Raw genomic sequence first — 241072 nt, 5'->3', positions numbered from 1 at the left:
GAAATAACCACCAACACCATCATAGCTGGGGACTTCAACACACTATTATCAGTAATAGACAGATCATCCAAACAGAAACTCAACAGGGAAGTAAGAGAGCTCAACAAAATCATAGAACAATTAGACCTAACGAACATCTACAGAACTTTCCATCCCAAATCCACAGAATACACATTCTTCTCAGCAGCCCATGGAACATTCTCTAAAATAGACCAAATACTGGGTCACAAAGACTGCCTCCACATATTTAGGAAAATCGACATAATTCCCTGCATTATATCAGATCACAATTCTATATTCATAGAAATCAACAACAAAAAACCCACCAAGAATCCCAATGGCAACTGGAAACTGAACAGCACACTCTTAAACAATAAATGGATAGTGGATGAAATAAAAAATTAAATTTCAAAATTCCTGGAATTGAATGACAATGAGAACACATCATACCAAAACTTATGGGACACAATGAAGGCAGTCCTCAGGGGAAAATTCATAGCACTCAATGCCTTTATAAAAAAGACAGAAAGATCCCAAATCAATAGCCTAACCATCCACATAAAGGCACTGGAAAAACAAGAAAAATCCAACCAAAAGATCTCCAGAATGAAAGAAATAATTAAAATCAGAGCAGAAATTAATGAAATAGAAACCAAGAAAACAATTAAGGCAATTGACAAAACAAAGAGCTGGTTCTTTGAAAAAATAAACAAGATTGACAAACCTCTGGCCAATTTGATCAAGCAAAAAAAGGAGAGGCTCCAAATTAACAAAATTCAAAATGAAAAAGGAGATATCACAACAGACATAAGTGAAATTGGGAGAATCATCAGGACTTATTTCAAAAACCTCTACTCTACAAAACTGGAAAATGTGGAGGAGATGGATAAATTCCTGGACGCATATCATCTACCAAAGCTAAACTCAGAGCAGATTAATCACCTCAATGAACCCATCACACTCATGGAGATTGAAAAAGTAATTAAAAACCTCCCCCAAAAGAAGAGTCCAGGACCAGATGGATTCCCAGCCAAATTTTATCAAACCTTCATGGAAGAACTCAAACCAATCTTTTGAAAACTGTGCCACACAATTGAAGAACAGGGAAAGCTACCCAACTCCTTCTATGAAGCTAGTATCACCCTAATCCCAAAACCAGGCAGAGATGCCACAAGAAAAGAAAACTACCAGCCTATTTCCCTAATGAACATAGATGCAAAGATCCTGAATAAAATACTCGCAAACCGAATCCAACAACACATCAAAAGCATTATCCACCTTGACCAAGTGGCATTTATCCCAGGAACACAAGGGTGGTAACATACGAAAATCTGTCAATGTAATACACCACATAAACAAGCTTAAACATAAAAATCAGATGATCATTTTGATAGATGCAGAAAAGGCCTTTGACAAGATACAACATCAATTCATGATCAAAACATTGGAGAGAATCCGCATGGCCGGTTCACATCTTAACATAATAAAGGCAATATACAAAGCCCCAAAGGCCCAAATAATACTTAATGGAGAGAGACTGGAGGAATTCCCTTTGAGATCAGGAACAAGACAGGGATGGCCTCTCTCACCTCTGCTTTTCAATACAGTTCTGGAAGTCCTAGCTCAAGCAATAAAACAGGAGAAGGAAATAAAAGGGATACAATTTGCAAAGGAAGAAGTTAAGTTAGCTCTATTCGCTGATGACATGATTGTATATGTAAGAAACCCGAGAGACTCCATCCCAAAACTGAAGATGATTAACTCCTATAGCAAAGTAACAGGATACAAAATCAATGCACAAAAATCGGTAGCATTTCTGTATGCAAATGACAAAGATACAGAAAAAGAAATAACAGACATAGTCCCATTTTCAGTAGCAACAACAACAACAACAAAAATACCTTGGAATAACGTTAACCAAGGAAGTAAAAGATCTATACAGCGAAAATATAAAACCTCTCAAAAAAGAAATTGAGGAGGACTTGAGAAGATGGAAAGACCTCCCATGCTCCTGGATTGGCAGAATTAACATTCTGAAGATGACAATCCTACCAAAGGCAATATATAGATTTAATGCAATTCCAATTAAAATCCCTACAGTGTTCTTCACAGAGATAGAAAAAATGATCTCAAATTTCTTAGGGAAAAACAGAAGGCCTCGCATATCCAAACATATCCTTAGCAAAAGAAATACCTCTGGTGGCATCACCATACCTGATCTAAAGCTATACTACAAAGCTATAGTAACAAAAACAGCATGGTACTGTCAAAAAAAACAGGAGTATAGACCAAGGGAATAGACTTGAGGGCCCAGATTTTGGGTCAAGCAACTATAGCTACTTGATATTTGACAAAGGCCTGAAGAATATAGGCTGGAAAAAAGATATCATCTTCAACAAATGGTGCTGGACAAATTGGATAACCACATGCAGGAACCTAAAACTTGATCCACACATTTCACCATGCACTACACTCAAATCCAAATGGATCAAAGACCTCAACATAAGACCAGAAACTCAAACACTACTGGAAGAAAATTTAGAAAGTACTTTCCATGATATAGGAATGGAAAAAGACTTCCTGAAAAAAAACCCAGTGGCTCAAGTTCTTAAACAGTCACTCAACCAATGGGATCATATGAAGCTGAAGAGTTTCATTACAGACAAGCATATAATAAGCAAAGCCAATAGAATACCCACAGGATGGGAGAAAATATTTGAGGGTTATCCAAATGATAGAGGCCTAATCTCTGGAATCTACAAAGAACTCAAAAGTCTAAACATTAAGAAGACAAATACCCCACTCACAAAATGGGGCGCAGAGTTGAACAGGCAATTCACAGATGAAGATATACAAATGGCAAACACACACTTAAGAAAATGTTCATCATCCCTAATCATCAGAGAAATGCAAATTAAAACAACTATGATATTCCACCTTACCCCAATAAGGATAGCTAACAAACATCAAAAAATCAAATGAAAATCAATGCTGGCAAAGATGTGGAGAAGTAGGAACACTCATTCACTGTTGTTGGGAATGTAGGATGGTACAACCACTTTGGAAAGCAATACGGAGACTCCTGAAAAAGCTAACTATAGAAATACCAACAGACCCAGTTATACCCTTACTGGGCATCTACGCTAAAACCTTCAAGCCACAGGCCAGAGAGATTTGCTCAACCATGTTTGTAGCAGCTAAAAGCTGGAATCAACCCAGATGTCAATCATTAGAAGAATGGATAATGAAGATGTGGTATATCTACACAATGGAATTCTATCCAGCAGTAAGAAAAAATGACACAAAGGAATTTGAGGAAAAAGGTTGAACCTGGAACAGACCATTCTCAGTGAACTTACCCAATCACAGAAAAAAAATTGACATAGTCTCACTCACCTACAACACCTAACCTGAATCTACCCAAGATACCTTACATACCCAGCAAGCACCTCATGGACTAGACAATAGGATGGATGGGGAGGGCAGGGAGGGCCTCGAAGGGTGGAAAACAGTAATCTGGACCCAAACGGCAATGGTACCATAAAATTCTACTTCCTAAAAGACAGACCAAATGGCTGAACCTTCACTAGACCCTTACAGGAAACACCTGAACCACAAGACACTGGAGAGGGTAGGCTCAAGACTAACCTAAATCTTCTACATCTTCCCTCCCTCCCTGTCCCCCTCTCCCCTCTATCTCTCTCTTCTCTAACTCTCGTATATTAGTTATGTTTTTCCTCAATTTCTTAGTGGGCACTGACCTGTAACCCCCACTACCAGCTTGGGGCTACCATCCACAATGAACTTTGGATCAGAGAAACCTACAACGTTTCCCAAAACAATGACAGACTTCTGTCAGAGTACCTGATGACCCACCAAAGGCCAGCGGTAAGACCCTATTGCTGAAGACTCCATACGCAGCTGACGCGTAAAATGGAATGGCATGGCTGGAAGCCAGGAGAGAGTCAGTTCCCAGACAGTCAGCCTGTCTAGTGCCAGAACGTGCTACATGGGCGACTGGGGGAAATGACCAATATCTGTCCAAGCAACTCATTATCTAACCTAATTAGCAACAAATAACCTGATGTGATGCCCACACAAGTGCAATAGTGGCACACAGCCGTGGTGGGGAACCAACTGCTCTTGATTTGGCTAACTGATCCCCTCAGTGGTACGAGACCCATAGCTGGAGCTGGGAAACAAGTCAGAACCATACCCAAACATAAGCCCACTCTCCCATATAAAGCTACCATCAATCATGGGGTACAAGAGGGCCTACACCTATCAAACTTTCTATCAAAAAAGTAATTGTTATCTCAATTTTCTGGGTGCTACCTTACTCTCCGTTGGAGAATCTGCTTCTCTTTTTCAGATAGATGCAGATCCTAAGGAGAGAGCTGCCCCAACATACCTCAAAAGGGGCCCGACTGAAAATAAGGACAATTGGCCAAACAAGCAAGGGTGATGTTTTCCTGATGAACCGGATACCAGCACAAAGGGGAAGGAGACCAACACACAGAAAAATCAACTCCTACCAAATCAGAGAGCCAGAGCCTCAGAGGCCCCCAACACCTTAGCACTGAAGCAGACCAAAAATGAACCCAACATGGCTCAGGGAAATTTTGCCAAAGAGGGGGCGGAAAGAATGTCAGAGTCACATATTGGGTCATGATATGCAGAGACATTTATCGTACCAATAAGTGTGGGCTAACTCCACAATGCACGACCCATTTACATCAACAAGGAGGGTCCAATGGGAGAGGGTAGATCATGGATGAGCCTAAACAATGGTACCAAACTACCTGTATTTGCTGAAAAGAAAACTAATAAATTAAATTTAAAAAAATAAAATTAAGTCGGGAGGTATTACCATACCTGATTTTAACCTATACTACAAAGCCATAGTAACAAAAACAGCATGGTACTGGCACAAAAGCAGATATGTAGATCAAGGCAACAGAATAGAGGACCCAGATATAAGTCAAGGTAGCTATAGCCTCCTGATATTCGATAGAAATTCCAAAAATACTCATTGGAGAAAAGACAGCCTCTTCAGACAATGGTGCTGGGAAAACTGGATATGTATCTGTAGAAGGATGAAAATAGATTTTTCTCTCTCGCCATGCACAAGAATTAAATCCAAATGGACTAAATACCTTAATATCAGACCTGAAGCTTTGAAATTTCTAGAGGAAAAAGTAGGAGAAACCCTTTAACATATTGGTCTTGGCAAGACTTTCTGAATATAACCCCAATTGCTCAGGCAATAAAACCACAGATCAACTACTGAGACCTCCTGAAATTTCAAAGATTTTGTACTGCAAAGGACATTGTGAATACAGCAAAGAGTCAACCTACAGAATGGGAAAAATTCCTTGCCAACTATATATCTTATAGAGGATTAATATCTAGGATATACAAAGAACTCAAAAAGTTAAATAATAAGTCAGACAAACCGATTAAAAAATGGGCTATGGAGCTAAATAGAGAGTTCTCAAAGGAAGAAATATGAATGGCACATAATCATCTAAAAAAATGTTCTGTCACTAGTCGTCAGGGAAATGCAGATTAAAACTACATTGAGATTCCATCTCACTCCTGTCAGATTGGCTACCATCATGAAAATAAATGATCATAAATGCTGGCAGGGATGTGGAAAAAGAGGAACTCTTCTACACTGTTGGTGGGAATGCAATCTGGTTCAGCCATTGTGGAAATCAGTGTGGAAGTTCCTAAGACAGCTAAAAATTGATCTACCATATGGCCCAGCTATAGCACTCCTAGGCATATATCCTAAGGACTCAGCCCATTTCTTTAGAAGTACATACTCAACCATGTTTATTGTCACTCAATTCATAATAGCCAGGAAATGGAACCAGCCTAGATGTCCCTCAACTGATGAGTGGATAATGAAGATGTGGCACATTTATACAATGGAATTCTATTCAGCGGTAAAGAAAAAATAGAGTTATGAAATTTGCAGGAAAATGGATGGAACTGGAAAGGATTATACTAAGTGAGGTAACCCAGGCCCCGAAAACCAAGCGCTGCATGTTCTCTCATATGTGGATCCTAGCTACAGATGATTGGGCTTCTGTGTGAGAAGGAAAAAACTCAGTAGCAGAGGCCAATAAGTTAAAAAGGAGATATAAAGGGAAGAGAAAGGAAGGGAGGAGGGCACTTAATAGGTTGGTATTGTGTATATGCAAGTAGAAGAATAGGTTAATAGGGGTGAAAAGGCCCAAAGTGAAGTCAGGGGAAGAGATTGAGTAAAGGAAAGGTGGAGGGAGGGCTAATCAAAATCTAACAGTATGCAAATAAAGCATGTGGAATCCTCCAGTTTCAGACAATGGAACACTCAGGAGCCATAGATTGTTGTTAGAAAACTTTCAGTGCCAGGGATGGGATACCTCCAGGGAGTTGTTGGCCAAGGAGGTCCCTGATGCCCCCAAAACATTATAGGCCATTGTCAAGGCCCTTGGTTTCCCTCCAGGAATAGATGGTAAGACCCTATTGCTGAAGATTTCACATGCTTGGGCTGCAAGGCCACTGAGAAATCCTATTGGAACTGAACTGATAATCTCCACCATTTACACCAGCTGACAGAAATCCATTCTCCATGTAGTTCAATGGGAGAAAGAGATACAACCAGTGAAGATACTCAATAGTGGACACTGCAAGCCTTATAATTGGCCAGCCAGGCCAAATGAGCTAAGGGTTGCAATAGTGGCACATCTGTCATGGTGGAAACCAACAGCCCTCCAATTGGACTGGAGGCCTGCTCCATCGGAGGAAACACATTCTGGATACTGAAAACTTAAAACATGGATAGTCATGAGCCCTAGGGGTGTAACATCTGCTGATATCTGGAAAAATGTATATACTATGCTTATCAAACTGCCCAGTAAGCACTTCTCTTAATATTTATACCCTTATATTAATGCTACTCTCACTTTGGGTAGAGAATCTTCTCCTTTCAGATGGCAGTGACTTTGGGATGACTCAGAAAGTATCATAGTGCTGGAATGAAGTGACTCTAGTACTGAATAACATTTCGATCACACCTTCCAAGGCTCAGGGTCTAATGTGGAAGACGTGGCAGAAAGAATGTAAGAGCCAAAGGAAGGGTAGGACTCTGTACAACGTGCTCCCTCCAGATATAAAATGGCCTGGATATCCATGACCTCATAGTGCTTGACACTACCTACACAAGACCATCATAAGAGGAGGAAAAGACCATGACATCAAAATGAAAGAGAGACTGATTGAGATATGGAGGGGATATGATGGAGAATGGAATTTCAAAGGGGAAAGTGGGTTGGGAGGTAGGGTATTACCATGGGATACTTTTTATAATCATGGAAAATGTTAATAAAAACTGAGAAAAAAAGAAAAAATGTAAGGTTTTTTAAAAATTATTTATTTATTCAGAGAAAGAGAACTTAAAAAGAGGCATGTGCCAGTGCCTCTATCCACTGCAGAGGAACTCCAGATGCATGTGCCACCATGCACATCTGACTTATGTGGGTTCTGGGTAACTGAACCTGGGCCGTTTGGCTTTGTAGCTGAGCCCCTTAAACATTAAACCATCTCTCCAGCCCGTGAAGATGGGTGTTAATGGGAGGAGAAAGATAATAGAGAGTAATTTGGTACAGTAAGGTCAGACAACATTTCATACATGTATGAAAATGTCAAATTTTAGCACCAGATAAATGGGATAATCCTTATTTTTGTTTTCTTGAGATAACGTAATATGTGTAGGCCCTCTTGTAGCCCACAATTGGTGGGAGCTTGATAGATGCAGATCCTAAGGAAAGAATCACCCCATCATATCTCAAAAGGGCCCCAGCTGAAACTAAGGATAATTGAGGAAACAAGCAAGAGTGCTGTTTTCTTGGTGAACCTGGTACCAGCACAACAGTGAAGGAGATAGACACAGAGAACAATCAACTCCTACCAAACCTCATCACTGAAGCAGACCTAAAATTAACCCAACAAGGCTCAGGGAAATTTGCAGGAGAGGGAGCAGAAAGAATGACAGAGTCACAAGTTGGGTCATGATACACAGACACATTGCCTCCTACACATAACTGAGGGCTAACCTCTCAATGCACGACCCATATTCCACAAGGAGGGTCCCTGCAGAGGGGGATAGTCAGGGAGGAGGCTAACAATGGTACCAACTTGACTGTATTCACTAAGCACAAAACTAATAATAATTAAAAAATGTCAAATGTACAAAAAAAATTAAGAAAACATAACCTTTTCAAATGATTCCTAATCCCTGCATGGGAATTTCTGCTATTCTTAAAATGTAAAAGTGGTTACCAGATCATTATTCCTAATTCACACCACTCTTTATTGCCTCCAGATTTATAACTAGAATAAGATTTCAAAATGTTTAAAAGGGTAAATATTAAAAGGTCAATCTCTGGAGGAGGCTTACAAACAAAAGATTTAATTAATTTATGTTGTCTGTGATCTGAGAAATGTATGTAGGAGTTTTGAGAAGTGAGACAAAGGAGAACTGTGTAGTTTGGAAAAATTATCTACACATGAATGTTATAAAAATTACTGGAAATAATAATTAACATAGCTCATTAACTGAGGCCAGGTCTCAGAAGATTCTCAAACTGAATGAAATTGAGACATCATAAGCTTCCTGGCAGGAAAATAACATAATTCCAAAACTTGAGCAGATAAAAATGTTGGAATAGATTTGTAGTATACAGTAGAATTACTCACTTTCCAACTGAGTTTCCAAAGTAGACCCTTGAGGTCTAAGGTCTTAAGAAATGTGTCCCAAGACCTTCATAAGATCCCTGAAAGTGAATCTGAATCTAGAGATAAAATTGGGGAAAAAAAAAAGCCCATCAGATATAAGTTTTTTGGTTTCAATTGAGATGTGAGGATATCAGAACAGGACAAAGAATAGCCTTAAACTACCAGAAACAAAATGAGAATAGTAACTGCAAGCCTCCAGGCTATACCATTTAACAGATAAGTAGGTCTAGTTCAGATGTACCTGAGGTGGTAGCTAAGTGACAAGTGTCCCACTACCTAGGCCTAAGATGACTGCCTGGAAGAATCATACTCAGTTTTCCCATAAGCAGTAGTGACCGAAAACGCTAGTTCAGGCAAAAGAACACTCAGTTGTGCAACAACACAGGCACCAACTTTGGCCACTTTCCACACTATGAAAGAGTTGGTAGGTCAGTTTAACATGGGTAAAGCCAAATCTCAGTGACATAGAGGAAATCCCTGTAATAGCATTGCAACTCATAAGCATTCAAAACAGGCTAAATATGATTCTGGTCACTGCCCAATTACTAAATAATATGTTGTTCACTTCAGTCCTGTGAGGTTCTGTGCTCTTCATTTTGTAAAAAAAAAAAAACAACAGAAAATGAGATTCAAGACTTTAGGTAAAATAATATTCAAGATTACCTAGTTAAGAAGAAGTAATGCTTAATTTCTAATACAAACAAGCACACAGTGAGTACTTTAAACTACTACACTGAATTGTATCAAGTATTTATAGTATTTTCTCTAAAAGAAATCTATATTATTATATTGACAGTGAATGAAAAAGGAAACATTTCTTTGGGGAATTATTGAAGAGTAATTCAGTCATAGCCAATTCCTAAGGATTCAGAATGCCATTCTAAATGAGTTTTCAGGTACTCACTGCCAAGATGACCATGGCTAAACCCTGTTAGCATGCACTTCTTCAGTAAGCTGCTTAGCCATGAAATGTTTATTGGGTATCAATTGTGTACCAAGAATGATATATCTTCTTACCCTAAGTGAATTTCCTCCCATCATGAGAGGACCATTAGCCACTCTAAGTACTCTTTTTGACATTATTACTTATTTCTACAGCTCCAATTATAAGCTACCTATTAAACTAAACATACTTCACAAATTTATATAAAATTTTAGGAGAAAAAGGATCCATAATTCTATGATTTCAGTAAGAACCTGTGGTGGTTGGATTCAGGTGTCCCCCCTAAATTTAGGTGTTCTGAATGCTAAGTTCCCAGCTGATGGAGATTGGGAATTACTGCCTCATGAAGGCAGTGTATTGTTGGAGCAGGCTTATGGGTATTATAGCCAGTTTCTCCTTGCTAGTGTTTGGCACACTCTTCTGTTGTTATTGTTCACCTTATGTTGGCCAGAGGGTGACATCCAGCATCTGCTCATGCCATTGTTTTCCCCTGCCATCATGAAGCTTCACCGTGTCTGTAAGCCAAAATAAAACTTTATTTTTTTCCCCACAGGCTTCTCTTGGTTGGGTGTTTTCTGCCAGCAATGTGAACATGACTGCAACACAGCCCTATCCAAGTGTTCAAATATCTGCAATAAAGTGAACAATTTGGTACTGTTTGTTTGTTATGATCTGGTTCATACTTTTAGAATATTGTTATAACTGATTTATTTATTTAAGAAAGAGGAAGAGAAACACACACACACACACACACACACATATACAGAGAGAGAGAGAGAGAAAGAGAGAGAGAGAGAGAGAGAGAGAGAGGGAGGGAGGGAGAGGGAGAGGAAGAGAGAATGGGCAATACAAGGCCTCTAGCCACTGCAAATGAACTCCAGATGCAAATACCACCTTTGTGCATTTGGCTTATGTGGGTACTGGGGAAGTGAAACTGGGCCCTTAGGCTTCACAGGCAAGTGCCTTAACTGCTAATTCATCTGTTTAGCCCCTATAGTTGATTTTTGAGACAATACTATATTCAGACTCAATTTGTGATCTATTAGTCTATTGCAATAATCTAGGTCAAGAATGGTGGTGGCTTATTTCATAGTAGTACTAATAAAAGTGACAAAAAAGAGTTGTGTTTTGTATATGTTTTAAATACAGAGCCAAGAAAAATTCATTAACATTTGAGTGTGTGGTCTAAGACAAAAAGAAAAGTAAAGCATAAATCAAATGCATTTAGCATGAGGAAGTGAAAGATAATAGTTGGAGATATCTGACTGGGTGTGGTGATGTACACCTTTAATCCTAGCACTTAGAAAGCTTAGGCAGGAGGCTTATGAGTTAGAGGTAGCCTGGTCTACATAGTGAGACCCTGTTTCTACAATATAAAAAATAATGAATCAATTCATTGACATAAAAAGTTACCATAATATAATATACTATAAAAATTCAACATTTCCGGGATGGTGTGGTGGCCCACGTTCAATCCTCCAGTAGCCATGTAAAATCCAAATGCACAAAGTGGTACTTGTGTCTGTATTTTATGTGCAGTGGCAAGTGGCCCTGGTGTGGTCACATAGTTCTCTCTCTCCTACATAATGAATAAATAAAAATAATTTTTAAAAAATGGGGGGCTGGAGAGATGGCTTAGCGGTTAAGCGCTTGCCTGTGAAGCCTAAGGACCCCGGTTCGAGGCTCGGTTCCCCAGGTCCCACGTTAGCCAGATGCACAAGGGGGCGCACGCGTCTGGAGTTCGTTTGCAGTGGCTGGAAGCCCTGGCGCGCCCATTCTCTCTCTCTCCCTCTATCTGTCTTTTTCTCTCTGTCTGTCGCTCTCAAATAAATAAATAAGTAAAAAATTTTTAAAAAATGGGTAAAGGGGGATTGGAGGATGGCTTAGTGGTTAAGGCATTTGTCTGCAAAGCCAAAGGACCCAGGTTCTATTCCCAGAGACCCACATTAGCCACATGTACAAGGGGTGCATGGAGTTCATTTGCAGTGGCTGGAGGACCTGGCATGTGCCCATTCTCTCTCTCTCTCTCACACACACACACATACACACACACTCTCTCTCTCTCTCTCCCTCTTTCTCTGTCAAATAAATAAAAATAATTTTCTTGAAAACAGCTCAACATTTCTAAGTGAATATATGATATTTTAGAGGTTTATCACCATTCTGTGGAAGTGGATGAGGTTATCAAACAATTGAGTATAGACAGAAGGGAAAAAATATATAAGGCTAAATCAAGGCTTTTCAATATTTACATATTGTCCAAAGTAGAAAGAGACAGCAGAGAATAAAACACAGGAATGGGGTGCCAAGTGAAATAAAACTTCCGTGTTCATTTTAGAAGAATGGTATACTAAAACTATAAATGATTTCATAGTTAATATATATCAATGTCACTAATTGCATATTTAAAAGAGCGAGCTCAGAGTATGTTATGTAAATATTCCTATGTCTTATACAGATGCCAGGTCATTATATAATGCGATCCTTTAATTCTCAGTCTTGTGATATCTTATTAACTTCTTCATGATAAAGGACCAAAGATAACTCTCTCTAACCGAGAACTGGCATTTTAACAAAAATTATTTCACTTTCTTGTTTTAAATCAATCATCTTATAAATTTTATTTTGATTTTGATCTTAACTGACATCAAATCTCATGTGCTGAGGCTCAATTTCCAATGAAGCTGTGTTCTGAAGTGGAGTCCTTTGAAGGTAACTGGATCATGAGAGCTCTAACTTAGTCCACTTATGGAGTCATAACAATTTGATATTATAGGGATCATAACCTTTCCTCCTAGAGAAAACTTACCTGAAAGTTTGGCAGAGAACTCCAAGGACAGAGGATTCCTGAGTCATGAGCTTTGTTAGGTGGGGTTTGTGGTGATGCAGCTGCCTTTGAGGCACTCGTGCTGTTAGAAGTATCCCCAGTAAAGTTGCTGGTTCACCAAGATAGATGAGGGAGCCCATTTCTTTTGTCTTTCATCAGTACCCTATGTAGTGAGACTAAATATTTGTTCATGCCTCCCCAGAAAATCTTTCATAACACAATCAGCATTCAAACAAGGATATACAAAATCAAAAATGAGTTGGGAAGGAGCAAGTCATATGGACTCCAAGCTAAGTGATAAGACCTGCAACTGAGGCCTATCATCTCTTGGTGGAGCAACTGCAGAGACAATCTCAGTATGGTTAGATTTTACCATGTGTTATGGGATAGTGTGCCATCTTGCTATAGTGACTGTCGTAGACTCCCTGAAATAGAGAATAAGACATGAAACTGAGGCCAAGCCACTTGGAAGTGTTCTTAGGAGGAATTCCAGGGTGGCTGTCTTCCTGTATATAGTATAGGATGGCATGTTTCTTGATGAAGGGTCTCCCATGCAAGGAGAAGAGCACTATCCAAATGGTTTCAGGGTTGTAGAACATATTACAGTCCTTGAAAGTAGAACATATGGAACACAGTTGTAAGCAGACTTGTCACCATTGCATGACCTTTGATGTGGTTAATAAGACATAAAACCAAGAGACTATGGGCGATGGGAGATGGTTCAGTTGGTCGAGGTCCTTGCTTCACAAGCATAGGGACATGGGTACAGATTCCTAAAATTCTGGACACAGTTGTGTGCATCTATAATCCCATCACTGGGAGGTGGAGATGGGCTAATCGCTAGAGTTTGTGGCTAGCTAATCTAGCTGAATCAGTGAGCTCCAGGTTCAGTGAGAGACTACATCTCAAAGAAATAAAGTACAGCGTGTTGCTGAGTGGTTAAGACAATGGTCTAGAAATACACTTGGGTCTGTGCACAGGCTTGAATCTTGCTGACTATTGGTTTTTAGCTGGGTGCAGTTGTGCATATTTTTAATCTCAGCACTTGGAGGCAAAGGTAGGTGGATCACTGTGTGATTTCAATGCTACTATGAGACTACTTAGTGAATTCCAGGTCAACCTTGACTAGAGCAAGACCCTACCTCAAAAAAAGCACAATAAATAAATAAAGTAGAGAATTATTGAGAAAGACACTTGATGTCAACTTCTTGCCTGAGAATATATGTAGACACATATTCATGAACAACTGCACGCACACACATATGACCACACATACATGCATTCCCACACCACATGTATACACTTTCCAATAAACAAATGCACCTGAAACTCATGCCCAATAGTCTTTCCCCAAAAAGTATCTGTATAAGCGAGGAATCACTGTGAGTAAAAGCCATGTGGGTTCTATTTTCTATGTAGCCTATAATTTGTCAGGAAAATTAGAACAAAGGGAGGATGAAACGAGGTATTGTCTTACTGTTTCCTATAGTTTGTCAGACAGAAGGAAGTGATTATAAGTTAGATTTGTGCAAAAAGCCCCACTCAAATTGAAAACTTTGAAACAGTGGAAAGATTTATACAGTGAAGTAGAAGGGATAGAATATACCTCTCATGTCTGTATTTTAATACAGATGGAAGGAATATGATTTAACATGTAAATTAGGGCCTGTGCAATGGTCCCATACAGAAAACTGACAAGCAGGGAATACAATATATCTGTTCTGATGGACTGGGGAAAGTCTTTTAAGCAATGAATGAAAGAGGTCCTCACAGGCTGGCTCATAAAGCTGTGGGACATGGAGGTGGACAGGATCTATCAGACTTCTGTAATATAATTGCCCTTGAATCAAAGATTACATAACTGAGGTAATCGAATGGAAATCAGTCTCTGATAGACTGGCAGGAGCCAGTAGGGACACTTGGTTATTGCCAGCTGAGGTCCCCATTGGAAGATGACAGAGGAAAGTGTGGGCATGCAAGAGGTAGTGTGTGATGAGTTCACTGGGCTGGGTAAATCTGTTTACCAGAGGTAAAGAAGGTGGACTGAGCAGAAACCTCTGAACTGGAATGGAACTTTGGTGTCTTTGCTGGGATCCATAATAGTATATGCTTTTTTCAGAGGTAGAAGAAGCTCTGGTGGCTCTAAATGAATTAGACCAACATGTAAATCAGGCTCATAAGATGCTAGAATATTTGGAAGGAGATGAAAATAAAGGGATGGGAAATGGACAATTGGACCTGTACAAGTTATTTGAGGCAAATTTGGCAAGAGTTATGTAGTCAGAGTTCCTAGAAAAAAAGCAAGAATTCTTATCATGTGCCTCTGAAAGGTGTTAAAGCCTGAATAGTGTTTCAACAAAAGGTTGAAAGAAGGAGTGAATGCAAGAACAAAAAGACTAAGTTTATGCCAGGGTGGGAAATTTTCTCCCCAAAGTATGCTGTGCACATTCTTCGGTGCAAGGAGTTACAATGGGAATCAAGTTCAAAGGGCACAGTGCTGCCCCAGAGTCTATAAGAAATAGGGAGCAGCCCCAGCAGCTGGCATAACAGACTCCACTTTACCTAAAGCCAGGCTGAGCAGTACAAGCCAGGCTCATAGAACCCATCTGTGACGGAAGAGATGTGGAGCAGCTCCAAAGGAGTGCCCTGGGGTGAGGAAGGAAGATGGAGAATGATGTGGATTAGTGTCCCTCATCCATGCCGCTGTACCCAAAGGGAAATTATTGATACAAGTTATGAGATGTTTTGTGCCATTTTTGACTTTAGTAACTATTTTTAAAGTATCCTTCTAGCTACTCAATCTCAAGAGCAATTGGTACTTGCTTGATGTGTACAGTGGTAGGACCTCAGCAATTCTGCCCAGCTTCTGTGTAAAAGAAGTATTTATATAAATTATATAATCCTTGAGTGTCTTGCAGGTTTGTAAAAGTGTCTAAAAGAATAATATCAGCAGTCATTAATGAAACAAAGGCACACTGTAGGAATGAAAAGGCAGGACCAGAACTCAGAAGGTCATTGAATATCTCAGTACCAACAGTGAGTTGCCTCACAATAACTTGGTGGCTTTCCTGAGGTCTCACAAACTATATACAGGCTATTGTTACTGTTGTTAGTTGCATGCCAGTACTAGATGGTAAGTTCCTGTTGCTGAAAACAGCATAATCAATCATTGGTTACAGGACATGGAGAAAAATCAAGTTGGTACTAAATTTTCCTTTTCCTGATGGCTGGCTTTTGCAGTGCCATCAGGCATGTTCCTAGTGGTAAACTGTCAGAGACAGTCCTGTTCAGTGAATGGGCCCTGAGTACTAATCTACTGTGATGGTTAAACTCCATTGTCAACTTGGAGCAGATTATGAATGAGATGAGAGCTGTATCTTGTAAGCAGGTCTGTGAAAGTTTCCAGGCACGATTAACTGAGGGTGGAAGACCTTCTTCCCAAATAGGCAATCTGATCACTGGTGGAATGTTTATTAGAAAGTTCCAGAAAACCAAAATTTTATTTTGTCTTGTCTTTCTACTTTTAGTACTTGCTGGTGTGTGTTTTCTTGTATGGCTTGCTCTGGTGGTTGAATATCCACATATCCTCAGGTATATTTTATTAAGATTAAGCTTCCTACTTAGTCTTTAGCACATGGAGCCCTACTGGAGGATGTGTGTCACTGGGAGCAGATCTTGAGTCCAGCCATGCTAGGTATGTGGAAAGCATTCTGAGCTCTGGCTGTTAGTTTATTTTCTCTCACTTTTCTTAGGATGTAAGCTGAAGTGAACTAGCTTCTTCCATCATGATAAAGGTTGCCCTGGAATCTGTAAACATGAAATAAACCCTTTTCCCCCACCATAAGCTGTTTCTGATGGGGTGTTTGTCCAGGAAGAAAAAGGTAACTGCAAAATGTCCATAGTTGCCAGCTAGTGCATGCTTCTGCCATACATTTGGTCTGGGGGACTGAATTGCTCTCACATCCTACAACTCTTCAGCCAGTATCTAGCCTCATGAACTGAGAACCTGCAACAATCTTTAACTTTCTCATCTGGGACAGCTGTTATTGGACTGCTTAGCCTATATCTTATGAGAAAAAGTTAATAAATCCTCCATTTTTATATGTTCATTGTATCAGTTATGTTCCTCTCTTGAACCCTGATTAATATAACTACAAATATTCCAGGTATCATGTGCCTATTAATACTATAGTGACATGAGTGCTAAGGATGCAATCCAACCAACTCCTTTCCAAATGAATTTAGTGATTGTTCTACAGAAAGGAACTTATGTCTGGTACTGTAAGCTTGGGAAATAGCTCGTGGCTGGGGAAGCCATAAGCAATAGTGATAAAGCAACTGATATTGTTCTGTTAAATTCATGTTAAATGCCTATCAAATTGTCTTCTAAATATTTATTTTTATGCCTTAGGTTATTGCTGCTGTCAGCCTATGTACAGCAAAATTTATTTTTTGCAATTGTTGGTGGTTACTGTGCAAACTCATTACACATTAAATTCCTGAAAATAAATATTTCTGTGGCACAGTGGCCCAATAATCAGATATAAATAGAAAATAATCTTGCATCTATATCACCCACTGCAATAATTTGGAAGCATTGAAAAGAAGGGAATGAAAACACTGTAAGAGCCACAGAAAGGGATCATGTGTTTTATGGCCATTTCCTGTGAATGCTGACAGACATAACAATATTCTAAGGAGACATTTGTGTCTTTCCCTTCTGATAATAGGTTATTGAGATAAAGCACCACCAAAATTGAAATTTCTTCCAAGAATGTCATAATATGAAAAGGAAAAGGCTGAAATCCAGTGCCATCCAGAAAGGGAGGGAGGGGGTACTTAATAGAACAGTATTGTATATATGTAAATAGAACAGATTAATGAGGATGAAAAGGCCTAAGTGAGGTCAGGGGAAGAAATTAAGTAAAGGAAAGGTGGAGGGAGGGCTAATCAAAATCTAACAGGATATAAATAAGTCATATGGAAACCTACTTTTTTAGACAATGTAACACACAGGAGCCATAGATTGTTACTAGAAAAATTTAAGTGCCAGGGATGGGATTCCTTCCAGTGAGTTGTTGGTCATGGAGGTCCCTGATGCCCACAAAATGTTACATGTCATTGCCAAGGCCCTTGGTTTTCCACCAAGAATAGATGATAAGACCCTATTGATGAATACTCCAGATATTTGGGTTGAAAGGCCAGTGAGAAATCCTGCTGTAGCTGAACTAAAAACATCTTCCATGTAGACCAGCTGGCAGAAAGCTGGACAAAGCCATGCTGCATGCAGTTCAATTGGAGAGAGACAAATCACCAGTGAAGATTCTCAACAGTGGACACTGCAAGCCTTCTATTTGGCCAGCCAGGCCAAACGGGCCAATGGGTACAATAGTGGCATGTCTCTTATGGGGAAACCAACCACCCTCTAGTTTGACTGGAGGCCTGCCTCATGGGAGGGAATACATTCTTGATACTGAAAACCTACAACAGAAGTAGTAATGAGCCCTAGGGGTGTAATGTCTGCTGGTTTTGTCTGGCTAAATGTATATACTATGCTCACCAAACTGCCAGTAAGCACTTCTCTTAATGTTAATACCCATATATTAATGCTATTCTCACTTTTTGTTAGAGAAACTTCTCTTTTCAGATGGCAGTGACCTTGGGATGACTCAGAAGACACCACCATGGTGCAAGAAGACATGACAGAGGAGTGCTCAGCACTGAAATTTCTCTATCACATCTTCCAAGGTTCAGGGTCCATGACGGAAGAGATGGCAAAAAGAATGTAACAGCCAAAGGAAGGGTAGGGCTCCTTACAATGTGCTCCTCCAGGCATAAAAATGGCCTGGATATCCATGCCCTTACAGTGCCTGACACTAAATACATAAGACCATCATAATAGAAAGAAATGATCATGTCATCAAAATAAAAGAGAGACTGATTGAGAGAGGGACAGGATATGATAGAGAGTGGAAGTTTCAAAGGGGAAAGTGGGGAGAGGGAAGGAATTGCCATGGGATATTGTTTACAATCATGGAAGTTGTCAATAAAAAAATTAAAAAAATAGAAAAACAGAGAGAGCAATTTCACACAGTTCGACAATTTTTCATGCTACTTTATAAGAGAAATTGGATCTAAAATAATAATGGGAAGGACCATACCTTGACTGGGAATGCTTATCCCTGGAAACCTCTGGATCTCTTCTTAAACCTAAATTTCATGCCAAGAACCTAGCAATGGACTAAGGGAAAGGGTTGAGACTGTTTATCTCTGCATACCTCTGGCTCTCTACTTAAATCTAAACCTCATGTCAGGAACCTAATGATGGAGATGGATTAAGGGAGAGGGTTGGGACTGTTTATCTGTGCATACCTCAGGCTCTCTACTTAAATATAAACCTTATGTCAGGAACCTAACGATGAACTAGGGATGAAGGGGAGTAATGGAGGGTGAGTAGTGAATGGTGGTCCCAATAAGGCCACAATGAATGCATCTGCTTTTTCTGTTTTTCACCATTAAATGTTTGTTTAATTGGCTTATTGAGGATAGCTAGCCAAACCTGCTTTGTTAGACAACTGTTAGGGCTCAGGGTTTGACCTTAATAACACCAGTAACATAGATATTCTGGTGCTTGAGACTATTCAGAATGCTAAAAATTTGTAAGGAAAGGAAAGCTTAAGCTTACAAGGAGAGGAAGCTCAGAAAGTTAAGATGCATGAGTGCCACCCCCAAATTCCAAGTAAGAAAAAAAAAACATAAAAGCCAAAACATACACAATGACTCCTGAATAAAAGCCTTTTTAGTAGAGCTTCCTTCAAGCTGTGAATGGACCTCCATGGATCCAGCTTTGATGAGCACCACCCATGCTGGGATGTACTTTTTGGTGATAGAGCAGCCTTTGAACTACTTATGGCCCTTATGTAGCTCCTCACCCATGTTCCTATACGTGACTCCAATAGATTCATTGGTTCTCATAGGAAACTTAGCACAACCATTTATTCAGACTGTTATGGGTGTCCTAGTTGAATGAGAATGCATTTGCTAACATCTCCGTATTAAAGTACCACCATAACAGTCATTATTGCCTGTTGTGACAATTCTATTGTATAAAAATGTACAAAGAAAAATTGATTATTTATGTCTCATATTGGTGGACATTTGTTTCACATCATCTAGGTATATATTAACATCACTTTAATAAAACATCTGTATGCTAAAAGTTTCATTAAGTTCATGCCATTTTATCCATGATGAAAGTATTTAATAATTGGTAAAATATACAATCATTTTTACAAAGTAATATTCTGAAGTAAATAGAAATCATGTCAAAGACATTTTACTTTTACCTAGTTTATACTAAAATCACACTTTTCTGGGTTCTATCTTAGAGGAATGTTCCTGTTTTTATAAGTGAGTCAGAAGCTATGAAAAATATTTTCCTTTCAGACATTATTCTCCCACTGAGTCATAACTCACTAGGAGAGCTTGATGCAATATTGGAGAGAACAACCTATATGACAAAGCATACATGAAAGGTTTCCCAAATCTCCTCAGCAATCCTCCATCTGCCACACCACAGGGTTTTCAGAAACCTTATGAAGAATTACTTGTTGAGTCAATGTCATTTTTTTAAAGCCTGTCATCTGTGGCCAGTGTTTTTAAAACAAATTCTTCTCTGATGATATTTTTACTCCTCCCTTTTTTTCTCATGTCTTTAAATGTTCTTCAAAACTGCATTTCTTTTAAGAAATTTTTGAATGCTTTTACTACTAAATTGTACTGAACTTCTTTGTCTTTTGACCACATTTGATGTGGTATACATTAACGAAAATAATGCTATCATTTGTATATCATAAAATTTAGAAATTAAAATTATATTTACCACCTTAAATTAGTTGTTATGTAAAAGCCATGATGTGTTTGTTAAAACCCTAAAAAAATGAGATATTCCATTATAAAGTAAGTGGGATAAAATAATATTTAAGTTCTGTAGGTTGAATTCTCTGAAAACTGACTGTAATGTAGCAAGTTGTGTACAAATTATCTAAAAATTAGTCTGCAAGAAAATTTGAAAAGCAAGATGGATGCACAAAGAAGTTTATTCACATGTAATGGTCACCGGATTAGAGGTACTACCAGAAGTTTTGGAATTGAGATGACCTTTAGAGTTGCTATAATTTACAGTAAGAACAGATATCTCTATTCCCCAATTAGACTATTTGTGGCAGAACCTGAAAAGCCTAGCATTAACTTCAGTATTGCAATTTTGACAACTGATCCCAGTTCTCAGGATGGGGCACTTCTGAGAATTCCTTATATCTCTCTGTAAATATTCTCAGAGGCTAGTAGACCAACACTTTGGTTGTGAAGAAGGAACATAGGTAAGGTACTGCAATCACTACTATGAGATCTTATTGAATACTTCATGCTATAGTCTGTTAAGCGTTCTCGGTAAATACAATGCACTGATCCTCTATAAACTTAAATGAAATGAAACAACATAACTCAAGGTGAACAATCAAGTACTTAAATTTGCTAGGCTAGCAATAGGGGATACTAGTAGTCAATTGTAGAAGGAACTGGCCAGGGATTATGGCATTGTTAGCAAAGTCTTCTTTAAAGAAAACATTAAAACCTGTATATGAATGAGGTGTGTAAGTGAGATAGAAAAGCCAATTCAGACTAAGAAACAAAAGAAGAAGGACATAGAATGAGGATTGATCATCCTAGGTTCATGGGGCAGTGTAAACTCTAAACTTAGTATGTTCATTTCAATAGCATTATTGAATAAACACTAAATGCTCAGAACAAAGTATTAAAGGCAATTCAAGCATAATGTGATACTATGAGATTTGACAAAAGCACTATGACATGAATGCAGTAACTGTGTCAGAAGATGCAGTGTAAGTTATATTGGAGAAATTTGAGGTTCTAGAAAGGAACAAGGAAAGAATAGTTCCATCTACTTTGGATACTGTTATAGTCAGCTACACATTGCTGGGATGAACTTCCAAACAAACACAGTTTATGGGAGGAAAGGACTTATTTCAGCTTACAAATCCAAGGGAAGTTCCATCAATGGTAGAAGAAGCTGTCTCCCATTCATAAATACAAGCAGGGAGAAAAAACAAACAGCCAGCACACACCAAAAACAAGCAAGCGGCATGCACTACCAGAGCTCCAACTACTATCTCTATACCTTTGGGCTGGAATTAGATCAGCCCCCAGTGATATGCCCACTCCAGCAGGCTGTTGGGGACTTCATCAAGGAGTTGAAACCTCAATCATATGTATCTATCTATCTATCTATCTATCTATCTATCTATCTATCTATCTATCGATCGATCGATCTGTCCACACTGAGGGGGCTGGAGAGATGACTTACAGTTAAAGCACTTGCCAGCAAAGCCAAAGGACCCAGGTTCAACTCCCCAGGACCCATGTAAGCCAGATACACAAGGGGGCACATGCATCTGGAGTTCATTTTCAGTGGCTGGAGGCCCTGGCATGCCCATTTTCTCTCTCTCATTCTCTCTCTCTCCCTCCCCCCCTCTCTCCCTGCCTATTTCTTTATCTCTCCATCTCTCTCAAATAAATAAATAAAAGTATTTTAAAAAATACTGAGGTTATGGGGTACATGCACCCACATTCAAACTACCATAGATACTCATTCATATAGTAGATGGTTTCTAAAGCATATTTTTAAATAGCAAAGTGATTTCAGTTAGAATGAGATATAAATAAATGGGTCTAGAGTTGTGAGGTATATTTGCAAATTTAAATAATCCCATTTTAAGGCAGAAAATGTTTTTCTTGTGGAAGTATTATGAGAGACGAAGTGAGAACTAGGGTAGAGACCAGAGAAATTAGAAGAACGGGTGATGAGTTTTTATTTAGGGACATATATCAAAGGTTTTATCTTGATTCGTAGTGCTGAGGATTGTGGCCAAAGACTTGAGCATGTCAGGCAAGTGCTTCATTGTATACACCCTATGTACTGGTTTTGACCAGCAGAAATATGTTGCTTGAGAAGAACACTAAGTAAGAGGATCAATGACTATATTTAAAGGGAATAAATGACACTGTCTTAGTATGCTTTCCATGGCTAATAACACAATACCATCAACTGTTTGTGTTATAAAGGAAAGATCATTTTGGCCAGTAGCTCTGACTCAAAGTGGAGGAGCCACAGTTGTTGACAGTCTTCTTTTTGCTTGAACTCTGCAGTGTTACATAGCAAGAAGCAGATAGCAGATCTACTCTCAACATAACTACCAACCCATCAATGGGTTAACTAGAAGGGATTAACTAGATAAGTGGCAACGATCTCTGATTTCTTTCTGATAGTCTCATTTAACTTCACTACTTAACATCCCCTATTGGGCATTCAATGAGTTTCAAATGGGACAAAACACATTTAAAGTATAGCATAAACTTACTGTGGAAGAAAGAAGCACGTATCTATATTTTAGAGAAGATGAGATAAGAATCTTAGCAAACAGTACAGTGCATTTTCTTCAAGGACTAGGCTAAGGAAAGAATCAGGATTACAGAAATACTTGCTGGGAAATGAGGTTATGAAGGGAAAATGGGGACATCTGAAGCAAGACTTCAAAAGTCATGCAAGAGATGTCTCCTTTTAATAAGGTCTAAGTGGAAAGTTACTCAACTGTAGCCTTTCTCACAGCTTCCTACGTGGCAGTTAAATACAAAAATGATTCATTTGGAAGGGTGGCTGGACATGATAGAATGTGTGACTGATTGGAGAATACTAGGTCAGGGGTGGCTAAATAGATTTGGAAATTAACCATTGTACAGATGGTCGATGAAATCATCTGGCTCCAAAAAGACATCCTTAGGGAGCAAAACTTCCCAAGGAAAGGAGAAAAGGACAGCACAGTGTATTCATGGTGGAGAGTTGGATATGGATAAAGCTTCACCCATAATTTGATTCCCCATCTGTGGAGTCTTCAATTCTTTAAGTAGGATTTAATTTTAAGGGCCATGGGGGATAGAGAGGAAACTAAACAGAAGGAAGACATCATTAGCTCTAGTGATAAAATTATTTGGGACCGATTTTCAAAAGCACTTGTCTTCAGTAAACTCAGGAAAAGCACAGTTTGAAAGACTGGAGGCCCTCACTATGCTGTCTGTAAACACCCACAATATACAGTATTATGCAAGGCAACATGCAAGATATCACAGAAGGAGGCTTGGGCTACAGCGTCCTTTGAATCTTAAAAGCTCAAATTCTGACTGCAGATGTTTTCAATTTATGCTCCATTTTTCTCATTAAACTAACAATTGTGATCATTCTGTATCTCCAGCTGCCTTTTATTATGAAACCTTCCCATAAACGTTTCAGCTGTTGGGAAAATTGTTCACATCTCCACTGCAGCTCTGCCATCTTCTATTTATGACCATTTCAGTATCCAATTTACATTTTGCATATGTGCAGACAAATTTTTTCCCACAGTAGTAGTATTTAAGCAAAATTGTATGCCTGTATTTGGTATGACCTGCTTAACTTGAGGCAAATCATATCCTTTGATGAAATTGTCACCTTTTAAAAGATTGTAACGTGATTAATAGGATTAACATGAAAAGACAATATGAATGAAATATCACTTCAGGGTTTTGATTACGTCATCAAAATAAAACAAGCAGGGCTGGAGAGATGGCTTAGTGGTTAAGCGATTGCCTTTGAAGCCTAAGGACCCTGTTCGAGGCTCGATTCCCCAGGACCCACGTTAGCCAGATGCACAAGGGGGCGCATGCATCTGGAGTTTTTCTGCAGTGGCTGGAGGCCCTGGCGGGCCCATTCTCTCTCTCTCTCTCTCTCTCTCTCTCTCTCTCTCTCTCTCTCTCTGCCTCTTTCTCTCTGTGTCTGTCACTCTCAAATAAATAAATAAAAATAATTTAAAAAATTAAGAAAATTAAACAAGCAGGCTGTGCCTTATGATTAGGAGAAATTGTGCCTGCAGGATCTCTCTCCAGGTACTACATACAGCAGGCCCTTCGCAGGTCCTTCCACACACCTCTGGTAAGAAGGAACTGCATGCAAAGTACATTCCTCATGCCCAGTGACAGAAAGCTACACTTTCACCACCTATTACTACACTCCAGATCCAGCAGGCCCTGTGTCCAGGCTACCTTTCACCATGCCTTGTATAAAGGAGGGACCAAAACTACCCAATATTAACTGTGCACTGGGACCAGGAGGCTATGCACTAAAGCAACCTCTTATCATGACCCAAGGTCCTGAAGTGCAGCACCACCCACCCCCTACCATACTTCTGTCTGGGAGGTCCTGAGCCTACATTATCTCTGCCTGAACCCTGAGTAAAGCAATATGTCACCACCAAATAGTGGAAAAGGGAGGAAGTTAAACCAGGAAAAGATGCAAAAAGATCCAAGCCTACAAGGGAACATAGTTTGAGGGAGCATCATGACACATTCCTAGCTTCCCAACTCCTGCAGAGCAGAAGCAGAAACCACTGAGGCATGGACGATATCAAAGAATTCAGAACCCTATATCTAAAAAGATCAATGACCATGTAGAAGACTCAGATGAGCAAATGAAGAAGCTAAGGAAATCCAGACAAAGTATTGGAGGAGAAAATCCAAAACATGGAGGACAAATTCAGCAAGGAAATTGAAATATTGAAACAGAACCAAACAGGAATTATGGAACTGAAAGAAACGACTCAAATAAAAACTACAAGAGAGGAGCCAGACAGATGGCTTAGTGGTTAAGGCATTTGCCTGCCAAAGTCAAAGTACCCTGGTTTGATTCTCACATAAGCCAGATGCACAAGGGGAACATGCATCTGAGTTCATTTGCAGTGGCTGGAGGCCTTGGTGTATCCATTCCCTCTCCCTCTCTCTCTCTCTGTCTCTCTCTCTCTCTCTCTCTCTCCTTCTTTCTGCCTCTCAAATAAATAAATAAATAAAATACATTGTTTTAAAAAACTACAAGAGAGCATCACCAACAGACAAGATCATTCAGAACAAGACCAAACTTCAGATATGGAAGACAAAGTTGAGATAATACTACATAAACACATATAAAGAAGAAAGTCATGAGCAACACTTCCATGAAGTTGGGGATACCTTCAAGAGACTAAGCCTTAAAAACACATGGTGTAAAATAAGGATCTGAGATAATATCAAAGTGAATTTAAGGATGATTAAATAAAGTCACAGCAGAAAATGTATCAAAGCTAAGAAAGTTAATATATAAAAATGGCAGGCATTAAATACCCCAAACACAGAAGGTCAGAACTTCTCCATGACATATCAATGCTAAAAAATTATGAGGGAAAAACCTACAAACTAGGGAAAGAACATCAAAATAACTTCAGATCTATCATAAACATTGCTAAAAACAAAAATGGGTTAAATAACACATTTCAAGCACTTAAAGTAAATAATTTCCAAACAAAAGTGCTATACCCAGAAAAATTGATGAAATAAGTAATTATATGTAAAATACAAATTAAAGCAATTTCTGACAATCAAACTAGCATCACAGAAATTTCTTAAGGAATACTACCTAGGGAAGAAGGATAAAAACATTCCCTTGTCCAAGATTGCATGCAAGCATGCCTACCAAGGGGGGGGGGGAGAAGAAGAAGATCTGGAAATGAACCAACCATGGTCAAAACACCAAGCCAGCACATCCTAACAAGAGATATGAGTAAACAAAAATAAAAACAAAAAAGTAACACAGCCAACCAGAACATCACCTAACAAATCTATAGAAAGACATTTTCTATAAGAAGTTTAAATGTAAAGGCCTTTAGCTCACCAATAATAAAGCACAAAATAACTGAATAGATTAAAAATTATGACCCTTTCAGGTCTGGTGGTACATGACTGTAATACCAGCACTCAGGAGACTGAGGTAGAATTACTGTGAATTTGAGACCAGCCAGTGCTACAGAATAGGTTTGGGGTCAGCCTGGGCTAGAGTGAGGACCTTCCTTATGTAAACAAAAATATGATCCAACTATCTGGTTTGTGTAAGAAACATGTTTTGCTAGGAAATATCCCACAAAATGAGACTCAAAGGATAGAGATCAATCAAGCAACTAGAAACCAGAAATAAGTGGGTACAACTATTCTTACTTCTGGTAAAGTAGACTTCAATCCAAGGCCAGTCAGAAGAATAACTGGGAGTAGTGAAGCACACCTTTAATCCCAGGACTTGGGAGGCAGAGGTAGGAGGATTGCCATGAGTCTAAGGACAACCTGACACTATGTGGGTCAGCTTGGGCTAGAGGGAAACCCTACCTTGAAAAACAACAACAACAACAAAAAGTAGAGAAATAAAAGGGACACTACATAGTAATAAAGGAAACAAATCATCAAGAGGACAATGACTGTAAACATTGATGCACTAAGTATTTGGGTTTCTAATTTCATAAAACAGTAAAAGTCTTAAGGATCATGTATGTACAATTATAGTGGCATGGTTTAATGACCTACTCACTTCTTTGATAGGTTCTCTAAACTAAAAATCAACCAACATACTTCAAACCTAAATTTACCATTGGACAGTGGCTTTAGTAACTATCTACAGAACATTCCATCCAAGACAGCACATATATATTCTTTTCCATGGTATATGGGGGCTTCTCCAAAACTGACTACATAGCATATTTTAACATGTATAAAAATGAGATAGTTCCTTGGATCCTAGGAGACTTCTCAAGTACTGCTGCCAAGGTGATCTCTCTAACGTGTAATTATGTGTAGTAATGAGTATCCTAGAACAATCCAATATTTTACAGTAAAATGTTGATATTTTTTAGTGGTTCAACTTGTATTTGAAGGGAGTTGCTCTGCATCCAAGATTCTGATGTGCTTGGACCATCCACAGAATTCACAACATATTCTCCAGTTCACAACCCCAATACTCAAATGTTTGTCTCTCTCAACTTTAGGGTTTCTCCAATGGGTATGGGTGCACTCAGTTAACAACCATAGTTTTATTAAAACCACCTTTGGAACTATGTTTAGCCTCTAGCTTTACACACACATCTGTGATTGCCTTCCCTGTGTCTTCGTGGTGTCTCGCATCAACTCCTTCCCTGTACTCCACTGCCACGCAGCCCACTAGAGATCCCTGGGCAAACCCGACTTTCAAGAACTTCATGCTTTTATGTTGTTTTCATGTGTGTCATACTTTCCTCATTGCTCAAACCACTGTTTCTATACTTCAATACTCATTAAGATAGTAGTCATTGTTGCTTCCTCTCCTCTTCCAACCCCAACCTATGTTGCATGGCTAGTTCCTAAGTTTTCTCTGTAGATACTCCATTAATATTAGTTCATATCATATGTTTATTCAATTTAGTTGGCAAGTGGGATAGGTTTACTGACTAAATGAAAGAAGAGTGTGGGAAGTATTTTCTTTACTATCAGCTGGTTAACCACTTCATATTCCAAAGCAAAAATATCAACATCTGACATAAAATACACAGGGAAAGCATGTGCCCACACTGTTTCTTAGGCTATAGTGTACACCAGTCTTCCGCCACTGCAGTTTTCTCTTTCAAGTTCCATTCTATTATATTTGTATTTATTTGTTTTTTGAACAAGTTATGATTTAATTTTTTTTTGTAAAATCAGGTAAAATTTGTAACCACAGAGACCTCTCTGATTTTTCCCCTATCTCCAGAATGTTTTTCACCTCCAACCTTCTCACATTTATGAAAACTCTAAATAAAACAATTTGAGATATTTTTTATTGTCTGAAATATACTGGATAAAACAGACATAAAGTAGTCTTAAGCATGTTCTTGCATCTAACATTATGTATACACTAGATTTTAAGACACATACTAAATTTTTTCATCTTTGTTTAGTTATTTGACAGAGAGAGAGAGTCAGAGAAAGAAGAGAGAATGGCCATATCAGGGACTATGGACACTACAAATGTATTCCAGATGGATCCATCACTTTGTATGCCTGGATTTATGTGGGTATTGGGGAATTGAACCCAGGCCAGTAGGCAAGCTTGCACCTTTCACTATTGAGCTATTTCTCCAGATCCCAAATTATAAAATTCTGATAGAATTCAGCATGCTATCTTCATTTGTTCTTATTTATTATATCTAGTCTCTTCCACATATTTGTAACCACAGACACATCCTGCATAGGACTCTTCAACTTTTTAAGGCCTATTTTGCTTTGTTGTCTTTACAAGTCATCTATTAAAACTATTCAGTCAAATTTGTTGCATATTTTTTCTAGTTTTTATATGCTTTGATGCCACTTTTGAGAGTTTTATAACATACATTGAAAGTGTATTTTAGAATTTGACACTTCAGCATTATACTGTATTATTACACATTTTCACTCCCACTTCAAGATTATTAAGTTACTTGGTAAATGTTATGTAAATATTCTTAGAACATTTTAAAATTAAAGAGTATGGGCATTTCAAAACTGTGTAGTTATAAAGTAAAGGAAGGAAATGGGCCTCCAAATGATAAATGGGTTACTCTAATAGCGTTTACTAGATAAATGGAAGCCAAATATACTGGCATATTAAGTTTAATTCAGACATACAGATTCATTTCTAAAGATCCATTTTCCTCATAACGAGTAGCTCTTTTTACTGTTTGAACATGTAGTTGAGCTAAATTATCAAATTTATTCACCATTTCTGTTTGAGGAAAAGATTTTTTATTACTTTTTTGGCTCTAAGTAGCCTTAGAATGATTTTGTTACATTTCATGTATTGAAGTTCTGATTGTGATTTTGAGTGGGATTATGTTTATCTATTAATTAAGGAAAAGGAACTCTACTTTCCATGTGTTGATCTTTCATATTGGAGATGAAAGCAAGTTTATCCATAATTTGATTTTCCAAATCTCAGTCTAACATTATAGTTTTGTTCAATTTCAAAAAAATCAGCTGTATATTATTACTATGGTTAGATAAAATAATTTCCTATTATTTTTCTGTCTGATAATACTCATAGAAATACTAATAATAATCATATGTACTCCACAAAAGTACATAAGTTAAATATGAATAATCTCTGAATGTACATGAAGTTATACAGTAGAAAATTTTTCAGCATCATTCAAAAATGCATGGTGAACTTAAAAAAAAACTATCAAGTCATCATACATCATACATTCATCAACATACCTCATAGTTGATTTATAAAGGAATGGAAGAGTGCTAAGAAATTCCTACAAAGGAACTTTATATAATTGGGGTTTAGTGTGGATGGAGGAACTTCAAGAGAGCCTTGTGAGAATTGGCTGAGAAAGATAATGCAAATTGGATAAAGGAAATAGAATAATAGAAAAAGGATAAAGGTACTTTGACAGGGTTGTGGATATAGTTGTTTTAAGAAATGGATAAAAATTTTCTATGAGTGTCCCAAAGACTACTGCAGGCAGTGGCATAATGAAGCTCAGAAAGTAATCAGCTCATGCAGAGCCTTCTAATCAGAAGATTTTGTCTTCAAATGTCACTGAGGTTTTTCAAAGGGTGTGTGTGTGTGTGTGTGTGTGTGTGTGTTTATTTGAAAGATTAGGAAAGTCATAGATAACATGCATATACTTGTCCTACCATGGAAAGGAATGGTCAGAAGAGACCAGGAGCAACGTTTGGCAATATAATGGAAGGCTATAAAAATACCTTAAGGAGAAAACGTAATAGTGAGGACTATGATAGTGACAATGGAAACTGAGAGGAACCTACCTTAAAAAGTGCTTTGGGAAGAGGGTTGAAAATGCTTAACAGTGTCCCATCTGTAATGGTGAGAGACTAGTAACAAGAGTGACACTTGGGCTTCTAGCCTCTCCAAAGAGATGGATGATGGGGCTATTGCCTAGCACACCGAAAAGAGAACACAAAGCTTTGAGACAGAAATACCAGGGGGCTGGAGAGATCGATCAGTTTGCATCTAGCTCAAGCATTAGGACCTGAGCAGGGAAAACATATGGCTGGGTGGCCCAACTCTGTCACTCCAGTCCTACAGAGGGGCAGAGAGACCTCTCAGGAAAAAACAACAAGCTCCAGGATCAGTAGAGACTCAAGTGGAAGAGTGATGGAGCAGGATACCTGATGTTCTGCCCTAGTCACCTTAGGTGAGTGCACCCTGAAGCAAGCAACCCTTGGGGAGAGTGCACAGATAAGTGCATTGGGCACCACAAGGGAACACACACCACACATGCAAGCATCATATCACACACACAAGCAAAGACATTAAAAAATAATACAAAGAAATACCATTCATTTGGTTTTGAGCATGCAAAGCTACACATATTTCTGAAACTGAAATGAAATGGACTGTTAAACATTTATCTTTGCATTTCTCAAGATTCACGGGGATATATAGGATGGGGATTTGCATCTGAGAGTCTAACATTATGAATGGTAATTAAAGATGTGAGCATAGATAAGGGCAGATGAAAATATTATGCGTGAAAGTAAAAATAGGAATGCCAATACTTAAGTAACTGAAGAAAATTATTAATGGACAAAGGAGGCTGAACAGGAAAATTGCTTTTAATGGAGGCAGTCATTTGAATCTAAGTTTATTTTGTTTTTTTGAAAAAAAAAAACTTGTTCTGCCCCCAAATTGACTTTTTTGTTTGTTTGTTTTTGTTTTTGTTTTTGTTTTTCGAGGTAGGGTCTCACTCTAGTTCAGGCAGATCTGGAATTCACTATGTAGCCTCAGGGTGGCCTCAAACTCGTGATGATCTTCCTACCTCTACCTCCCAAGTGCTGGGATTAAAGGTGGGCGCCACTAAGCCTGGCACCCAAATTCTTTTAAGGATAGTCTATCCTTAAAATTCATAACATTTTTAAAAAGTGTCTTGAGTTACTTTCTCTCAATAATGGTGGGATAGGGTATAGCAAATATGATAGAACTTGCTTTATCCAAATTTTTCCTTTGCACTTGCAAAATTATTTTTTTAATATTTGCAAGCAGAGTGACTGACAGAGACAGACATAGAGAGAGAATGCCAGGGCCTCCAGCCACTGAAAATGAACTCCAGATGCATGTATCACTTTGTGCATCTGGTTTTATGTGGGTATAGGGAAATTTAACCCAGGACAATAGGCTTTGCAGGCTTGTGCCTTATCCACTTAGTCATCTCTCATGCACTTAGAAGGATTTTTTTTTTTTTTTTATAGGTAGGGTCTCTTTCTCTCTCTAGTCTCTAAATTGACCTGGAATTCACTATGTATTCTTAGGGTGGCCTCAAACTCACAGCAATCCTCCTACCTCTGCCTCCCAGGCAGCTGGGATTAAAGGCATGTGCAATCATGCCCAGCCAGGATTCTTTTAATAACATTCTTAAATTTCATTTAAATTTGAAACAAATTACAATGAAGTCAGCCAGAAAATTTGTTGTTGAGTTTGGGACTTTTTCCACTCTCTTTATACTTTCTTTGATATTTTCTTTCCCTTTTCTTCAATCATGCTAATTTATGAGAAATCTTATTTGAATTTTTAATGAGTTAGCAGTAACATAATGCCACCTTCCTCCCATTTCACTTGTGATCCTACAGAATCTGATGATCCTCTGAGACATGAAATTCAAAAACTTCATTCCTCCCATGAGACCTCTCTCTAAAGAACAGGCAAGACATATAGGCCTTGGATGGATCTGGACATATTTCTACTTGCAGCATTGCTGAACTTGAAATCAAAATTGGTATTTCTATTCTTGGAAACTGTTAGAGGTTTCACTAAATAGTCACCACATATGTATAACTTACCCATCTGAAGTTGAACCACTTACATAGGCTGAACTTAGAGAGAAACTAAGAAAACCTAAGAGGATCTTAAGCTTTATAAATAGCGAAATTCAATTAATAACTTAATTTGGAAAAATTATGTTGTAAAATAAACATGAAAAATAAAACTTTGAAACTTTTTAGGCTAACTTCACTCATTTTATACTTTGAGACATTATATTAATTTATTCAAAATGGAAATTTCATTGTTTTCACTTTCATCAATACCTACCCTGAGTTTAAAAATCATATTTGGTGATTATTAATATTCTTAATCCTTTTTGTATAGTGTCAGATATTCTTTGTAAGCCTGTGCATACATGATGTAAAATATTCTTTGGGTCCTTCAAATATAATAAACAAAAAGTACCACATTCCTTTAGCTTTCATGATTAGAAACTAAGTAAAGCTAATATTTTCAAAGGAATTCCACAAAATGAAAACGACTGACATGACAAAAGCGTGCATTTAATTGTATGCTTTGCAGAGATACATGACCAAAGTTGTGTATGTGGCTTGTCCTTTGGGATGGCCCAAGCTGTTTAGTTTTGAGTAAGAAATAACAATGGAGCCAACAAAAGCAATTAGGGGGAAAAGAAAAAAAACTCTTTAAACACAAGGGGACCTACATGTTCTTGATTCAGAAGCATGCAAGTATTACAAGGTATTCCAAATACAGTATGGCAGAGGGGTAGTGGAAAGACACTGGGACAGTGCTTTCTTTCAGAAACTAGAAGTTCAACAGGTCTGTTTTCACAAATGGTATTGATGAAACAACTTTTATTTAAAAAAAATAGAAAGAATTTTAGCACCATCATTAAAGGAAAAACAATAATAATAGTTTGTAGCCCTGCTTATCTCAAGTCTTGGAATAATAACAGAAGCATAGCACCTTTTAATATCTAAAGTATAAACAATAGTAAGTCCATCCCAGCTTTGAGAGATGAGGTAGCTCATGCTAAGAAATGTTGGGTCATATTTTCCTATAAAAATTCTAAGATCAAATGGCTTAAATCCAATCATCACATTTGATTTGGGATAGCTCCACCACTCTGGATTTCTAGATCATTTCTTTATTACAGGCTTCAGGATGTTGACATTATACATGTGGGGGAGTCTCAACTCTGGATCCTGGATGTAAGTTTATAAAGTTGTATGTAAAAATTTTTTGTTACTCAATAACTTCTTAAATAAGAAAGAGCAAATGTATTAAATGGCATACCTAAGTAACTGACATATGATGCCAAATGGTAAAGATACTCTTACATTTGAATGAGAGATATGTTTAAACATAAAAGCTCTTAAAAATTTATGAAATTGATATTTCAATTCTATTTCTTCTGATATTTCACTATTTTAAAAGTTTAATTTAAAACAGTGTGAACTGGGTATACTATAAAAATTATCTTTAAAGAATCTCTATAATGGTACTACAATATGAAGATATACATGTGGGTTTCAGTTGTAAGGCAAAAGATTTTCAGTCAGTTTTTACTGATCATCCAGGGGTGAGAGGTAACAGAAGGGCATGGCTTTCTACTTTTCAAGCTGCAGACAAGCAAAATACACATGTGTTGTGGTTTCCTATAACCTACTCTTTAAGCTACCTGCTACAAAGAAGAATGTCCTCATAAATAATTTATTCATTACATGGAAATGAATTGAAGAGCACGAATTTATTTTTTAATCAGTTTACTTTTTTAAGGTGGTCATGGTCATTGATCAATTTTAGCCTAAACTGTTGTATTGAAAAAATAGTTTAAGTCAATTAAAAATTGAGGAATGTAAGTAAAATAAATATTCTGAAGGATAAGGAGGCCAGGCACTTCAGACCATATGTACAGTGCTGGTGTGGGACCAGCCATTACTTCAAGAGTCTCAGGATCAACTTCAAACAGTCAGAGTTCTTGTGAACAGTGGTGGTCATTGATGGTGGTGCTCATCGCCAATGTTTCTGGGCTCAGGTTACATAAAACAAACTGGCCCAATTTCGACACCAAATTCCTGGTCAGTGCTGCCGATATCCACAGGGGCAAGATCTATGATGGGCAAGCGAGCCACATTCTGTGTTCTATATTCAAAAACAGTCTTGCCAACAATTCCATTTCGCTTCTGGAATGCAATGAGGCAAAGGGTTAATAGTATATACAAATATTTTGACACAAAAATATTACACAGAAACCCTCCAAGTTTATATAATTTTATAATATATATAGAAACAGTAATTTTTAGAGCATTAGTACATAAAGTAAAACTCTAGCAGACATGGCACTCAGCTCTTTCTGAATAAATTATTTTTAGTTTTCCAAGTTCCAAAATAATGAGTAAAAACATAAACTGTGAAAGCTTGGATTCCACCAATGGAACTATAATTCACCACTCAATATATTCCTTTTTGTATCAAGGAGGCAAGTGGGGAGACATATAAATCATCAATTGATTATATATTTTAGACTCATGAAATTTATGATGGATCTGAGATTCTGTAGCTTAAAATAACTAGCAAAAGAACCAAAGGGAGTAGCAGGAAAAAAAAAAAAAGTAGCTCACAAAGTACTTACAGAGCAAGTATCTTGAAGGACTGTGTATCTGAATCTAATGTTTCCCTCTCCTTTGATTTCTAAGTCATTGGCCCCTTTAAGAACCACAGCTTTCTTGAGGTTTTTAGTTTGATCATCCATGTATCCTATGCTATTCTTACAGATGTAAGTAACGTTTTGTGAGGCTTCTTTTGATAAAAGTCGCAAGAAGGTCATCTGAGTAATAGCTGTATTGGGCGATTGGTAATCTCCATATGTGAACTAGGAAAGGAAAAAGAGTCTGTTAAATGTAACGGTGTATGATTTCATAATGTCTTACAAATGGATAGATGATAGACAGATAGGTAACTTGGTTTTAGATAACTCAATTTTGAAGAACATTACTTTGCTTTTATATAACTTATTTTACTTACACATGTAAAATATCTTAAGATGTATAACCCTAGTCAGAACTAAAAACCTATGTCCTCAATTCTTCAAATAATAGGTAACAAAACCTATGATTATCATAATTTGCCAGAGGAAGGCTACATATTCTAATATCTGCTTTAATCATGTATTGGGTATATTTCATTATTTTTGTTTTCAATTTGCATAAGAATTAGTAATCAATTCTTGGCATAAAATTATTTTAACCATTTTCCCAAGTTATGTATTTGTAGGAAATATAAATTAATGTTTTCCATTAATCAATAAAAACAAGCTATCAAAATTAATGTCCCACCAAGCTCTTGTCTTCACCTTTAGCTCTGAGATTTTTTTCAACACCTCTCATTTGGATTTTCCATACCATACCATATTGATTAAAGTATGTTTCAACTATACATTTAAAATGTTATGTCTATCATCTAATGGGCAGACTCTAGCTTATCTTCATGCTCCCATATCAACTTTATTCTCCATATGAGTTCTGACAAAAGGTTAGGAGATGAAGAGAGGAAACTCTTTCAGCAGTAAGCAGGGAAGAAATGTTCACATTGTGATAGGGAGCCTGACAAGACTCTGAATGCTGGACCATGATGGAAAGAGTACAGTGGAAATCAGAAAAATGTTAATAAAAATCTTACAATTAGAAAAATGCCTCCAGCATAATCCTACAAAGGTTATAAAATGAGATATTACTTAAACAATCATCTGATACATATCATTGATCATCTATTAGATTCTACACTAAAACATTAAAAGAGGCTATAGGGTCAGCATTATCACCCTTACTTTATAATGGCAAAATGTAGGCTCTTAAAGGTTTAGTAACTTCATCCACATCAGGAAAAGACCCAGCTGAAACTTAGGCCTTCTGCAGTTAAATATGACTGTCATTCAGCATACTCCAAGTTAGTGCCATATACTTTAAAAGAACTTTAAATCCTCTTTATTATACCAAAAGGACTATTTCAATTCAAAATTTGTGTAGTATAGCCCATGGTAACCCTTTGTTTATGTAATGATTTTGCAGCTGTTACTAATGAGAACATGTCATTTAAAAGTAAGGGTAGTAGGGCTCGGGAGATGGCTCAGTGAGTAAAAGTACTTGCTGCATAAGTGTGATGACTTGAGTTCAGATTCCCAAAGTCCATGTAAAGCTGGATTCAAAACCAGATACTGCAGCAAGCATCTGTAATCCCAGCCTCCCTACAGGAAGATGGAAGGCAGAGACTGGAGGATCCAAGGAAGCTTGTCAACCAACCAGCTAGCCTGGCATGAAGAGCAGTGAACAAGAGACCTTGCCTCAAGCAAGGTGGAAGGTGAGGACCCACATCTGAAGCATCCTCTGAATTCAATACATGTACCATGGCTCTTACAAACCCACACTCACCCATACACACATCATATATACACACATCATACTACATACATACATAAAAAGTAAACATAGTTAAAGTAAACAGAGTGAAAAATTATAGCATAGTTATAAATAAATACAGAAAAACATAAATGAAAAGTAAAGAAGGGAATTTTGAGTATAAACAGAAAATTACCTGAGATCCCCTATTCATATCAAGACCATACCAAACGGGCTTGCTGTCGGGAGCTTTGCTGGCCCACCAGGTTTTGAGGGGCACACTGGCTGGGTTTGCTGAGATGCACGTTTCTCCCGTGTCCATGTTGCAGTACACTTTGATAGCATCTTCAGCTGACCCTTGATTAGGATCAATCCAGTATTCACCTGTTTCCAGATAGAAATATTTGTCAAATGGAGAGAATCTCAGGCATGACTGAGCCTCTAAAATAATTAACAGAGGTTTAAAAACATGACCCAATTAAGAACTCTCTGAAAAGCATTCTTCATGGAAAATGTAATGGTTAGTCACTGTTCAAAGGCACTTCATTAAATCATAGATCCAAGGCTCAGAGCATCCATGTAAAAGAAACCTTTTCCTCATCTTAAAACAGCAAAGTAAACAATTTCAAAAGAGATAATCTAAAGTAAGTGGTTTTACCACACTAGACATGCTCATGTTCATTTGATTAAGCCAAGAAAATTGTAATTGGAACTTAATAGTGCACATCTATCTTATCTCTGTGTCAATCACAGATTAGTCATTCAATAATATATTTTTGGGCTGGAGAGATGGCTTATCAGTTAAGGTGCTTTCCTGCAAAGCCTAACAACCCAGGTTCTATTCACCAGTACCCACAGATAAAAAAGTTGTGCATTTGTCTGTCATTTGTTTGCAGTGGCTAGAGGTCCTAGTGTGCCCATTTCTCTTTCTCCTCTCTCAAATAAATAAGCATTTTTTAAATATATATACATATATTTAATGAAGTTAAGAACAGCATGGTTCAAAGCAGTATGTTATGTTCAACCTATCTGTCTACTCACCACTCTGCTTGGTGGAGTGGCAAAGTTTTAAGTCATCACAAGTCCGTGCTGGGTGCTTCTTGGAACCATCGGGACTGCGCATGGTTTCAATCTGACTGCTGAGGGACTTCAGGGTAGCATGGACCCCAGGGTCAGTTTTATTTGCATCATCCGGGGCTGCCTGATCTTCAGTAAACTCAGGAAGTGGATCAGGCATGTTTTCATCATAGTGGCCCATTATATCACCAAGAGCAGCTGTGAGATGGCCAGGAGGACCTGGAGGGCCAGGAGGGCCAGGCTCACCAGGAGGACCCTAATTGAAAAGAAATTATAAATATATTAAACAGCGTTTTATTTTTATTTTCCTAAATGGGTGATACACATGTATATATAGGCAGTTAGAATGTAGCACTCCAATTTGACAATAAGTGAAGATCAGTGATTCTTGTTATTTTCAAGCAGATGGAGCCTGCTTGTTAAGCAGTAGCATATCAAGAATAAAGAATGCTATATAGCTGCATATCTATAATACAGCATCTTAGATAAATGAAGATTAAAGCAGAAAACTTGCTTTGATGTCTATGGTGAGGATGCACCATCATTTATGTGGAAAATGCATCATTTATGTGAAGGGCATGCAGATATGTATGTTCACTTCAAACAATTTGGGTAAAAGTTTAACTGAAATTATTTTAAGCAGTGATGGACAGAAGTACAAGGGCTTCAAGGGGTGCTATGGAGGCTACTACCAGGAATCTACATGTTAACACCAAGGAAATACCACATGAGAATTTCCTTCCACTCTGAAAGCAAAAAAAAAAAAAAAAAAAAAAAATTACAGGAGGTCTTTACTTTGCACATAAAATAATGTGTGTTGAACAAAATAGAAGAAAATTCTAATTAGCTTTTCTTTTTCTTTTTTCTTTTCTTTCTTTTTTTTTTTTTTGAAGTAGGGTCTCACTCTAGCCCAGACTGACTTGTAATTCATTATGTAGTCTCAGGGTAGCTTCAAAACCACGGCAATTCTCTTTTCTCTGCCTCCCAAGTGCTGGGATTAAAGGCGTTTGCCACCATGCCTGGCTTCCACATAGCCTTTTTATTGTCTTAATAAAGAGCTCTTCTGCTCTTTCTGTCCCCAGGTGGGATCTACTTGAGCCTCAGTTTTCAGAAAAGTACAAAAAGTACCAGAGTATACAAAGTGAGCACTCTCCATTAATTTTCTTCTGCATTTCCCCAAGAAGAACCTGGTGACTTAGAAGAGCCAGGCCGCAAATGGGGAAAGGTGGAGTGCACTTCTCAGGAAGAAAGCACAGCCCTGAGAGTTAAAAGTTCTGTCACTCACTCTGAAACTTGTCAGATGGTTCCACACAAGATACCTTAACCTCTGTGCCAATGCTTTCCCATTCTCCAAAGAATATCACAATTTTATGTCCTGGACCTACTCTTGTGGTGAAAAGAATAGCTAAAAACCAAAAGAACCAGACAGAAGCATAACCACATATACACACATGCACACTACTACAAACACATGGGAGAACCATGAGACTTTCAAGGGTCAAAGAAGCTAGAGACTACCATGATATATGCTTTGTCTTCCTCTGCTCAATGTTATTAAAATTGTATTGAAAACTTTAAACTGAAATTCCAAACTTCACTTATATTTCCTATTTTTTTCATTGGTATTAAGTCAAGGGTGGGTATCATAACTTATGATTTTGTACATTCAAAATAATGTATCTTAAAATTTTGATATAGGGCTGGGGAAATGGTTCGGTGATTAAAAAGTGCTTGTTTGCAAAGCCTGATGACCCAGATTTAGTTCCTTAGTACCCACATAAAGACAGATGTAGGCTACAAGAAGGCCTACACCTATTATGTTCTCTCTAAAAAACAAAGGTTATCCCATTTATCTGGCACTAACTTCACTCTCCATTGGATAATTTCCTTCTCTTTTTCAGATGGATGCAGATTCTAAGGAGAGAACCAGCCCATCACACCTCAAAAGAGCTCTAGCTGAAACCAAGAATAATTTGGGAAATGAGCAAAAGTGCCACTTTCTTGGTAAACCTGGTTCCAGCACAAGGATGAAGGAGATAAACACAGAGAACACTCAGCTCCTACCAAACCAGATATCCAGAGACATAGAAGCTCACAAGACCTCATTACTGAAGAATACCTAAAATGAACCCAACAAGGCTCAGGGAAATTTATGGAAGAGGGGGCAGAAAGAATGTCAGAGCCACAAGTTGGGTCATGATACAGAGACATCGCCTCCTACCCATAACTGATGGCTAACCTCACAATGAACAGCCCATATTCCCCAACATGGAAAGTCCCTGCAAAGGAGGAAGGAGAGAGGAGGCTAAAGATGGTACCAACTTGACTGTATACACTGAGTACAAAACTAATTAAAAAGAAATCTTAGAAGAAAACATAGAATAGACTTTTATGACCTTTAAGAAAAGACAGATGCATAAAGTGATACATATGTTTGGAGTTTGTATGCTGCAGAGGAAGGAAGCCCTGGTGCTCTACTCTCTCTCTCCCTCCCTCCTTGCCTTCCTCCCTCCCTTTCTCCCTCTTTTCCTCCCTTTCCCATCTGTCTATCTCTAAACACATGCAATTTTTAAAAATTAAAGTATTTCTAAGGAAATGAGATGAGTCCTTTGGATATATGCCTAGGAGTGCTATAGCTGGGTCATATGGTAGATCAATCTTTAGCTGTTTTAGGAACCTCCACACTGATTTCCACAATGGCTGGACCAGAAGGAACCAGCCTAAATGTCCCTCAACTGATGAGTGGATAATGAAGATGTGGCACATTTATACAATGGAGTTCTACTCAGCAGTAAAGAAAAATGAAGTTATGAAATTTGCAGAAAAATGGATGGACCTGGAAAGGATTATACTAAGTGAGGTAACCCAGGCCCAGAAAGCCAAGCACTACATGTTCTCTCTCATGTGTGGATACTAGCTACAGATTATTGGGCTTCTGCGTGAGAATGAAAATACTTAGTAGCAGAGGCCAGTAAGTTAAAAAGTAGACATAAAGGGAAGAGAAAGGAAGTGAGGAGGGTACTTAATAGGTTGATATTGTATATATGTAAGTACAATGATTGTGATGGGGAGGTAATATGATGGAGAATGGAATTTCAAAGGGGAAAGTGTGGGGGGGGGGGAGGGAATTACCATGGGATTTTTTTTTATATAATCATGGAAAATGCAAATAAAAATTTAAAAAAATTAAAGTATTTAATTATACAGATAAGCTCCTATGTGACTGTTAGGTTTGAGGTTCTTGACAGCCATGCTGCACTGACATTGTTGGATTAAACCAATCTGATATCAATAGCATTTCTTTTGTGCTAACATTTGTGCCTTACCTCTGGTCCTGCTTCTCCTACACTGCCTCGCACACCAGGGGGTCCAATTGGTCCAAGTGGTCCAGGGTTTCCTTCTTTGCCTGAAGGACCAACTGGTCCAGGAGGACCCTAACAGAATACAAAGTCTGCATTTTACGGTCTGTGAATAAAATTTTATAATGCCTGTCTAATCAAATAATGATTAAACAGACAGAGCTATTACAGTGATTTGACAGATTCCCTTCTTAATGACTATAAATGGACCTTCAGCACTTTATATAATTGACAATTTTATCCCATAAAATTTTCTCATCACCCATGCATAGGAAAAGGGATAGATGAGTTAAAAACTAGTAGGCTAATCAACGACTTGTAAGTTGTAATTGTGTCATCAAATCTCAAATAAACCTGGCTGGAAGTTCAGTTAAGGTAGAAGAAAATTACATAAGTTAGAGTGTTTGTTGGACATAAAATTTTTTGTGTACTTAAACCACAGAATCTCATAGCATCATAACATAATTCTCACAACTATTCTTAATTTTGTGCATAGCAATTACATAATATATTTACATATATATTATATCTATATTATAGATAGATAGATATCCACATATATCTATATGTGTAGATATAGCTATTATATATATTTAGATAGCAAAATTCTTTTCTACTTAAATTTTATATTTTTTTTTTCTATTTTCCTGAATGTGTCTGTGAATTGTATATGACACTAATGACTTATTAAAGGAAGAATTCATATTAAAGCAGAGTTTATAAAACCCTAGTTTTCTTTTTTGATTTGTTGCTAAATTAATCTCATATAAACTACTTCTCATGATTTATCACAATTACTTAAAGAACAAAATATATCCAGCTTCAAATTGTTTTCACATCCTGAGTAGTACTAATCATATATCTCAAAGATTGCATGCTTAATGGAAATTTAATCCAAAGTGAAAATGTGAGTAGATGAATATAAACACACCCTAAGCAACAGATTCTCATGTAGGACCATATTATAGCATAAATGCCAGGCTTGGAGATATTTCTACTAAAATTAGTTTTCAGAGCTAAATAGTTTGTCTCATAAATTTTCTGCAAATTTCAGAGAACATGAATCAACCCAGCTGTAATAACATGGAAATTATTCTCAATAAATTGCATTATATCACCAAAGATATCCTTTATACCTGAAATTTACTAACTTTTGTTACTTACTCTTGGGCCAAATGGGCCAGGGATTCCAGAACTTCCTTGTTCTCCATTTGGACCCTGCATAGAAATGAAATTTATAATGATATCACAATATTTAGATCTTGCATTATGCTACATTCAGATCTTTAAGATGCTCTTGTGAACGTTAGCAGTACAAATTCCAATTCATCAACTTCTGCCATGTCTCCATGGATTGACAAACAATTTTAGGGGGAAAAAGTACATATAGCTTTTTAGTATATCCCTTCCTGACAAAATTGTAGCTAACATATAGGTAACTATACAATTACTCCTTAAGATAATGTTGATATTAAAATGAGCCTAAACATCTTTCATTTGTTTCATAAGCAAATAAATGTTCATGTGAATATATCTTCATATTCTCACATACACAGATGAACAACACTTAGAGAAATAACTTACAGGAGGGCCAGGAAGCCCTTGAAGGCCAGTGAAGCCTCTGTGGCCTTTCTGCCCTCTGTCACCTCTGTCTCCATTGTCACCTTTGTCACCACGAGGTCCTTGAGGTCCCTAGAAATATAATCACATCATGAATATTACTTCTTCAGACAATAATTTACTGTAGTGTTACTTTGTGTTATTGTATTTACTATAACTTTGAATACTGGATTGTATATGGACAGCATTTTTACTCATCAATCAGTACATCTAGTAAGTGTTATCCACTTTTCTCAAGTAATGGCAAATCTTCAGAGAAACTATGCATAATAATACCTCCATAAACATTCAGTCTTGAAATATTTACCCAGTGAGGCAGGGGAGATGATTCAGTGGTTAAAAGTGCTGCCTGAAAAGCCTGCCTGCCTCTGGGCTCAAGTTTTCAACCACACACATAAAGGCAGACAGGCATTCATTGGCAGCAGCAAGAGAACCTGGCATGCTTGTACACGTGTGTGTGTGCACACACACATATAAGTAAATGAATAAATATGTTTTAAAAATATAGAATTTTCTCTCAGATTGCTGCTTAAATAAGATGCTTTCAAGTTTGGGCTAGCAGCTAGCCTATTTAAATGGTTTTCAAAAAATTACATTTTATGTATTCAGATGGTACTGTAAAATAAAAATATTATATCATAAGTAGATTCCTCTTTAAATTGAAATCCGAAAGCATTTGTTTTTACTCATCAGGCTTCCTCTTAGAATGAACTGATTTTTTAAAAATTTTAATATGCAAATACACAAATAAGATATAACAACTAAGACTGTATGAAAACACAGAAAAAAATCATTTAGGCAAATGAAACTAGAATATTAGTAAGTTAATTTACACACACACACATATGGACTCACGCAAAACCTTATATTATCCTCATCATATCTTCAATATCAGTACCCAAACCCATAAATCTTGATAGTGAGTAACTACAAAAAAAAGTGAAGCTACTGAGTTGATGAGCTGTTCATATCATCAGACTACTCAGGCACCTAATTTCCTTGAAAACAAAGTGATATACCAGTTTGGATTTTCACCACTAAAAAGTATGACATTCAGCTTCAACTGTACCTACAAATCCTCCTGTTTGTCTTGTACTGTATCCTTCCATTATTTGTTTTTCCTATATGCCATGCTACCTTAGAATTATTTGAACAACTCACTCTTCTATCTACTTTGCCCATTCCCTTCCATGTCTCATACTACTTCCTTTGCAGTACCAATGGCTTTGTTAGATGACATAGACATAATGTAAAACATCAGAAATGACCTCCAACTTCTTATGCCCTTCTCTATGAGTACCCATACATGTAGAAATGTCACCTGTTATATTTTTAAAAGTAATATCAAACTTTATGGACTATGATATGTCATAGATTCACCAGAATATGAAATTCATACCAAGAATCTCTCTGTGTAGCATGCATACTCATGGTACATCTTAAATGGCTCACATTGACTCTATTTTATAATAAAATAAAATACTTCCAAAAACAGTCATAGTTAAGAATTTTATGTTTTGAAAAAATCTGCACCTTGCTTGATAAGTGGTAAAATTATTTGATAAATCTCAAGTGTGTTTTGCTGTTATTGTTGTGGTTAGTTCTGTTTTGGGTCCTAGAAAACAAAAAACAGCTCCAGGAGTTAAGTATTTTACTTTAAACTAACAAGTGGCCCAGGTTACCTACAATAGGATTAGCAAGTATCATCTTCAGTGTTTCCCTAAAACAGAACTGGAATCCTACTAATCTGACTTTGAAAGATGGGTAGAATCATTAATTCCACTGACTGGTTTTAGGTTAATGACCCCTGCTTTAAATCTGGATATCATAATTGTCCATATAGAAACCTTTATATAATAAAAGCAAAACTGGATATCAGTAGGTTTAGCTATTGTATGTAAAAGGGTGTAGGCATAAAAATTGCCTGACTGTTTTCATAATGCTAAGATGGTTCTTATTTTTGCGGATGGACCACGATCATGATTCTAAAGGTACTTTCTCCATGACAGCGGACATTGGTATATGAATGTTGACATACATGCTCCATTAGACTGCTCACAGGAGATACATTTAAAAGTCTGAATAATAATGATGAAACTGAGAGTGAGTGAAGTGAAACATAAGCAGAAGAGTTGAAAATTAACGTTTTTGAAAAGTGATTTGCAGAGTTCAAAAGGAATTTCAAATTCATTTTCATTTCTGAGTTTTAAACAGCTCTGAGAAAAATGCACTTTCATTTCTTAATGCTAATCACTTATAAATCCTTTCTTCTACCTTTTGGAAATACTCTATGCAAATTGTGATCAAGAGTCACCCCACTATATAATTCCCAGTAGAACCACTTGCTCCTTTCTAGTCATTAGTTAGTATCTATTGATCCAGCCTATTCTTTTCCCTGTCCTTCCTACTTAAGAATCTTAAATTATAATGCTTCTTTGGTAGTAAAATTTTCGTTTTTATTTATTTATTTATTTATTTATTTATTTGAGAGCGACAGACACAGAGAGAAAGACAGATAGAGGGAGAGAGAAAGAATGGGCGTGCCAGGGCTTCCAGCCTCTGCAAACGAACTCCAGACGCATGCGCCCCCTTGTGCATCTGGCTAACGTGGAACCTGGGGAACCAAGCCTGGAACCGGAGTCCTTAGGCTTCACAGGCAAGTGCTTAACCGCTAAGCCATCTCTCCAGCCCAGTAAAATTTTCTTAAGTGAACATATGCTTATTCAGAAAATAGAACTTACAGGTAAACCACGTTTCCCAGCTCGGCCAGGTGGTCCTACAGGACCTCGAGAACCCTAGAAAACAATTCACACAAATTAATATCAAAAAGTTATGTACACATCATAGATACATACATGCTAAGAAGCATGAGTTTACAGTGGGGTACTTACGTGTATTTTTTCATGTATGCTCTTATATCCAGTGCATTAAAATCTGGCAAATGTCTTTATATGGGCAAGAATGTACTATTTCTTTAACATTAAAATTTATCTTACTACATTGAATGATTTAGTTGATGACTTAATGAAGGTATTCACTTAACTGGTTGACACATATTACATGTTCTATACATCACAAAATTACTACATAGGGGAAGTCAAGGTCTTTGACACCATATTTAAAATCAAGTGTTTCTAAGACATTATATATATTCACATTTGGCCATTTATCATTCTTTGTTTAGTCCTTAACCAAGGGATTATGTATCCATGCATGAGGCTGATAGGCCAGTATACTTCCGTACACATACATCAGTATAAAATAGATTTCCTTCTTACCGGTTCTCCTCTTAATCCTGCATCTCCTGGAGCACCCACAGGGCCAGGAGTCCCAGGGGCACCCTGAGAGCCTGGCAGACCTGCAGGCCCAGGGTCTCCACGGTCACCCTGATAAAAGTAGACACATATTATACTTAATATTGTTTTTGACATTTAGTCTACAATCTGAATTCTTCAATTCTACATATCCCATATGTTCATTCCAATCACAATATAAAAGTATACTCTAAAACCCTTTTTATTTTTCCCTTGAATGTTTTACTGACTTGTTAATAAATCAAGTTTAAGAGAATAAGATTATTTCTCCTTAGTTTGCTTTCTTAGTCCCTGTTTAAACTTTACTCTGTTTTTCTGAAGTCAAGATGAGTAAAGTTGAGAAAAGTTAGCTACTAGAATTTGACATCCTCCACAGAACTGCTATCCAGAGCATGAGACCCAGCAAAGGTTCAAGAACTACCTTCTACATTTTCAATTCCATACATTCTTTCAGAAAATTGGTCTTGGAGCATCAATTCCTTCTTCCCATTTAAAAAGCACCATTTCCAGTGTTAGGGGGAAAAAGGAAACATTATACCACCTTCAATCATTATTATGATGCAATGCCTCAAAAAGTAAATACTTGTAGGCAGCCACCATGGATGCGTTCAGACACATATTTCATTTGGAATAAAGCCATGCAAAATGTGGATAGCAAGAGACTGCTTATGTAACCCAGACGACCCATCAAACAAGGCTTCAAATGCTATCTCCTTAAGTAAAAGGGGAGATAATTGTACCATGAGCATGTTTAAATGTAAATATTTGACTCAAAAAATATATAAAAATATAGTCATACTTTATCTTCTGCCAGAAATTAACTTCTATTTGGCTAATTAATTTTGTACCCAGAATGAGCTTGGACATCTAGCTTAAAGAACACACACAAAGAAACCATTCCAAGGTTTAAGAAACAATAAACATTTAAAACACAACCACATTCAGGATATATCTGGAATTACTTCCATTGTTAGTTAATTTTAAAACTTGTGACCAAAATATTGTACATAACTTAAAATACAAAAGGGGTTTACTTCATAAAAATAGATAGAACAGATAAAAATAGGGAGTAGATAACCAAATCTGTGAATAGTTTCAAAATTCCTATTAAAGGGAAAAACCGCAGATAAGTAGAGAGTTTACAGTCTCTGAGTTATGATGGATAAGGAGAGTCTTGTCCCAATGTTCCCTAAAACTCTTTCTCCTCTCCTTGCGTTTTTTTTTTTTTTAAATAGGGAAGTGCCCTGGAGTATCTACCCTGCCTTGGTTTATAAGCATGATATTTAGCATATAAATGCCAAACAGTATAGATGTTAATCATATTGGAAGTACTTAAAAACTGAGATCCAGAAAAGTTCCTCAGCTTCATGTGCCTCATCACTTAAGAAATCCAGGTTGCAACCAGGTCTGTGTTACTGGAAGCCCTTTTGATAATTGGAGTCCTGAAGTGGACAAGCCATCACATCATAATAAACTTTGGGTTAAGGAGTTGGTTGTCTTTGGTAGCCTTATATGGGAATCTGACACATACCACTGCCAGAAGGGACAGAGCTGCAGGTACAGTTGGCTGAGTTTCAGTTCAGCACATCTAATGCACTTTGTGATATGTAAACTGTGACAAGCCATACGGCTTAAATCCTCAGCATTCACTACTGTTAGAGAGTGAGTACAGAAATTTAGATTTACTTGGTTCTATTTCAGCTTTTATACTTTCGTGAATGATTTGAAAACTTAGAACATTCCTCCAAAGCCTCTAAGATTATATCAAACATTACAATAATTTGCTTTCATTCTTTTAAACATATGTCACCATACTTGGCCATGTATCAAAATATGATTTCACTTATATGATTTTTTGAAAGTTATGATTTTATAAAAATTTCTGTCTCTATCAGGAAAAAGTAGAGCTACATTAGAGCTATGATGGAAAGGGGAACTTTGGTTTAGGTAATGCAAAATTATAGGAACTTCAGATTTATGTTTGTCTAGATAATTTAAAATAGTGACATTGTTCTTACACGTTCACCAACTGCACCATCCCGTCCTGGAGTACCATCATTGCCAGCTGGACCCTAAAAAAAATAATATTTGAAAAACTACTTAACTGAGTAATCTATTAAACTATTATTTCAAATGCCAGGAAGGTAACATCATGCTTTAGACTTCTCTTTAAACTACAAATCATGACTTTTAGGAATCTCAGTAGAAGAGATAATACTGACATATCTTCTTGTCCATTCAATTGCTTACAAAATTAACATAAGCTTTCATAGTCTAATTCCTGTTTTGAAAAAAAGAAAAGTCCCCAAGTACCTTCAAATACACAAGAATTGTAGTGCTATTGTCTTATATTTTGTCTGAATTACTAATAAAGGAATTGTTTTCACTTTACTTCTTATAAAACAATATTTTTAAGGTTTTTTTTTAATGACAACTATGTTTATCTTATACAAAATTTCATTTTGAATTGTATAATCTTCTTGGTCCATTGTATTTCATTTTCCAGAGCTACATTTTTATTTTTTATAAAAATAGTTCTGAAAGTCATTCATTAGCTATTTCAAGAAAATCTGTTTGGTAATTCACTCATTAAATTGCTGACCAGAGGACATTCTAACCATTTAAGTTCTCAAATTGCCTGCCAAAAAATAATTTCCTCCCAAAAGAGCCTAAAGGGACATAACACCCATAATGTTACTTTATGGTGATAAGAAAAATGCTCTCTACTTACTTTCTTCTTTTTTATAGCTTGCAATAGTTACATTAATCCTATCACTATAATGCCTGGCAATTTTGATAAATATCCCACTTCAGATTGAAATAATAACAAGGGAAAAAAATGAATGGATGTGTCCTTTAACCTTCAAAACAATTTGCCAAATCTAAATCAACCAAAATGCTCACTCAAGACTAAAAGGTCAGTTCAAGGCCTTCCTTTCCTTCATGCCATTATTTACTCAGCTCCCTAGGGAAGTGGAGTCTATGAGACATCATCACTAAAATCCTTTCTCAGGTCATAGGTGCAGTCAGTTTCTCAATTTCTAACTGTATTTCTCAAGAACTGTCACTGTCACATCCAGCTAAGAAAGAAGTGATTTTCACTGCAGCACTCACTTCTGGTCCAGGTTCCCCTACAGGACCATTGGAGCCTGGGGGTCCAACAGGTCCAGGTGGGCCTTTGTCTCCTGTTGCACCAGTTGGTCCTACTTTTCCTGGTGTGCCCTGAAATTGAAGTGTAAATATGTCAACTGCTTTTGAAACAAAACAATAAAACCAGTTCCCATAAGACTGCATTCATTCAATAGTATCGCAGGCCCTCCTAGCAATATTTGTCCATTACCTTACAATACCAATGCCTATTAGAGGCATGTCCACTTCGTATTCCTTCACATTTCTCCTGACATTTAATAAGGACCCAAAACCATCCCCCAGTAGCAGCTCAGGTGTCCACTGTTTAATTAAGTCACACACAGTTAAGTCTAACTGCCCTTCTAGAATCCGTATCACTAGCAAGACACAAGCACGTCCATTATCATTCCTGACTTTATTTTATTTTTTGCTAATCTATGTATGTGAGGAATTTTATATTCCAATCCTTGGCCTGATTCTGATAACATTAAAATAAACCTTAATTCCTAATTTCTTGGCTTTGACTTTCTCAGCAGTCTCCCAGTTGTAAAACCCCAGAAGCATATCTCTGTCTACATTCCACATAAAAACAATTTTCCTTCAAGCACTGTAAACATTCAGTGGCAAAATTTAGTCTCTTCAAAGCAATATTGAATCAACCTTTTATCCACATGCCAAAGAATATGAAATTCTTAAGCCCCTCCCCCCACCAGGGCACAGCAAGTTGCCTTCAGAGTCTTAAAGTTCACCCCATAGTCACCTCTATTATATTAGTGCAACTATTTCTTCCCTTTGATGGTTTAAGGTAATGCATGGGTGTTTTGTTAAGCATGTTTATTTTAAAAGACACTATCAACTCACCAGGAGAATATACCTCCTTCTCTAGCCCCAACAATCTTCTTTAATTTTTTATGAAATATTTATTTGCCTCACCAAAACCCCAAATATGTGCGTGACTACCTCTATAGCCTCAGGGTTAAAGAAACATGTTTTTCAAACAGGTTGTAAGACAGTTAAACATTTTACATTTAAGATAAAAGGCTTTTAAGAACATCAAAATTAGTATCAGTTCAACTGCATAAATCTATTTATGAAGCAAAAAGAATCATTTTCTCTGTAAAAATGATATTGTATGTCAGACGAAATATTGGTGTTTGCACCTACTTACCGCTGGGCCTGGCAAGCCAGGCATGCCTCGCTCTCCGCGTTGTCCAGGCATGCCAACAATCCCTCTCTGCCCAGTTGTTCCGGCTGGACCAGGGGGACCATCTGGACCCTAATATTGAATATTAATATAATTACCAACTCAACACAGTGAAATCGAGTCCAAGGAATCTACAATAGAGTTTTACAGATTCGTGCTATGAAAAAGCTCTCTATTTCATAGAACCATGTTGAACAGTCTTAAACTTTAATTCACACAAAGCATCTAATGGTATTAAAAGATGAAAATAGTTTATCAATTAGAAAAGAACTCAATGAATAATGTGAATATTGACTAAAAACAGAGAGAACTTCGAATAATTATTTTTCTTCTTTTGAAAATGATAAAATTTTAAAAAGTAAAGAACATGGTAACATTTAGAGGTGTTTAGATGTTAGATATGTCTCATTTTGTCTCATTTTCTTCATATAGCAGAAATTTCACAAAGAAATTTTTTGGTTTAGTTTGGGTAAACCATGTCCATTACTGTTTTACATGTATGTATGTGTGTGTGTATATATATATATATATGTGTGTGTGTGTATATATATATATATATACATATATATATGTATATATATGTATATATATATATATGTATATATATATACATATATATATATATATATATATATATACACACACACACACTTACATACATACACACACACACACACACCTGTTTATAGCAGAGAATTGCAAATTAAACATGTATAATGTATAATATAGTATAATATATAAATAAATATATTATAAGTAAATATAATGTATAATATAGTGTAATGCTCTAAAAGGACTTGGGAATATACTCAGATTAATATTTCAACAGACACTTAGCATAGCAGTGACTATCAAGTGTCTTTCCTTACAAATATCTCATGTGAAGTTGGCCTGAAATATATAACTTACTGGTTGTCCATCTTCTCCTGGGTCCCCTTTGTCTCCAGGGCCACCAGGTGGGCCAGCTGGTCCTCTATCCCCAACTCGTCCATGAGAACCAGGGTCCCCACGAAGACCTGGAGGTCCTTCCTTCCCTGGCTCCCCTGCAGGCCCTGCAGGTCCTTGAGCACCCTGGTGTAATATAGAAGGGAATTCTGAGGAGGGCGAAGCAGAAACCACATAAAAGGGATTGACACAATGGGCTCTGCCTCTAGTGGAGATAGCAAGCCTCACAGGATCATCTTCCTGGGAAGTAACCAGTCATGGAAGGGAAGAGCAATGCCCCAGAAGAAAATCTAAATTTCATTTTTACATAATTTCTTTTGAATCATTGTTAAAAGTATTAAAATTATTTTCAATTTTCAAATTTATTTAAGGTCCTGTTCAAACTCTGGATAAATGTATATGATAGGGTTTGGTCCTAAAATGTCATCTACTAAAAACATTTCTAAAGTGCTTTCTAGCTGAAATGAATGATTAATACTCATGTAGAGTAATAACCAAACACTGGGGTTCAAAGAGGACTTGGAAATTAGTGCTTCCAAAAAGCTGTTGATCATTGAATATGAATTTACTTTGATTAATATAATATCAGAATGAAGTATTGCACTAAGACTTATCAAGCAGGAAAACAAATCAGCAAGGGATTAAATAAAAACAAAAATATATATCTGTATGTATGTGTGTGTTTATTTCATTATCAATTATTTAATTCATTAAGTTGACTTACAGTAGGGCCTGGGGGTCCAACTCTGCCAGCAGAACCAGGAAAACCTGTAGCACCCTAGGAATACAATGTTATGTAACCAGTTTTTGAACAATATTTTAATTAGGTATATCTATTTTCCTGGAATATTTTTTATACACTTAGCTTTTTGATTCCCTGCCATATTGTAACCACATTTCTTATTCTACTCATCAATTATATGCTGTTTAAAATTTGAATTAATTTGTGCACAGTATATTATTTTTATTTCTACTTTTAATTTAACAAACATACATAAGTAGAGCTAAAAACACATAAATAATTTTTTTGTAATCAATTATATATGAAGTGTTTTTGCATTATTTACTTAGCCTTCTTCATAGATAATAAATTACTTATGGCACACATGAAAGCATCTGGGTTTTCAAGATTGCAAAACTGACTTCTACCCAGACCTCCAGCTCAAGTACCCTTTGTACTTATTTATATTAAGTACAATACGACTGAGAGATATAAAACTGTTTTGTACAGTGTTGGGTGAAATCCAGAAATCAATAGCTACCTGAAACTAGCTCTATAAGATCCCTAGAATGTCAAATTGACTTACAGGTGGACCCTGGGTTCCTCGGCCACCTTTCAGTCCAGGAACACCATGAGGACCCTAAATGAAAGGAAAAAATGAGAAGCAACTGAATAAAGCAAGTAGGTTTATTTACTGTGCACTCTGCATATTGAATGCTGGTGTCAGAATATGCCGTACTTGATTTGTAAACTTACATGTGGGCCAGGTGACCCTGCTAGCCCTTGGGGTCCAGGAGACCCAGCATCTCCCTTTTGGCCTGGCTCTCCAGGTTCACCCTTGACTCCAGGTTGCCCATCAGGACCCTGCATGAAAGTATTCAAATTAGAACTGATAATAATAATAATAAGTGATAAATAATTTCATTATAGTTACTATTTATTTAGTCATATATTTTAACATGTTTGCTTTATAATCAGGTTTAAGCAGAATAGAAAAAGCTCCCATAAAATCTTTGAAGACTTCCTTAAAACAACAAATTATCCAAATATATTTCTATTACAATGCATAATTGCATTGTAGAAAAACCCTAGGGGCCTTTTAACTTCCAGAACCGACCAGAGTATGCCTTGGTCTCTGGCCAGAGGGAACTTCAACCTTCAGAAAGGCCTAGGCTTCCTCAGTAAGTTGGGTCTTCGCTGTGCTTGCACTATAGGGCTATCTATCTCCAGAGGAGCCACCCTCAAGAGCCCACTCGCCCCTAGTGGCTCTGTACTGAACTCATGTTGAAGCAAACTGCCCTGGGACGTGCCCTGGTTCTCCAGTCCCGGCAGGCTGCTCATGCCAGCTTGATAGAGGCTGGATCAGTACAGAGACAAGCCCTCGTTGTTCATTTACCCTACAACTTTCCACCACACAGAATGTCACATGTTGATCTACAGGCTTTCAAGCTTGTCACCTGGTTGTTGCAATTTTATTTTTAAATAAAGTTTCCAATAAAACAAAAAAAAAGGAAACTAATTTTTTAAATTAATAATATCCCTTCAAAAATATAACAACGATACTTAAACTCATTGCTCTCATAGGAAAAAAGTGTTACCTTGTTAATTAGGGATATTTGAAATTTTTACCTGGGGTCCAGCAAAACCAACAGCTCCAGTTGGGCCATTTTCCCCACGAGACCCCTAAGAAGAGATAGAGGTTACTGAAGGTTTCATTCATGATTCTAAACAAGATCAAACTTTAAGACAGGATTGTATAATTTGGTACAGTTAATTGTGTCTAAAGATAAATCAGATGTACAACTTGAGGCAGATTCATAATGATGAAACTATGATAAAGATCATTGAGCAAAATCTCAAGTTAATGGTCTGAAAGGGTCTTAATAGATTTTGAAGCTGATATTTTAAAAGTTTAAATTGAACACCAAGAAGTTATAAATAGCCTAATCTAAAAGGCATGGAAATTATCTTGGAGGTTTGATAGATAAATGAAATAGTTATATCAACAGATGATAGATGGCAGACAGATTATAGATAAGGTGATAGATGGATATAGATAGATGATAGTTATTGATAGATAGAAGATAAATAGATTATAGAGAGAAAGATAAATAGATGATAGAAAGAAGATGATAGCTATAGTTAGAAGATAGATAAATAGATGCTAGATATAGATAGAAGACAGATAGATAGATTATTGACTGATATGTAGCTATATAGACAGACAGATGATAGCTACATGAATATACAAGGTAAAAGATGAATTGTTTTATTGTTCAATCCTATACTGAAGTACATCATGAGATTTTTACTTACAGGATTGCCACGGGAGCCAGGAGGTCCAACTAAACCTCGAGGTCCCGGTTCACCCTAGAAAAGAGATTTTTGATGGTTATTATCCAAAGCAGTAGCCAAACAATACAATTTGTAGGTAATCAGGTACCATATGGATGGATATTAGGGGTGAAGTTTGAGGTGATCTGTCTCACCTATGGTAGTATTTTATGAAAGAGAAAAGTTTACAAAAAGAGCTAGCATGTAGGCCTGATGATTTTGAGTCCATAAAATGATAATTTGCAACTTACCTTTTCTCCAGTTGGACCAGCAGGACCTGGAGGGCCTAAGGGCCCTGGAAGACCCTGTCAATTAACAGAACATAGACATACTGAGAAAAATAATTTAGATAAATGTTCATGTTTAAACAAACAAGTAGGCAAAAATAATGGCATTTTGTTATAGCTGGTTGCTTTTGTAAATCATTATTTATAACAAATGACACTGACTGTACATTTTCAAGGTTTTTTTCCATTGGTCATATTTAAAAGCAATCAGATTTTTAAATTTTCCCTCCTTCTCTCTCCCCCTCTCCCCCCTCTTTCTCTCCTCTCTAACTCTTGTATATTAGTTATGTTTTTCCTCAATTTCTTAGTGGGCACTGACCTGTAACCCCCACTACCAGCTTGGGGCTACCATCCACAATGAGCTTTGGATCAGAGAAACCTACAAGGTTTCCCAAAACAATGACAGACTTCTGTCAGAGTACTTGATGACCCACCAAAGGCCAGCGGTAAGACCCTATTGCTGAAGACTCCATACTCAGCTGACACATAAAATGGAATGGCATGGCTGGAAGCCAGGAGAGAGTCAGTCCCCAGACAGTCACCATGTCTAGTGCCAGAAGGTGCTACATGGGTGACTGGGGGAAATGACCAATATCTGTCCAAGCAACTCATTGTCTAACCTAATTAGCAACGAATAACCTGATGTGATGTCCTTCCAATGCCCTTTACACTAGAGGCCCTTCTCCATGAGATTATGGTAACCACGATGCTATGTTTTCACACATGAACCATTTCCTCATGTTAGAGTGGTTACAATAATTCAAACACTATCAGAAATTTTTAGTGTTTGAGTTATTGTAACCACTCTAACATGAGGAAATCATTCATGTGTGAAAATATAGCATCTTTCTTGACTTAGCCTTGGAATTGCAAGAGCCTGTAGTATTGAACTAACAAGCATTAAAAGTTGGTTTCTAGCTGGGTGTGGTGGTGTACACCTTTAATTCCAGCACTCTAGAGGCAGAGGTAAGAGAATCCTTGTGAGTTCAAGGCCAACCTGAGACTACATAGTGAATTCCAGATCAGTCTTGACTAGAGTGAGATCCTACCTCAAAAAACCAAAATACTAAAATAATAACAATAACAATTCCTGACAAGAATTTAAACAATGTTTTGATATCAGCCAACCTTCTCAACATTCCATTTATTCAGCCTTCTTATTTTTTTTTTATTTTGTTTATTTTTATTTATTTATTTGAAAGTGACAGAGAAAGAGACACACAGAGAGAGAGAGAGAGAGAGAATGGGCGCATCAGGGCCTCCAGCTACTGCATGTGCCCCCCTTGTGCATCTGGCTAACGTGGGTCCTGGGGAATGGAGCCTCAAACTGGGGTCCTTAGGCTTCACAGGCAAGTGCTTAACCTCTAAGCCATCTCTCCAGCCCTCAGCCTTCTTATTGTTGAGAACAATAATGAGGACTGACTATACAGTATTTTTTTTTAACTGCTAACATCCAGATTATTAAGAAACATATCACAACTTTGGTAGCTAGAGAACTCTATTCGTCTGTGCTAGAAGGAGGTTCATTAATTAGCATTTTAACAAAAACAGACATTGTATGTGCAATTTAAAGATGATTAGCAAAGATTTGATGAATACAGTGGCATACACTTATCATCTTAGTACCTGAGAGGCTAAAACAGGAGGACTGCTATTACTTTAAGGCCAGCCAGGGCTATGTAGTCAGTTACAAGCCAGTCTAGGCTGTAGAGTAAGACCTTGTCTCAAGAAAAAAAAAAAAAAATCAGAGAGAAAAAAATAATAGAAAGAGGTGGGGAGGAAAGGGGTAAGAGAAATCCTATTACTTTCTTTATATAACCTCTTTCCACAGCAAAATTAATTTTGTTTCATTTCATTCTTTCAGTAATGACTTTATGTGTCAGACTATACTTCCAGATAAACAAAATAAGTACCCACAATTGATCCACATTAACTCTCAAATGCTACCTTTCTTCTAATCCTGACAACAAAGAAACATAACTGACTTAAATTTATAAAAAATTAAGTAAATTTCAAATGATAGAGCAATGTTGGTTTCTAGACCAAGCCAGAAAAACATCCGTGCTCACTTACTCTTGCTCCATCATTTCCAGCTGTGCCCTCAGCACCTTTCTCTCCTATGCCGCCCTGCAAAAACAAAAAATTCCATTTGTTCATTAAATTACTTGTCTGTTCTGTACCTTTATGATGAGAAACTTTATGAGGGCAAGGGCTCATAATTAATTTTCTTTGTATCTCTACCTCTCCAAGATAGAATGGCAACTGGCTGTATGTTCTCTCATTAAATATTTATTAGAAGAATAAACAAATAATTTATGATTCAATCTGATAGAAACAAAAAGTGTGTTTAAGGAATCATTATCATATAACATCTAAAAATATGTTGACAAAAATTTAAAAAATAAAAAAGACTTACTCGGTCACCCTTGGGACCAGGAGTTCCTGCAATTCCTCTTTCCCCTGGCATACCTTGAAGACCTGGTGGACCTGTGTCTCCAGTGGTACCAGTTGGACCAGGATTGCCCTAAAATGAATGATGAGACTAGATGAATATATGAACTGGAATTGTGAAGTTTCTCTTTTGATTGGTCAAAAATTGTTGGAGGTAAGCAATTTCATAAGGCTGTATGTGTATCCATTTTGCATTTCAGAAGGGTTTATCTGAATTGGTTATCTAAAAATTTAAAAAAATCAGATTTACTTTATGATTGGGGGCTTATATTTCCAATGAGAGAAGCAGGAAATTGTATATCAATTCAAATGTAAAAGAAAATCAGATGCTAATTTAGATAAAAATGATAGAATTACTCTTTGTTTGGACTTTATTGGCCATACTACAAAGATACTAATAGAGAAAGAAGACATTGTATTCAAGGAAAAAGAAATATTTCCTTCTTATTTATTTAAGATACTGTGGCATTAAAATGGTTTCCTATACAATTTTGCAATCAAGTTAAACTCAACCTTATTCATTCACTGTGGACTCTGAAGATGACATAGGCTCTCATGTTACGTGATCACGAAAAGTTTTCCTCATCTGTGTACTCTAAAGTTGCCTACATTATCTTCTACTAATCATGAAATGGCATTTGAAAGATTACTGTTTTTATCATCTGAAAAACTGTATTTTTAGAATTCAAAACCCACAGATTTTTATATAAGTAGTAAAAACATCATTAAGGAACCAAGAAAAGGAAAATGAAGTGCATGATTAGGAATATCTTCCATAACTGATGCAGTTTTCTATTTCTTTTCTGTTCCTTCATAAATGCTTCAAAATTTTACGTTAGTAAACATTAAGAATGTTTGTATGATGTATCTTCTGATTCCTTGGCCCATTATTCCCATTGCAGATCTTTTCAGTTTCTTCTTTAACAGCCAGGAAAAAGCCTAGTGGATGCTAGTTACACATTTGCTGAAGAGGAAAGTAATTTTTTCAGTTAATCTAACATAAAAAAACAAGATTAAATACACTTTACTACTAGCTGATACTTTTATAAAAACTATTTTATTATTATTTATTTATCTGACAGGGAGAACGAGGGAGAGAGAGAGAGAGAGAGAGAGGAAGAGAATGGGTGCACAAGGGCCTCAAGCAACTTCAACCAAACTCCAGAAACATGTGCCACCTTGTGCAGCTGGCTAACGCAGGTCCAGGAGAATTGAACCTGGGTCCTCTGGCCTCAGAGGCAAAGGCCTTCAATGCTAAGCCACCCCCATTCCAGCCTGTAGCTGGTACGTTTTGAGCAGTGGTAATAGAGCTTTCTAGAACACCCAGATCATGATTGTACTTACTTTGGGCCCATCAGGACCATGGCCTCCAGCCATCCCCTTTTCACCAGGAAGTCCAGTTATCCCAGGTTCTCCTCTTTCTCCAGGATTTCCTCTTTCTCCCTAGTATAACATTAACATGTCAAATAACCTCAGTCTTTGCTCTAAAACAAATTGAAATGTCTCTGGGCATTTCTACTGAAAAAGAATTTAGAGCAGAGCCACTAAAATGGCTCATTTTTTTCCCCCAATTTAGTACTGAGAAATGAATTTGAAGTAGAGATATGCTGTTTTCATAGAACACAATATTTTCCATAAAATTGTTATTTATCCAGTAGAAGAATTTAATAGAGTAAAACACATTAAAGATAAAATATTCCATTTTATGTAGGAACTGGTGGGAAAGCAAAGTGAAAATACTTACTCTAGGTCCTAACGGGCCAACTGCTCCAGGGTCTCCAGGAACACCCTATAAATATGTTATTGAAAAACACAAGAAAAGCTTTGAGCCTCTTAGACATTTATTAGAAATATTTCCAGATCATACATCAAGTTTACTTAGATGAATGATTATAAGGTTAAATAAGTTCAAAATAAATATTGAAGAATAAAAATATGTATACTTTAGAAATAAAAATATTGCATACATTAGATTGAAACATTTTTTCCAGAAAGATTTAGGTTATACGCAAATGTATGATATTTTTGGCAATGAGAAAAGACAAACTATTCTCTCACAAAGAAAGTGTATTAGGTTTTGAAAGCCAACAGAGTATATGCCAAATGTCTTTTATTTCCTAGGGTAATTAAAGATGTTTAAATAGAAATAATATAAAAAGTAATTGAGAGCTGACCTTCTAGAAGTAGAAAAAAATTGAACTCTATGTAATTTAGTGTTTCTTGAGCATATAATACATACATAACCTATTAGGAACTGTGAGTTCAAAATTGCACAGCTATATCCACATGGAAAGTGCTAGTTTGTTCTTCACTACAGGAAGCCATGTTATGTCAAAATGTCTCTGTTTGTTAGAAATGATGACATGATCCAGACATCATTGGAAGTGGATTGTCCTCACTACAACATGATCTCCAGAAACCCACATTGGATCAACAAGCATCACTCCCTCCCACAAAACCTTTCTTCAGCCTCCCAGTAAGTGTTGAAGAGCAAATCCAACCCAACTGAGGATCTCTTTAACCCAGAATCCTCCAGACTCATCTCCAGTGCTCATCTTGTACACACTCCTGATTTGCTGAGTTAATTGCTCCTTACACTGTGCTGCACTGATCACCAAGCATGTGCACCTGCTATTTGTTCTCATCTCCTTGAATGTGTACTCACCCTCTCTCCTCTTCTTTGTCATCAATCACCTCTCAGACCTCACACCAGATACTACTCTGTATTAGAGAAACTTTTCTTAAACCCTTCAGTCTGGATTTTTGCATGTTTTATGTTTCCACACATATAGTGCCTCCTTTGTTACTAGATCATGCTAGATTATTGTAACTGCCTTCCTATCTCCTCCATGTCTACTAGGACATGTCCACATCCAATTTGTTGAGCTGGAGAAGGCCAATGCTTAGTAGAGACAAGCATATAGAATGCTCACCAAATACCTGTTGAATGGCAATAAATGAATGGCTCAAAGAAACAAACATAAATCCATGTGCCTGAAAATGACGGAAATGAGTGTATCTATTCATAATTGTCAGATCTACACAGTAAAATGCTACTGTATATACAGGAATCAAATGGCTTAGGTTCAGATCATATTAGTTATATTACATCTGCATGATGTTCTTTCCTTATTTGTAAATGGTGATAATGTTATTGCACATCAAAGAGACTTGTTTGACATATTTAAGGAGATGACATACATAAAAATACAAGGTTTCGCTCACAAAAGATGATGTGATAAGACAGCAATTTATATTTTTGTGATTATTATTTAGAAACCTACCTGATCACCTGGCTTCCCACCTTCTCCAGGAGGCCCTGGCGTGCCAGGAAGCCCCTAAACAAAAGTGAAACAACACAAATTGTGATTCAACAACACTGTAATCATCTTCTAATGTTGGCAGTTCCCATTCTTTAATTCATGCAGTCATCATGACTACATATCAAGTAAAAGACACGGGGAAGGAATTTTAAGTAAAACTTCACAAAAACATGATTACTGACCATTTGTTAAGCAATAAAATTCCATGGACTGTGCCAGTAAAATTTGATAAGGATTAAAATACCTTAGCAACCCTTACCTAGCCATTTAAAAACTTTATCATTGTTACTTGCTTATCATAAGAATGTTTGGTTTTATTCAAATATCTCTCCAATCTTCTAAAAGAAATATGCCTATTTTGAAAATTGGAGAAATTTACATCATTCAACATTTCAGATTGTGTGGGTCTTTAGACAAGACCTCATTCTCACTCTATACTGTGTAATACTGCAGCCAAGTCTAGTTTGGCATTCCCTATGTAGCCTGCCTGGCTTCTTTTGGTTTTATTAAACAAATGGCATTAAAAATATTACCATTTTGTAGAAGAAATGAGAAAGCAAACTCAATGCATACCTGAAAGCCAGTGGGACCTGGAGGCCCCTGTTCCCCTCGTTCTCCAGCAAGACCCTAAATCAACAAGAAAAATATGAATCCACTCAGATTATTATGCCTATTTTTTTCTATGTGAATGCGAGCAAGTATTGAGCCCTCTCATTTCTTCCAACCACATGTTTTTTACTTTAGCCAGATAAAAAACTAGTTTAAAAATCATCAAATGTATTCTTTGAAGATTTTGCTAGTGAGAAAATATCTTCTATGGCCAGTGAGGAAACTTGTGAGTTATGTTTATTTTTTTTATCTAAACATAAAATGCTTGCAGCAACCATAAAATTATGGGGAAATCAGATAAATCGAATATGGGAAAACCCATTACTTTCGTATATCTAATCTAAAAGGATTATTTTCTATTGTAGTTTATTTCTAAGTGTCATGAGAATTATTAATTCTTACTTCAAAGCTAGAATGACTAAAGAAAGCAGAGAACATTTTAGAAGATATTTAGAATGACCCACTCCCAAATAAATATGCCAAAACATTTCAGATAAACATTAACTTTTTAAATCCTAAGATGAAACTTATGACCTCAACTGATAAGCATTTTTTTATCCCTGCAGAACAAGCCAATTTAAATAAGTTTTCATTGCTAGCCTTATCAAAAAATAAATATAATTCTTTATTTAAATATTTTAAATAAAATTCATTATAAAATATATGCCAAATACTATTTTCCCTTGTTTCTATATTCTTCAACCACAGTATATAAAGATGACAAGGTAGCTTTTTCCAAAAGATTGATTTTTAAAGGTTAAAATAAGACCAATCATCTTGTTATAAAATGCTATAAATAGATCATAAAGAATCAAATATAAAGATATAGCTGAAACTCACTGTCAATCCCTTCCATTCTCATTCCCTTTTTTCAAAATTGATTCATAAGTCAAATCATGGAGAAAAAATGAAAATGTAGTTGTTCAGTTTTGGTGTCCTTACTACCCTCACTGCAGGAAGGACAACCTACAAGACAGTCACTCTAGCCCTGCCTATTCAAGATGCTCACTACAAACCTGGGCTAGGCTCTCAGTCCTACTCACAAGAGAGGCATCCTAATCCTGCCTATTTTTGTGACATATTGGGGGACTAAAACTCCTCCCCTGGATTCCCAGGGCTCTCTATAGTCTGTATGTTGATAATCTACTATGTCACATGGAATTATATAGATAAAACCCTCCTGATACAAGAATATGCCTACAGCCTATGATGTTGAGATGGAGAGGCCTTCTGACCACATAGCACCCTAAATCAGCATCAAAACATTGAAGGATGCAAGCATGTCATACCACACCATATAAGACCTCCTCCTTTATCCCCTTTCCTATGGAATTATCCCTCTGTCATTTTATATAAATAAAAAGGCTGGGGCACTATATTTTAGAAAAAACAGTTGTATAAATATTATTATAAAAAGGTTATAAAGGATTAAATGAAGTGAGGTAACCCAGGCCCAGAAAGCCAAACATCATATGTTCTTGCTCATATATGGATCCTAGGTACAAATGTTTAGACTCTTGTGTGAATTGGAGTAAAATATCAATAGCAGAGGTCAGTAAGCTGGAAAAGACCTGTAAGTGAGGGAGGAGTGGGAAGGACTTAAGGGGATGGTATTGTGTATATATAAATAGAAGAACAGATTACTTGGAGTGCAATGGCCTAAGTGAGGTCAGTAGAAGAGATTGAGTAAAAGAAGGGTGGGGGAGAGTTAATCAAAATTCAAGATATTGTGAATAAGCCATATGAAAACTTACTTTTTCTTGGATAATGTCACATCCAGAAGCCATAGACTGTTACTAGAAAAATTTCAATACCAGGGATGGGATACTTTCTAGTGAGTTGCTGGCCAAGGATGTTATTGTTTCCCCACAAAACATTACAGGATATTGCCAAGGCTCTTGGTTTCCCACTGGAAATAGATGGTAAGACCCTATTGCTGAAGACTCAATGTGCCTGGGCTTCAAGTTCACTGAGAAATAAAGCTGGGGTTGAGCTGGAAACCTACTCCCTGTAGATGAGCTGACAGAAAGATGGACAAATCTGTACTGCATGTAGTCCTATGGGAGACAGAAGCCATCAGTGGTGAAAACAGGGGACACTGTAAGTGTCAAGTTTGGCCAATCAGGCCAAAAGACGAAATGGATGTAATAGTGGCATGTCTGTTATGGGAGGAACCAACAGCTTTCTAATTGGACTGGTGGCCTCCTCTATGGGATAGAATATATGCCTGGTACTGAAAACCTAATCAAAAACCTATGGTTGGGGAGATCATGAGCATTAGGATTATAATGCCTGCTCTTGTTTGACTAAATTCATATATTATGCTCACCAAAGTGTCCTGTAAGCACTTAACCTAATGTCTATGCCCATATATTAACACTACCCTCATTTTTGGTTACAGAAACTTCTCTTTTCATATGGTGATGACCACTGGGATGATGAAAAGGCACCATAATGCTGAGAATATGTGATGGAGGAGCATTCAGCACTGAAACATCATTATTATACCCTCCAAGACTCGAGGAACATTGTGAAAGTGGTGGCAGCAAGAATGTAAGAGTGAAAGGAATGTGCAGTGGTTTGATTCAGGTGTTTCCCCATAAGTAGGTGTTCTGAGTACTGGATTCCCAGGTGAAGAAGATTTGGGAATTAACACTTCCTGGAGGCAGCATATTGTTGGGGGTGGGTTTATGGATGTTATAACCAGTTTCCCCTTGTCAGTGTTTGGCACACTCTCCTGTTGCTATTGTCCATCTTTTGTGGGCCACAGGGTGATGACCACCCTCTGCTCATGCCATAATTTTCTCCTGCCATCGTGGAGCTTCCCCTTGAGCCTGTAAGCCAAAATAAACCTCTTTTCCCACAAGCTGCTCTTGGTTGGGTGATCTCTACCAGCAATGTGAACCTGACTGAAATAGATGGGTAAGACTGCTTACAATATAGTTGTCCCAAGAGAAACTGGCCTCGATATCCATGAGCTCACAGTGCCTAGTACTACCTTCACAAGACCCTCATAATAAGAGAAAAGGATGATGGCATTAAAATAAAAATGAAACTAATGGAGAGAGGAAGATTTGATGGAGAGTGGACTTGTGAAGGGGAAAATGGGGGAGGAGAGAAAATTATTGTCTGTAAGTATGGAAGTTTAAAAAAATGAAAAAGCCAAACAAAAATGTTTTAGGTGTAGGAAGATGGCTCAGTATTTGCTTACAAAGCCTGTTAACCCTGGTTCAATTCCCCAGCATACAGATAAAGCTGTAGCATCTGGCATACCCATGCACACACAGACACACACAGACACACACACACACACACACACACACACACACACACACGCAAATCAGTAAATAAAATTTTTAAAAAAGACTACATACCGGGGGTCCAACAGGACCAGAAGGTCCAACTTCACCATCTTTGCCAGGAGCCCCCTAGGATCACACAGAGATGATTTTTGAGGGAAGGCCATAAGAATTTGTATGGATTCTTAAACATTTTCTTCTCTTCTGGAATCAGAAACTTACCCTCTGCCCAGGTACACCAGCATTTCCTGCTTCTCCAGGCTTTCCAGGATCACCCTAAGGAATAAATTGAAGCCATACTAAAATTCCATGAATTTCTTTTTTTTTTTTTAAAAAAAATCACCTTGGCCTTCAACTGAGGAGTCTGATGAGATAGCAAACATTCACTGTACTCACACTGCTACCTTTGGGGCCTGGAAGACCCATGCTCCCAGGCTGCCCTCTAATGCCGATGGAGCCCGGAGGACCTGGCCGGCCATCTTCACCTGGAGCACCCTAAAGAATTGATGAAAGGGGGTTAAGTCAGGTATATTCACTCTCTTAAGTATTGCATTACTCACATTGTCACTTTTTTTGATGAATCATAAAGACTATTTTAATTTTTCTATGCTTTATCATAGTGAATTAGAAAAGTAAATGGATTTTTAAAAAGCAGCAGAAGCACTTTGTCTATTTACAACAGAGATTCTGGGTGTTCCTTGTTTTTACACCATGTACCTTAGTATCACCTCTCCTTACACAAGGAAATCTTTCCTTCTTTCATTTACTCTAGTTTGCATTAATGAACATTTGCAACTCATTTTATACTGTACAATAGGGGAATGTCAATGAATATTAGCTGTCAATATTTATAACAGCTTGTCTCTGAAACATGTGAATGTGTAAGGTCATCAGGAAATAGGAATACTATTAATAGACAAATTTCACCAATATTGAAATATATCATTTCAACTAATTCACTGAGACATTTTAATCTCAAACATTTATCTCAATAAATCTTAGCCTCCATATTATGAAATTTGAAAACTCAGATTCTAAGAATTTGTCATCAGAAGGCACTTAAAATATGCAAACATATTAACATTCTTATAATCAAACAAATATGATTTACATGTACACTGGTATTCATTAAGGATGATAGACTTCACTTACCAAAGGTCCAAGTTTTCCTTCAGGACCTTGAATGCCAGGATTTCCTGTCAGACCCTAAAAATGAAAAGCAACTATTATTTTTTGTTGTTGTTTTTTTTAATTTATTTATTTGAGAGCGACAGACAGAGAAAGAGACCCAGCGAGAGAAAGAATGGGCGCGTCAGGGCTTGCAGCCACTGCAAACGAACTCCAGATGCATGTGCCCCCTTGTGCATCTGGCTAACATGGGTCCTGGGGAATCGAGCCTCGAACCAGGATCCTTAGGCTTCATAGGCAAGCACTTAACCGCTAAGCCATCTCTCCATCCCGCAACTATTAATTGGCTGCTAAACTTAAAATAATGATTCTAAGCCAGGCATGGTGATGTAAACCTTTAATCCCAGCACTGGGGAGGCAAAGCGAGGAGGATCCCCATGTATTTGAGTCTACATAGTGAATCCCAGGTCAGTCTGGGCTAAAGTGAAACCCTACCTCAAAAAAAATTCATTTCAAAGAGAAAAAAATAATACTACATTGTTGACAACTAAATAGAAGGGCTATTTCATAGTCTAAATACATGTTAAATGATATTTTAAAAAATGTAACATGAATTCTTTGTCAAAGAACAAATGAGTTGTTTTTCATAAGAAATAAAAAAATTGTAAAAATGTACAAATAGCATACTATTTAATGACAATAAGTACAGCAACTAATCATGTGCCTTTAAGAAAGGAAGGCTAGGTGTCACTGTGTTTTATATACATGACAAAAAATGGTGTTTAAAAACAAGAAATCATGTAAAAACCATAAAAACAAATGCTCTGGTTTATGTTAATCACCTACATTTTAAAAAATAAATTTACAGCCTTCACCCAGTGGACAGGAGGATTTCCTTGGAGTTGAAATCGTAAGTAACTGCAGTGATCTTACCCGAGCACCAGGAAGCCCTGGTTCACCAAGACGTCCTGGGTCTCCCTGGCCTCCTTTAGGTCCTGAGGACCCCGCAGGACCCCGTTCTCCTTGAGCACCCTATTTCAAAGTAAAACAGACCATCCAAAACTTAGAAAGAACTGCAGGAAACAAAAACAAGAACAGGTAACATTCTCATTTTTTAAATATACACTAACATGCAAGTATTTTGTCAAAGAAGTTCCAATAACTTCCTTGAAAATGCCACTACACATTTTTTTCTAATATGTCTACCTTCTAAAGTAGAGGGTTTCTCATCAACAAATGATCAATGCTAGAGCCTCACTCCAAAAGTTAAAATTGAAAGAAAAATATTCAAAGTCTAAATGTCTTTCTAAAAGATCAGCTGAACTAAAGACCTAAATCTTTTCTTCTTGTAGGTATGGAAACAAGGTCTCATGTTCTCCAAGCCATCATCCATCTCTCTAAAAACTCTAATGTGAAAATATTCATAAGAGAGATTTGGGGCTAGACCTGACACGTGTATCTTTCTTTTCAGGATCTTGACTCATGACCAGGGAAATATCACCACCTTGGGAAACAGCACTTTTTGGTGTACCACCCACATACATGCCAACAGGGTAAGATCTCACCTTTGGTCCAGGTAAACCATCAGACCCTGGAAAACCACGATTGCCAGGTGCACCCTGCAGGAAATGAAAATGTGAATCTTTAATGTTGTGAATAGTTCTGGAATGTATTGAGTGAATGGTTTTATGGTGGTTTTTTTTTTTTTTTTTGGAGTGTGTGTGCTGTAAAATTTTAAGAGCTGTGATCAAGCTAACATAGAAAAAGAAAAATATTAAAAAAATTGACTAGACAAAATTAGTTTAAGATGTTAATGAATGTAAGTACTGTTCCAAATAACTAACAATTTATTGTAGAACACAGATAAAAATTAATATGATAACAAAAGGAGTAAATGCACCATGACAGAGATCAAAATACAGATGTGTCTTCACTAACCGTCTGTGTAAATGCAAAATTATTATTGCCCTTCTTGCTCAGTTTCCTTGTACTCAACTAACGGAGACCTCTTCTGTTCAAAATTGCATGTCCTTTATGTTTTTTTTTGTTTTATTCTGTTTTGTTTTTACGAGGCAGGAGCTTCTCACTCCAGCCCAGGCTGGCCTCTGACCCGAGAACTCATTCTGTAGCCCAGGCTGGCCTTGAACTCATAATAATCTTCCCATGTAGCTCAACCTCCTAAATGCTGGAATTAAAGACATGAACTACTTTACACAGCACTTAATTCTATTTTCCCTGCTAGTTCATCCTTCAAGTGTCACTCATGCTGTCTTAAAGGACTGTTTCTTAGCTATCCAGTCTTACATACCTATAGTTACTCACATCATGCTACCTGATATTTAGCAAGTATGTAGGGCACTAAATAAAATGTGTAAATATGTTATATTACCTATTTTTTAATTTATTTATTATGGACATACTTATGTTATTAATTATGGACATAATTATGGACACATCATGTGTTGGTACCATCTTTTCCCTTCTCCATGCCCCAAGTCCGCAGGGGCCCTCCTCAGTAGGATTGCAGTTATTCCCCACTGGGTTGTGGATTATGCATTGTGGGAACAGCAGTCAATTATGGGGGATATGCAACGTCTCTGGGCATGATGCCCCATTTACCACCCCCCAGGCAAAGAATGAGATCACCGGCTTCAAAGTGGCATTGAGGAGGCATCCAGTTGACATGTGACATGTGACAAGTGAATGGGGCAGGATTGGTCAGCTGGCTCTTTTACACAGATAACCCTGCTATACTCTGCAAGGCACCCACGTCCTTTCTTTGAAGTGATTTAGCTTTCTTCACTGTACCAAAAGATACTTGGACAACTGTCTTCCCCCGACACACACAGTAGAGGAATGTGTTATTTAGTTCACCCTTTCTCCCATTGGGCCTGGAGGACCAACTGCTCCTGGATCACCCCGAGGACCTCTTTTGCCCTCTTCTCCAGGTGGGCCTATTGGACCTTGAATACCGTGTGGTCCCTATTAAGACAGGAGAAAAATATTAATTATTTTTTATTCCATGCTTTTATAATTCCCAATGTTATTTAACCCCTTGAAAATTTGTAGCAAAGAAGTACTATGCAATATTATATTTTTCTTATAATTAAAAAATAATAATTCTTACTGGTTCCCCTTTGGGTCCAGCTTCTCCTTTGAAACCTGGAACTCCTGGATCACCCTAAAATAAAATACCAATATAAGTAAGAACCAGAGCATTCAGCCAATTCCACCTGTTCTTATTTATTTATATTTTTAAAAATTTTATATTGAGGGTATGTATTAGGTATATAAGTGTATATTGGGTGTGAGTTTTATGGCAAGCTTATAGAAAGTCAGAGAACAACCTCAAGGCATTTGTTTGTGACAGGGTCTCTCTTGTTTTGGTGCTGGGAAGGTCAATTGAGCTGGCTTCAGTGTAGCAGGCTTCAGAATTCTCCTGCCCCTGCCTCCTGTAGCCAAATACGTGCTGGGATTACAGACACATGCATATTTTGGATCTGCCTTTACACAAGTGCTGGGAATTTGAACTTTAGTAAGCATCATTATCCACTGAGCCATCTCCTAGCTGCCCAATCTGCTCTAATTTAATTACAGTTAATAACAATATATTTAGTCACCAGTACGATGTAATATAATCTTATTTAAACTTTAAAAAATCCTACAGAATTGCAAGATTTTGTGGACTGTATATATGAATTTTTATGCATGAATATATATAAGTTCTAAATATTCAACAAAATTTATAGGCAATTTATTTCATACTTGTCTTTGAAAGACTTATTTTTAAGTAATTTGATTGTGTAACTAGAAAAATTAGAATTATTGCTTTATTAAAATTGGTCCATTAATATTAGAACTAAAGATAACAACCTTTAAGGATAATTATTGTTTATTTTAGCAAATTGACTTAGTTAGGAGTAAAATAATTTTATATTTGTTTTCTATTTCTTGAGAATTTGGAAATTTCATTTAGCATACTTATGTTTAGAATAATCTGAGGGTTTGTGTACATGAGCTTTTAAATACTGGTTATGTTGCAGAACCAAGCAGCCAACTTCAGAACATGTTAAAATCAAATGTGACATATCAGCAATAGCCATGTTTTGATAAACTGTTACTATTGCTTTAAAAGCATTTATAAGTATATCCACATTACTGAAACAAAACATAAAATATTTATGTAAAGTAACACTAGGAAAGAGATTTTTTATTTTTACAGATCAACATAAAGGCTACATAAACAAGTTTTAAAACTTAATCCTTTGTGCAAAATACATAAAGTCATTCAACATGGACAATATGTTGGAATCACTCTTCAAGAATAATTCTCAAAACAATTTTAGCCAAATTTCCATTTTAATCTTTATTAAACCTCTGTATTTCCTCTCACAACCTTGTAAAATATTTCTATATCATTTATTTATCAACCATTCATAAAATTCTATGAAGTAAACCATGTAAGTTAGGATCTTATTATTTTAGGTTAATACAAACATTAAAATATAACATATTGCAATAATATTCAACTTAGAATTAAAATATGAAAATCCTAGATTAGCATTTGACTTTCACTTTTCAAGATTTCCAGTCTTCATTTTCCAAAGCATTGATTAAACCAGATTATCTGAGCTCATGGAATCATAAATCTGGGTGTCTTAGATTAGATTAAAAGATGACAGTTGTTTCAAAAATCATTACCGGCTGTCCTCGTATTCCCTGAGGTCCAGTGCTACCCTGAGGGCCAGGAGATCCAGGGGGGCCAGTTAACCCAGGAGGACCAGAGGTACCTGCAGAGCCCTGTCATATAGCAAGAATGACATGATGAGCAGAACCTTGGCTAGCAGGCTAAGAACACCATCCAAATGATTTCATGCTTTTGAAATCATGCAACATAAATGCATTTACTTACTGTGGGGCCTTTGGCACCAGGTGTACCGTCTGTTCCCATTGCACCCTAAAAGTACATTTTTAAAAAAGTTTGAAATGTTAAATAAATTACATATGGCATATTTGGGGTTGTATTCAGAGGTAGAAAAATTGCAACATTTATGTACTATTATTACTTTTATGAATATCTACATTTTCCAAAAAATAAGCAAAATACTCAACATTGACATGGAAAATGCTGTTTTCATAAGTTTTAACAATATAGAATTGATTAACGATAATAAAACAAATTGATTTTTTTAATGTTCAATGTCCATCTTCCAGGTTAGTTCTTTGATATGTTAGAAACTTACAGGAAGACCCTGAGAGCCAGCTGGACCAGGTGGCCCAGTTTCACCCCTCTGCCCCTGAGGACCTTCAGGGCCTCGAGCCCCAGTAGGACCTGCTTCTCCCTAAACAGATGCAAAGGAAAATGATAATTTAAGAACTACATGAATATTATGGTAGAAAGATGATAGCATTAAATTCAAATATCTAAAGATGCCAAGAACACAAAAGGGATGTGTGCCAACTTGTTTCCCATGATCTTTCTTATGTGGTTGTACTGAGAGCTCTCTACATTTGTCCTCCTCTTTCATCGAGGTCAGGTTGACTCACCTCTATCTGAACTACCACAAATATGATTTTTTAAAACCATATTTACTACTTTTGTGTGTGTGCATGCGTGCGTGCGTGTGTGTGTGTGTGTGTGTGTGTGTGTGTGTGTGTGTGCGCACATGCATTCATGTAGGCAGTTTGTATGAAGGCCAGAAATCAATGTCTGATGTGTTGCTCCATTGTGCTCCACATTACTTTTTAAGACAGACTCTTTTAATGAACCTGGAACTCATGCATTTGGCTAGACTAGTTATCCAGCAAGCCCCAGGAATCCTCCTGTCTCCACCTCCCTAGCACTGGGATTAAAGACACACATCACCACTCCTTTCTTTTTATGAGGGTGTTTGTGATCTGAACTCAGAGGTCTTCATGCTTATATAATAAGCAATTTAGCAACTGATCCATCCCTCAGCCCCCACCAGTTTTTCAACATTTTATATATTGAGCATAATATAAATTTTCAAGCACTAAGAGGATCCCAGGACTATGAAGTTATTCAAACAATGAGAATAGATTCTCTAAGCCCTGCATGGCATGCTTTGAATTTGTCCTTAGAAAGTTTTAAAGTCCTTTAAGACTTTCTATGTCTTAAGGCACAGAAACAAATTAGACTCTTAACTGAACAGTAGACAATTGACTAGAGTCATTGTGTTCGCAGGTGTTGCTTTTAGACATGAACATCTCAAGCCCAACAAATAAGCTCACAATAAAATCATCAGAGAATAAACTGAAATATTTTTTATATTTCTAAAACCAGTATCTAAAAATGAGTTGCAGAACTATGCATACACATATATATATGCATATATATATATATATATATGAATTATAGTAAGTTTTACCCATTTTGAGATTTATTGGCCAAGTATATGTATATATATATGTGTGTGTGTGTGTGTACATATATATATGTACATGTACATATGTGTATATAATATATATGTGTACATATATATGTATATGTATGTGTGTATATATGTATATGTATGTATATAGGTGTGTATATATGTATATGTATATATAAATAAGTATATATATGTATGTGTATATATATGTGTATATATATATATGTGTGTGTGTGTGTGTGTGTGTGTGTGTGTGTATGTATACACACACACACACACAGGATTTTAATCATAAAGATCCTAAGACTATGGCAGAGTCTAACGCAAAGAGTATAAAACCAAGGGATTTTATGAAGGAGGACAGAGAGGCTACATATTTGAGTTTTATTAAGGAGTGTTCAGAAGCCAAAAATCTGACTTATAAATATCTAGTGCTCATGTTAGTGTTCAGAGTGACTGTGACAGGCTGTACAAACTGTAGTTGCCAGTGATGCTGAACTAGTTTCTATCTGCCATGGGGTGAGCAGAAACCCCTTTTCTGCTAGTCCCTAGACCTAGGTTCATTGAGTATTCTCTTATGTCCCGAGACAAAGCTCAGTTTTTAGGTGGGGCAGTGGGGGTGCTCACCAAAGAGCAAAGGGATTCTGCCTGTTTTAATACGGCCATGATTCAGTTGGCACTAAAATTTGGATTTCAAAGGCTGAGGATGAAGCTCAGAGGTAAAGCTCCTGGTTACTGTTGGGGAAGCCCTGGGTTTGATCTTCAGCATCATAAGGAGGGGAGGAAGAAGAAAGGAGAAGGCAGAGGAAGGAGAAAATGATGATGTAGATCTCACGAAGCAGATTCATCCAGAGAGGAACATAAATTTCCTCTGGGAAAGTGGGAACTACTCAAGAAAGGACAAGCCACCCTCTGAATGCAGCTCCTTCCTTGTGGCATTGAGTTTAGAGACAGCATCAAGGACATCCTGTGAAATACTTTGACTAAGTAATAATGTCCAACCATTAAACACTGTCAAAGTTCACATTCTAGAACTGCTTGGCTTATTTGCACACACACACACACACACACACACACACACATACATACACACACACACACACACACACCTTCTCTCCAAAGTGTTATAATGTTTTTAAGTAAGTTAATAATTTTGTGTTGGGCTGCATCCGCAGTAATTGTGCCTGTGTGGAGCCCTCAGGGTATGGGTTGGACATACCTGGAAGATGGTTCTCATGTTTCAGAGTATGTGTAATATCAAGTCCAGCCTGAGTAGTACTACTAAGCAGAAGCATGACCTACACTGAAGGTATCCTCTGGATCAGACCCTCTGCTAAGGATACACAAGGATATCACTCAATCATTGACAGAACTGTAAGAGAAATGGAGGCAAAGAGAGCCAGAAGCCTGTCTGTACTTCAGCAGTCATTTTGAAATACCGTCTACAAGACGAAACACACACATATATATAATAGGGCTGTAGGGATGGCTTAGCACACAAAGCATTTGCCTGCAAAGCCAAAGGACCCAGGTTCAGTTCCCCAGAACCCACGTTAGCCACATGCACAAGGGGGTAGACACATCTGGAGTTCATCTGCAGTGGCTGGAGCCCCTGGTGTGCCCATTCCTTCCCCGCTCCCTTCCTCTGCCAAATAAATAAATAAATAAACATAAAATATAAAAAAGTTATTACCACTGAGGCTAAAGGAGAATCAAACATTGTTGTTTACAATTTGAAAGTAGTGTTTTGAATTTATTTATGATTTAGCTAATCCTTATATCCTCTTACTGTTGTAAACCTTGACTCTTTCCCAAAGTACTAAGAGAAAGAACAAAGTGCAACTCACTACAAAGTCCAGCAGAATACTCTAATCCATTCCCACACAGAGAGCCAAGTGTCCTCTCTGCTCACTGCCCCAAGTGCTTATAAGGTGGAAGAGCAGAGGAATGTCCAGCATTATGTGAGAGGACTGCCTCTTTTGAAAAGTTCTAATTTATTTTAACTTCCAATTGTTTAGCAAATGTTGTGGTTGATTGCTTTCCATACTTTATCCAAGAATAGCTTTCCTACTCAATCAAAGCTTTATTTCTTGTAGCCCTTTCCATTGTTCAGCTGTAGAGTCTGACCACAACTACTTATTTGATATTATACTCACAAGGTTATAAGTAACTTTTCTTCAATTAAATATTATGCAATGTATCCCATTTTATTTTTTAATTTTTGTTTTCCTCTTCCAAGGGACGATGAACATACTGCTCTAGGTTTTTTGTCTACTTAAGAAAAGCTCCTATACTTTTCAGTTATTGAAATGTCCTTTTGCACTCTGGGATTCATGGACTCAAATACAGTTCAACATACTAATACCTTACCTTCATCCCAGGATTTCCTGGGAAACCAGAAGAACCGGGTATCCCAAGAGGACCCTGTTAAGAGAAACCAGTAAAGAAATCAGACATCTATTTAATTAGTATATAGGTCATTTTTCCATTCTCTGATAACAATCTATATTTTGGCAGAGGCACAATTTGTTTTGTACTTTAAAAGCGCAAAGACAATAATTTAATTTTATTGCAAATACCTTCCAACATTGATCTAAAGCAGTGCTGAAAGATATACCCAATGGTATCTCACACAGGAATGGAGTTTCCTAATTGAACCACATTTAATCAAGTAAGCCATAATTACAAATTGTCCAAAACAGTCATCTCTCCAGAGATGGCCTTTTTTCGTGTGTGTTAACCAGGTACCAAAGGCAATTATTAAACATTTGTACTTTGTAGCAAATTCTGGCATTCATTTTATTATAGAGAAGTCCGTGAATCATCTGCAGGCAATAGTAAGTAGGTAATTATTATCATACATTTGAGAAAGTATACAAAGTTTGAAAGGACTTTACTTAATGCTGCATTTAAAGAAATGATTTTAGGATTCCTATATGATACTGTCCTTGTCCTTCTTTGAAGACTATATTTGAATTTCATCAATTAGGAACTAATAAAAGCCTTTTAAAGCAATGTATTTTTTTGTCCTGTATTTAATTTCATTCTTATGGATAACACTGAAAAAATCCTCAGGAAAATTTCAACTAATATTCTTTTTACTTTTGGCACATGGAAATATGTAAAACTTTAAAATTGGTTCATTTTGATCAAGAGTATTCTCTCTGTCTTTTCTTCTCCCTCCTCCTATCTTACTAACATAATTCATCTTGTTGCATTTGACTTAACTTTTGCTATTTCAAAAAGATAAAAATTTGTCTATAGACTATTTAGAATGCTGCTCTTTTACTACATATAGTTCTAGTAACTACCAGTCAATCATATATGGCATAATTTCTTCTACATGTCACTATTGCTTCCAACTGTAAACCAGAGCACCACTACCAATTTCATGTAATTTGATGGGACAATCATGTGCATAATTCAATTGTCCAGTGGTTCATAAAATATCTTTATATTTTAGTATATTCATAAACATTAGTTTTGTTTTGTTTGTAGCATTATACTTTGAATGTCTTTCACATAATGAATATAGAATATATAACGATCCACAGGTTAAAACTACAATCTGCCTCATTTACATAGGACTCTTAAAGCCCTATATGCCTCTGGGTACCTCAGTGGATAATGATAAGCAAGTATAGCTGTACAGTTGGGAGAACTGATGCAAGTAAGGGAAAAAGTGAATAGATGAGTAGTGTGGTAGAACTTGGTCAAATTACAAAATGGTGCCTTCGTTCATAATTTACTGATTCCAGCTAAATAGATGTTCACACTTTGTCTTGAAATGAGTACAGCACGTTGATAATTTTAAAGGGCACCTACTAAATAATAAGACTGCCTGGAATAAAATAGAGTAAAATTGTTCATAATGGACCTAGAGTGCACAGTGCCCAAAATACTGGCACTCTCTGAGACCTCATCATTTCTTATTCTGGGTTATACTTATTCTCTGTTTACTCCAAAAGTTTTGTTTCTGTCTACATGAAGACAATCTGAAAGGCTGTATTTGAAATTAACATGTCTACCCTGAGTTCTATATTTGCATGTACAATGAAGTGGAGCTAATTTCTTTCCATCTAAAATGAAATCAACCAACCAGAGTCTGTTTCACCTCTAGTATTTCTAATTTCAGATAAATTGCGTCACCTTCAAAATTCCTAAAACCAAAAATGAATAACCATAGCCACTGGATTTTATTAGCTCATTGATATACAATCTACCTTTATTGCTGCTGAAATAACATTAGTTTACATCTTTAAACTTTCCCCCTAGAACTAAATTCATCATATAACCACTTAGTTTTATCTATATTCTATCTTCCATATCACCATATTATCATACTGGTCATGGAATTTCTGTGTCCAGTATGGTCTCTAACTAACTGCTATATGAAAAAGCTCACAACTTCTTAACATAGTAATATAACCCTATATGATCTCATACCTACCTGCCAGTCCACATTTACCCTCTTTATATTTCACAGAATTCACCATGGTTTTTCACTGTAATTATATTCTTACACATTTTATATGCTAAGATATCAAGACCGGTTTCATAAAAGATTCCCTTTTCAGCTTCCCTTTATACCTACTGGAGATTTCAACACTTCCTCCTCTATGTTCATTTTCAATTTATATTCTACATTATAGCAATTAGCAAGAGTATGAAACAGCTATAGTAATTAATACATGCAGTTTTCAAGGACAAGAACAGTTTTTATTTCATGCCTAGTATATGGTAAACACTTTATAATTTTATTAATGAATAAATGAAAGAATGGATGAATCAATGAATGAATGTGAAAATAACAAAACGCACCATTGGTCCTGGTTTTCCAGGCATGCCATGGGCACCTCGCTGTCCCTAATTAAAAAAAAAAAAAAGATAAAGGGAGATTATATTTCCATAGTACTTTCTCATAATTTATTTGGTTTCTAAACAACTTATATTGTAAAAGTTAAAGAATAACTATTAATACTAACTGATAATAAATATTGTGAGCTAATGGAAATTAACAATGTATTTATACAAAGCTGATAAGGTAGTAGTGAACATATCTATCTTTGTAGCAACAAAAAATAAGACAGAAAATAAAACTGATTCAAATTATTATTTTTACTTAAATGCATCACCTGACATATAAGATCAGAGACAATGAGAACTTAATATCTTAGCTGGATTAGTTCTAAGGACATACATCCTTTCAAATAAATACCATACATACATGCATGTGTGTATGCATACATACACATGCATTCATAGAAATTAAGTTGAAATGAACTCTATGGGTTTCATGCAAAACATCTTTGGCACTGGATATTTAGAATGTATTCATGTTGTCAGCTGAAGTGATATCAGAGGGAACACAGTTGAAATTTTTCTTGATCCTTCCTTCACCTAAGCATGTCCAGTCTCCAAAAGTTCTGCTATTTCTGTGGTCAGTTTAGGAATAGAAATGATTGACTTCCATGTAAGATCAGCTTGAAGAGCTTCCAAATTCCCCTGGGACTTGTTGAGATCTCTGTTGTAATAGCAGCACTATTCAATTTCTACTTCACTCAAACCCCTGCTTCTTTTATTAATTCTATCACATGTGTACTTTATGTCCATGCTTCTCAGTAAGTTCCCTCTACTCAAGACACTGTCTAAAGCTGGTGCATAGGAAGCCTGATCTGAGGCCCTAATACTACTAGTACCAGAGGTGTTTAAATAAAGCAGACCCTACATTGGAAATGTAAGCTGGATTTCTCATTGGACAACTGCTAATAGGCAGAGTGGGCATCATCCTTGGCTGGCTGTGATACTACAATAATGTGTCTGTTAATCTCTGGTTGTCAATTTCACAAAATTGAGAATCACCATGGAAACAAATCTCATGTCTGTGAGCGATTCTCTAGATTGCATTAGTTAAGATGAGAGGACCCACCCTACCTGTGAGGAGTGCTGTCTCTGAGCTGGTCCCCTGGACTATATCAAAAGAAGAAATCTAGCTAACCATCCATCATTCATTTCTCCACTCTGCTTCTTCATGGTTGGACTGAATATGACCAGCTCTTGCCTCCATGTTTTCCTTGTCATGACGAACTATAACCTGGAACTGTAAGCTGAAATAAACCTTTCCTTTCTTTAGTAGATTTTTTTGAGGTATTTTGTCTTAGCAATGTGAAAGTAACTGTTAAAAGTGGTATTATCTTCAACATAGACACTAAGAAAGCTCAGGCATTTGAGAAGGCTTAGAAATAGTGACTATTAATGAGATGGGATTTCACTGGACAATCATTGGAAGGATGAATGATGATTCTGAAACTAAAGAGGTATATTTATTCTCTTCACAACTTTCAAAATATCAGCTATGCTGGCTAATATTTCAAACTTGCATTTTATCTCAAAATAAAAATAAACATTATTCCAAAAGGCAAAAAGAGATGACCAGCTGTTGTTGTTATTTAAGCAGCATGATGATGAAAGCAAAAGTGAAAGTGCTGAATAGACTTCTCAGTGGTTACATGGTCCAGGTACACTTACAGGAGCACCTTGTGGCCCCAGTCGTCCTCGCTCTCCTGGCATTCCCCTTGGTCCCTGTATGTGTGAGAGAGAAAAGTTTCATGAAGCATCTAATATGAAGTCTAGACTGCTTTGACTACACTCTCCATCCAATTGAGACTCAATATAACTAGACATAAGCATATTTATATAATAATATAATTCATATGTTAATGAATATTTACAGAAAAGAATTTGGGTATGAAAATCTCTCCACCAGTGGAGATACAAACCCAAATCCCCAATACAAACAGATTTTTCCTTACCCATACTTTTACAATAATAATGATCTGAAAACTGAGTATAGATAAATGAGGGCATTCAAAACATAAGTGAAACAGTGAAATGCAGGAGGGCCTTTTCCCTTAAGGAGAGGACAGTTCTCTTGGTTTAGATTATCTATCAGTTTCCACTAGGATAATTTCATTAGCTAACATGTTCCCCATGTATTTAACTTTTTCATTTAAATATTTTCTTAATGTACTCTGAAAGACAAAGAAAATAAAGAAATTGATACTTACCAGAGGACCCATGGCACCCATTGGTCCAGTAGGGCCAGCTTCACCCTAAAGCAAAATTGAAATCACATGGCTGTATGAGAAATAAATTGATATGCACAATTTTAATGGCATAGTTTCAAAAGAGACATTTGAAAGGTGTGCATTCAAGGAAAGTTCTCATTATTTTACTATTTTTTCTTAAAATTAAATTAAAATTTAATATCTAATGAAATAAATTATTAAGCTAGAGATTAAAACAAGATTGAGGAAAATTATCATACCTAGGTGATAGAGTAATTATATGTCTATGTCCAGCACATACATATGAAGTAAAAATTTACAAAGCAAAATGTAAGTATAGTTTTTTATCATAAACTATTATAGGAAACTCAGAAATAACTTTTAGAAACAATGTTTTCCACAGATGTTGACATTTCAAACTGAAAAAAAAAAAAACACTTTCTGTAGAAACAAAATCAACTTTGAGGAAAAAGTCATGGTAACTTAGTCTTAGAAATAAGAAAAGCATTAAATAACAAGACAATTTTAATTACATATTTATTTAGACCACTCTGTACTCCAAATTATTGGTTCTGGAAAATTTGTGGTACTTGCAGACTCTGAATTGCTCAAGTGAGTTTATATGTAGATGTCAAACAATTACCTTGGAGCCAGTTGCTCCAACTTCACCTTTAGGGCCTTCAAGACCTTTATGACCCTGAAAAGTAAAATATAAAATTGTAAATATTTCCTGTTTTTTCTATTGTCAAAACTATAAAAAATATTCAAAAGTAAATTCATAGGAAATGCCTTATGAGAACAAGTTGAAAATTCAGATGGAGCACATTATGTTTCCAAGATTTAAAATAAAAAAACAATTCAAACAAAATTGAAATAGTGCAATATATATATATATATATATATGTATATATATATATATATATATAAAATATTCTTGCAGTGTTAATCACTAAAATGTGTGACTTCAAATAAAAATTTTTGCCTTAGAGGATACAAGGTCTACAAATTTCATAAAACTAAAAGCATGAGTTATACCCCAAATACATTTAATCTTCTGTATCTATAGGTTTTTGCATCCATAGTTTCAACCAACTAAAATATTCAAAGAAAATAAACTTTATTGTTGATCATATGTTTTCTGTAGTTAAGTCTATGAAAATTTCATCTGTATTGAATATGTGCAGATTTTATTTAATTATCATTCTCTAAACAATGCAATATAACAACTCTCTGCATAGCATGTACATTGTATTTTGTATTTGAGCAGTTTAGCAATTTAAAATATGCATATATTATATAAAAATACAATGACACTTTATATAAGTGACTTGAATTTGTTTGGGTTTTGGTATTTTTGAAAGATCCTGTGACCAATCATTCTCCAATGAATACCAAAAAAATAACACTATCTACCCAGCAAAATAGCAGCACACATTCTTATTAGTAGTTCAGCTATTCAAAACAGAATCTAGTCAGTGTATACTCATTGAATATTGGCCTTGCTTGAGATAAATTATATAGACAGAAAGATGATGATGACAATGATGATAGATAGATAGATAGATAGATAGATAGATAGATACATACATACATACATACATACATACATACATACATACATAGAAGATAGACAGATAATAGATAGAGAGCTAGATAGATAGATGGCAGATAAAGAGATAGATGGATAGCAGAGAGACAAGCAGAAGCTATATAGATGCATTAGATGATTGATAGCTAAAAGATAAATATATGCTAGGTAGAAGATGATAGATAAACAATAGATAAACACGTAGAAGATAGATAAATAGATAATAAAGAATAGGTAGATAATTAATAGATAAATGGTAGACAGATAAGCAAAGGGTAATGGACAGGTAGTAGACAGATAATATATGTTCAATAGACATATAATGGCTTTTATTTGTATGTACTGTGTTATTTGTTACATACTAGTTATCTTGCATTATCAAAGAAGCATTTTATTACATTCCCAGTGACTGTTGAATGGGCCAGTCCTATAACCTAGTGCACTCTCTATGTAAACCATGCCATTGACTCAACTATGCAGTGATTACCTATTTTCACAATTTTATCCCCTGCTAGCTGAAGCTGCTGCAGAACACAGGTTTCCCTCACTGGAATCCTCTTTTATGGCACAGAACTGAGTAGATGATACAAGAACTCAAAGTGTATTTTCTTTGTAAAATCTCACGAAGTTCAATGGGAATGTAAAATAGCATTGTGATTCAATAACCACAAATGAAGGGTAATTGGCACACAGGATTGTAAAAATTTTGTTTGTAACACACTGTAGTCCTAAGTATGTCACAGTATATATGAGAAGAAAATGAACTTACACGGTGACCCTTTAGGCCTGGAAGACCAGGAGCACCAGGAAAGCCTCGAGCCCCCTGTGAGGAAGAAAATGAGGCATATTAGAATCATTAATGCAAGTAAAAAAATTTTAATATGTGTTTTATTCAAAAATATTTAATACACAGTTTTTTTAACCAAAACACTATAAAGAAAAGAGCAGCATAATTTTATCAGTCAACATGTATCTGAGTAGTTAAAACTTAGCAAAACAAGTGCACTATTAGAAATAGGAACATGACACCAAATTCATGGATTAAATACCAGGTAAGAAAATAATGGTGGCTTCAAATTATATCATGGAGTTCTGGTAAGTAATGAGAAAAAACAAACACACAGATATATGAACCAACATGTACTATTCCTAATTTGATTAGGCTCCAGAATGGAAAAAAAAAAAAAATTCAACAGAGGACTTTACAGGAAGCATGTTTTCACCCCTTTCCTATGAGCTTTCTTTGTGGTAGAAGAATAAATGGCATCTGTAGCAAGTCAACATTTTTATTCTTTCTAGCCTTTTGAACACTGGCAATAAAATGGCATAAATATAATAGCATTACAATGTGATTTGGAATTTAAAAAAAATAAAAGTTCAATACAAGCTTTGTGGATTTATGACTTCTTAAAGACTAAATGAGGTCTGGGCATGGTGTTGCATGCCTTTAATCCCAGCACTCAGGAGGCAGAGGTAGGAGGATCACTGTGAGTTCAAGACCACCCTAAAACTACATAGTTAACCCCAGGTCAGCCTGGGCAGAGTGAGACCCTACCTCAAAAATAAAATAAAAAAAAGTAAATGAGGATATAAAATATCCAACAGAAAGAAAAAGTGAAAACAGTTTGTTTTCTTTACATAAAAATTTACAAATTTTTGTTATTTATATGCATCTTATACCCATAAACATTAAATTAAAATTGAAATATAACCAAAAAGCACATCTAATGGGATAACTACTTAAATAAGCTTGAAACAGTCCCCATGTACTCTTAAAATTGACAATGAACCAGTAATTTAATCACTTAATTTTATCATCACCTGCATTAGTTTTGTTTGCATTGACTTTCCATCAGAAGATTTTGAACATTGGAAGCACAGATTGATCAACTATTAATAGTTTTTAATTATTACTATTGGCCATCATTTTCCGAGCATTGAGACTTATTCTTGATTAATGGGCTAGACAAATGATTGAAGAAACAGTTTAATATTTCATAGCTTTTGTAGTTTGAGTGTGAAAGGTCTCCCCATAGGCTCATGTGTTCCAACACTTTGATCCCAGCTGGTGGTGCTAATGAGGAAGTTATGAAACCTTTAGAAAGCAGAACCTTGCTAGAGGAAGTGAGAATGAACCGGCTTCCTGCTCCTGCCACCATGATTTCCTTATCGCAAAAATATCAGCCAAAAATAAACTTTCCTCATTCTTTAGTTTGGTGTTTATTCATAGCAACAAGAATGTGACTGATACAGATATTTACCTAAACCTTTCCAAAGAAACTTCTCTTGTCCTAACACAAACTTACATGTACTGCAAACCCTTCTTCTCTGCATATCATATTCTTCATTTCACTATTTACTAAATCAATGAATGAGCAAATCAATAAATGAAACTCAGATGATGGAAGCAAGCATTACTTCCTTGTGACTTCTTCCAAGGGAAAATATTTCATTACTGCTTTGAGGTTGTCACAGTAAGACTACCTCTTATCTTGCTCCCCTAACATATGAAGCCTCACTAATTCTTCTGTTTATACAACCTTGCTTAGGAATTCTACCACATCAAGAATTTCCTCCAAGTTTTTCCACTGGAATCTTCTTTTTTTTTTTTCCCCGAGATTTGTTTCCCTTCCCCCTGAGCAAGCAATTCAGTGCACACCCATCTAAGCCTATGGGGGAATTACTGAGCAATGTTATTTCAAGTAGTTAGCTTCGGTTTTTATGGTCTGTCAGGGAAATTCTGATGTGATTACGTATCCCTAGTAAGGCAAGGAAATGAACCAGATGCTCATCAAGAATCCTTATTCTGCTGACCCAGGACTGTCATCACCACACAATCACACGTGTAGCATGGAGCATGCAGAGTGCATCTGGGTTGTGCTGGCTGGATACCTTTCCTCCCCATGGAGGCCCACACTGAATCTGAGCAAGAGTGCAGCAGGCCACAGGAGGCTCAAGCCTGGGTCGGTTGAAAAGGACATCTGTGCTAATGGCTAAACCTGATGCCTTTGTCTGCATTTATACCTCAGGCTGACTGGGGAGCATAGGAAAGAGAGTGAGTAGGAAGAAGGGGGATTGGTTTAATATTTGAAACCAAATAATCCTCAGAGCCCTATAAATCCCAGTTAAGATCAACATTCCTTTGTTTAAAAAAATCATAGCAGTGAAGCTCATAAGTTTTCAGAAGGAAAACAGTCATGCAGTAGAGCATAGGTGCACTGAGTGGTAGAAACATCAGGAAATTATAGGAAATATAATCAGCTGGAGGCTGGAGCTGGGTAGCAGCTGGTGGACAAAAGTCTCTAAAATTGTAATACTTGGGGAGGATATTTGCTTATTTATAAGCAATAATTCTGTAACATTCTTTATTCCTCTCTAGAACACCCTAAAAATGGCTCAGGAAAACAACATGAGGGATGACAGGCAGGTTAGTTCAGAGAATCTTCAGGCCACTGAACTCTTGAATCCAGATTCAAGACATTGCCATGGACTTGTCCCTTTAGTGGCTTGGGGTGTGTGTGGGGTGAGGGTGGTGAGCACACAGCTGTGTCAGAAGTCCTGGCAATGATTATATCTTGTCTAACGATTTTAGACCCAGAATATTAACAGAGAATTCAAGTCAACTCAGGAATGGAAGAATAGCTAAAGAGGCATTGTGTCAACAACTTAATCTAATGTCCCTACCTTATACAAATGTTAACAAATTCTTTTAGGCTCCCAGTTGTAAGTAAGTCAGGTAGTGACTTCTAAAACTGTTTTTAAAAATTGGATAACTTGGGCTGGAGAGATGGCTTAGCGGTTAAGCGCTCGCCTGTGAAGCCTAAGGACCCCGGTTCGAGGCTCAGTTCCCCAGGTCCCACGTTAGCCAGATGCACAAGGGGCACACACGTCTGGAGTTCGTTTGCAGAGGCTGGAAGCCCTGGTGCGCCCATTCTCTCTCTCTCCCTCTATCTGTCTTTCTCTCTATGTCTGTCGCTCTCAAATAAATAAATAAAAAATGAACCAAAAAGATTAAAAAAAAAAAATTGGATAACTTTAAGAGTATCCATACATGGGTATGATATGACTCTTTGGCTTTATGAAAGTTTTAATATGGTGCCAGTACACTACAGGGAATTGGAATTAGCTATAATTTTTGTGAAATGTTCTACTAAGTTGTTGTATTTTGACAGAAAGGGATATTGCTTGGTTTTCTACATTTACTAAGTGAATAACACATGTAAACAATGAACTATATGCTACGTTTCACTCAGGTTACATTTTATTTTATTAAAGTAACTTTCACTATAAGTTACACTTGTTGGTTTTTATGTCATCCTGTTGATTAGTATCGACTTACCGGTGATCCTGCAAATCCCACTTCACCAGTATTTCCATTTCTACCAGGTTCACCCTTTACAGAAAAAAAAAAAAAAAAGTTAAGGGGAGATTAATATGTTCTGAGATAGATTACAATGAAACCGTAGATTAATTGAATTGCAGTTCCAGTAATATGTTGTAAACACTGTTTTAAAAAGTTGCTTTTGGTGAGAAAAATATAAGCATTTATCCAGACAATATATACCCCTAAGGCTCCATAACCTTCCTGCAGAAGGCTTTTGATTAGGTTTTCAGTACCAGGTATGTATTCCCTCCCATAGAATGGGCCTTCAGTCCAGTTAGAGAGCAGTTGGTTTCCTCTAGAGCAGACATACCACTATTGCACTCATTTGGTCATTTGGCCTGTCTGGCCAAACTTGAGGCTACCAGTGTCCAGTTTTAACCACTAATGACTTCTGGCTCCCATAGGGCTACAAACATTGCAGCTTTTTCCAGTTTTTGGTTGGCTGGTCCAGCACTGAAACATCTCTATTACACCCTCCAAAGCTCAGAGTCCATTGCAGAAGAAGTGGCAGAAAGAATGTAAGAGCCAAAGAAAGGGTACCACTCCTTGGAATGCAATTGTCCAGACAGAAATTGGCATCAGTATTCATGACCTCACCATGCCTAGCAATACCTACACAAGACCCTCATAATAGGAGAAAAATAATGATGACATCAAATTAAAAGAGAGACTAATGGAGAGAGCGATGGGATATGATGAAAATACAGTTGTGAGGGGAAGTGGGGAAGGTGAGGAAAATATCATGGTTTCTTGTCTGAAAGTATAGAAGTTGTCTGTGTGTGTGTGTGTGTGTGTGTGTGTGTGTGTGTGTGTAAAGTTCCATTTTGGTTAATAATTCATTTAGTAAGTCAGTTAGAGCTTGCATTTAGTTATCCAGGAAAATAAATAGATAAAAATAAGTTATTCAGGCTGGAAAGATGGCTTAGCAGTTAAGGTGCTTGACTAAAGACTCAGGTTTGATTCTCCACATCCCATGTAAGCCAGTTGTTCAAGGTGGCACATGAGTCTGGAGTTTGTTTTCAGTGGCCAGAGGCCCTAGTGCTGGCTCTCTCTCCCTCTCTCTTTCTCTCTCTCTCTCTCCTCTCTCTCTCTCTCTCTCAATACCTCTCTCTCTGTCTCAAATAAACATTTTAAAACAAATTTTAAAAATAACTTATTCATGGGCTGGAAAGATGACTTAGTGGTTAAAGTATTTGCCTGAAAAACCAAAGGTACAAGGTTTGATTGCCCAGGACCCTCATAAGCCAGATGTACAAGTTGGTGCATGCTTCTGGAATTTGCTTGCATGCCCATTCTCTGTTTCTCTCCCTCTCTCTCTCTCTCTCTCTCTCTCTCTCTCTCTCTCTCTCTCTCTCTCTCTCTTGCTCATATAAAATAATAATTCATTCTTATCTACTTGCCATTTTATGAAAATTGAAATATTCTGAGAGGTAGAAGGACTATCATTCACAAAAGTTTGATCCCTAGCACTGCAAAAAATAAATGTAGGGCTAGACAGATGGCTTAGCAGTTAAGGCACTTGACTGTGAAGACTAAGGAACCAGATTCAATTCCCCAGCACCCACATACCCACGTAAGCCAGATGCACCAAGTAGCATGGGCATCTGTAGTTCATTTGCCATGGCTGGAGGCCCGGACACACCTATTCTCTCTCTATCTCCTTCCAATAAATAAACAAATGAAGTATTTGTTCAAAAACCTTAAAAATGTATATTCCACAGTTATGATCAGCTTTATGAGCATAATGTGGTGACACACATGTGCCCCCAACATTAAGAAGGCTGAGGCAGAGGCCAGCCTTGGCTACACAGTATACTCTGCCTAACAAAGACAATCAGGCATACATAAATAGATATAGATGGCTATATGGCACTGAATTAAAACATTGCTTCTACGAAGGTTGTTCACCATATCATTTCTTGTGACAAAATTAATTCTCTATGCCCAATTATAACCTGCTTGGACTTGTATCACAACTCAAAAAGACTATTTTTACTGGGTTTAGGGTCAAAGAGCCTCTAATGACCTGCCCTAATTTTATCAACTATGCTATAGCTAATTTTAAAGAAAGAATGTAGAGAGTATAATCCACTGTAGAGCCTTTACTCATACAGTATTGCTGTTAAAATCTTTAACTGAATATTACTTCAATTAAAAATCCAGTTTGAAGAAACTACTTTTGGTGGCCTGGGGAGCCACCCTGGCAGGACACTGACACAATTTAAAAACTCCTTCAATTAAGAACTCATGATTGTGTATTGAGTGTGGACCTATGGAGTTTTCTTCCCAATCTCTTCAATGTAGCTACTGTCATAACACTTCTAGTAGCTCATGGAAAAATCTTAGTGTAACTCTTAAAGAGTTGAGAGGAGATAGTACATAATCATTTAGTATTATAAAAATTAAGAGCCTGCTAGATTTTTGTAAAATTTTATTAAGTTTAGAATAAATTCAATGAACACCGCAAGGGCGGGGGAAGTAGTACACTTTTGCTACCCTTATAGCTCCCTCTTAGCTTCCTCCAAACTTCAAAACAGCATCAAACAAAGAACTTACATCTTCGCCAGGCTTCCCAGGTGGCCCTTCTGGTCCTCGGGCACCAATTGGACCCTAGTAACAAAGCAAAAGAAAAGGGAAGAATAAAAAGGGCATTCATCCTTTCTTTCCAACAGTATCCAAAATGTCACCAAGACAATGAAAATGCATCCCAGCAAACAGCTTTATGGACTTTTTGAATTTTGCCTCAGATCACGTGCTCAATAAGAGGAAAGCTGAATTGTACAAACGGTCATTTTCTCCTACTTTCCACTGAATACATTCAAAGATTCCAGAACAAAATACTATTATGTAAGAAACAACTAGTTTAAGTAGGGTCCATTAGTACAGGGCTCCTAACCTGAGCTGTCATTTATTGCCATGTCAGTGAGACCCTGAAAGAATAAATATCTCATGGTATCAGAAGGGTGGTTGACATGCTGACTCCACACTTACCATTGGTCCAGGTTCACCAGGTTCACCAGGAGGTCCTGATGGTCCCACACCACCCTACAAACAAGAAAAAATGATAGATATGACAGAAGGATAGTAGAATACCAAACCATTCTCTCTGCAATGTGTAGTGTGGTATTCAGATAGCTCGCCCTGCCACTTCCAGCTACATGACTTTGGCACATTTCTAAACCTGTTTATGATCTACTTTCCTAATCTGAATGCAAAATACAATAATAACATGACTTAGGTCTTTATGCTGTGTGCATTAAGAACAAAGAATAGTGCTAGAGCAGGTGTCTGGTCAATGGTAGTGATCACCCTCATCGCCATCACCTTCTCATCATCGTTAGCTACCTTTCCTGATCCACCTACCTCCGCCTCTTCAGCAATTTCCTACCAGCGTGCACCACCACGACCAGCATTAGCTCCTTTCTATTCAGCAATGCCATGAAGTAAACATCCCATACAAAAGATGACAACAATGTGATAACCTTGACTGAGATAAAGATTCTTTTCTTCTTTTCTTTTTAAGAATTATTTCCTGAAGTCAATTAAATCAGCACAAAAAATGTCTCTGCAATACAATTTTCTAGAATTTGATGGGCATGGAAAATCGTACTCTACATAAGATTCCATGGAACAATCGCTTGACTTTTATTTATAATAATAGTACAGGGTGAGCTGGGCGTGGCGGCACACGCCTTTAATCCCAGCACTCGGGAGGCAGAGGTGGGAGGATTGTGAGTTCGAGGCCACCCTGAGACTCCATGGTGAATTCCAGGTCAGCCTGGGCTACAGTGAGACCCTACCTCGAAAAACCAAATAATAATAATAATAGTAATAATAATAATAATAATAGTACAGGGTGATTGTCCTTTATTCTGGATTTCAGAACCTCAGAGTTGGCATATCATCAGTTATGAGAATTTCATCATGAAATGAGATAATAACCTCCTATAGAAAAGCGAGGTCACAGTATTCCTAGTGTTGGAGGTCAGTTGATCACATAAACAAATCAGATGATAAAAATTTACAACCATTAAGAAAACTGAAAATGCTAATATATTTCTGGGTGGGTGAGAGTTATTTAGTAGAAAACCACTCCAAGTGAGGATCACAATCACATCATTAAAACATCAGCCAAAAGTGGTCATGAGGCATAGACCTTATTTGTACTCCTGGTTTATCTGTATTATATAATTCAATTATATACTTACTTGCTGCCCTTGTAAACCTTGAGGACCCCTTGGACCAACAGGACCCTTAAAAACAAATGAGTAGACAACTTGTATCATATTCATGAAAATTCACATTTTTAAAATGTTGACTTGGCTTTAGAATCCTGGTCTGTGGAAGTCGCCTGACTCCACCCTCCATGTGTACTCATCTGGATGACACACAAAGCTAGCGAGATTAAAAACTTGGATGATGGGCTGGAGAGATGGCTTAGCAGTTAAGTGCTTGCCTGTGAAGCCTAAGGACCCTGGTTCGAGGCTCGATTCCCCAGGACCCACGTTAGCCAGATGCACAAGGGGGCGCACGCGTCTGGAGTTCGTTTGCAGTGGCTGGAGGCCCTGGCGCGCCCATTCTCTCTGTTTCTCTGCCTCTTCCTCTCTCTGTCTGTCGCTCTCAAATAAATAAATAAAAATAAAAATTTAAAAAAAAAAAAACTTGGATGATGTGTAGGATGCTGATCCCCATACTCTCAGTTCTATATAGAGGAGTAAACAGTATGACCACACACACCCAGTGTTTTCAGAACAAGGACACACACATGTTTAAGGGTGGTTCTGGTAAACCAAATCGCTGGAAGAAGGGAAAATTTGGCATGCAAAAAGCAGTTATCAAATAGGCTGGGCAATGCTTCAATTTGAAAGCAGAGAAAGTTAAATGAGCCAGCAATACTGACTAGATTATTCTCAATGCCAAGTTCAGTGTAGGCATTGGGTTTTATGAAATATTTCTTTCTTTCTAGACATACAGATAACAGTAACAAAGACTTCTATTTAAGGATTACTCTGTGACACTACAAAAAGAAGTAAAGAAAAACAGAAAACTAGAATTTTTAAAATGTCAAACTTTACAAAGTAAGAGTGATTTAACTGGTATCAGATTTATTTGTATAGGAAAAAATTAAATTTTATTTTGAGATCTTCAGATAGCTATTAAGAAAACAATAACCTTTTAAAATACATATGTAAATAAACTTGAATTAATAATTATTCACATATAATAGAAAACTATTCAATACAATAATTAAATGATAACAAATTATTAGTAATGTGGCAAATATAAAAATATTAGTTAAAATATTCTAACATTGGTCTTAAGGATGGCTACAGGGGTGGTTAACTAAGAGGTCTGACTTATTTATTTATCTTAAAATGAGATACAGAGAGAAATATAGAGAGAGAGGGAGAATGGGTGCATCCAGGCCTCTAGCCACTGCAAAAGAACTCCATACGCATGCACCACCATGTGCATCTGGCTTATGTGGGTTCTGGGAAATCAAATAGGGGTCATTAGGCTTAACAAATAAGCACCATAACCATGAAGCCATCTCTCCAGCTCTGACTTTACTTCTTCTTCTTCTTTTTCTGTTTTTTGGTTTTGTTTTTTGAGGTAGGGTCTCACTCTGGCCCAGGCTGACCTGGAATTAACTATGTAGTCTCAGGTTGGCCTCGAACTCCTACCTCTGCCTCCAGAGTGCTGGGATTAAAGGTGTGCACCACCACGCCCGGCCTGACTTTATTTCTTATTCTCAGAAATTCTATTCATAAAACATGATTGTAAATTATGCTATGATTTTAAAAAATATACTTGAAATTTGATTTGCAAAAAATTCATTCATACAATGAGGTTTCATTCATGAAAATCTCCAGGTTAAAATATTTGCCTGAAAATTGGGAAATTTAATCATTCAAAGCTGATAAGAAGAAGCTCAATCAGAAAACTCCAGAGTTATTAGAACAAAGCAGGAGTCACATATTAAGGTGAAAAGAAAATCATAAAAAATGTAAATAGCAAAATACCGTTATTTCAAAATTCTGCCAAGTTCATGTTTCTAAATAGTATCATAAGACATTGTTATTTTTTCATTATAAAGGAACAAATTTTTGGGTTAATGGTAGTAGTTATACCTGAAAATATGGTATCTTCCTCAAGTACTAAAGGAAATATGTGGCAGAACTTTCTTACATTTTGCATGATCTTTTTAAATTTTTGCATGTGTACATGTGTAATGTGTGTTTCTGTGTGTATGGGCACATGTGTGTGGGGGGAGGAGTGCTCATGCACATGTGTGCTTATACTTGTGCAGGCCAGAGGGAGACATTAGGTGTCCTCATGAGTCTCTCTCCACCTTTTTTTGCGACTCTTGATATACCTGGATCTTACCAGTTCCACTAAGCTATCTAACCAGTAAGCCTTAGAGATCTTCCTGTCTCCAGACCCAAATCCTGGTATTACAGGTGTGCATTAGCGCTTCTGCAGGTCTCAATTCAGGTCCTCATGCTCGAGGACCAAGCACTTTACCTACTGAGCCATTTTGCTATCCTCAAACAGACCTTTATTAATGTCCACAAATGACTCATGTGGTTATGAATGGAACTTCACTAGACTGTTAACTGGCTTAGAATTTGCTAAATAAATTGAATGGACTTATGTGTGTGTTTTAAGATTTTTATTTCTTGACTTGCTAACTGACACTTTTCTTTTTATAAGTATTTTTTTCTAATACTTGTATTATCAGCCAAATTTATGCTTACCACAGAGCCAGGCATCAGTCCTACTTGACTTCCAAGTCCAGATTTTTCATCCAACCCAGCCATTTGAGCAGAAAAGGGCTACAAAAGCAATAGGTTGACATTATTTCCACTGTACAAGATGTACATCATCATCATTTTTAACATGAGAAATGTACACTCTGCAATTTTCATAGAATGAGTCTTTGAAGACACATTTCAAACCCTTCACTTTAGAGCATGGAAATGATTGAAGCTACACTTCACTGTGTGTGCACTTCTGAGGGCTTGTTCTTCCCCAAAGTGTTTTGAAAGTACCGTGCTCCCCAACAACTGGTGTGAGGGGACAAACGTCCAGTAATGATGAGAGCATGGGCCATACTGGTAGGTACTTACTCTGTCAATCACAGACTCTGATCTCTTTGTCTGATCTCCCCCACCCCCACACACAATTAGAACATGCCAAATCTGAATAAAGCCTAACAGATGCATTTAAACATTTGTCCTAGACATGCCAGATTCCATTTCAGACAACTTTCAATAAATGGTATTCTTTTTTTTTCATGCTAAGTAAGCTAAAAATTGCAATTATGTAAGTTGGTAGTTTTATTATCCTTTGAATAAATCTCTTACTATTCCAAGAACTGGAAACTATTTTATCTATTATATTTGACATTTAAAATACTCTAAAAATCAAAATGATCAGAATTGTACATCAACATTCTAGGAATGTTAATAAATTAGTTTCCAGACTTTGATGGGGATATATGTGTGCCATTTAGAAAAATAAATTGGCAATTCCTTTTTCAATCAGTTAGAAACAGATGTATGAACTGCTGTAAAACAAAAATAGCACTGAGACTCCATCTGGTCCCCTGTTATGCTCTGCAAGCTACTCTGAAGTGCCCTGAGCAGCCATTAAGAATTCAAAGAAACAACAAGAGAGGAATTTTGTTTTTCTTTTATGTTGCTTTATTATATGCTATTCAAGTATTAAGTTAAAATGTATAAATAATTTTAATGTTGTTTATGGTTTGGACATGAACTATCCCTACCCAAAAGCCCATGTCTGTATATTGTCTCAATCCCCTCCCTCTGACTCATCGTCACTGTGAGATAGACTATTTTCTCCATTACACTCTTCCACTATGATGCTCACTGCCTCACCCTGGGCCCCAAAGCAATGGAACCACACCATCACTAAAATTTCTCAGACTGTGAGTCACAATAAATCTTTCCTCCTCTTGAGGGTTTCTCTTGGGTATTTGTCATGGCGACAACAACATCTGAGTAAGGTGTCCACACAATAGCCTTCTCATACTCACCATAGCTATGCCATCTTCTGCTGGGGGGATGATATGGTGTTAATTTTAAGAACATTATGAGCCTAGACAACATTAGAAAGGTAATGATGGTTCTCTTTAGTTTACTAAGAGAAAGAACAGTGCTAATAATCCTTCATTATCACCAGAAAGAACAATGTTCATGGAGTTCAGAAGTGTCATTGAGAAAAACAAGTAATTTATAGTAGGACTACAGAAAATGCTATTTTGAATTTTCCAACAATTCAATTAGTCTTACTGTCATTCATGGTAGGTATGCATTCACTGAACAGTTTTTAGAGTCAAGCATACAATTCTGAACTGATACCATCTAAAATCATAACAATAAATGAATAATGCATAAGTCACCTTATTGTGACATTCTGCAGTGTACACAACTTACCCTGCTCATGCCATCAGGTCCTGGGTGAGATGGGTGTCCAGGAGGCCCTGGGGCACCAGGTTGACCAGGAACACCTGGTTCTCCATCCATTCCCTGAGGACCACGAGGACCCTGGAAAAAGCAAACAAATGAAAATTAGAACCCACTGGCAAATAGTTACTTAGTAGAAAGCCAAAAGCACAAACTTTTAGATGGCATTCATGGTCATTATTAAAAAAAAAAAAAAAAAAAAAAGATGAATGCCTGTCTTGTAGACTTTCGTCAGCTATATCAGCACTGTGAATTTCAGCACTGGTCAGAGTTTCTATCATTGGGACAGAGTCTAGGTAGGAGTTACATATGTTAAGTCCTCTCAGAATAATTTAAAAAACTTTTTCTATCCAGCAGCATTCTAGAATAAGCTTCCCTATTTTGTTAAATTTTGTTGCTTAACTGTACTTAACAAACAATATGTAAATTCACTTGCCTGTCTTAGATTAGTTAGCTATGTATACATTTGCCTCATCTGTTTCCCCACCATTTTCCCAACAACTAGAGGACTCGGTTTTCTTCTTCTAAGTGTTTGAAGTTACGCAGTTTCTAGTATAGAGCAGCTATTCCATACATGTATACTACATTTTCACATTTTACTCTCCTGCTTTAACTGTGGTGCATTTTATGTTCCTTTCCATCCTGAGAGGTAGACTAGACCAGTGAGAAATAGGAGGCAAAGGTACTGTGATTCAGCCAAGTCTGGTTCTTTGGGAAGTGAGCAATGACTTGTAGCTGCCAAGCTCCACCCTATTCCTAACCCACATTCTGAAGGCAGCTTGGGGAATAGCCACGTCCTCAAGTCTGGAAAAGCTCTGGCCCTAACTTCATCACCCCCAAAGGTCTTATTGTTGTGTCATTTGTTATGCATAATAACTGCTCTTATCACACTCTAAAGCAGAAGAAAAGGAGCAAAGAAGTCATAAGACCATTTTGCTTGTATCCTAAAAGTGGGGACTGAGAAAAAATGGTGAGTTAGTGTTTAAATAGTAAAGGAAGCTTCTCATGCTTAACAAAGAGTGTAGCTCTCTGACCCATAGTCAACAAGTCAAATATGAGCAGATAGTGTATCGAAAGCATAGGGGTAGCTAAAGTAGCTAGAGAGGCACTTAATATACAATGTTTTGTGGATGGTGGTATCAGACACTAGTAAGGCTGATCAGTGTTTCGATATATTCATACATTCATATCTTGAAATAGCAAGATAAATCACATCATAATATAGTTATTTATATAAAATACCATTTATTTATCCAAATAGATGTAGATGGATTAACTTAGGAAATTCACATTAAAATGATTTATTATAAAATACTATCATATTTTAAAAATCAAACACTTCAGGCTCTTAAACCACTGATAAGTACTACATTCTCTCTCATACAAAATAGAGGATGATTTTACTTGTTATCTAGGACTTCCGGATCATACACATGTGGGCACTCATGGGTGAATTTCTTCCATGGTGAAACAGACAAATCAGTCATCTGCTTATTCAGTCTTGTGCATAAAATTCAATGTGTTTTATATTTACAACTGCCAAATGATATCTAGGTATTGTTAGGCACAAAATGTGAACTGAAATAAATTTGGGGGGCTGGAAAGATGGCTTAGTAGTTAAGGTGCTCACCTGCAAAGCCAAAGGACCCAGGTTTGATTCCCCAGGACCCATATAAGCTGATGCACAAAGGAGCCTATGTGTCTGGAGTTCCTTTACAGTGGCTGGAACCCTGGCTTGCCCATTCATTCTTTCTTTCTCTCTCTCTCTCTCTCCCCCCCTTTCTTTCTCTCTCTTTTCCTGCTTATCTCTCTCTCTCTCTCTCTCTCTCTCTCTCTCTCTCTCTCACACACACACACACACACACACACACACACACAAATAAATAAATAAAAGTAAAATATTTTAAAAAAATTAATTTGGTCCCCCAAAACCATTAATAATAAGAAGCAAAACTAAGATTTCATTTAGTTCCCATGTTAGTAGACAAAGATTTGGGTAAAATCAATCCTCAAAATAGCTTGCATGTTTTGTGCTTAATGTTGATCATCTTTCAATGTCTGATTTGGAGTCAGCTTACATTTTCAGTATCTTCATGGTATTCCCTTTATATATCCCTGCCCCAAATAGAAATTGAAATTAATAAAACTATGAAATTTATTTAAAAATAAATGTGAATAAACAAGATTACAAATTAGAATAAGTAAAATATCATAGCCATTTAACTGGCAATTAAAGCTGAATTATAATTTTGGAATCCAAGGGAAATGTTCTATTATCTTTCCTCCTCACCCCTCAGGTTACTTTCTGTGGCAGCCGTTCGCAATAAAAAGTACTTGAGGTTGGCCACTAGGTGGCAACCTTTAAACATCCTCAAGTAGAGAAGATATCCACTCTTGCAGAACTTTATTGCTTCAAGTTCACAGCACACACAAATAAATGTACACATAAGCCCACACATATGTTATATAGTGTTAAAGCTTGTGATAAGTGGCAGATCTTCCATTTCCTAGATGAAACTCATGATGAGGAAACCGATACCTATAGAGTTTCAGTGTCATGTACAATGGGCACTCAGCATACCATTGACTATCCACCTCCTGAGAGTTTGTCATTTGCAGTGGCCTCATCAGTGCAGCTAAAACTGAGGATGTGTGAGACAGACAGCCATATGACCAGTGGCTAGCATGGACGCTTCCTGAGAGGATCTCTATCAGTAATTCTCAATCCAGAGCAATTTTACCTAGATCTGGTAACATTTTAGTTGTCAGAATGAGAAAAAGGATGGTGTTACTATTGGCAGTTAGTGGGTAGAGTTGAAGAACACCTCAAAATTCCACGATGAATTATCTCCTCCAAAATATTAATAGGGTTAAGATTGAGACACCTAATTGTGATGCTTGTGTATTGTTCGGTGGTAACGGAAGCTGGCAGAGGGTAATGGTATCTCTGATCCTAATATCACTACATATTTTGACATTAACATGTTAGTCCATATTAGGAGCTCGAGGAAAGCTTGAGATCTGAAGCAAAATACTCAACTTATGGGATTTTTGTGGTATCATAATGGTAGTTAGAAATCACTGATGGTAGTTTCAACTGAAGTGTTCATACTCAGAAAATCAATGACAGCCACAAGTCAAAAATTTAAAGGAAGCCAGTTAGACACTGGCCATCACACCACTAATAGTTAGGATCAACATGGGAACCAGTTTTCTGTTAGAGTATCTGCCAGACTTGTAAATAGCTTGTAAGCAACTGAAACAGTTTTTGTTTGAAATGTGGGGTAATGGTAACAACACACAAATTTAGTCCAGTTATTCAATTTATGAAAGATTTTTATCTTTTATAGGTGAAAAATTAGAAAAAAAACTTCCTTAAGAGGAGAATCATATATGGACTACACAGGCAGATAATAAGAGAAAATTCAGAGGTGTACAGGTGAGGGTTGTAGATTAGAGGTATCCCCTTTGTATAGTAATAGTATTTTTCTTTGATATCTCTGCAGCAGCTGCTACCCAGGAAACAAATTTGCCATGCAACCACTTGAAAGAAAAATTTATCTTGGAATGGTTTCTGGTTCCTCTGTCCAGTTTATTTACTGACAGCCATAGACCACAGGGTTTTGCTGTTTTATCTCAACAACATTGTCTTAGCATTATTTATTCATGGCTGACAATTTGTGAAATCAATATGATGTGTTAATTCTGTTTCCTTAAATTCTTCTTGATTTTAATTTGACCTTATAAAGAATAAAGAAATAGTTGTGTTATCTAGTAAGATAATAGGCAATTATTAGCATGCAATAATTTTCTCAGAGTTTGGTGAGTAACATATTTATTACTTCGCAATCTAAATTCTCTGCAACATTTCAATGCAAGCGACAGAACGCTACCTCAGACTCCTTGCTACATAGGTTGGCTTGCTTGGTATGCACTGGGGACAAAAGGAAAACCCTTAACAACTTACGGGTCTTCCTTTTGGGCCTCGCTCTCCTCTTGGTCCTTGTGATCCTGGTGGCCCCTAAAATAGGAAATGATACTTATGTCTGTAAACATTGCAGAGATTTTGCATTCACAATTGTTTGGGGCTGGCTGGAGATATGGCTCTGTGGGTTCCAAGTGCTTGCTGCATAATTATAAAGACCTGAGTTAGATCCCCATCACCCAATTCATAAATATGGCCTGGCCATCCATGCCTGTAACTCAGCAATGAGGCAGATGGGGATCACTAGGCCTCCCTGGTCAGCCAGCCAAACAAAACAGTGAGCTCCAGGTCCAGGTTGGAGACTCTGACTCATGGAAACAAGGCCAAAGAGTGACAGAGGAAGTCACCCAGCATCTTCCTCTTCCTCTGACCTCTGTCGAGTGTGCATGGGTACACATGCACCAACACATACACACAAAACAAATTACTTAGTTTGGTAAAATAGCATCAGAAGACTTGATCCTCAGCAGTTGAAGCCATACACATATGAAAGCTGTAAATACATAGGAAAGCTATTTTATCAGTGAACTATGAAAGTCTGCAAAGAATTAAGTGCCATATTTAGCACCATGGAACTCAATGGGTGAAATATATTAGTTTAAATCACAGTGACAAATTTTTAAGGATCTGTTTTTACATACTTCACCAACGTAAAGCTTTTTTTCATTAAATTCTAAACATAAGAACTCAACAGTTAAGATTTGGAAAATCACATACATGTTAAAACCCTAACGTACCAATGATATAGGGGTAAATAAGTTCAAATTGATATGAAGTCTCTCAAGCTGTTTATCCCTGATCCAGCTGCTGGTGAGAACAATGGGAAGAAACATGTTTTGCTCCCCTACTGTTGAAGCGGTATTTGCTACTTGATGAAAAATAAATCTTACATTATTTCTACTGCTTATATCTAGCCCACTGGTAATCACACTAATCTTAACTCCCATGTTTTTTTGCCTTACAATAATAGATAGATGACTACTTTATTTCTAAAATGATTATCACAATACTGCCTTAAAGTGGCTTTTACAATATTTTTATCAGAAATGGTAGTTAGTTGCCATAGGATTTTATTTCCCTTAAGAAAATTTCAGGTCTAGAGAAATGGCTCAGTAGTGAAAGACTATTAACTTGCAAAGCCTGATGAAGCAGGGTTTGATTCCTCAGTACCCAAGTATGCACAAGATGGCACATATGTCTGGAGTTCATTTGAGTGGCAAGAGGCCTGACGTGCCCATTCACATTCTCTCTCTCCTTGTAAATACATAATAAATAATTTTCTAAAAGAAAATTGTGCTATGGAGATTAGATTTCAGATTTACTCCCTTTAGCAAACAGCATTTTTTAATTGCTTTTTATTTCTTAATATTAAGGTGTGGGGTTAAATTAGCATCTTAATTCTTTCTTAAAATCTGAATTATTTCACTTAATAAGATGCTGTGCAGACTAGTCATGATCTCTAGGACTTAAACATCCTCATTTCTCGGCCTCCCCAGCACTGGAATGATGGACCTATACCCTGTGACCTTACCATGAGCCCCATTGGAAATTAAAAGCCTTTCAGTGGCTAAAACAGGATTTCTAGTTATATTACTTTTATTAAAGAGGATTTGCTATCTTTTAAGATTCAGATGATGATGTGTGTGTGTGTGTGTGTGTGTGTGTGTGTGTGTGTGTTATTCATATAGTTACCTATGCAGGGCATCAATACAGCAAACCTACACCCTTTTATGCAAAACCAGAAATATGCTATTCTAACATTGTTTCTCAAGTTCTACAGGAATGAATTACTTAAGGAAGTAAAGTGCTGCACACTTCATCACAACCAGTCAGCAGATGAATGTGCTCTGACTGCAAGGAACAAGGGCAATCTAAATTAACCATGCCTGTCACATAACCAAAAGCAAAAGTATTACCTGAGAATAAAACAAGTTTATTAATTTCAGAATGAACTGAGCCCTCAGATCCATTAATTGCTACAAAAAGGTATCTAAACCTGAAGATACTTCAAGGCAAAGTGTTTTGAGACAGCATCTTTACATCATGACCTGTTACCTTCTTGTCACCTATAAAGATTTTCAGTATTACAAAGAAGGCAATAGCACCACAAGTATTCCAAAGGAAGGTACTTACAGCAGGCCCTGGTCGCCCACGTATGCCTGTTACCTAAACAATAAGCAAGAAAATAGTAGAGGTAAAGTTTCCACCAAATTCTGGAAAAGTCAATACTCAAAATGAGTAAGAACGAAAGCACACAAACACTCAGTACATACTTTGCAAACAAATGGATGTTCTCAATCTATCTCCTGTACTCCTTGTCTTATGAGTTAAAATACTACTTAACTTAAACTCAAACGTAGGAAGACAGGGCTAGTATGAAGTTTAAGAGCACCCATGTTGGAGCCAAGAGGCCTGGGTTCAAATGCTTACACCTCTTCTGTGGTAAACTGCATGGCCTTGGGGCACTTTATCCTCTCTGGGTTTAAAGTTTCCTTGAATGGAATCTTATAGGGAAGCTTAAATACAAAAAGGTGATTATAAAATGACCTCTCTCAAAGAATTGTATAGGTAAATAAACATAAAATATTTGGAACTTAAGGCATACTAAACATGTGAATGGAAGAAGAGTAGGAATTATTACAGATATTTTAGGTAAGCTTTTGGAAAAACAAGAATAGAAGGCAAAGCAAAATAGTATATACTGCCAAATAAATCAACATGTATAATCTTTTTCTCTTAATAGATGGTAATAACTCCTTTAAAATATATGAAAAAATAGCTGAAGACATTTAATCCTATTTAACAGATTTTCAAAATGTTATACTAATCTCAGTATATCAGGTATATAGGCTAAATAACATTGAATGTATCATACTATTACATATTTATATTTTATAATATATCAATTAGTTTTCTTTTTGACCATCTATAAACCTAAAGATGGCCTAAAATTGTGAAGTAGCATGGAATTTTAACTGGAATAGAAGTATGACACATTTCCAAAACTGTGGAACATTAAACCACTACACTATTATTAGCAACCAGTATATAGTCATGTAATACATTTAATGTTGTAAAACCATCATTTGGTACTGTCCATCATTGGACTGTAAAAGTTATGATTACAGAACTTTGAATGTTGTATTTTGCCATGCATTCATTCTGTACTAAAAACTTGATTAAAAAATAACTTCTTTTTTGAGAGGAAATGATAATGTACAACTATACTATAGTAATATCTGAAAATAATGTATATACTTACAACAGGCACTAATCCTGGTTCCCCTTTTTGTCCCTAGGAATGTTAAACCAAAAACAATTGAATTAGTAAACTATCAGGGCTTGTTAGATGAGAATATGTAATAAAAATACAGAAAATTCTTAAGGAATGTTAACAAGAACAGAAAGTCAAATTTTAAGATATTTAGTCAGACATTATTCATGAAAAATATTGCTACTTATCTGAAGGAGATGAGGAAAATACACCCAATGTGTAAATCATAAAAAAATTTTCTAGCCAGGTATGGTTGTGCATACCTTTAATGCCAGCATTTAGGAGGCTGAGGTTGGAGGATCACCATGAGATTAAGACTACCCTGAGGCTACATAGTGAATTTCAGGTCAGCCTGGGATAGAGCAAGACACTACCTCAAAAAAGAAAAAAAATGAATGAGTGAATTAATGAATGAAAGAGAGAGGGAGGAAGAAAGGAAGAAAGGAAGAAAGGAAGAAAGGAAGAAAGAAAGAAAGAAAGAAAGAAAGAAAGAAAGAAAGAAAGAAAGAAAGAAAGAAAGAAGAAAGAAAGAAAGAAAGAAAGAAAGAAAAAGAAAGAAAGAAAGAAAGAAAGAAGAAAGAAAGAAAGAAAGAAAGAAAGAAAGAAAGAAAGAAAGAAAGAAAGAAAGAAAGGGAAGAGAAGGGAAGGAAGAAAGAATCAATCCCAAAGAATTTAATAGAGCATGAAATGTTGTGATGAAAAGATATAAAGACAAAGCCTTGTGAAAACACACCCAAAGACATAAAATATATAAATGAAATATCAGATGAGTATGTGTATGTGAGTTTTAATCTCTTTTATAAAATAAGTAGTTTTCATTAATGTAAGATGCCATTCCTGAGCCACTTGTCTCCCTTTTGTAGAATTCATGGAAAAAATATTAAAAAGAGCAGAGCAAGCATATATGGTTGCTATTGAGAAAAAGTGAAATAATTCTACTTGTATAATTCTGAATATCTGAAGAAAACTCTTGGAAAAGTTCAGCTGAACAGGCAGAGTTGTTCATGATGCAAAGTACAAGTGGAATCAACCTGATCTAGAATGCATGTGGAAAGTACAATAGATTAAGTAAAATTTATTTTGAATTTTAGAACGTTAGAGTTTCAAAATGTGCTAATTCCATAGTGTAACTAATATTGGATGAATTTTGCTCTTACACACTTGAATTTACAAAACATTAATTGGTGTTCTTTAAAGACTTGTCCCCAGTGATCTTGATCCCTTGAGACTATCATTGTGCTTATGAAACCCACCAAGTCTACTCAGTTCTCAATAAATTTTCCTGAGAAATTAATTTCTACTAACAAGCTAGGAAATGGCATAGTTTGTTCGATAACTGGGAAAAAGTGAAATCATATCCAAAAATGTATACAAAATAACAGAAATGAGTTCTAGTTTGATTTCTCTTTTCACATAGAATATTCTTTTGTCTAATTATAAAGTGTGTTACTAGCAGAGAATTATGAAAGTAGAGGAAATATGCAGAAGAAACTCTCTTATTCAATACCCTGGAAGATAACTGGTTAAAATTCTGACATTCTCAGTGTGGTGGTCTGAATGTGAATGTATGTCCACCAACAATTTAGGTATTTTTTACTAAGTTAAGCTTCCTGCTTAAGTCTCCTGTAGCCCGGCTAGAGGAGGTGTCACTGAGGGTGGCTCCCCAGTAGAGCCCTATAAAGGAGTGTTGGGGGTCAGATGTGGAGAAAGCAATTTGTTTAAGCTCTAGTGGTTAAGCTCGCTTGTGATACTGCCCGTTGGTGGTGTCTCTCTGCTTGGATCTGTGAATTGGAGTCAGCTTCTTCCACCAATGATAGAATTCCCTGGATCTGTAAGTGTGAATCCCTTCCTCCCATAAACTGTATATAATTGGATATTCATGTTCCAGAAACACCAAGCTGACTGCAACATTGAGTTTTCTGTCAATTTATTCACTCAAATCATATTTTGCTCTAGACTTTGGCTTCACTATTCCATTGAAGACATTATAATGAATATCCTTGTTAAATGCTTCTGTGTCATCATGATTAATATTTAAGAATTTAAAATAAACTTCTAGAAACTTGTGTGAGTTAAAAATAATAAATGTTTAAAGTTTGTGGGCCAGATCACCAAAATGTACTTCTAAGAAGTATAGTATAATTTTAAACTATTTTATAATCTTCATAATTTTAAAAATAGACTCAGTAACAGAGCTAACAATTAACAATGGGTTGATTCTAATGCTGCGGGATCTAATACTCTAAGTATGCTAAGTCAGTCTTTTTTGAGAATTCAGGAAAGAAAATGAACATATGGAGAAGCAGAAGATAGCTTCATGTAAATGTAAGATACACAGTACATGATTCAGAAAGACACTCCTACAAAAGGTATCTGTAAATACAGGCTTATTTCTGCATTTCCTCATCTGTTCAGTTCTAAATCATGCAATTCCATTTGAATAAAAATAAAAATAATCAAATTAGAACTATCAGAGGAAATTTCCTTGAAATTTTGAATGAATTTAATTGCTACAGGGCTTTAGAATGATGCTGTGGATGACAGGGCCTCACAGTTGTTCCTCATTAAGTTGGGTGATTGCTAACTGAACAAAACTGTGTTAATGCTGTTCACATTTCATGGATCACTCTTTGTCTATCATCTTTCCTCTATCTAATCTCTGTTCATCTATACTTACATGCCTATGTGGTTTGTCTACTCTTTTAAGTTTAAATGTATTCTAGTTTTCAGATAAAAATGAAAAGAGTTAGGATTTGCATTCCTTCTCCTTTGACATATAGTTAAATCTAAGTATTCACTTACATCTGTGCCAAATAGAATGTATGCATGGCAACCAGATACATGTTCTGTCTGAATCAGAACATGTTAAATTAGATAGAATTTCACACTAATCTACCAGTATTTTCTAATAGAAGGTGCAGCATTGTTTTATGTGATTATCTGATAAATTACTTTATAAATTGTCAAGGTGTCAAAATAACTGGTCATGTGTCTCATATCTCCCATGAAAACCAGACTCCCACCCATTTCTACTCACTTCATCCCTGTGCCCATCCTAGGATAGGACTGAAGCACATGACACAAGGTTTGGTTTTATAACTAAAAGGAATAATAAAAAAGGAGAAATAACTCTATTTAGTGAGATTACTAGAGTTCAGATGACTGGTGGCCAAGCTGCCCAGGTGTATTAGGCCCTGGCTACAAATGCTGCTGTGAGCAATGGACTTGGATAATGTGTGTGTGCATGCATGTGTGTGTGTCAATACTGGTTTATTGAAGTAGAGTCTCACTCTAGCTTAGGCTGGAATTCACAATGTAGTTTCAGGTGGTCTTAAGCTTTCCATGATTCTCCTACTTCCACCTCCCAAGTGCTGGGATTAAAGGCCCCTTACTGTTTCATCTAATGGGATCAGGATCACTTAACTAAAATGGAATTTCTTCCTTTACTCCCTTCTTTCCTTCCTTCCTTTATTCCTTCCTTCTTTTATTCCTTCCTTCTGTGGTTCCTTCCTTCCTACCTGCCAGCAAATGTATATCAAGTTTCTTTTCTTCCTTTCTTTTTTCAGCCACTGTAAACAAACTTCAGACACATGCACCACCTTTTGTATCTGGCTTATGTGGGTCCCAAGGAATCAAACCTGGGTCTTTTGGCTCTGCAGGCAAGTGTCTTAACCACTAAGCCATCTCTCCAGCCCTCAAGTTTCTAATATGTCTAAAATATATGCTAAGTGTAGTAGTGAGTGCAAAGAATGCAAAGCTTAATAAGTTCCTTTCTCAGTTCCTTAAAGAGGTCACAATTTTCTGGCAGAAATGAACAGACTATCTGGGCTTGGAATCTAGCTGAAAGGTAGAATAGTTGCCTAGTATGTACAAGACCCTAAATCCTCAGCATCACAGGATGAGAGGGAAAAAAATGAACTCTGAATAAATTAGTGGCTGGGTAATCCATCACCCATCTGTGAATACTGCTCATTCAATTTTACAATGCATTTGTTGGATCTTTGTACCATACAAAAGGCATTCAGGAGACAGAACACAGCTCTTTGCGGATAGTCTTAGGAAGAACCCTGCTTATGAAAAAGAAACCATACAAAATAAAACTTACCTTTCTTCCTCTACCTACAAAAAGAAAAGAATAAATGTGTCATTTAATGGAGAAAAGCTATTCAGAATATGCTACATATGTATATTCAACAGCAGGTTTCTTAGGGATACAAAAATTAGCATGAACAGAAAGCCCTACCATATGTAGGCAGAACTGAAAAAGTTGTTTTTGATCAATATTTCCAAAAAAAGCAAAATAATACTTTCCTCTAGAAAATTCTGATGTGATTTTAACTTTATTCACAACATTTATATAGCACTAATGTTAGTATAATCATAAAATTAGATATTGTTATAAAGAATTATCTTTAATGTTCATTGTTGTTTTAAAATTTTTTAATGAAATTTTTAAATGAACAAAGTCATACAGTTCAGATACAAATATGTATTAAGTATAGAATTATGTACTTAAAACTTCTTTTCATCCTATTCTCTGTTCCCTGGTTTCTCTGTATAATGCCAATTCTTTCAAACAATAAATCTATTAATTTCTGTTGTTTAATTTTGTTTTGAACAACCATTGGCCCTTCTTTTATAATTTCCAAACCTATGATTTATTTTCTTACATAGAAAAGTGTTTAGGCACATTCACTATGACTAAATAGTTCCCTTGTATTATATCATTACTTGTTTTGCTCCATCACATGTAATTTCTTCTTTGAGAACTTTTCTTTTAAAAAAAAAAAAAAAACTCTTCCTTGACTTATATTCTACATTTACTGTTTCCTTTCTTTTTTATTATTTATTTATTTTTGATATTTATTATATTATATTTTATTTTTTATTAGGAACATACTTTGTATGGATATCTCATGTGTTGGTACTATCTTTTTTCTCTTTCCTACCTCCATTCCTCTGGGGGCTCTCCTCAGTTTCCTTTCGATTTTTCTGTTTTGTTGTCTTGAGGTAGCATCTCACTCTAGCACAGGCTGACCTAGAACTCACTCTGTAAGGCCAGCCTGACCTCAAACTCACATCTATCCCCCTACCACAGCCTCCCAAGTACTGGAATTAAAGGTGGGAGTACCCACCCTAGAACTTTCTAATATTGTTAATTCTTTTTATTTTAATTTCCTATTAAGTCTGCCTTCTATATCTCTCCCTGCATTGTGCTCAATCCTTCTATTTCATTTATTTCCCTTTGATGGGTTTACTTTTTCTCTTAATTCTTTCAGACCAATTCTTTATTTCTAATAGCCTATTCTTTTTTAAAATTATTTTATTTTTTTAAGTTTAATCATGATTTTTCACATTTCAAACAACCATAAATCACAGTGACAGATTACTTCTATGGTTACCTAAAGTTTCTTTTTTTAATTTTTTTTTTTTTTTTTTTTATTTTGGTTTTTCAAGGTAGGGTCTTACTCTAACCCAGGCTGACCTGGAATTCACTATGTAGTCTCTGGATGTGCTCAAAATCACAGCAATCCTCCTACCTCTGCCTCCCAAGTGCTGGGAGTAAAGGCATGCACCACTATGCCTGGCTTTTTTAAAAAAAAACTTTGTAAATGGCATCTTTCATAAATATAACCCACATACCATGATCATAACTCCATCCCCCCAGTTCCCTTTTTCCCCCTCCCAAAACCCCCTTCCCACTCATTCTTTTTTTTTAATTGATTATAAACTTTAACATAAGATCTTATAAGGTGCTAGTAGACTTCTTTCTTAGAGACAATTATTAAGTTTCATTTAGTTCATGGCAAAATAGTTGGTTTGAGTTTTTCATTTGTTTGGATTTTGATACAGAGTCTTGGTACTTAGCCCAGCAAACTTTGAATTCAACATGCAGAGTTGAGCTGTGAGGGCTGTGAACTCATGCTCTTCTGGCCTCATTCTCCCTATCCCTGAGATTAAAGGCCTGTCATTGCACCAAGGCTCATGTTTCTTATCTACTCTATGGTTACATATCTCTTACTGTTTCTGGTATGAGATATTAACTCTTTTTCTTATAGTTTATTTGCATACAGCTTTGCCCAGTCCTTTTTGCTAGTATTTCTCTTTGGATGGTCTTTCCTAGACCAGTTATTTGTAGAAATTTTGTGTATTTTGCTGTTTTCTGACATTTGCTGACAATGCTATATTCTTACTGTTTACTTATCCCAGAGGCTTAATGTTACTTGATTTTTGAGTTTTTATCAAGACTCCATATTTATAGGAGCCTTATTTTTCACTCTTTATATAATATCTATCTTAAAATGAAACTTGAATTTGGGCATTTATTTAATGTACATTGTTCATGTTGAATGATAAGGAGATAACTGCTATATAATTTTCCACAAATATACTGTGCAGCACTTCATTATATTTATTGTTATTTTCAATGGCATTTTGGAAAAAAGTGAAGTTTTGATATTGTAATGCCAAAAATGAGCATATCTCTCCATTAAGAACTAAAATGAATAACCTGAGTTCAATGTTAATCTTACCCAACTCATTAAAACAAATAATTACTCATGTTCAAATACATAATATCTGTGAAAAGTAGATACTTTTTCATTACAAATATTTAAAACCCAGTAATATATATCATTTTTTTCTCCAAGAACTTCAGTCCATTCTCTTATCTTACATAGTCAGCATTGAGTCCAGTCTGCTATTATAAGGCAATATAGCATAAGGTGCTATGTCTCTAAGTTGCACTAGGAATAATTCTCCTACAACACAGGGGAAACCTGGTTCCAGAAAAGATAAATGTGTTTTCTAAATTTTCTCATGCTCTTGAACAATTTTATAGAAAGCCAAGGAGTATCTTAGAGGAATTCATAATCTCTGTAATAAATAGCCATCTTTTGAGGCACAAGGCATTCTCTAATGAGATATAATCACTCAAAATTCAGCAAAAGACTATGATAACCAAGTAAAATCAGAAATTACTTCCTGCTTCTGTGTAATGATAGATAAACTGGTGAACAAGATCATTAACCTCAGAGGCCACTGTGTTAGTTGCTATCATTATTCTCTAGGGCTGTTGAACTCTGAGAGTTTTGACAATTGGAAAATAAAGGTGTGCCATTGGCTCTATTCTGTGTTGGCACTAAGTATTCTTACCAAAACTGGTATCTCCACCTCCGGATGATGGACATACAGGGCAGCACTCCCCAGGAGGGGTGGTAGGGTTGGCACAGTTCAGCACTTCTAAGCACTCTATCTTGTCACAAAGAATGGCTCCATTGTCGCAGACACAGATTTGGCAAGGGGCAGGTTTCCAAATATCCCTGTTTAAGTACATCTGCCCATTCTGAGTGCAGGCTATTTCTTCACCATATCCATCTAAAATAAGAAGAAAGAGGTTAATAAGCTGAAGTTTTTCAATTGGAAACTAAGATAATGAGGCATCTTGTCACTTCTAAAAAATTCTGGGTAATAAATAACACCTCTAGGAAACAAAACAAAGACAAACATTCCATTTACTATTTAAATAGAAAGAGTATAGAGGTCATCATATAGCGATTATAATATTTACAGTCTATCCCTGATCCAACATAGGTACACTATGAACAAGATTGTACTTTTGTAGGGATGAATAATCAAACATAGCAAAAATTAATAAAGAGGCATAAGAATAAGCATTTTAAGGAGGAGAGAAAGGAGGATTTCAAAGAGCATGGGTAAATTTAGTATTTTTTGAAGTCTGTTTGACTTTCAGTTTATGAGAAATTTTAGATTAGTAAATTCAATAACAAGGGTTAGTACATATTAGCTGAAGAAAGAAAATTTCAAAAATTAATGTATGAACTTATAAAAATTATTTTAACATAAAATAGAAAAAATGAATAATCATTTCCTGTCTCATGGATTAGGTTTCCACTAGCAATGCTAAACTAAAAGTAGGTACTCACTAAACTGTAACAGAATTACAAAACTCATAAAACAAGGTGATTGTTTTTCATCAAAATTAAGGAATGTGTAGGTGGGGAGGGAGAAAATGGCAAGGGAAGGGGTGAGGGACACAAATCTGGACCCAAACAGCAATGTTACCATAAAATTCTACATCCTAAAAGGCAGACCAAATGGTTGAACCCTCACCAGGCCCTTAGAGGGAACAACTGAGTCACAAGACATGAGAGAGGGTATGATGAAGACTGACCTTAATCCTCTACAGCCTCTCTCTCTCTCTCTTTCTCTCTTTCCCTCTTGGTCTCCCTCTTCTCTCTAACTCTTTTATATTACTTATCTTTTTCCCTCTTTCTCTTCATGGTCACTGACCTGTAACTCCCAGTACCAGAAGGTGGCTATTATCCAAAACGAGCTTTTGATCTGAAAGACCTACAAGGTTTCCTAAAAGAATGACAGATTTCTGTCAGAATAATGATGATGACCCACCAAAGGTTAGTGGTAAGATGCTATTGCTGAAGACAACATATGCAGTTGACATGTAACATGGAGTGACATGGCTGCAAGCAGGAAGAGAGTCAGTCCCCAGACAGTCAGTGCATCTAGTGCCAGAAGGTGCTACATGGGCGACTGGGGGAAAATAACCAATATTTGTCCAAGCAACTCATGGTCTAACCTACTTATCAGCAAATAGCCTGTTGTGATGCTCACACAAGTGTAATACTGGCACACAGCCACCGTGGGAAACCAATTGCTCTTGATTTGGCTAACTGGTTCACTCAGTGGAACGGAACCCATAGCTGGAGCTGTGAAACAAGTCAGAACCATATCCAAACAGGAGCCCACTCTCCATTATCAAGCTACTACCAATCATGGGCTACAAGAAGGCCTACACCTACTAAATTATCTCTAAAAAATAAAGGTTATCCCATTTATCTGGTGCTAACTTTACTCTATGTTGGAAAATCTGCTTCTCTTTTTCAGATCCACGCAGATCCTAGGGAGAGAACCACCCCATCACACCTCAAATAATTGGCTAAACAAGAAAGGGCACTGTTTTCTTGGTGAACCTGGTACCAGCACAAGGGTGAAGGAGATAGACACAGAGAACAATCAACTCCTACCAAATCAGATATCCAGAGACACAGAGGTTCCCAAGATCTCATCACTGAAGCAGACCTAAAATGAACCCAACATGGCTCAGGAAAATTTGCAGAAGAGGGGATGGAAAGAATGTCAGAGCCACATGTTGGTTCATGATACACAGAGACATTTCCTCCTACCCATAACTGAGGGCTAACCCCACGATACATGATGCATATGCCTCAATGAGGAGGGTCCAAGAGGAGGGGGTAGGACAGGGAGGTGACTAACAATGGTACCAACTTGACTTTATTTACTGAGTACAAAACTAATTAATAAAAAAAACAAAGATTAATATTACAAACATTAAGGATTGTTATAACAAAAACAAGGTACTATACTATATATAATATTTGTTAATTACCTTTAAAAGTTTTAGATAAAAGTTTAAGAAGAGCTGGAGAGATGGCTTAGCAGTTAAGCACTTGCCTGTGAAGCCTAAGGACCCCGGTTCAAGGCTTGATTCCCCAGGACCCACGTTAGCCAGATGCACAAGGGGGCACATGCGTCTGGAGTTCGTTTGCAGTGGCTGGAGGCCCTGGCATGCCCATTCTCTCCTCTCTCTATCAGCCTTATACTCTCTTTCTTTGTCCCTCTCAAATAAATAAATAAATAAATAAAACAGAAAAAAAATTTTTAAAGTTTAAGAAATATTGGGGAATAGTAGCTATACATATATTCATATATAGTAGTAGTAATTCTATTTAATATAAAAAGTACATTCTTTATATCTTTGGCATGTTTTAAGAAGCCAAACAACCAAAAGAAAAAGAAAAAAGAAAAAAAAAAAAAGCTGGGTGTGGTGGCACACGCCTTTAATCCCAGCACTTGGGAGGCAGAGGTAGGAGGATCGCCATGAGTTCAAGGCCACCCTGAGACTCCATAGTAAATTTCAGGTCAGCCTGTGATAGAGTGAGACCCTACCTCAAAAAACCAAATAAATAAAAAATAAAAAATAAGAAGCCAAACAACAGTATGTTAAAAAATAAAGATAATATCTAACTTCATAAATACTTCAGGAGCTTTTCAAATACTTACATTCAAAACTCATCTCAAAAGGCTAAAAAGGCCTTGCTTTTGGTCGTATTTCCCTCTCCTTCACCAAGTTCTCATGCTACCATTACTTACTTATCATCTTCTTCCAAAATTCTTTTTGAAGTACTCTATATGATTTAGCTTTTTCCACTCAACTTATATTTTTTCAAGAACTCTTTAAATATTTTATTTTTTACTTATTTATAAAAGACAGAGAGAGGGAGAGAAAGAAGGAGAGAGACTAGGTGGGGGTGCCAGGGCCTCTAGCCACAGCAAATGAACTCCAGATGCATGTGCCATCATGTGCATCTGGCTTAAGTGGGATCTAGAGAATTGAACCTGGGTCCTTAGGCTTTGCAGGCAAGCACCATGACCATTAATCAATCCCTCCAGCCTTTTCAAGCTTTTAATGCATATATTTATTCATCTATGCATTTGTTTTCAGTGTGTATTTTAATTGAAGCTAATTTAGAATTATACAAATACGAACAGATATGGAAAAATAACTGCCTTCGTGAAGTTGATTACAATTGCTATTAAATATTCTTTTTATATCTCTCTTATGGATCTTTTCAATAATTGTAGTTCTCAAAATTGACATGCTACCTTTCATAGAGCTTCCATTCAGTAGCTGATTGTCTAATAGCTGGACTAAAAGCAAGAAGGAAGGGAGAAGGGAAGAGGGAGGAGAAGAGAAAGAGAGAGAGAGAAATAAAGGGAGAGGAGGCAATCTTACTTATGGTTCACTAATTTCATTATGCAGCACTGACTTCAAACATCATAAAAATAAGTTTTATAACATGTCTATAACCTGTTATGGGAAAGCATTATCATAGGGAACTACAGAAGGAGATGACAACTGAGCAAAGTCTGATGCTAATAAGAACCTGTGATGTGAAGGGACACAACAGTGCCAGTCAGACAACAATTTCAACCCAAGAATGAACTCTGCAATTTTCACTTGTCAAATATATTTCCATGGTTAAAAACAGCATCTTGTTCCCAGGAATCATTCGCTGTCTCTCTCTCTCTCTCTCTCTCTCCATATATATATATATATATATATATAATCATAAATATTTGGTAAATGGAAAAATCTCTTTCAGCAGTAAACACAATATCTTCTTGTTATGCATTATTTTATAAGAAAAACACTAGGTTTTGGATCTGTTTTGCCATTATGAAACTATTTTAATCCATAATACATAACTAATGAACAAAATATAAGCACTGTGTACACAGTGCTGGTATTATATTTCAAACAAGAAGTAAATAGAAATTGTGTTTTAGTGTAATCTCTTGTAAGAGTATTTTGAAAAGCCAAGCAAGTAAGCAACAAATAATAGGTATAGGATTTACCTGAAATACCTGTTCAAAACAAGCTACTCCCAAATGAACATTTCCAAAAACATGGCCTATGAAAAATGGGATATTTTTCCATACTCCACTGAATAATTACATTAAGTTGATCAATTTAATGTTAATTTTGATCAGTAAGTATTATGGTTGAGGTGTCAATAGCAATTCATGAGTTTTGAGTAGTATTTCTTCAAAAGGAAATACTCCATAAGGTCAATTACCTATTTCACTCACAACTAGGGTTGTAGTTGTTGGGAAGGTGATAATGTTCAAATGTATTTATGAAGGTAGGTATGTGCCTAGAACTAATTATGCAAAAGATTGAAAATATATGTTTTCTGCACTCAAAACTATATCTTCTTTAATTTTTTAAAATTGTATTTATTTATTTGCTGGGCAAGGCAGGGCCTCTAGCTACTGCAAACAAACTCCAGACACATGCACCACTTTGTCATATGGCTTTATATGGATACTTGGGAACCGAACACAGTTCCCTAGGCTTTGCATGCAAGTTCCTTAACTGCTGAGACATCTCTCCAGCCCCACAAAATTATATCTTATACTTGGTGTGATGGCTCATACCTATAATCCCAACACTGGGATGCTGAGGTAAAAGGATTGCCATGAGTTGGCAGCCAGCCAGTGATACAGAGTGAGTTCTAGGAGAGCCTGGATTAGAGTGAGACGTTGCCTTAAAAAATAAGTAACAATTAGCTAGGTGTGGTGGTGCATGCCTTTAATCCCAGCACTCTTGGGGGGCAGAGGTCAGAGGATAGCCATGAGTTTGAGGCCACCCTGAGACTCCATAGTGAATTCCAGGTCAGCCTGAGCTATAGTGAGACCCTACCTTGAAAAATCAAAACAAAAAAAAAAAAAAAAAAAGAAAGAAAGAAATAATAAAACCAAAGGTTATATATGTATATATGTGTATACATATATAAGATGCAATATATATATATTGCAATATATATATATATATATATATATATATATATATATATATACACACACATATATATACACATATACATATACATATAAAATCTTACTTTGATTTATGATATACCATAAATATGGTAAATTTTATAAATAATATGTTGCATATACCATGTAGAATTCTATATTTATTAATATAATTAAAATAATCATTTACTATAAAGTATGATATAACACACAAATATTAATTGACTATATTAGAATATGTGGTTATCATATATATATTTATTTATTTATATATACACATCTTATAAAATGTATGCTTTATAATATAAAATTTACATATATTAAAATATGGTACCACAAAGTGTGACATATAATCAAATCTATATTTTACCTGCAGATCTGCTATATCAGTGATGAAGTCAATATTGGGAAGTAGAGAAAGTGTGGAAGAACATGATATGAAAATTATCAGTTAGATCTGTGACAAGCTCTTCAGCAGGTATTCTGATCTTGTTTTTGTGGCACTTCAGAGTTGGAACAACAAAATACTCTTTCAGTCCTGTGTTAACATATCTAAGAGCAGCTTCTTCCTAAAGGGTTAAGACAACATGACCTCCACACAAGGGATGCAGAAGTGGGTCTCTGGACTGCTTGTGTTAACAGCAATGTTAAAAGCTAGTTTTCTACTCTGATTTGTCACTGGTCTTCTTCTTCTGAGAATTTATAATTAAATTTCAGATGATGTGGAAAGGTAGCAGGAATGCTTTTAAATGACAATCACTGCTAACTCCCACCTTCTTTTCACACACTCAAGAATCTGCATCACAGAGGATTGAAAGCTCAGTGAACTTTCACTGTTCATGCCCAAGCAAAAGACATGTACAAAAGAAAAGTGGGTAGAAAATATAGGATATCTTGCCATTTTAAATGTTTCTACATGGTAGTTGTACAACCTGTGATTATATTATCCCTTCTGCTTTCTACACAGGACTTCATATAAAGAAAATGTAAAATAGAAAACAAAATCGCAGCCAATTTATCAAAAAGAGTTGGAGTAAGGTTGCCATAATTGTTGTATGAATGACAAAAACATAAAAATGAAAATTTTCAGTTAATATCCTGATAAATTCAATAATGGTCTCATGACTTCTCTGCCAAGATCATAAAACATAAAAGTAACCCAAGGTCATATATAATGCCTAAATATTAACTCCAGAACTTAAATATATATGTATATGTACTCTTTCTCTCCATACACACAACACACACAAACATATTCATGGCCTGAAGAGATTTTGCTCAGTGGTTAAGGCACTTGCCTGTGAAGCCTAAGGACTCAGGTTCAATTCCCCACTACCCACATAAGCCAGATATGCATGGTGGTTACATGTGTCTGGAGTTCCTTTGTAGTGGCTACAGGCCTTGACATGCCCATTCTATTCCTCTCATCTGCCTCTCTCTCTCTCTCTCTCAAATAAGTAAATAAAAATAAAATTTTAAAGTATTCATATAAACAAATATTTGTTGCATAATATGAAAAGGAATTCCAAAATGTAATTTTGTGCTGCTTATATTATAAATATTTTTACTAACTTACTAAAAGTTAGGAAAAGGTAGTTGAAATGTAACAGTATTTTCACTGTTTGTAATTTCTGTGGTGTTAACATTTCCCAAAATTTTATCTTCCAAGCTATAAGACTCGTTTCCCCTTAGCAAATGTTCCAGCAAATTAAGTCCATTGTGAAGTCATTCCCATAACATCTGATATCATAGAAGGAAGGGTTGTATTGTATCAGACTATATTTTACTTGAAGCCAACTCAATTATCCTGTTTTTCTCACATGTTTTCATACATTTGTTTTCTTGTGAAGTTTTATGTGCTTTTATATTTAATTGTCAAATTTCAGTTCTTAATCACTAGATGGCAGACCAAACCCAACATCTTATAAAAACAATTGGAAAACTAGTTCTCAAAATTATTGCATGCCAACTACGGGCCACGCCATGCATTTCCAGTCCACCACACATAGCATTGATATGTGCAAAAATGTCCGTCTAGAGGAGCCTGTCTTCCAGGCCAGCCTGGACTACAGAATGAGATCTTATTTAAAAAAAAAAAAACTTACATAGAAATAGCCATATTTAAACCTTCTGTTTGGCCTTAAGATATGCAATTCTAAATCACATAACTTCAGTTCTTTCTTGCAGAAATTAAAGAAAATATGTTATACCCATGATCATAGCACAATTGTGAATATATGGTTGAGGTGGCAATAGCAATTAATGAGTTTTCAGTAGCATTTCTTCAAAAGGAAATACTCCATAAAGTCAACTACCTATTTTATCAACAACTAGGGTTATGATTATTGGGAAGGTGATAATGTTCAAATGTATTTATGAAGGTAGGTATGTGCCTAGAATTAATTATGTAAAAGATTGAAAATATATGTGACCTATACTCAAAACAATGTAAAATATACAAGTAATCTAAATTTCTTTAACTGAAGTTAACCAAAGTTCTTCCTAGCAGAAATTATATACTCATTTGTTGTAAGACTTTTATTTTTTTAAATTTTCTGTTTGTATGTTTTGTTTTTTAAGGTATGGTCTCACTCTATCCCAGGCTGGCCTAGAATTCACTATGTAGTCTCAGGGTGGCCTCAAGCTCATGGCAATCTTCCTACCTTTGCTTCCCAAGTGCTGGAACTAAAGGTGTGGGCCACCATGCCCTGCTATTATAAGACTTTTAAATAAATCTCTTGTCAATTTCTTTAGGATCCAGAATACTGTTGATCTCACCAATGTTTATCTGGTATCATACATATTTATCTTTGAAAATGTATTTGTAAGCATGGATGAGTCCATATGAATGAAGGAAAATAACTAATATGTGTGTATGTGTGTGTATATACATACATACATACTTAGTTTTTCAAGGTAGGGTCTTGCTCTAGCCCAAGCTGACCTGGAATCTCAGGATGGCCTTGAACTCATCATAATCCTCCTATCTCTGCCTTCCAAGTGATGGGATTAAAGGTGTACAACACCATGTCCAGCTATGTTTCAGAAAACATCACACTTTTATCCCTTTTCTTATTTTATAAACTTCCCAGGGGTTGTACATCTAGGCCCCATATCTCAAATGAGACGAAATGGGTCACACAATGGTTCTTGCCTAGTGTCTGAGGTCCAGACTTCTATAAAGAGTGACAGGACTAAGCTCATTGCTCATCACTGCTGGCAATTTATAATAGCATCCCAGACCCAGCTGATATAGGTCTCTGCTGAATTGAAAAGGTCTAAACCTCTAGGATTTAATTTTTTTCTAATTCTGGGCTGGAGAGATGGCTTAGGTGTTAAGGCACCTGCCTACAAAGCCTAAAGACCCATGTTCAACTCTCCAAGTCCCACTAAGCCAGACACAAAATATGCAAAGTTGCACATGTGCACTAGGGGGCACATGAGTCTAGAGTTCGATTGCAGTGGCTGGAGGCACTGGCATGCCAATTCTCTCTCACACTCCCACTCTCACTCTCTTGCATGAATAGAAAAAGGTCAGTTTGTTAGGCTTGCCTCAAAAATAAAATAAAATAAAATAATATAAAATTTACCTAATTCTAAAAGTCTTTGAAAGACTGTACTGATGTCACCCACCACTTGTGGCACAAAGGAAGCACCAAGAATGAGCTGCAGCTTCTCTTTGGAGCAAACCACAGAAACTGCATTGAACAAAGCACATCACAGCCCTACTGTTGGAACGGATGCCAGAGAATCTTCCAAGCAAATCTCTCCCTTCTGCTCTGGAGCAGTTAATCCTAAAGGGAAGACAAAGGCAAGAACATCCATTTCTTCCTTTAGCCTCTGCTGAGTAAATGTCAGCCATTTCACACCTATCCTTTCTCTTTCTTTATGCAACCTTTGTAAAGTTAGAAGCATAGGAAACCAAGGATAACTGAGGGGGTTCTGATAAATGCTTTGATAATTTTTTTTCCCACCTCAGCCTTTTGACTGTGGTATGTTAAGTGGATAGGTTGAATGTGAGGTATGGCTGTGGGGATTTATGTCTTCTGTTCTTTGATCTTCTGGGGTTTTGTTTGTTTATGACCTACAAAATTTAAATCTATTTTGGAGGTACTAACTCAAATTACTCCTTTCTTATTCCCTCTTTTATTGTGCTAAATGAACAAAAGTAGGTATTTGTTGGGATTGAATATAAAGTGTCCTCCTGAAAGACTGATATTGAAGGCTTGGTCCCCAACTTGTGGCTCCATACAGCAATGACTGAGTCATGTGGCCATTTATCAGCTTGTGAATTCATGTGCTGCCCATAGAACTCAGCTCCTTTGTTCCCAACTGAATGTGTTCTTAGGATGTAGGACCTGGTTAAAGGAAGTAGATCACTGTTTTTCCTTGAAGGGTATATCTTGTCCTAGTCACTTTCTGTCAGTATCTCTGCCTTTGGTCTGCCAGGAGATAAGCAACTTTTTCTACCACACTTTACCCATTTTCTACCTCCATATATCTGGGCCCAGAAGCAAAGCAATGGAGCCCAGGGTCTATTACTGAAATCTCTGAAATTGTGAACTAAAATCAATCCTCTCTCAAGTTGTTGTCAGGGAATTTGTCACAGGGGCAAAATAGTTTTTAAAAAACGTTTAAGAACACTTAATGATTACTGAGTTGAATTAAGTATCCCACTAAGGACAATTTTATTTGATATTCTAAAGCAGCATGACAATTTTTGAACATGCTCTTGAAACCGGAGAAATATGACGACAACTCAGGCAGTGTAATGCAAATGACGCAAGCAAGCTACACAGCCTGACCAGGAAGGCGGTGGTTCCCGGATGTAGCCCTCAAAGTCTCTCAGTCACACAGTCTTTGCAGTTAACTAATACAACTGCTGTTTTACCTAAAATGGAAGACTATAACAAGTAAGGCTCTCACATTGGGTACTACTTGGGTTTCTTTCCATGTGTTGTTGAGAAATAAAAATGATAATGGCCAAGATGTGAAACTTAAATACTCATCTTTCAAATATGCTCCTCTATAACACTTTCTGAAGGAACCACTTTCAAGCTGTTGACAAATTTGGCATAGTTGCATTTTTCCCCCAAATGTGTGGCTCAAATTCCATGATTTATTGCAAAAACATCCCAAAAAGAATTCAGTCAATTTTATACCTTACACACCAAACATTTCAGTCTGATATTTATCAGTCTGATATTATATATAATCAAATATCCTCAGTGAATAAGTTGAGTACATGTGTTATGCATGCCAAGAGAGTCCGCCTACCTAAATCCAGAAAAATTTTGAATGGTTTTGAATTGTTTGTCTACCTTATGGTTTCTGTGTAGGCTGAATATGCATTAGGCAAATGTCAAACTCTCAACAGCATAAAGTACCCACATTCCTGATTTCCTTTATATTTCACAGGTCTCAGCTCAAATGTCACTGTGTTCATAAAGCCTACTTTGATCATTTTAGGAAAAAAATCAGATTATTACTTACACTCACACATAAGATCATGACACTCTGAATCCACCAAAACTTCTCCTTTTGTTTTTTCTGTCTTACATTTATTTTATTTTGTTGAGTTGGGTTTGGTTTAGTTTTAAGATAAGTCCAGCATAGAACACATTATAGTGCTTATGGTGCCCTGGAACTCTTGATTCTCTTGCCTCAGTACAACAAGTACTTGGATTTACAGGCAAGCATCACTACATATGGTTGCACTTTTATTTCTTCTTTTTTTCTTTCAAATGTCCTATATTATTTTATTTCTTACATTTATTATCTCCTTGTTATGCAATTTTAACTTCATAACTTATTCTGTTTCTTATTAGCATATCCTCATACGCAAGAACAGCACCAGGGGGGTCATAGAAGGGGTTCAACAAACACTTGCTGAATTAATTTGTTGATATTGTTTGCTTGCAATTTAGAGAATCATCATTTTGATTGCTTATTCAAATATGGGCCTTACTTACAAGAACATAAAAATCCTGAGATTGTAGGAATACTATATGTTGATGTTTTCCTTTCTGATATTTTTCCTAAAAAGTAATTGTTATACTACTTTTTGGAACTTAAAGTTATGATATTTTAAGATAATATTGTTTGTGATACTACCTGAGTATCAAATTAAATATATAAGATAGTTTTGTTTTTATAATCAACTGTATTGTATGACTTTTTGTAGCTGTCTTTTGCCTTCTTCCGCATCTTTCCTTATAAAGAATATTTAATACAGCTACAGAAGATTCAGGTATTGTAGTCAGCCTTTTTCTCCTATTTCATCCTTTATCCACTTATTTATTCATCCTTTGCCCTTTCATTGACAAAGTTGAAATTTCTTTTATAGTCAACTAATCATTCAACAGTCCTTAATGGCTCTTTGATTCCATTCATTTCACTACTAAAGGCTCTAAAATGTTTTGAAAGAAGTTTCTGAAGAGAATTTTAAGGGTTACTTCTTCTGAACTCTTCCCTCGGAATTGAGTGCAGGCGGGTGGGGCAGGCAGGAGGCAAAGAACACTAGTGCTTTCATGCTGCAGGCAACTTCAAGCTTTATCAAGCATTTGGCTATCGCTAACAAAGTAAACGAGTGCTCAGTTTTGTTCTAACCAACGTAGATTTCACTTAAATCTGTTTGAGGAGTATTGAAAATTAGGAGATTTCCCTGAGGAACAGAAAAGAAAATGGATTTTACTCTTTTTTTTTTTTTAATTTTTATTTATTTATTTGAGAGTGACAGACACAGAGAGAAAGACAGATAGAGGGAGAGAGAGAGAATGGGCGCGCCAGGGCTTCCAGCCTCTGCAAACAAACTCCAGATGCGTGCGCCCCCTTGTGCATCTGACTAACGTGGGACATGGGGAACCGAGCCTCGAACCGGGGTCCTTAGGCTTCACAGGCAAGCGCTTAACCGCTAAGCCATCTCTCCAGCCCTGGATTTTACTCTTTCTGCAACTCCTTTCCAAGCCACTTTCAGAGCAAATGACAGATTCTACTTAAGACTATAATCATTAATGCAGAGACTAAATCCACTTCTTAGTCTTCACATTCAGTAGGTCTTCTATAATGTGAACTCATGATTACCACAAAGCCAGCTTGCTATAGGTTTAAGTCAAGACTTCATGTGTGCTAAGTCTCAAAAGCAGCTAGCTGAATAATGTCACATCTAATGAGAGAAGAGTTGTTCTTACTGGAAAGTTATATTAATAACTTTGTAAATGCACAGCAGATCTATTCACTAGGAAACTTCTGTGATTGCAAGGAGAACAAAAGAAAAGAAAGTAATGAAACAGAGGGGAAAAGGCAGAGGGAGGAGAAAGACCAGGAAGGTCAAGAAGACCAGCAACCAAGACAATCACTTCCTCCCTTGTGATGGCACTACATCAAGGAGGATTTATAAGTTTCATTAAATGCAAAAAATTAAAATAGGGATATTTCCTTATGCTGTGAATAATGTTACTCTTTTAATTATTTTTTTAAATCTAAATTTAGTCATTGAATATTTTATACTTTAATTTCTTAAAATATTACAAGAGAAGAATGTATAATACTCTTGTGATTTTCTCTAAATTTTCATAGAAAATTTACATTTTTTTTAAACTTTTAGTTAGCTGTTTTTAGTCCTCTAGCTATGGGATGGTTATTTTGTACTAACACAGCAGTTAGCAAACACAGAAACCAGTAAAGACTATGCAGCCATTTGCTAAAATGAGGACATGAAATTATGCTTGGACAAGAGTGACTGGATTGTTTACCGGTTAACTTCTAATTACAAAATGAAAAAAGAGGTTTAAGAATTACAAGTATTACTTAATTAATTAACCTAAGATTTATTCACCTAGCAAATTTTACTGAATACTTCTCTACTATCAGAAGTGTACTAAACTTGGGACTGGTGAAGGAGATACCTGGTGTACAGCTTCCTTGACAAAAATCATCAAAATATACAAAAGCTTCAAAAGTTAGCTGGGTGTGGTGGCCATGCCTTTAATCCCAGCACTCTGGAGGCAGAGGTAGGAGGATCACCATGAGTTTGAGGCCATCCTGAGACTACATAGTGAATTCCAGGTCAGCCTGGCCTAAAGTAAGACCCTACCTCAGAAAAACAAAAACAAAAGAAAACAAAAATACCACAAAAACAACAACAAAAAAAAAAAAAAAAAAAAGGTCATGAAGCTTTTTTTTTTTTTGAGTTCTTGAAAGTGCACATCATTTACATTATAAAAATTTTACCAACACAATTCTATTTCCTCATTAACCTGTACATGTTTGGATGGGGGTCTTTTGATTGACTGACCCACAATCTTCCTCTGTGTTTGGACACAGCTTTGTTCAGTACTGTTGATTTTCATTAATTACAATTAAACCTTTAGAATTTTAACCTTTACATTTTCTAGTATCCAAAATAAAAGCAACCTTCAATCATTTTGAAATTATTTAAAAGTGCCTTTATCAGAACAGGTTTCAAACAAGCTAGGAGCCAAAGGAATATGGAATTTCAAATGATACCCAGTCAGCGTTAGCATACTTAACGTAGTCAACCACCCTCCAGAGCCCCACTGGCGATGAGACATGCTTCAAGCTCTGCACTGTGGGAGAAAGTTCAAGTCCAAACCTTCACACCAGCAAACGAAAGCCTCCCTCCCACCCGCACTGCCCAGCAACAGGGTCAGACTATAATTCACATGTGCTCTGTGTGGGCTTCATTCTCCTTAGTGGTTTACTCTTCCACTACCTTTAATAATGTTTTTGAATCATAAAATAAATCCAGTTGACTCTTGAAAATAAACATCAAAACACCAAACACTAGAAATACAGAGTTGAAGGTAACAAATAGACTACTTTCTACATTCACAGACTAGTGAGAGAGACTGAGGGCAGTAACAGACCGAGGCGAGTTGAACATGATGAGTCTTTTCATATAAAACTGGAGGAAAACCCACGTTGTTGTAGGAATGCTTCTAAGGAACAGCTCAGTTAGGCTGGATGGCAGCAGGGCAGGCAAATAGTTATGTGATTTTATTTCTGTAATTTCCTCATTTTCTTTCTTTAGTTTATTGTGTTGGAGTTTACTCATTTTATAAGGGAGAAAATTAAAATACAAAGTTCCTTCCAAAAACTCATTTCCAAGCTGTGTAATAGTGCTATACCTGGCCCATTGCTGATAGCTGGCTTCAAGGCTCTTTTTGTGTGCCAAGTGGAAGCTCTGAAGGAGTGTGTATTTCTTTGAACCCATTGCTCCTATTTTAAGTTCTTAGCCATCTTTCCCCTTGCCTGTGGATGAAACAATGGCATGCTTGTTTCTAAAGCAGCTGGTGTGTCCACAGTAGGTACCTTGGAGGGTTATAGACAGAACCATCAGGAAGCCCAAACAGAGGTGCACAGTAACACAGGGAGAGTCATTTGTTGCCAATGACTAACTCTGGCAACAGCAGGATACTATAAATGTGTTTTTCCAAATCCAATTCCATAGTCATTTTTCAAATTTAAATTCAGAATCCTGAATCACACTGCCATGACATTTTCCAGTACTTAAAAAAAAAAAAAAGTGGCATTATACAATTAGTTTGAAAGAAGCTAATTTTCCTCCAGGAGTGCTAGTTTATAATCTAGTAAACACCATGAGGTAAGATATCAAATACCTTTACCAGAAGTTGGCTTTTAGTTTATACTTTAAAAATCTATTTATAGCTATTTGCAAATTGCTTGAGTCCACTTACTATATTCTTGATAACGTCCATTCCAGAAATACAAAAAAGTACAAGAAACACATACTAGTACAGAGAGAAAGCATGGAAAGTTTATAAAATTATATTTTGTTTATTTTTACATGTGTGTAGTATGCAGGTATGTATATGCATGTTCATATGTATGTTGGCAAATGCCAGGTGTCTTCTTTAATTACACCCTACTTTATTTTTAAAAATATTTTTATTTATCTATCTGAGAGCAGAGAGGAACAAAAAGAAAGACATTATGGGAGCACCAGGGTATCTTGCCCTTGTAAACAAACTCCAGACACACATACCACTTTGTGCATCTGGCTTTATATGGGTACTAGGGAATCAAACTCAGGTCAACAGACTTTGTGAGTAAGCATGATTAACTGTTAAGCCATCTCCCCAACCCTCTAATTTATTTATTGTCTTTTTGAGACAATCTCGCTTACTAAACCTAGCTCAGAAATTTGGCTAGAATAGGTAGTCAGCAAGCCCTGGAGAACACCCTGTCTCTATTTTTTTTTAATTATTTATTTATTTATTTGAGAGTGACAGACACAGAGAGAAAGACAGATAGAGGGAGAGAGAGAGAATGGGTGCGCCAGGGCTTCCAGCCTCTGCAAACGAACTCCAGACACGTGCGCCCCCTTGTGTATCTGGCTAACGTGGGACCTGGGGAACCGAGCCTGGAACCGGGGTCCTTAGGCTTCACAGGCAAGCGCTTAACCGCTAAGCCATCTCTCCAGCCCCCCCGTCTCTATTTAATCAGAACTGGGAGTGCAGGCATGTGCTGCTGCAGCTGGTATTTATGTGGATGCTGGATAGCCAAGACTGGTCTTAGTGCTTGCATAGCAAGCCACTGAGCAGTATCCTCAACTCTAAAATGATATTTTTACACAAATATCTACTAATAATCTTTAAAATGAAGTATATTCTAATTATTTCTCAAATGAGTTCAGCAACAAATGGTTTATGTAAAATATAAGGCATAATAAATTATTTGTTTAAAAAAATCTATAAAAATGGGAAACTATCAACTAAAATTTTCCAAGACAGGATGAATAAAAAATGGGTTGAAACAGGCTTTAAACAATGAATGGAATCCAACATTGTAGAAGTAAGGAAGGTTTCCTGGAAGGAGACAGGGAACCTGATAACTCAGGCATATGGAACAGGAGAAACATGCTAAACAGGTAGAAATTGGGAGAGGATGTGTTAATGTATAGAAAAGAGGTGAAAAGGTGATGGGAATTCTTGATTTTAAAAAAATGATACTTCTTGGGCTGGAGAGATGTTCAAATCTCCAGGTCCCACATAGCCAGACACAGTGTTGCAAGCATGCAATGTTGCACTTGGGCATAAAGAGACTCACATATCTGGAGTTCATCCACAGTGACTGAAATGCCCTGGAGTTCACCTATTCTCTCTCTTTGAATCTCAAAAAAATATATTTTTTTTTTGAAAAAGGATACTCCTTTCTCTAGGAAGCCTTTATTCCTTTTGCGGGGGTGAGGGGTTTCGAGGTAGTGTCTCACTCTAGCCCAGGATGAGCTGGAACTCACTCTGCAGTCCCAGGCTGGCCTCAAACTCACAGTGATCTTCCTACCTCTGCCTCCTAACTGCCAGGATTAAAGGTGTATGCTACCAAGCTAGGCCTTTTAGGAAGCTTTTGTGACTTGCCTACATAGACTTTTATGCTGTGATCTCACCCATACCTCAAAAAGTGCCTGCCACATTTTGTTGCCCATTAATTTACACATAAATTCTACTGTGTTGCAAATTTCTTACCAGTGGAAAATATTTAGTTTCTCTCTATGTTATGAGTGTAGAACAGTACCTGACAGAGAAAAAAAAATCCAATCATGCTGGCTTATTAATGAATAAAGTTAATATTAGGAGAACATTGATCTAACAACAGAATTAAAGACAGATAGAAAGCCAATGAGAACAAAAGCTGTGCATATTGATGTTCTACTGGAGTTAGGAAACAGTGTTCCAGAAATGAATAAAGGGCTAAATCCATAAGTCAATGCACAGAGAATATGTAGCATAATCAAATTGGGAAGGACAGGGTATTATTAAAAATTAAGTTGTAGCTTTGAAGTTTTAGGAAGGAATGGGGGAAAGAATTCTACTGGATAGTAATAAGGGTTGAATTATAGCATTACGTCCAGAAAACATGCTAAAGTCCAAATCCCTAATACCTCACAATATGACATATTTGAAAATTAGGTCATTGAAGATATAACTACTTAGTATGAAGTCATACTGGGTCATGGTACGCCTTTAATCTAATATGACTGGTGTCCTTATGAAGAAAGGAGAGAAGAGACACACATTTCTACCTTTGTAAGCTACCCATTTTGTGGCACATTGTCATATAACAGTCCTAAGAAGTGCATACAGATATCTACAGGGGTGGAGTGTGAGCTAGGCATTCAATGAAATACATGTTTTGGAAATACATATAATTTTGATTACTTAAATCTTAAACCCAGATTAACAGATGTAGAAGGAACATATTAAAGAGGAACTTGGAAGAAATATCAATAGTTGTATTTAAAGATTAATTCTTTAAGGGCTGACAATGAATCTCTATACTAGTAAGGTTTAGAGTCAATCACAGTCAAAATCTAATGAGCTGCAGAGCCAATATTCAACAACTATGACCTTTAACCCTCATGCTCTGTTAGCCAACCAAATTACTACTTTAGACAGAACACAGCTTTACACTAATAAAAAAATTAAATTCACAGTCTAACTATAGAGTTAGAATAACAAGGAGATAAAAATTGCTTGCAGAGTTCATGCATAAGAAGCCCACAATGCATGTCCATTCACTTAAAAGAGAAAAGCAAAAAGGTAAAGCCTGTTTTACTTTGGAAATGTAAAAGGGGAGAGATGAAAATGATACATTTTTATAAAAAGACTTTGTTACCAAAATGAAGCAAGTGAAACATAAGAATATGAGCTCCATTTTTTCTATTCTGCTCCCAATATTAATGGTCAATATTTCATCTGCAGGTGTCTTGCCTATGCAGCCACCAATGATCTCTATCCTAATATCCGGTGAAATTTTGGCTTCCCTGAGGCCTTGCAGGATATTGATGGGAAACACCATCTCCATTACATGATCAAGCCTCCAGGCACTTGAATGAATATGGTTAGTAAATGATTGCATTCCAACTGTTATTTTCTTTTAGATTAGATTATATAGCACAGGAAATGAAATTTCCCCCAGAACATTCAGCTTACATTGAATAAACATGACTCTCATTCATGACAAGCAATAAAAACTATGCTGTCTATTTTACTTTAATAAGTCAGGTGATTCTGAAATAGTCATTTGGGAAAATATAGTAATACTCCACATTGAAAAATACAATTAAGAAAACCAGTAACCACCTGCTTTTAAAATTGATCATGTTGAGGTCTTAATTTCCTTTCATTTTTATGAAGTCTAAACTAAAATTGAAAAATTCCCATCTATGTCTTCCTTAGTTTTAATTATAAACATCCTCCAATGACCATGCTGCAAGTTCAATCTTTTCCTTGTTTCATACTTCTCAGATTAGTTACATTAGATTGGCTTGTTATCAAGATTAGAAATAAAATCATAAATGTAATTGCAGATATTATTTTACAGAAATAAGAAAGCATATACTCTAATTTAAATGAACAAATGTGATCATTTAGATATTGTTGCAACAAAGGACAATTGGGTGAATTTGGATATTCCTGTGTCTTAAGAATTATAGTAGTTAAGAGCTGTTTAATGGACTTTCACTGGCTAAACATCAAGTATGTTGTTTATCATTACCTCAACCAAACTTTTCATAACCGTACTGCATTATCAAATAACAAAATATGATGTTCTCAATCTTATTCTAAGAGAAGCTTAAGGTAAATCTCCAACAATAAATTTCTCTGGTATGGTATGATTATCCCTAAGGAAGTTAGGCCATCTATAGTATCTGGATTAGTAAACAGAATGAGGGATTTAAAGGCATTATATACATCTACATTTCACTTCATTGAGAGTTCAGACCTCTTACACAAAATTGGTCTCTATTTTCACATCAAATGGAAAGTATAAAAGTACCCATGTATTCAATATAATTCTACCACATATAATAAAGAGAAATTTGTTTATTCCTTATGAGCTCTGGGCTTTGGGTTAAGTCAAAACTTAAAGAAATATGAAATATATGAAGATAAGGCATTCAAAAACAAGACATGATAGTCTATATATGAATAATTACAAATTCCAGTATTGATAGTTTTCTAAAAAGTCAAATTAAATTATTTTATAGGAACTATATTATGCATAAATGTATTAGAAATTAATTTAGTTTAATATCATTGAACTAAAAATTAAAACAATTACAAATGATAGTAAAGGAAAACCTCAATATGATAGGAAAAATCCTCAATAAGATAGGAAAATTAATGTCATCAAGATGTCAGAATATATGGATCCTTTACAATGTTATAACAGGATACTATAGATAATATAGAAAATTTCCATCTTTATGATTATTAATATCAAATATCAATATTTTAATTTATAAAAATATGTCTTATTTAAGATATATATATATACATATACATTTTTAAATTTCTTTTCATACTTCTGAGTCAGAATGGTCATCCAGTAAATGACTAAGCACTGGGAGAGCATCATGTGGAACATCCCGTGGAAGGTCTCAAAAGGAAAGAAGGAAGAGGTTCTTTGGCTTCTAAAACTCAAGTTATTTCTTTTTTTTAAAAAAAAAATATTTTTTATTTTTATTTATTTATTTGAGAGCGACAGACAGAGAGAGAAGGAGGCAGACAGAGAGAGAGAGAATGGGCACGCCAGGGCTTCTAGCCACTGCAAACGAACTCCAGACGTCTGCGCCCCCTTGTGCATCTGGCTAACGTGGCACCTGGGGAACCGAGCCTCAAACCGGGGTCCTTAGGCTTCACAGGCAAGCGCTTAACTGCTAAGCCATCTCTCCAACCCAAGTTATTTCTTAGTAAAGTATGTCAGTAAAATAATGGAAGTCAAATCTAACTATCCCTTGCAGAGGCAGAATTCAAATAAAACAATTTCCATGGGACTAGTAATATCAATTAAAGGGATGCCTTGCCTGTAGTATACTGTTGCTTCTGGACTGAAAAGCTAGAGAAGAAACTTAATTTTCTTCTCTGTGTAACTCAAGATATCAAGCGTGTCCTGGTTGACTTGAGGACGTAAAGTGAGTTGATGGTATCTGGATCTCCATTTGGATAGATTTACAATCTACATGCAATATTAACTAAACCAGACAGCTTTTACAGTTCCATAAGTATACATAGGCTTCCCCCACCTCCTTGCACACTCAGTTACTGAAATTTTTAAACTGGTATAGTAACATTACAACAATGTTTTTGCACCAGTTTTACAAACTTTAACAGCGTAATATATGTTACTTTTCTGAGGCAAACCAGAGGTCTATTTCTCAAGGTATTTGCTGCATCTTTGGCAGAGTTTGATGGATGATCTTTTATACACTTGTAATAGATAAAAAATAAATGAGATTGCAGTTTTTGCTTTTTTTCAATTGTAAACCATATACCAAGTTTCTTGTCAAGATTATGTAGGATAAGTTAAACATAACTGAATTCTATTAATCAATATGAGTATATTTCTTATGCATAGCTATGTTGAAATAAGGTTTTGAAAAGCAAAAACAAAAATGAACATTTGACAAAATACATAAAATCTGGTAGAGTTTCTATGTAACAGCATTGAAAAGAATCCTTGACAGAAATGGAGAAATAGAGTGGAACCTCTAAAGTACTATCCACAAGAATACAGCTAGGAATGTTAGGGACATGGGCAGACAGAATGGGGTGTCTTTTCTTGCTGAGCACCTATTGTATGTCATTTGTCCATTAAACTCCAAACCTGAGCAACAAAAACATAGTATTAAACTTTGAAATATTATGCCTAATAAAGACCATCATATATTCAGGCATTAAAGTACATGATTATAAGATCTTGACAATTAAATATAAGCTACTAGGGAAGCAAAGTTGTTATATAAGTTGAATAGATATGCTTTGACAATCAATATGCATTCTTCAAAGCCACACCATTATGACTTAGCACAGAGTTCCCCAGACCCTTTCTGCCTATCTCAATCTTCATAGGTATGTATATCAAGAGTCATGCTCACTCATCTCCTTTACTGGAGCTTATAAGAATGTGCAGTAGGATAGGGGATGAGAGAATCACTTTACACTATCCTGACAGAAAACCCATTCACAAAGTGTTGTGTTCACCACAGAGGAATCCTGAATCTTCCACAAGACACTTTGAGATCAAGTCGGTCCTGAACAATAACACAAAACAGAAGCATGCTCACTTTCAAAATGAAAAGGGATGAGAGAATAAGAGAAATGTGATTTCTACAGGGCAAGAAGGATTTTTTTCTAAGTTAGCACATGATACTGAGCAAAGCCAATTGTAGCAATTAATTGAGCTTGTTAATGCCACAATTCATGAGTGACTTGCCCTGAGCAATACACCTGTGTTTAATACAATCACAGATGGAAATTTTTGAAGTTAATGACATGGCATCTTGACAAGATTCTTTGAAGCCATTTAGGAATGTTTTGTAACTTCTGCCAACATAACCCATATTTTGCTGGTTATAATTTTTAATAATAGGTGGCATTCTGTTTGCATGATTGGAGGGCAAATCCCAGTATTATCTTTGAGAGCCATTTAAAGCTTCAGGTTATTTTTATGACCATATACTTGTGATCTTTCAGTTCTTCTATAATTCTAAGATTTTAGTCAAAATCAGTCCCATAAAAATTATATGTATTTTGTGATTTTAAATACTGTGTATGCCTCAAATTGTAGGTTTTAAATTTTGTTTTGATTTAAACCTTGATTTTGTTTTAACTTGGTACTTCTACCTAGGTTTGTATCAGAATAACTCAGAAGATTGTATTTTTAAATACTGATTCCTAGATCCTATTTCTATTGATTCTTACATTCCTTTGAAACTGGAAATCTATTTTTATTAGAAGCTTCAATCATATTTTTTGGCCAGATTTGGAAATAGTTACTGTTGTTTTCATAAGAAGCACCCCCAATGATGTTCTACTTTTTTTTAAATGAAGAAATTATCATTGCCTTATATGCTATTCTCCATGGGATCTTTTATTACTTATGTTAAGTTGTTCAAGAAAAAGTATATTTTCTGACTATTCATTTTAACAACAGAAATAAAAGTTAACTGGTATTCCCCATAAGAAAATTTAGCACTGTGAGCTATCACAATGCTAAAATCTCACTCAAAACCTATCTATTTTAAGGTAAAAACAACTTTTAATTGTAATAAGTCTTCCTGGAAAAGGCTCCAGTTTAGATCAGTTCAGTCATATTCTGGTGTGAATAGAAGTTGTAAAGTTCTCCCAGAAAGCATTTGTGCCTTTACAGTCCCCAAGGGGGGTTTATCACTGGATAGAAATCCTGAAGCAAAAAAAAAAAAAAAAAAAAAAAAAAAAAAAAAAAAAAAAAAAAAAGAAAGAAATCTGAAGAAAAACATTTCACACAGAGAATTTAACAAGAAAAAACAACTATCTTATAGAAAACAGATGGCTAGAGTTACTAAAGCTGGAAGGCTGTCACTGGGTCAATGTTAGCCATTATAAATTACAGTGGAAAGAAAATCCTTCACCAAACGGGTGCTTGTCCATACTTGACTTGATAAAATAATATGAGAATTAATCTTCTTTGTTCATTTTAATTTATTTATTTATTTGAGAGCGAGAGAGGGAGACAAAGAGACACAGAGAGAATGGGCACGCCAGGGCTTCCAGCCACTGCAAACGAACTCCAGACGCGTGCGCCCCCTTGTGCATCTGGCTAACATGGGTCCTGGGGAATCGAGCCTTGAACTGGGGTCCTTAGGCTTCACAGGCAAGCGCTTAACCGCTAAGCCATCACTCTAGCCTGAAAATTAATCTTTTGAATATGTAATATGCACTAACAGATTTTGGTTCCTTTTAAAAGAAGATTCTGATGCATTGCTTAATTGATAAAGAAGCCTAAAAACAAAATGGTATGGATGAAATTTTTAACCAGCATAATAGTACACGACTGTAATACAACACTCATGATGCTGAAGTAGAAGGATCTTGGATTGAAGTTCAGTCTGGGTTACATAGCAAGACCCTGTCTCAAATAATAATGATGATAGTTCTCTGTTAATTTTTTTAATTATTTCCTAAACCTCTATTTTACAAACAAAAGTACGAGATGATCCACAATGTTTTCTTTCATAAATAATCTTCAGTTTTGATTGTAACCATTTGCAAATTATTATTCCATTAGCACTGCTGGGTTGACAATGTTAAGAAACTATTTTCAAATTAGGAATTAAAGAGCATACCGACTATGTTAATCATTGATTCAAATATTGTGCAAAGATTGAGAGAAGAGGTCAGATTATAATTGTGTTATTTATCAAAGAAGCATTACTAGTATTAGAAGAAATGCCATATTAAGTACTACTATGGGGGAAAAAAGTGATTTCAAGTCATTTGGGAAGTGCCTAAGAAATGATTCAGAGCTGAGTCAATTGTAAAGTTCATATAATGTGTGCTCTCCCAGCCAATAAAACATAGCAAAAGAACGAAAAAAAAATGAACTTAATTTTGTCCTTGAATTATACCACACATATAAAAATAATCAATAAATTTTAGCAATTCAGTAAGGAATTCAAATTTGCTTAAAGAGTTCTCAAGAGGCTGCAGAGTTGGCTGAGTGGTCAGGAGTGCTTACTACACAAGCATGAAGACCTGAATCTGATCCCCAAAATTAACATAAAAGGCTGGTCACAAATGCCAATTTTGGTAGTGGACCAAGATAGGAGAATTTCTGGGACTTGCTGGTTAGGCAATGTGACCAAAAACAGCAGTGCCTGGCTCTTCAAGAGACTCTGACTCAAGATGACAATGTGGAAGAGTGACAGGGAGAGTACTTGATTTCTTGTACGGCTTTACACGTGTGAGAATGGGATGCACATATCTACACACACACAGGCATGCACCATCCATACCCATGTCATACCTACATAGCACACCCCACACACAATTTTGCGCTGAGATCAACATTTTATTATTTATTTAGTTATTATTTATGAGAGAGAGAAAGAGGGAGGGACAGAGGGAGAGAGAGAGAATGGGCACACCAGGGCCTCCAGCCATTGCAAAGGGCTCCAGATATATGTGCCACCTTATGCATCTGGCTTATGCAGACACTGGGGAATCCAACCTCAAACAGGAGTCCTTAGGCTGTGCAAGTAAGCACTTAACCACTAAGCCATCTCTCCAGTCCAAAGACAACATTTTATAATAGAATGTCTTAAGGCCCCAAGGATGACAGTCTTAGAATTCTTTATTTGACAAGAATTATGGGGTCAAAGGCTGCCTTTGAGCTGCCATTGTATAGTGGGGATTTCTGCTAAGCAAAGCAATGATAAGGCCTGAAGCTCATACTAAAAATCTGTATGGACCAAGTGGAAGAAAAGTATGTGGGGTGTGTGTGTGTGTGTGTGTGTGTGTGTGTGTGTGTGTGTGTGTATGCATTAGTTTGTGAGTGTGTGTGCATGTGTAGTTGAACTCCAGGCAAACATTTATCTGAAAATATGCCAATGTAGCATCTTTAATGAAATGTACATTAAAACGTGTTGACAAATCAATAGTCAAATATAATTCAATCAGTTTAACAATCCCTCCAAGAAGATTCTCTCATTCATATAAGAGTAACTTTTTGAATAAATTTCTCTTTTAGGCTTGGTAAAACAAAGTAGACTAGAAAATGAAATATTCTAAGTGTAAATCAATAACAAATTTTTTTAACATTTATATATTTAAAATAAAGCAATCCTATGTAATAAAACTGAAAAACTAAACATTGAATTTTGGGTTAATTCAAGAGCTAATAAAGTTTGACTGTTAGTTATCTAATAACTCACCCACTAAGATTCATTTTTATTACCATATATTAATATGTTTGTTATTTAAAAAACAGATCATTGAGATGTACAGACATGAGATTAAGCACGCACATGGAAAAGTTATCTGACCACACGTGTCCAGGGTAGCCACATTTTGCATCTATTTTTATGATATGTAATCATGGCCTAGCTTCTAGAGACATAAGTAGAAGTTTCCTACCACATCAACATTCCAGAATGACAGTGTCATTTTGGTACAAACAACTTCATAAAATCAAGAAACAAAGAAAATAAGAAGACAGCCGGGTGTGGTGGCGCACGCCTTTAATCCCAACACTCAGGAGGCAGAGGTAGGAGGATCACTGTGAGTTCGAGGCCACCCTGAGACTCCATAGTGAATTCCAGGTCTGCCTGGGCTAGAGTAAGACCCTACCTGGAAAAACCAAAACAAAAAATAAAATAAAATAAAAAGGAATAAGAAGACAAAGAATGAAAAAGAAAGGAGGGGAGGAAGGAAGGAAGGATATTTATTTTTTAGAAAGCTTATAAATGTAATTATACTTGTACAGAAACTTTTGTAATAATCAGAGGAATAAATTTTGTGAAATTGAAGGAAATAAAAATAGCCTGATTATGCCTTTAAATATTAAGTAAAAATTATCTTAACTTTCTAACAATATGGCTGCAGTTTTGGTTTAAGTACCCACTCTTAACATTTTATAAAGTAAAAACATGATTGAAAGAAAATGAGTTAAATTTATATAACCAGATATATAGGAATAAATTATATTTCAGGGCTAGATAGGAACCTCAGTTGGTATAGTGCTTGCCAAGCACACACAAAGCCCTGAGCTGGATCCCCAGCACTGCATCAAGTAAGCATGATGGTGCACACCTGAAATCCTAGCACTAGAGAGGTGGAGGCAGGAATAAGTTCAAGGTCATCCTCAATTACAAAGAGAGTTTGAAGCTAGCCTGTGCTACATGAGACACTTTCTCAAAAGAAATGTATTTCACAATGTTAACTATACGTTTAACTTATTGTGAAAATCAATAAAGCACAACTAATTGAATGGTCCCTGCACACCTGTTTCTGGCTGAGTGTTTCAGAAATAACAACTAGAAAGATGCAAAGCAATCACTTTGTAACAATGGAGTAGATGACATTATTCTGGGACAGCAGGGTACAGATGTGTTTACCTCATATTGAGTATTCTGTTTCAGCAAGAAGTTGAAGCAATGCCAAAAAGTGTATCTGTCTCCAACCATAGAAACCAGCTAATTTTGAAGGTTGATGTCATGTAATCTTTATTTCATTGAACAGAAAAATAGCAGGAGGGAAGATGGAAGTTCCTGAGATTCTGGAATAACTGAGACAGGGAGGTGGGAAAGAATTGATACAGCAAGTCTGGCATGATATGAGCTGATGAGGGCCCAGCCCAAAGAGAAGACACAAAAGTACAAAGATAGAAATTCCATGTCAACCACTAAGCATGTGTCACTGACAGAACTAAATCCCAAAATTGTATTTCATACAAGAAAATGTTCTCCCTTGAAGAGCTGTTTCTTCTGTCTCTAAGCAAGGGAACATGAGCTCTCTTCCTCAATCTCACAATCGGTTGGACACAAAGCCATACATAATTTCTTCACCCTACCCCCAGAAGAAACAATATACCTAAATTACATAGTGGCCAGGCTTCTCTAGATCCCAAAGAAGTGCCTGGACCTGGCATCTTCTTTATGCTGTTCTAAGACTTAGTTCCAATTAGCCACCCAGATACTCATAACCAGGAAAGTAGGTTCTATCAAGTCAGTAGTAATTTACAACATGCCTAAAAGTTCTTTATGGTGGTTAATAATATAAACATAACTGCTTGGCAGTTTGCTAGACTGTATTGGGCTATAATTTTCCATAGTTCCTCATAAAGCTAGCTTATATTTGATGAATAAAGTTTTGAAATCCTGTATCAAACATTTTTCTTAAATGTAAGAATTATCCCAAACAAAGCCATGGGCACATTCCAGAAAAAAAACAATCAAATTACATCATTCAAAGTAGTTTCAATCACATTTCATATGGTCAGATAACAAAAGGGAGATGTGGTTCACTGTTAGTATTAGTTCTTATAAAATGAAATCTTCCTCCTCTTAATGAAGTCCTTACTAGCAATAACATATCTTCTGCATGCCTTATTAACCACATGAAATTAATGGTAGATGGAGAAGTTATAAGTGCATTAATCACAAGGCTTCAGAGAGTCACCTCACCCTTGAAATATAATAACTGTATCTCCAACACCACAATTAGGTACTAGCTGGACTGTGTATAATGTTTATAATAAATTTTCAACTCAAGTCATATGATTTTTCTTGTTATAATTTTATTTTTATGTTTATTAAAACTTACTAATTTTGGCTGCACTTAAATGATAAAAGGATGGGTTTATTTAAAAACAGATGTTTTAATTCAGACCAACCAACCAAATAGAACTTACTGCAGATGCTAATCATGTATCATTACCTCAACCCTCTTAACAACTTTTTTTCTTTCCTAGCCTGAATACTTAAGTAACATGGAATTTATGATAAAAAATGCTTTATGACAAAGTATTGCTCAGCATGCAGTTGGATGTTTGTATTAGTAACGCAAGGGCTTTGAATGTTTCATGAAGTAGAGGGTGCCACCAGGTAAGAGAAATATTGTATACACTCTTAAATGAGGCATTGCCATAACTTCAAACAAATCCTGTTCCTCTGGTATGAATAATGAAGTGAGCATCACTTTTACTTGGCAGTTCATCAATAATGCCTGGGCTAATTCTGGTCTTTTCATTGTTTCTCCTTCAATTCTAAATACTATGGCCACCTTAAATGCTTAAGAAATCTCCAGATTAAGGACATGAGCTTATAATTCCATGCTAGATACTGGTCTGTTGTTAATTACATAGGTGATATTAAAAGATAACTCAAGGTTGGAGAAATTGCTTAATGGTTAAGGCACTTGCATGCAAAGCCAAAGGACCCTGGTTCTATATTCCAGGATCCACTTAAGCCAGATGCACAAGGTGGCACATGTGTCTAGAGTTTGTTTGCAGTGGCTGAAGGCCCTGGCATGCCCATTCTTTCTTTCTTTCTTTCTCTCTCTCTCTCTCTCTCGCTCTCTTTCCTCTCTCTCTCTCTGTCTCTCTCTCTCTTTCTTAAATAAATAAAAAAATAAATAAAAAGATAACTCAATTACAAAGGCCTTTATTTAAATTGGTAGTTGTCATAGTAACAGCAGTACAAGAACTAATGGGCTTTCATTGCTAGGATGCTTAATATGTGTTAAGCACTGTGTGTTGTGCTTTCTTGATCTAATTAACCCTCAGAAAACACAGGGCTGTCCCATAATATAGCTGAAAATAGCTCATAGCAGATCCCACGCCACAGAAGTGATAGGTCCTAAGTGAATACTTGAGAGCTTTTTCAGAAGTACTGAAGATGAGCAAAGATGTGTTCATCAGCCTTATGCATTCCTTGTGCAGATGTGGTCAAGTAAATGTCAGAATAAATGATCTTTAGTAGGTAGGATTTACAGGGCGCTGAACCTAGCTTAGGTTCCTCAGCACTGAATGAAAATGCACAACTTCATAGTTAACTAACTTGTACTCATCATGGCTGATTTTTGAAATAATCATCTATGCCACATATGTTCATACAAAGTTAATTTGTAGATGAAAGGCCAAATCTATCAAAAGTTCTACCAACAGGAAGTTTCCACAGAGTTATTTAGCAACTGTCTGCATCTTCTAATGGAAGATTTACTATTGTACATCTAAAAATATAAGGTTAAAAATATAAATAAATACATATTTGAATGTACATATATATGTATGTGTGTATATAACCCATGATTGTATATGTGTGTGCTTTCTTCTATACTGAAATAAAACAACAATGTGTGCCCTTTGGAGCCTGAGTTGGCTTCCTAGTGTCCAGAAGACAGTGAGATAGGGGTAAGGATGAGTAGACTATCATAAAAATGGGATCTTATGCCATCCTCACCAAGGATTGCATCACCATCTGATGCAAGATGATCGGTGCATGAATAATATGAATCCAGAATTTCTTTGACCTGACAATTTTTTAAAGTACTTATGAGTCAATATTTGAATTTGGCTTCTCTTATTTTTAATGTGAATGATATAATTCAAGTAGTTTTGAGAGTATCCTATGAACCCAACCAAATATAAGAACAAGAATGAGTCAGTCTAAGGACTCCAGATAGGGAATCCATGGTATAAGAAATGTTTTCAAGATATTATTTCCAACCACTGTCTATTTTTATCCTGATCCTATTCATTAGTATGATTTGCCTCTTTTTTATATAACATTCCATACACAGAAAGGATGTTACAAAATTCAAGGTTACCTTACTGTGCCTGCTCAGTATATACTTATAGACATTGCTAAAATATTTATAGTTATATGAACTTACAACTATTATTATATGTGGACTATCTTACTCTGTCACCTAAGTGGATATGAAGCGATGACTCCTCAATAGTAACAAGCACATCTAGGTCCAAAATTATGATTTCTAATACCACTCTCCAATATAAGAATTAATGCACTTTGATGAAATAGATAGTTCTACTAGATAGCAAGTATATGAGATGAGTCTAGAGCATCTTATAGTACAAGAAAGGAAGGAAGGAACTGAGAACAATGTAGAGAAGGCAAAAGGGAGACAGGGAAGAAAGGAGAGAGGGAATGAGGAAAGTAGAAAGATGGAGAGAAAGAAGAAGAGAGAAAGAGAGAGGGAGGAAAAAAGAAGGGTGAGAGATACAGAAACCCACATGATGGAGTTGTATTAAAGGGACATAGAAGCCAACTCAAAGAGCCTGCAATGGTCAGAGCAAAAAATTTCAGCAACAAAATAAGCAGAGTCACATTGAATTTCAACTAAGTACAAAATAAATATCTGTGAAGACATAGTCACAATTATATAAAATAAACAATATTCCAGGTCTGCTTATAAAATTGCAAATCTCTTGTGAAGATACTCCACTCTCAAGGTAATAGAGAATAACTATCATGTCTTAAGCATAGTGACTTCTTTTAGCTTACAATATGGGAAGAGAAAGAAGTAGTATATTATAGTAAAGTCACATGAAAAACTCTACTTTAGTAAAGTGATTAAGGTCAGCATGACTGGTGAGAAATTGTTTTAATCTCTAAGAGCTTCCTCCCAAACATCCATATGCCATTTTGATCAGAAAAATCCAAAATATCGGTACTCCTCATAATTGTCAAAGCCATGAAAACACCAAGAAAATCTGGCAAAATGCCATAGTCAAAGGAGTCTGATTAGAGCTGGGTGTGACAGCATACGCCTTTAATCCCAGCACTTGGGAGGCAAGGGTGGGAGGATCACAGTGAGTGTTGTAATTGGAATAGATGGCCCCTAACATATTCAGTGTTTTATTAGTTTGTAGTTTGCATCTTCAGGCACCTGGCTGGAGGCAGTGTCACTGAGCAGATCTTAAGGTGTGGTGGTGGGTTTGAGATTTCAATCTAAAGATAAGCAAAGTATGCCTAGCTGGAGTTCCTGAAGTGTGCTGTGCTGTGTGGCTTTTGGCTTGTGCTTCTCTCTCTGGGATTGGACCTGTGAAAGCAGGCCAGCTTCTTCTTCTGCCATTATGGAACTTCCTCTAGATCTGTAAGTTTCAATAAATATCCCTTCCTCCATAACTGTGCCTGGCCTGGAAGTGCATCTCAGCGAACCTGAAGCTGTCTGCTATGGGTGTGGCAGCATATGCCTTTAATCCCAGCACTTGGGAGGCAGAAGTACGAGGATCACAGTGAGTTTGAGGCCACCCTGAAACTATATGGTGAATTCCAGGTCAACCTGCGCTAGAGAGGAAACCTTACCTTGTAAAACTAAACAACAACAAGGCCTAAGGCCTAAATAAACACAATATGGTATCTCATATGGGATCCTAGGAAAGAAAAGAAGAAATGGTTGCTAGGTAAAAACTAAGGAGTTAAAATAAAGTGTGGATTTTAATTAAAAATGAAGTATTACTCTTAGTTTGTTGCTTACAAATAATATGTAAATGCTGGGCATAGTGGTGCATCCCTTTTATCCTAGCAACTGAGACAGAAGTAGGAGGATTGCTGTCAGTTTGAGAGCAGCATGGGACTTTAGGGTGAGTTATAGGTCAGCCTGGGATAGAGTGAGAACCTACCTCAATAAAATAATAATTAATAATAATAATAATAACATGTCAAGAAGAAGAGTTAGGGTCCCTGAGAACTTTTAATGCTGTAAATCTGAAATTTATAAAATTTAAAAGTGCATTTTTAAATGACCAGATTTAAAGCACATTCAAAGTGGAATTGAGGGCCAGAGTGATGCTCAGTGGTTAAGTGCACTTCCGGCTCTGAGACTGTCTACATTCAAATCACCAGATCCCAGATAAAGCAGAGGGGTGTGACCAGGCATGCCTGTAACCCCAGTTCTATAGGAGAGCAGAGACCCGAGACTCTACCAAGCCCTTGAAAGCTCTAGAATTATTAAACAGGAGATCAGTCTCAAAATAAGACCAGATAGAAGAGCAATGGAGCAGTTCACCCAGGCCCCCACACCACTACACTACACACACACACACATTCATGAAGAAAATAAAATGCAAATCAAAGTGCAATTGGTTATCATTCAAAATCGTCTACTTATAAACAGTAAGAATGAAGACAAGCTTCAAAGTCAAAAAAATCAATAAATAAACTTTTAAAAATTCGTAATTACCAAAACAATATCACTTTAACATATGAATACTTTGTAAATTACCATATAAAGCAGAAGAAAATCCCGTATTCTGAATACAAAAGACATGTTGAAGGCCTCAAAACTGAAGAGACCTCTGATTCTCACTTCAGAGCCTTTCCTGAGGCTATGTTGCCTTTTGCTCTTCATTCTATTTCAGAAGATTAGAGAAGTATTCTGCATGTTAATATGCTGCAAGTCTAAAGCCACAGTTATGTTTACTGGGCAGAAAGCTATACATAGAAATATGTTCCTCTACAGAGCTAGTGATAATAAAGAGATTGAACTGTTAAGTAAATGTGAATGCACCCACAGGTCCAGGTACCCAGAGGAGAGGACTGAGGAGCCCTCAGCTCAGTTGGTAAAACACTTGCTGTGCATGTGTGAGGACTTGAATGCAGATCTTCAGCACCCATGTAAATGCCAGAGAGGTGTGACTGCCCTGCCTGTAATCCCAGTGCTCTGGAGGCAGGAATAGATTCCCAGTGCCAAGTGGCTAGCTATATTAGCCAAAACTTGGTGAGCTCTGGGTTCAAGTGAGAGAGCCTGTCTCAATAAATTTAGTAGTGCCTACTTTGCTATTACATAGATAAAGGGACTGTGTTAATAGGGACAAAATAATTGTACCAAGTTAATAAGAATCTGTTTTCAAAGCTTTTTCCTGTGTGAAACAGAGAACCGTTATCTTCTGATGCTCTAACCAGACTGGGTCGGTGACAGTGTAGTACACATGTGACTGGGACGTTTATTTGTGTCTCTGGTTAAAGGTTTCCTTGGTAAAATATGCAGGCAAACCTAATTGAACTCAATGGGTCACACCCATAAACAACAAGAAAAGAAAAAAGGATATCAAAGTAGAGAAGAGGGCCTTAGGGAAAAGAAGAAGTGGTTCTTTGGAAGGGGGTGGGGAAAGAGGTCAAGAGAAGATAATGCAAGAGGATTATGATTGAAATCTATTAGATGCTTATATAAAACTTGTCAATAAAAATATAGTCTGTAAAGGGATCATAGAGAATGAAAATTTCAATATTAGTACAGTCTTATCTACCAACCTTCCCCCAATTCTGAAAATTTACTCTGCAAAAATATAAATAAATTTATAAGATGGGTATCTCAAAGTAGAAGATGAGCTAGTTAGAGAGGAAACAGGGAAGAGGATGGGGTGAAAATATAAGGTAAGTGAAGGGTATTTTGATAAAAATGCCCTGTGAACATATATGAAAATTTTCAATTAGAAGCTTTTAAAAAGACCCAGTCCCCAAATAGGCTGTTTTCTGCTGGGAAGTGATGCATGAGTTACTGGGGGGAAGTGGCCAATAATGGTGTGAGCAAGCAGGGGGTCTAAGCTACTCAGAAACAATCAGCCTGACAAGAACTACACAGCAATGCAATGGTGGCCTTGGTGGGTAACCAATGGCTTTCTGATTAGTTAAGAGATCTGCTCAGTGGAAAGGAACCCATACCTGGAACTGGAAACCAGGTCTGAATCCTATGGAGATAAAGATTATATTCTCCAATATCAAGCTCCCACCAGTATTTGAAAGAGAGGGTACATCCGTCAAACCCTCCCCAAATTAATAATGCTTATCCAATTTAACCTATGCTATTTTCGTTTTCCATTGGAGAATCTGTTTTTCTTTTTCAGAAGGTTGTGAGAGCCCCTTGCACCTCAGAAAGGCCCAGGCAAAACCACAAAGAAAGTGGGGAGAAGAACAAGAGTGCTGCTTCCATGGTGAGCCTGACAAGCAGCACCAGGGTGAAGGAAACAGATACTGAGGATACTCAACACTTGCCAAAGCAGAAATCTAGAAGCTCCTAAGATCTCATCACTGAATTAAACTTAAAACACACACATTCACCAAGGCTAAGGGAATTTTGTGGAAGAGAAGATAGAAAGATTTTAAGAGTCACAGGTTGGGATGTCCAGAACCATCCCCCGCCAAATAACTGACTGCTACTCCCACAATGCATAACCCACAATCCCATGGGGAATACCAGCAACCCCACTGAAGAGAGCCCCTTATGGAATGGGGGCAGGGAGGAAGGAAAAGATGGTACCAACACATGATATATCCATACAAAATATGTTCTTAATAAAAAATAATAAATTAACTATTACTGTGTCAAAACATTATAATAAGCTATTGAATTTGCTACAGGTAATACAGGTGAATTCTCATCTCCCACTTATGGGGATGAAGGAGATTATGCTCTGTAGTGATCAAGACAACTCTTACAATTATAGTCCAGCTATCTAATATATTTCCATTTCAGTTGTTTAATACCAAAAGTTGCCCTTCATTAAATTAAAAAAAATATTGATGTTTTTATGGATGCTTCTTTTTTTCTTAAGATTTGTTTTTAATTATTTATTTATTAGAGACAGAGAGAGGAAGGGAGAGAAAGAGAGACGGATGATTCTTTTCTGGCTACTGACTAATGTTTCTGGAATCTCTTCCATCAATGCTACATATATTCACATCTCTCTTGCAATATGTGTGAAGTAAAATCCCTAGGAGCTCAGTCTCGTGCTTCATACCACACAGAGTGTGCAGTATCAGTAGCTTCCTAAACCCAGCCTCCTTCATCTGCACTACTCGTCATGGTGTGGATGTGTCATGATATGGATGTGAAGGGTACCATCTTCATGGACAGATGTAAACTCACAAAGACTCCAGCTGAAGGGACCAGTAGGAGCTGACATTTGATGCAGGGTTTCATCTTCAACTTGTCACACTATGATCCCTACTCTGGGGTTGTATTTGTTGAAGGAATGGACGTCTGGTTTTGCTACCATTTGTATGTTTTCACACAAGGTCCTTCCTGCCTGCCTGAGTGTTTTGAGTTTAACAATGTGGCACTAGTTCCTTAAGGTCTATGTTTATATTTTCAACTGTAGATTTCCCAAATTAATCCCATTGTAATATAAATCATTTATATACTCTAGTAGAACTACACTTCTTCAGTGGCATTAATTTAGTGAATACTCAACAACTACATCCTACCCATTGTGCTCTTATATTAGGACAGCAATACAAAACAGGAAAAAAAAAAAAAAAACTGTTACCAAATGACTTACACTCTGGTTGGAGATAAAGTGTACGTATGACATGTGGACATGGTGTGAGTGAAAAATTCTACGGAGTAAAAAGGTTCATGGCAGCTAGACATGGTGGCGCACATATTTAATTCCAGCACTCTTGAAGGAGATATAGGAGGAAGGAAGGAAGGAAGGAAGGAAGGAAGGAAGGAAGGAAGGAAGGAAGGAAGGAAGGAAGGAAGGAAGGAAGGAAGAAAGGGAGGGAGGGAGGGAGAGAGGGAGGAAGGGGAAGGCGAGAAAGACTGACAACATTCCACAGCGATGACAACTAAGGCTATTTTATGACTTCTATAAGCACATGGGCATGCACCCACACACATATGTGTGCCCCCAATCCAAACATTCACACAAATGCATTACAATTAAATAATGTTTAAAGATATACATGGAGTACAGGAAAGAATGAAGACATTGCAGTAACATGGAAATTTTCCTACAATTGTTATTCTTAGGTAGTATGTATTCATTCTTAAAAATAAATAGCTTAGGCTGGAGAGATTGCTTAGTGGTTAAGCACATCCCTGTGAAGCCTAAGGACCCCAGTTCAAGGCTCCATCCCCCAGGACCCACATTAGCCAGGTGGACAAGGGGGCGCACATGTCTGGAGTTCATTTGCAGTAGCTAAGCAGCCCTGGCATGCCCACTCTCCTCCCTCTTTCTCTCTCTCTCTCTCTCTCCCTCTTTCTCTCTCACTGTCACTCTCAAATAAAAACATAAACAACAAAAAAAAATTTAAATAAAAAATAAGTAGCTTAAAAACTGAATTCCTGAAGAACTTGATGCTATAATGAAGATTAAATTGTTAAGGACCACTGGGGTATAATTTTAGTTCCAGTCTGTTTCTTAAATCTTTAGTAGGGAGGGAGAGACTACCTAATGCTTGTATTTATCATCTGCAAAGCACATGGCAATAGGAAGGGTGAGGACACTCAAAGGCATTCTTCCCCTGTAGGAACCCATGAAGCTGATGCAACCAGGGTTCTGAAAACGCTCAGCATGAAAGTACTTGAGAATTTTTTGTACAATTCATGAAATCCAAAATAGATAAATAAAAGAAAACAAATAGCTTCTTTTCAACAAACATCTGTTGACTAGCACCATAGTTGAACATGTTAAGTGCAAGCTAAGACTCTTGATGTCATGAGGAATGCATGGATAGGAGTCTGTTTAGTTTTGTCTAGTTAGGAGAGCAAAGCTTGGTTTTTGAATAACTCTCAAAGTAGAAGGTAGAAGAAAAATGCTTGTCAATTATAAATTTTCAGATAGAAAACTGGAATTGTGATTATGTATAGTTTAGCTTCATAATAACACTTTAACCTTCAGTATACTATTTGTAACCGTAAAGTACTCAGTGAATTCTAACAAAAACACATGTACATACATATATACATACATATTAGATGTATGTGGCATTCTATATTGGAGTTTTTAAGCAATCTGGCAATAAAATTCACTACATCATCATGTTAAATACACACAGGCAGTACTATCAGGGAGTTTAATTTTAATCTTGATGAATTGGGAAAGATGGTGGCACTTGTAATTCTAACAAATATGAGATACCAGATGTACTAATAACCAGTCTGAATAATTAGAGGACTCTGAGCAGTAGGCACAGTTTGAGCACTAAGCCAGCCTGGCTTGCTAACATTGAAGAAGCATTCTCCATTTGGTTCTGAGTAAGAACAGATGCCTCATATCTTTTAGAAGGGAAATTACATTCTACAGAAGAGGAACTCAGCACTGCCAAATTAATAAAAGATTTCATCATCTCCTGGAATACATTAGCATGCACTTTTCCTCTTATTTCAATGATCTCCCTCAAGCTAGCCTTTTTGGAGTTTGGAAGCTCATAGAAAACTGAGTTTCCCTCTTCCACAACCAGGATCACCTCCAAGGCATTGAAAGTCTACTTTCTCAATCCTATATGTATGGAACTGTGGACATCATGACTTTCCCTGTTTTCATATAAACCTCTTAACTCAGACTGAATAATGGCAAGTAATAGAATATAAGGATTCTTGCATTCAGAAAGACATTCTGGAATGACACTACAAATAAATAGCTATAAATCCAATAGAAATCTGAAGCATTGAGTAATATATGTGAGGAAAACAAGTGAGAAACCAAAGCAATTAGGAATAACTCATTCCCTAAGAATTTGTTCCCTGTTTATTTTACATATTTTCAAAGCAATATGACCACTAAAATATTCAGCTAAAAATATGCTAATATTTATTATAGTAATTCAATTGAGCTCAAAATATAAAATACTTATTCGCACGACCTCAAACATTTATTGACTAGCACCACAGTTGAACTTCTAATGTGCAGGTACTACACTTGACTGTAAGACCACAAAATGAAATAAGATATTGTAGCCTCTTTGAGGACTTACAGATTAGTAGAGCATGCTGAAAAATAATCAAAAGGTGCCTAACTATGTGTAGAAAGAGAAGTACTGAAAATTAAAGTACCAAAAGCATTGACATTTAACCAAACTGGGGCTGCAAACAAATAATTAACAATTATATATTGCTTGTATTGCTTACTAAATCAGGAAGCTTATGAATACAGGCACCACAAACCCCATTGGAAATTTGTTATTATATTATCTCTGATTGTTACATTGCCCAGATCATTATGGACAGTTTAAAAATGACGTTTTAGATAATATTTTGAGGTGATGCCCAGATTCTACCAATGAATTTTGATCGCATTTTAGCAATGAATCTTGATCGCAGTGATCATAGTGATGACATCTTAGTAGCATTTGCTTATCCAAACAATAATAATGAAACTGTAGAGGTAAGACCTCTTAATAAGTACAGATTCATGAACTGATATGATTATGAAAAACTGTATGTAGTACAAAAGAAAAAAACAATTCATGTGGAAGATAAGGTAATTAAGGATGAAATGGTGAAAGTGCTTATTTATTAAACTAAAGAACATGAAGCTTATTGTGCACATTATAGGGAACTGTCTAAAGTAAAAATTTTTGGATAATATCTAGCAATTAAGGCAATAAAACGGTTAATAATAATAATAATAAATATTAAAAAGACAGTAAAACATTTGACAAAATAATAGTGATGTGGACTTTTATTGTTCTATCCCTCATAGGCAGTTTGAAATTAAATGCATATTCAATTTCAAGTATAAAGAGCATTATAGCCAGGTGTGGCGAGGCCCACCCTGAGACTACATAGCGAATTCCAGGTCAGCCTGGACTAGAGTGAGACTACCATGAAAGACCAAAAAACAAACAAACAAAAAAACATTATAAACATTTTTTTGTTAAAATTTGATTTTAGTATCTCATATATTTAGCAGATATTGATGCAATATCATTGGCTCTCAATTTTATGTATTTTTTAATGTTTTAAACTCCTTTACTAGGCATATACACATTTATGATTCTTAGGTCTTGCTGATGAATTGACTCTTCATCTCCTGTGACATTCTGAAATCTCTTTTGTTTGATATTAATAGGATAATTAATATTAATTTACTATAGATTTTTTATGTTTTCTGTAGACATTTTGTCTCTTTTTCAATTTTTAATATATATATTTTTATTGACAATTTCTGTACTTACAGACAACAAACCATGATATTTCCCTCTACTTTTTTGTTGACTTATAATTAGGCTCAGCATCTGACGGAACAGGAATGTGATATAAAATAATTTAATTTTAAAATAATTTTAATTATGGAAAAAGATTAAGAAAATTTGGACACTAAAAAATGTTAAAAGCTGCGGGGCATGGTGGTGCATGCCTTTAATCCCAGCATTTGAGAGGCAGAGGTAGGAGGAGCACTGTGAGTTTGAAGTCACCCTGAGAACATAGAATGAATTCCAGGTCAGCCTGGACTAGAATGACACCCTACCTCAAAAAGAATGTGAAAAGCAGTCTGGAGAGATAGCTTAGCAGTTAAGGCACTTGCCTGCAAAGCCTAAGAACCCATATAAGCCAGATGTACATGGTTGTATATGCATCTGGAGTTTGTTTGCAGTGACTAGAGTCCCTAGTGTATTTTTTTTTTCTCTCTCTCTCTCTCTCCATATATGTGTGCGTGTGTGTGTGTGTGTGTGTGTGTGGTGTGTGTGTGTGTGTGTGTGTGTGGTGTGGCACATGCCTTTAGTTCCAGCACTTGGGAGGCACAGATAGGAGGATCACTATGAGTTGGAGTACCAGTCTGGTTCTACATAGTAAGTTCCAAGTCATCCTGGGCTAAATTGAGACCTTAGATCAGGAAAAAAAGAGAGAGAGAGAATTAAAATGAGTATTTTAAGATAAAGTAAATCACAGAAGGCCTGGGATTTATTTTAAAGTACCATTTGAAGTTTACCATGATTTGATTTTTGTCACAAATCAAAGAAAAAAAGAAAACTGTTTTTCTAGCAAGCATTTGCAGTAAAAGCTGCCTCCATGAAGAGAAATGAGTATAAAATAGAAAGCTTTCCAAATAAAGGGGGAAAAAAAGAAAAGCTTCCAAAATGTGACAGGTCAGATACAACTAGAAATTAGGCAGACCAGAAAAATATTTGTGAAACTATGTTACAAGGAATCTCAGAGCCAATAATACAGAGATCCTTAAAAATGTCAACGAGTGGAAAGGAATCCAACCACAAGATCCAAAGGAATCCTAAATATAAAATGGTGCTTTTGGAAGGTATTCAAAGGCTGTGTTGCTCTTTCCTGTTTGGACACATTTGCATGATTATTCCAGTACTTAACTTGTATATTGAAGTAGACATGTCAGAAGTACCAGAAAAACTGACAAAAACACACGTTTATTCATTATAAAATCTGATACAGATAAATATTTCAGACACTATAACATATATTTAAAACTACTGAATAACTAAGGGTGATATATGGAAAAATGACCCAAGGCATTTGGTCTGTCCAGTGAGTACCCTGTAAATAAATTTACAACTTATTTTCACTAAGGCAATCTGATAAAATATGCTATATAGAAATGAATTATTAGGTATTTAGTACAACAGACCCCCACAAAGGGAGCAAGGGGCTGGATGGAGAAATGATTCTAATCATTTTTGAGAGTTGTCAAGTTAAGTCAATATTTGGACACAAGAGAACTGATGAGTGCAGCTTAGAGTTTGAAAATCTATTTGACAAGATTCATACCAAAATAACTTAAATATTTAATCACTGTTGGCTAGAAACATGTATTATCATCCATAAATGGGTGGTTGAAATCATGAAATGAGTACAACCCTTATCCCCCTCCCCCAGTTGTTTCTTTCAGTATAAAAGTTCAAATACTAGACACTCCAGGAATTGGAGTAACATAACTTCTCTACACACAGTATCCAGAGAATTCATAAGCTTCATAGATATCACAGTGATATTTTTGCCTTAGACTTGGAATATATCTCCATGCCTGCCTTACTATCCTGGGCATCCCCAACAAAGTGTCTTGAGCAAGTACTTAGGGAAGGAAGACAGTAGAGGAAGAAAAGGAGGGAAAAGGAAAGAAGAGGTAGAAAGAAAAGTTTTCTCTCCTCCCTGATGCTTGTGAGCCTCCCTCATATAAACAGGTGATGAATTTCTTCAAACTTTTGCCAGAGTTCTTTAGAGCCACTTCTGGATAATTCTTCTGGAGATTAAAAAATAAATTGTGAATGATAATCATTAAAAGCCTAGACATATTCTTAGCAAGTAGATAAAGGATTAATAAACACCCTTGGGGACATTTATATGCATTCATAGAGAAATGTATCTCTATTCATTGTGAAAGGAAAATTTAAATTTCTCTTAGATAACAAACTCATTATGATGTGAAATCTCAGAAATTTTGCAAAGTCTTCCCTGAAGATAGTCCAGCAAGTTGATCATCTTAGTGATACCATTTTAAGGCACTATATGCATGTTATACACACATATATAGCACTATCTGGCACTTTGTCATAATATATCTAGTTCCTGGATTATGTCATCCAACTTAGGTTTCCACATTTAAATAAAGCTACGTAAGTGTAGAAAAGGCCCCACAAAGAACAATAACAAACGCAAAAGACATAACAACTTATGAAGCCATGCATAAAGATCAGGCTTTAACGCAGGAGAGCTAAAGCAGCCAGGGCGAGAATGGTCTACCAGCCACAGAGAATGAAGTGAGACTTGAATGTTGTACAAATAAGATTAGGTGGGAAACTTCCTAAAGTTGCAACAAGCATAAAATCCATAATGATATCCAAGATGATGTCAAAAATTGTGAAATGCTTTAAAAGTAAAAGATTTAGTTGAACCTAGGAATGCTAGGTAAGATATAAATATATTGAGAAGGTATAAATATATTGAGAATGTTTAAGAGCTACTTTCCCCCTTATCCTAGAATCATAGATTTAGCTAAATCCTCATTTTTGCACTAAAGATGTTTCACTGCAAAAACTTAATCCTTAGTGCAGATGATTAATTCATATAGACTGTGGCTTTAGTCAAAAATGAGAATTCCTGGACTGGAGAGATGGCTTAGTGGTTAAGCACTTGCCTGTGAAGCCTAAGGACACCAGTTGAAGGCTCGATTCCCCAGGACCCACGTTAGCCAGATGCCCAAGGGAGTGCACGCATCTGGAGTTCATTTGCAGTGGCTGGAAGCCTTGGCACGCCCATTCTCCCTCTCTCTCTCTCTCTCTGCCTCTTTCTCTCTGTCACTTTCAAATAAATAAATAAAAATAAACAAACAAAAGACATAAAAAAAATGAGAATTCCTAAAATATGTGAGTACTCATTAAGTTCATTTTAATTTTGATAATATCATCAATAAGAATGCCAATATACATTTGAGAACTGAAATGTTACTTCTCTGTGCATCCAAGACTGTGTGAACTCATTACTTATCAAAAAATAAAACTCAAGGGCCAGGGAGATGTCCCAGTGGGTAAGACTGCATTTTATGTAAGCGTAAGAGCCAAGAGGGCCTGAGTTTGATCTCCCGCACCCATGTAAACATCTGGCAATGGCCATATACACCTGTGAAACCAGTCATCAGTAATGAGCAGTGAGCAGAGAATTACTGGAGCTCACTGGTCAGCCAGTGTGATCAAAATGGCAGCTTCCTGAGAGAGACTATCTCAAGGAAACATGCTGGGTGCAACCAAGGAGGACACCCAATGTTCTCCTTTGTATTCTGCACATGTGCTCATGGGCATGCATGCATCATATACACATACACGAAAAAAAACTCATTTGAATTCAGTTGAAATTTCCCATCATTAATCTTACATGTTGCTTCAGAAACTAATTACGATAACTACAACTAGATGGTTTGGAAAGTAAAATGAATGCAGTAATACTAATACTGATAGTAATCCTTGAAGATTAATATATGACCAATAATTAAAACTGTTAGCTCTCCACAATCACAGAGAAGTTACTAACAAAAATATTTAATATTGGGTCTAATTCCATTAAATTCTGAAGATACATCATTCTTATAAGAAGCACACAATGCAATTTCATTTGTAGAGGTCTTGTGATTATATTAAGAAAAATCATTGACCTTCAAGTCACATTTTCCAACAGTTATCAAAGGAAATTGGACTTGAATGAAGAAAATTTAAAAAGCACTAAACATCACGTCTGAGGGCTGAGGATGCTGTTCCATGGATATAGTGACTGTCAAGGGACTACAAAGCCCTGAGGTGGAATATTGTCACCACATAAAATAGCTGTAAACCCTGTGCTTGAGAGGTGGAGACGGGAGGATCAAGAATTCAAGGTCATTCGCAGCTACACGGAGTTGCAGGTCAACCTGGGGATACATGAGACCCTGTCTTCAAAATAAAATTGATTGTCTTGTCAGTGAATTGATAATTCTACATTCCATTTTAGTTGCTTTTATAATGAGTAGTTTTAAGAAAGTTTGAAAGCCTTGCATTAAAACTTCCAATAATCAAGAAATAAAACTCTGTGTAAATAATAATTTTTTTAAAAAAGAAAATATGGACTTCCGTACATTTCTCTTATGTAACACACAGATTGTTTTTTTCTAGAGGAAAGCTACACAGTGACATCTATTTAAAACGAACTTTTAAACTAACGTTCTTTTTATTGTTTTTGTTGAGGAAGTCTTACTCTAGTTTAGGCTGACCTGGAACTCCCTTTGTAGCCCAGGATGACCTTGAACTCATAGTTATCCTACTTCCTACCCTCCAGCATGCTGAGATTATAGGCATGAGATACCCAGCTGTACTTATTTTTCTCCATAAAATCTTAGTAAAAGCTTAAACATACATTTTATAAAATAATCTATGTGTGATATTGCTATGTAATTTCCAGCTTAGGGCAATGGAGGGGCTATAAAGTTTTGTGTTCACTCAAGTTTTTATGGTTTACTTTAATTTATGTAATTATGGATGAGGTCAAAATGGAAAACTAGCCATCACTCATTACTGGTAAACATTCCAGAATAATGTGTGTGCCTTTAGGAATTAAACTAACAGGCTTAAAGTCTACAAGGTCAAATGAAAGCAACCAATTGTTCACCACTCAACAGCTGATTGTTTTCTATGTTACAAATGTATTTTGGGGATGGCTTAACAGGAAATCAGCTATATCAGAATGCTCTCAGATGACAAGCAACTGAACACGTTAAGCAAATGAATCTTTCTCTAATTATCACACATCAAGGCATGAGCACAGCTTGTTTAAAGAAAAACCTTGTGACACAATGTAAATAGATTTCTATGTTCAATTTAGTCAACTCGCATTCTTTTTCAAATGTAAATGTTAAAGACCTCGAAAAGTTCTCAAAGTTTCATAAGTTATTGGAAATATTTATAAGCTGCTATTGTGTTTTAGCTTATAAAAATATCAACTTAAATTAGGCTTGGAATTCTTTAGACCCATTTTTAAAAATCCCTGAAGGATAAAATGTTTTCTGTTCTCTGAAATTGCCCCCTTAACACTCATTCGACCCTCTATTCTTGTTAGACGTTTTGTCCTGGAATGAACTGAGAGCTAAACACTAAACTCATTTATATAAACTTCAGAAGAGAACAAAAAGCTATTTAGTTCAATTTCTTCATGATTCCTTCTATAGCATCCATAAGTTACAGACCTACTGCCTGGCTGTTTCCAAGGTGGAGAATTCATTTCCTTAATGATAGCCTATTATATTGTGTCAGATCAAAGTGTTTAAAAGATCTTCCATCAAGAACCATGTGTTAGAGAGTGTTTCTCTGCACGTATATGGGCCACAATATCCGATAATCTGTACGTAAGTCAATGAACATATCAATGACAAAATCAACCTAGCTATGCTTTCCACCACTTGGTCCTTAAAATTTTGTTGGAGTTTAGAGAAAGAAATACCACATAGTCTTCTTTTATTCACCTCTACTTCCACAAGCATAATCTTTTCAAACATTGTAAGTCACATGATAACCTCTTCCACTTGATTCTAATTAATAACACCTCCCATGTACTTTTTCTGTGATATGAACACAACCCCTTTACCTTGTCTATTACATTAGAATTACCTATTCTTCCCTGGTACTTCCAAAATGGATTCCTTAAAATAAAATAATTCATGTTAAGTAGCATTATGGTAGATCACAAATTGTTACATGTTTTATGTTTAATATCTACAAAATGCCAAATGAAATGATATCAGAGTGACAATACTAATCCCCTAAGTGACAGATTTTCTCGAGAACATCAAGAGAGAGACTAACTGGGTTTTAACTGCTGTATTTTCTAGAATAATCATGACTTGAAACATTCTAGCACTGAAAATGCTTAAAAAAGTGAAGGTGTAGGTAATCTGCAGATTAAATAGATGCATGATAGGTAGCTCCAATTTCTGTAAGACTACACATCACAGTTTTCTTTTTTCTTTCCAAAGTGAATTACAAAAGTGTTTCTGAATTAAAATCTGAATAAGACCATAAAACCCAAATTTTTCTGTAATTCTTTTCTTCATATCTTAACTACAGTGGCACACCACTGAAGTACCTTTTCTAGTTTTATTATTATGATTATTTAAAGCTCTTCTTGAATTAAAATTCTTCAACTAGCCGGGAGTGGTGGCACACACCTTTAATCCCGGCACTTGGGAGGCAGAGGTAGGAGGATCACCGTGAGTTCGAGGCCACCCTGAGACTACATGGTTAACTCCAGGTCAGCCAGGACCAGAGTGAGACCCTACCTTGAAAAACAAAAAAACAAAACAGAACAAAAAATTCTACTAATTTCAAACCATTCATAGTTCAGAATAGCTTTGATAAACTGGTGAAATTGTCCAACTGAAAAATGGTATAAAAGCCTGCTTCATTTTGAAAGCAACTTCATTCTTTTTATAAAAATCATATAATTATGTTGTTTACCTCGAGTGCCATTGTTGGGTCTAAGATCTTAATTAGAAAAAGAAGTGTAGTGTCTCTTTGCATACTTAGGAGCTTTAAAATAAATGTAATTATCTCTATTTTAGAATTAATAATGGGAGTCAAATCATTACATCTAAACATGAGAAGAAATTTTTACAGTCTCAAAGTACAACTGAGAAGGGGTTCATTTATTTTTCTTTAAGTACCACTCCACATATGCTTTCTCTCAGTCCTCTAACACTCTAAAATAATCAAGCAATAATTCTTATTCTTTACATTTTATGATGTAGATTCTGAGACTTATGAATATTAATGAAAGTCAAGATCATTTTAGCTAATAGATGATGGAGCTAAGTTTGAAGTTAGAAGTTTCTAACTCTAACTACAAAACTAGGTAAGGCCAGCATCTTATGATTTCTAGAGTACAGATCAGAACTGCAAACAGTTCTGAACTATATACTTCTTATGTTTCTTCAGAGAAATTAGGAAGTCAAAAAGTATAGATAGCAATGGTAAGTTTAAATTGCAGAAAAGCCAGCATGCAAAGTAGATTTACTCAAAATATTGACTTCAGGGATGGAGAGATTTCTTAGCAGTTAAACACTTGCCTGAGAAGCCTAAGGACCCTGGATGGAGGCTCAATTCCCCAGGACCCACGTTAGCCAGATGCACAAGGGGGCACACGCATCTGGAGTTCGTTTGCACTGGCTGGAGGCCCTGGCGTGCCCATTCTCTGTCTCTCTCTATCTGCCTCTTTTTCTCTCTGTCTGTCATCCTCAAATGAATAAATAAAAATATTTTTTAAAAATATTGACTTCAAAAGATTTTGAGAAAAAAAAAAAAAAAGACAATGGAAAATGTTCACATGTCCAGGTGTGGCCTGAACTGGTTCCCCACAGGATCTCTTCCTGTTATCCTGGCCCCTATTTCTCTATCCCTTGGAAAAACAGTTGGAGCATGAATTGGGATTTTAGATTCCAACTTCTGGAAAGACTGACTTTATAGAATAACCTGGCCATTTTTCTGGCCCAGGACAGACAAGGATTAATAGAGCAATTAAAAAAAAAAAAACAGAAAGAAATCTTTATTTCATGGAGGAGATGAGATGGAGATTATAGAAGGAAAAAGGAGAAGTCAAAATCATTTACCAATAAAGGATAAAGATGTCTTCCAGATGTGGTTACAGATGAAGTCTTTCACTTATCTGGAGCTGTTTGGCACTATTAACTAGTTTTGTATAGCGACTATATGCACTTTTAAATCAGCACATAGCCAAATGTGATAGCACTGTGAGTTCAGGCCAGCCTGGGACTACATAGTGAGTTCCAGATCAGCCCGAGCTACAGTGAGAGCCTGTCTCAGGAAAAATAAGTCAGTGACATATACGTTTTCTAATGTAATGTTCACAGAAAATAAGTTCTGCAGGTATTCAATGTATAAAAGAAAATATTTAGCCAAAGGTGTATATTTCATTCTATAAGCACTCAGTGGGATAGAGCTGTTATAATAACAGGGCACAAATATGCAGTTGAGCTTTGTTTAATGTCATTTAACTATTCAGTCCTTTTGCCACCATTATGAAACTTTTCTTTCTTGTAATTATTAGTGCAAAGTTATGTATTTATCATGATAGAACTTCAATGTTAAACTAGTTTTTTTTTTTTTTCTTATGGTACACTTTCTTTGGTTAGGTTTGTCTATGTGTTGCTAATTAGAACTTGATGTTAAATGATTATTTATCACACTCATGAGAGCAGTAATAAAAGTGTTGAATCTAGGAGAAAAAGTTACTATTTGTCAAATTTAGATAAACATGATATTTAGGTCCTATATTTCAATTTTATAACTTTAATTGCAACAATGTTTATATTTAAGTCTTCATTTTAAGGCCTTCTGGTGTTTTTTATGCATGTCAGTAAGTTGTCACCCCACATAAATTGTTGTGCAGCATAGGATATTAAATCTACATAATGATTTAAAAAATAACAATCCCAAGGCAACTCCTGATTTGTAGACAAATTTGTAGTTGCCTATTTGACTTTACTCAAAACCTCAGAAGATGTTATGCTGGCCAAAAGTATGTCTTATTTGGTTCTGACAGCATTACCTTCAATTCTCAGGTACATTCTGAAAAATAGTTGGTTTTTATTATGGAACAGAAACAAAATGTTAACTAAGAAAGTTGGTTTAAGAGCATCCAATGAAAGAAACCCATCCATGAATACACTTCACTGATTTCATCTCATTTCACTTCACTCGAATCATAGCCCTTGTGTACTGGTATTATAACCTCCACACAATAGAAGAACAAACTGAACTATTAATAGGTAAGTGGTTTAGCCAACTCACTCTTGTCATAACAAAATGGATTCAGGCCAGGCATGGTGGCGCACGCCTTTAATCCCAGCACTTGGGAGGCAGAGGTAGGAGGATCGCCGTGAGTTTGAGATCACCCTGAGACTCCATAGTGAATTCCAGGTCAGCCTGGGCTAGAGTGAGACCCTACCTAGAAAAAAAAAAATGGATTCAGAATTTGAAAACAATCTGATTCCATTGCATATGTTGCTAACCTTATAACCTCTTACAAGCATATCAGCCAGGTAGCATTTCTTTGATTAATATATTACCCTCAATGGTTAAAAGAAAGACAATGAAAACAGGATAGGAATTAGTAAGTGAAGTATTCAAAGTCATAAGCTTTAAGCTGGGCATGGTGGCACACGTCTTTAATCCCAGCACTCGGGAAGCAGAGGTAGGAGGATCACCATGGGTTTGAGACTACCCTGAGACTACATAGTGAATTCCAGGTCATCCTGGGCTAGACTGAGACCCTACGTCGAAAAACCAAAAAAAAAAAAAAAAAAAAAAAAAAAAAGTGACAAGCTTAGGTGTGTGTTTCCTGGTACAGATACCCCCACCCCTGATTTTACTACATGCAATTACTACCTCCAGATTTGGTTATCTTGGCTCAAGTAAATCTCCTGCATCTATTTACACACTCTGGGTTCTGCTGGCCTTGCCTTCCTTCCATGTGCCCAATTCTTCTTATGTCAGTGCTTCACATCCCTGTTGGTTGTTCTGGTAACATGGTTTAGTTTTCTGTAGCAGTTCCAAAACAAGCATTTGAACATCTGGAAATCATCCTCCATCACTTTCACCAGTAAGATGCATTTTCCTTAAAAGGTAGTTCCCATGTAGACCCCCTGAGATTTCACATTACCTTTGAGAGGCCAGTATTCCCTGGCTATGGAAAATTACAAATTACTGGCTACAAACTCTGGAACTTTCTTTCATATTAATAATAATATACTTTGTGAGTTAATGTTTTAGTGCACTGAAGTCATATTTTAAAAGGGAAAAATAAGACAAATGACTAAAAAAACAAAACACACACACACATACACACACATATACAACCTTCAGGATTCCTTTATAGAAACAACCAGACCTATGTGTTTCCTCTTTATACTCTAAAACAGCACTAGATAAAAGCCACTGTCACTAATTAAACTGTAAAATCCAATAAAACATATAGCAGCATCAACAAAAATATGTTGCCAAGACTAAATTCCAAGTTCAAGACATTTGAGCAGAAGAATTCAAGGTTTAGTAAAATGCTACTCATTTGTTAGGGGAGCCAATGACTCTGACTTGTGTTTCTTCCACTGATGTTATATGCATCATTGCCAGAGTGACACAAAATGACCAGAGAAATATCTTTGGAGCTATTCAAGTGGGAACTCCCAAGTACAGAATTTTGCCAGTCTTTCTCTTCCCCCATTCTCCTCAGCTCTCCAATTAGCAAAGCAATGGAATCTAAAGCCAACATATATATATATATATATATATATATATATATATATATATATATATATATATGAATGATTAAAAATACACTGTCAGCAAATGTTTCATGAAGGAATAAGCAGTTAGAACTACCTAAATTAAAATAATAATCATGAATCTAGGGGACTTTAAGATGTCCTCTATCACCTCTTCTTTTAAAATCTATTTTAGAAAACCTATGCTTTACATTTTGCTTCTTTGTTCCAACTGAATGCCTTTCCCTGGAACATTTTTACATTCAGATCTTAACAGAATTCATTTATCTTATGTAAAGTTGTGCCACATTCCAGAACAGAACTTCCCAGGATACTATTTGTTGAGATCATCAATTATCATTACCAATACAGTACTCACTAATTAAATTTTAATTGTATCATGTGGTTATTGAACATTATATTGACCTCACAGCTCTAGACAGCTACCCAGATTTAATTCTTTGATGTCACATGTTACATGAAAGTAGTCTTTTAAAATACTATATACACACATGTCTTTTTCATTGTTTATATTATCTCTGTATCCATCTCTGATTGTTGCAATGATAAGCTATCACACACTTAGTAGGTTAAAACAATAAAACTTTATTATTTTATACTTTGAGATCAATAGTCCCAAATAGGTGTCACTTCCTGGCATCAAGAGTGGGCATTGCTCCTGGAACCATGAGTGCAGAACTCAGATCCCTGCCTTTCCCTTCCAACTTTAAAGCTGACAAATCAAGCAAGCACACCCTACACTGTCATCTCTATGGTTCTTTCTTTCTTTCTTCTAATTCTTTCTTCTAAGTAACCTACATTCCTTGATTCATGGTCTTTCATTTGTTTAAAAAAAAAAAAAACCTAGAAGAATATCCTCTTTCCATCTTTCTCTGGTACTGATGTTTGCTTCCATTGTCAAATTTTCTTTCTTGACTGTACTTTGTTGCATTCTTCCTCTTACATTAACCCCTGTGGTTACACTGGAGATGGCCAGTTAGTTTTCATTAGCCTCCCTAAAGACAGCTATTGGTGACCATGACTTTATCTGGAATGTCTTGTTTCTATAGAAGGAATATAGCACAGGTTACAGAGACTAGAGTGGATATTATTTTGCCATTCACTCCCTAGTGTGCAATTCAAGTTTAACATGCTAATTGATGTCTTCATTACTATAATTCTTTAGGCATTAATTATGTCTGTCATGTGCCACACAAGAAATACTTATTGAATACCTTTGTATTAAAATTAGTTTTAATCCAGGCATAGTGGTGCATACCTGAAACCCCAGAATTCAGAAGACTAAGGCAAAAGTATCATGAGTAAGAGACCAGCCAGAAATACAGAGAAAACCATGTTTCTAAACAATTTAAAATTTTTAATAAGTGCAATGCCTTTTAAAGAAACAATATCTAACTATATATTGAGGAGCAAAGAATTAAAAATATCAGATAATATAAAATAACTATTCAGATTACATTTTAAAACAAGGTAACATTTAATTGTTTTCCATATGTATCCTTTTACGAGGTCTGATATATATTGATGGTCTTATCCTTATGAATTAATTTAGATTCTGGTTAGCCTGCCTTCTATGCCAATAAAACATGGGTTCACATAAGCAGAATATGTTCATAAAGTTTTATTTTCACACAAAAAGCAGTCAATCATGAATACCTAAAATAAGTGTTGAGCCTGGCATGGTGGCACACACCTTTAATCCTTGTACTCAGGAGGCAGGGGTAGAAGGATTGCTGTGAGTTCAAGGCCACCCTGAGACTCCATAGTGAATTCTAGGTCAGCCTGGGCTAGAGTGAGACTTTACCTCAGAAAAACAAAAACAAATAAATAAATTTTGATATCTCTCAACTGTGTTTTGTGAATATTGATACAGTAATAAATTCCATTAGACCCACAATGTAAATCACATTAATTCCTGAAATTTCCATTAATAATTCACTGTGATGAATACAACTTATTATCTAGTAAGTTACTCTAATGATTTACTACAAAATAGTGGGATTGTGATTGGAGATTAATTGCCATGGTGGCTGAAAACTAATGCCTGGTAACAAATTTTAAAAATTCAGCCTAGGCAGCTGATAATATTACTCCATGACAGTTCTATGTATATATTTTTTCCATCTATATGGATGACACTGATGGGATATTGAAGCAAAAAGCTAAACATTCTGTACAGTTTAATGAAATTTCCAACTGTGAGGTATAATATATATTTATACATCTCATACTAAAATTATTACTTTCTTTCCTTTTCTTTGTAGGTTGTATGGTTGGCTTTTTGAGAAATTATCACACTATGTAGCCCAGACTGGCTTCAAATTTATAATACTCATGTTTCCCACCTTACAAATGCTAATATTACAGACACATGCCACTATTCCTAACTTTAAATTTATTTTAAAAATGTGCATTAAGCATATACAATAATAAAGCATTTGGAATTTTAATTGAAAGCAAAAACAAATAACAGAACAGTTACAGAGAAAAGTCTTAAATATTCATTAACAGGACTTGTTACAAAAATTTAAATACAAACTAAAAAGTACAAGAATATAAGATGTCTTCAACAATAATCACACATATGAGTGTTATCTTTTTAAGGAGATTATATTTGCACCACTTTACAAACCTGACTAAATGAAGTAGACAGCATGGAATCCCATCTAGACTATTGTCTACCTCAAAGTGTTTGTCACACATACCAGTGAAAAAGAGATTGGAATGTAATGTGCTTTGGAAGAAAATCTAAAAATGTGGGCTAATTCTTGTGGAACTAAATATTATGTGGTATTCTTGTCTGAAATAAAATTTTGCCAAAGGCTTGGTCAAAATGCCCTACTTCCTCTGGTATGTCTTGGTTTGAAGAAACAGCTTAATATTTTTACCACTAATGAAATCACTAGGATAATAAATTGCCCTAAATCTGACAATATATATAATCATTATACATATATATGTATATATATGTATATTTATGTATATAGCTTTTTTATCTAAATAGAAAAAAATAACTTTATGATAACTAAAGTTTTAGACACTCCTGTGTATTTATTTTTCTTTCTCATGATAGACAGTAAACTCAATGTTTTACACATTATGATATCCTTTTAGCCTACCTGGCATAAGATATGGAACATAGTGCATATCTAACAAATATTTGCTGAATTTCAATTACAACCATTCGGTTCATAAGTTCCTGAGAATCACCACAGTAACACATGAAGACAAGAGTAATGGCTGGCATGATAGCAGTAATTAACTTTATTGAATGATTTATTGGAATGTATGTTTTATGGTAATAGCATATCATTAAAATGCATAGATTAAATGCCCTAAGGCCAAGAAGTATATGAATTTTATCAAACTAGTGATATTGGTCTTCTACTTTTGAACAATATCTTATTATCACTACAACCAAAATCAAGGACTGAAATATACTAACACAGTGCAAATACCAACAGATCATACAAGTCATTTCACTAGTGTCTGAGAGGTTCTGAGGCTGAGAAGTCAGTACACAATCAAAATGGCGTAGCTGAGTAGAATTTTACTGAAACATATGGCCTAATTTATAATATGAAAATAGTTCATAAATCAATGTTATTCGAAATTTAGCAGATGTAAATTTTATAAAAGTCCTTCATTTATGAATAACTACTTTCTCAAGGATCATCAGAAAACCCTACTCAGCCAGCACCAGCACATCTCCTACCTTGCCTTTGCCTTGTTCTCTATAATCTAGGCAGCACTGATGACTTGAAGACTCCTTTGTACATGCTCCACAACACTATGTGTGTTCCTTCCTAATTTCTTTGTGAAACTTTTAGTCACTCCCCAGCAAACATAGATGACTTTGCTCTTTCATGATCACACTATAGATTGATTCAGAAAAGTTTAATATTCTCTCTCAGATAAATATTTTTTAAAGACAAGCTTACATAGGCCTCAGCAGTTAAAGGTACTTGTTTGCAAAAGCCTGTTGTCTGACCAAGGTTCAATTCCTCACCACTCATGTAAATCAGGAAGCAAAATGGTGCATGCATCTGTAATCCAAGTCTACACAATGGTAGATATAACCAGGAGAATGCAGCTAGTCTCAAGTTCCTCTCTTGTCTGGAAGTTCATTTGAAGTGGCAAGGGACTCTATGTCTCAAGGAAGGTGGAGCAGAGACACCTTGAAACTATGCTCTGACCTTCATACACATGTGGTGGCACACACACCCATATACACATACACATTAATTAGTTCATATCATATGTGTGTACCTACACATATTTAATATATATACACATATATATGACATGAAAATATGTATATATACATATTTAATATATATAATAAAGGTTATATGAGAAAAAATGTGATAGTTGCCAAAAATCTTACTTATTTTTATGTGAAGGATGTGATTTTGTTCTTCATGGCTGAAAACAATACACACACACAATTTTCTTTATCCACTCATCTGGTCGATACCACCTAGACTGATTCCATAACTTATCTAATAGACTTTTAATTCAAATAGTTGATTAACTTAAATTATACATTATAAATGTCTTATGAAGACACTTTTAGCAGAGAGTGTATGTATGTCTATTACTCAGTCCTTATTTTTGTCTCAGAAGGTCTAGGAGTGAAAGTCTGGCAGAAGTTGGGAATATGAATGTCCACAAAAAGAGTCTCAATTTTTTCTGTAGGAAAAGGAAGGAAATCTGTATTCTAAATTTTCTGTGCTTAAGAAATGCCGATTGGAGGGCTGAAGTGATGGCTAAGCAGTTAAACACTTGCTTGTGAAGCCTAAGGACCCTGGTTCGAAGCTCGATTCCCCAGGACCCACATAAGCCAGATGTACAAGGTGGCGCATGCATCTAGAGTTCATTTGCAGTGGCTGGGGGCCCTGGCGTGCCCATTCTCTCCCTCTCTCCCTCTCTCTCTCTCTCTCTCTCTCTCTCTCTCTCTCTCTCTCTCTCGCTCAAATAAATAAATAAAAATAAACAAAAAAATTAAAAAAGAAATGCCAATTGGAATAAATCAAAGCAAAAAATGCAGACTAAAGATATGTATCTTCTAGTGAAAATTATTGCAAATTAAATAAGGAAGGTTCAAGAATAAGTATGACAATTCTATGACCTATTCCTCAGAACAAAGGCTATATAACCATTTAATTAAAACTATTTAATTAAAATTTATATAACTATTTAATTAATTAATTAATTCAATAATACATCTTTTCTTCTACTCGCCTCCTCCTTCCCCTCCTCCTCATCTTATTTACATACATTAGTACTACTATCATAGTATGGATGCAATACTAATTTTGCAGGTCCACTTAGTTGTTAGGGAAAATAAGCAGTGTTTCCCCCACCCAGAAGCAAATCCTCAGTTGTTGGAACAAGGGTGAATACTGCTAAACTTTGACACCTTACCATACCAAGAAGTACAAGGAGCATTTGGTCTTATGATTCTAATAGTGTAATGCCTAATATATAATTTTCCATTCCTGGAAAATTAAAAGTTAACCTGAATCAATACACTTTGTTATAAAGTTATTTTTATTTTTCCCCATAATCAAGAGTTCATTATAAAGCCACTTATTAAAAAAGCAAATGAGTTTTCAGAGTTATCAACTTGGATTAGTATTCCTTATGTGAATCACTATTAGGTAAAAGACTATAAACTTGGATCAAAACTTTAAATCCTAATTTAAAAGTACATAGATATAGCACCCACAGGCATTATGTATAATGCCTGTAATGACCAAGCTGTGTATATGATATTCTCTGTAGTATTAAATTGTAAATCTCGCCTACATGAAGAAAATAGTTTACATATTTAGTTTATATATTTTATAGTTTATATATTTACATATATAACTATAGGCATAGACATTTGGAGCTTAAAGTAGCCTTAGGTAACATATCACAGATCTTACAAAGGAAGAAACTGAGGCCCAGAAAATTCAGGTCACTTCCACAAAATCACCAAGTTAGTCCAGGAGAAAGCTACAATTATAATGACAATTTCCTGTGTCCTGGTCCAGTTTTAATTTAGAAGCTTTTCCTTAAAATTATTTCAACAATTCATTCATGAAAAGGAGTAAAGGTCTATTTAGTTGAGGCTGTCATCTCACTAACTGCATGTTTCTCTCTGTACAAGCAAAGAGTCTTAAAATATACCAGAAAGTAGACAGGTCTGAGAAATGATGGAGCCTCTGTCTAAACACCTGTCTCATATTGTGGGAAACATTTGTTAACTTCTTGGTCCAGGTCACTTTTCCACCAAGGGAAAAAGAGATACCATGACTACAGTCAGGACCTGGGACTGAACTTTGGATTAGAGACAGGTTTCCTGATGAGAGATGAATAAGGAAAAGGTAATGATAGTAGTATATTCAGCCTTCTGCCAGGAAGCTATACTTTTACCCACTGGGGAGGGCAACTGTCATCTAGTTGTGCTAGAAAAAATAAAACCAGATTTTGCTTTTCCATTGAGTTATCAAGTTAAAGCCTCTATTCTTTTTTTTTTTTTAAAGTTTTTTTTTTTAATTTTATTTATTTATTTGAGAGCGACAGACACAGAGAGAAAGACAGAGGGAGAGAGAGAGAGAATGGGCGCGCCAGGGCTTCCAGCCTCTGCAAACGAATTCCAGACACGTGCGCCCCCTTGTGCATCTGGCTAACGTGGGACCTGGGGAACCGAGCCTCGAACCGGGGTCCTTAGGCTTCACAGGCAAGCGCTTAACCGCTAAGCCATCTCTCCAGCCCCTCTATTCTTTTTCCCTACTTAATATGTATATAGGGGTTTGAGAGATGTTCTAAGTGGTTACATAAGTAGGCTATTTCACTTTCTTCAATTAAATATTTTCAATCTTGAAAAAATAACATTGCTTCTTTTCATTTCTATGAAGAAGTTTATATCACTGTGAATCAGTCACACTATCATTTCCTACAAAGAACAAATGAATTTTGCATCTAGCAACTGTTCACCACAGTAAAGGTATGCTAAAATACTAACACTGTGTAGGGCTTTCACAGCTGGTAGAGAGTTTTTTCATTGAGGTTATGATCTCCATATTTTTAACTGGTTGCAAATGAGAGAATACTTATATAAAGAAAGAACCCAGACCTCATGGTATGACCCTGGCCAGTGCTACTGAACTCTGGCCACACTAAGTGACTGGATGGCAAATGGGCAGCTGCCTACTCCTCTCTGCCTACAGGAGAGGTACCACTATCCCTTACTAAACACTGCTCCGGGGCTCAAATAGCTATGTTGGCATACTAAAGTCTCAGAAAATAAACACAGTTTTAGGTACTGGATGTAATTCCAGTTTATATTAAACAGCTCAGCCCAAGCCAAATGTGAAAACAATCACCAAATCTTTATATTAGATATCAAATTATATTAAATGAGTATATAGACAACCAAGTTGGTCAATGCATCCTCTCCCTTTCAAGGCTTTTACTCGTCAGCTTTTCTGATTTGCTTTGTGACTAAATCACCAGGTGAACACAGGCCTGGCCCAAGGGAGAAACATGAGATCACACACATTCATTACTGTGACTTTAGGTCTTGCAATTATGTTTTTCACCTACCCTATTCCCTTTCTGGTTTTGCCCTGGTATTTAGAATTCCTTGTTCCCTACCTATCCTTCCAGCTATCATACCTAGCAACTAAATTAAAACTTTACTTCAGTTATAGAAGAAAAAATCTGTAATGGCCCTGTCACAGGATGCAACCTGAATACACTCATAATGTCCATATTTCTTCAGTACTTATGAGTCTTCAATAAGCAAATGAAGGAGCTGGAGTTTGTAGATTTCAAGGTCATTAATCTGCATCATTTCACAAGGTTGGTATAGGGAAAAGTCAATGTTCAACCTAGACTTTAAAGCTTAATGTTTTGTTAACTGTTTATTGATATAGATGTAAAAAGTTCAAAATATTTAAAAATGAGAATAGTGGGGAACTTGCAATTTTCCAGAATAATAAAAAAAAAGGCCAATTGCTGAGTCAATTCCATATTCCTACTGTCTGTAGACCTAATTGACAGATTCTAGAGTATGGGGCCCTTTATTTATTTATTCTAAAAAGACTATTTTATATGAGTACAGAAGAAAATAGAAGACTCAAATACAAGAGTTGAAAGGTACCAAATTATTTGAAATTCTCTAATAAATACTAAGAAAATTATCTCACAATAAATATTACCAAATGATTTCACTATACATGGAAAAATATTACTAAGTCTGTACACACTAGGGTAATGACAATAGCCAGCATGGAATGTTTCAGTTCCCAACAAAGTAGGAAGTAAGTGAATACCCAACAGGCAAATCCTAACAGGAGGTGGAGCTAGAAGGAATATTCTAATATGAAACAAAACTTAAGGAGACATTCAGGGCTGGAGAGATTGTTCAGAAGTTAAAGCACTTGCCTGCAAAGACTAACGACACGGGTTCATTTCCCAGGACCTACCTAAAGCCAGATACACAAAGTAGCACATGCATCTGGAGTTCATTTGCAGTGGCTAGAGACCTTATTGCACTTGGTCTCCCCACCACCCCCACTCCTTGCAAATAGATAAATAAATAAAAGAAAGGTGACATTCAAATGAAGCTTGAATGTGAGGTCTAGAAAAGCAAATTATGTCCTCAGCACTCAAAGGCAATAAGAAGGTGAATGCATGGTTCCCATGAATTAAATTTCATGTAATTTTAATATCGTTTTCTTAGAAGTAGACATGTACTTACTCCCAATACTTTAGTGACATTCTACTGAAGGGAGAGAAGGTGAGGATGTGACATAGCCCAGGTGAGTTGCTTATTTAGCAAGTTCATAAAATGCATTTGATATGTCAAATACACATCAGAAGTCATGCCAGTTTTATTTTGCCGTTCTCCATAAATCCAAACACAAATACCTACATTAGGACCTGAAATGTCTTCACTGGTGTACCTTTGTGAAACAAATTTTGATTTGGTTTCATTCTTTATATAAAGGAATTTAAATGGTTCCAAAATCACTTCTCTGGTCTTTACAATAAAGCAAGCAGATTCTAAGTATAAGAGAGTCTTCCTGGGCTATTATTCTATTGGACTTCTTATAATGAGCTCCTTATATGCAAAATTCAGGTCAGCTACACAATGCTTAACAGAAAAATAAATAAATAAATAAAACCATATGTAATCTCACAAATAGAGATCAAGATTTATGGAGAAAGCTGGGCATGGTGGCACACGCCTTTAACCCCAGCACTTGGAAGGCAGAGGTGGGAGGAGCACCCACCCTGAGACTTTTACTACGTATAGTAAATTCCAGGTCAGCCTGGGCTAACATGAGACCCTACCTCAAAAAACCAAAGAAAGAAAATAGATTTAAGGAGAAATAGGAAAGATTGGAAAAAGAAATGAAAATCTTGTAGAAACATCTAGGAAATCATCACGCTATGGTACCTTGTGGGCTTGAACACAAGCTGCCTGGTGGAATTCAGTGGCCTCAAGGCTTATGTTATTGGTCTTGTTGTTGAATGCGAAGTCATGGAAAGGAACATACTTGTATCAGAATTTCTTATTTGCCTAGGAGTAACCAGTGCCCTTCTGGATTCTCAAGAAAGTAGAGGTCTCTCTGCTGAAATGACAGAGGTTTGGGGTCTCTAGTCAAAGACCAGAAAACTAGGAGCTTCTTTGCATTCCATCTTCCCATGGTAACCAGTTAACCTCACTGTCTAGCAGTCCTGGTCAACAAAAAGTATGGCTAAAAATGTAATACTAATATAGGAAATATATTTCCATGAGTTAAATTTAATTTGCCAATTCAAAATTAACCCCTGAAAAGACTGAACAAAGAAAATCCTTCAAAGTGCTTTCAATTTAACATAAATGAATCTATTTGGTTCTTCTACCTGAGGAGCAACTAAACATACAACAGTTGTAGAGATAAATAAAAATATTAAACCTCCATAAAAGGTAATTTCCATATCTGGTGGGGGAGGCATTAAGATCAGAAGTTTAAGGTCATTCTCAGTTACATAGTAAGAATTACACTGGGTGTGTTGGGGAACACATTTAATCCCAGCACTTGGGAGGCAGAGGTAGAAGGATCACTGAGTTCAAGGTCAGCTTGGGACTACATAGTGAGTTCCAGCTCAGCTTGGGGTAGAGAGAGACTCTACCTCTTAAAAAAAATTTTAAAAAAACAAATAAATAAAAGTGCATTTCTATGGAAACCATCCATATTTTCAGAATTCCATAATGACAAAATCTGAAGCTGGTGGCTATAGACCAACCTGTTGAACATCAAAAATTTAATTAAAGAATTCCATCATTACAAATTATCCAGTAAAATTCTACCTGCATCTTTCCTAAATTCATTCCATCCCTGTTCATTTCAAGCTTGGAAATTCTGAGAAGAAATGTACTGCAAAGTAAGGAAAGTGTGAGTATAAATAATGTGCTCTGTCCTCCACCAGTTCCTAATGTAGAGTCAGTTTCACAGTAGTTTTCTGCAAGTGGGGGAAGAAGTGTAGGAATAGCCTTTGGAAAATAGAGAAACTTGCTACAGAGTCTGGGAGGAGTCAGTCACCTCTCTTCTGTGTCCAAGTTATCCTGGGAGCTGCCTTGTAAATCCCTGCACAGTGAAGCAATTCCTCTCATTCCAACTGCAACCCAGACCAAGGCAGAGTGGAAAGTCAGCTTCCAGTTTTCATGCACACTTTAATGACTCTCATATTTTCAGAAAATAAACTCTGAAACAGAGTTGGTAGGCAGGCATGAGGTGGCACAGGGTCATGCTTGGTCTGAACATATGCTGAGAACTATTCCAGGGAATTACATGTATGTGGGGGTATGAAATAGGAAGGGCAGTAAGGGTCCACTGCACAGGATCAGTGTGACATCTCCAGGAAAAGAGATGGATATTTACTTATTTGTTTCTCAGTACTAAACATATAATAGCCCTTCTAACTGACCAGCATAAAAAAAAAAATAAAAGATGGGCTTAAAAGAGATGATGTTATACAGAAAAGGATTACTGGTATGTTTTCAGAAAGAAAAACAGGTGAAATGTGAGTTTTAAGCTTTACACTGGACTTTGACATCAAAAATGGTTATTTCTTCCACAAGTAACAACTTGGTTTTCAGTCACCACAATATACAGGTGTTATGTTGTTGCTGTGATTAAAAGTAACATGATAAGAATACTAGCTAACATCTAAGAGCTGCTGCTAATTAGGAGCCATGCTATCATGAGGGTGGCTTATTTACATGACTGCCTTTATAACAATTACTTGAAGTAAATGCTATTATTATATAAACCAAGACTGAGGTAAATAAAGAAAGTTGTCTAAGAAAAGGGAAATATAATTTGGAAAGCCTGAATTTGGACTTGGTTCACTAACAATTAAATGAGTCAATAAAGGATTTTTTTTTCATATATTTACAAAGCATAGTCAACTGGTATGTATGTGTAAATCACCACCATGTACCTGGTGAAGCTACAGAACAGGTGTCATGATTCATGTAGTGAGTTGTCAAGGAGATGGGAGCAAACAAAACACGACAGGACAAATTCAGAAACTCCTGAAACAAGTCATAGATTTGGGTAAAGAAAAAAACATGAAATTAATTCATACATGGCTCCTCTCTCCCAAGAAACCATCTGTTAACACCTTAACTCTCAAAGAACTGGAAAACTGGACTCAAAGATAACGGGTTAATCTTTATACTCCCAAATCCCCTAAAATCAATATCTGACCTGAGGAAAGATACTACCTGGTATTAAGTAATGATAATACAGATAATTATAGCTGTCTAGAAAGAGTGGAGGTGGTAATGAGTAGCCTTGAAAGTCAGCTGGATAATTTTGTAATTATTAGACTGAAAAGTAGACATGTATTTAATGTCAGTATTATGTGCTAAATATGGTGTGGTACTAAAATCAGAATAAATTGTTAAGTTGGGGGATTAAGTAAAAAAATAGAATTTAGGAATATTAATCATGCAGGAACAGAAAATCTGAGTTCATGAGAAGGGAACTCTCAAACTATGACAGCCTGTAAGGAAGAGGTTCATTGATGGGTACAGAGAAGGAAACCTGAGATCTACCATGAGAAAATATAAATTCAGAATGGGCTATGAATAGCAGAGGTTTAGAAAAAGAAAAGTACCTGATCAATGGTGGGAGTGTTTGACTGAGATCAGAATCATAAGCAATTCTTTATTTTCAAGAACAGAATGACAAGTGATATGACTAAAATCCTAGAAATGAGCTACATCAAGAAGGATCCTGACATGCATACTAAGAAGTTTGAACACTATTGTCTCTTCTAGCTGTGGGACCCAATGGAAGGATTTAACGAGGATAAAGATGTGCTTAGATTTGATTTTATGTTACCCACAAGGACAGTATCTGTTTATGTGCAGCATAGAAGTGACCACTAGTAGGATAAAGATAATTTAGATGGTATTTAAATAACCCAAGCATCAACAACTAGTGCCTGAACTGAGGAACTTGTATAGAGAGGACCAACTGATACATATAGGAAATATATTCAACAGGTAAAATAAAAGAACTTACTGACTGATTATAAATGTACTACTTGAATGTGAAAACATAATAACATTTGCCATTAACATACATAGTACATAAGTCAAATGAGCCTGTCTTGGAAGGTAGATCATTAATTACAGTTTTGATACATTCAGCTCTAAATGGTTCTGAGTAGCTGGATATGTGCCTCTGAAGTTCATGTGAAAGATTAGTGTTAGAGAGATTGGAAAGAAAACATGTAGATGTTAAATACAACCCTGAGATTCCTATATGGCTTAGGAAGAGAATATACAGAGGAAACTGAAGAAAAAGAACAAAGTGCTGAAAGATAAAAGACAGAAAGGAGCCCATGGATGAGTCTGGAAAGGAAAGACAGAGAGATGATGGGAGGACCTTCAGAGAGTAGCTTTTCAAGAAAGCTGAATGGTCAAGTCTGCCAATAAACTGATAAAACTGTGGAGAAAAGAGACAACTGGAAGAGCAGATAGAATAATCCTCTTAGTGAAGCAGCTTGAGTATATTAGAGACTATAAAATTAGAATGAGGGCACTGGAGACAGAGACAGAAAACTGTACTGATACTCTAAGACAGTTGGGCTAAGAAGGACGACACAAGCCCTAGAAGACAGGTGAACTTGGTCAGAAGCTAAGAAGAAAGAGTCAACATAAAGGTAATAGTTAAAGTTACAGAAGAGATCAAGTTAAGAGGCAACAAGTTCTCCAAGAAGGAAAGCAAACAGAAGAACTCACCCATAAGTGCATTAAGACATTTCAGATTTGGGGAAAGGGAGGCTTATACCACTAGGGCTTGTCACTGTGACACTGTGAATCAGCTAAGCATTCCAATATTACCTTTAGGTCAAGTTCCCAGATGGCCCTCATTAAAGTTCATGTGACTTCAATGATGTGTACTACTTCTTTGGTATTGTAGATTAGGACCACTAAAATTTAAGGACATGGTCTATATCAAGGTCAAAAGAAGGCTAATCAAAGACATACTAAAGTGTTTCACCAATGTCAGTGAAAGTTACCTGCAAATTTTGAAAATAGTGATTCTCACACCATACCCAAAAATACTAAATAAAGGCACTTATAAAGAAGATTCTGTCATCCACATTATTAACAAGTTCTCCAGGTGAGTCTTTATATCAAGTGGATTGTTTACCAATGATCCCAAGTCATGGTCAAAGAATATACAGCCTTGCTGAGCATAAAGAATTCCCTAATTTTATCAGTCTATTAAGCCTCCTAAATAGAGAAAGATGTACTCTTCAGAACAGAGCTTCAATGTGGTTTAGATAAAAGTTGTGGGTAAGGTCTGGCGAGATGGCTTAGCAGTTAAGGCGTTTGCCTGCAAAACCAAAGGATCTCACTTGACACTCCAGGACCCAGGTAAGGCAGATGCACGAGGGGCACATGTATCTGGAGTTTCATCTGCAGTGGCTAGAGGCCCTGGCGTGCCCATTCTCTCTCTCTTTGTCTCTCAAATAAATAAGCAAAATATATTTTTAAAAAGTTGTGGATAAGATAGACAAAGTATAAAGATGTAATGTTGAGCTGAAGGAAAATAGAAAGCAAAACTGCTGTTCTGGGCTATGCACTGTGTTTAGAAATGAACAACACCAGAGTGGATCTATCTGCCCAGGTATCCATTGTCCATTAAAACCATAATATCTGTTTCACTAAAAGTTGCCAACGCACATACTGATGGTCAGGATCAAAGTTACCCCCTGAGAGCCATTTTTCTTTATATTCTCCATAGCAGAACTTTGCATAGTAAAACACCTTAGCAACATCTCCCAGTTAAAGGGCTACCTTTAAAAAATATTTTATATATCTATTTATTTGAGAGAGAAAGAGGAAGATATAGAGAGGGAACGAATGGACATGCCAGGGCCTCCAGCCACTGCAAACGAACTCCAAATGCATATGTCACACCTTGTGCTTCTGGTTTATGTAGGTCCTGGTACCTTAGGCTGAGTAGGCAAACACCTTAGCCACTAAGTCATCTCTCCAGCCCAAGGATCCCTTTCTTAACCACACTTAAAGCTTTGTGTGATAATATGACCACATTCCAAATGTGATCTCACACAAAAGGGATAATGATGACACACTTGGTGTAATGTTCAAACTGCCTAACCATGAGTAAGCTTAAATGTTATGAAGATATAAAAGTGTTCACCTAAAAGAATACACAGAGTGTTTGTCTCTCATCCTCTATCCAGACCAGAAATTGTATGTAATGGTTGGAGCTCTAGAAGCCGTACAGGACTGAAAATTCAAACACCATACTCTAGGGATAAAAGAATAGAGAAGGGAAAGATTGAGTCTCCGATTACTTTCAACGTACCAACCTCTCACTGTGTAGTTGAAAGCTTCTTTTGCATCTTAAAAAGGCTTCTTTTATCTGTTTTTGTTTAAACTACTGAATTGTGCTACATAATGTACTGGAAAAGGGAAATCTAAAGGCTGTGGATATAGTTCAGTCAGTAACATGCTCATCACACAAGCATGAAGACCTGAAACTGAGCCACAGACCCCACGTAAAATAAGGGATATGGTGACATTAGGACCCTTGGGGCTTGTAGGAGAGTCTAGTCTAATTGGTAAGTCCCAGGCCAATGAGATAATGCTGAATAAAAATGATGGAAGAGCATTTCTGAGGATTTTTTTTTTTGCTTTGCCCCCCTCCACACACAGTAAGATTAAAAAAAAATTACATGACCTACATTTTCCACGGTATATATTTTAGTAGTAATGAGTTTAGAACAATTTATGTTTGTGCAAGTACCTTAAGCCATGAACCCATACTCTGTGCCTCCTTTGAAATGTTGTTATCTAAATGGTGCTGAGTGTTACAGATCAGTCTCTTCATATCTGTACTTTTACAGTGAGGTGAATGACAGACACAACACTATATAAAGGCCAGAGACCACAATATTAAAAAGGATTTTGAGACATTTTTGACATTGGCTTGGGAGCAGGATATTAGTATAGGGTTGCAACATGGGTGTTGCAAATTTATGGTCCATGAGGCAAATTTGGTCATCAGATATATTTTACTTGGCTGACGCAATACTTTCTGAAAATGCTAATTTTGAGTGCTTCAAGTGGGCATACATCTTCAAACCTCAGCAAGCCCCACACTCCCCTGCTGATGTACCAATAGTCTGTTGCTTCACTTGCTTATGTTGCCTGCCTGGCCTCTGGCAGCACTGGAAACAAGTGGCACATTTCTTCACTTCCTCCTCATCAGCCATCTGGTATTGGACACAGTGTTTCATATCACATATTATTTCCTGAAAATAAGTATGTCTACTTCTAATAACAAGAATGTGTATGGCTCCCAAGATGACAGATTCTTACTTGGAAATATGAAATAACAGTAAGTGTTTTATTTGAGCTTATAAAACACAAATGTGGAATGTTACAAAGCCCCTACACACCTGAGAGGGTAAAGGAGAGAGGCAGAGAGGAGGGGAGAGAGGAAAGAAGGCAAGAGAAGAGAAGAGAAGAAAGAGGGGAGGGGAGGGGAGGGGAGGGGAGGGGAGGGGAGGGGAGGGGAGGGGAGGGGAGAGCTCTTGAAAAGCTGGCTTTGTCATTTTGACTCATGTTTGACCTAAGAGTTTCAATTAAAATTAGCACAATTTCATCATGGAAAATGCTAATAAAAATTTAAAAATAAAAATAAATAAATAAATAAATAAAATTAGCACAATTTACAGCTCTTGCATTTTAGTTTCTAACAAATTTTTCAAAACCAAGTCAGCTTTTACTTAGAATTGATGAAAATGTTATCTTGGCCTAAACTATTTGTTTACTGTTATCTTATCACCCACATGTGTTCCTCCTTCCAGGCAGTTACTGGGCCTCTGTTTTACATTTTGCAGCCAAGTAGAGGAAAGTTATACCTTATAGTAATAAAGAGAAAAATCACACACACACAGAGACACACGCACACACACACAGACAGACACACACAAAACGACAGGTTTTTCTTTTTTTAATATCCAAGCAAGGACATTTGAACCCAAAGTAAATTCTGTAATGGATACATTAACTATAGCTATGATTTTGGGTAGGGGGACACATTCTTGGCATGTGTACCTTGCACTTTTCTTTAAAGTATGTACCTAATACTCTCTTTCTCAAACTCGAAAATTTCATGGGGTTTCTCAATTCTCATGAGTCTGCTAGCTTGTGACATGCCTCAACAGTGGAAATAAAGTAATCCAAGAATGCACATCATATCAGTGTGATGCAAAATGTGCAAATAGAACACAAGTAGTTCTGAATATGTTAGATTGTTGAATTATTTTCTATATTACTCTTAATTAGAAATATAGCTTTTGCTATTAACTTTTAACAGATATATTCCCTTCAGTTGATGAGCAAAGGAATTTTCTATTCACAATTCATAGGTGAGAATTTACCCTTACATTATAAACTCTGATATCTAGAGTTCAGATTCCTGTATTGTTTAATCATGCTGGAAAACCAAGGTTCCATTTGGAGATGGAGACTTATTGGAAGCAAGCCTAACCTTTATGTAAATTAGCATTAAAGAAAAATAAACTGCTTATTTTTCAGAAACACCTACATAATACCTACAATGGCTTAGATGTTTTTGGACATCCAGCCTAGCTAAGAAGCCTTTTGAAACCTTTCATTCCCACATATCCAGTTACTTCTATACTTTATAAACATAAGTGTACAATTTTAATATAAATTAAGAGATGGATTGAAAGTTTTATACATTGCCATATTGGTGGGGGTGGGGAGTAGCAGTTCTTTTATAATCAAATTTTCTGTTTCCCTCATAATTTTTTAATGTTTGTTCTAACTTTTACTTTGTATTCAATTATCTCCCTTGCCCTTCCAAACAATGTATACTCTGCATGCTTTTATAAAGAAACTCAAAAGGTTTTCCTTTTACCAATTTTCCTCATTTTTTTAAACATAGCAACTGACATAAAAGTTCAAGATTTTAGAAAGTGCCCCCTCTATGGGACTCCTGACAGATTGTAAAGTATTGTCCCCAGCATATTACTTTTACTCTTTAAGTGGTTTTAGAAATTCCAACCTCCAGGCACAGTTTATAAAATCTTTAGATGAAAAATACACAAAGGCAGGTAATAAGTATTCAGGGAGAGAGTGTGGGTGGGGGAAAGAGACAATAACAAAAAAATGTACAACTGCTAAGTTTTAAAAGTTTGAGTTTAATATTCAAAGCTACTAAAATTTATACTGGCCCATTGCAAAATGCCTTGTCTGTATCTGAATTTTAATTGAAATTTCAACCCTTATGAAAGGACTTAAGATTCAATAGAGCCACTTTAAAAGTACTCTTATAGATTCCAAAGCAGCCATGCAGTTTTACTTAACCATATGACTCAACCCTAAAAGATGCAAATAATATAGGAAAAAGTCAGTGACCAGGTCAAAAAGAAAAGAAAGGAAAAGAAAAGGAGAAGGAATGAAGGAAGGAAAGGAGAAAAGAAAAGAGAAACTATGTCTAAGGGAAAATGCTCTTATAAATTACTCCACGCTAAAATAAGTTATACACAAGGCAAGCTGGTTTCCTGCCTTCCGCCATCCAAACCGGGAACTACCGCTGTCCTGTAATCAAGTCAGTAGGGTGGGAAAATACCACAGTTTAAGAAAATCTGGCTTCTATCAGCCTCTGTCATGGAGAAACAAACTTGACTCCTCAGTAAGAAAATCACAGATGAAAAGAGTGGGGGATAAAAAGTATGAGAAGAAAAGAATGAAGAGCAAAGACAAAGAAACATCAGAACTATCAGAGTTGCTACAGAGGTTTTTCTAAACAAAGAATTTTATGAAGCAGCTGAGATTCAGTACAGGAAAGACTCCACCCCACCCAGCTCCAGCAGCTCTGGGAGCTCCAGCCCACAGAGCAGCTCTCTAGCGAAAAGTGCCTTAAGGGCTCAGTTTTAAAGACTCTTTTCTTTTAAACTTCCCACTCTTCCATTCAGGCAAAAGAAGTGATTCCAGAAAGTTAGCCTACTCTCTCCAAGGGCAGATGGAGAAGCTCGGAATGTGAGCAGAGCTGGTTCCCAGGTGCAGACCCCACAGCCCCCTTGCTCAAACTTCAAACCAGAATCTCTTCTTTACTCTTCCCGAATTCAGCTTAACATTCCACTTAATATGCAATAAACACACCAAGAAAAGCAAACGGCAAACTCACCATCCTCTTCTTGCTCCTGGGCTTTTATTGAGACAGATCGCCCTAATAAAACAGTGAGGATGAGGAGAGGTCTCGCTGCCACCCAGTTTGCCATCATGTCTAAATATTAGACATGTGGGTCCTCCTGGGAGAGAAGAGTGGACTCTGAGGTTACTGAAGCACCATGAAGTCAGCTGTGGGCTCTTCTGTCAGCACCAGCCCCAGGGCAGCCTCGGCAAACCCCCTGTTTCAGCACCAGCTCCGGCCGAGTCTGCGAAAACTTTTTTCAAGCGATTCAGCTTTAAATAGGAAGAATGCTGCCTCCACTTCTTTTCCTGCCCCTTTCAGCTTGTTCAGGCTCATAACCATCCAGTGTCTGCCAAGCAACGGTCTGATTGATGGTAAACAACCAAATCAGAGAGCGCGCCTCTGCGCCTTGGCTTGCCCTAGTGCATGTAAGGTTTGAAGCGCAGATGCAGGCTAACAACTGAAACAAACTTTTATTTCTCTTTCCTTTTGTTTTTTTAAGAAAGCCTGTGAGAAGAATCTGATTCCACCCCCTCTCCCTAATCCTTCTCCCAGACACGCACCCTTAACTTTTCCAGAGACACTAAAATTTAAAAAAAAAGAAGAAGAAGAAGAAGAAAGAAAGAAAGAAAAAGCATTAGGGAGGGCATGGAGCCTTCTAGCCTGAATCTTTGACTTTTAGATAATTCAGAACTCTTACCTCTCCCTTAAACATTTCAAAGGTTGCAAGTTTAACCCTTTGTTTTGACTACAGAGAAAAAGTTCTTGCCCCATTCTCAGATTCTGTTTCATTCCTCAGACTCTTCAAGGGGATGGGTAGAACAGTCCAGGTAAGGAAGCTGTTTTAGACAAATGTACTGAGATAGTGTATCCTTTGAACTAAGTCATTTCCATATCTCTTGTTAAGAAGCCACGTCTCCAGATTCCCTTTGCCCTATCAAGTTTTATTATGGAGAAAAAAAATGCCTCAGCTGTGACTATAGGCTGACATCAGGGAAGGACACTGCCTTTGGAGGCAGAAGACTCTGTCACTCACCAATATCGTAAAATCACACTTAGGCCTTTATCTCTGTGGACTCCAATATTCCCTTTGAGGGGAAAAAAATCTTTGTGATAAAGTGTACTGGGTCAGGTGACACTAAAATGAGCAATATGTTATTAACCGTAGTAAACGGTATTCTTCACCCCAAACCAGCTTTCCTGGGCAGATGGCACACCTGCACGTGCCTGTGAAGAGCAGTAGTCATGAACTCTGGGCCACACTCCAAATTGCCAAGATCTTAATCACCTCAGTGTATTCAAAACAATCTATTTACTACTTCGAGACTCAACATGGATGTTCTATACAGTATGAGTGAGAGGCAGACGGTAACAACTCAGCAGCTGTCAGGCATGCTGCATCATATATATAAATGAATAGAAAATGAATTCACATGAAACATAGAAATATAAAGCCAGGTATATAAATATGTATGGGATACATTAAACCCAGTATAATTTCAAGGAAAAGGGAGATAAAAATAAGATTCGGGAAATAAAGCATCACTATTTAGTTTTCTTAATAGACGAAATCTAAGAGCTTTAGATGTTTAGGATTGGAACTAAACTCTCTGGAGAAGCAGTCCTGAGAAGAAAGTTCTAACCCTGAACCCCTCACCAAGACACTTCTCAGTTCAATGACCTCACCCTCCACACGGTTGTTCCCAGCACTGTTTTGTTCACACTTAATGAATGGGCTTACTTAGTCAGAATCAAAAGCCATGCTTCTGCTCATTCTTTGGGCAATATCTGAGAAAGGCCAAGCTACCAAAACTCTAGCTAAATATTCAAAGGGAGTAAGAGGAAAATAAACAAATACAGTGGTAAAAATAGCTATTCTGTAGATCTGGTGGTTTTCTTCCACTATTAGAGCATTTTAGACCAACATGTCTCTGATACCCTGGGTTAGTACAATTTTCTGGACATCTTTACAGAGGTGCAAAGATAACAGTTGTCTATAGTGAATTTGCAACTCTCAGAAAATTTTTTGAGGGTCGAGGTGCAGAGATAATAAGGATATGTAGCTGATTCAGCACATAATCCTCTGTATCTGCTCAGTTATTATAAGCTATTAATATAGTTATGTTAAATTTAGCTAAGAATGCCAATTCCATAGGAAAAACTAAAAACATAATGTAACCTTTCCATATCCCCTGTCATTTCTGCTACCTCTTTCCATCCCGCCACAATCTGGTGAAAGGAGAAGGGTATAGCGTACTGAAGTTGAGATAACTGGCCATCCATATTGTCCTTTTGTATGAGCTGTAGGCATCTATTGCAGTCAAGCCCAGGTCAAGTCAAGTGACTTGAGCTTTTCTTCCCTATTCAGCACTAAAGTCCTGCCTTACAATGCTGAAAAGTCTAGAGCACACACAGGTGTTGACAAGGCATACCTGTCTCACAAATGCAGTTGAATTTCTTGATGAACTGATTCCAGCCCTCAGTATTAGAGCAGATAGCTCAAAATCTATCCCCGTTTCAATAACACATGCCCACAGTTGGCACAATATAATGTGTTAAAGTGAGTGACTGTTCTAAACCAAATATCACAACACTGAAAGCTATTTATTATTTTTCTCAAATCATATCAAAGTGATTCAAAGATGCTAACATGATCAAGTCTGCTTAGCTTGTAAGTGGTAACTTCAGTATCACTCATCTCTGACCTCAAAATGAAGGTGGGTCACTGCTTCTTAGTTTCCTGGAGCACCTGACCCTCCTCTTTCTCAGGAGAGAAGATACCTCAGCACTCATTCAAAGCTGCTCTCTCCCTCTTCATTTTCTGTCTTATCCCTTCAGTTTCCTTCGGGGAATTATGTTCTTTTTCTCCTCTGCCTTCTATGTCTCTTCTCTTTAGTTCATTTCTGACAGCTTGTAATCCTGGACTTTACATATATGTTATCTTTTGTCTTCTTTTCTTTAATTTTACTTATTTGAGAGAGAGAGAGAGAATGGGTATGCCAGGGTCTCTAACTGCTACAAACGAACTCCAGACACAGGAGCCACCTTCTGCATCTGGCTTTACATGGGTACTAGGGAATTTAACTTGGGTCTTGGGCTTTACAGGCAAGTGTCTTAACTGCTAAGCCATCTATCCAGCCCATATATTTTATCTTACAAGAATTTTTCAAATGAGGGAAAGTTTCCCTTATCTTTACATAGTCTACAATCTCACTTTTGCTTCTACATCTTCACGATGTCACGGCTAGCTGTCCTCCATCCTCTCTATCAGGATTCCATGGCCAGCTGTGCGCTGTAGTTTATACTTCCAGAGACAGCACCAGCCTCTTTGCTAATCAATCCAAGGATCTTTCTTCTTCCTTTTTCTATTAGTTACCTTCCTAGGTTGCTGTCACTACAATACCTGACAGAAGCAACTGGCGAGAGGAAAGATTTCTTCTAGCTCATGGTTTTCGATAGTTTCAGTTAATTCTGTCGGGAAGGTATGGTGGAGCAGCTCAGTTCATGACAGCCAGGATCCATGGTGAAGGCTGTTCTCATCATAGCAGACAAAGAAGTAAAGTGTGACATAGGAAATAGATAGGAATAACAGTTCCCCCAAGGGCCCTTCTCCAGGAACCTTCTTCCTCTAGCCAGTTCATCCACAGCTTCCCTCCCATAGCTTCCCATACCTCCCCAAATAGTGTCAACAGCTAAGCAGCAAGTGTTACAAATATGAGCCTGTAGGGAACTTTGCAGACTCACATCATAATACCTCCCCCTAGTGTTTGGTATTCTTAACCCCTTTCTCTTACTGAAACCCTTGCTTCTCTATGTCTCTTGCTTCATTGATAATTGTCCTTTGCCATTTCTTCTGTGAAATTCACTGGTACTCTTCAATGTCTTCTCTGTCTATCATTAACTTCTGTCCCCTGTTGCCCATTGTCCTAGACTATATTAACCGTGAGATCCCGTGGCTTTGTTTCCATCCACATGACAATGACATCAGTCAAGACTTCTCTCCTGAGGCGGTGGACTTGTATTTTAAAGGCATACTTTGAACATCTTTCTCTAGTTAGACCCAGATCTGGAAGCCTTACCTCTCACTGTTCTTAGAGATCAGAGATGGGAGGAGATTTCTACTTCCTCTCAGCCCATGTTTAGTTGGTCTCCAAGTCTTGTTATTCCATAATTTCATTCAATTACTCCCTTCCTTAAAAATCTGAATTCCAAGAACTTTCAAGGTGTGATGACATGCACTAAGGGTATAGTTCAGTGGAGAGTATTTAACATGTGTGAGGCACAGGGTTGGATCCTTAGCATCACAATGAATAAACATGTATAACAACAAACTTTATAACAGCAATAAATGCCTACTTCTGTTCCCATCTCCCGCTTTCTTCTTGCTGTCACATCCATAATCCATAAGGAACAGATTTTGCACTGCCACCTTGGGATTTTACTCAGGTCCTAATATTTACTGAATTAACTAAGTCTCTGATTTAATTCATTCTTCTATTTAGCAAGTATTTGTTGAATATCTCTTATCTGCCAAGTTTCATTTAAAGCACTTACTGAGGGAAACATATTCAATGTCCCTGACATTATGGAGTTTACAACTTTTCGTGAAAACAAAGCAATAAATAAATAAGCAAATATGCAAGCATGGTAATTCCAGATTGACAGGTCATGAAGAAAATAAACGATTGTCTTTGAGCTACTTGGGAGCTGCAGGCAGGAGGAATCAACTAAAGCCCTTTATAAGGAAACGTTCCTATAAGGAGGTCACAGTAAAGTTGAATATAAAATGTGAGCAAAATTTGTCACTAAAGAATGAGAAAAAATACATTGTAAACAACGGGCACAGTAAATGTGGATGTTCTAGAATGGTGCATACATTTTCTCTTGTAGTTGTAAAAATTCCTAATGACTTAACACAAAATCTATTACAGTGCTCTGGACAAGAAGTCTGACATGGGTCCCACTGAGAGCAGACCTGTGTCAGCAGGCCTGCATTCCTCCTTGGAGGCTCAAAGGGAAAATGGACTCAATTGTTTCTTTAGCTTCCAGAGGTCATCTGAATTCCGTCTCTTGTGGTTGTTTCCTCCCTTCTCTGAGGAGATCTCCTCACATCTTTTTCTCTCTAACCATACCCTGAAAAGGATCTCTACTTTAATAGCCCACGGGGCACACTATTGCACTCACCTAAATAATCCAAGATCATTTCTCTAATGGCAAGCACCTTAATCATATCTAATACCACTTTTGTATTTTATTTACTTATTTATTGGAGAGATAGGGAGAGGTAGAAAGCGAATGGGCATGCCAGGGCATCTAGCCACTGCAAACGAACTCCAGACACGTATGCCAACTATTGCATCTGGCTTTTGTGGGCACTGAAGGATTGAACCTGGATGTTTAGGTTTCACAAGCAATCACCTTAACTACTAAGCCATCTCTCCAGCTCCTAAAGTATTTTTTTAATTTATTATTATTATTATTAACAACATATTTCATATGAAGACATCACTTGTTGATACCCCCTTTTCCCTTGTCCCTGCCCCATTCTGTTGGGGACCCTCCTCACTGGGGTTGCAGGTATTCTCTATGGGAGTGTGGATTATGTGTTGTGGGGGAAGCAGATAGTTATTTGCAGGAGAAATGCCTCTAAGCATGATGTCTCAACATGTGGCTCTTACAATCTTTCTGCTAAATATCACTTTTGTCATGTAAGTTAACATTCACAAGTTCCAAGAATCAGTTCATAGGCATTTATTCCTCCTCCCAAAGACAAAAGAAAACTTTTGCAAGACAGAAAGAGAGCCATGGTAGCCAGCATGATAGACACATCATTAAACCCATGTGCATTGGGGCTGGAGAAATGGTGCAGTGGTTAAAAGTGCTTGTTTGCAAAGCCTGCTAGCCCTCACCAGCTTCTTACGCAAAGTAACATGGGTTATTTGTGTGCAGTAGTAAGAGATTTTGGTGCACACACACACTCATACACACATGCAAATAAATAAATAAATAAATAAATACTAAAACAAAACCCTTGTTTGTCATGGGTAGAGAGCTTGTTTGTTTTATAATTACAATGAGAAGCCAACACTGTTTTCTTTTGTGATATATAAGCTTGTTACTTTAAAACTTTTTTGTCCTGGAATTTGCTATGTAGACCAGGCTGACTTCAAACATGAAGCTATCCTCCCACTCCTACCTCCCAAGTGCTTGGATTATATACTTGTGCTACAATTCCTGGCTAAGCTCAATATTAATATTTAGAAAGCCTACAAAACAATGGATTTCTGTGAGATATATATATATATATATATATATATATATATATATATATATATCAAGGTTATTTGCTCACATTGCCTCTCCCTTTCCTCCCTGACTGATTGCAGCCAGTCAGACTTGACTCACGGGATGGACCCCCAGGCTAGACACACTTTATGGGAGGGAGGGATTTATTCAAAGCTTACAGATAGAGGAGAAGTTCCATCATGGTGGAAGAAGTTGTTCCCCTTTTCTCAGGTCCAGGCAGAGAGAACAAAGCAACCACCAGCAGCACAAGCAAGTACCCTGTAGTAACGCGGGCAGAACTCAGGCACTTTGACCATCTTAGGCTAGAATTCAGATCTACCCCCAATAGCACCTCCTCCAGCCACACAGCTGGATATCCAAGTTACAGCTTGAATAAAACTCCTGAATCTATTGGGGAGGCATCCATCCAAACTACTACACTCCCCTTTGTCTCCATTAAACATGAATACATGTGTGTATGTATGTTTGTATGTAAAGAGAATATGTCGTGTTTAACTTTTTTTTCTCCCATTATTCCTTCTTATTCCCCCTTTCTGCTACATTTTAAACCCTCTCCTGTACCTATATAATCACCTTTTTACATTTACACATACATAGTAACATATGTATCTATATATCTTTAAATTGGCATTTTATATGGAAGAAAACATGTAATATTTGTTTTTCTGCATTTTCTCACTTAACATTTTCCTGAAAATGACATAATTTCACTCTTCTTTACAGCTGAATAAAATAAAAATTCTATTGTGTATATATGTCTGTGTTTCTGCCACACGCAAACTTCCCAAATCATAAAGATATTATTTGGCTATTCATGTCTAGTAGCTATTTTTTGAATGCACATTGTTTATTAAAGTATCAGAAAGTGATGATTTATGGCTATGAGAAAAGTTCAGTGATCATAAATAAAGATAAGCCCAAGATTTCAACCCTAAACTGTTATGACAAGAGTCACAGTGAGAGAGAAAAGCGTATTTTACAAAGATGGGCTGGTACTGGAGCAGGAGCCCACACAACTGATCATATGCGACAGGACATGTACACGTTTGAAACAGCAACCCATAATTCTTCTTGCATGTGTACATGTGTGCTATGTATGTGTTTCCGTTTTTGTGGGAGGGAAGGAGTTCACATGAGTATGTGAAGACCACAGAGGTCAAACACTGCATATCTTTCTCAATTTTTGTCCACCTTATTCATTGAGGCAAAGCCACTCCCTGAACATGGAGCTCCCCAACTGGACTAGTTTTGCTCTCCTTCTCATCCCAGGGATCCATCCCCCTGTCTCTGTTCCTGGTCACTCGGATGACAGGCACTCATTCCCATGCCTACAATTACATGAGTGCTAAAAACTGAAGCTAAGTGCCTTCATTCTTGCACAGCAAGTGCTTTACCAAACCAGCTGTCTTTGCAGTCCCAGCAACCTATAATTTTGAGCAGAAAAACTACATTGTAAATGTACTTTCTGGCTGAAAGCCACTGTGAAAACAATAACCCCAGGAATAATATGGGCAGAATATACTTAGTTACTGTGTAAGCAACTACATATATTAACTAAATCTACAAATCAAGCATAGAGAAAGTGCTATTGTTTTCCTTGTTTCACAAGTGAGGAAGGAAATTGAAGCTCAGAGAAGTTTAGTAATTTACTTCAAGTTGCCTATCAAGGAACTACTAGATCCAGACTTGAAACCCTGGCTGCAATCTTAGCAAGGGAATGAAGATGAAACTTACTAGGCAGTGTTGGTAGTATAATGAATGGTGAGCATAGCTGATCTTCCCAAGTTGCTAGTCGATGTTTATTTCCTTAGCTTAAATTCTGCCACTGTTTAAACAAGTGACAATAGATTAACATACTACGTTTACAAGTAAATAAATATATGTGTCAACCAATGTTTTATGTATCTATACCTAAACTTCATAAATAGGTAACATCTAATCAAATGTTAATACTGAAAATATGTCCTTATACATTTATGCATAATTAGATATATTTTATCTTTGTGTTGGAATATTATAACCTTCCTACTGTATGAATTTTCAGCTTAATCTGCATAATTGCATTTTGGCTAAGTAACATTTTAATACAGGTTTAACATTTTACAATTTAAAATTTTGGATTATCACATAAGGCAATAGCCAGTCATGTTTAGACATTATGGAGAATCTTATGAGCCAAGGTCATAAAAAAACTGATAAAAATATTGGCAGTGACAGTAACCTACTCGACAAATACTATTCAATATTACACATCTCTGTGAGACTCACAGTAGCTTGGTTGAATAATATAGGTTCAGTGATAGTTCTCATATTGTACTGGAATCAGAGAAATAAAGTTTCAGCAGAAGGGCTAACCAAAACTAGATAAATGAAAAAACCATATGGAAACCTAATACTTTTCAAGCTTTTTAAATGAGATAATTTTGTGTGGGTGGGTAATACTACTCCCAGAAGTAATAGGTTATCAAGACAGATGCAAAAATGTGGAACATACATCTGTAATATGTTTACAGCAACAAGAGACCATACCATGTCCCCACCATCACAAATACATACAAGTAAACAAATAAAATATTTAAAAAAGAAAAACCCATAGCTGGCAAGGTCACAGGATCTAGGGGGTAAGTTACTAATGTTTTTTTCTGAATGGATATGTTGTATACCTGTCAAACTGCCTTATAAATATTTATGTTTATGTCCATAGACCAATACTGACTTTAGCTTTGTTCAAAAAAGCCTCTTTTGCAATGGACAGAATTACTAAAGACTGATAACTAGTCAAAGGGCTGATAACAAGAGATTGCTGAGTAGGACATCTATATCTCCCCCTCTAAGGCTCAGGGAACATTGCAGAAGAGGGGGCAGAAAGCCTGTAAGGGCTAGAAGATGGGGAGGAGTGCCATTGGAGGCTTTCTTTCAGACATGATGTGGCCACGGCACTCATGAACTCACAACAGCTGTGATTACCTGCACAAGACTTACACACAGTTGGGATAGGAGAAGGTTAATGGAGAGTTAATATGATCAAATTTATTACGTATATGTAGAAAAATACCAATAGCATTAATTTAAAAAATAAAAGTAAGTTAAACTATTTAAAATAAACCAATTTTTGTTAACTTGGAATGTAGCTTCAAAAAACTCCCTGTAATATAGCCCTGTCTGGTGGCACACGCCTTTAATCCCAGCACTCAGGAGGCAGAGGTAGGAGGATAGCCATGAGTTCAAGGCCAGTCTGAGACTACATAGTTATAGTGACTTCCAGGCCAGTCTGAGCTAAAGTGAGACCCTACCTCAAAAAAAAAAAAAAAAAAAAAAACCTCCCTGTAAATGCAAGAGTTGAGCTGGAGCCATGGCTTAACAGTTAATGTGCTTGTTTGCAAAGCCAAAGGACCCAGGTTTGATTCTCCAGGACCCATGTTAGCTAGATGCACAAGGTAGCACATGCATCTGAAATTAATTTCAGTGTCTGGGTCCTGTCATGCCCATTCTCCCTCTCAATCTCTCTCTCTCTCTCTCTCTCTTTCTTTCTCTCTCTCTCTCTCTCTTAAATACATAAATAAAATAAAATATTAAAAAAAGAAATACAACAGTTATAAACACATATCTAACACTGAACCAGAAGGACAAAATCCAAATACTGGTCCAACCATCTAACAAGTGGATAAGCCTACAAAAACCTACATCTTCCTTTAGCTCAGTTTCTTCATCTGAAAATGGGGATAAATGATATCACCTACTTTATTGGATTTTTATGAGAATTAAATGAAGTAATACTTTCAAAAGTCTTAGAAACTTTCTGGCATAGAGGCAACATTACATTAGTGCTGATTTAACAAAAATAAGTGTATCAAAACTTCTCTAGTCTATCATCATTTTATTAAAATTTACTTAGAAATCTAAAATCAGTGCAACTAAAAAGAAGCTAAATCACTTACCATGTACGTTCTGTTCAATCCCCCATTCTTTTCTTAATTTTAGTATTATGTTTAATGATGTATCATTTGTACAGAGCAAAGGCCACAGCTCTTTGAATTCTGACAAACATATGGAATGATGGCCACCATCACCATCAATAGGATATTATACTTGCTTCAAAAATGCTTCCATTTGGAGGAAATATGAATTAATATTTCCTGTACTTCCAATCCTGGGGCACCACTGATGATAAGGTTTCATTTCCCATACATTTGCCTTTCCAGAATGTTAGATATATGGAATCACACTGTGCTTAGTGCTGGGTGTCTGATTCCAAGACTTGCCCATGCTGTTTCATGAACAACAGTAGTATACTTCATAAATGTTTGTTTATATTTTTAGATTTTATTCCTTTATCTTAAACCATTAGTCTGTTGTCTTTAAGCCTAACAAGTCTGGAGAAATGGTAATTGTTTGTACTTGAATAGACAATTCTCTGTGGCTAAAACAAGAGTAATTGGTCTGGGCTTCCCCACTGGGGAAATTCTTTAGATGGCCTGACTAGGTACAGGCTACAAAAGATGCATTGTCTAGAAACTCAGTCCAGAAGTCAGTGATACCAACCCTGTGTGCTCTGCCACATGTCTACTTCAAAGAAATCAAGGTCCTAAAGGTCTCAAATCATTTCCTAACAACATGGAGCATCATTTAGCCCATTGGGGCAGAGTTCTTACACAGTTCAGTTGATACTTGTGGGGCAGCCCAGGGGAAATGTATTTTCTCTTGGTGTGGAGAGTATACTAGAAGGTAGGGGAAACATGCCAATATTTCTCATATTTACGTCTACCGGGTTTTGTTCAGTATTTTTACATTGCCCAAGTTTGATGGGAAAAGTACTCATTCAGGCATTGTTTTGAAAAGCTTTGGTATTCTTTGCTTTTGAAAGAAGTTTCTGTAAATCAGCTCTTAGGAAAGGATAGACTCTTATACCAACTTATCATTTAAGTGCTATTTGTGTTGTATTTTGATTTTGAATGTAATATTTGTATCTAGTATTTGAATAATTATATCTGCTGTAAATGTGTCCAAAGTATGCAGTGCTAAACTTTTTGAAACTATTTTGTAGAAAAGTTTAAGTGATAATAAATCCATCTATTCTCCCTCACCACGAGGGAGATGTATTATGTGGGAATAACTAGCAGTGCTCACCTTGATTTATTCCACACAGTAGAAAGCTGTGCTCAGAATCCCTGCCAACACAATTCTTCACAGTATAGAAATGCTTGAATAATCATTAAAAAGCTAAAGTTTTTAAAAAGCCAACATTAGCATGGGGAGATAAATCTAAAATACGAGTAACATGTCACATCTGATGTAACAGCCTTTACAGATGAAAACCATGAAGTTACTTGCCTCAGTTCCTTTGTCATTATATGATCACTTAGTCATGTGGTGGCTGTTCTTACACAGCAAAAACTTCAATCAGCAATTTAGGCATTTTATAAACTGAGAAATCTTGGACCAATTGATAATATTTCTGACTGTATTAACATTTTAGTGCTAAAAATATTATGTGAATCTCTTAAAATTCTGACATTATACAGTCTGTGTTAAACATGCTGTTTTTATAATGTTTTACTTCTGCCTTAAGATTTAGGTTTTTTTTTAATGTACTTTTGCCCTGAATTAAGTGTTAATTTGACGGGAACTCTGCTTTTAAAATCATCACTTACTGGGTTCTAATAAATTAAAGTTAAACTTGAAAATAAAGCCTAAATGGCATTATGGATTAAAATATATGATGCATTCAAATTATAATTTCCATTTAAATATATTTGCGTAATCAGCAAGTTACTTTTGGTATTTAGTTAAAAAGATGAACACTTCACAAATCTGCATGTCATCCTTGTGAAGGGGCCATGCTTATCTTCTCTGTATTGTTTCAATTTCAGTACATGTGCTGTCAAAGCCAAGCACTATAATAGTTTTTTTGTTTCTTTTTTATTAAGAACATACTTTGTATGGATAAGTCATGTGTTGGTATCATCTTTTCCCTCCTCCCTGCCCCCACTCTGTGGGTGGCCCTCCTCAGTGAGATTGCAGGTATTCCCCCATGGTATTATGGGTTATGCATTTTGGGAGCAGCAATCAGATTTGGGGGCAGGCAATGCTTCTGGCCATGACATCCCAACCTGTGGCTCTTACAATCTTTCCACCCACTCTTCCACAATAATCCCTGAGCCTTGGTGGGTGTGATTTAAATCTGCTTCAGTGATAAACTCTTAGGATCCTCTGGATCACTGCTTTGGTATGTGTTGTATATTCTTAGCATCTGTCTCCTTCACCCTGGTGCTGATTGTCAGACTCATCTGGAAGCAGCACTCTTGCTTGTCTCCTCAATTCCTCTTTGGTTTCACCTCCATACCTTCTGAAAAAGAAAAACAGATTCTCCAATGGAATGGGTTAAGTTGGATAGGCATTATTAATTTAGAGAGAGTTTGATGATGTATCCCCTCTTTTAGCCAAAGACTAATGGGAACTTGACATTAAAGAGCATAATCTTTATCTCCATAGGATTCAGGCCCAGTTTCCAGTTCCAGATATGGGTTCCTTTCCATTGAGCAGATGTCTATCAGAAAGCCATTGGTTACCCACTTAGGCTGTGTGCCACCATTGCACTGGTGTGTACTTCTTATCAGGCTTGTTGTTTTTGAGTAGCTTAGACCCCTGCTTGCTCACACCATTGTTGGCCACTTTCCCCCAGTAACTCACATAGTGCTTTCCAGCACTAGATAGGCTAATTGGAGACTTGCTGTCTTGCAGCTTGCAGTCAGGTCCTTCTATGGTCTGTGTCAGTGGTATATAGTGTCTTCAGCAATAGGGGCTTGCATTTTACCTCAGGCAAGTAATCAAGTGCTTTGACAGAAGCCTGTCTTGTTTTGGGGACCCCATTGTTCCCTCTGATCAACAGTAAACTTTAACACAGATTTTACTCAACAGTTGGGGAATATACAATTTTAATTTTTTATGTGAATTATTTTCATTTCATAAGATTTGAAGAAACATATGGATCTCATTTTGTTTCTTTATATGGACTTACTTTTGTTTTCTCTGGAATAATTGCATTCATAAAATATTATAGGATGAGTGAGATTTTATAAATGTGCTTTTTCTTATTTCAACATCATGTCCACTTCCAATATTTTGGAATGAAAGGAATTTAAAAACTCGTTGCCAGAACATCTGAAAATTATTTCTCATAAATAAAACATATAGCTAAAACAACCAAGGTAGTCTTAAAATATTTGATGATTTCTTGTTAACCTACTAAATTAAAATTATATTTATTTGTTTGACAAAGAAAAATTTTTATTAATTCATGTCTTGTAGTCGATCAGCTGGCTCCTAAATCTTCAATATGCATAATATCCTACAATAATTCTGAATAATACCATACTTTTAAGAATCTGTTAGAAGCCATGTGTGGTGGTGCCCACCTTTAATTTCAGCACTTGAGAGGCAGCGATAGGATGATTACTGTAAGTTCCAGGGCATCCTGAGACTACAGTGAGAGTTGCAGGACAGCCTGGGCTAAAGGGAGACCCTCCCTTGAAAAAGAATCTGTTAAAAACTCCTGAAATATTTAAATGTTCCATTGAATGTGGAAATCAGTAGGAGGAAGAATTAAAGAGTTACTGTATTCCTGAGGCATGAGAATTAGTCTCCACAACCTTGTGTCAATGTGCTTTGCTCATCTTAATGTCCTTGTCCTGTTTACAGATGAGAGTGATTCCAGATTTGAAAGTTACAAACAATCTGATATAATGCACAAATACCGAGAGATTGCTTGGAGGATACAAAGTAGTTTAAGGAAGCATCCCAGCCCACTGATGGATTATGTGGCAATGGATATGAATACTTATGTCTGTAATACATGGAACAATGGAACAACAGGGAAGGGTAAATGTATTTGGAATCACAAGAAATCTTGACAGAAGAAGAAATGTGATGGAACTTGAGCAGACCTTCCCAAAAATGCACTGTACTCCAACAGAACGGCTGAAGGGAGGTCCCAAAGGAAATCTCAGGTGATTTAAGTTGCTAGTGGCCAAAAGGAGTTAAATCAGAAGCCTTTAACAACATGGAAATTATTTTAGTATTTGAAAATTATAAGGATACATAAAATAAGAAGAATTTCCAAGATGACTTATGGGTGCTAATATCAATAAATACCAGCATTCACATTATATTTAGCTTTTACTGGTCTACACAATGTTTTAAGATCATATCTACATTAATTTTTATATTTTTGAAGTCCCTTATTATTTCTCTAAAGTAATAGGTAATTGGATTCTTCAGCATGCTATGCAATCAAGGAGACAGAAGACATCAATAATGTTTCCACATATTTATTCTTATAACAAAAAATATACCTTTTCTACTCTTCACAGCTTTGTTCTTTGTACAATTTGATAATCATACCTATAGCTTTGCTTTCACTAGAACACATAACTCAAAAAAATGCTGAATTAGCAACCATATGTAGACTAAAAGAAGAGTCAGGGTTTGGAGGGAAAGGGTGAAAATAAAGAATAGTGAATAGTGTCAGACAACTTGCTGGGTAAAAACAGACTTCCTACTTTTTAACAAAAATACACAGAATCAAAATATTATTCCACCATTTGAGATCATAAGAGTTTTAAATATCACTACTATCTTCAATATTACTAAAGTCTTTTTTGATTTTATAGAGTAGACCAAAAAAAAAGAAATGGCTACAGTATCTCAACTCTGTTTCCATGTTCCAAAGAACTTTCACAACTATAGTCCCTTGATTTTACTCACCTATGTTCTGAGATAAAAACTTCATATTATAGTATCCTAACATTTGTTTAAAGAGTATTGATAATCACATGCATAATTTATACAAACAGTGAGTAAAACCACAGAGGACTCAAACCCAGATCTGCCTTCCAGTTCTTTCTCTACTGCATAGCATCACTGAAGTGCTGTAGGGTGCTCCCAGGACTTTCTCTGTGGAGGGAATGATGTCTGTAAGAGTTTCCCTTTTCCAACTATGTATTTGTAGGCCAGACTCTTTTCATATACTTTGACCATAACAACATATGGCAACAAATTAAAATCATATGTAAATATGAGAACTCTGCTGTATTCTATTAAGCAAGACATTAAAGAGATTTTTTCAAAGAAAATATAAACTAATGCCCTTCTTCACATTAATTTTAATTTTCATAAAAATGTATTATTTAAGTTAATGTGTAATTGTTATATTTTTATTATTTTAAATTAATTAATAAACTAAAAGCTCTCAGAATTAGAATTAACCACTATTAGAATCGCTAGAATCTTCCCAAAATTATTTATTATACTCAATAATTACAAAATTGCAAAGAGCTCCTGAAAACAAACCCAAAGTTTGGTGAACATAGCTCTCAAGAACACCCATCTCTCTTCTACATTTTTACCATAGTATTAAATTTTCAGGTTTCAAAAATTTTGGTATACTTATTTTTTCACCTTTAGAAAAAGGAAAATTATATTATATTTAGCTTTTACTGGTCTACACAATGTTTTAAGATCATATCTACATTAATTTTTATATTTTTGAAGTCCCTTATTATTTCTCTAAAGTAATAGGATTGAAAGATTAATGACTAGCCTGGCATGGTGATGCATATCTTCAATCTCAGCACTCAGCAGGCAGTGGTAGGAGGATCGTTTTGATTTTGAGGACAGTCTAAGACTATAAAGTAAGTTCTAGGTCAGCCTTGGCTAGAGTAAGACCCTGCCTCAAAAAGAAAATTAAAGATGTTATCAACATCCTTTCATATAATCACTGTTTAACATGTGCAATACTAATCTCTTTTCAAGGAGAATTAAAGAGTTAATGAGAAGGAAAACTATTTGCATTGTTGACTGATATCTCATGACTTGCTTGATGTTTTATTTTTTTACAAAAATTACATTAATATTTAATTTACTATTTATTTAATATTCAATACATTAAATATAAATTCGATATGTAGCACTTTTAATTGCTATCAAATAATATACTATCAGATATATAATTTATTCTATAGCTTATTCAGTCATCTTTTACTCTCAAAATTTTTAAACAATTACCCAACTTATAATATTACAAAGGTGAAAGTTAGATAAAGTCCCAAAAGTGATTATCTGTGTGCTGGTGCTATAAGAAGACACCTGGAGGTACTCATATGTTTTGTTGTGGCTAGAAAAGATTATGTCAATCTTTCACTGGATAGAATATGGATAGTAAAGATGAATCAGAAGGACCAGTATTTGAAGGAATGCAAAGATCCATTCCTTAAAGTGAGCTAAGAAGTTTTACCAGAAAGATTGTAGTAATACAGAACAGTTTTACTTCCACATTTGTTGACAAATGGAGGTCATAAAATGGCCAGAGAGAAATCTTCCTTAATTACCTATTTGAGGGTCCCTTTAGTCACCCCAATTCGCTTTTATATTAGTAAAGATTAAAAATGTTTTTAAAGTATGAAAACCAACAGCCTAATTATCTTTCTACCATTTTGAAATATATAGAAGACAACAACAACAATTATAATTGATAATTACTAGAAATAATGGTGAAGATCATCTACACATTTCTTTACTTGAAAAACACAAGTGAATTTGTTTTAGCAATTTGAGATCCATTGCTTTAGATCCTAAGTTGAGAAAAAACAGGAAGTTTTTTGACTTTTATCTTCAGGATAAATGCTCTGATTGTATTATAGGGATGGATGATGGAATGATGTCATAACTTTGGAAATCTAAAATAGCCTAGTAAGGTATGTATTTTTGGTCATCTAATCACCGAGCTCTAACGTGACTCATAAAACTAAAATAATCAAAGCACTAGAAATCTAGTACACAAAGTCTACATAATTCAAAGTCCTAAGTTTGAACAAAAGCAACTAATAAAATATTTTTTCATTTTTATTTTTTGTTAAACTCATATAATATTTTTCCCTGAAGTTAATTCTTTTATATTATTTATTATTTATGTGCATACAGCCATGTTGGTACCATTGTTAGCCTCTTCTCTGTCCTCCCCCTTCTGAAGGGACCTTCTTCATTGGGGAATGTGGGTCATGCATTTTGGGGTTAGCCATGAGTTATGGGGAGGGGGCTATGTCTCTGTGCATAATGTCTCAACTTGTGGCTCTAACAATCTTTCCACCCCTTTTTTCACGAATGTCCCTGAGCCATGTTGGATTCATTAATTTAGATCTACTTCAGTGAAGAGGTCTTGGGAGCGTCTATGTCCCTGGATATCTGGTTTGGTAGGAGTTGAGTGTTCTCTGCATCTACCTCCTTCACCCTTGTGCTGGTACTAGGTTCACCAAGAAAACAGCACTTTTGCTCATTCCCCAGTTAAACTTGGTTTCAGTTGGGTCCCTGGAGAGGTGTGATGGGCTGATTCTTTCCTTAGGATCTGCGTCCATCTGAAAAAGAGAAGCAAATTCTCCAACAGAGAGTGAAGTCAGCACAAGATAAATGGGATAACCATTATTATTTGAGAGAGAATTTAATAGGTGTTAGCCCTCTTGTAGCCCATGATTGGTGGGAGATTGATAATGGAGAGTGGGTTCATTCTTTGCATATGGTTCTGACTTGTTTCCCATATCCAGCTATGGGTTCCATTTCACTGAGGAGATCTGTTATCCAAATCAAGAGCACTTGGTTACCCACCATGGCTGTGTGCCACTATTACACTTGTGTGAGCATCACATCAGGTTGTTTGCTGCTAAGTAGCTTAGACCACGAGTTGCTTGGACAGCTGTTGATCATTTTCTCCCAGTTAATCATGTTGCATCTTCTGGCACTGGAAGAGCTAATTGTCTGGGGACTGCCTCTCTTCCAGATTCCAGCAAGATCACTCCATCCAACAGCATATGGTGTTTTGGGCAGTAGGATTTTGCCATTAACCTTTGGTGGGTCCTCATGTACTCTGACAGAAATATGTCATCTTTTGGGAAACCTTGTATGTCTCTCTGATCAACAGTTCATTGTGGATATTATCCAAATGTTGGTACTGGGAGTTATAGGCCCACATTAAGTGGAAAGAAGGAAGAAAACAGTACATATATAAAAGAGAAAGAGAGAATATGGAGAGAGAGAAAAAAAAAACCAGGAGATTAAGATTAGGCTTCATCATACCATCTCGAGGACCCTGTGATTCGGGTGTTCCTTCTAAGGACCTGATGAAGATTAAACCACTTAGTCTGTATTTTAGCATATAGAATTTTATGGTACCATTTGGGTCAACTTTTGTGTTCCCATCCTCATGCTTACCCTCAAACCCCTCCCTCCCTATTTTCCAGTCCTTGAGACACTTATTAGGTATGTCAGCATCTCGGGAAGATTCAGGTTAGGAGCCACAGATGAGTGAGACCGTGTGATTATTATTATCTTTCTGTGATTGGGTGAGATCTCTGAGAATGATCTGTTCCAAGTTGGACCATTTTTCTTTTATTTCATTGTGTCATTTTTCCTTACTGCTGTGTAGAATTCCATTGTGTAGATATACCACATCCTGGTTTCCATTCGTCTAATGATGGGTATCTGGGTTGATTCTAGCTCTTAGCTATTATGAATTGAGCAGCTATAAACATGGTTGAGCAAATCTCTCTGAACCAGGCACAAGGCATTGGGGGTAAATACCCAGTAAGGGAATAATGGTCTGTTGGTAACTCTATCATCAACCTTTTCAGGAGTCTTCATATTGTTTTCCATTGTGGTTGTACCATCTTACATTCCCTCCAACAGTGAATAAGGGTTCCTATTCCTCCACATCCTCAACAGCATTTGTTTTCATTTGATTTTTTAACATTTGCTATCCTTACTGGGGTAAGGTAGAATCTCATAGTTGTTTTAATTTGCATTTCCCTGATGATTAGGAATTATGAACAACATCTTAAATGTGTGTTTGCCATTTGTATTTCTTCCTCTGAGAACTGCCTGTACAGTTAACTGCTACACTTTGTGAGTGGGTTGCCAAGTCTGATGCCTAAGAACCCATGTAAAAAGCATGCAGCCATGTATATCTGTAACCCTAGTCTGTGTGGCAGAAACTTGTAATTCAAAGGAAAATAGGAAAGGAATGTTAAGATATATGAAGGCTGAGTTCCTTCCACTAATTAATTAGAGTCCCTGAAAGAGGGAAATCAAGAGTACTGGAATGAGATAATATTTTAAAATGTCAATGCTGAGTTAGGGAGATGGCTCTATGGTGAAAGGTACATGCTTGCAAAGCCTGATGGCCCAGGTTCTATGGCCCAGGTTCCATTCCCCAGTACCTACAGAAAGTCAGATGCTTAAAGTGATATGTGCGTCTTGAGTTTGACATCAGTGGCAACAGGCCCTGCAGCATGTATCTCTCTGCCCCCACATAAATAAATAAATATTTTTAAAAGTTGATGTCTAAAAGTTTTTCAATGTTCAAAATTATACTGATGCTCAAAGATTGAAAACTATAAGAGAATCTAAGTAATACATCTCATGAAAATTTGAATAAGAAAAAGTGATACGCATATAAATAAATAAGACTAATCATTGACCCCATAGATAAGTTTTTAAATCAAGTGTGGGGCTGAAGAGATGGCTAAGTGGTTGAAGGCACTTACTTGCAAAGCTTGGCAGCCCTGTTTCAAGTTTCTAGTACCTACATAAGGCCAGATTCACAAAGTGGCTCAGGCATCTGAAGTTCATTTGCAATGGCAAGAGGCCCTAGATTTCCTATTCCCTCTCTCTTTCTCTCCTTGTAAATAACAAATAAATTAAAATGTACTAATAGAAGGAATATAAGAAAAAATTATATAAAATATCAACATATATTAAATATATAATAAATAATATATGAATATTTAATAATTACATAATATGCTTATTTACATACATAGGGTTAGAGTCAAACATTTTAAATTCTCATTTTATGTGATAAGAGGTTAAATATGGCAATTTTAGTTTTCATTTTAATATATTAACATATTTAATATTAAAATAATATGTTAAGCATATATAATGTAATGAGGTATTGAGTTAGAAGTAGAATGAGAACAAAAAAACAAAATACACTAAGTTGCTCTTTGAAAAATCAAGAAAGTAAAAATAGAATAATGAAAAGAAAATATATTTAAAATTTTAAAAACTAATTTGCAGTAAATATAAATAAACTAAAGTATGCACTTTAAATTGTCAGACTATGTGTCTATGAGAGACTTTGAGATCAATGGGAGACAGATGTCAGAAGTGTGTGGAGGATGGGATAAACTGAGTTACTGAAGAAGCAGTAAGTGAACTGAATAGATGAGTCAAAGGATTCAGCCACAGAAACAGTAGAAATCAATGTCTCTTGGTTTAGAATTCAGATGGTATAAAAGTGAGAGCTACTGAGCAAAAGAAATGACAAAGGTCTTATCAAATCATGTGGAGTGGGCTTCTGCATGAGAATGAAAATACTGAGTAGCAGAGGCCAGTAAGTTAAAAAGGAGACATAAAGGGAAGAGAAAGGAAGGGAGGAGGGTACTTAATAGGTTGATATTGTATATATGTAAGTACAATGATTGTGATGGGGAGGTAATATGATGGAGAATGGAATTTCAAAGGGGAAAGTGTGGGGGGTGGGGAGGGAGGGAATTACCATGGGATTTTTTTTTATAATTATGGAAAATGCTAATAAAAATTTTAAAAATTAAAAAAAATTAAGGTGCAAAAATTATGCTAATGTAGCCAGTTTCTGCTTCTAGAATGTCACAGCAACCTAAATAACTTAGTAAAATATAATATATGCAACAATATCATAGCAAATAATACTGTTTAATTATAAGAAAATCTTGCAAGTAAGATTTTCTTCCTTTTTCTGGGCAAACAAAGAAACTAGGACATAAAGTTTGCATATCTTATCCAAGTTTGCAGTAAGTAGCAGATGTAGGGTTCATTTCTTTGTTCGATCAATAAATATTCATTGTGCATATTTCCTCAGTTTTGTACTTGTATAGGGGATAAACAAAACAGAAAATGTTCTTAAATGATTGGTAGACATTTAAATATACAAATAAATATATTGCTAATTAAATGGGAAAAAAAATCACGTGGAGTGAATTGACAGAGATAAGCTAGTGTTAGTTTCTACAACTCAGATTGAGAAAGATGATGATACATTTCCTGCGAGCAATGTGGATTTTTGAATCATCAATCATTGTCTTTGTGGGAAGACTTGACCATGAATTAGATTGTATGGAAGAGAGTAGATCAGAGACACAAGGCCTATACCCTGCCCTGTTCTAGATAAAAAGTCATTCACTTATATTTTACTTAAACTTCCCAATCTTAAAATGAAAAATTTTAATTTTCAAAAGAGCTTTTCCAAACAGTTCTGCAGACCAACATTACTATGAATATATTTCAAAATCCTCCTCTAGATGCTTTTCTAGGACAGAAATACACTACAGTGGAAAGAATAAAATTCAACTTTAGTAACTTCCCAGTGGTTCAGACAAAATATAAATCTGTAAGAGTTTGTAAACTTATGTTTTGCAAACAAGTAAGTACTTTAAAAACACATATAAGTCAAAAGCATATAATGAAGATATATCATAACCATGATATAATTGTCCTGCTTCATTTCTTTGCACCCTCCCAAATCTAAAAGTGGCACTGCTTTCAAGTTTTAACCAAAAACACATAGAATGAACTTAAGTACAATGTAGTCAAGAACCAAACACCAGAACTCTACCTTATAATCAACACACCCATCCCATAAGTACAGGAGAAACTCTGATGGAATGGTAGAATTACAGGGAGAGACCTGTATTTGCTTTGGCAGATGTTGAGTCTGCGCAAGTAGGAACACAGCTGTATGTGGACTATTTCAGTGTTTCTAAAACTGCTGAATTAGAGCTAAAGGAATATCCAACTTGTCATGTATCAGCAAGTTTACAGAAAAGCATACCATTCTGATATTTCACAAGATGTTTATAGAGTAAGGACCTGTATGAGGCATTCCTGCTACTTTATCAGCTGTAATGTAGTGTAATGCCTCAGCTATATTATAAGGCCACACTTTTCTTCCAAGACTACAGTTCTTTTCTAAATCAAATATCTGTCTCTTTCTTCTAGCACAAGAGGAAGAGCTGGTGACCCTGTGGCCTAAAAAAAATAATTAAGTACCTAATCTAATTAAGTAGCTAATAATTAACTACCTAATATGTGTGCAGGAATTTCAATCAAAGTGAAATATCTTATAAGTTCAGAAAATTAATGCTGGAAAATTTATGATAGAATTAGAGAACTTGTCTATAACTATTTACCATAAGGAATTTTCACCTAAGGCTTCTCAGTTCCATCAATTTAATAAAATATTTAATTTACTAGAGAATTCTAGCATTTCTAAAAATTAAAAGAGGTACCATTTCTTTCTCTATACTGGGATTCACCAAAAGATATTTGCTAGATGAGTAAGGCTTTAAGACCTCATCTAGTGCCTTACATCTCCCACTCTGAAGAAATGTTAAGATTTCTTTTGGAACTGATTACTCACAAGTTATTGGTTGCAAATTGTGAGTTTATGGGTCTCTAATTCCCTTAGTAATTCCATTAAGACTTATTGGTATTGCAATAAGAATTAAATTGATTTAAAATTACTTTCAAATCAATTCCCTCCTTAAATATTAGCATGGTACGCCAAATATCTCTTTTAGCTCATTTTCCTTTAGATTTCTGTCCTTGAATACATGTTATTTTAATTTCCCTATTATGTTGGGCTAATTATGTGTGCTATGGGTTTAGAATGTTGATATGAAAAGTGATGGTATACTTGCTCCTATTTGTGGATCTAGGGATATAGTGGTAGATCACAGGTTATCTTATAGAATTCCAAGATAATTTAAATGACTGCATATTTTTATTTAGATTCTCTGTTCAGTGTAGTTTTTCATACCTTTAAATATGGGAAGAAAATTAGGGCACCATTGTCCTAACAAAAGTGGCACTCCATGTTTGATTCACTAAAGGATTTCACTGACAGTCACCTTTGCCCACTCACCCATCCCACTTCATATTGAAGTAAGCAAGTATAGAGAAGAAAAGAAACAATTTCTCCTCACAAGAATATGTAGACCATTTGTTATGTTAGCTAAGAGAAGAAAGCTATCTTTATAATACAACATATTCTAATTTAACGAAAGAACAAGGATTTTGTGTTTACTATAAGTCAGCCACTGTGCTGAATGTTTTATGGGATTGCCGCAGCCCAAACAGACACTGAGTCTCAGGAATGTTAAGTAAATATGTTCCAGGACCCAGGGCAGGTGAGCAGCAATAAGAGAACAGGGTTGTGAACCCAGGAAATGCAATTCCAAATTCCATGTTGTAATTACAATGTGAGGGTCTCTAAATGGGACAATAGTTCTTAGTAGAATAATTGAACTAAAATGTTAATGTTCAGAAAGGATACAGATTGTGTTTGATTCCTAGATTCATTTCTATTGTTAACTAACCACCTCTCTATGAACTATTATTTTTACATATAGACAAATGGAAGATAATTCCCCCAAAATTATGAAATAATTATGTGTTCATAACATAACTATATATATGTGTGTGTGTGTAACATATATTGCCAACAGTAGATACTGATAATTGTTATCTATATTCATATTTTTATTTCTCATAATTTTGATAAGTAATCACATTTCTAGATTTTAGAAGACAGTTATAACTCAATAGAGAAGCAAATGTAATGAAAACTATGAATTAGAAGTTTCCCACAAGGAACTATTTAAAGCAGAAGGGCAATTACTCCCCTCCCCACTCAACAAACAGTTCCTGCATCTCTTAAGTCTACAATAAACTTCAATAATTACTGTGTGTGTGTGTGTGTGTGTGTGTGAGAGAGAGAGAGAGAGAGAGAGAGAGAGAGAGAGACATCAAAGCCCAGAGACAGAGGAACTGAGAAGTGAATAGGAAACAAGAAAAAGAGGTATGTTCAGTAAGTTCAGGATCATAGTGGGCTCCTCAATAATGACAAGTGGCTGGAACTATGTCAAGGCCAGAGGGATGACTGCGACCTCATAAGTCTATGGCAAATGAAGGAGCAAATAACACTGACTAAAGCAACCAAAGGCTGAAGGAGTTTTGGCAGAATAAGTTCAGCAAGGGAACCTAGGCACACCAAGCTCTGTGTCCTCCACTGCCTCCAAATCCACATGGACCCATATATGGGGTTAACAGAGGGCACCTATGCTTCCATGCTAAACACACATGCCCTGTAGGACCGCTGCACGCCAGGCAGAGACTCTAGCTGCCAGTTGTACTTGACTAGAGAGAGAAATGATAAGTGATTTCACCAAACACATGCTGTGAGGAACAGAAGTCTTTCTTTTTTTTTTTTTTTTTTTTTTTGGTTTTTCGAGATAGGGTCTCACTCTAGCCCAGGCTGACCTGGAATTCACTCTGTATTCTCAGGGTGGCCTCGAACTCATGGTGATCCTCCTACCTCTGCCTCCCAAGTGCTGGGATTAAAGGCGTGCGCCACCACGCCTGGCAGAACACAAGTCTTTCAAGTTAAGTGGTTCCCCATTGGAACCATAAAGAGCTGGGCCCATGCCTAATTAACCAGACAAAAGATGTATCAGTTATCTGACACAGTGTTTGTCCAACCTATTTACCCTGACAGCAACTATAAGGAGCTGCTTGAAATCAATAGAAGGTGGAGCCACTGAAGGCATGAAGAGTCTCTGAAGAAGATTGTGCATGCCCCTCCAACTCATGATGTATCCATACAAAATGTTGTTAATAATAATAATAGAGAGCTGGGAGAGATGGCTTAGCGGTTAAGCACTTGCCTGTGAAGCCTAAGGACCCCGGTTCGAGGCTCGACTCCCCAAGACCCACGTTAGCCAGACGCACAAGGGGGTGCACACGTCTGGAATTCATCTGCAGTGGCTGGAAGCCCTGGCACACCCATTCTCTCTCTCTCTCTGCCTCTTTCTCTGTCTGTCGCTCTCAAATAAATAAATAAAAATGAACCAAAAATAAGAATAATAGAGAAACAAAAAATAAGAAAATCTAAAAAGAGTGTCAGAAGACAACAACACTGTGAAAGGAAACAGTGATAGAGTCTAGTTAACACATCATAAACCTGATTAAGTGCAGTACGGGGCCTAAGGCCCACAGATTTTCTTTCTTTTTTTTTTTTTTAAATAAAATGTGACAAGTTACCAAAAGGTACATAAATAATAAGTAAATAAAGACTTTAAATAATATCATAAGCTAAAATCTCTTGATTGGTCTTGTACTATCACATTTTTTATTAAGTAGTGGACATACCATTTTTTTATTGGTACCATCATTTCCCTCCTCCCCACTCCTACTCCTCTGAGGGCCCTCCTTAGTGGAATTGCTGGCATTCATCATGGGTTTGTGGGTTATGAGTTTTGAGAGCAGCAGTCAGTTATTGTGGGTGGAGCAATGCTTTGAATATTCCCTCCCACTCTGTGGCTTTTACATTCTTTCCACCTCCTCTTCTGCAAAATTCTCTGAGCCACGGTGGGTGTGCTCTAAGTCTACTTTAGTGTTGAGCTCTCAGCAGATTCTGGATTTCTGCTTTGGTACGTTTTGAATATCCTCAGTGTCTGTCTTTATCATCCTCTCTCAGGTTGTCAGGCTCACCCTGGAAGCAGCACTCTTGCTCCTCTGTGGTTTCACCTGGACTCTAGATGATGGCCAGGGATGGTTCATCTCCTGCCAGGGAGTCAGCTATCATTTCTTATCTTGTTGACTGTGGTTGTCCTCAGTTCTTGCTGCCTTCTGAAACAGAAAAGCCTTTTCCAAAACAGAGTGAGGTCAGCATAGGTTAAAGGGGATAAGCATTGTTCTTTTAGAGAGATTTTGATGGGTATAGCCTCCCCTTTGGCCAAAAACTACTGGAATCTACTCCTTTGAGTCCAAAGTCTTGGTCTCCATAGGATTCTTATTTAGTTCCTAATGCCAGCTATCGTTTCCTTTCCACTGAAAAGATCCTTTAGCAAATCACAGAGCCACTGATGACCCACTAAGGCTATGTGCTACCATTGCACAGGTATGTATGTCTTGTCAGGTTGGTTGTTCTCATATAACAGTGTCCCCTGCTATATAATACCACATAAAAACACTTTGACAGAACTCACAACAATACAAAGCAAAAAATTTAGTCTTTCTGCATATATATATATATATATATATATATATATATATATATATATATTGTATTTAAACTGACTACTTGTATGACTTCAAACTTAAGAGGTATAGATTCAAGTTTTAAGTTTATCATTTTGTGATATTTACAAAAAAAAAGCCATATTTTATTTGAAAGAGAAAAAGAGAATGGGCAAGCCAGGGCCTTCAGCTTCTGCAAACGAACTTCACATGTGTGTACCCCTTGTGCACATGTACGACATTGCATACTTGCATCACTGTGCATCTGGCTTATATGGCAACTGGAGATTTGAACATGAAGTCTTAGGCTTCACAGGCAAGCACCTTAACTGCTAAGCCATTTTTCCAGCCCCCCGCTAGACAGCTACATCTTTAATTGATTCCTCTAACTTCTAGTAGATAAAATATTTTTACATTATTAAACCATGTCTTCAAAATTAAGACAAACATAAGTTAGGGGAAAAAATTAACAAAAAAACTCCCCTATTAAGCTAAGTTAAAGAAACCTTGTTCTAGGGCTAAAGAGATGTCTCAGCAGCTAAGGTACTTTCCTGAAAAGCCTAAAGATCTGAATTTGATTCCCAAGTACCTACATAAAGACAGAAACATGATGTAGACCATGCATCTGGAGTTCACTTGCAGTGGCTACAGGCCCTGGTGTACCGATTCTCTTTCTCTTTTGCTTGCTCTCTCTCTCTCTCTCTCTCTCTCTCTCTCTCTCTCTCTCTCTCTGCCTCTTTCTCTCTCACTCTCTCTAAAATAAATAAAAATATAAAACCTTATTCTGTTATTTATAATTTTTATTATCCCCTTTATTGACCTTCATAAATCACACGATACCTTTACCAAGCATCTACTAAGAGCCAGTTCCTTCTGTAAATAATGATGATACAAAGGTTGATAAATACCCAAAGTACACATGCTAACTGTTCAGAAAATTGGCAAACAAATACAATGCAATGCAATGCAGTACAATACAATACAAAACGAAATGAGCTCCCTGGGTCACTTCTCCTTCTAGTGAAATTTCTCAAGCAATTTCAGTAAATAAAATGTAAAGTGGAGAGTGATTGAGGAAGACACCTGACATAAATCTCTGACCTCCATATGCACATAAACATGTGGACACATGCATGTGTGCCCACACACAAACACATAGCCATACATACACACCACACATACATACACATGCATGCTTAACATATATTTTTTAAAAAATAGTAATATTTTTACTAATTTTTCTTCTTATGTTTGTCCTATGTATGAAGACATGTTTTAGATTTTTATTTATTTAAGAGAGAAAGACATAAGATAGATAGGGAGAGAGACTGAAAATATTTTATATACTTGGAAGTTAGAAAGTCAGTGGAATCAATTAGAAATACAGCTGCTTTTTGAAAATGGTGTGTGTGTGTGTGTGTGTGTGTGTGTGTGTGTGTGTTTCAACAGAAACAAAAAAGCAAAGGTCTTGGGAGAATGAATCAAAAGCCAATGGACTGGACCTTGGGGATAACAAAGAAGGGTGAAAGAACTAGAAAAGATTTCTGCCCAAAGGTTGAGGAACCTGAACTTCATCGCAAAGGTAGTGACAAGTCACTGGGTGTTTCCAGGTGCGGAAGAGAGAAGGAAGGAGTTTTGGAAAACATGTGTGCTAGCTACCTCATCCCTTGTATACCTTCCTACCTCTGTATTGGGCTGCTGTCAATCACTTTTATTTATCAGTTTGGTTCTCTGGCTAAGCCTAAAAATAGGGGCTATAAAAAGAAATTGGGAGAAGGGGTAAAAGCAGGACTCTTGTTTCTGTTTTACATTCTCATCAGCATCATCCTACCTTGGCACTGGAAGTTCTTCTCCCTTCCTACTCTGGCTTCATCTGGTCCCTTGCATGTACCAGGGTCATTGGAGCAGTGCCCCATCCCCATTCTAACTGAGTCCTGTTTCATGGATCCAGTACTAAATCCCAGACTCCGGCTTCTGTTCCCTCTGCTCTAGAGATGATAGGGGCTTCTGGAGCTATATCTCTGGTTAGTACTGTGCTTTCTTTTTTTTTTTTTTAAATATTTTTTGTTCATTTTTTATTTATTTATTTGAGAGTGACAGACAGAGAGAAAGACAGATAGAGGCAGAGAGAGAGAATGGGTGAGCCAGGGCTTCTTTTGGTCTTCAACAAATGACAGTATCTTTGGTTCTATATGCTGAATTACTCACTGTGGCTTCTGTTCTGAATGGGCCCTGATTATAGTAAGCATTCTGCTCTGACCTGGGATTAGAGCCCTCAGTACTGCAATCAGAAGACATACCCAGTAAAACACACCCTCAATATCCTCAATATCTAAGGGAGGGATAAGCCAGTGAGTAGAGATAATGATAGAGATGACTGCAACCAGCAGCTATGAGCAGGCACCATTCTAAGTCCAAAGTCCAGTGAGACTGGAGCCATTGCATTTTTGTAGACAAGCAAATGGAGACCCAAAGAAGTTTGAAGTAAGAAACAGGCCCCAGATCACACAGATAAGATAGTACACTCGAGCCAGGATTTAAAACTCCAGTTTCCTAGTTTTATTGAGGAGCATGCCTAAGCTCCTGGTTTTAGTTCCCAGCACTGCAAAAAATGCTTGAAAAACGCAAAAAGAAAAAGAAATCAAAATCATGTTAGACACACATGAGCTTGGGTCAGGGAGAATGGTGATTTAATGATAACAAAATAATAATTTCACAGCCATAGGCTTGGCTGTCTGGTAGGAATCAGTAACTCTCTTTGAATATTTGTAATTCAAACTGTTTATAGGACATCTAAGGCATGATGTCAGTTGAAAGTTGAATGGAAGTCATCAGATTCTTTAAAAAGCTGACGTGGGAGATAAAGATTTCACAGCGCTCAGTATAAGAATTAGGTAAAGCCCTGTGTCTGTATTTGGAGGGGGGTTGGAGTGAGCAGAATTTCCAAGCTGTTAAATATAAATCTTTGTGGTTCTTCTTTTCCCTCCATAAAGAATAGCTGTCATCAGAGAAAAGAACATATAGGGAGATGAATCAGTGGAATGGAAACATGAGGATGGAAAGAAATGTATGTGGTCAGACAGACAAGGGAACTATGCAGCTACTCTAGAGCTTTTCAGTTTCTTTTCGTGTCTTCCTTTCTCCTTTTTGAAGGAAATAAGAAAGGATGAGGAAAAGTGAAATAAAAAGGTTCAGAACGAAATGCTTTAGTTCCTCACTGAAATGTCTCCCCTAGATTGATTACACTCCTTAGAACTGTTGGCCACTAAGCCAGGGGTGACATCAGCAAGCTAATCCCAAATTGAGGAGAATGAGTCACATTTTCATGTGTTTTCACTTGATTAAAATATTTTACATTTGTTGAGCTTGAAAAAAAGATGGACAGAGGAAGCCATTGAAAGCAGAAAACTGAAAACCCAAATATGGAGAATTTCTGACTCACCAGAATTGCAGCATAATTGACACTAATAGCTCTGATTTAAAGGAAAAAGGAAAAATCCTAGTCAAGAAACAATTCAACAAGTTACAGAGGACTTTGGGGCTTTCTAAATTAACAATACCAAGTGAAGATACATCCTGAAAATAAAGGTGATCTATAAATTTTCAAAGTATGAGGTTAAAGATCTTGTCGACTATAGGAAAATGAGCAATGCTTTAACATCTGTTATTTATAATGTATTTAGTTCAGATTAGTATAAACTGCTGGTTTGATGGTTCAAATACATCTAAATATTTGTTACTTTGGCCCAGGGCAGGCAGGAAGAGCAGCAGTGCTAAAGGGTGGGGACAGAGGTCTGCTTCTTTAGAGAAATGGAAGCCAAGTAATCTGCAAATAATCCATTTCCTGGCAAAGAAATATCTGCTAGCTGATTTGTCCATGATTTTTTTATTTCTTTCCTTTTTTCTTTTTTTCAAACTGTGGCCACTAATGCTGACTTCAGGTCTCCTCTTAGCAAGGAAAGATTAGGTACCTCACTTGGAAAGGGAATTCCTGACTGCTGACTTTGGGCAGTTATTTTTCTAAAGAATATGAATATGATAAACTCAATTCACGTAAGGGAAAGACATCTGAGTATTGAGACCTTTCATAAAGGTTAGCCATGTGTCTAACAGGCCGCAGATGACAGACTACAAACAAGAGAAACAGGGTTTGGTCCTCATTTTCAGCTAAGAAGGCGTGCATGCTGTTTTCTAAGATTTTCTTTTCTTCCATCCTGTAATGACATTAGTTAAATTTTACTAGTAAAAACCAACCTGTTCAATAATCATGTGACCCTCTCAAACATAACCCAAACAACAAACAAAAAGACAAATTCATTAAAAAAAAATTTTAATTGCACATCAAAATTAATTTAGATGGTAGATTCCATGTTGTTCAAAGTAAATGTGATTAGTATATGTGTAGACAAAGAATTTAAATTACATACTTACAGTATGTCTAAACAAATAATCATTCTTCTTTTAATTTCTTTTTTATTTTTTAGTTTTGCTTATTGAAGTAGGGTCTCGCTCTAGCCCAGACTAACCTGGAATTCACTATATAGTCTTATAGCGGCCTCAAATTCACAGCAATCCTCCTACTGCTGCCTCCCAAGTGCTGGGATTAAAGGCATGTACCACCATGCTCGGCTAAAGAAATAATCATTCTTATATAGTATTAATAATAAGAATTTTACTAGAAAAATGTGCAAAATTAGTAGCATATCATACGCAAGTAAAAGAAAAATATACATATGATTAAAAAAAATAAATTGAGGCTGGTGAAATGGCTTAGCAGTTAAGGCGTTTGCCTGCAAAGCCTAAGGACCCCGGTTTGATTCCCCAGGGCCCACGTAAGCCATATGCACAAGGGGGCACATGCATCTGGAGTTTATTTGCAGCAGCTAAAGGCCCTGGAGCACCCATTCTCCCTTTCACTCTATCTGCTTCTCTCTCTCAATCTCTCTCTCTCTCTCTAAAATAAATAAAGAAATATTAAAATATAAATAATCTGATGAAGGAATTTAAGGGTAGCTATCAGGTTACTAAAAGTCACGTCATGAAAATTTTAAACTAGGTGTCAATTATTCTATTTCAGATTTTAAAAAGGTTAAAAACAACACAGAGAAAAATCAACTACCAAATCAGAGATCCAGAGACCCAGAGGCTCCCAACACCTCATCACTGAAGCAGACCAAAAATGAACCCAACATGGCTCAGGGAAATTTTGCGGAAAAGAGGCGGAGAGAATGTCAAAGCCACATGTTGGGTCATGATATGCAGAGACATTTCTCCTACCCGTAACTGTGGGCTAACTCCACAATGAATGACCCATATTCCTCAACAAGGAGGGGCCAGGGGGAGGGGGTAGGGCACGGATGAGCCTAACAATGGCACCAAATTGACTGTATTCGCTGAGTACAAAATGAATTAAATTTTTTTAAAAAAAGAAAGAACAAAAGGTTAAAAAAATAAAAATACTGGAAGATCCTGGAAAGATGACTAAGGTAGTAACCTGAATAATTTTTGGACCTCCCAGAAAACCTACATAAAAGACGGGCAGAATAGCAAGAGAATAAAACCAAAACTCAAGTTCAACATTTATAAAAGGAAACTAAATACGGCAATATAACCATGTGGAACATACCAACAACCTGTCTGAAATGTGTCCAGCTCTGGATGATATGGAGAACAAGCAGAGGAAAAAATGTCTGTGATGGACCTGAGAGATGAAAAGAAACTGCAACACAACTACCAGCAACAATTCTCTTGAAGAAATCTGGTCACCTCACCTGTGCCCCATGACAAGAGGTAAATATGGTACCATGAAAGTGACTCACCCAGCTGGGAAGAAAACTGTATCAAGGACATTGTCTATAATCACTGGATCAGGCTGGTAATCAAAGCAGACCAACATGTTATTTCACGTATTGGAACTAGGGGTGTGGAGCTGCTAAATATAATAGTAAATGCTGGGCCTAATGATGCACATCTTTAATCCTAGCACTTAGGAGGTCAAGGTAGAGGGATTTCTGTGAGTTCGAGGCCAGCCTGAGACTTCATAGTTAATTCTAGGTTAGTCTGGGCCAGAGTAAAATCCCTTTAAAAAAAGAAAATACTGGGCTGGAAAGATGGCTTAGTGGTTAAGCACTTGCCTGTAAAGCCTGAGGACCCCGGTACAAGGCTCGATTCCCCAGGACCCATGTTAGCCATATGCACAAGGGGGTACATGCATCTGGAGTTCATTTGCAGTGGCTGGAGGCCCTGGCATGCTCATTCTCTCTCTCTCTCTCTCTCTCTCTCTCTCCCTCTCTCTCTTTCTCTGTCTGTCACTATCAAATAAATAAATAAAACTAAACAAAAACAAATTTAAAAAAAGAAAATGCTATAACAAATGTTAAGGACTTGTAAAATGGGCTGAGACACACTACCTCCTATTAACTTTTCAACCTGGTATGCTGGGCTTTCTTACAGCCTTGGGCCCCAGGCAGGGATGACACTCACTGCTAATAGTGGGATGAAAACTTAGAAACTAGAAGCAAAGGAAAGAGAAAGTCTCTGTGAAAAGCAGAAGGAGGAAAGAAGAGAACGGAGAACTTTCAGCAGCATGTTGTTGGGATTTTCTTTAATTACATTTGAAAAGTTAAGGTGGGGTAGTTGAGTGTCCTTTCTACTTCATCTTCCCCATTCTTCTACCCTCAATGTGTTCTCCCCTCCTTTCTGTTTATATATCATATTAGTCCTTTTGCCCTTCCCCTATCTCCCTCCTTGTTATCTTCTACTATCCACTTTTGGTTACCTACCTAGCTTTTTAGGTTTTACCCATATTTTGACTCCCTTTATATACATATATCCAAGTATTATAAGCTAGGATATGCATATGAAAGCATGCAAATCGGGGCTTTCAGAGTTTGGGTCACCTTGCTTGATATCATTCTTTCTAGATACATCTATTTTCCTGCAAATTTAATAATTTCAATTTTCTTTAGTGCTGAATAAAATACTTTATAGATACGTGCCCCATTTTCATTATCTACTCATCTGTTGCATTTCATAGCTATTGTGAATAGAGCAGCAGTGAACATGGGTGTGCAAGTATCACTTTTAGAGAGTATACAATTGTTTGGATATATGAGCAGGAGTGGTGTAGCTAGGTCATATGATTTACCAGGCAAGAATTGCCATTGGTGCAATAGGGGCATGTCAGTAAGGGGGTAACCAATTACTTTCTGATTGGAGTTGAGACCACTCCACAAAAAGGAATCCTTAAACCTTAATCTGCTATTATTTTGCTGCATGGACATGAGATACTCATCAAATTTCCCTGTAGGGGCTGGGGAGATGGCTTAGTGAATAAAGAACTTGTTGTACAAATCTGAGTACCTGAGCTCAGATCCTGAGACCCTTGTTAAGCTGTAAACTGTGGAAAGGTTATGTAATCCCAGTGCACCCACCATGAGAAGGGTGTCCGAAACAGTAGAATTTCCCAGAAGCTGGAGAACAGAGCAATAAGCAACAATGAGAGAGCCTGTCCCAAAACAAGACAGAAGACTGACCCCAACATCCTCTGACTCCCACATGTGTTTTCTTTCTTTCTCTCTCTCTCTCTCTCTCACACACACACACATCATCATCATCATCATCATCACACATGCAAGCCAAATACAAATAAGTAATTTTTTTTAATTCTCTATAGTTAATTATAGATTAGTATTACCTCAAGTTTGGTCAAAGAAGTTCCTTTTTGCTCTGAGAAGCCATAATTTCAGAGACTCAAGTCTCCAATATAAATAACACAAAACAGCAGCTATTTAGAAATGCACCTAAGTTTCTCATGCTTATGTCATAATTATAGGTTAATTTTGCATAATTTTCACAGTCATTGTACCTACAATAGTTAACCTTCTCATTGGTGAAATGAAACACACAACCAGAAGCAGCTGGTGAAAGCTATTTACAGTTTTAAGAAGTTTTATCGTGGTAAGGGAACCATGGCAAGGATAGACAGTAGAGCAGCACATCTTGTCACATCAGCTCGGTGAAAGCAGCAAGAATGAGCTAGCTAGCACCAGACAAGGGGGCTGGACTATAAAATCAAAGTCCAAGCCTGTGGCATACCTCCTCTAGCAAGGCTCCATCTCCAAAAAGCTCCAGCTGCTGAGAATCAAGTACAAGGCACCTCACAAACACATGAGGCTGTGGGGAACATTTACATTCCAATCACCACAATGGCAAAATTAAAATGTAGTGTTAAATATTAAATAAGTATTAAATATTATAGTGGAAGGTAAAACATTACTACAGAAATCATAAAGACTCTCTATCTGCTTCTTTATCTCTCTCAAATAAATAAATATTGGACTGGAGAAATGGCTTAACAGTTAAGTCATTTGCCTGCAAATGATCCTGGTACAACTCTCCAGGACCCACGTAAGTCAGATACACAAGGGGGCACATGTATCTGGAATTCATCTACAACGGCTGGAGGCCCTGGCATGCCCATTCTCTCCCTCACTTTCTGTCTTTCTTTCTCTCTTTTTCTGTCTCTCTCTCTCTGCCTCTTTCTCTCTCTCAAATAAATGAAATGTATTTAAAAAAATAGATAAAATACTAAATATATATTTTTTAAACAAAGTCAAAATAAACTATTCCATCTTTATGGACCTTATCAAGTTATTTATATTCAAATCTGTTTCTATTGTCATTCTAAATATTTATTCACTCTTGTCTAAAACATATTTAAAATTTCATGGTCTTGATTTTTTAAGAGCCTCTGAAATTAACTTTCCAACCCTACAAAAGTCTGAAATTACCTCTGTATAATGACAGAGCCTAAATGAATAGGTAAAATTATCACATTCATGAAGATTTTGATGGGAAGCAGAAGACTGATTTGTAAAACCTTTGGGTATAGGCTTAACAGTAAAGTAGTGATTGATACCACAGCTAAACATGCAATGGTACTTAGGGTTGTGGTACATCTGTAAAGTACTAGTTTAACTTTCCATCATAAAATATTTGAAATTTAGAAAAAGTAAACAACTTGTTGGGTTATACAATTAGCATGAGGAAAACTGGACTTAGAACCAGGTTTAATTGCAGTGTCAGCCTGATAGGTCTAGCCTAAGTGCCAGGCTCCCCGGGAGCAACAAGGCCAGCTTCACAGTCAGTCTATGTGGGTCACACCAAGGTTGCACTCTTGGAAGCACTCTGCACTGGGTCAGAGATGGGCTGCCATCCTCTGGACATGCTTAATAAATTTATAACAAAGAAGAACATGTCTCCATTTTGTAATAAACCCTGTTAATTATGTAGCCAGTTCTGTGTGGAATGGGTAATAGACCCATTACAATGCCCTTTGTTGGACTGAAATGAAGGCCCTTATGTCCCTGGCTGTCACCAGGTACACATGTCTCAAAGAGGGCATGACATCACATGAAGACACACTCTGCAGCTGGGGCATAGCCTGACTCTTATCCATCATCGCTGTAATTATACAAAAATTTCTAGAAAGTATGTCATGTTCCAAATTCAGTTTGTTAACTAGAAGATTCCTTAGGTAACTCAAATTAGTATGAAAGTTACCTCTCTTCAAATAATTATAATTACATGTTACATTTATTTTTTAAAGGCCTGGTACATTAAGAAAATGACAAGTCCTACTTTTGAATGTGTGTGTGTGTGTGAGTATATGTGTACTGGCATGCCTATGCTACAGTGCAGTTAAGGAGGTCAGAGGACAACCTTGGGTTGTGGGTCTTTTCCTTTTATTTTTGAAATAGAGTCTCTTGTTGTTGACTTTTTTGCTACTATAGATGTCAGCCTAACTGGCTGACAAGTTTTAGGATTCTCCTGGGTCTACTTCTATTGCTATGGGTACATTTGGATTAAAGAAATGTGTGCCACTTTGGGTGTGGGTTTACATGGATGTTGGGGATGGAATGTAAGGCTGATGGTCTTGTGGAGTAAGTGCCTTTAACAACTGAGCCATCTCATAAGCCCAAGTACTACTTTTCTACTTAGTTTTTAATATGCTAGTTACTCCCATGTTAATCAATATAAAGGGAAAAATTTCAGTTTCTGAAAATATCACTTACATATCTATTATGAATAGACATTTAATATAAGTATATATTTTAGGTGGTCTTGAATTTAGAAGAACCTAAAAGCATATCAGCAATCATTATTATAAATTAGAAAATAAGATCTGAAGAGATTTTGTAGTGATTAAGACACTTGCCTGCAAAGCCTAGGGACCCAGGTTCATTTCCCCAGTGCCCATGTTAGCCAGATATACAAGGTGGCACATGTGTCTGGAGTTTGTGTGCAGTAGCTAGAGGCCCTGACATGCCCATTCTCTCTGTGTCTCTCAGATAAATAAACTAGTGGTGGCAGTAAATTCTAAAGTGAAGTTGCCCAAAGCAAACGAGGTCAACACCACAATAACACTTCAGATGCTCTCAGGTGGGTTTTCACAGTCACACACAAGGACCACCAGCCAATCCTCTCCAGCTCTCTTCTGAACATTTTCCCTTGGTACTTATTCATTCCCAACAATGTTCTAATTTCTTGTTTCCATTGCCTATCTCTTCCCTGTACAACATAAGTACTCTGAAACCTATGCTTTCTTTTGGTGTTATTCTATTTCACTATTATGTCTACAGTACTAAGAAGAGGGACTGGCCCAAATAAGTGCTCAAAAGACAGTTATTGAACAAAAGAAGGAAGGAATTAGTAAATCCAAGGAGTTTTATTAAAAAAAAAAAACTTTCTAGAGCTGTGGTTAATACATACCATCCTTTTACTGACATTTTCCTAATTAGCAAGTTCCAAGAGCTGTGAAACTGTATCTACAAAATACTATAATGGAACTTCAAAGGCAATGCTCATAGATTTAAGCACTCTAAACTGTGGAAAATATTACATCAAGAACTATATTGTAGGGAAGATTCTGCTTGTGATGATTAAATCTTTTCATAATCATGCATTTTATTGTATCCATAAGCCTTCCTCAATGGATGGATCAAGTATGGAAAAGTTATTCTAATTTTTAGGTGGATAAAAACCTTGAGAACAGTACCATGTGCTAGTAATAAAACATTGTTTTATTTTACTGCTCAGATATGATCAAGATGCTGCCATTCCCTGAGACATAAATACTTGAGCCATTAAGGGAGAGAGTGAAATGTTGGAAAGAAATGATAGAGAATGTAGCCATGCTATTATGAACAATCATAGCACATTTCAGTATGAAATCTATATCCAAATATAACAGTACTGTTACCAAAGTGCATTTATCCAATAAATCTAATGTAGATGAACTTCCTTTAGTCAAAGCACAGTGAACTTCAGCAGAAGCAGCTCTTGATTCTCATTGACAGAGATTTCCCAGTGTAAGTAGTCATATCCCTAAGAAAAACTCATTCATGTTTGACATACTCTTCTCACATAATGAGTCCCTCTTTGCTAGCAAGAGAGAGAAATTATACATGGTAGACTCATCAAGCTGGGTCTAATATTTGATAAAATAATGATACCTAAATCCCACTGTAACTGCATATCTACAGAATAGCATATCTGTAAGATGGTTCTATTTAAGACTCAAAGCTTAGAACATTTTATTTATTTTATTTTATTTTTTTGATGGAGAGAAAGAGAGGCTGATAGAGAGAATGGGCATGTCAGGGCCTCTAGCCACTGCATATGAACTCTAGATTTATGTGCCACCATGTGCAACTGAGTTACATGGACCCTGGAGAATTGAGCCTGGGTTCTTTGGTTTTTCAGACGGGCGCCTTAACCACTAAGCAACCTCTCCAGCCCACATTTTATCTTTTGAAAGATGAATGTATTCATGAGATAGTTCCCCCATCTCTTAAGACTGTCCTTATTTTTAACTTTATCTCAATTAATCTAGATCAAGTGTTATTTTGTAACAAAATTTTCTCATTCTCAAACAGGTACTAACTAGTAAATTCAACAAAGTATGATTTAGAGACTTAGCCCGATTGGGCATAAAGATTAGTATACACCAACCAGGTGTGGTGGTGCATGCCTTTAATCCTAGCACTTGGGAGGCAGGGGTAGGAGGATTGCCTTGAGTTCAAGACCACCCTGAGACTACATAGTGAATTCCAGGTCAACCTGAGTAAGAGTGAGAACCTACCTCGAAAAACCAAAAAAAAAAAAAAAAAAAAAAAAAAGATTAGTATACACCAGAGTCATTGGCAGTAACTGATAGAAATGAAAATATTTAGACCCTTTCCCCAGAGATTCAGATACAGTAGGACAAAGGATAAGGTCCCACATACTTAACAATATTACAGCACACATCTTAGTCTGGAGATAAGGTAAAGAGTACTTTCTGCTTAAACATGAGAGTCTCTCAGGCCAGAAACCACCAAACTCAACTCCCCAGAGCCATGTAAAATGCTGGACTTGCCCAAGCACTTATGTAACCCCAGTCCACTATAAGGTAGAGAGTGAAGAATTGCTGAGGGTCTGTGACAGACAGTAGCCCAGGATTGAAAAGAGAGACCCCATCTCAAGGAAATACACAGGTGAGCTATGTAGGACACATCTGACATTCTCCACACCTATGAATATGGTATGAAGCATTTACAGTTATAGTTAGGTAAATAAACCATATGTCACATACCCCACATTACACTCATACTCTGCATACACATGCATGCTAAAATAAATTAGAGCACACACTATGAGTTTCCAGCTCTTGTTAGCATTATAAATACTATTACAATACTATCATGGAACACACATAAAGAACACTTAATGATTACAAACCCTTCATAGATCAATGGCAAGTATTTTCTTCCTCCTTATAATTGTATCTTCCTAACCAGTAACAGTGCCAATCTAAACCCATTCTCATACAAATTGAAAAAAAAAAAAAGCTGTGTACTAATAAATGCCAGAACAGGAGTGATTGTGCAATTTCCTTCTTGGGCTACCAAAGACTGATCCTCAAGGAAACTAGTCTGACCACTTGAAAAAAAAGCACTTACAGGTTTGACTCTGGGCCACTGGGCTTTGGCCAAGGCAAACCTGCTTGCTTTCCTCCTCAGAAAGGGCAGCTGTGTTCATAGCGCAGAAAAGGAAATCACTTGTGCCCAGTAAAAAGCCTTTCAGAATCCCAACAGTACATTTCTGTTATAGGCCGAACATCATTGAGCATAGGAAAAATAGATCTCAAGATAAAATATAAGTCAGTCTTGGTCCTTGTCTTCTATTCTGAGAAGTCTTCATTTACCCACTATAAACACACCCAGAAGTTATGTCAGAATAATTCATGAAAAATATCCAAGTACTACAAATAAATAAATTCTAAATCTTAATTTAAAGGGTCTGATATCTTGGTTTTGTCCACTAGTCATGCTAAAAAGATGCTCCATCTAAGTTAACTTTATACTTTTAAAATATCTTAAGGTCTTGTGTTCATTATAACAAATTTCTTCAAATTGTCCATAAAAATAACACTTAGTGGAGCGGTGCTGGGAAGACATCTTTTGCAATGTAAATTTGTTTCCACACTCATACATAAACCATCTGCTTGAGCAATATTTTATGTAAAACTTGACAACATAATTCCTTGCTGTCTTTCTAACTTCACGTCATTCTTTGCAGTCATAGATTTTTATGACTACTGCACTAAGCTAACCAGCTGAAACATTAAAAGTAAGCTAGAAAGTTTAGCAAAAATTAATCTGATTGTAAGGAATATTTATGCTTATGAAAAGACATGTACAGGTATATGTATAGTGGAACTATTCCTAATAGCAAAAAATAGTTAACTATCAAAGTGTGTGTCTGCAGCATAATCAGTAAATGAAGTGGTGGTTATACTATACCATTGCCAATGAACAATCCATAACTATGTTCAATTATGCAAAAACATTTCAAAGCTAGGAGTAAACAAAAGAAGCCAATATCACATGCTCATATATTATGTTTCTACTTACATGAAGTTGCAAATTTATCCTTAATACTATAAATAAAAATTATGTTTAGCACTAGGTAGTAAAAGAGGTGACCCTGACTGTTGGGTTATGCAAGGGGAGCTTTCTGGGTTCCTCATAAGATTCCATTTACTTAGCTTGGTCCTACTTACATGATCTAACATTGAGAAATGACATGAGTTATACGCAAATGTTATTAATGTTGACTTCAATGAAAAGTTCATTCTCAAGAATCTTGTGACCTACCTCTGTGGAGAGAGCTCTAACACTAGAAGGAACCACTTGCTGCTACTCTACCCACTGCTACCTCAACTAGCTGCTATCAAATGCCTGGAGATGCAAGAGTTGCCAAAAAGAAGAAGGAGGAGAAGGAAGAGGAGGAAGAGGAGGAGAAGGAGGAGGAGGAAGAAGAAAGAAAAAAGGAATGAACAAACTTGAAGAGTTTATCATTGCCTACCATGATTTCCACTGGGGTAGAGAAAAATAATCTCAGTTAGCTGATTTGAACATGATTATGTTTAAATCTTCTATCTATCTATATTCTGTACTACACATGAAATGATGAAATGTATGCAACAATACCTGGTGACCACACACACTCTCTAGAATTCAGCACACAAAGAAGATTAGGCAATAGGAGCCAATACTAACTACAAATAGCAACATCAACAAAATCAAAGGCTAAGAATCCCATGTCTTTCTTTTTCCATATATATTCAGAAGCACTATGTGGACCAATTCCATTTAGGAGAAAAACCAAAGATTAACAGGGGAAAGTGAAAAAAAAAAGCTACATTGAATTAGATAGTAAGATTTGTGATGCATCTCACCATAGTCCTTCTGACTAAGCACCATGTATTTGAGAGGAAGCTCTTAGCTACTGACTTATCCAAAGGTAGGATATAGATCAGAACAATTCAGTGGCCTCTTATCAGAGAAGGGACAAGAAAACATGTGTCCAAAAGCCCAGCGTTTTTTTAGAGAAACAATCCATGTCTGTCTTGAATATCTTGTAACAGAGATGAGACCCAACATATTCTAGCCACGTAGGAGCCAGTGAAAATAGAAAAAGGTCTGGTGCTGCTTCAGAGAACTTCTTTATAGTAATGAGGAAAATAGAATTCATCACATATATGCCCAGAGAAGGCACACACCCACAAAAAGAGTTGGAGAAATCTTTAGGGAATCTCTGCCTAACTTAATTGACAGAGATCTGTTCTTGTACAAAGCTAGTTCAGAAAGATTATGAGAGGTGATTGTTTCCTCAAATATATGACCTATTGAAATTACTATATTGTTAATATTAACACAAAGTTCTGAGAAACATGAAGAAATAGGAGGGAAAATGTCCAATCAGAGTAAGAAAACAAACTTCTTCCAAAACCTACCCTATAGAAATGGAAGTATGTCAGTTATCTGATAAATACTTCAAAGTACCTCTCACAAAATGCTCAGTGGACTCAGGAAATATATAAACAAACTAATAAATGCCAACGTTCTTCCCTATCAGTTATTGCTTTATACCTAAAAGAACTGCACTACTCAGCCAAAAGACATAGAATGGATTAAAATATCAAACATTAAGAGATACATAACTAACAAAAAAGACTGAAGCAACTGCCAAAAATTCCCTGCTTTTTTGGACAGAATGGCTATAATGATGAAATTTAAAAATATTTAAAGAAGAATCAGCTCCAGTCCTTCAGAACCGCCCCCCCACCCCCGCAAAAAAAAAAAAAAAAAAAAAAACCAAGGAGGTGAGGAAACTTTCAGACTCATTTTCTGAGAGCAGCACTACCCTAACAGCAGTCAGACAGTGACACCACAAGAAAATACAATTGGGTTAATATCTTTGGTGAATGAAAATACAGAAATCCAGGCTGGAGAGATGGCTTAGCAGTTAAGCGCTTGCCTGTTAAGCCTAAGGATCCAGGTTTGAGGCTCGAATCCCCAGGATCCATGTTAGCCAGATGTACAAGGGGATGCATGCATCTGGAGTTCTTTACCATGGCTGGAAGCCCTAGCGTGCCCATTCTCTCTCTTTCTCTCTCGTTTCTGTCATGCTCAAATAAATAAAATAAAATAAAATAAAATAAAATAAAATAAAATAAAATAAAATAAAATAAAATAAAATAAAATAAAATAAAATAAAATAAAATAAAATACAAAATCCTCAAAACGAAACAAATACATGAGCAAGCCAAATTCAACATCACATTGAATCCCTGGGACTCGATGATGCAGCATTCAAATATCAATCAACTTTTCACCATGTTATCATAACAAAGAATAACATAAAGGATCATTTTAATAAATACAAAAACACATCAGACAAAATTCAATACTGTTTCATAATTAAAGCACTCAAAAATACTAGGAACAAAATGAAATTGTCTTACCACAAGCAAAGTCATATATTAAAAAATGTACAGCTAATATCATACTCAAAAATGAAAGTAGATGATCAGAAGCAAGGTACTGATTGGTACTCTTGCCACATATTCAGTCTAATACTAGAAGTCAGCTAGAGAAAAAGAAATGAAAGACATCCAAATCAGAAAGAAAGAAAGGTTACCTCTTATAGTTATCAAAGATGAAGAAATCTTATATATACAATCCTACATTTCCATATGCACACAGAGATCCATAGAACGAACTTAAAAACCTAATAAAGTTTCAGGATATAAAATAAACAAGCAAAACCCAGTTGTGTTTCCATTCATTAGTAGTGAGCAACTCAAAAGGGAATTGGGAAAATAATCCCATTTACAATAATATCCAAAAGAGGAAAATCCTTATGAATAAATTTTTAACCAAGAGACAAAAAGATTTTTACTACAAAAACATTAAACAATGGATGAAGAAAATTCAATAAGCACAAAGAAATGCAAAGTTATCTTGTGTTCATGAACTGAAAAAAGCTAATATTGTTTTTAAAATTATGTTACTCAAAGCAATGTATAGATTCAGTAAAAATCCCATCAAAATTTCAATGGCACAAAGTAGACAAAAAAATATCTGAAACCACAAAGAACCCCAAAGAGCTAAAGCAATCTTAAGAAAGAAATGACCTTATGAGACATTGCCTCTTCCCCATAACTGATGGCTATCCCCCACAATGTACAACCCATATTCCCTAATAAGGAGGGTCCCTGCAGAGGGGGGAGGACAGGGAAGAGGCTAACAATGGTATCAACATGGCTGTATACACACTGTGTACATAACTAATAATAATAATAAAAGAAATAAGCTGAAGATCCTAGCCATAAGAACTATGAGTAATTAACTGCTATTGTTTATAATCTACTCCACCTATATTTTTGTTATAATAGCCTGGATGCAGTGACAGTTTATTTGAAATTAAAATTTAACTGGGTATTACATATTTATTTTGTACCAGAAATGGGAGTCCCATAGAAAATGCTAATCTGTGATGGCAAGTAAGTTAAGGAGACTGAACTGTGAACGAACCAAAGGTTCTAAGTACATTAGTGCCCACTCAAAAATGTCCCCACAGGCCCCAACCTGTATCTCAGAGTAGAAGTACAGTAAAAGAGTGAGGGAATTTCAAGTGAAGTCCCAAGTACATTGGAAACATGCCATATCACTGAGGTGTCACCATAGGACAGTGACAACATAGGTATCAGCAGCTTTCCAAGCGAAGGGAATGCAATGGAGACACTGGACTTGATAGCAGTAGGGGAAAACAAATGATTCAGGTTATCTGTGCATCAACATCAAGCATCAGCAACAGTTCACATGCAGACCTCACTAAACAAGATGGCAGAGTCCATGATGTAGCCACAAGCACGGTTCCAGAAAGTAACTGCAAGTTCTTCCATACATATCCACGGCAATATGTTGAGTGAATACAAGCAACCAAGTTTTTGCTTGGAAGACTGGAAATGTTAACACAATGAAGAAAAACACTGGATGAAAAAGAGCAGGTATCTGTCAGCTTATTGCAGGACTCACTCCTGAGTGAAGAAAAGCAATACTGCTGAGAAAAGGAATACAAGGGAAAAGTGGGCCGGCCTCCCCGAGGAGTGATGCCATAACAGAGAAGAAAAAATGCTTCCTATTCCTGATTCATTTTGAGACTTAGTTTATGACAAAGGTGCCCTGTAACCTAGGAACACTGACACCGCAATAAAATTTAAAAGGATAAGTAGACTTCTGTTACAACGAATTTTCTTTTTTGAAATTGTCTCAAAACCCAGCAAGAGGGCTGGAGAGATGGCTTAGCGGTTAAGCACTTGCCTGTGAAGCCTAAGGACCCCCGTTCCAGGCTCGGTTCCCCAGGTCCCACGTTAGCCAGATGCACTAGGGGGCGCACGCGTCTGGAGTTCGTTTGCAGAGGCTGGAAGCCCTGGCGCGCCCATTCTCTCTCTATATATATCTGTCTTTCTCTCTGTGTCTGTCACTCTCAAATAAATAAGTTTTAAAAAAATTAAAAAAAAAAACCCAGCAAGAAAATTTCAGTCAAAGGAAGCATGTAATGATAATAGTCTCAGTACCAAAACTGCTATTATCCCAAACATACAAATCGTTGTTTTCCTGGAGGCATCCTTACCTTTGTCCAAACGGCCTTCATTTAGTTTCTGGGTAATTGGAGACTGGGATTTAAGAAAGAAAAACAATATTTGAAATAGTTCCATGAAAGAATGAAGTTATCACTTTCTAAAGCAAAGCCACAAGTGAAAATAACTAAAAATAAGATCTGGCTATTTGTGGATGGTGACGAACATTTTAAATAGCTACCAGGATCTGAGAGGAAGTCTAAAGGTCCTTACCAGAAGAGCATATGGAATAATACACCTGAGGATCAGTAAGTTCCGCATGTCTAGTCCTTCAGTACTTGGAAAATCATCAAGTGGAAAAGGTGTCTAGTCATAATTTTACTCTTAATATTTTCCTTCAGCTCAGCATTTTCTTTTTATATATATTTGAGCCCGTTCATATCTTTGTTGGAAGAAATGTATCTCACTTCTCTTTAGCTTTCTCTTGTAAAAGTGGTATTTTACTTCTGCTTCCTACTTACTTATTTCTCCCTTTCAAATGAACTATATTGTCTATAATAACTCCTCTAAGTATATTATAAGTTGTAAATTGTGTTTTGATTTCATTAATGTTTAAATATACATCTTGTAACAAGATCAGTTAAGCATATTGTGATGGTTAAGTTCTGTTAACTTGATCTGTTTAGGAATGCACAGTCATTCCTCTTGGTGGGGTCTCTGAGGTTGATTCCAGGAAGGACTGACTGAAGGAGGAATTCCTTCCCCCAAGGTGAGCCCTTCCCCCAGAGTGGGTGGTCCGTCTTGGAGGGGGGTTATGTAAGGAAGCTTTGGGAGGAAAGAATCCCTTCCCCCATTTGGCTGCTAGTGTTTCACTTGCCTTCAGTGCCAGACTGGGAATGCTGAGGCATCCAGCCGCATGGACTGAGCTGCTGTGGAATTCCTTGACTATCAGGCCTGCAGACTGCTATTGTTGGACCTCAGTAAACTAATGCAATAAATCCCCTTTAACACAATTCATTCTCTGTTGGTTCTGTTCCTCTAGAGAATCCTGACTAATACACACATAGTTGACACTTTATCAATTTCCAAAACTCAGTATCTATTAGCTTTCTACATCATATGAGGAAGTGAATGCACTTCATACCTCCTCAACCTCGTCCCGTCTCCTGCACACAACTTAGTTTTGCTTGGGTGTGCTACAATTTTGAAATCACTGCTATTGTTATATTTTATTTCTCTATTTAAGAAGTTTAGCTAGAAGACACAACACCCTATTGCTGAAGACACCACAGTCTGCTGTCACAGGACATCGAGAGACCATGCTGGATCTGAGACAGAACACATTTCCTCCTGACTAGTCTTTGTAGCACTGGAAAATGCTACAGGAGCTGCTAGAGAATAATAGTTGCCAACAGCATGAATAAGCAGGAGATCCTGCAAGATAAAAAGTCAACCAGCTAAGCAAGAAGAACACACCTGTGCAATAGTAGCACACAGCCTATGTGGGTAAGCAACTGCTCTGTGATTGGGCATAAGACCCAATCAGTGGTGGACTCATATCTGGTACTGGGAACGATGCCAAATTCCTATGGATAGCAGACCAATAAACTCCAGAGAGAACCTCCACTGCTCTTTGGCTATAAAGAGTGGGGCATGCACATCAACAAGTTTCTTGAATAACTATGCTTATCCTCTTTAATCCAATAGTCATCATGAAAATTCATTCTAAGAAATGCATCACCAAGTCTTTTCATCGTTGTGCAAATATTACACATACTTACGCAAAGTGTCTTCAGTATAGTCAAATTCTTGATGTGATAATCATAAGTTGTGAGAAGCAGTTATTGGTGTCAAAAATCACATACCTTGGGCTGAAGAAATGGCTTAACAGTTAAGGCACTTACCTGGAAAGCAAGAGGACCCAGGTTTGATTCCCCAGGACCCACATAAGCCAGATGAACTGGGTGGTGCATGTATTGAGTTCATTTACAGTGGCTAGAGGCCCTGGTGCACCCATTCTCTATTACCCCCCACACACCAGTCTCTCTCTTTCTCTCCTTGTCCATTTCTCTCTCTTAAATAAATAAATAAAATATACTTTGAAAATTCACATATCTTTCAATAAGCACTCTGTTTATGAATAGAAGAGGAACACTCTCACATGACAATAAAGGTATAGCATAATAAATATATTAACCACTAAAGTAGATATTCATATCAAGCATTTTTACTCTATGTAACTGTGTGTGTTGTTCTTTACATGGTTGGCAATAGATTTATTTACACCGGTATCACCACATGAGTAATGTGTTGCTCTAGAACATTAGGACAGCTATAGCATTACTAGATAAGAAGAATTTTTCAGGGCCATTAGAAGTTTATGAAGCCACAGTCATTGATAGAAACATTATTACATAGCCCATGACTGCAATTCCACTTAGGAACCTTACAGAGCAGGTTTAACTCAGCAGGCTGAAATGCTATCCTTAATCAGGCATGCCTATCCTGCAGTGCCTTAGCTGACAACTGGGAACTTGCATTTTGTAGTCACTGGTAAAAGTGGTTCACTGTGCCCAAATGGTTGTTAAAAATAATATGGTTTATGTTGAACACCTGCTTTCCTTTTTGGCATCTATGTGCCATGCACGGGCTCTAAATTTGACCATAGCCCAGTAAAAACCTGGCACTTAGTCTCCTGAAAGTTGCCCTGATACTCAGTATCTCACATGTGTTGTCACACCTTGATAGTGATATAAATAAGCATATTCAACCTAATACCACTGGGAGAGGATGCTGGGAACTTGCACAGATCTCCTCTGGACTTTAATCCATGAATCTTTTCCCTGTGCTGATTTTATTATGCATGTTTTCACTAAAATAGACCATACCCATGAACCTGAATATAAGCATGCTGAATTTAATCCTTAAGGAAAGCCTAAAATTTGTACTTCTATATTTTATTTTCTTTTTAACTGATGGATAAAAGCAAAAAGAATGGAATTTCAAAGGGGAAGAGGGGGGAGGGAGGGTATTACCATGGGATATTTTTTATAATCATGGAAAATGTTTGAAAAAATTGAGAAAAAACTAAATTAAATTTTAAAATTCTCTTCTGCTTGGAAGGTGGGAACTGAAAACTGGGAAGAGAGTCTCAAAGAAATAGGTAGGACTTTAAAAAAAAGAACAAGAGTGGAAGTCTAAGTAAAATTTTGTTCTGATGATCATTTCTAAAAACTATTTTGTACCTATTGGAACATGACCCATATTGAGCAAATGAAAAAAAAAAAAAATAACATGTCAATCCATTAGATGCCATGTGTTTGATGCATATATATTAAACATTATGTAATGTTTAAATCAAATTCAAAATATTTACTACCCCAAATGTTTACATTTCTATATGTTGAAGATTTCAAATTCTGAGATTAAAGGTGTGTGCCATCACGCCCGGCTCAATTATCAGCATTTTTTAATCCCTCCCTCTACCCCTGTCCCCAGCTTCTGGTGACCACCATTCTACTCTCAATGTCTCTGAAATTATTTTTTATATTACACTTATGTGAGCTCATGCTGTACATTTCTTTCTAACAAGCACTTATTTCAGTGAAGAAATTGATCTCCAGTTCATCCACCCTGCTCTAATGACAGAATGTCATTCCTTTATGGCTTGATAGTGTTTCCTTGTTCACATATATCATATTGTCTTTTCATTTCATCAATTGATAGATACCTAGTCTTTTCTCTTCCATAGCTATTGTGAATAATACTATGATACACAAGAAAGTGTAAATATTTCTTCCACATCTGGTTTCATTTCCATGGATTTTTATCCACTACCCAGTAAGAATACTGGATCATATGGCGATTTTATTTTTAGGTCTTAGGGAACCTCTGTTCACTTTCTATATTGACTGTGTTAATTCGCATTGTCTCATTTTCCACATTTTCTGAATATGTTAATGGTAGTCTCTTTGATACTAGCCATTCTTACTTCAGTAAGGTGGTATCTTGCCATGGTTTTGACTTGTATTTCTCTGATGGCTACTAATATTATTTTTTTCATGGTGATTAACATTTGAATGTCTTCTTTTGAGAAATGTCTAATTAGATCAATTGCACACTTTTAATCAGGTTAATTTTTGTTTCTGTTTTGCTATTGAAATTTTTTTCGGGGGGTCCTTAAATTATATTGTTTAAAGGCACAGTAGTAGTAAGTAGTACTTACTTAAGACTTTAGACTTAGTAGTAGCTCTAACTTATCAGAGAAAAAGCAATGCATATACCACATTCTACAAATATCACACTTATAATAGCAACTACTTTCTTCAATGTCACAATTTAGTAGTTTTCATTCTTAAGATATGGCTATATATCTCATAAGTTACATTTGTATAACAACGTCTGGAATTTCAGAAAACTTTCCCTTATCTACAGTCATTTCCATGTTTTAAAAAAATAGAGAAGAAGCAGACATTGAATGGTGAAATATATTTTAAACAATTTCAGAAACATTTGGCAGCAACTACAAGACTGTTAGTGCAGAATTGCCCTATAAAACATGGCAAGTCTATCTTACATGTACTTTTTTTGAAAAGAAAATAATTTAGAATGGCAAAAATAAGCATTATTAAATGTGCTTTATATAAATATATGTTAAAGCCAGGTGTATTGACACACAACTTTAATTCCTCCACTTGAGAGGAGTAAGAGAATCACTGTGAGTTCAAGGCCATTTTGGGACTACAAAGTGAGTTCCAAGTCAGCCTGGGTTAGAGTGAAACCCTACCTCAAACAAAAATAAAAAGAAAACATGTTAATATGCATAACAATTTTCATTAGCCACTATTCTTCATCATGATTCTGAGTCTCCATAAAGCCATGTACATTCACTCACAAGCTGAAAATATCTCAAATATATCCTGCTTTGCATAGTCTGGGACTTTCTTAACTAATACTGATGCCATTTTCTTTTTCCTACTTTTTAATGTGTTTTATAGCTTTCAAACTGGTTCTATACTTCAGAAAAACAATTAATGCATGACCCAATATTCTTCAAAAATAATTGCTGAAAAATTCCTGTCATTTGAGTAAGAATCCAAGCTTGGAAGTATATATGGTCATTTTGCATTATATGTTAATTTTATTTTTTCCCATTTTAACTATTATTCTATATCAGTAAAATAATCTAAAGTATTCCTACTACAGTTTTGGTGGGAAGATTAAAAGCTGATTACAATATAAAGGCAGTTATCATAATATTACAAAGGACTTGAAGAAAGATCACTAGTTGGCTCAACTCAAAACTATACCATCATTTTTTAAATCCTTTGTAACAAGGATAGCCACTTAATTTAATTAAAATTTAATTAAAAGGTTTAATTAAAACACAAGATCAGGTAATTATATACATACATACATATATATGCATATATTATCTCAGGATTATTTTTCTTTTGGATTAAATTAAGATGGTAGCAGAAACTTCATAGTAGTAATTACTATTAATTGCAGGCAAAAATAAAAATCATGAAAAGTCAAGCATGTTACATGTCATTGAAATAACATAACACTTTTAAGCAATGAACTTATCATTAAAGCTTAAATTCTTTCTTTAGTTAGCCCTGATGTGTAAGACTCACTGTATCATAGCCAAATTCCAGCAAAGGACTGATTCATAAAAAGGGAGAAGATTGTGTATGCTTTTCTGTGGGAACTTAGGATCCAAAGGTTCTTTATTCAAAAATAATCCAGAACTCATTAAGGGATTTGATTATAAATGGACTCATAATCAATTATCTTTGTCGTTTTACTCTACAGTTCCAAATTAAAGTTTTAAGAACAGTTACTTTATTTCTGATGAACCTGGTTGAATACTCTTGCTTATTTAATTAAAATGACCAATTCAGATAACACAGGCCCTACTCAATTAGAAACCACCAATTATAATATGGCCAGGGTAGTTATCTCTGTATCATCTCATGTGATCTGATATGAGTGTAAAAGGGGAAGGAAAAAGATCACATTTCACTTCTAATTTAGACAAAGCCGTATCTTCCAGTGAAAATACATACTACATTAAAAATCAGCATACTTGGTCTGGCAGCGGCAGCATGGCGGCGGGGGCGGCTGAGGCGGCCGCGGCGGTGGTGGAGGTCTGCTCGGCCGGGCACTTCGAGGAGCTGCTGCGCCTCAAAGCCAAGTCCCTCCTTGTGGTCCATTTCTGGGCACCATGGGCTCCACAGTGTGTGCAGATGAACGATGTCATGACAGAGCTAGCTAAGGAACACCCTTCCGTCTCATTTGTGAAGCTGGAAGCTGAAGCTGTTCCTGAAATATCTGAAAAATATGAAATTAGTTCTGTTCCCACCTTTCTGTTTTTCAAGAATTCTCAGAAAATCGACCAATTAGATGGTGCCCATGCCCCAGAGTTGACAAAAAAAGTTCAGCGCCACGCTTGTAGCAGCTCCTTCCCTCCCAGTGCTAATGAGCATCTCAAAGAAGACCTCAACCTTCGCCTGAAGAAGCTGACTCATGCTGCCCCCTGCATGTTGTTTATGAAGGGCACACCTCAAGAACCTCGCTGCGGTTTCAGTAAGCAGATGGTGGAAATTCTTCACAAACATAATATTCAGTTTAGCAGTTTTGACATCTTCTCAGATGAAGAAGTTCGACAGGGCCTCAAAACATACTCCAATTGGCCCACATATCCCCAGCTCTACGTTTCTGGAGAACTCATAGGAGGACTTGACATAGTCAAGGAGCTAGAGGCATCTGAAGAATTAGATACAATTTGTCCCAAAGCTCCCAAACTAGAGGAAAGGCTCAAAGTACTGACAAATACTGCTTCTGTGATGCTCTTTATGAAAGGAAGCAAGCAGGAAGCAAAATGTGGATTCAGCAAACAAATTCTGGAAATACTGAATAGTACCGGTGTTGACTATGAAACATTCGACATACTAGAGGATGAGGAAGTGCGGCAAGGGTTGAAGAAGTATTCGAACCGGCCAACCTATCCTCAGCTATATGTGAAGGGCGAGCTTGTTGGAGGACTGGATATTGTGAAGGAACTAAAAGAAAATGGTGAATTGTTGCCTATACTGAGAGGAGAAAATTAATAAATGTTCAACGTGGTGCCCCAACTATTTCAAGAAATATTTAATGACCGTGGAGCAGTTCATGATGGTCCTCAGAAGTGGACTAGGAATAGAAAAGATGCTGCTTATTCAGTCATGCTTTGTGTATTTCACAAGGTTGTGCTAAATAAATGTATGTTACATTTTTTTCCACCAAAAACTAGAATGCAATAAATATCTTCAAATTCATGTAAAAAAAAAAAAATCAGCATACTTGCTGACAGAAAGCTGGAAGAAGCCATTCTACATGCAGTTCAATGGGAGCAAGATACACTACCAGTGAAGATACTCAACAGTGGTCACTGCAAGCCTTATAATTGGCCAGCCAGGCCAAATGAGCCAATGGGTGCAATAGTGGCACATCGGTCATGGTGGAAACCAACTGCCCTCTAATTGGACTGGAGGCCCACTCCAAGGGAGGGAATACATCCCTGATACTGAAAACTTAAAGCAGGGATAGTCATGAGCCCTAGAGTTGTAACATCTGATGATGTATGGATAAATGTATATACTATGCTTATCAAACTGCCCAGTAAGCACTTCTCTTAATATTCATACCCATATATTAATGCTACTCTCACTTTGCATAGAGAATCTTCTCTTTTCAGATGGCAGTGACCTTGGGACAACTTAGAAGGTATCGTGGTGCTGGAAAGAAGTAACTAGAGTACCAAGTAACACCTCGATCACACCTTCCAAGGCTCATGGTTTAATGCGGAAGAGGTGGTGGAAAGAATGTAAGAGCCAAAGGAAGGGTTGGACTCCTTACAACGTGCTCCCTCCAGAAGAAAAATTGGCCTCAATATCCATGACCTCAAAGTGCCTGACACTACCTACACAAGACCATCATAAGAAGAGGGAAGGATCATGGCATCCAAATAGAGGAGAGACTTATTGAGATGGGGAGTGGATGTGATGGAGAATGGAATTTCAAAGGGGAAAAGGGGGGGAGGGAAGGTATTACCATAGGATAGTTTTTATAATCATGGAAAATGTTTAATAGAATTGAGAAAAAAAGAAGAAACCTTTAAAAATAAATAAATAAATATCTTTGTGGAAAAAAAAATCAGCATACTCTAGGTGCCAGAGAACAGGAGCCCGTGACAGTAACAGCTGTATGAATCTTTCTGTGCTCATAGCACACTGCTTTATGAGGCTACATTACTTCAACAGCAGATAAAGTAAAGCATGAAGAGGTGAAAAAAACCTGCCAAGTTCATGAAGGAGCTAGAGTTAAAACCCAGAATGTTGGCCTTCATGACTCTGGCTCAACCATGAAGCAAAGTTTAGCCAAGTTCTGTTGCTTCTCTATGGAGAAGTGATTAGCTGTTGACCCTAATTTTCTGTGATCAATCTGGAGTCATATTAGCTAGAAATTTCAAAAGTGGCTAAACTTAGTAAAAAGTTTTTTTCATCCCTCTTCTCTACTTGAAAATTTGTATTAGAACTCTAACATTTTCCCTACTGTTTTTCCTTCACAAAGAAATATCCTCTTCCTTTTTTGTTTTGTTTTGTTTCGAGGCAAGATAGGGTCTCGCTGTAGCCCAGGTTGACATGAAGCTAACTATGTAGTTTCAGAGTAGCCTCAAACTCATGGCAATCCTCCTCCCTCTGCGGCCCAAGGGCTGGGATTAAAGGTGAGTGCCACCACTCCTGGCTTTCCCCTTCCTTTCTAAGGCTAATGAAGGCTGCCACCTTAGGAATTAATTTCATCTCCTATCAGGCCCTTTAAATGATCCTGATTCATCCTAACCTCAGAGTATTTCTTCTGCAACTTCTACTTCCCTTGAGAGAGTAAATCTTTTCACATCCCTCATCCTCTTAAGGCCTTCATTTCATCACCCATGATATTGTTATTTTAAGGAAAAGTAACTGACATGGGGCCATATATCAGTCATCATATTTTAATCAGAGGCCAAAATGGAATCATGATGTGAATCTTTCAATTGCTGTGTTGTAAAAAGAATGAAACTTTGAAGCCAAAAGTGTGCCCAGTCTAATGGTGGAAATTTTGGGCACCAATAATGTACAAAATGAGAATAAAGACAAACACCTTCCTGGGTTCTTGTGGAAATTACAGAAGAGTAAGTTGCAAAAGCTTCCAAACAATAAATAACCAAGAAATGTCTATTGAAGCTACAATGTTATCATTAAATAGTTGATGAAGAAAAAGATCAGAATGGGGGCTGGAGAAATGTTTCATTGGCTAAGGTACTTGCCTTCCAAGCCTAATGACCTCAGTTTGATTCCTAGTACCCACATAAAGCCAGATGCACAAATGGCACATGTATCTGGAGTTTATTTGCAGGGGCTAGAGGCCCTCGTGTGATCATATTTATTCTCTCTCTCTCCTTGCAAACAAATAAATAAAACACTTTTAGGAAAGATCAGAATGGGAGGATATGAAAGAGTGTATGAGAATAAGGAAGGGAATGATGGACATTAAATGTAGAATGTTATAGTGTAAACATTATTCCATGAAGGTCTTAAATTTATACATTCAGCAAATATTTGCATATGTTCCTCATGGTGTTCAGGGCACCTTGGATGACTCACAGTATACAGAGCAGCCAGAATATGATGAAGCGTGCTGCCACGAATTCATCCTTCTAAAAACACCCGGGTGGAGGCCTTTCCTTATTCGAAAGTCTTTGGTAGTTCTTTGTTGTCTACATAATAGATATCCAAGCACTTAACATGTCATGTAATTTTTTAAGCATTTTTTTGAACATCAATATTTTTTTTCAGTCTTTTTCTTCTTTTGTTTTTGAGGTTTTGGGTTTGAACACAGGACATTGTACATTCTGGGCAAGTACTCAACCAGTGAGCTCAATTCCCAGCTCTCTTTACACTTTTTTATTTTGAGACAGGGATCCACTCAGTTGCCCAAGCTAGACTTCAGCTTATTGTATAGCCCAGGCAGGCCTTGAGCTATGGTCCTACTTCAGCCTCCTGAGTAGATATACCACAAGTATCAGCTTTAATATCTTACCATATCTACCTTCCCCTACAGAAAATACTAAGTGGAATTAAAATAACTTTTTTAAGGAGAATAGAATTGCTCTGGAAACTGGAAGCCATGCATATTGAATGCAGCTGGAACAAGTGAAGAGATTGAAGCAAAGAAGGAACTACAGAAAATAAACTGAACTGGCCCTGGACTATTATTATGACACACAGAGAAGGCCAGGTTTGGTCTTAAAGACAACTGGACACTATTTTAACAAAGAAATGATGGGATTGTGACTGTGTTTTCACAAGGAACAGGTAGCATAGATTTTCAGAAGAAATATCTGGCAGAATGACAGGCAACTAAGATGATGAGGGATGGCCAAACCTCCATGAACAAAGCAAAGGAGTTGATGGGAAGAGGGATCTAACTCCCAAGGAATATTCCAATCGTCATCACCAGGAACATGGGTAAATTGACACAGTGGCTTATGTGGATCTGGAATCAAATTTCCACTGTTCCAGACCTGCCTTGCCTACTGACTAGGTTATTACTTTGGTCAAATGTTCATGCCTCCTTCAGACTCACACTTATCAACTATAAAGTTGAAGGAACCACTGTGCACATCTCCAGAGAAAGCATAAGAGCAAAAGCTAATTGTCGTTACCAAATTCTTGGCACAAAAACTAGCTCATAAACTTCTCCATTAATATTAGCAATAAATTATATACAAAAACATGGGGCTGGATACTGTGGCACATGCCTGTAATCCCAGCACTCAGGAGGCAGAGGTAGGAGGATCACCATGAGTTTGAGACCACCCTGAGACTACATAGTGAATTCCAGGTCAGCCTGAGCTAATGCAAGACCCTACTTGAAAAAAAAAAGAAAGAAAGAAAGAAAGAAAGAAAGAAAGAAAGAAAGAAAGAAAGAAAGAAAGAAGGGAGGGAGGGAGGGAGGGAGGGAGGGAGGGAGGGAGGGAGGGAGGGAGGGAGGGAAGGAAGGAAGGAAGGAAGGAGGGAAGGAAGGAAGAAAGATGGAAGAAGTTGGATATATGATACTTGGGGGCTCCCTCTCAGCTTCATAAGCCTCAGAAGTGTCAATAGTCTTCATGCTACACACATACTACATTTCTCCCTCTATTGAAATATTCTTTATGTCATCTCTTTCATTTCAATTTCCGTTTTTCAAATTCCAATATTACCTCAAAGTCCATGGTTTGTGATATTTGAATTTCAACATTTACCACATTTTATATTTTAATTAAAGTTGATAGGACTTGTGCCACTCTTGATCCTTACCAAGAATTTTACATTTGAAGATTTAATGTGTGTAACAATTTCTTCTTTCTTCATAAGTCACTTCTCCACTGAAATTCTTCTGGTATTTTAAATAGGATCATACTAATATCTGAGAATAAATCCAATGCATAACATCTGATTATTCACTTTCTTAGTGATGGATAATTCAAAGGAAAACCACCACCTAGATTATAAATTCATTTCCATGAACCAATTGACCTGCTAGTCAGTGCCTATCTCTAATATTCTGTTATGGTAGAAATGAAAATGTTGTTGGGGAAGCAGTCTGTAAGGTGTGCATTAAGTAGTTGTGAGTTCATGTAGTTTGTCCCTTTGTTATTATGGAATATTTTATTATTCTTGCAAAAAAAAAATTTCCAAAAGATAAAGCTCAAATCTTCTCAGTTGAGATAATTTTAACTGTTAGGAAATGCTTTACTGTAATTTAACAAAGCTGATAGCTGTTTACCCTGTTTGATTGTGTACATTGTATTCCACAGAAGGCATCTGCATGTTTCACAAATAGCAGTTAGCAGTTTCACAAATAGATATTAATAGGCATAATTTAGTTAGAAACTCAAGACAGTTTGGCTAATGATCTAAACCAGCACAATTATATCATTAAATGGTCTTAGGCAGGGCATTACAATTTCACAGGAGTGTAGGCAGCCAAATAGGAGGATCATCCAGATTTCCCTGTTTGGGTATGTGAGAAAAGAAACCTACCCAGGCATGCATAGACTGACCACAGCCTTATGTCCACTTTTCCTGAACCCTACTCTAATAGAGCACTCTTACTCGGGCTTCTGGCAGTTCACTTTTCCTAGCTATGTCCCTCTAGGCTCTGTGTCATAGAACATCCCTTCTGACATGAGGCCAGAGCCAGGCTGCTTCTTCCTATTACCAGAAGCCAAAAGACAGGATTCCACTGTAGAGGAATGCCAGAAATACTGTAAAATCTAGGGCTAATTTGAGAAATAAACCACTTCATAGATTCTTGCTCAACCTAGAAACAAAATTTCTAGATTCACTTTGTCTTCTTATCTTGGCCCTACCCCTGTTTCCCACAGACAGTTGTTATATGTATTCATCAAACACACAAAAGTATTTCCCATTCTATATCACATTCCTTGCTGAGACAAGGATGATGGGACATGGAGGAAAAGCAGTGAACATTCAAAAGGAGATAGAAAGTTCTTCCCCATGTATTAGCTACATGTGATTTTTCTGATACAAAGTCTTTTGTATGATGAAATTCTCAGACTCTAAATATAAATTACAAGTATTGGTTAAGAGAACATGTGATTAAGTTAAAAGTTATTAGTTGAAATCCAAACATACTAAAGTCTACCTAATATATAAATTCCATGAAAATAAAAATTTGTACACCCCAATTAAGTATTAAAACAGTATGCATGTAGTCATTCAACATTCTTTCCAAAGTATAATAAAATTTATAGGGTAAGTTTTAATGCCATCTGTACTTTTGCTTTTCTCCATCCAAATGGTCCCCATTCTTCCCTAAATTCAACACTCAAAATATCTCTGAGGGATAGAGAGATGACTCTATAGGTATATCAATTACTTTCTCATTGCTGAGACAAAATATCCAAACAGAAGTATCTTGAAGAGTAAAGAGTTTGCTTTGGGCTTAACGCTTCGAGCGAAGTCCTTCATGGTAGGGAAAGTATGGCAGAAGCTGGTCATATTCAGTCCACAGTAAGAAAACAGCAGAGCAATCAATGCTGAATGCTCACCAACACAATTCATGAACAAGTCCACAGGATAGTGCTGCCTACAGTTGTGATGGGTCATCATCCTATCTCAACTAATCTAATCTAGAAAATCACAACAAAATGAGATATTTGTTTCCATGGCAATTCTAAACCCTGTTAAATTGACAACCAGAGATTAACCATCACAGCAAATAAAGTGCCTGCCATGCAAGAATGTAGAGCTGAGTTTGGGTCCCCAGCATGCATATAACTATTAGGCATGGTGACATGTTGCTATTATCCCAGGGATTCAGAGAAGAAACAGGGGCATCCCAATGACTTGATAGCTAGATAGTCAGGCCAAATTTTTAAGTACCAGGTTCAGTGAAAGGCCTTGTCTCAAAAAATAAGATAGTAATTAAGAAATGTGCCCAACAACAACTCCTGCTCTCCTCATGTATGCATACCATCACCGCATGTGTCCATACACATGTACATGTATGTACATGTGCACCATAAACCCACACATCCTCCCTGTGGTAATTTGAATCTATGTCCCCCAATAGACTCGGGTATTATTAAAATTGAGTTTACAGGGGCTGGAGAGATGGCTTAGCAGTTAAGTGCTTTCCTGTGAAGCCTAAGGACCCCGGTTTGAGGCTTAATTAATTCCCCAGGACCCACATTAGTCAAATGCACAAGCGGGCACACGTGTCTGGAGTTTGTTTGCAGTGACTGGAAGCCCTGGCGTGCCCATTCCCTCTTACTCTCTTGCTCTGCTTCATTCTCTCTCTGTCTGTAGCTCTCAAATAAATAAAAAGAAACAAAAAAAAAATTTTTAATTGAGCTTACAGATTCTGCCTCTAGCAGGCAGACTTTTGGTTGAGGGGGGCATGTCATTGGGGGTGGATCTGAATTCCAGTCTAAGGTACGCAGAGTAAGCTCTGCTTGGATAATCTGTTGTTTGACTGCTAGGTTGTTTTGAGGTGTTTTGCTCTTGTTTGTAGTGCTGGTGGTGGTTTTTCTCTCTACATGGATCTGTGAAATAAGGTCAGCTTCTTCCACCATTATGGAACCTCCCCTGGATCTGTAAGCCAGAAATAAATCCAATTATTCCCATACAAACCAGTTTGGAGGTTCAGCCCAGCAGCATGGAGCTGACTAGAAGAGAAATTGGAACCAAGAAAAGTGGGGTGATAGTGTTGTGATGACTCTGACAATGTGGATTTTGGAACTTTTGTTTTGGAGTAATGGGCTTGGACTTGATACTTGTAACTTAAGATGCCTTGCAGAGTGCTAAGCCAAGTTTTATGTACTATTCTGGTGAGTCTGAAAATACTAAGTGCAGAAACAATTGTATTTGGAGGCTTTGCTTATGAACTTGCTAAGCAGAAGGAAAGGTTGCAGAAAACTTTGTTGGAAGTGGGCTACTGGCTTAAGGGATGGTTGTGTTCTGCTGCCCATGCCCAGAGAGTTTGATCAATGTTACCTTTGAAGGTAATGATGTGCTTAGCAAAAGATATAAAACTGCATGATTTAATATTTTATTTTATTTTTTAAATAATTTTTAAAGTTATTTTTATTTATTTATTTAACAGCAACAGACACAGAGAGAAAGAGGGAGACAGAGAGAGAGAGAGAGAGAGAGAGAGAGAGAGAGAGAGAGAGAGAGAGAGAGAAAGAGAGAGAATGGACATGCCAGGGCCTCCAGCCACTGCAAATGAACTCCAGATGCGTGCACCCCCTTGTGCATCTGGCTAACGTGGGTCCTGGGGAGTCAAGCCTTGAACTGGGGCCTTCAGGTTTCACAGGTAAGGGCTTAACCACTAAGCCATCTCTCCAGCCCATGATTTAATATTTTAAATTGGAGAAATTCACAAAAGTTTAAAATTACTGGCACTGATACTGGTTGCTGAAGTTGCTAATTTTAAAGAGATATTACTATGATTAAGGATGGCCCAACTGCTTTACGTTGAAACAATGGAAAAGAAGCCTGAGAAAAGACTGAACGGTAGAAATGCCAACTCTTTTGAAAAGAGATGACTGAAAGGAAGGAACTTGCTCTTCAAAGCCAGTTTATTTTGTTCCCAAATTAACAACATAGCTGTGTCCTGTACATCTAGTATTCATTTTGTAAGCATGTGAACTGGGTGGAGTAGGTCATGAAGTGAGACAGGGCATAATGATTCTGACAAAGTGACCAGTGAGGCCATTGGAAGATAGGCTGTGATTTGCATGGACACCTGAAGATGTTTCATATATACCCAAGTGTAGAAGGGCTACCATGGAGTGCTGTTGGCTTGGGATGGAAGCTCTCCCTGCATACTCAGGCCAGCTGGAGGGGCATAATTGGAAAATCCAGATACTTTCAGTAACTAGTTAGGCATATTGGACTTGAGCAACAGATGCTGGCCTACTTGTTGTTGAGTTTGCATTGGTGAAGTCTCTCCTTGTTATGCCTTATAGCAATGGAAATGTTTACACTGTGCCATTATATGTTGAAAGAGTGTAACTTGTTTGATTTTATAGGACCCACAATTAAAAGAGAGTTTTAAAGTTAAGAAAGACTATGGGACCTTTGAACTACATACAATTTGCAATGTAAGATGGTCATGAGTCTATGAGAGGCCAGAGGCAGAATGTGGGTGGTAGCTTGAATCTATATCCCTCAATAGACTCAGGTATTATTAAAATGTAATTTGAAACTTCTGTCTCTAGCAGGCAGACTCCTGAAATGGGGGTTGGGGATGAGGGATGGAGGAGCCTGTCATTGGAAGCAGATCAGAATTCCAGCCCAACGTATGCAGAGTGAGTTCTGTCTGGGTTCCCTGCTATTTGTCTGTCAATTTTTGCTCTTGCATGTGATACTAGTGTTGTTTTGTTTTGTTTTATTTTGTTTTTCTGTGTAGATATAAGAAAGGGGACCACATTCTGCTGCCATTATGGAACTTCTCCTGAATCTGGAAGCCTGAAATAAATCCTATTGCTCCCATAAACTGTTTCTGGTTTGGAGGTTCACCCCAGCAGTGTGGAGCTGACTCCCCAAAATCTACAATGCTATAAATTTTTTTGAAACTCATCATTATTTGGACAAATGTTTGAAAACATTGATAAACTTACTTTGTTCATGAATAGTTATATGTGCATCAAAAAAAATAATAATAACTACCTGCTTCTGGTCAATATGGCATCTGTCTAACCATGCCTCACCTTGTATGGAAGGAAAGGCAAGATCTTTAGGTTTCATTGGGATCTTTAGGGGTTTGCAGATCCTAGTAGAGCTCTGGTGGGAGGGAGTGGAGGAGCAAAGTAGGGAATCCGCTGATTCCCATGCTTCGGGTAGCACACCAGTCCCTGCATCCCCTCAAGCAGCCATCCCAGTAGTAGTCCCAGCCTCAGGTCCCTCCTGTACTAACCACAGGTTAAGTGGACCCAAGCCAGCAGGCTAGCATTACTCCCATGCTAGACTTTCTTGCCACCACAGAGTTCCACATGCAGATGCTGTCCTACTCCTCACCCCCCCCCACCAGACCACCATTAATCCCCCTCACCATGCATCACCTGACCTGCAACAATCTCATATCCCCATCCTGCCTTGTCACAGGACCTGGAAGTCCCATCCAACCCCTGCTACATGGTCCCAATGGACCTGCTGTCTGATCCCCTCACCCCTCACCATCAAGGAACCACCACACATTCCCATCCTCCACCCCTCTGCAGCCCAGCAGCAATTCCAGTCTTCTTTGTCCCATTCCCCCTACTCCATGTCCCTTCAGGCCACCTGATCATGCAATCCTATACCCCGAGCCACCAAACAAGCCTCCTCAGACCCCCACCAAAGGCTCACTGGCTCTTTCCCTCTAAGCAGAAAGGCCCCATTGCCATCAGAAGTCTAGTCAAAGTAAACACAAAAAGGAATAATCACTGAAGATACTTCAAGTGCAGAGTACAGCTTTCTCCTAAATTCTGTAAGATTCCTATACTATGATGGGCAGACCACAATGCAAAAGGAATAATATGAAAAATCAAATGCAAGGAAATCCAACAAGATTGTCCAGTCCCACAATGGATGCCTCTAATCAAAATATAGAAGAGACAATAGGACCAGAACCCCAAAAATGAGGATACAATGCAACCCTGATCAAGCAAATAGCAGAACTATCAGAAAATTAACAAAGGGTTAATGATTGTATGAATGCTTTCCTTGCTAGATTAGACCTAATAGAAAAGAACCAGGAAGGGTTCCAAAGACAGTTAAATCTGAAGGAGAGCTAAAACAAAAAAGCAAAAAATACTTCAGAGTTATTATCTTAAATATTAATGGCCTTAATTCACCCATCAAGAGACATAACCTAACATGGTGGATCAGACTATTAGACCCCTTGATCTGCTGTCTTCAAGAAACCCATCTCACTACTAAAAGCAGACACCTCCTCAGGGTGAAAGGGTGGAAAATGATATTCCAAGCAAATGGAAATAAGAAACAAGCAGGGATAGCTATACTAATATCAGATAAAATATTCTTCAAACCAAAATTAATCAAAGAAAAAGAAGACCACTCCTTACTTATCAAGGGAATGATCCAACAAGAGTATATCACAACCATCAATCTTTATGCACCAAACACAGCTGTACCACAAATCATAAAACAAAACCTATGTGACAGCAAAATAGAAATATCCACCAACACCATCATCATTGGGTACTTCAATTCTTCACTATCAGCAAACAGAAAATTAATAGGGAAGTAAGAGACCTCAATAAAACTATAGATCAATTAGACCTAATGGACATCTACAGAACATCCTACCCAAAATCCACAGACTACACATTCTTCTCAGCAGTCCATAGAACCTTCTCTAAAGTAGATCATATACAAGGTCATAAAGCCTGTCTCCATATATTTAAGAAGAGCAACATAATTTCCTGCATGATATCAGATCACAATGCTGTATTGCTAGAAATTAACAACAAAAGATGTGTCAGGAATCCCACAGGCTCTTGGAAACTGAAAAGCCCACTTCAAAACAATAAATGCGTAGTGGATGAAATAAAAAAAAAAAAACTGAAATTGCAAAATTTCTAGAATTGAATGACAATGAGAACACATTGTACCAAACCACATGGAACACAATGAAGGCAGTCCTTAGTGGAAAATTCATAGCACTAAGTGCCTTCATACCAAGACAGAGAGATCCCAAATCAATAACCTAACCATCCATCTAAAGATATTGGGAAAAAACAAGAATAATCCAACCCAAAGAGCTCCAGACAGAAAGAAATAATTAAGATCAGAGCAGAAATTAATGAATTGGAAACTAAGAAAACAAGAAAATTGATGAAACAAAAAGCAGGTTCTTTGAAAAAATAAACAAGACTGATAAACCCCTGGCCAATTTGATCAAGTGAGAAAAAAGAGACACTTCAAATTAACAAAATTAAAAATGAAAAAGGAGAGATCACAACAGACATAAGTGAAATTGGGAGACTCATCAGGACTTATTTCAAAAACCTCTACTCCACAAAACTGGATAATAAGGAGGGAATGGATGAATTCCTGGACACTTACCACAAAACAAAGCTAAACTCAGAGCAGATTAGTCTCCTGAACAAACTATCACACTCATAGAGATTGAAAAGGTAATCAAAAACTTCCCCTAAAAGAAGAGTCCACGACCAGATGGCTTCTCAGATGAATTCTATCAAACCTTCATGGAAGAACTGAAACCAGTTTTTCTCACTGTGCCACATAATTGGAGAACAGGGAACGCTCCCCAACTCCTTTTATGAAGCTAGTATCACCCTAATACCAAAGCCAGGTGGAGATGCCACAAGAAAAGAAAAGAATAGACCTATTTCCCTCATAAATTTATATGCAAAGATCCTGAAAAAAATCCTCACAAACTGAATTCAACAACATATTAAAAGCATTATCCAGCTTGGTCAAGTAGGCTTTGTCCCAGGAATGCAGGGGCGGATCAACATATGGAAATCTGTCAATATAATACACCACATAAATAAGCTTAAATACAAAAAACACATGAGCATTACAATAGATGCAGAAAAGGCCTTTGACAAAATTCAATATAACTTCATGATCAAAACATTGGAGAGTATAGGAATAGATGGTTTATATCTCAACATAACAAAGGCTATATATAAAGCACCTAAAGCCCAAATAATACTTAATGAGGAGAGACTGAAGGAATTCCCATTGAGATCAGAAACAAGACAAGGGTACCCACTCTCACCTCTGTTCTTCAACATGGTACTAGAAATCCTAGTCAAGCAGTAAGACAGGAGAAATAAATAAAAGGGATACAAATTGAAAAGGATGAAGTTATGTTAGCCCTATTTGCAGATGACATGATTCTATACATACGTGATCTGAGAACCACCATCTCAAAACTCTTAAAGGTGATTTATCCCTTCAGCAAAGTAGCAGGATACAAAATCAACACATAAAAATCAGTAGCCCTTCTATATGCAAAGGACAAAGATACAGAAAAAGAAATCAGCAACATTGTCCCATTTTCAACAAAAAAGATAAAATACCTTGGAATAACATTAAGCCAAGGATATGAAAGACTTATATAATGGAAGCATAAAAACACTCAAGAAAGAAATTGAGGTGGACTAGAGAAAAAGGAAATACCTCACATGCTCCTGGATAGGCAGAATTAACATTGTGAAAATGGCAATCTTACCAAAGCAATATACACAGTCAATGAAATACCAATGAAAATCCCAACATTTTTCCTCACAAGATAGAAAAAATGATCTTAAAAATTCATATTGAATTGCAGAAGGCATCAGATGTTCAGGAACATCATCAGAAAAAGAAACACCTCTAGAGGTATCACCATACCTGATCCAAAGCTATATTACAACACCATATGTTGCAGTCCGGTTCGCATTGCTGTTAGAAATCACCCAACCAAGAGCCGCTTCTGGGAAAAAGAGATTTATTTTGGCTTACAGGCTCGAGGGGAAGCTCCACGATGGCAGGGGAAAATGATGGCATGAGCAGAGGGTGGACATCACCCCCTGGCCAACATAAGGTGGGCTACAGCAACAGAAGGGTATGCCAAACACTGGCATGGGGAAACTGGCTATAAAGCCCATAAGCCCGCCCCCAAAAATACACTCCCTCCAGGAGGCATTAATTCCCAAATCTCCATCAGCTGGGAACCTAGCATTCAGAACACCTAAGTTTATGGGGGACACCTGAATCAAACCACCACACCATAGTAACAAAAACAATATGGTTCTGTCATAAAAACAGGATTATAGACAAATGGAAAAGAATAGAGGACCCAGATTTGGGTCAAGTAACTATAGCTACTTAATATTCTACGA

At 36.7% G+C, this 241072-nt stretch overlaps 2 protein-coding genes and 1 non-coding gene across 3 annotated transcripts; 1 reads left to right on the top strand and 2 right to left on the bottom strand.

Moving 5' to 3' along the window:
- Nucleotides 1-32777: 32777 nt before the first annotated feature.
- On the bottom strand, nt 32778-176068 carry Col5a2 (collagen type V alpha 2 chain). The gene is made up of 54 exons (XM_045148173.1): nt 175665-176068; nt 107788-108009; nt 104738-104751; nt 100621-100653; nt 99492-99524; nt 97341-97394; nt 93344-93454; nt 91643-91720; nt 89093-89137; nt 87876-87929; nt 87441-87494; nt 84840-84893; nt 81270-81323; nt 79556-79609; nt 78913-78957; nt 78374-78427; nt 76667-76711; nt 74216-74269; nt 70697-70795; nt 70366-70410; nt 70155-70253; nt 68581-68634; nt 68328-68435; nt 67019-67072; nt 66387-66485; nt 65478-65531; nt 64722-64820; nt 64548-64601; nt 64401-64454; nt 60991-61044; nt 60379-60432; nt 58839-58883; nt 58439-58537; nt 57060-57167; nt 56717-56770; nt 54608-54661; nt 54339-54392; nt 53652-53705; nt 52779-52886; nt 52609-52662; nt 52026-52079; nt 51266-51427; nt 50321-50428; nt 49138-49245; nt 48042-48095; nt 45988-46095; nt 45451-45504; nt 42674-42781; nt 42254-42307; nt 41057-41164; nt 37695-37986; nt 36850-37037; nt 34892-35131; nt 32778-34442 (listed from the first exon to the last, which is right to left on the bottom strand). The coding sequence occupies exons 1-54, from the start codon at nt 175759-175761 to the stop codon at nt 34296-34298; spliced, it is 4497 nt and encodes a 1498-aa protein (XP_045004108.1). The 5' UTR covers nt 175762-176068; the 3' UTR covers nt 32778-34295.
- An 11695-nt stretch (nt 176069-187763) lies between these two features.
- Nucleotides 187764-187871, bottom strand: LOC123460394. The gene has a single exon (XR_006636959.1). It is a non-coding gene; the product is annotated as a U6 spliceosomal RNA (small nuclear RNA).
- Nucleotides 187872-226720: 38849 nt separating this feature from the next.
- Nucleotides 226721-227936, top strand: LOC105943646 (glutaredoxin-3-like). Its single transcript, XM_045147637.1, has one exon. It carries the CDS (start codon nt 226725-226727, stop codon nt 227727-227729), a length of 1005 nt encoding a protein of 334 aa, XP_045003572.1. The 5' UTR covers nt 226721-226724; the 3' UTR covers nt 227730-227936.
- Nucleotides 227937-241072: the final 13136 nt, after the last annotated feature.

Source organism: Jaculus jaculus, chromosome 4 (assembly GCF_020740685.1).
Source record: "Jaculus jaculus isolate mJacJac1 chromosome 4, mJacJac1.mat.Y.cur, whole genome shotgun sequence".
NCBI classification, from domain to species: Eukaryota; Metazoa; Chordata; class Mammalia; order Rodentia; family Dipodidae; genus Jaculus; species Jaculus jaculus.
This window is presented reverse-complemented; position numbering and strand designations above follow the sequence as displayed.

Bases quoted from the DNA above. Each gene is read 5' to 3' on its own strand.
- LOC105943646 (XM_045147637.1), top strand. From the start codon at position 226,725: ATGGCGGCGGGGGCGGCTGAGGCGGCCGCGGCGGTGGTGGAGGTCTGC.
- Col5a2 (XM_045148173.1), bottom strand. From the start codon at position 175,761: ATGATGGCAAACTGGGTGGCAGCGAGACCTCTCCTCATCCTCACTGTT. The intron at 65,532-66,386 runs GTAAGATCACTG...TTTCATTTTTAG, and splicing joins CAGGGCTTCCTGGTGCTCGG to GGTCTGACAGGAAATCCTGG. The intron at 37,987-41,056 runs GTAAGGCACAAA...CTTTTCAATTAG, and splicing joins TAGGAGAAGCAGGACCAGAG to GGTCCTCCTGGTGAGCCTGG.